This window comes from Mchenga conophoros, linkage group LG3 (assembly GCF_057382185.1).
Source record: "Mchenga conophoros isolate Kocher_MC1m ecotype Shallow Benthic linkage group LG3, M_conophoros_male_GT1.1, whole genome shotgun sequence".
NCBI lineage: Eukaryota > Metazoa > Chordata > Actinopteri > Cichliformes > Cichlidae > Mchenga > Mchenga conophoros.
Window position 1 is genome coordinate 80,879,174 of NC_140528.1, and position 288,358 is coordinate 81,167,531.

The window sequence follows — 288,358 nt, forward strand, 5'->3', positions numbered from 1 at the left end:
ACAGCTGAAGCCAGAGAAAGGAGGGTGAAGATAAAAACAGTGGGAGAAACCAGCAAAGGAAACCCCCTGGTAGGCTCCATCAGTGCATGTGCATAAGAGTTTGAGACTGAGGTTGCTAAGTGGAGCCACAAAGACATCTTTCCACTGCCATGGGGTAAGTACAATGCATGAGTGAGGATGGGGGTTGCCCATTTAGACAGACCGCAGCCACATTGAACCATGGGAGAGTTCACTGTTTTGTGTGTGTTGAAGAGAGTGATGGAGGAAGGAGTGGTTTGTAAGGAAGTGGAAGAGTTTGTGTGCGACACTCTGTGGTGAAACAGAGCGCTCATGCTGTGTGTGACAGTTACTTGAATATACTTGTTACTATAATTGACTACATCATGGAACAATCTGAGTGTAACTCTTTCTGAGACATTTTTACAACACCCTGAAAGAAAAGTGGTTTTGGCATTTATTAAAAAACACAAAACTGCTGCCTCACAGCTGCAAAGGGGAATTTTAAGTACTGTCAGTAAGTCTTTCTTTCTTTCTTTCTTGTTCCAACTGTTTGTCCTCTAGTAGTGTGGCTTTAGTAGAGTGCCAGGCTGAGTCTGTCAGCTCTCACACTTTGACAGCCCCTCCTCTTGGATGATTTTTCACGTCTTACCGTAGCCGCCCACAGAAGCTAACATTAACAAACACATGCTGTCCCTTGAAAAAAAAGAAAGGTCTGTGCAAATCCCACAGTCCTGCGTCGTACGGCACCACTTCCAACGAGGTCGTGGGACTTCTGGGATGAATCTGAACTGAGTCCAGGGACTAGGGGACCAAGCTTGAAAGACAGCCAGGAAATCCTCACCTTTGACCCCCTTTCCCTTCTTTAAAGAGTGGACTACTATGATTGGAAATGGAGAGTCTGAAGGGAAGTGGAGAATTTGACTGGCTTACCGGTTGGTTTTATTTTTGTATTCTCCATCTGTCCCCTGTCTCTGTCCCCTCTGCTTTTGGTTTCTTTTTCACCATTTCAAGGTCACATTCTTTCTATCGTCTATAACTTAACACACATAAACACCAGACATCTTATTTTTTTTCCCACATTTTCCCCTCTTAGCCACTAAAATAAGTCATTAGTTCTGATAACTTATCACTGAGGTTAACAACACAAGTGTGCTGAGTTCTTAAAGTCAAGCATGAGTTTGTTCTGACTATATAAGGCCTCTGCTCCTGCTCCTCGTTCTGCAATTTGGCCTACTTAGTGGTGAAAATATCTCAAGAGGCCTTTTTGCTTTGGTTTTACTACACAAGACATTAATGCTTATCTGCTGAGATCTTTGATGCTCTTTTAGAGGTTTGTTTTTTTTAAAGTAGAGCATTGGGGTGGTTAGTGCTGAGTGTAGATTTGTGTACAGTGGAGATATATTAAGAATCGTGGCAAACAAGGCAAAGTGGAAACATTTTCAACCTCTAAAGTGATGGTTAGTATCCAGCTGAGCTGTTCAAAAGATTGAGAGCTTCATTTGAATTTGCTTCATTAACTAATTCGCAATACCACAACCACAAGATGAGAGTGACAGAACCACTTGTAACATTAATTTATGTATATATATATATATATATATATATATATGTATATACATATTACAACAGGTGAAATAATACACCATACAAAATGTGGAGCATCTTGTTGTAAAATTGCCTGCTATCAGGTTTGCACAACATTATAGGATTGTAAACATCTTGCGGCTCTTTCCGCTCTCGTCTGCTGTTGCTCTGAACTACAAGGTAGCAAAGTTAGCAAAGAGAGAGACTATGAGTTAGAGAAAGTTGGTTATCTTGCAAGTATCCAGTAAACAATGCATGCTAAGAATCTTTATTTCCTGAGTAAAATCTGCATAATATTATTTTTTGCACCTCTATTAGACCAGGACTACAGCCTTTGTTGTCATGTTCACCAATAAACACTTAAGAGCAATGCTGATAAGTTTGTTAAGTGTAGTAATTTTACAGTAACAGTACATTCAGCAACTTGACAGTTCTGGTATGTGGTAAGCAGTGTTGGGTAAGTTACTTTAAATTAGTAACTTAGTTACATTACTAGTTACTTCTAGCAAAAGTAACTCAGTTACTTCAAGTTACTCGTTACTTTCAGAGTAACTAGTTACTAGGGAAAGTAACTTTGGTTTTACTCAGAATTCTCTTGTTAATGTGTTGCTTCCGTAACTGGATACCCAGCCAGACTGCCAGTCTTCTAGCTTGCTTACATGCCACAAGTGCACTGTGCCACCTACCAATAGAAAGGAAAGAATAATGTGCACATTTCCACGAGAGAAATCCCACACCTGATTCTATCCTAGCCTGCTTTTTACATCCAACACAAAAACTGCAGTCGTGGTGCTTTCGATTGTACTCAGAACTCGGAAATTCTGCCTTCTGAATAGGAAGATGTAGGTAACACCAGACTGCAGATGGACTGGGACAAAAAAATCGTCCCGGGCATTTTGACTAGAGGCCGGCCCACCATTATAGGAAAAATCATAAAGCCTTTGAATGAAAATAAACGCTGTTGTGACAGTGATGTACACTGTTCTGATGGTATATATGCATCAATCTATCAATCGTTTGTTGTAAGACTCAGATAATTATTTTTTTAAAAGTGAGACATTTTAAATGAGAATAAGAAAGAAAAGTATTTCTTTGTGCCCCCCTTTCCCTGTTAATGCCCTACATGGACCCCTGGCAACACTTTGCTAGACCCGCCCCTGCACAGTTACCAGCTGTCAGCTACATAGAAAAGGATCCTGGTGTTATTTGTCTCTCAGAAACAGTTCATAACTTCCCTTCAACTCATTCATGTCACCTAAAAGGTAAACCTGTTTCTCCATCACCTGCTCAGCTCTGATGATCCAGTAAGGACATCTCCTGGTTTCATCTTCATGTTTCCCTCTCATCACATAACCAAACCGATATCATGACCAGCAGGTTTACAGCTGTGGCTCCAGCAAACATCAGCTGATACTAGAAATTAATATTAAATAAATTCTAACAACAGCTGATCAAACGTGCTGCTGTTGTTTATAGAAACTCCGTCATGCTAGCTAGAAAAAGTCAGCATAACGAAAATAAACTCCACCTAAACTTGGTTCATATCTGACCCAGATGGACTGCAGGTAATAACTACTTACCTGAAGTTCTGTTCACCTGACACTCTCGGACCAGCGGCCGCTTCGGGTCTCTCCTCTTGCCTCCCTTTTCCTTCATCCACCTGCTGGCTTCCTCCACTCGCTAATGTTACTGAATCTGTGGAAGCTCCGCGATAGCCACCACATGAAGTAACGAATAACGAGCCTATCTAAATCCCAGTAACGAGTAACGTGTTCCCGGTTTTGGCATAATAACTAGTTACCGTGCTCGTTACCACAATAATAACGTAGTTACTGTAACGCGTTACTTAATAACGCGTTAGTCCCAACACTGGTGGTAAGTGGTTTCTTTTCTCCCAACCCTCAGAAAAACTACAAAGAAATTTCTGTCTTGGTTTCTGTGGCTTAAGAATTTGCCTAAAATGTGTATTTTTCTGTTCTTGTTTCAAGTTTGCTGGATATGTAAAATGGCTCCTTATTAACATGGCGGTGTTAACACGTTTAAAATGTGATAACTCAACATATTCTACAGGGTGGGCCATTTATATGGATACACCGTAATAAAATGGGAATGGTCGGTGATATTTAAGTCCTGTTTGTGGCACATTATGTGAACTCCTCAAGATGGGTGGTGACCATGGTGGCCATTTAGAAGTCGGCCATCTTGGATACAACTTTTGTTTTTTCAATAGGAAGAGGGCCATGTGACACATCAAACTTATTGGTAATGTCACAAGAAAAACAATGGTGTGCTTGGTTTCAACAGTCATATGTGTTTATAGAAGAATATATTTGCTTTCTCTCTCTCCCTCCCTCTAGCGGGTGCAGATCCTTTCGGGTGTAACAGTTTGATTAATGGCCCTGCTCTTCAGCTAGATTTAGATTGAGCTTGCCCAGCTTGGAAGTTATTGCTTTATAATAGGAACATGTAAGCAAAGGCCATGTGCTTTTCGTCACTCCAGGAGCAACAATTACATAATGAAGAAGGAAAGAAAAAAGTAGGATCAAAGGTTTACATATAGGCCTTGTTTGAATATGGACAAGTGTTGGCACAAGTTTGTATTTGTGTTCTTTGGTTCACGTTTCCAGTGCCTTCTTTCACCCAATCCTCTTCTTCCTCTCTTCTTTTGGTTTGTTGAGGTTACACGAGTCACCTATTCCCTCTGGAGGTGACACTAATGGAGCAAAGTTCCCGTTCTGTGGATCCCAAGTTTCCATTTTAGGATGAGAGCTATTCCAAGCCATCTCCAAGATGAGATTAAAACAAAAACTGCATTTTGATGAGAGAAAGAGAGAATGAAATGAACAGATGTGTAAAAGTTATTAATACTCACAGTTTTCACCCATATCTTAAGAGCCTTACTCATTAAGAGCAATACTGTATTTTTACAATTCTGTTTTACACTTTAAAATATCTGTTTTTCACTCAAGCTTTAGAAAACCTTTAATGGAGCACAGTGTCAAAACGTGATTTACACTTAGAGGCGGTTCTCCACGGTACCTTTCAAAAGATATAACAGCACAGAGCCTGACTCTAGGACAAGTTTCCGCTGCAGAGGTGAAGTGTCAGCCAGCCAGGCGCCTTTGCGTTTATGTGAGCTGGGTAATAGATTCACTGAATCTGTGAATGGGGAGAATAAACAGAATCAAGTCCATGAAAGGAAGGTGAATCAAAGGATAGCTTATTATGACCCTGGCCAGAGTCGTCCCTTGACTGTTAGAGATGAAGATTTATAGTCACGCCTGCTGTAGATCACTGGTAATAAGGAACAAGCACTCAGAACTTCAAAAATGTAATACAGGTCTTACATAAATTATTATATTAAAAATAATAGTAATTATATATAATATTTAAAAATATCTGCTGACCTTGGGCAGATTGGATATAAATATTCAGCTTTAGATGAAGTTTATATAGAACAAAATTAGAATATTAGAAACAGCAAAGTCATACTTACTTTTCCAAGATCCTTCTAAAACTATATCCACCACTTATTCCTTTCATTTGAGTAGTATAGCCACAATGGGATGCTGTTCCTTTATTTTGTGTCATAGTAATTTGTAAAAACTTTTGCTTCAAAAATTTGAATGGAAACTGATATTGTACCGTTTTTCCCAACACTTTATTATGCGACTTTTATGTGCTAAATGTTTGGCCTGCCACACAAGACCATAATGACTTAGGTTCAGCCACAAATTAGCGTCATTTTATTGACTTGCTGCCAGAACCAGCTGACTCCCACAGCATCAGCAGAAATGATGAGGGCAGTGAGCTGGTGATCTAACCCAAAATCCCATGTATATAATAAGGTTACTGTTCCTACTGGACTGTTGTGGTTGGTATAGGCTGTGCCCTCACCTGGATAGCCCTTTATGTGTGTTTAAAAAAAGTTGTTATGTTATCCTGTTCTGGTGAATAAAATACTATACATGGACACTTTCAGAACATTTTTAAAACGTTTTTGTCAAAATTTAACAGATTATTAGATTTATTAATATTAAATTTATAAAGTTTCAAGAACATCAATTTCAGCAAAAACAATAAATGCACTAGGGGCAATAATATTAATCCTCATGTATTTGTAATGACAAAGTCTAACGTCATATTTACATGATATAAAATGACATTTAAAAGGTACAGGGAGACAGCAAACCTTATGAACAGTTTGTGACACACTTAGGACTGCAGCTAACAGTAATGAGATGATAAGGGATTGCATGGTGTTTGTCAGAGGTTGCTAAGTGCCAGTTCTGATTTAATACTGTGCAAAGCAATAGATATTGCTAGGTCTTACAAACTGGCACAAGCACAACTCAAAACAATCAATAGCTGCCATAGTCTGAAGATACAGACAGTTCATGAATCAAAGGAAGCAGTCTGGTTAAGCTTGGCATACACTGTATGATTTTTGGCCATTTTGAGACGATTTTTCAGTCGTGCGACCGTTTTAGGGATCGGCCCGAGTTTCGCCTTAATCGTGTGTCGTGCATCATATAGTACACATGGGGTAACGAGAAGCGATTAACACCTCACGACCAGCTCCCGATCAGCAATCGTATGGTCGCAAGAAAATGTTTGAAATGTCTGAAATCCTGTCGCCCCTCGTGGGGTATCAACGCAAGCTCTCACACTGTGCACACACAAACACAGAAATAGAAGTGAAAAGATGGAGTAGCACGACAGTGCAGTCTTTGATCTGGACACAAGCGATGGAGGCACAACTTCTAGAACTTTGGCAAGCTCATCTGAGCCTTTTCCATGTGGCCTAAAATTATCACGACCACAACAACCGTGAAAAGAGACGGACGGACGTAAAGAGACGAGAGACAGATTTTGTGTTATAACCTTCATGTTATGGACGCAGAGTGTGAGCACTCAGGTCGCATCAGAGCATGTGAGACCATGCATCGTGACAGACGAACTTCTAACCCCTGCGATTCAATCGTACAGATTGACCAGGAGCTAAATAAGACGACTGAAAAAAATCGCACAGTTTATGCCCAGCTTTAGTAAAAATTAACCTAGTGAGAATGTAGACAGTAACAATTTATTTATTGACCAAAGGGAATAACACCTGCAATACAAACATGTTTGCAAACATGCCAATTGGACCAAACAGAACTCCATTTGTTTTTATCTTGTTTGAGCCATGAGCATGCCCACTTCATGACAAGGTCACTGAAACAAATAGTTTCAGTGGTAGTTGTTGGGTAATCCTGACTTTATGACCAACAAGATGTGAATAAGGTAATCAAACTTTCACCCTACAGCTTACCAACCTTCGACAAAATCACATCCAGGGTCAGTGAAGCATACTAAATTAGAGTCATGAATGCTAGGACAGGCTCCTGGGGCCTAAAGCTCAAAGGAATCTTCCAAGTTAACATAGGGAATTGAAAAAGACAATCAACAATGGATGCCCATGGCAAACTGTTGCTACACTTGGAATATAGAGCTGCAATCATAATGTACAAACTCAAGGAAATCTTGAAAATTGTTGTAATGGAAAATGGTTATAGTTATAATATTTGTTTTCCACTGTATGTGGTCCACCTTTACCAGGTTTTATAAGTGGTAAAGGAGGTTCTTTTTATATTTGGGTTTCTGCCAGGCAGAGGTTTCTGCTAAGTGCCACATAGCAAAATATCAGGATCTGGAGCAGACCTCCCCAGATAGAGAAGAATAAGATGAATGCCCAGGATCTGCACTGCCTCAACACATTACCTTACACCCTCTGCTGACTATTCATCTGCAGGCTGCCACACTGGCTCTAACCCAGTTAGCAGAGCGAGCATGGAGCACCAGATTCCACTGAGGAATTAGTGTATGGATGCATATTTTCAGCTAACAAATTACCTAGGAAACCTGACTGCAGTGACTGGTTCACTTTGTGAGCACTCTTGAGTGCTTTCAAAGAAGAAACACCTTAACATCTATATTTAATATACTGAAAGTATATTTTTCACTTGTGAATACGTCCGCGAGCATATAGCTGTTTACTTTTAGATCCTTTAACTAGTCTTAGTGAATAATTTTTTTAAGTTATAATATTAGTGTTAATCGATAAATGTTAACTAGTATGTTACATATTATTTACTCTTTCAAACTGAGAGCGGAGCACTGCAAGCAAGCAACATTTCATAAATGTTTTGGCTTCGTATTGTATAGCTGATTAGTATATTAGTATATTATATGATGCAAAAAAATATTACAGTTGTGTAAGAATAATTTTTTAAAAAGTGTAATGTGTAGGAAAACCTGAGGAAAAACCTGTATTGATGGGTCAGTTCAAGTTGACATGTCAGACAGAAGGTAACATATTCATTAATACAGAGGTGTAATATACCAAATCATGAGAAATAGACAGCACCCCGTAGTTTCGGGGCCAGAATTGTACAGTGGTTTCAATTTGTCTCTAAAAACAGCTCCTGCTTCTGTTGCTCCCAAAAACTCTTGCTCTTGTTCATGCCAGCAATCGCTAAAAGTGAACTTTTAACTGCTGGCACATGCCACGCTATGGTATCCTTTTGGCAGGTCACTTATATGTATGTAAATATATGATTGTGTCTTCTTCTACTGGCATTTGAATGATATATCACTACATTAGCTCAGAGATTCTCAGATTACAAAGAGGGAGATGCTGCAAGAGCTAGAAAGGATGAGACATTTTGGAGAAAACCGTTAGCAATATAAAAAAATGGATGTAGCTACAACCAGTGATAATGTAGGCATCATCCACTGGTTTCTGAAGTCCTGTTTTGAGGCCTAGAAATGAATATTTCCACTCTTGCTTGGTTCCAAAAAAACAGATGTAAGAAGGAGGGGCAATTTTGACTGTGAAAAATTAGTTTGCCACAGAAGGTCTTGCAATCCTTTTAACAGATTATATCCCCAAGAAACAAACAGAACATCTATTCCAAAACAAACCTAAGTTTTTATCCATAACTCTATCTCTGTAAACTCATCAGGAAAGTGTTTACAGAGGTCAAGTCAGAAAGTTGTTTTCCCATAGACTTGTATAGAAGCAGACAGTCTAATTCACTTCTGCATTCCCTTTATTTTTAAGAGATGACTCCAATGGGTCCAGCATGCCAATATACTGCTCAAAAAAATTTAAGAAACACTTTTTAGTCAGTGTATAGCATCAAGCTGATTAAACTCCTGCGGTATTAATTAGAGATGGACCGATCCGATATTACGTATCGGTATCGGACATAAAAAAGTGGTATCGTGCCATCTCTAGTATTAATCTGGTCAGTTAAGTAGCAGAGGTGTTTTTTAATCCGTGTTGGCTTCATTGGTGTTAATGAAATCAACAACAGGTGCACTAGAGGGGCAACAATGAGACAAGCTCCCAAAACAGAAATGGTTTAAGCGGTCAAGGGCAGTGACATTTTTTCTCCTCATCTTTTCTGACTGTTCTTTCCACTAGTTTTGCATTTAGCTAGGGTCAGTGTCACCACTAGTAGCCTGAAGAGATACTCTTAAAATGTATTTCTTTTAGTTGCAATAACATTTGCAGTGACTCCAACATAATGCTTTGTCACACTATCAATATCAACATTGTTTATTTATTTATTCATTGTATTATTTTTATTTATTGTACTTTATTGTATTTTTACTCACTCTTTCATGTGTACAATGGAAAATGTTGGTTTAATGAAAATCATGAGGAGGAAAAGAAGCATTGAAATTGCTTGTGCAGCAATTTTTAGGTAATTTGCAAAAGAGATACTGAACACTTTCAGAATAGTATTCAGTATCTCTACAAAGTACTGAACACTGTAGAAGTTTTATATAGTAGATTTGACAGCTTAAAAGCAGAGATTGGTTGATGGTAGATGTTATAGATATGGGGAAAAACTAGCTCTGATGACATAAACGCAGGGACCTCAATTCAGTAGCAAGAGCTGCAGTCTGTAAATATCTATTCTGACAGACACCTGTTGACACAGTGAATGTGTAGCACTGCACATACTTGTCCTCACTGTCATGTGAACATGCAAATTGTACCAAAAAGAGGAAGCTTGTGTTTACTTTAAAGACGAGCCTTAGCAGTTATGACCCATTTAAACATGCAGTACTGAGCAACTTTCTCTGCATTTCTCTCTGAGGTTACTCAGATATTATTGATGAAAATGGGTTCTTCACCAGTCATCTCAGGCAGCAATTTTTCTCCTGTTCCCAAGCAACTAATGATCCTCTAATGGTTTCAAATCCATCTTGTGCTCTAAAGGAAGTAAGTAAGTGATTTTCCACGTAGAGCAATTATTAAAAGTTGGCGTGATGGTATGATGTGCAGCATGTTTTCTTTTAAATTCTGCTTATTCCAAATTGGACTACTTGTTGTAGTTCTGTGTCATGTTTTTACAGCAAACGTTTTAGCTTGTCATTGCCGTGGAATATTAAACAAAGCCCTTGTGCAATATTCAAAATGATTGCATTCCAGTTGGGTTCCAAGTTCTTGGTGTTTTGCATGCTGGCTCACTGAGCTTGTATAATGGGACTATCTCAGCTGTAAAAAGGCTTGGAGGATTTTTGTCTGTAGAGTAGACAACATGTTGGAATTGTCTGGTCTTGTTGCAGCTAAGTAATGCTGTACATTATTCAGTTTTCACTACAGTGGCCAAAACATAAAAAAGAAGAATGTTTACCAGACATATGATTAGGTGAACTAGCACTTGATCTTGTTTTTTGCATGCATGGCAGCTTTGATGCTTAGGTAACAGTGTTCCACGAAAAAGAAAAAAAATAAACATCACACACACACACTGAAGCTTTGAATGGGGAAAGCGCCTTGGAAAGCCTGCCATGGACGTTGTAGAATTGTTTGCTTACTCCACCCAGGTAATTTGCACTGTTTGGTAGTAGCCACATACCGGAATGACACATCCTCCTGGTTGGTTCTCTCTGCTTGTCCATTGGTCTGGAGGTAAAAGCCATAAGAAAAATTAACCAAAGTCCTCCTTCTACACCCAAGAAGGAAACTGGGGTCCACAGACCGACACAATATCCAAAGGAATTCCATGTTAACATGTGCTCTAGCAACAGGGCTGTTTCCATTAAGTTTCAATACAGTTTTATTTATACAGCGCCAAATCACAATAGCAGTCCCCTCAAGGTGCTTTATATTGTAAGGTAGACCCTACAATAATACATTCAGAGAAAAAACCCAACAATTATGTGACCCTCTATGAGCAAACACTTTAGCAACAGTGGGAAGGAAAAACTCCCTTTTAACAGGAAGGAGCCTCACGGCCGAACCTGGCTCAGGGTTAGGGCCATCTGCTTTTGTGGTGAGAGAAAGAAGACAGGATGAAAGACAGCTGTGTTTCTAGCCCTGATGGGAGCTTGAGCAGAGTGAAAAAGTGAGCAGCGTTAGAAATATGATCAGTGATGGTCAAGACCATTCATGAAGTCCAGAGCAATGTAGGACTAGTCGTGTACAAGCGTCGGCAGCAATCTAAACTGTCCCCACAGCGCAGAGATGGAATTTTAGACACAAAGAGAAAAGACAAACATATTCATAAATATTTTTGAACAGAATTGGCCACAAAAAATAGTCTGAAGGAAAGCAATTGTGTATTTCTTTTGTAGGATGACATGAGAATTTGGCTGTGACCACAATGTCCTGATACCTAATGTAATGTAGAGGAGACGGGGAGGTCAGGTTTATTCTGTTGAGCGTTGATGGCCAGAGACTTCCAAACTCTTCCAACCGAGAGACAGCCAATGATCCAGACAGAATCAGTGGCCACACGTTGGTGGTACAAGGCATTTGGCTTTATATTAGATAATGGGAACTGGGATGATAAGTTATAGTGAAGTTTAACCTAATAAATAACAGGGCCAACTGGACTTGTTTAATGTTTAGGTGCTTTACTACCCAACTATGCCAAGGTTTTGTGATCTGCCCAAAAGGGATACAGTGGCAGCTCTGTATAGTCACTGACTACAGGATTTCCTCAGCCTTAAATACTGTATCATGAAGTGATGAAGGTGCAAAGAATCAACGTCTTCAAGGTCTGTGAGATTGGAGGACAGTCACCAAAGACAACAACATGAAATGAGAAGATAAAACTTTACACAAAGTTCAGATCACATGTTAAAAATACAATCCTGGTGCTTCCTAGATTGAGGCAGTAATGCTAATGAATGAGCTCCGATGCTGCTTATTTAAATGTCAAAATACATGGGGAGCAATCTTTGAATAATATGAAAATTAGAATGACTTTACAGTTTTACAGGTCTTTCACACAACAGCTCTGTCTTAAACCGGCTGGTGTAGTTTGACAGTAGCATCCTGGGCATCAGAAATAATGTCTCTAATATAACATATTTAAAGCACTTACTAACAATAACACGATCTTCAGCAACAGTGCAACTGGAGCAAGCTACAAACGATGCAGTCCACTTCGCCATAATTTCCAAAAAGGTAAGCTAGGCTGAGTATAAATGAGCAGGAATACTGTAGGCCGTATTTGAAACTTCCTTCAGGAGCGTTGTTTTATTACTGTGGGAAAGGCTTCTCACCAAGCTTCTCATCGGTCTTGTAGTTCATTCCTGCCTTGTGCAGGTCTACACTCTTGTCTCTGACATCCTTTGGGAGCTCTTTGGACTTGCACGAGGTAGTGGCAAGGTTAGTATGGAATTAACTGATGGTTTGGACAGGGTTGCTTTATACATATAAGGAGTTTACATCCATTTGCAATTGATTAAATGATTGATTGATCATAATCCAGTCTGTCGGAGTCTATAAGAGTCAGAATTCTGGCTGGGTTGTAGGGTATTGAATACTTATTTCACTCATTGAACTAAGTATACACTTATTTCAGCATACACCACATACATTATGTGGTGTATGCTGGACAGTGCAGCGAGGAATGCTCAGACCTCTACATTGGAGAGACCAAACAGCCACTTCACAAGCGCATGGCACAACACAGAAGAGCCACCTCCACAGGACAAGACTCAGCAGTCCATCTGCATCTTAAGGATAAAGGACACTCTTTCGAGGATGCCAATGTTCACATTTTGGACAGAGAGGACAGATGGTTTGAAAGAGGAGTGAAAGAATCCATCTATGTCCACTGTGAGCGACCATCTTTGAACAGAGGCGGGGGTTTACAACACCAACTCTCTGCCATCTATAATCCAGTTTTGAGTTCCCTTCCCAGACGCCTTAACGCCCACTCACATCCTGGGCCATCTGACCTCAGGAATTCGCATGATAAGGTGGGGCCAGGTTTCACAATGAACACACCCGAAACTCTGGCTGATTGGGACCCACGCCCAGTTTCCCACCTTGGCTCAGGCGACTAGAGGATCATCAGGGGGTCCTTTTGTCCCTCTGTGGGGGGTCACTCCCACTAGGTTTATATCTGGGACTCTCCACCATTTGACCTTAGAACTGAAGAAGCTTCTCGGATGAGAGGTGAAACGTCTTCAAGCAACTTAAAGAAGTCCAGACGCTTTTCTTTGCAAGCTCCTTTGACTACGATGACCTGGATGACTGAGAACCTTCACAGACATATTTCACTCATTAATGTGGAAATCAATTTATGACTTATATGTAATGGATATTTAGTTGGTATTATGTCTCTCACCAGATGGAATGAAACTACCATAAACACTAGAGGATGTTATTTCTTTTCAACTGAGCAAATTTACAAATTCAGCAGGGCATCAAATAATTATTTCCCCCACTGTAACATGCATGTCCTCTGCCCTGTTAGTCCAATCTTTGTGAGTCCACTTACTCTGGTTTGTTGCACCCAGTTACAGAAGCATACAAAGTACATCGTAGCATATGCATTAATTGCGTCAAGTAGTTCAAGAAATTTCACATTTCTCCTAACACAAAGTCACTGTAGATGTATGTGGTGAAACTGTGACATGCTGTAGATGCAGGTACAATAAGATAAAATTGCAATTTAATTTTAAATAAAGAGCCTGACAGCTGGCATCAGTGACAATAAATACACTCCACGGTTCTTATGATTAATAATTAATCAGAGTCCTTTGAGGAAACAATAATTTTATGTCACATTATGAAATATTTCATATTTTCCCTCCATTATTTTAATGTTCTTCTTTTCATTTCCTTAAGATACCTTGATGATCTTTCCTGGCCCTGTGGCATTTTAATGGCTTTACTGGTTAAAAATAAGGTTGTGTTGACTTGTTACATCATCTTGTGGCACAAAGAGGTATTACACAAAAGTATGGCAGGGCATCATTTCAATGTCGGTTGATATCTCTTGAGCAATATAAAGGATTTAGAGACAATGTCATGACAGTTGTTTCTTCACATTCTTTTTAAAGGCTTAGTTAAATTTGGAATGGTTTAATGGTTTTAAAACACATGAATTTACAAAAAATACATTTATGCCTAGTTTGAGACGTCATTATCATCACGCTAATTCATGCTTTGGTACATAAAAGTAACCTTTATTTTTCTGCTGTTACAGGGCAATGATTACGATGGAAATCATTTTCTGATATGATGTAGTTTCTTCCAGTCTAGACATAAATCTCCACATTTGATCTAAACATAGTTAGATTAATATATATATATCTATATATATATCTATATCTATATATATATATATATATATATATATATATATATATATATATATATATATATATATATATATATATATATATATATATATATATATATATATATATATATATATATATATGTATGTTCTAAAATGCCCTATCTAACTATCAACTGATACAACTGATAAATATTCCTGATAACTATTCCAGTCCACTTAAAATATAGTTTTCAGGAAAGTGTCCATGTCATGAAAATTTCCATGGCACCAGTTTGTTACTGATGATTGATTTCACTTTGTGATATGAGTGCATCTAAGTTATATCTACAACAACACACTGTAACAGGAAGCAGTCAGGTGGTTAACCAGAATGAGAAAGGTGTGGTGGTCACAGGAATATCTGGGGACAAACTCCACATTTGCCAGGTAGTTGTGGGCCTCACCTTAGAGGTGAACTTGGCCTCATTTGAGAGATTTGGGGAAACGCGATCAAGAACACAGGCCACAGACAACAACAGGGACACCACCAACAGTATCCCTTTAGATTGGAAAAATAGATGTCAACCACGCCATAAATCATGGTGGGTCAATGACTGAGGCAGCTAGAATAATTCAATTTAACCTCGAAAGATCAGCTGTGGTCTCAGTGATCAGAACTGCAGTGAGAACTGGTGAGTCTATAGTGTACATTACAGAACTATAGACGTCTGTAGGCTCAAACAGCGAAGCTTATGTAACTGTAAATGTGTTCTACAGTCTGAGGTCATGTTCTCATGTAATTTTCCCCACTATATTAAGACTAAATCAAATAGTGGAGACAGATTCAGATTCAAGAGTGAATTGTGTTTACCTTAGTCTGGGACAGAAATTACATTTGTCTTACAGAAAGACAGCACATCCAATCAATATTGGTACCAAATGTACCTAAAACAGTCATACAATGTGGATTTTGAGAGAAGTGTATCCACAATTCACCAGCATTTCCCCCCCGCTTCCATTACCGTTTCAAAACATTCAAAACATTGCATTCATATTCTTTAAGGAAATCTCAGACTTTCAAAATAATGAAGAGATTTTGTTAGAGCACCCACATAAAAAGGTACCGATAGTTTCACTGTTTATGTCTTCATAAAACCATTAGTTTTTGTAGCACAGAATATGTAATACATGCTTCATCATGGAGCTACATGTGATGCCGCTGCAAAAGGACTAGCATAGCGAATACCAGAGACGCCGTTGAATCATTAAAGAAATATGAAAATTATTGATGAAAAACACAGTTTAAATTTAAATGAAGTCAACAATTAGCCGCAAAAATAAAACAAAATAAATCACTTATCTGTAACAGTTGATACTATTGTCTCATTGTCCTGAAATTTTCACAGTATGAACTTGGAATATTTTTCTTGAGTTTCCCAGAAAGAAACAAAAACATAAACACTGAAAAGGAATGCAACTGTTGCTCATCAGTTTAAGCAGTTGTTTCACCATAAATATAACTTACATAACTATTGACCAGGGATCATGATCAGCAGTCTTACCAATCAGGGATAAGTGCATTTGCATGCACATAATGTGACAAACACTGTTTGCAGTGTGTGTTTATAGGTTAGCAACCAAACATCATCTAACAACCCTGGAGAATAACACAACGCAGAGATCTACACACCTATACAAACAGCTTTAATGAGTGTGTTTCCGCTCATCAGAGATCTTTTCCATAGGGTCATTTTTTTCCACATACATGTGCACACATGTACTTTAAAGGCAAGTACGACATAAATTATTGAGGAATTTAATTTAAAAACCACTGATGATTCATTCTAATGTGGATCTAATTTTTCCATTTGAACATTTGCTGTGTTCTGTGATTTGATGTTTTACAGGGACTAAAGTTTAGTCTCAGACTGTATCGAGACCTAAACATCAATCATTATTTCTCTTAGCTTTCTTTCAAATTGTTCTACTTGTTTCTATTACTGTGCTCTGACAATCACACATCCAGTCTACTGCATAATGGGGCCACAAATAAATACATTTATTAATAATGCCAACATGGACAGCTTTTTTCTGTTGATGAAGAGTCTGTGACATCTAGGGTAAATGGACATTGAGTTTAAATGTTTTTCCTATCAACACTCAGTTGTTATCTTAACTAGTAATACACTGATTGCCATGGCATTTGACTCAAAGATATCTATTTCATCATGATGAAGATGGTGTTATATGTCAATGTCATCATCATCGGATCCCAATTTCAACTCATCATTAAATTATTACTAATGACCAAGTACCTGCCAAACAGCTAGGGTTATCTTTCTCCTCTAAGTGCTAAATAAACACATGAAATATTTTTCTTTTGGCCAAATTCAGCTTACTACATGCTGACATCTTTTAGTGGCACACCTCCAGCACTTGCTCATTGTAATAACCATGGCTGCTAAGACAACTGTATTGGTTTTTGTTGTATCAGCGTCAGAAAAATTATATAACTCATCATGTTACTTCCCAATCAGGGCAGTAGATGATACTATAGCCTTGTGTAATTAAGTAACAAAATACAAAGTTCAGAATGAGATCACTGGCGAAGAATGCCATAAAATATGAGGGGAAATCTATTTAGGCTAATACATGCAGTCTAGATGGGAACACCTACTGTAAGCCTATATCTGCTGAGTTATTGAGGCCAGTATGACTGTGGAAACAGCCATAAATCTGGACAGTAACTGAAATCAGGACAAGCATTTGTTACACAAGGTAGATGAACAGGAAACTGAAAGCACTGCCCGATGTAAGGCAAAAAGTGCTTTTAGGAGACACAGGGGTCAATGCTGGTTCACATACTTGTGTTAAATATGTATCAGTTCTTTTCAAACTATACATTTCACTAGCTGAGCCCACGTCCTCATTCTAGGTTTGACAGCGTTTTAGTAGGTAAAGGCGAATGCTTTGACATGAATTGAGCTGTGGGACTGGGGAAGGCCTCGAAGGGGACTGGCGACGGCTCCCAGGCCTGGCAGATCCCCATGCACTAAATAGAAATGAGGCACGTAAACAAGAATGAACAGCTTGCAGAACTGGGGGAGCCTATGTAGATGACAACCGGAAAGAACGTGTTTGGGGGCGTGATCCTGCTCCTGAAATTCCGATACATAATCTCCAATGAAAGCCCTGGAATTCCAAATTGGTCTCTTTAAGCATTTTTAAACAGCAAATAATTTCATCAGCTTAAAACTATTCTAACAATATGCCAGAATTATTTGATAACATAGCTATTTGACTTACAAGTATAAAGATTCAAAGGTAAAAGGTTGAGTGCAAAAAGTGTTATTTCTAAAAACAAGTTCCACAAAAAATTACCAAAATGATTATTCTCTGTTTATACTCCGTTAGCCGGCAGTTAAGTCTCGAGACTGTTCTTTTCTTGTAGTAGTAGTTCACACACATTATGGAGGTATTGTCTAGGTTGCCTTCTTGCTGTAGGGTAATCCCATGAGGAAAAAAGTATAGACCAGAGGGAGTTGCATTGCTTGGTGTGGTAGTTCTGTAGTTCTCAACCAGTTATGCCTTTTTTGAACCTTGAAATTGTACATAAAAGAACCATCCTTTCAAATACCTTATAGTCCAGACAATCCCAGTCTAATGAACATAAGAGCTGCAATTTCTTAGTAATACCCAATTTTAGCCTCTTGGAAGTTTCTCATGACTAAGGCAGGATTCATTTATTTTTCTAGTCTTGCTAACCATACACAGCACTTACACTACAAGTCGCACTTTACCTTTTATTTTATTTATTTATTCATACCTTTATTCTGTGCATATAAGCACTTTTTCCACGCAGCCAGACATCTAGCTAATTTAAAATCATCAGTTATTCCAGCATCAATATCTTTGGGCTGTGGAGGAAGCTGAAAATCAACCCACAGGAATATCATAGCAACTCTTCCCAAAAAGGCTTTGTCACCAGGAAATTCAAACCCTTAACCTACACAGCTGAACCTGATACCTGCTAAGTTTAATCACTTTTAAGCTGTGCTTGAAGCTTTTAGCACGTTGGCCTTTTCACACATTGCCAGTTCTCCAGTTTTCCATGTGCTTTTGGCTCTAGGGAATTGGACTGTCAGATCCTTTGGCTTTTATTGCAGTTTCTTTGCAGATTGAACAGTGTTTTAAGTTTAAGTTGTTTTGGCATATTGAAGCTGCATCGTAGTTCATCCGATAGTAGTGGCTGTTGCACCTTGGGGTGCCATTAAGATAGGTTAAGCTAAGCATGTTACTGAGGTCTGAACAGAATATGTGGTTATTTACCAGGCTTGAACTGTAATTATTAGGGTGCCTCACCTTTTTGGCATTAATTTTCCCAACCACTTAACTAATTCAGGGTCACTGGAGGATACACCTTGAATAGATTGCCAGTCTATTACAGGGCAAACACTGAGAGACTAATTTAAAATCATCAGTTACCTTAGTCTCTGGGTTAATATGTGACTGTGAGTGAGGCAGAATACGCAGAGAACCCACATAGGGAAAACATGCAAACTCCAAACAGAAGGACCCTGGTTAGCTGGTGGATTTGAACCAGGAGACTTCTTGCTGTGAGGTGAAACTATTATGACATCCAGTCCAACTAAACCCCATTGTTGCACTGCAATACAGCAAACAAAAGTAAGATATGTCCCCCAATTAAGCACTCAAAGGTCATCTTGTGTCTTGTAAGTTGCTGGTTAGCTGCTTTGATGATTACAGGAATGCACAGTTTTCTGTGTCCTTTAGGGCGAAGCCTACCCCAGTGTACACTGGCCGAAAAAAGGGTAGGAAATCAAGTACAAGTAATTGTGTGGATGCCCTCAAGGGCATCCACACAATTATAGTTGTAATGGAAATAAAGATAAACATAATGCCTTCTAAATTAGTGATGTGTCGGTCGCGAACGAAATGGCTCTTAGAGCCGGGTCTTTGACGTGAACGACGCAAGTCGGCTCCTTATCGCAAGCCGTGGGTTTTTTTTTTTCCTTTTCTCTCTCTCTTTTTTTTGCACTTCACGCTGCACACAAGCCTTGTGCTTTGCGCTGGGAAGAGGGGGGAGGGGCCGTAGTTACACTCACAGTAGCACAGGAACAGAGCGGGAGGAAGAGAGAGAAAAAGAGAGCCAGGGACAACAACGTCACATTAGAAAGGTATAGTAATCATCCACATCCAATAAAGGATTCAGAAAGTTTATTCATGCAGGCCCATATGACAGAGAATATGCATCTTCTTTTTGTTTTCATATTATAATTTATATTTAATTGTGTTGTGGTTTGCAGTGTTTTGTGTTGTTTCACTTTAAATTTGTTTAAAAGGAAAAAGCTGAAAATTTAAATAGTTAAAAGTTGAACTGTGACTAGTTGGTTTTTGTATTATATGATTTATTTATTACATTTTATGTGGAGTGAATAAATAAAAGTATATTTACAGTGGCCCCTAGAGACAAAGCACGTACAAACTCCAAAATACGTAAAAACTCCAAAATACGTAAAAACTCCAAAATACGTAAAAACTCAAAACAGGTACGAAACACAACAGAAGTGCTCCAGGATGCTAGGCGCAGTGCTGAGCTTTTGTTACCTAGTGGCTACACAAGCCAGCAAGTACCCACGACCGGATTTGGTGTGTGGTAGTAACAGGTAAATGAACATTTTTTTAAAATTATTTGAATATATATGAGTGCTTGTGTATAAATACACAAACAATACACACATGCTTTCAATTGTGTAATTTAAGTGATCTAGGTAGCTCTGTTTTGGAAGTTCAGTTAACTCTAGGAATGTGTTTTGGAGTTTGTACGTGCTTTGTCTCTAGGGGCCACCACATATATTTATATATAAACATATATAAATAAAACCACTTTTGTTTTTACATTAGTAATTCCTTTTGTGCATAATTTTATATTATTGTTAATAATAAATTAATTAAAGCAACAAAACAACCTGAAGAGCCGGTTGGGAGCCGAAAGAGCCGGCTCTCTAAAAAGAGCCGGAAATCCCTATTCTAAATGCATTCACACTCTGAAAGTAGATGAAACATCTCAGAAAGCTTTTTTTTCTAAGATGAAACTACTGTGCAAACACATATACACCCTCTGTCTTTGTCATTATAATTTCCGTCTATTTTCACTCTGTGCTGTCTAACTGGAAACCTGCCAAAGTACAGTCAGAGCAGGCGAATGAATTATATTCCTCTACAAAAAGAGTCATTTTCTCTTGTCTCTTTTCTGCTGCGTAGGAATTTGCCTTTTTTTTCTAAGTATTGGGTGCATCCATTTTTCTGTATGTAGACTCAGACCAACAACACACCAACAAAGTGGTGTTTCTGGGGACGGTAGTTCAGTTTAGTAATGTGGTCCTCATTTCTAGCACAGGATAGGGGAAGATTATGTGATATTTGTACAGTAATTGTCATTTTTAGCTCGGTGCAATCAAAGGCTTCTCTGTTATTTCTGAGAAAAACAGCTCCATTTGAGCTGGAGGAGAGCAGCTCTCTGTCACTCTGACTCTCTTGTGAGAGTTATTCCTGCTGTCCTCACTCTGTGCTGACACTGTGCAGACACACATCTGTGTTTTCTCCAACTTTACTGGATGGAGGGAACCCATTACAGTTTTTGCTCGTTGCTTGAACACTATAAACCCATGCTTAGACTAAAGTAACACAACTTGAAGCTTTTGTTACCATACCTCAAACACATGTACCCATACCTTAAACAAAAGTGCTGCTTTGCACTCTGGTTGCAATTATGCAACACACTTACTCCTTTATGCAACACACATGGTCCTGCATACTACACTCTATTTCATACATAAGACACTTCGTTCAAAAATGAAATTTCAGGGTGCCATTTGGAAAACACATGTATCCAAAATACAAAACACATCGGGTAATTGCAACCACTCAAATATACACCTGAAGGCACTTACTTGCAAAACTGAACACCAATTAGCCAACCACAAACCACTTCAAATTGATTGTGGTTGGAGAACCAGGCCTGGACCAGAGCAGCCCGATGGAAACTGACATTATCCCATATCACCACAAACCTGGGCTGATCTGGTCTGTTCTGTACAACTATATCATGGAGAGCATCTAGAAATGTGAGTATGTGTTGGCTATTGTATGGACCTAGTATTGCATGATGGTGCAGAAGCCCTCGAAGGCATATGGCGGCACAAAATGTGATGTTTCCCCCGCGCTGCCCTGGGACGTGCACAATTGCCCTTTGGCCAATTACATTACGACCCCGTCGTCTTGTTTTGCTCAGGTCGAATCCAGCTTCATCAATGAAAATGTATTCATGAGGCTGTGCAGCTCCATCCATGGCCAAGATTCTCTGGAAAAAAGGGGAACATATCACTGTACTACAGTGCTACACATACAGCACCCTCACCCCATCACACAGGTACCTGTGTAGCTCTCAGAATAGATCCATGTGGTACTGATATGGTACATATTCAGCTGCTACTGGACTTCACCAATACTCTATTGTAAATGTAAGGGACAGTTACACGTACCCGTACATATTCAGCTCGAAGTCCTTTGACCCTGTCACTGTTCCTCTCGAATGGGACTCTGTAGAGCTGCTTCATGGTGATGCTGTGTTTACCCAAGATGCGTCTGATGGTGGTGATGCTCACATGGTTTATGCTGTTGAACACTTGCCTGTCTGCAAGTATTTTCCGTCGTAGCTGGTGGAGACAGATGGCATTGTCTGCCCTCACTAGGTCCACAACGGCAAGTTCCTGCTGTTGTGTGAACAGGCGTTGCCGTCCTCCCCCAGAAGGTCTTCGGGTCATTCTGGAGGAATACAACCACATATTGTCATCGGTTTGCTTATTTTTCTTACAGTACTTTACTGTATGTACTGTGTCATCCACTGTACAACACTGTACTTCAATATAAGGAATCAGCCACTTTGGCTGCAAAAGGAGCATTAGCACCCCGTACACTTGATATGGTAATGTGATATACTGTAGAACAGTGCTATGAAACCATCTGAGTAGAGCAGAAGGTATGGAGGTGAAGACATACCTGTTTTCTGGTCGGAATGTTCGTATTACAGATGCCACTGTGAAGCGGCTTAGATGTGGGTGGACTCTCTGCCCAGCTTCCCTCATAGTCAGGCCATGGTTGATGACATGGTCCACCAAAGTTGCTCTTATTTCATCAGAAATATGGGTCCGTGCATGGCCTCTTCGGCCTCCTCCTCCTCTTCCTCCTCCTCCTCTTCCTCTTGCTCTCCCTCCATCCATGCTTGCAAAGTTCTTGAAATGGCTACGCTGAGGGCTTTTTGTAGTTGGCTAATTGTTGTTCAGTTTTGCAAGTAAGTGCCTTCAGGTGTATATTTGAGTGGTTGCAATTACCCGATGTGTTTTGTATTTTGGATACATGTGTTTTCCAAATGGCACCCTGAAATTTCATTTTGTGAACGAAGTGTCTTATGTATGAAATAGAGTGTAGTATGCAGGACCATGTGTGTTGCATAAAGGAGTAAGTGTGTTGCATAATTGCAACTAGGGTGCAAAGCAGCGCTTTTGTTTAAGGTATGGGTACATGTGTTTGAGGTATGGTAACAAAAGCTTCAAGTTGTGTTACTTTAGTCTAAGCTTGGGTTTATAGTGTTCAAGCAACGGGCAAAAACTGTAAAAAAAAACTGATTGTGTGTGTATTTCTGTGTGTGTGTGTGTGTACCTGTGTAAATTTGGTCCCATTATGGGGACCAAAATACCCGTCCCCATGTGCTTGAAAGCATTTTTGAGGCTCAAAATGTCTTTTAGTGTTAGGGTTACAGTTAGTTAATGGTTAGGTTTAGGGATTCGTTTTTTATGGTTAGGGTTAGGGTAAGGGAAAACATTATATCAATGAGATGTCCGCACTAGGATAGCAACACCTGACGTGTGTGTGTTTATGCGTGATACTGTAAATGTTAACTCATAGTTTGCGCTGCTTACAGTGGTGACCTTCTTCTATCCCACAGCAGGCGTCTCAGTCCTTGTTTCATGGGAGAGTGACAGCTGAAGTCATCTCAAAGCTTTTCTGCTTCTGTGGGAAAGAATTAAACTGGAACGTTTTGTGGTCCTGAAGCCTTAAAAGGACAATTTGCTTTTTAAAGTTTAACACACTTGAACATGACTATGTTCATTCCATTTAGCTGACAAATGACAGTGTCGGTTTGTCCCAACCTTCAGTTTAGTACAAGACTGTAAGTTGTCTTTGAAACTTCTTTTGGTACATCCTGTGATCCAAACATTACTGTCAGATGTGTATTACCAACATACTGCCACTCCTAAAATGGAAATTCTACATTTTGATATTGTTGCTGTTGTTATGTGTCAGGTTTACTATGCTGTTAGTTTTACCCTTGAGAGCAGGGCAGACACTAGATTTAGGCAAATCAAATCAAGTGTTCTGCTTGCATTTCTTTTCAACTGATTGCTCAGTTGCTGATTGTTTATGGTTGAAGAAGAATGTCCTATTTCTTTGCCTTTAGAGATCCTTTACAAACTTTCTTGCTTTAGATCGTTATTCACTTGCACTATGAAGCACTGTGTGATCAGTTTTGCAGCCACTGGTAAAGCTCTACAGACTCCACAGTTAATCCTGCTTCTTCTGCCAGCTCTCACATTAATAAACATTAGTGACGTAGTTCCACTGGCGGCTATACATCATTCTGGTATGAGTTATTTATTTTTTCAGAATGCTGCAGGCTCTTTGAACGTTATTTGAGACATTATATTAATCTAATATGGCCTTCCTGTTCTTGTAAACAGTGGATTATTTTTCTTAACCATGGCACGCTTTATTTGTCCTGTATGGTCATTCAGACCTCTTGGTGTTGGTGAGTCTGCCAGTTCATTAAATCTTTCTAAGAATATACCAGATTGTTGGTGTGACCACTCTTAAAGTGTTTGTTATCTCTCTGATAGGTTTATTTGCTTTTCTGTTTTTTTTTCAGCCTAGTAACAGCCTCTCTCACATGCACTTAACTCTCAGTGAAAAGCTATAAAAACATATTAACATTAACTTCAGATGTTACTGTATGTCTGCTTCATTTGTCATGAAAGAAAAAGGAGAGTAAGAAAGTAACCTAAAGATTTCTAAAGGCAACGAAACAGCATATTCTTTAGTCAGATAAATGATTACAACCTAACAGAGCACCCACAAACAAACAGCAACTGAGCAGTCGAGGAAAAAGAAAGCAACTGACTGAAACTGCTTTTCAGTCATTCCAGTAACTTTTGAGTCTCTAAAAAATGTGTTGCTAAACAATTAATATAATACTTTTGTTAAACCCCTTGAACTAAAGCCGAACTAAAGCTGAAAGTCTGCACTTCAGTCACATCTTGATTGTTTGATTTAAAATCCAGTTTACAGAGGTAGAACTAACAAAACTGCCTTCAGCCAACTAATTAGGGACCTAACTATTATTTTTCAAAATGAATAACAAAAAACGTGAATGGATGAAAATTCTGTGATTGTTCTGCTGTAACGAAAACTCTACTAAACAGTTATTTTATGTAACTTATTCCAAATATTCTGGTTTTCATTCAGAAAGCTTGCATGACTAAATCTTTAGTGCCTTGTGATGTTATGTTTTAATAATAATAATGGATTGCATTTATATAGCGCTTTTCGGGGCCCTCAAAGCGCTTTACAATGCCACTATTCATTCACTCTCACATTCACACACTGGTGGAGGCAGCTACTGTTGTAGCCACAGCTGCCCTGGGGCAGACTGACAGAAGCAAGGCTGCCATATCGCGCCATCGGCCCCTCTAGCCAACACCAGTAGGCGGTAGGTGAAGTGTCTTGCCCAAGGACACAACGACCGAGACTGTCAGAGCCGGGGCTCGAACCGGCAACCTTCCGGTTACAAGACGAACTGCCGATTCTTTGAGCCACGACCGTTTTAGCAGCTTTTCTATCCATGAAACTACATTACAGGGATACACTTAACAATGATTGTGAAAATAAAATTTATTTTTTATTCTAGCATTCAAATGTGCATCTACAATGCCTCCCAAATTTGGACACTCTCTCTACACTGCACACACACACACACATGGCACACACACACTCAGGCAGCCTTTCAATTATGTCAGTTCTGATCTGACCTGAGGGGATAGACAAAGAGAAAGAGGAGTCGGGTGGGGGTGAGGTGGCTTCCTCTTCCACAAACATTCCACTTTAATGTTCACACACATACAGATAGGTCCAGATATATTTGGACACTGACACAAGATTTTTTTTTTTTTTTTTTTTACCAGTTTACTGAAACATATTCCAATTATAGTTATAAAATGGGCATGGGAATAATGTGTAGACTCTCAGCTTTTATTTGAGGGTATCCACATTCAAATTGGATGAAGGATTTAGGAGTTTCAGCTCTTTAATATGTGCCACCGTCTTTTTACAGGGGAAAAAATAATTCAACAAGTGACTCAAAGGCTATTTCATGGTCAGGTGTGGGCAGTTCCTTTGCCATGTTATTATCCATTAAACAGATAAAAGGCTGGAGTTGATTTGATATGTGGTGTTTGCATTAGAAAGATTTTGCTTTGAACAGACAACATACGGTCAAAGGAGCTCTTCATGCAGGTGAATCAAGCCATCCTTAAACTGCAAAAACAGAAAAAAAAACCATCTGAGAAACTGCTACAATAGTAGGAGTGGCAAAATCTCCAGTTTGGTGCATCCTGAGAAAGAAAGAAAGCACTGTTGAACTCACCAACACAAAATGACCTGGACTTACACAGAAGACAATTGTGCTGGATGATCGCAGAATCATTTCCATGGTGAAGAGAAATCCCTTACCAACAGCCAGCCAAGTGAGCAACACTCCAGGAGACCCAAGTCTACCATAAAGAGAAGAAAATTGAAGTAATACAAAGCATTCACTCTAAGCCCAAAATCACTCACAAACCTCAAGAATACAAAGGCTAGATTGACCTAAAAAAAAAAACATCAAAAGGAGCCAGCACAGCTCTGGGAAAACATTCATTGGACAGATGAAACCAAGATCAACATCTACCAGAATAACGGTAAGAAAAAAGTATGGGGAAGGCATGGAACAGCTCATGAGCCAAAGCATAGCACATCATCTGAAAACACAGCACAGGCAGTGTAATGACTTGGGCGTGCATGGCTGCCAGTGGCACTGGGACACTAGTGATAAAGGACAGAAGCATCCAAGTCTGAGTGTTCAGAGACATACTGTTGGCTCAAATGCAGTCAAATTGATTTATTTATTATTAAATACTGAATAGAGATATAAATAAGAAAAAAGAAACATTTGACTGACCAGAGGTTATATTGTCTCTGATTGGTTGGGTGTGTGTGCTGTGCGGTTGGTGGGAGGTTGAAAGGGGGTTGGGATGGATCCCCCGTAGATGAACAACCACCATCTGCTGGTAAGATGACACCACCAATGGGGTGCAAGTGTCCAGCTGGGAGGGACACGAGAGACCAAAGAGCAGACACACTAGATTTTATCAATAAAATCTGGAGCTCCTTCAGGCATGTGATTTGCTATAATAATTGAAAAGCTAATTACTGGGAGAGTTGATTGTGTGTAGTTTAACTTTGAATTAGTAGTTTTATTACAATGCACAGGTTAAGAAAGATCAGGGCAGATAAACAATGCATACTTTGAGGCGAACCTTGAGGAATTTCTGTATTTTCCTTCATTCACACCAGTTTTAACTGATAGAAATGATCACTTTTAAACAAAATACTGAAAATCTTGGTGACTGTTTCTTCCTTAGAAAAAAATGCATTGATATAATTCATTATAATTTAGTATAAAAACTCTTTGTTGCTTGTTTCTCAGCTTTTTATGCATTAGGATTATATTACACTCATGCATGTGTATTTACTGTAACTTGTTATAAATGCTGATTGTTCCATTGGATCTTTACATGACATATTTCAACATCTGTGACTTAAGAATCTGTCTGTAGCTTATAGTTGTGAAGTGTCTTGTAATTTCACACTATCAGTGTACTGTATAAGTTTTCAGTCGTTTAACAAGCTGAGGTCTAAAGTCACCATCTGTAGTTTTTGAAATATTTTTTTAGAATCATCTTCCAAGCGTTGGCAGTCAGGGGAAAAAAACAAAGGGTGAAAGGTTCTGAGATAGGTTTGGGGTTATCACTGATGATAACTTAAAACTCAAAAGGTTAAACAAATAGTTAAATATTTTCTCCAATAATATGCTAAGATATGCTGCAAGGTGAGTGGAAGCCTTTGTGTGGACATCTGTTTGTACTCTGATCAAATGAACCAATGCTGCAGTCACACAAGGGAAAACTACTTGGAAACCACAGTGGAAGCAAAATTAATACGAGCATGACCTTTGAGATGGTTACTTTGAAGACAGAGACCAGGCCTGTGACCACTCTCAGTTAGTTGCTGCCTTCAAAGTAACTTTGGTGTGTCAGATAACAAGAATAAAGATCAGTCTACCATCAGTTTGTAATTCAAGTTGGTGATTGCATTGCAATTAAATGATATTTAACTATGAAAAATTGGCAAAAAAAAAAGAGTTACTCCTCTAAAAATAGTGACATAGTTGTGTAATTAACAGCAACATAATAAAAACACTTAGCAGACTTGCTTTTATATAATCATAGCAAACCCAATTAAGTAGAGTCCTCTTTTGCAAAGGGACACGTCACAGATAAATGGTACTCTCTGGTGCAGACTCAGATGCATTGACTTAGATTTGGAAATAATTTGCATTTAATCATACACTGGGGAAATTCACTTCTTATAGCAGCTTTGTGAAGGTGCAGCAAGAAAAGGTTAATTAAAAATATATAAGAAAAAAATTATAAATAGAAAAAATAGATAACTAAGATAACAGTGTACAAAAAAACCCCAAAACTATGTAAAAGTGAATATATAGAGTAAAATACATCAATACTTTTCTTTTAATATGTACATCATCACCAGTGGGTGTGATAATGATACACCTGTGTTTTTAAACATTGCAGTGTCCTGGCAGTTGGCAGTCCTTTCACGATAACAAAGTTGGATGGCAGTTATGTGGAGAAACCCTCAACCCAGATGACCAATTGGATGCCACAACTACTTGCAACCATTTGCAAAAAGCAGGGAAAAAAACAACCACTGACTGCAAATTCACAACGTACACAACGTATAAAAAACAAAGAAATAAGAAATAAATAGAGATAATTTTTGTGTGCTAAACATATACAATCAAATGCACAGGAGAGACAAACAGACAGACTTAAATGCCAGTCAGTAAAAATAAGTTTTATGGGTAGACTCAGTGGAGGGAACAGATTTGACTCTCCTATGAATTTAAACCTGGAACCTGGAACCAAACCATGAAGGGGCAAACAGGAAGATCTTGAAATTGATTCTGAACCTCACTGGCAGCCAGTGGGGAAAAACTAAAAGAGGTGGGATATGATCTCTTTTTTGGGTGCCTGTGAGGAGCTGGCACCAGTATCTTGGACAAGATGAATATGGGAAAGAGAAGACTGACTGAGTCTGGTGTGAAGTGAACTGCAGTAGTCAAGTGGGAGGAAATTAGAGCATTAATGACAATTTCACGACAACGAGATTGCAATCCTGTTTTTACACTAGTGTGACTGATTCTTTACTCACTGGCATATGCATCCTTCTACTAAATGGACAAGCAAATAGTCATAGAGTAAATAGAAGCAGTAAAATAAGGGTAACTTCTGCTCCATTATGTATGCAGCTCTTGATGTGTCCAGCCATAAGGTAGTGGAATCCTGCAATATAGGCAGGTAGTCAAAAGCTAAACACTAGTGAGATTATTGTACAAGAAGAGGAAATAGCTTTGATTGATACTTCTATTTACTATTTACAGAACAATCAGCTGTTCTGCATCAAATTTGATGCCACACAAATTATTTGTGTCACTCCAAAAAATAATTTCTGTCCACTATGAGATAAAGGGGAACAACAGCCTGATACCTTCAGGCCTGACAACAGGAGATGTATCACTCCTGTAACACCTGTAACATTCAGCAGTTGCCTCACTGTTCTGACACACACAACAAAACTATTGACTACACTACACACTAACTACACAAGATTTGCGCTAAACGTGGCAAATCTCTCATCTCAAAACACCGCCGTCACTCCTAAAACTTCCCCCTTTCCTAAACAACTAAATGCCACGTTGCCATGTAATTTTTTGATTGGTCAACATGGTAATTTTTTCGATGAATAGGAAAGGGTGGTGGTGGGGGGGGGGGTTGGTTTTGTTTTTGCTTACAGGCGGAGAGTGTTTTCGAACGTTTTCCTTATAAAATGCAGTTTTTACCGTTTCTTACCACAGTAAATATAAACAAACATAGCATTCAGGAAAAACAAACATTGCAGATATTTTTATCATAACTCTGGTTTTACGTGGCCTATCAACACAATTTAAAAACTGGTATAAAGTCCACACTTTTTCCGTCAATTGTTCCGTCTGTCCTGCTCACATCTCCAATGGTTGTACACGTTGTCATTAACGTGGCTTCACTCCACATCAGCCACGACGCTTTGCTAGCTAAAACACCGGTGTCGCACATAAGGACGCTGTCATAGCCTGTCAACCACGCTGATTAACTGCTTATATACGAATGTGAATCGCATCATCGGCTGGACTACAGGATAAGGTGGCATCGTTCTAATCCCATACAGGGAGCAGCCAGTCACTTACTGACTACACTGCAAAACAGAATTGTTAAAGTTTTATTTTCAATTCAGGTTAGATTTTTTTTTTTCACAATGCAGTTTTTCCTGTGCGCAGAGACCGAGCCCGCAGTGCGCAACTGCGCATGCGTGCAGCTTAGAGGGAACATTGGTGAATGGTGATGGGATTTCCGGCTCTTTTTAGAGAGCCGGCTCTTTCGGCTCCCAACTGGCTCTTCAGGTTGTCTTGTTGCTTTAATTAATTTATTATTAACAATAATATAAAATTATGCACAAAAGGAATTACTAATGTAAAAAAAGTGGTTTTATTTATATATGTTTATATATAAATATATGCGGTGGCCCCTAGAGACAAAACACGTACAAACTCCAAAACACGAACAAACTCCAAAACACATTTCTAGCATGAACTGAACTTCCAAAACAGAGCTACCTAGATCACTTAAATTACACAATTGAAAGCATGTGTGTATTGTTTGTGTATTTATACACAAGCACTCATATGTATTGAAATATTTTTTTAAAAAAAAGTTCATTTACCTGTTACAACCACACACCAAATCTGGTCGTTGGTACTTGTGTAGCCACTAGGTAACAAAAGCTCAACACTGACACTAGCATCCTGGAGCATTGTGTTTTGTACGTGTTTTGAGTTTTTATGTGCTTCTGAGTTTTTACGTGTTTTGGAGTTTGTACGTGCTTCGGAGTGCGTACGTGTTTGTACGTGCTTTGTCTCTAGGGGCCACCATAAATATACTTTTATTTATTCACTCCACATAAAATCTAATAAATAAATCATATAATACAAAAACCAACTATTCATATTTCAACTTTTAACTATTTAAATTTTCAGCTTTTTCCTTTTAAACAAATTTAAAGTGAAACAGCAGAAAACACTGCAAACCACAACTCAATTAAATATAAATTAAAATATGAAAATAAAAAGAAGATGCATATTCTCTGTCATATGGGCCTGCATGAATAAACTTTCTGAATCCTTTATCATCTGCAAATGAAAATAGTTGTGGATGATTACTATACCTTTCTAATGTGAAGTTGTTGTCCCCTGCTCTCTTTCTCTCTCTCTCCCTCCCGCTCTGTTCCTGTGCTACTGCCAGTGTAACTACGGCCCCTCCCCCCTCTTCCCAGCGCAAAACACAAGGCTTGTGTGCAGAGTGAAGGGGAAAAAAAGTGCGAGAGAGAGGGTGAGAGAAAGAAAGAGAAAAAAACCCCACAGCTCGTGATAAGGAGCCGGCTCGCGTCGTTCACGTCAAAGACCCGGCTCTAAGAGCCATTTCGTTCGCGACCGACACATCACTACTTGCTAGTAGTCCTCACTGCTAACCAGTTTTATTCAACTGGCATAACCTGAGGCAATTTTGGACTTTGCACAACTTTCTTTCTCCTCAGCATGAGTTACCAGAAAGAAGCAAGCTGTAAAATCTCTGACTGTAATGAAATGTTGTTTTTTGTTCAGAATATGGTCTTACTGAGATCTAGTCAGAATAATGTGGTAGATGTGGTGAGCATGATCTGACTTTTGATTAGCGGACAGGAATTCTAGTTTGCTTTGGGGCCATTTTTAGGCTTTGGTGTCATTTTCCTATTGCTGTTTGTTTATATTTCTGTTTGAATCACAAAAAGTACTTGGTTAGAGTTAGAAAAAAAATTAAAACACATCTTTTTACAATGTGAACCACAAATGACAAGCCATATTTGACATACATTACTGCTTCTTTCTGTTAAAGGATACTTGGGGCTATAACACAATATACAATATATATCAGAATATGTTTAAATAACCTCCAAAAACAAATGTAATTTAAACCATATTGTGCCTGAAATTGCACTGGTATACTCATTCAAATCGACCACTCAGTATTTTTTCTACATTTAATACAACAAAATCTGAATTAATAGAAATGTTTTATTTTAACTATTTTAACTCGATGGTTACCATAAAGCTGTTTTAACCATGGTACGCGGCAAAACCTGTCTTACAATTAGTATATTAGATAGGTCGCCCAGTCCTAGTTTGAAACTTTAGTATCCTATAGTAGTTTTGCTTTTGAGACAAGTACTTTATTCACAGCACTGATGTACATATCACACACTGCAGTGTCCTACAGTAAACACTGACAGACAGGGATCTGACATCAAATGTTTTAACATTTGGTAATTATTACTTGGGTTCTCTTAAACAAAGAATGTTTAATAAATGTGCACTTTTCTTAGTGTGAAAGGTGGCGCCAATGCAAAAAAAAAAGCTTAAAACCTAATAGCCAGTGAAGGATGCCACATCTGGTGTCAACAAGCTGGTTGTATGCAAGTTTATGGGAAAATAGCCCTTTGCCTCCCTTATCTATGACCTCAATAAACACATTCCTTATGACTTTATGATCTCAGTCACAAGCTCACACGTCTTATTGAATACAATATGAAGTTTATTTTGGAAATATTACTGTCAAACAGAAGGATAAACAAGATTAGACTTTACCCATTTGATTGAAACACAGCTGAATATTTAGAGCCAGACAGTGTTCTACATCCAGTTTCAAAACACCACAAATATGGGACCTTACTAACCAGAGGCTGATGCCCATTGTTACAGTACAGATAGAATAAAGTTGGGCTAGTTTGGTAATGTGTTCCCAGGTTGAAAAAATCTAGGGAAGTAGCAAGAATAGGCTAACTAGTTAATAAAAGACAACGATTTATCTACGCAGAAGTGTGTGGAACAATGGCCACACGATGCTATTTTAGATGCAGAGTTAGTCTGATTGGCTGACCCATGGAAGCAAACATATAAACATCTAATGGCAAACATCAGTGACTGGAAGCAAAGCAGAATATTTCAACAATACAAATCAAACCCATGTAGCAGTAGGTTACATTTGTTATTTCTTTACTTAAATTATCATTAGACTTATATATATATAGACCAATTGTTGTCGTGTTTGCCGTCCTCCAATTTAAAATAACCTTAAGCATTATTAATATTATATCTAATAATAATAATAATAATAATAACAACAACAATAGTTAGTAGAAATAACTTTGTCAGGCTATAGCCTAACAATGTGGTTTCTACATAAAACAAACAAACAAACAAACGAAACTAAACTATAACATCTCTCATACTTGGGTTTTTCGATTGCTACCCCCTCTCTCCTCACTCCCTCGCTCACTCGTTCTCTCTCTCCAGTTCACTCAGAGTCGCTTGACCAACTAGGAAGCGCGCAGTCACAGCTCTGATCCGCGCGCACCGACCTACCAACCGGCTAGCGAGGAGCTCTCTCTCGGATCCCCCTCTTTCTCTCCCGCCTTGCTCCCTCTTTATTCCTCCACATATATTCGGTACCGGGTCTTCCGCGGATAAATGTAATCGGAGCTCACAGTGGGGAGACGCTGTTGTCGCTTTTCCACCATGGAGGACTGTTGTTCCCTGGAAAACGAGAGGATGGAAGCGTGGCTGGACGACCACTTGGAGTTCACCCATTCCTACTTTGTCAGAAAGGCGTCAAGGTAAAAATAAGAAAAAAAATAACAGTGGAGAGGTCAGTGTACGTTCAGCCGGGTGTATGTGACTTTCCAGGGCTTTTCTCTGCAAATAAACTATTTTATGTGCAGCCGCGCAGGCAATCAGATTCCCTTTGTTAGTTCTGACTGTTTCCATTGTAGGTGTCACTTTACCTCGCTGTTTATTCAGGAAGACTGTAAAACCTGCACTGATCGTATCTTGACACCAATCATCGTGTGCAGTGGAGGTGAGCCTGCTCAGGTGCGCTACCTGCAGTGTTTTGGATGTCACAGAGCTGCTGTGCTGGCGAGCTCCTTTCAGTCTACGACTTTATTTCGTTTCACCGTCCACGTCACAACACCTCTGAGAGTTAGACTGAGCCCTTTAATCATTAACTTTTACTGCTGCCAGTGATTCTGTTTAATTCTCATAGTTTGCTGTTCAGTGATAATTACACTTACCTTCCATATAAAAGAAAGCACTTCATTTGTGTTGTAGCGTTCAGTTTTTGAACCTCAGAGAGTGTGGTTTGGAACAAATTAGCCTTTCAATTTGTTCGGCAAACACAGAATCCAAAGCAGTCTTTCTGGAACTGTAGCGGCTGTGTAAGACTTTTTTACAGCATGCATACCTGGGAATTTCATCAGTGCACTTCATCAGGGCACTTTATGTCTGTGTTTGCTTTAGTGACAAACCCCTTCAGACCTATTTATTCACTACCACCAAGGTAATGTCACTCAGTGTTTTTTCATCTGTCACAACATCCCAAGTCCATCTTGAAATATTTTCCATTGTCAGAGGACATTTTTTTCTCTCCCTCCTGCGTTTTTTGACCACATTACTAAAGCAAAAAAGTTGATTGGCTTGGAGCAAGAGGTTTGCACACATCAGCCATTCTGCAGTTCTGGTTGAGAGGCATTTCTTAGAGAGGTATTGATTCAGCCACACATCCCCTGGATACATTAGGGTCAGCCCTGTGGGGAGTCAGGCAGCTCAATGGGAGATGGAGGAGGAGAGGACCTCTGAGAAACTGCACATAACGAGCACTTTGTCTCCTACAAAGTTTTACTTGCTTGGATATGCCCAAGATACCACGGACAATTTCACAGCCAGCACTTTTTATCACCTTCTCAAGGTTCTGACCTTCCGTTCAGGTGAACAGAGCTTTGGTGACAGGCATAGAAACAGAATGAGTCACATGACCTTCGGCGCGTTTGAAAACTGGACCTGAAGTGGAGTGCATGCTCGAAATGTGTGTGGGTTGATTAGACAATGTGTTGGCTGATTGGAGAGATTCTCCATAATCACATTCAATTTAATGTTTCTGTTTACACACTAGCATACACTCTGTCTAATACACACACTCATATTTGATTTGTTCCAGTAAATGTCATCATTAGAGGCTTCCAGTGGTTATCTCACACACAAACACACATAAACACATAGCCTTGATAAAAGTATTCTGGCTACTGCTGCATTTACATTCATTCAATTTACATTGTTATCACCGTTTACTGTTATTTAATATCATATAATAATTTCATCTTCTAAGCATGTAAAGAGCACTCTGCTTGCTCAACATTTCATCTCTTTCTCACTCTCACTTGTACATTTATTTCTAAATCTTTTTGCAAGCTTTCTCTTATTAAATTTAAAGGCTAACTCTGAATACTTTCAAGTATTTGAGATTCATTTTGAAGGTGGTCTGGCTGTTTATGAACACAATTTCAGCTGTTTGTGTCCTGAGCCACAGTGAGAGACAGCCTGCTTTTAGTTATTTCTTTTGCATAAAGTTTGTGGTTAATTTTATAATAAGAAATATTGCAGGTTGTATAACTTACTGTATGCTGTTTGTTAGTGTACTTGGAAATAATTGGCAGGTCAGCGTGGGTAGTCTTCTCAGATATATAGGCTCAGATGGGGTTTTGCAAAAATGGAGGACTTTGGAATTCAGTGTTTTATCATTGCATTTAAACATCTGTAAACTCCTGACACTTTTATGTCGAGGTGTCTGCTGATACTGAGTTGATGTTGATGTGTGATGTCGTAAATGCAGAGAATAGAATTGAATTTCATAAATCTCCCAGCAGTCATTGAGACCCTGTCCAGCTTTCTTGAGTCAGGATTAGATTGCATCCTTAGAAGTAGACTTAAGAACCAACAGCTTGTTTCTCCAGCAAATTATTGACTCTTTTCTGTCCCACGTGCCCTCATGAATGTTGGTCAGCAAAACTTCCATTCTCCCTAAAGGATAGCATCAGCTTCAGACTTAAAATGCAAGAAGGAATAAGAAGGAATAGTTTTCATGAGTTATTACATTGAATGAAGAGCAGCTGAAGACGCATGTTTGTTTGTACATAATCAACAATTCTTTTGTAACTTTGGTCATTTTTGCACTGTTTTCATTCATTTGAGTTGAATTTCAGTTAGTTGATGTAAACAGGTTTTATGGAACCTCTGTAATTTATGTTCAGTCGATGCTGATCCTGTTCTTTTGGTGTGGAAGCTCTGTGATCCTCATCTCAACTAAGTCCTTTTGAAGTTGAAGCTTGTGAGCTTTGATTAGGTACAAAGAAGAGATTTTTATTAGATTAAAGTGTGTATAATGTGATCATCTGGTTAAATTTTAATGTTCTTCTTCTTTCCACTACACGGGCATGGAACTCATTTCATGATGGAAAAAATTTAAAATTCAGCCTGTAATGAGATGCCTAACAAATGATTTGAATTCGTATCGTTCTCCATTTTTATTCTAATTGCAGAATAAATTTCGGCAAACTGTTCTTGATTAATGTCTGTTTTTGTTTTGATGCAGTAGCAGACAAGAATTTGTGCAGGAGTTTGGCTTTGATTAGCAACACAGCACTACTCACAGTCTACCTGTCAATCAATTTGCCTTGTGCATTTACTCAAAAAGGCTTCATATATAATATAGTATATCTGCAGGTAATCTAACCCTATGAGCCAAAACAGTATGTCTAGTCACAGTTGAAGCAAATTAGACTGATTACCTCCTAACAATAGATCTAACAATGGAGCATATTAAGGTTTGAGATATATGTGTGGGTAAGTAAGACAGTTCTTCTGGTCAATATGTGTACTTGTGCAGGCAAGGCTTATGTGGTCTAAAGCTGTTTTGGTATCATGCCAAGTGCCAACAGCCTTTTAGTTGTGGGTGGTCATAATGTTTTGGAGATATTCTAAAAACTTCTGACGGACATTTTCTTTTTAATTTTGACAGGGAGATGGTGAATGCCTGGTTTGCTGAACGCATCCATTCCTTTCAGCCATCTGTGTCCAAAGAAAGTCCTTCACAGCAGCGAGCCCACCAGCCCACCACTGACCTTGGCCCTTCCTGTGCCTCCACCATCCTCCCACCTACCCTCAGCCACTTGGACAACCGCTGTCCATCCCCAGCTACAGTCTCCAGCCCGGCCCCTGGTACCCCAACTCGCAAAATCTCAGCGTCAGAGTTTGACCGCCCACTCAGACCCATTGTGGTTAAAGACTCAGAGGGCTCGCTGACATTTTTGAGTGACGCTGACCGTGAAATTGTCCCTGTGAGGGGCTTGGTGATGGGTGAGGGTGGTATTGGTGGGGGAGGTGGGAATGGAGGTGGTGGTGGTCTTGAGGGTGACCGCTGTGCCAGGCTGCTGGAGCTGGTGAAGGATGTATCGAGTCATCTGGATGTGACAGCGCTCTGCCATAAGATCTTCCTCCACATCAATGAGCTGATTGCTGCAGACCGCTACTCACTGTTTCTGGTACGTCAGGAAAGAAAGCTACAGTTGTAACTGATTTAACTGTTGCAGAGCACAAAAAGAAGATACGCCTCTTTATATGCTCACTAGTATGTTACAAGAAGCGTATTACATTGCCACCCTCGTTTTATTTAACAGTTTATGTAGAACAACGTAAATCTCCTGTCACTAAGCCTGTCACTGTGCTCCCTAACAAAAAGTTACATGTATGCATGAATGTTATTTCATTTCATAAGTTTATCATTAGCGGTAAGCTTAAAGCAGTAGTTACACATTTAAAAATTTGATTCTGAGCAGTGTTTTTCAGAGTTGGATGGAGCTTTAATACAGGTATCAGGTACTTGTGTTGCAAGCTAGAAGTGATTAGCATGCTTAGCTAAGTTAATTACCCTCTGGCTCTAGCTCTGCACGCAGTTGTTGTTCTTGTCTCATCTTGGAAAGAAAGGAAGTGACTACAGCGCACGGTCATCTGGTAAAAACAAAAGCAGGCTGTGGTTTATTTCATATTTCACAGTTATTGTGATGCTCTCTTAACACTGTGATAAAAAAAGAGTGTAGCAATATTACTTTGCTATAAATGCTATGTTGTAAATGCTAAAAATTCCTCTATATCATTTTTTTATGATTTAGTCTTTTGGAATAAAAAGTTAAACTCTAAATATAAGATGCTAACAGTCACCAAAACTGGAACATGCAAAAAAAAAACCCCCACAATTATTTGTGTTTTTGTCATATGTACAGTATTGGCTTATAACTTCTATTTCAGTCATTAGTTTTATTTCAGTTGTGTTGCTACTTTTTGTTTTTGGTCTCAGGTGGGTGAGGATAGCTCAAACAGGAAGTTCTTGGTCAGCCGGCTGTTTGATGTGGCAGAAGGAACCACACTGGAAGAATCTTCCAGTAACTCTATCCGACTGGAGTGGAACAAAGGGATTGTGGGACACGTAGCTTCTACGGGACAACCACTCAATATCAAGAATGCTTACGAGGTGAGCACTTTTAAGTCTTCTTTAAAAACAGAGATCTTTAGCAGCATCAGTTAAAGTATCTTACATGAGCTGATTTGCCGTGTGTATGTGGGTGTTCAAAAACAGACTTACGTATGCTTTAGTTTAGTTTGATCATTCTTGCTGATAGAGCTCAGTGGATATGAGAGGAACCAAAGAGGGTGAGTAGGTCAAAGTGCTCCTCTCGAGTTTCAGCTTTTACCACACATGTGGATGTATGGACGTAATACAAACTAGCGATTTAATTTTTGGGAGGCTTGCAGTGCCTGTTGGCTTTGGTCATGTAATAAAACATACATTGGTTGTGTTTTTTCATATCACTCTGTATAGCCACATGGCAAAACAGCTGCTGACAACAACCAAACAAATAAAAAAGAAATACATACAGTCAGAAAATTATTTAAACCCCTGCTGATTTTGTAAGTTTGGCCACTAACAAAGAAATGATCAGTCTATAATTTCAATGGTAGGTTTGTCTGAACAGCGAGAGACAGAACAATAACCAAAAAATCCAGAAAAAAGTTAATAATTTGCATTTTCATGCAGGAAATAAGTATTTGATCCCTTTGAAAAAAGTGCTTGGTCGCAAAACCGAAGGTCAAACGTGTCTTGTAGTTGGCCACAAATTTTGCACACATCTCAGGGAGGATTTTGTGGCATTCTTCTTTGCAGATCCTATCCTTGTCATTATTGTTTTGTGGCTGATGTTTGGCAGCTTGAACCTTCAGCTGTGGGATTAAGGTCTGGAGACTGACTAGGCCCCTCCAAGACCTTAATATGCTTCTTCTTGAGCCAATCCTTTGTTTCTTTGGCCGCTTGTTTTGGATCATTGTCATGTTGGAATACCCACCCATACCCATTTTCGATGCCCTGTTCAAGGGAAGGATGTTCTCACCCAAGATTTGACGGTACGTGGCCCCATTCATCCTCTCTGTGATGTGGTGCAGTTGTCCTGTCCCGTTGGCAGAAAAACACTCCCACAGCATAATGTTTCCACCTCCATGTTTGACGGTGGGGACAGTGTTCTTGGACTCATAGGCAGTTTTCCTTCTTCTCCTCCAAACACGAGTTGATGCCAAATAGCTTGATTGCGGTCTCATCTGACCACAACACTTTCACCCAGTCCTCCTCTGAATCATTGAGATGTTCAGTGGGAAATCTCAAACAGGCCTGTACATGGGCTTTCTTGAGCAGGGGGACCTTGTGGGCACTGCAGGATTTCAGTCCTTCACGGTATAGTGTGTTACCAACTGTTTTCTTGGTAACTAGCGTTCTGGGCTGGTTCCAGACTGTTCTCATTGTCATTGAAACTCCACGGGGTGAGATCTTGCGTGGAGCTCCGGATTGAGGGAGTTATTTTATGGTTCTTCAATTTGCGAATGTTCGCACCAGCTGATGCCACCTTCTCACCCAGCTGCTTGGCAATGGTCTTGTAGCTCATTCCAGCCTTATGTAGGTCCACAATCTTGTCCCTGACATCCTTAGAAAGCTCTTTGGTCTTGGGCATGGTGAACAGCGTTCTTTTATACAGGTAACTAGTTGAGAAGGCTCCCAGTGTCAGCTTGTTACCTGTATAAAATACACCTAGGATCCAGAAATCTTGCTCACTAATAGGAGATCAAATACTTGTTTCATTCATCAAAATGCAAATTAATTTGTAACCTAATTTATCACTGTTCAAATAAACCTACCATTGAAATTATAGACTGATCATTTCTTTGTTAGTGGGAAAACTTACAAAATCAGCTGGCAGTTCAAATATTTTTTCCCTTACTGTATAATTAGTCTTCTTATTTTTTTGCAAGCTTTATGTAAAGCTTTATGTAATGTAACACAAAGCGACAGGTACTAATAGCATCAGTGTTTGATGAGCATTTATTTACAGATATGAATGACAGCACATTCATTTCTGCACAGTGACCCCAAACTGCCACTGCATTAAAAATTGTTTTGCTAAATATATTTACAAACATAAATTAGGCACCATGTTGTTAAAATATAACAACGTTATATAGAGCATATTTATAAAAATATAAATAACATTTCTTTTAAACAAAAGCTCATTTTGTATAAATGCTGTGTAGATGCTGTGTAAACCAGAAAACATGAATGCCATGTGGAGGTGCTGGATTGTTGAATTCTTGCCAATAGAACCTTAATGTGTTTTGGCACATGAATAATTAGATGCCTGTTTCTACTGTCATGCATAAGCTGCTCTTCTTTTTTGCACCTGTGCACAGATAAAAGGCAAATTAGAGGCCTGATTACAGCTATATAGGACAAAAGCATCCATGTTCTACAGGACAAATCCCGAGTACAGGGGAAGCAAGTACCTGACTGTTAGCATGCTGCTGTTATGCTTGTACTGCATTGGCAGTGTGTTTGGTATCGTTGTCATACTGAAAAATGAGCATGTTGCTAATCACATACTTTCCAGATTGCATTCATAATTTGATCAATTTTGACAAGATGCCCAACACCACTCGCTGAAATTTAGCTATGAGTAGATGCATCTGAAGGGCCAAATGCATCTCCCTGTTGTTGTTTCTCTGTATTTTTTGATTCTGTCAATCTGCTGTAAATACTATACGCCACACACCATGATAAGATATGCCAAGTTTTCAGCTAATAGTTCTTTGATAATAATGTTGTTGGGGTAAAAATGCAGTTTCATGCCTGTCAGACTGTTTTATCTTTGTAATTTTTCAAAGATTCAGCTAAAGAAATTGGAATAACTGTGTTATGTGTTTTTGTGACAGGCTTAATTAATAATCTCTGTTAAGTGTCTCAATAAATATAGAACCATTCCTCTGAAAATAGTCCGGTACAAGGACTAGAGTAAAAAAAAATCCACCAATGCCCAAATAAACCCTTTGAAAGACCTTCCAAAAGCCTGGAATACTGCTGCCCAAGACCACTTTAAAAATTACAAAATGGTCTGGTAGGCTTGAAGCAAAATAAAGAAATGAAGGGAAGCTCAAGACTTTTTGCATGACACTGTAAATCAAAACATGCACAGCAGCAAATAAGATGGACTGGTGTGGTGTGATTCTGTGTGTGCAAAAAAGATTTCCTGCTGGGTACCATCCTCCTTTGATAACACTGTCATCTGGTTGCCTGCCAACCACAAGATGATGATTATGGAGCTGGAAGAGAAAGAGAGAGAGGAACAGATCAAGAATGACTTATGGGATGTGCATGTGCATGTGTGTGTGTGTGTGTGTGTGTGTGTGTGTGTGTGTGGGTGTGTGGGTGTGTGTGTGTGTGTGTACCTGCTAAGTGTGCACTTGGGGGTTCAAGTGTTTTTGAGTGTGTCTGTGTGTGAATCAGAATCAGAGTTCTTTATTAATCCCAGAAGAAATTATAATTGTGTATAATTAATGCCTGCATGGATTTGTGTCATGAAATGTAAAAAAAAAAGTGCACATATGAGATTTGTTTTCCAGGTCAGATTTAATTTGTACTTCTATGGCTGACCTTATTTGCTTTATAGTTCGTATTTGTGTTCAAATATAATAATGCGTAATGTTTGTGTATGCATCGCCTCCCTGCCACAACTGCAGCTGTGTTGGTAAATGCAGTGTGTTAGTCTGACAGTCAGTGTAGATGTGGCAAGCTGTGTGTGTGTGTGTGAACACACATGCCTGTGTGCTGCTGCAGAACCTCGTACTGCTTCCAGGAAGTCTATCGACATCATCTGACGGAGTCCCCAACCCTCTGATTGGATCTTTAACTTCCCATTAGTCTGCACAGGATTACATTGACTTCAGCAGCACAGGCCAAAACAGCTCCACCTCTGCCCGTTTATATTAATACAGCTCTCTGTGGAGTGGACTAAATAATGTGTTTTCGAAATAGCCTGGACCAAAGCAATTTACAAAGGAGCTTGTGTGTGTGTGTGGACGGTGATCAGCTTATTAGTGCTGCGTGCTGGATTGCTGAATTAAACTGGGAGCACCTTTTCAGGAATGGAACCAAATGTTTGCCAAAGTGCTGTGTCTCACTGAATGGCCTTTCACTGTGTAGAAAATGAGTCATATAATTTATACTGAAATTAAGGATTTCTGAGAAAATTAAAGCAACAGATTGAGTTTTGAGGTGATAATTCTTTCAAAAAAACTACTGAACAGCTCGAACACATGCTGACAAAAAGCAATACAACCTGTAATACTATTTAATTCAATTTTTTTTAAACTTTTATTTATTGTTTTATTTATATAGCACTAATTCACAACAGTCACCTCTAGGTGCTTTGTATTGTAAGGTAAAGCCTACAATGTTATAGAGAAAGCAGCAGCAATTTAACGAATTCTTCCTTATTAGTATCCCCCTCTTAACACAAAGAGATCCCTGGTAAAATCAGTTGAAGGGAGGAGCAGCGGTGAAGTGAAGAGAGATGAGAAAAAAGGAGCGTATACAGAGATAAGGACTAAACACAAACTATGGGAGAGAAAAGGTAAAAGTTGAGGGCATGCAGTAGTTGTATATAAAACACATGGGTAGCAAAAAGAGGCGAGGGTAGAAGAAGGGTAAAAGAAATCCTAAAAATAGAGGTGTTTGTCTCCAGAACCCAAACTGGGAGGGTCCTGATATCTGACAGCTCTGCCTCCCATTCTACCTTTAGAGAATGCAGTCTGAGACCAAAGTGCTCTGGCGCTCCCTATTATACTTTGTATTGCAGCACTGGACATGAAGCTACTACAGATTGTACATTGTTTGCATGATGCACTGTGTGCCTGTATTGTTTTCATAGTATCAACACACGGCGGTGTGTACACCACTGAGGGCTGAGCCAGTCATATAATCCATTACTTGCTGTGTTAAGAGTGTAACTGTGAAGTCAGTGTAGGACTCCTCTTGTATGCATGTTTTTGTCAACACACAAACACACAAATCTCTTGGGTCTAGAGAATCATAGAAATGGACATAGAAGCCGAGTGTTTAAAGGTCAGCTGGTGGGTGGCAGAGCTGCAAACAGGGGAATAGTTCTCTAAACAAAACATGTCTCCATCCGCGGTCCTAGTATGCTCTTGTTAGCCTCTTTGTCACTGATCCCAAACAATAAGAGTTCTAATGCACGTGAGGTGTTTGTTTTGGAGAAGAGCGAGGCATTTGTTTGCATAATGATTGTAGCTGCAGGTGTTCAGCTACTACAGAGTATCTGCTTCTTTATGCAAATTGGACACCCAGTTGTGGTGAGTACAGGTCACTGAACTGGTTGTTCAACAGATGGGAGTGCCTCACGCCTGCTTGTTCAACAGCTTGTACTTTGATACACTACAAAAACACAAAAAGCTGAGCATTCAGAGATGTTTGAAGCATAAACCTTTTGGCTCACAGGGTTAGGATCACAATATTGCTTTTGCATTTTCATTCAAAAGCTACAGCGCAAAAAACCACAACAGTGTCTATTGAAAGCTAATGTAAGTATCAAAATGTTTGATAGCAGCTCTTTGAAAAGGGTTATATGCATGTTCTTGTTCCCCCAGGACCCCAGGTTTAACGCTGAGGTCGACCACATCACAGGTTACAAAACCCAAAGTATCCTTTGTCTGCCTATCAAGAACCACAGAGACGAGGTGAGATGCCATGATCAATATAATTTGTTATGGTTTGTTTTAAACCTTACTTTACCTTTACATAGATAAGATGTTTAAATTCTAGTGGAGCTTCTTGTCCAGTGTGTGCTGGCTATTACAGCAATCAAATCTGAGATCTCGAATTATCTGCTTGAGAAAGCGTTTCTTTTTTGACAACCTTTTCTTTTTTTTTCTCCAGCGTACTAGCAATAAGACTCTCCATACAGCTTAGCAGTTTGGCAGAGTTTACTGTACTTATTCGTTTAAAAGGCACATTCTTTTATTCTTTTTAATTCTTTTTAATTCTTTTAGAGAAGCCCCTTACTGGGCATGCATCTGGACGATGATTGAGCATGCATCTTTGAGAGAAGCTAAAGATAATTCATGCATTATGACATGACTCGTGATTTGCAGTTGTGTGAGCCTCTGCAGCCATTAAAACATTACATAGATTTGTGCCCCCATTCTCCATTTAAAAAGAACCTTGATACGTCTTATCCAAACCAAACTTTCAGTTTTCCTATTAGTATAACTTTTAATAACATTAATTAGCAGATAATTTAAATGTAATATGAATGAAGTATGCTCACATCAGTGCACATTCAGACTGATGATGTTTCCCTTCTTATTGCAATACTAGTTTAATATGTTATTTTGCTGGTTTTCACTTAACATTTTCTTTTAATTTATCGCAGGTAGTTGGAGTGGCTCAGGCTATAAACAAGAAATGCGGGGACGGTGGAGCCTTCACTGAGCAGGATGAAAAGGTTACATCATAGTTCCACCTAAAATAACACTTTTTTCAATTTAAAAACATTTGAATTTTCACCAAGACATCATCAAAGTGTGTTACTTTGTACTTGTGTTGGACAATATGACTTATATCTGTTAAAATATAACTGCGGATCAGATTTTAAGAAGCCATCCTTTAATAAAATCCTTCTTTCTCCATATTTCCCTGCTCATGTCATCCTCTCGTTGCTCTCTAATTTGCTAATTTATCTTTTTGCGTACATTTTTCCCTTTATTTTTCCTCTCTTTCTGGTACTCAGATGTTGCTCTGTTTCTTTCCAACAGGACTTCTCAGCTTATTTGGCGTTTTCAGGCATCGTACTACACAACGCACAGCTGTATGAGACGTCGCAGCTGGAAAACAGACGCAATCAGGTATGTGCGAATGTGTTTTTCTGAAGGTTAGCGTGAACATACAGTCACGCTCAGATCCATAAATGATGTTTATGTGTGTGTATGTGTTTGTAGGTGTTGCTGGACCTGGCCAGTCTGATCTTTGAGGAGCAGCAGTGTCTGGAGGTTTTACTGAGAAAGATTGCAGGAACCATCCTGTCCTTCATGCAGGCCCAGGCTTGTACTGTCTTCATCGCTGACGAGGACTCAATGGTCAGCACACACACACACTAACACACATGCTCGCAACATGCTAATGTTTCTGTACTTGGTGTGCAAAATCTATTTTCAAAGAATGCAAACTGAGGTGATACGATTTACTGGCTAAATGGATGTTCGATCTGTACGATAGTGGTTGTTTGAATGCAGCGCATTAAGAGCTCAGGGCAGGAAGATTTTGATTTGATGTCATTTAAAGTGAGGTTACAAAAAAGCAGCACCTCAAAGAGTTCATGTGTTTCATTACAAGACATGATTGATATCTTGTAGACAGGTCATATATAATATGTGTAAATTATTTTAGCTGGTTGCATTTTTTATTATAACTGGACATTTTGTGTGTGATAGATTCTGGCAAATATATTGGCTGTGCGTGTCTGACAAAGAAGAAATATCAGATGATATATTGGAATATTGGATTTTTTAAATTCGTTTTAAAAATCCTATTGTAGTTAGACTTTAGAACTTGAGCTATTGGTTTGAGTGATTTGAATCTTTCTAGTGTCAGTTACTAGATCACAGAGATTTCAAAAAAGAAGAGAGAGCAAAACTCCCACATAAAGTGGCGTAGTGTTTAATGATAGATTTATCAGCATGTAAAACTTGCTTCTGGTTTTATGTGTAGTTAAAATAGACATACATTGAACTGATGCTGCAGAATGCCTTCTTATGATATAAACTTAGTGCAATAAAAAGTGTGTTTCATGGTAATTAGAAAACAATTTAGTACATGTCCCATATTTACTGTCAGAGAGAAAATACAATCTGATAAGGCAGGAAAAATTTCATGAATAATTCAGTGGCACAAAGAAAGACAAAGTGAACATTTCTTAGTGCCACTCTGTGCAAACATTAAACTACAGTACACAGCCTCCAGAGAATAAAGTCAAAATTAAAAAATGACAAATGCACCAAACAGGAAAGTGCAGTGAAGCGATTTGGAGGAAGAATACACTTACAGTATAGTGAGATATTAAATAAATAATAAGCTTTACTATCAAGTACAAACACATTGTAAACTTACCTTGTTGTTTGCTATATTCCTTAAAATATTTAAAACATTTTCAGTTGTGCTTTGTCTCTAACTGTAGATGACAAAACAAGTTAAGGTTATAAAACAGCAAAGTGTGATTTTGAGCAGGGCGATATGACCAAAATTATTTATCACGATATACATTTGAAAATTTGCGATAACGATATAACTGACAATATAATTGACACTAGACAAAATACTTTACAACTCCACAACTTTATTAGTGCAAAAAAACCACTTAAACAAGCAGCTGTTTTCTAAGTGCATTAAAGTTATATAAAATTTAACAGTGCAAATGAAAATTCCTTGCTGACAGTTTAACCAAAAGGCATTTCCAGTGGAAATTGGCCGACATATCCTCAGCATAACCATGTATAATATCCACAAATCTTAAAAAGGGGTTATACACACAACACGGTAATATTATGTTGAAGCTTAGCAAAGTCGTACTGAAACATCTGACAGATTTTCGAGCGCCGTGTACATAAAATCGTTTCAAGGTCAGTAAACACAACCAGAGTTCATACATGAGGCACACGGGATTATAACTTTTATAACACTGTCGATTTTCAGAAAAATCAAAGGATTGATTTTAAGTGTGCCGTATTTTCCAAACAACACGGTAATAATGACGGCCCGCTGGCATGCTCTACCAAAAATAGTGCTTTGTTGTGTATCTGACGGACGAAAGCCAACCCAGTTCCACACCACTGAAGCTGCAGCATTTTTACAAACCAGTTCTGGTTCATCTGTTTCATTCAACAATCCGCTTTCGCCCTTCTCATTCTGCGTCGCCGACATGCTTTTTCTGCCATGTGCGTATGAAAACAAAGGCATTGTGCATGTGCGTTTTACCCACATTCTATCACAATATTTCATTTTCTTATCGTTGCCCAACATTATGCCCGTAATTACTGTGAATGGTATGATATGGCAAAGCGCTAATTCTATTTTAATTGTTAATTCCAGCAAGCAGCATGTCAGAGTAGATTTTAAGAAGGACAAATCATATTTTATATATTTTATATCTTTTTAAAGATATATCTGGTACTAAATAGCTGTTTCAAAATAGTTAGATTTCAAAATTGGCTATTTTGACTTCCTTGTTTTAAAGACTCACAGTGTCAAGCTTTCAAATGGAAATCTGTTGCATTGCATTCTCCATTGTCTTTTTTTTTGGCTCCTTGTGATCATTCTCGTGTTAGAAATATCTCTTATTACCTTCCATGACCTGGGATTATTAGTTGCTTTACATTTTTTTGTGATCTTTAGACAGATTGGTGCCTTTCTTCAGGATTTTGTCTGTGCACTACTTTGTAGTGTGGTGACTGTTTTATTTTTTCACCTTATTCCCTTACCTTTTCTTCAAAAAAAGATATCCACCTGGTGTAACAAATGCCTGATTACCTGAAGTGTTGCTAAGTCAAGCTTTGACACTATTTCTAAGGGGATTATTGGCACACCTTTAGGGGCACCATGCATATTTACTTTTTGGATATTTACTTGGCTGGTTTACACAAATGAAAAAAGGGTTGCAGTTAGCAACCTTAACATATTGTGTCTATCCATGTCACAAATTATCACTGTCAACCTCAAAGAAAATGCTAATTCTTGTTTAGCACCTTTAAAATTTATTTTATATGTAGTTTTAGGCTCTAGTCATCATCTTTGTGGTTATTTTACCTCCACCAACATGTTTTTAGTAATGCGTGCATGCAAATCATCGTTCTGTCTGTAAACAGAATCGCTCTAAAAGTTTTGGATGAGTTTGGGTAAAACTTTGTATGGTTCTACAGTGTGTTCATTATAGCAATTCATTAAAACTGGCCTTGCAGCACCCAAGGTCTTTAAGGTCAGCTAAATCGTTTATTGGTCAAAAATTAACAAAGAGCCCTAAAACTTACAAACTATGATTCTTACAACTGTGGTGTGTATTGTCAACATATAGAAAGTACCATAAAGATATAAATAAATAATTAAGGATTTCAAATATCATGTCACATTTGACCTCTGACCCCTCCTTCAAGGTCAAATAAGTTAAACCTTTCATAAAATATATTACATTTAGAACTATGCTTAAAATGCCTTTGTTTGTATTGGTAACATTTAGGAAATGATACAGATATATGGCGACTTTAAATATCACATTATAAGTATCATGTCAACTTTGACCAAATATCTGACATCTGCCTTTCTTTGAAGTTGACCCCAAAACGTGCTATTTTACTGCACTACAAACTTTTAAAGATACATATTAAAAAATAAAACAAAAGTAAAAGCTGCTGTGAGCAGCCTTGGTGGAGGTTTGCACTCGCTGAGTGCTTCTTGTTTATTTTTCTTGTTTGTGTATGTTTTCAGGCAAGTTGTCCTCAAGAAGTGCAATGGATACTCTCTTTTCATATTGTGTCTATTTGAACAGGCCCTCTGTCCTTTTGCTTGACCTATCCAAGAGCAGTAATTCATTGAGAAGATTAGAGGTGTGGTATTGCTTCCAAAACATCATGTTACACCCTACATGCTATTTTTATCACATTTTTTAAAACTATCATGGAGTTCCTTTTATGGTCAGAAATTTTCAAAGCTAACACTACTGACAGACACTTCAGGTAGCTTATATAGGCCTTGTGTAAGGTGCTTTATGTTAACATTAGTACAGTGGGGAATGTGGCAGATCAACCTTTGAACAAGAGATATTTTGGGAGATGGAAGAAACTTTTACAAAGCAGGTGCTCCAGGGAAATATTCCACTGCTGAATGAAACACTGCATTAAACAGTGGTTTGTTAGTGTTCCCATTCCTCTGTCTTGAACAAGACCATTCAGTTTTTAGTAAGGCAAAACATGTAAAATATTCTTAAGCAAGAAAAAATAGGCAGTGGAATAATTTTTTAAATTCATTTTTTAATCATAGTGGTGCAAACTTTGGAGAAAATTAGAAGTTTTGATATTTTTTTGTTAGTTTGTTTCCTTTTTCAACTTTTATTTCTGTCCAGCAGTCAAGTGGTAATTTGTTTTTTTTTTGAGCAATGACACCTATTGTTAGAAAGTGAGGAGCAAGCTGAATGCACCTCCAGTGCAACTCTAAAGAGATGCATTGATGTCACAGTACATATGCAAGCAGTGACCTATACTGTAATATCAAAAATCACTACATCAGTGTAACTTGTTAATTTGTAGCTATGCTTTTATGAGTAATAGTTATTTTTAAAAATTAGAGTTAATATTACATGACTATGCTACTTAACTAAGATGGCACAGGGTTCTGATGAGTAGAAAATGGCCTTTGGTGCATGACATTCATCTTTATGTCTGTATTTTTAATGTAGAATTAAAGGTTTTAATAGATATATTAGTATATATATCAGTCGAATATATGTGGTAATCACATTGCCACCATCGTCCCTGCCAATGCGCAGCACAGAATGAAACCCTAGGGCTGGAAGATAATCCAAAGATAACACAAGAAAACTTGGAGCAATGAGCATGAGGAAGCAGGCAGGCTGGCAGCTGAGCAAAACACACAGTATTAAACTACAGGGGTTCCAGTGACTGGGCAGGCACAGTGGGATTGTCTATACAAGAAGTCACAGAAGCTTTAGTCACAGGAATATTTACGAAGGATGAATGGTGACCTGTCAATGCGTTACCGGTGTTTGAAAAGAGAGCACTGCCTTTAGCTAAGACACATGGAAAAAGGTGTGGATCTTTATGTGTCTAGGAAGTTTTAAATGGACAGTCACAGGATTAATCTATGAATTAACTTCAAAGGGGCCTACAAAACTCCAAGATTGTTTTCTGGACTAAGCACATAATTGACTGTGGTTACCCATCAAACACCTTCTGACCAGGACGGTAGACATGAGCAGCAAGCCGGTGCTAATCGTCCAGGCATTTTTTTTTTGTACGTACAGAGGAGAGCCGCCTGTGTGATTCTACATTGATGATGGCAGCGATAGAGGTGGTGTTCTCCTTCTTGCAAGCAGAATAGGGTGGCCAGGTGGTCCATTTCCAGGATGTGGTTTGGAGAGCTAATCACTTCTTATTTGGCACTCAGTTTCCCAAGTAAGAGTTCCCACCACAGACGTTGGTGAAAGGATAGTTTCTGGCTTGGAAGAGGTGTCCTTGGGGGAATATCGAGCATCTGGCTTTACATTTTGTGAACATTGGCGGTAAGTTATTTTGAAATTTAAATGGGTACAGAGCAATGCCCACCTGGCCTAACAAGAATTGAGATGCTTGACTGCTTGGATGTATGCTAGGTCCAGACATTGAATAGTTTTTCTGTACCCTCGAGCCAGTGCCTTGACTCCTCTGATGCCAACTTACTACAGTCAACAGCTCACAATCACCCACACTGTAATTTTTGCTCCTTGGAAGTCAAACAAAAGGAAAAGCAGGCCTAGGGATGCATTTTTGTTATGATGATGTTGACAAGGGAAAGGATCAGGATCAGGTGTAGGACCTGATTTTGGGGTTCCCCTGCCACGATGAACTTGCCCTGGATGTTGGGTTCTGTGAGGACCAGGGCAAAGGAGAACTTGTCCTTCGGGAAGTTAAACGTACGTCGGGCCGTCAGCTCCCACTGAAACAGGGCCTCGGTAGATGTTAAACAGGTAAATGAGGAATATTCACGATGGTCAAATGGTGGCCTGTCAATACATTACAGGTGATAACACGACAAAATGGCATCAACTGGAGAATTTCCACAGCCTTAAGAATGCTGGGAGAAAGGTGAGTGACCTGAGACCAGAGGCCTGCTGCCAGGTGTGTCCAATAAAAGTGGACACAGGGCACAGCAAGGCAGAACCTCCGGAGACAATTAAACAGAGAACCAAAGAGAGAGTGACGGAGTGCGAGACAGAGAGCGAGCAAGGACGAGCAAAAACCACCACACACACCAAAACCCAGAGCCCAGTAGGGCTGCCCAGGAGGACAGAAGAACTTCAATACTGTGGATTTGGAGTTGGAATAGCTGTCTGTTGTTCTGGATTAGATTAGATTATTTTGGCTTAATTCAAAAAAGGTTGATTAGATGTATTTTACCAAACTTTGAATTGTTTCTTAGCTTTTCTATATCTTGCAATTGGTCACTTGACTAGCCCGGGTTCCATGGTTCCAGAATTTCTGCATCTCAAAAGGTACAAGGACCTCAAATCACAATGTGTGGGTGCACACAAACTGAAATTTTTGTTTTACTATCAGCAGATTCACACAAACATCCAAAGATTAGGGGCTGACGGCCAGTGACCTCCACTGGTCATGGAAAAACAGAGCAGTGAAAACCTGTATGATTAACCCCTGGTTAATGATCTGACTGGAAGTCAGATCATTACAAGAGCAACATTAAAAGCAGTCACACTGACCAAGAGAACTGTTCTGATTGAAAATTTCAGATCCTTCTGTTTATTATTCAAGGAAAAAGAGGTAGCGTATTTAAAAGTGTTTTCTCCTAATTCAGTTCTGTATTGTGAGAGTGTAGGTAGTACTGTTTTCGCTTTTGTACACATATAAACACACAGATAAGAATGACCATTCCCAAAAAGAGATGTATTTACAAAAATAACTAATAGGCAAGTCTGGAAGCAGAGATGACAGCTTAGCCGCAGCATAACAATGATGTACATGATTTTGACAGTCAGTAATAAAACATAAAGCACAATTATAGTTCTTATTAATCTCTGGCTCTCTTCGACAGCATGTCTTTTATTCCGTCTTTTATTTTATTCCTTCTCTCACTCCAACCAGCAGATGGCCGCCCCTCCCTTAGCCTGGTTCTGCTGGAGGTTTCTTCCTATTAAAAGGGAGTTTTTCCTTCCCACTGTCGCCAAAGTGCTTGCTCATAGGGGGTCATATGACTGTTGGGTATTTCTCTGTATATATTATTGTTGGGTCTTTAACTTACAATATAAAGCGCCTTGAAGCGACTGTTGTTGTGATTTGGCACTGTGTAAATAAAAGTGAATTGTATAGAATTGAATAGACATTATCCAGCTTCTTTATGTGCTGACCAGGTGCATTCCTAAAGAGCAGATCTAATATCACCTTACTCTAGTAAATTTAAAAACAATTGCAGAAAAGAAGTGCTCTTAACCTGAGGTAAGAAAGGGAGTTTTACCTAAGGATGGAAAATTGATAAAAATTCAAAATCCATTACGATATCACTTTGATTCAGTTGTCTCATAATTACCATCTAACATTATATACCTGTAGGCTACAGTTCTAGGCACCAACAAAAATCTCTATGCTAATGAGGACACACAAATAGTCTTTCTCTTAGTATTTATGTATGAACACGAAGCCAACAGCACAAAGCAAAAATAAAAAACAGCACAAAGAGACTTTAAAGTGATCACCACAATGATTCTATGTTACAAACAAGAACAGGTAGAAACAGAGGCTCCAGCCTGACTGCTAATGACTATTTTTTGTTACCTGTTGAAAGTCCAGGTCTGGCTACTGGGCTGTGGTTGGCATTCACTCAGCTCTATCACTCTGGGTTCTTGGCTAGCTTAGCGTTAGCATGAGGTGTGTGGAAGTGCTTGCAAAGAGCCGAGGTTTTGTTATCAGCATAATGCAGATATTTCTGCCTGGATACAGTTTTCAACTTTATCATTGCACTCTTATCTTTGAGTGCAATAAAATATAAATAAAATGTTCATGTCCAGACTGTAGACTGTGCCACTAATTTCTTCCTCCGGAAAACAGCAGCAGATTTGCAATCACAGTTCATCACCATATAATTAGTTACTTGACAGGACTGAATCAGAAATTGATTCCAGACTGACTCCTCCTTTCTACCATCTTTATGCACCAAAGTCAAAGGAGCTTGCAAAGAAAAGCGTCTGGACTTCTTTAAGTTGCTTGAAGACGTTTCACCTCTCATCCGAGAAGCTTCTTCAGTTCTAAGGCGTTAAGGCGCCCACTCACATCCTGGGCCATCTGACCTCAGGAATTCGCATGATAAGGTGGGGCCAGGTTTCACAATGAACGCACCCGAAACTCTGGCTGATTGGGACCCACGCCCAGTTTCCCACCTTGGCTCAGGCGATTAGAGGATCATCAGGGGGTCCTTTTGTCCCTCTGTGGGGGGAAACTCCCACTAGGTTTATATCTGGGACTCTCCACCATTTGACCTTAGAACTGAAGAAGCTTCTCGGATGAGAGGTGAAACGTCTTCAAGCAACTTAAAGAAGTCCAGACGCTTTTCTTTGCAAGCTCCTTTGACTACGATGACCTGGATGACTGAGAACATTCACAGATTTATGCACCAAAGTTGCTATGAAGACAGCAACTGACTGGAAGTACTCAGAGACCTGGTTCTCTGTCTTCAAAGCAAAGCTTTGTTTCCTTTGAAATAAGGAATCAAGTTCATTGCACGTGGTTGCACTAATTTTGGTCATGTTGCACATGTTCCAACCACTTTTTCCCCCTAGTACCACTGTAGGTTGATGCAGTGAGTGAGTGGACAACAACAAAGATGATGCCAGAAAGAGATGTTACTACAGGGACCACAAGGAGGAATTCTTTGGTAGGAAAGCTGTGATTCAGGGTGATTCAGAGAGGAGAAAATAAAAAGATCTAATTTTGTTGTTGAAAAAATAATCTTTTGGGGCTTAACGTTGTCCAGCAGACGTAAGGCTCATCAGAATAGCTTTTCCATCATTAAATATACCTGGTAGTAATCTATGATATGTTCACTCTATAAAAATACATATTAGCAGCTGCAGGCTAAAAAATAATATAAAATAATATAAACCACATTTAGGCACAACATTCTAACTATTACAATATCTAGTTATTTTATTTAATATTTAATTAATTGCAATATTTTTTTCATTTATGTGTAAAATGAACCCATACTTAGTAATATAACAGCTTTTTAACAGTATGTACTAATGTGTAAACATTATGTGCATGCCTAAATCTGGATAAAGCTGAAACCATTAATACTTTAAATCACTCAAGTCAAGGCAGCACCAATGCAACCTTTAAACAGCCACAACATGATGGATACTCGCATGTGCTCTTCTTATGACCTGTCACCATAATGTCAGAATATATTGTCTTGTTGATATCTGTGATATGTATATACTTTTATATATAGTGAAGTGGATGACGGAGCACCAGATGTGTTGGGTGGACTGCTGGGTTGGGTTTATTTTTCAGGAACGATCCGAGCATGTACAATGTCTTATATTTCTCATTAGAGATATTTTTCAGGAAATAGATTTCAGCATTCATTTATCTTCACTTACCTACATCACTGCACTTGGCTAAGCAGTGCAATTCCAATCTCATTGCCAGTCCCAACATCAACAGATCAGTTTTATATTTCTTTCCATCTGGCTAGTGGGTAACTGTACTGAATGTTGAGTTTTTCTACATATTGGTTTTGTAAAGCATCAACTGCACAGTCAGTTCACTGTTTAATGTTTGTGTTTAGGCCTGATTTAACTGGCTTAGGAATGTTGAAATGGTTTGCATTAGGTTACAAAACACTGGTGCTTTACTTTGTCTGGTATTTATTGTAACCCAGTTAGCCCAATTAAGATGATTGCTTGTTCTGAATGTTATCCAGACAAAGAAAGCAGCTGTCATAACGATTTCAGAATAACCATTGTATGGAAAATAGTATAAAGCTATGTCTACCTTGGACTTCACTATGAGGAGTATAATAAAATTACTTTGCACAGAGGGAGAGATTACCCAATAGGTCCCAAACCCTCACTTTGTTTGAGACCTCATGCAGTATGTCCTCTTGCAATTTAAAGGCCAGAAGATAATAAAAATATAATCTTTTACTTACCAGGTTCTGGATTTCTGCTACAAAAGCAGTGAAAAACTAACCTAAGATTCACTAGCTTGTAGAACTATTTTTAGCAGCAGTAATCTGAGTAACTTGAAATAATAATTTTCTGTAAAACTTTCACATCAGTGGGGAGGGATTTTGGTCCAATCTTCTCTATAACATTGCTTCAGTTCGTTGAAGTTTGTGGTCATTTGGGTCTCACTGTGGTGAGACTACAGTCATGTTGAAGGTTGAAAAGCAGAGGGTTTCTCCTTGCAGCCCTTCCAAACAAGCCATTCTTGTTCAGTGTTTTTATAATTCTACTGTCACAAATTTTAACATTGTAACTGAGGCCTGTAGAGTCTGAGGTGCGGCTTTTGGTTTTTTTGGGGGTTTTTTTTGCAGTCATCAACTGACTTTGGGGTGACTTTGCTGGGATGTTGATGCCTTGAAAGACTGGCAACTATCTGTGAATAATCTTTCACAGTGTAAAATGATGGACTTCAGACTACAGACTACAGGACTGTGATTGCAGCCATTACCCAACTCTCTGTGAATGGTACTCATGGCCATTGATCAGTGGGCTTTGATCAGTGGTTGTTGATCAATGGTCATGAGAATTTGCATAATTAAGATTAAGGAACTGACCTCCCAGCCCACTGTTCCTTCAGTGGGCTGTTTTCAGTCATTGTGGTGATCGTGGTTCAAGAGTTAGCAGTTCGTCTTGTAATCGGAAGGTTGCCGGTTCAAGCCCCAGCTTGGACAGTCTCGGTCGTTGTGTCCTTGGGCAAGACACTTCATCTACCTCTTACTGTCAGTCTGCCCCAGGGCAGCTGTGGCTACAACTGTAGCTGCCTCCACCAGTGTGTGAATGTGAGAGTGAATGAATAGTGGGATTGTAAAGCGCTTTGAGGGTCTCGAAAAGCGCTATAGAAATGCAATCCATTATTATTATTATTATTATGCAAATGTACTGTTTATAAGATTTGGGGAAACCTGCAGTCAGCTGAGATTGAAGAAGTCACCTGGATGAGTGACGAAACGTTTCTCCCACAAAACGCTACGTCCAAATGAACAGAATCAACTTTTGGAGATTTACTTAGCTGGATGATTGAGCGTGCATCAAGATGGACTTCAGATAGTGTGGAAATGGCTTTATAACCTTACAATGATTAACTGAATTTCAAGGGTTAAAGAGTATCTCAAAGTGATTAATATGTCAAAACCACTTCACCCGCAATTCTCTCAGGTGCTCTCGATGTTTTTGGGTAAAGTGACTCCTTTTTACAAACCACTGCTTAAGTTTGCGTATAGATTCTGGGCATGTGTGTGTGTCTTTGTCCCTCTCCTGACCTCACAAGTTGTCAGACTAGCTGTCTCCCTTTCTTTTATACCAATCCCCCTTTCTCTCTTACCTCTTTCCTTTCTTACTAAACATTTACTCTGAGAAGAGACTTCTTCTAACCTTATCTACAAGACAGCCCTCTGTATACACGTGTCAGTGTTAGATATCTGTACTTTTTCAAGCAGGACACACAAGTCTTTGGATTTTAACATAACATTTTGTCTAGGAAAGGAGCTTTCCTGTAGGAAGTCTACTAAATGAAAGTGCTGTTCTTAAACACTGACTGTACCAACAATAACATGGAACTTTTTAAGATGTGAGCCTGCATTAGCTCACTTCATTTTACTGCAGTACATGGTATCTCTTTGGACACAGTGCTATATATTGTGTGTGTGTGTGTGTGTGTGTGTGTGTGTGTGTGTGTGTGTGTGTGTGTGTGAGAGAGAGAGTCTGCTTGTATGTGAGCGCCCATATCTAATATATGGGCTCTCGAATGCATGCACTTGTATGGTGTTTAGCATTTTGCATGTAAATATGTGCACAGTAGATGTTCATAGTGTGGAGATGTGGATGTTTGGCTTGGTGCGTGAATGTGATAGGGTTTGACATTTGGCACACCACCATAACTATGTTGTTGTTCTGTATAGTTTAGCTCTCCCCAGTAGAAATAAATCTGAAATTGTTTCCTAAAAACATATTACGCCATTAGCGTGAGTGAATTTGTGTGCGTAGAAACCAGCCAATGTTTTAGACTTTCTTTTTATCATTTTCTGATTTTCCCATTTCCGACCGTCTTATTATTTTCCTATCTGAACAACAAAATAGGGCTTTTTATATCAACATAAACCACCACTATGATTTCTTTAATGACTTGTATGTTTAATCTGTTTAATCTATAATCTGCTGTAGTTAACTATTTCTTCGTCTTTCCTTCACATGATGATGCTTCGAATGAATATAAGACAAACCTAATTTATTCCAGTGTTCCCACATGCAGGAAAACATTCCACTATCATGTGTCATCCTGTTATAAACTATTTCACTTGCCAAAGACCCCAATAAATGTCATAACATCGTTTGGTCCTATTTATGTTTAAAACAGCTTTATTACACTCACCTAAAAAGATCAGTTACCCAAGAGCAAAACTATGTGTAAGTATGTACAATAATGGGGGCAATCTTTCCAAATGAAGAAAGATCATTCGTCTTTAACATCCTGTCCCAACCTTTTTAAAATAGAAAAAAAAGTATCCTTTGTGAAGGGTTGGGAGTGCAGATTGAGAGAAACAAGTCCCTATAAGGGGGGAAAGGAGAAAAGAGGACTGGAATGTCAAAATAAACTCTCATTCTGGCAAGGCTTCATAGGTAATAGATCAACATCCCTTTTTCATGCTAGGAAATCTGTTTTAGGCGCTGTGCACAGTACCTCTGTTTAACTTGAGGCATCTGGATGCTGGGTTTTGCTTTAGTAGCTTAACTGAAGGGCAAGAGGAAATCAATATAGCCAGAAAACACACAGTAGACCTGCAGCAAGTCATAGAAATGTTTATGTTTATATTAAACCACACAAAATTCTGAATGTTTTTTTTATAATCTTGCTTCTAATAGCAACTTCTACCTCTTGTTATCCCCTACACCTCACCAAACTCCACCATCCAAATTAGTCATGTTTTTGACATCTCAGAGAAGTAAACTGTCTTTCATTCTTTTTGCAGAACACTTTCTCCAGCGTCTTTCACATGGATTATGAGGAACTGGTGAAGGACTTTACTGGTGAAGTCCTAGATGCCCCAAAAAGGTAAGAGGATCACCCTCAGCACAAGCCTGTTAAAATGGCATTCGAGTGTTAATGACTTTATGCCTTCAGGCATACTCTAGCTATTTTCATCAGTATTTTTGCAATGTTGAAAACTGTCCTTTCTCTCTCCCTAAGAGGCCTTTAGATGATGTTTGCATAATGGGCACTTGCACAAAGATCTATTATCATCATGTAGAAGGAGATGTTTTGGAAGTAATGAAAGTCTTATTATGCCCCTTCAGTCACACTGAATTGATACAGTGTAGACAAGAACAAGGGGTTCAATACTCTTAAGTTTGCTGAGCTGATTTGCAGCCTGTTGGGATCTTTTTAAGGTAATCCAAATTCTTCACCTGCCATGTTCCTAGATATTCAACTGCAGGATTTCAGTACAAAGCTTTTGGTCCTCATTAGCTGGGCCCTTTTGGCTTCATTGCACTGTCCTTAGGTTAAAGTTGACAGATCTTGGGTTACAACCCATTTACCATGATGATGTGGACGCTTTTACTGACTTGGAGGCCATCTGAAGCCTTTCTCAGACACCATCCATTATGAACATTGTTTTGAGATACATGTGCACTCCTATTACATCTGACAACTCAGGTGGATGATGGAGATTTTGGTTGCTGTTAGTTTGTTGTGTTCCCTGAATTAGCGGTTTTTGTGGCGTTGTAGGGCACATGGTCATATTGGTGGAAACAGCTGCCATTTCCATGAGCTGTATGCTTGGTCTATAGCTCAGGTGGTAGAGCAGATCACCTACTAACCGGAATGTTAGATGGGAAGCACTTAGGAACAGCATAGAAAAAAGTGCTTGTGCAATTTGGTGTGAATATGTGAATGTACAAGTTGTGTAAAGCGTGTTGAGTGTTCAGATAGAGTAGAAAAGTGACATATAAGAACCAGTCCATTTAACCTGCAACTTTCCAGTTAGTACCATTGATCAATGGGGTTTGATGAGTGGTTGTTGACCAGTGGTCATGATAATTTGCATATTAATGATCGAGGAACTGACCTCACAGCCCATTGTTCATTTAGTGGGCTTGTTTCAGTCATTGTGAAAATATACTGTTGATAAGATTGGGGAAACCTGCAGTCAGCTGAGACTGAAGAAGTCACTTGGATGAGTGGCGAAAAGTTTCTCCTGCTGAAAACGCTGCGTCCAGATGAACAGAATCAACCAGTCCATTTACCATTTAACAGTCATTAGGGGTAGTCACATCCATAGCAGGACATCTCTGTCATGGTCCTGGGTCGTTGATCCAGCATTTTGTGTTCATTATTATTATTATTATTATTATTATTATTATTATTATTATTATTATTATTATTATTATATGTTTGGGGGGTTCTGTCTATATGTATTTGGGGTTGGATGTTCTAGGTCTTTGGTTATAGTTTATGCTCCCGGTTAGGTTTCGTCAGTGTATACTTCCTGTTTTACTTTGTATATCCATGTATGACTCCTCTGTGTTCAGTTTTGTGCTCTCCCTGCCTCGTCTGTGTAATTAGGATCAGCTGTGCCTCCCTCCGGTTTGCCATTTTGTGTTCCTCAGCGTGTGCATACATAGTGTCTGGTTACCTGTGTTCCCCGATGGTTCGTCTGTGTTATTCTGCGTCATTGGGTCATCTTTGCGTCTCTCTGCTCCACATTCTGCTCTCCATTTGCAGCTCTCCATCCCCTGTGTACCTCCTTATGTCTTTCCCTGCGTGTGACTTTGTGAGTTATGGTTTCGTGTTTTGTTATTATTAGTGTTCCCCAGTTTAGGTTTATGTTAAGTTCTGCCCTCGCTTTTGTTATTGTGCACTGTAAATAAACTCACTCGCACCTCCGCCGCTGTCGGCAACATTCACTCCACCACACGACTGCTGCCCCAGCCGTGACAATCTCACTCCAACTAAATAAACAATTTCATTCACAGTATTCTCAAACTTGGAGACTTGAAGACGGGTGATTGGTAATAACAGTGTGTCCGGAAGGGATGTGACTGGGAAGGACCTAAACCCAAGTGGCGTTCTTTTATTGGACTTATGCGCTAACCACAGTTTGTCCATTATAAACACCAAATTTAACCATAAGGGTGTTCATAAGTACATGTGGCAAAAGGACAGTTGCAGGTCGACAATCAATTTTGTAAAAGCAGGTTTGCAAGCTATATTCTGGACACTAAGTGTAAACAGGCACTCAATTGTGAACTGATCATCACCTAGTGGTGAGTTGGCTCATGTGGTGAAGGAAAGGCCTGGTGCATCCAGACATATAGTGAGGGTGTACTGGCTTCATCTGGAAGAGGCCCAGTAAGCAAGGTATTCGGTTCCCACTTCCAACATGTTCTGCACCTCCTCCTGTCATGGTCCCATTTCAAATCAGATAGAGGTTGCTGGAGGTGACGGGAGCCATCAAGCTGAAGAAGAGGTTGTATGGGGGCTCGGATTGTCTGTAGAACTCTGGAGGGAGCTGGCAGGCACTGGCAGGCCAAGTGGAGTGCAGTTCTTGCAATAGCTCAAACAAAAACTCGGGTGTGGGAAGAGCTCGGTAAGGTTATGGAACAAGACTTTTGATTGGCCTTGAAATTATTCTGGTAAACCACCAAGCAACTAAGAAGTGAAAAGTAGTGCTTTACTCACACAGTGTATGATGTGCTGCTGACTTCCACTGAGCATGTATTTGGGCAGTGGAAGGAATACTTTCAGGGTCTCCTCAATCCCACTGACACATGTTCTGGAGAGGAAACAGAGTCTGGTGACGAGGGGGGGGGTGACTCGTCCATGTCAAAAAGCTTCCACTTTGATGGCCTCATCTCTGCTTTTGGTGAATAATGTGGTCCTGTCAGCTTCATTGGTTGGTGCTGACTTACACTTAATTGTCCTGGTCTGTTGGTCATGAGTCAAGGGAGAGAGGAGCAGGTGATTGAGAGATGGATTCATGAAAAAGTAGATTCTATTAATCTGGATGTAGGGTTTTTTAGTGGGAAAACTAAAATTGCTAGATGAACGGAACAAACTTTTTTGGATTTCTTTACCTGGATGATTGAGCATGCATTAAGAAACAGATGGATTTACAACCTCTGAGCAATAACAGAAAGAATTACATTTTGGATACAAAAAGCAAAAATTAGCTTTCTCCAAAGGCTAGCCGTTCCTTAGAGATAGAGTGAAAAGTTCAGTCATTCAGGATGAACTCAGTTACTTCCTTTTAGTGAGGAGGAGGAGTGACTCTGAGTTGGTTTGGGCATCTGACTAGGATACCTCTTGGGTGCCTTCTGGGCAAGGTTTTCTGTGCATATCCTACTCATAGGAGTCCCCACGGTGTTAAGTGACGGCTGTGTGCAGACAGGAATAGGACCCAAGGTGCAGACTCCAGAGACAAACTTAAACCGAAACAGCTTTAATGCTGAACTCAAACATAACATAACTGGAAAAAATCAAACTAAACTAACACCGGCGGACTGACAAAACACACAGCAAAATAAATGGTAGATCACGACACGGACACAGCGAAACACAGGGCTTAAATACACAGAGGGAGCAATCAGGGAATGGGTAACAGGAGGGAAACACAGCTGGGGCAAATCAGGCCTAACGAGACAAAGGAAGCAAAACACGAAATTAACATGAGACATGGACTTTCAAAGTAAAACAGGAAACATAACAGAGATGGAACAAAAGACACAGACTCACATGCAGTCACTACAACAGAGGGAACAGAGACGTGGGACCAGGGCAGACACAGACACTGACTGGACACAGGGATATAGCAGACAGGGGAGACAGCAACTAAGGATTACACAGACAGAAAACCAGAACACTAAAACTCTAACCAAACCCCACCCAGAGAACCTTAACTAAGAATAATCCTAAGACCCGTAAAGCAAAGCTAGAATATAATGAAATAACAAAATCAAAGAACCAAAAACACAAAACACTGGGTCAACGACCCAGGGACCCTCACACACGGTAGACCCAGGGAACACTGGGAAAGATTACATCTCTCAGCTGGCCAAGGAATGCCTTGATGTTCCCTCGGATGAGCTGAAACAACTGACAGGGGAACTATTGAACTGTTCTATATATGGTTTTGGTTGCTCATTAAAAGTTTGTGTACATTATGACTACTAGTGCATTCTTATGCTACGTCACTGGTTGCCTGTTAATATGATGCAATTATAATATGTCATGCATAATTAAGGTTTTGTGGGTCTAAATTGGAAGTTATTTTTGTGATATTAAAATTATATTATACATTTATAAGGTCTTACAGGTGCATAAACTTTACAAATAAGCCACTTTAGCAAGTTGTGTATATATTTGCCATGGCAGGAAAAAATTAATGATCAGTAGTTTTTATCTCTGTGTCCTGTTTGTTCTCTAGAAATGATAAAATGTCGCAAATAGTATAATGGTCATTTGTAAGGGAGAAACGGGAAAATAAGAGTCGTGAAATGATTAGAAAGGAAACACAAAGAGGTGAAGACTGAGTTCCCAACACAGGGTTAAATGGTTTTAGTATTTACAGCCAGGATGAGTAGAGGGCCATGGTACAAGGGAAAGGATTTGGGAATCTGCAGTTGTAGACTTGGGTTGCAGCCAAGAGGGGTGAATAAGAACTAATCTGATTTAAGATACAATGAGATAGAGATCCTTCCCCTTTACTCCCTCCCACTCACTCGTCTTTTGGCATGCTGCTCTCTAGGGCGGCCTGACCTCCACAGTTGCTATGTAGCATCTAAAATTCAATCTTAATCTCATCCTAAGCAATACAATTGGATTGCATGTTTGTATTTGTGTGTGTGTGTGTGTGTGTGTGTGTGTTTGTGTGTGCAGTTAAGTGTGCATTCACTACATTTTCTGTGTATCAACATATCCATATATAACCTATGCATATATGTTAGTGCTTTATGTGATTTTGATTAGTCAGTTTGGTTTGCCTGGGGTAAGAAGAAGAAAAAGAGGTATGCTATAGTTTGATGGACTGCATATTTATAGGAGAAGTGAGAATAAGATTTTATACTAATAAGAAGCAGATAAAATTGGATTTTAGTTTCTGATAAGTTTCTAATTAATGACAAGTTTCTGAAAATAAACTCTGCATGAAGTGCAGCCATATCAGCTTGCAGCCATGGATAAGTGTAAAGAGCTCACTGAGATTGAGTGTGGTACTATAACGGGATGCTATTCCTAGATATTGTGCTGTCAACTTTCTAAATAGTATTACTGCAAAGTGAAAGTATTTAGGAGGCATAGTACCTCAGACACAAGGCTGAAACCCACATAAAATGACAGAGCATTATTGTCAAGTGCTGAGTCATATAGTGCATAAAATTCACCAACACTCTGCTGCTAAGAGAAGTGTGAAACCCCAAAAGTAGGGATATTACTATTTTCCACCAAAAAACATTAAAAATGTAGCTTTATGAAAATAAATACAATATGACAGAACAAACCAACTCAATAAGTAAAATATTAATACAGAAAAGTTAGGAGCTTAATAAATTAAGATCTAAATATGATTCAATAGGGAGCTTAAAATGAATGCAGGTATTGTGGTAGTAAATATACAGTACATGAACGTAGATAAAACTTTAACCAAACTTTAAAGTAGTTCCTTAACTTTAACGTAACTCTTTAATTCTGTGATATTATTTAGTAATGTGTGTATTTTTTATTGCATATTTCATAAACATTCCTAACTGTAAAATTGCAATATAAGCAAACAAATGAAGCCTGAATATAACATGCTATGTAATGTATTAACACTGCAGTTTGTAGACCCAATTTGAAGCTAATCTACATAAGAAAATATACAGCTCAAGAATCGAGAGGAAAGCTCAAATCACACATGAGATTTTGACTGAAATATTCAAGTTGAAAAATATTTTATGGCGTGGACAACAAATTGATGTGACAACATTACATATATTTCCTACAATATACAAGTTTAAGTTTTTTTTTTTAACAAAGAAGTCAAATTATTTTGAATTCAGCTATGCTACTCCAAATAAAAATCAAAAGCATGTCATGCACTACTCAACGACTCACTACAACGTTTTTGAAAATTAATTTAAAATCTGAACCACATATTTGTGGGTTAATTCCAAATATTAGGAGGGGCCAAAGCTCTTTGTGCTGAGAATCACAACAAGAAAGGCATGTCATAAGATTCTGAGAAATGGAATAACACACTGATTAATGTTCATAGGATTTGGTGACGATAATAATGTAAGTGGTCTTTAAATGTAACCTTAATGCATTTAAAATAAAGAAAACTAAAAATACAGAGAATTCATGGTTTGGTATATTTTTATTTTATTATTATTAAAGATCAGGTAATACATAAAACATGCTTTTGATCAGACTTTAATCACTTTTTCCATTACTTTTCCCATTCTGTGTCTCTTAGCTATATCTTTATAGCTAAGACACAGCTAGGACACAGTAAAGGAAAGTTTGGTGAAACAAATGGACCTGTGAGTTTCAAAACAGAGTTTTAACATCCTTTTCTTGTGTGTGACTGATTTAAACCCAACGCACAGATATTCTTCTTACTAGGTCTTTTATTTTTTAGATATTCTGCTCTCCAGGCCTCCTATTTTTGTGTCTGAAATTGAAATAATTGGTAGATGGACCAGACACAAACCAGACCTTGCCTTGTCTTCTATAGGGTCTCATTTTGTATATCCCACTTTCATTCCAGTTTCTCCTAATCTAATAATTCTGTTTAAATGCTGCTGTGTGTATGTGCTAGATTTCCTCTGGGACAGCTGCGAAATGGCAAAAATGAGCAACTCCATCTGGGCCGATGTGGGAAGGGAGGGAGGAGCAGTGCAGGATGTTAGCTTTGACTGTCTGGAACTGCTGGAGGCTTTTTATAGTGACATTAACTGCCACGGCTGTGGCTTCCCAGTGACACGAAATCTTTTTCGCTAAAGCTGGAAGTTCAGTCATGCTGAACTGATGCTGTAGATACAGCTCACAGGAATGGCAGGCAGATGATTTCAAGCAGACAAAGTGGGACAATGAAGTTTGTGTGGGTCTGGAGCTTGATTGTTGCCCGGAATCAAAACCCAAAATTTTCTGTCATGGTTTACATGATGCCGGCAGGTTTTCTATGACCTTGTTTAAGTCAGTCACAGGGCAAGGGAGAGGAAGGGTGGATTTTAGTGTGGATTTCAGTTTGAGTGATTAAACCCAAACACAAATGCACATAGTCTGCTCCTTTTCCATCTGTGTGTGGGTGTATACTGAGGTCACTTTGGATAGGACACATTGAGGTAATTAGCTTGAAGGATCAAATTTATCCAAATTTAAAGGCCTACCATGCATTAAATCTTGGAAATCAAAGAAAAACACTAAAAGACTCACTTTTACTTGAGTAAACGAATGACTATCAGAGACTTAAACACTCCATTGTGCTACAAATCTGCACACACATACACACTACAAAATTCATGTTTTAATGTTAAATGTTCTATTTTTGCTCTTAATAAAAAACTAGACAAATAATTTAAGTAAGTAACTTCAAGGGCCAAATACATTATATTTCTTTATGTCAATATAGTAGGGGTGTCGTGGACCGCAAGTGGCCCCCGGGCCACGAGTTTGAGACTCCTGCTCTAGTAGAACCAGGCTTAGGGAGAGGCAGACATCTGCTGTGTTGGGAGGAATTTGCCAATAAGTGTACTTCAGGTCTACTTCACTGGATGGTTAAGAGTGTAAAGAGTCTCAGAATCTGTGGGCACAGTTGGCTGGAATCACTTGCCCATAATTTTACCTCTAACCCTAGCCAGCCAATGGAAGAACACCCACTGGTTGAGGAATGTCTTCTCCTGGTCCACAGAGATGTTCACTTGCCCTAGTGCCCCATATTAATCATTTGCCAGTAAAGCCTTGCATAATGTATAATGGGCTTCTAAATAGTTCAAAACACAAAATACATCAATATTCAGTTTTTTGTTTTTTATTTATTTATTTATTAATCAATCGTTTTTTGGGTCACGGCCTCCCTGATCTGAACCCGAGCGGTGCTCTGTTATTGGACTTCTGTGCTAACCACAGTTTGGCCATAACGAACACCCTGTTCGAACATAAGAGTGTCCATAAGTGCACGTGGCACCAGGACGCTCTAGGCCGTAGGTCGATGATCGATTTTGTAATCGTATCAGCAGACCTGCGACCATATGTTCTGGACACTCGGGTAAAGAGAGGGGCTGAGCTGTCAACTGATCACCACCTGGTGGTGAGTTGGATCAGGTGGCGGGGGAGGACGCTGGACAGACCTGGTGCACCTAAACGCGTAGTGAGGGTGTGCTGGGAACGTCTAGCAGAGGCCCCAGTCCGCGAGATCTTCAACGCACACCTCCGGCAGAGCTTCGACAGCATTCCGAGGGAGACTGGGGACATTGAGTCCGAATGGACCATGTTCAGAGTCTCCATTGCCGAAGCTGCTGCATTGAGCTGCGGCCGCAAGGTGGTGGGTGCCTGCCGTGGTGGTAATCCCCGAACCAAATGGTGGACACCAGAGGTGAAGGGAGCCACCAGGCTGAAGAAGGAGTCCTATCGGGCTTGGTTAGCCTGTGGGACTCCGGAGGCAGCTGACAGGTATCGACAGGCCAAGCGGAATGCGGCTCGGGCAGTGGCTGAAGCAAAAACTCGGGTGTGGGAGGAGTTCGGAGAGGCCATGGAAAAAGACTTTCGCACTGCCTCGAAGAGATTCTGGCAAACCGTCAGACGTCTCAGGAGGGGAAAGTGGTGCTCTACCTGCACTGTGTATAGTGCTGGCGGAGCGCTGCTGACGTTGACTGAGAAAATTGTCAGGCGGTGGAAGGAATACTTCGAGGACCTCCTTAATCCCACTGACACGTCTTCCGAGGAGGAAGCAGAGTCTGGGGATGAGGGGAATGACCCGCCAATTTCCGGGGGCGAGGTCACTGAGGCAGTTAAACAACTCCTTGGTGGCAGAGCCCCTGGTGTTGATGAGGTCCGCCCCGAGTTCCTGAAGGCTCTGGACATTGTAGGGCTGTCCTGGTTGACACGCCTCTGCAATGTTGCGTGGAGATCAGGGGCAGTACCTGTGGACTGGCAGACCGGGGTGGTGGTCCCCATCTTTAAGAAAGGGGACCGGAGGGTGTGTTCCAACTACAGGGGGATCACACTCCTCAGCCTCCCTGGGAAAGTCTATGCCAGGGTGCTGGAAAGGAGAGTTCGTCCGTTAGTCGAACCTCGGATACAGGAGGAACAATGCGGTTTTCGTCCTGGTCGCGGAACACTGGACCAGCTCTTTATCCTCTCCAGGATACTTGAGGGTGCATGGGAGTTTGCCCAACCAGTCTACATGTGTTTTGTGGACTTGGAGAAGGCATTCGACCGTGTCCCTCGGGGTGTCCTGTGGGAGGTGTTGCGGGAATATGGGGTGTCTGGCCCATTGCTACGGGCCATTCGATCCCTATACAACCGTTGCAAGAGCTTGGTTCGCATTGCCGGCAATAAGTCGGACTCGTTCCCGGTGGGTGATGGGCTTCGCCAGGGCTGCCCTTTGTCTCCGGTTCTGTTCATAATTTTTATGGACAGGATTTCTAGGCGCAGCCAAGTGGCGGAGGGCTTTCGCTTTGGTGGCCTCAGAATCTCATCTCTGATTTTTGCAGATGATGTGGTTCTGTTGGCTTCATCGGGTGAAGGCCTCCAGCTCGCACTGGAACGGTTCGCAGCCGAGTGTGAAGCAGCGGGAATGAGGATCAGCACCTCCAAATCTGAGGCCATGGTTCTCAGCCGGAAAAGGGTGGAGTGCCCACTCCGGGTCGGGGATGAGTTCCTGCCACAAGTGGAGGAGTTCAAGTATCTCGGGGTCTTGTTCGCGAGTGATGGGAGAAGGGAGCCGGAGATCGACAGACGGATTGGGGCTGCAGCTGCAGTAATGCAGACGCTGCACCGGTCCGTCGTGGTGAAGAGGGAGCTGAGTGTAAAAGCGAAGCTCTCAATTTACCGGTCGATCTACGTCCCTACCCTCACCTATGGCCACGAGCTGTGGGTAGTGACCGAAAGAACGAGATCGCGGATACAAGCGGCAGAAATGAGCTTCCTCCGAAGGGTGGCTGGCCTCTCCCTTAGAGATAGGGTGAGAAGTTCGGCCATCCAGGAGGGGCTCAGAGTAGAGCAGCTGCTGCTCCACATCGAAAGGAGCCAGCTGAGGTGGTTCGGGCATCTGACAAGGATGCCCCCTGGGCGCCTCCTGGGTGAGGTGTTCCAGGCATGTCCCACCGGGAGGAGGCCCCGGGGCAGACCCAGGACACGCTGGAGAGATTATATCTCTCGGCTGGCCTGGGAACGCCTTGGTATTCCCCCGGATAAGCTGGAGGAGGTGGCTGGGGAGAGGGAGGTCTGGGCCTCTTTGCTTAGGCTGCTGCCCCCGCGACCCGGCCCCGGACAAAGCGGATGAAGATGGATGGATGGATGGATGTTTTTTGGGTCATCCACAGGATTTTTCTGCTGGATTATTTGAAAGAAAATTGGAAAATTCACAAGTAGGCGTAGATTTCACTGTACTTTGTTGGACATTAATAGCAGATTAACACAACGGATGCAAAGACTATGCAATGCTCTTAAAAGTTAGTTAAAGAACCAAATTCTTTAACTAACTTTTACCACATGAACATGAAACCAGCCAGTGTTTGTGTCCACTTTTTTGACAGTGTTACAGCAAAGAAATAATTTAACACTATAAAGCTATATAGTAATCTACCGGAGATGGAACGGTCTCACCTTACTACACAACAACAGCAACGGGACTTGAGGCTAACCTCAAAACTGCTTTCACCTTGCTGTCTGATCACCCCATTTTTTTCTGCTTCCTTTGAGATTTAAGCTTCTCTCTTGCCAAGGTTGTGGTCTTTGGCAGGGATAGCTCAGTTGAGGCAGGAATAGCTCGGTAAGGAGAGTGGTGGTCCCATGATCGGAACATCGGGGTTTCAAATCTCCTAAACAGCTACTCTGAGGTACCCCTGAGCAAAGTACCTACACGCTGCTCCTCAGGCGCTAGATTCGGTGGCTTCTCACTGCTTTACTGAGTGAATGGGTTAAATGCAGAGAGGAATTTCCCCACAGGGATCAAGAAAGTATACAATTTTTATTTATTTATTTTGAGTTTCTCATTTTAAGGACGTAAGAGATTATATTTCTGTCCTTAACCTGATCCATTTCCTCCCAAGTCTCCCTCTAGTAAACCTCTGACCTGATGGGCAAACAGAAACACAAAAGGTGAAAAACCTGTAGAAACCTGAGGAAACTTACAATAGACAAACAGGAGAAGGTCTACCAGGTCTGTAAAAGGTTTACCTGTACAGTTATGACAGATAGTCTTGTCTGATCATCAACTGATGCTAAATGCTCTGGTCTTGGCACATAACACAAAACCAGAAGCTCTGTATATCTTAACTGGACAAACTGATATGACCTATCTACACCCATTATAATAGACTACTTCTGCTGTTTCCTTTGGCTGGGTTATGTTTCCCTTGTGTGAAGTAGATAAGTTTGCTAGATCTAGTCTAAGAAAATGAATTACTGAAATACTCCTTGACCCAAATCGTTATCAGCTATTTTGAAACAAAAAAAAGACACTTTTTATCCATAACAAGAACTCCATAAAGCAAATGAACTGTACAATAGAAAATGCAAATGCTATTTATGGTCTCCTCACAACAATGATAAGAAAACTAAACTGGGCCAATATGGCATGTTTGTTAATAGAGGGATACACATGTTAATGTGATCTCTGGTCTCCCACTCAGAGACACAGGACTCCGAGCATCCAGCATTCAGACGGCTACCTGAGGACACTCATGTGAGAGAAAATCTGCTCACACAGATGTGTAGAACCAAATACTGTCAATAAGACAGTATTTGGACAGTTAAACTTGTCAGGTAGTGATTTCCAGCTGGTGAAAATGCAAGCTCCATGAACACGCACATATATGGATTCCAGCTGCTTTGATGTTGCATTAACTGGCATTACCGGGCATTTTGACTAGAGACCGGCCCACCAGGTATTAAAGCCATAAACTCCACCTAAACTTGGTTTATATCTGACCCAGATAGACTGCAGGTCATAACTTCTCACCTGAAGTTCAGTTCACCCGACACTCGGACCGGCGGCTGCCTCGAGTCTCTCCTCTTGCCTCCCCTTTCTCTCATCCACCCGCTGGCCTCCACCACTTGCTAATGTTACTGAATCTGTGGAAGCTACGCCATAGCCACCACCAAACAACTGAGTTGTTTTTACACACCGACCGGCATCTGGCCAATCCACCACCTTTCATTGTTTATACCGTTACAAAAAAATAAATAAAAAAATCATCGGCCCACCGAGCAAGCAGCCTGGTATGCCTGATGGCCAGTCCAGCTATGGCCGTGCCATCAGTTAACCCTTTGCGTGCCACAGGTTGCCGACCCCTGCTTTAGATAGAGCACTCTGAGATACTAGCCTAGGACAAGAGCTTCCATCATCCAAGACCGTTCTCGTCCATGATGCATTCACACTCGGTCTTCACGGAAGGTCTACTTTGCGCAGTCTCCTCTGAACAGTTGATTTAGAGATGTAACTGCTGCTGGAACTCTGTGTGGCATTTATCTGGGCTCTAATCTCAGATGCTGGTGATTTCTGAGGCTGGTGACTGAGATTAACTTCTCAGCAGCAGAGGTGACTCTTGGTCTTCCTTTCGTTTGGTGGTCCTCGTGTGAGCCAGTTTGGTTGTAGTGCTTGATGGTTTTTGCAACTGCACTTGGGGACACATTCAAGTTTAGCAACTTTCCGGACTGACTGACTGTTCCCATCTTCCCATTAAGAAGGCAAAAAATTCCACAAATGAGTCCTGACAAGGCACACCTGTGAAGTGAAAACCGTTTCAGCTGACTATGTCATGAAGCTCATTGAAAGAGGGCCGAGGGTTTGTAGTGCTGTCAACTAAGGAAAAAAAACATATTTAGGGGCGATCGTGGCTCAAGAGTTGTCAGTTCGTCTTGTAACCGGAAGGTTGCCGGTTCGAGCCCCGGCTTGGATAGTCTCGGTCGTTGTGTCTTTGGGCAAGACACTTCACCTACCGCCTACTGGTGTTGGGCAGAAGGGCTGATGGTGCAATATGGCAGCCTCGCTTCTGTCAGTCTGCCCCAGGGCGGCTGTGGCTACAACTGTAGCTGCCTCCACCAGTGTGTGAATGTGAGAGTGAATGAGTAGTGGAATTGTAAAGCGCTTTGAGGGTCTCGAAAAGCGCTATATAAATGCAATCCATTATTATATTTAGAGTTATTTATCAATTTCTTCTTTGCTACATAATTCCATATATCTTTCCGCATATATTAGATGTCTGTAGTACATATCTACAATGTAGAAAGTAGCTAAAATGAAGAAAAAACATAAATGAAAGAGCACATTAAATGTTTATATACTGTCCAGTATGGTGCAGAAACGTAAATAAAGACTTTCCAGTGATCCACGTTCACTGTTGACTATAAGGAAAAATCTGTAAGGTCCATCCTTGATCATTTTCATAATATAATTGCTAGATTTCATCAAAACATGCTTAACAGTTTGTGTCTCTCATCATGGGGTCCTTTCTGTCATTTGCTAACACATGCTCATATTCCCTCCCAGTCTTACTCACACACCACTTACACCACAGCACTACAGCCAAAATCCATTGGCTTTAACTTTAGCTGACTTTAAGCTTGTGCCATGTTTATATATCCTTTTTCCATCATTTCTCATGCAGTATTATAGCTGGACTCTGTGGTTAAACTTGGAGAGACAAAAGATAACAAACAGGGTTATTAAGTGGTGACAGACATGACTGATGGCTTTAGCTCCCAGGTCTGAGCCAGGGCACACTGAACTCAGGTGCGGCTCTCTAGCTCCCCTAGTTTTTATTAGCCAGCAGCTATTTTATTATTCAGTGCTGTTAGCCTAGAGCAGGGGTCGGCAACCTGCAGCTCTTTAGTCTTTAGACTGCGGCTCCTTGGTTTGAGAAAATAAATTGTAAAAGTATTTAGCTGAAGTGTATTTTATTTGTGTTAGTTCTTTTTATTTATTTATTTTTTATTTAACTTGTAGTTCTAAATTGGAAGATTATCATGATCTTGAAATATAAAGTAGTACTATGTATAAATACATAGTAGTGTGCCACTACTATGTCAAAGTTGATACTATACATACTACTTAACTGCTTGTTGCTAATTTTGGCTGTTGAAAATACTCAGGGCTGCTGTTACTTCTAAAAGTCAAAGTACTGATACAGCACCACAAAGTCCCCCCTAGTAGAATTAATAGAAAAGGTTGCGCATTTTAAGAAAAAAAAAACTATTAATTGAGGAAGCAAAAATACTTAATACACATTATGCATGCATATTATGCCATGACCACCACATAATAAATGTTGCCACCCCATAACCAGTAGCAAAGTATGATAGAAACTGCATACTAGAACTAATAACTGTTATTTCTCTGCCAGAAATATTAAAATTGATACAAGGCAGAATCCATTTTATGTTGTTTATCCCAAATTCTGACCCTCCCTATTGCAACAGAGACTCATCAACCCAGAGAATGTCTTTCCTATCCTCTGTTGCATAATTTTGGTGAGATGCTCTTCTGCATATCTTGAATGTGTTTTGCTTTCCTATAAACTCAAAGTCATCTGGGTATTCTCCTCTGACCTCTGGCATCAATAAGGCATTTTCTCCCGGACAATTGCTTCTTACTGGATATTTTCTATTTTTTTGATCATTCTCTGTATAACTTGGATAGTTGTGTGGGAAAATCCCAGTAGGTCAGTGGTTTCTGAAAAACTCTGGTTAGAACAACCATGCCACATTCAAAATCACTCAAGTCCCCTTCTTTTTCCAATCTGTTGCTTGGGAGATCTTTTGATATCAGCGTCCCTCAATTCATTGAGTTGATTGGCTTATTACGCATTTGTGTTAATAAGTAGATGAACTGGATATACCTAACAAAGTTGCTGGTAAATGTATAAGAAATTATAAGAGTGACCGAAAAATGTGTCTTCTGCTTTCAGTGATATGTGGGCCTATGTGATAAACCGTTCTACCATAGCAGTTTTTGGACAAAGCTGTGTCTGTTAAAAGAAATGCTTTTTTAAAAATGGTCGTCAGGCACATTTACTTAACCGCCCACATCTTGTTTATTTACCTTTTCACAAACAGTAATGTAGAACTTTCAGTTTTTGGTTTTAAGTGCAGTTAAATGGTGTAAATATTTCCTGACAAACACCAGTTTCACCATCTGCCCAACAGGCTGCCAGCAGGGTGGTGGCAAACCTGGCAGGGTAATAAATCCCACTCCACCCCCCAAATGTATTTTTTTAACATCTGTTTTACATTTCATTTGGAGCACTTGAAACCAACAACATTAGTCAGGTTGTTGGTAGCTGTACATTTAAACAGAGCCTTTTAGACTAATCCAGCTCCAACTGGGAGCTAATATGGTCAGTGCATTGCAGTCAGCGACAAAACACAGGCTGCAAAGCCAGTCAAATTAACAGTCACATGGCAGAGATGGTCCCAGTCATGATGGAATTATCATGACTGGGACCATAATGTTTCAGCTCTTTTTTAGTCTTAAACCCTTGAAATGCAAATGTTTTAACATTTTATACAGTTGTTGCACAATGTTTGTATTTATTTCCGCTTCTTGGAAAATGTCTTCATTTTGGGGGAATATTATGCCTTTTCTCTTTTGTGTTTTATGTTTGGTTTTGAGGATAGCCCTTCTATGGTATCATAGTGTCCACAAGGGTTCAATGGATTATTCCAAGTGAGCTTGATACTAAATGCTTAGTTGTGAAGCTCTTTCTCTTTGTGTGTTTCTTCTCAGGGGCCACGATAACAGCCAGATTAACTATATGTACGCCCAGTATGTTAAAAACACCATGCAGCCTCTGAACATTGCCGATGTCACCAAGGACCAGCGCTTTCCTTGGACGGTCTGTACTCTTTTCTTTTCTTTTTTCTCTCTTTTTTTCCTTTTCCAAAAGTGAGTAATTATCCATCTTTTTCTCACAGAGTGAAAACCCATCTCACTCCAGCAATCAGATAAAGAGTTTGCTCTGCACTCCCATCAGGAATGGCAAGAAGGACAAAGTCATTGGTAGGCTTTGCTTTGTTGCCCGAATACAATGTTAGCATTGAAAGCATTAGCAGTTAGAAAGTAATATTGTGTTCTATGTCCAGATACATAAAAGGGAATAATAATTGTATATATTTTTTTGATAATGTAATCAGGAAAAGATTTTTGCATTACAGCATGTACTGTAGACAAAGTGTCTTATCACTGTCTTCAATTAATACCTTAGTTTTGTTTTTCTTTAAAAGTAATATAAATTATTTCTGTTTTGTGAAGCTATAGCATTAGCTAACCTTAGATTTTATGAGTTGCACCCTGAGTCAGTTGCATGCATGCAAGGAGAATACTAATGGCCTTACAATTAGTGTAGACTTTGACCATTATCCTACTCAAAACAAATGAAAGCATAAAGTTAAATTGAAAGCTTTGAAATAACTGACTAACTGGTAGCATTGTAGAAGTGCTTGTGTTTTGTGCTTGCAGGGACATTCTCCTGGTACTATGGTTTCCATTTTAAAACATGCTTGTTTGTTTTTTATTAATTACATAACACAGAATGATAATAAGATTTGGACAGTACAGATCCTGCATTAATATGGAAGCAATCCCTAAGAAATTCTGATCAGAGAGGGGTTTTTTCTCAGCAAGTTTTTCTCAAGATCGTTCTTACCTAAATTATTAGCTAGTTGTTTGTTAGTTGGTACAAACCATCATGAGATGGGATAACTATGGGCAAACTCATGACCCTGAGTCAGATGTTAGGTATTTAAAGATTTTGTTGGACGTTGTTCATTGACTCCAATTCTGGAAGAATGAACTGATCCAATGACAAGATAAAATTGTTGTTATTCTAAAGCTCATAATCTTACCTGAAGGTTTGCTGAACTAACCTTTATATTAAGGCCTATTTAAAGTGAAGTGTTCTATACTAGACATTACCAAATATAAACAGTAATGTGTTTGTGTTTGCATGTAGGTGTTTGTCAGTTGGTGAACAAAATAGATGAAGTGTCAGGCAGCGTCAAGGCATTCAACAGAAATGATGACCAGTTCCTGGAGGCGTTTGCCATTTTCTGTGGTCTCGGCATCCAAAACACACAGATGTATGAAACCGTAGAGAGAGCTATGGCCAAGCAAGAGGTCACGCTGGAGGTGAGTCAAGCATAAACTAGGGCTGCTACAAACGATTGTTTTGATAGTTGACTAGTCACGGATTATTTTTGTGATTAGTTGGCTAATCAGATCATGCATCCATTGGACGTAAAATGTACAGCTTATTGCACCAGCAGCATCTGCTCTTATATAACTATTATTAGCTTACAGCTTTAAGTGTTTAAGGTATGTGCTAACTAAAAATAAAGACAAGATGATAATTTATTAAATTTTAATGAAATTTGCAGATTGTTTCAGTGGAGTTTAATAAACTCAGCCGTATGCTCCTTGCTATCTAACATATAACAGGACACCGGAGTATATTCTCGAGCATCTCACACTTCTGATAATCAGTTGTCTGCTTGACGTTTATTCAGCTGTGTGAAGACTTAATGTAATAACTTTAATCTCAGCCAAACCGATTTACTCAGGAGCAAATAAATTACTGAAAAAAGCCAAACAATAACATTTCTAAGTTATCTAAGTGTATTATATATCATGTTTAACCTGAGTAGCGAAAAACGGCGGTGGGTTTGAAAACGATTTCCCGGGAGTCCGGTGTTCTCACCGGCTCTAGTGAGCCTTGAACCCCAGCTAGCATCAAGCTGGTGGGTAACAGACGTCTCCGAAAACGTTGGAGCGCTTTTGAAAATATGTGGTGTCTTGATAAACTGAGCAGATATTTGAAGTTTACACAGCTACATTCTTGCCTGAAAGAATAATAAGAATAATATTAAAACTAAGGAGCTGCCGCCATTGTTGGAAACTGAGCAGGACTGCGCTATGAAGGATGGGCCACGAAGTATATACCCGACCCATCCTTCAGATCTGGGGAAATGAAGGGCGCATTTGTCGGCCGCATTTGTCGGAGTCTTCGAATGTGGACAGTCTTCGTCGTGTCGCTGTAACATAAACGCCCTACTAATGCGGGCACAGGAGGATGCGGTTCCTTAATTTGGACACAGCTACGATACCGGACACTGCTTCTTCTTCTTCGGGGTTTAACGGCAGCTGGCATCCTTGTACATGCAGTGTTGCCATCTTCTGTTTCAGTCCGTTATTACACTCTTAAATCCTTCTACTTATTCCTGCGTCTTTTGGGATCTTAGAAAGCTTCAAACCACGCGCCGACTATTGAATTAGTCATCGACGATTTTGACTAGTCGACTCATCGTGGCAGCCCTAGCATAAACACACATATTGTACAAGTCTGTTTCTCCTCCTTTCCAACTCTTAGAAGGATATTGTAGATTTTCTTATTGTTAGCAGCCTCGCATTTGCATTTGCAAGGCCATTGTTTCAACTAGTGGTTTGAAAGGACGTTACAAAAAAAATAAAGGAACGAAAAAAAGGAATTTTAAGCCCCATTTTCACTAAAATGAATCTTTGTAGAACTTTAATTCACATGAATACTTTTCAGGGGGAAAAAAGTCTTTCACACTACATTCTCTAGATGAGTAAAGATAATTTGTTTGAAAAAACTGAATTTCATCTTGCTATCAAAAGGGATGACAACCATTACCTATATATAAATATTGTATAGTGTTCTGAGATTTCCCTTCATTTTTTTAGTGAAGTGAAACCCTGAGGTATCTTCTCATCTCTCTGTTGGAGACACAAGTATCTAAGCTGATGTTAATTTTGGTGAACTGCATTTATCGATGGCTGTCAGCCCCTTAGTTCACTGCAGAATCACAGAAACTGCATCTGAAATCTCTTACATTCCACTTTTTTTGGAGCACTAGAATTATCTTAATTTGTTCTGCATCTAAAGACTGCAATCAGATCTTCTTCTTTATGCCCAAAATCACACGATGTAATGTGGATCATTTTTCAGATGTTGGTATTTGACTCAGCAGCTGGTTGGCTGGTGATGACAGTTAGTTACCAGTGAACTTTGAACTGTAAACATGAGTTAAAACCACACAAGTATTAGACAGCTGTAGCCTTAAAATGTTGAAAAATATTACATTTTAAATGCAACAAACAGGAGATGAAATCATTTCAAATTAGTCAAAATTGTCCACAAATCCAAAATGAACACTGGTCATTTGGACTCTGAGTCAGGACGCCAGTCAGTTGCTGTAGATGGCACAGCAGTGAGCTGTGTTGATGAGGAGGTGAGCAGATTAATCTTTTGTGACATTTAACTGTCGGCTCTGTCCTAAAACACAAGCAATCACAGCATGTTTTCTGGACTTCAAAGACATGATTTAATATTTAATATCTCTTCCACATAGAGAGGATCAATGAGCACTTCTACTAGAACAAACATTTTTGTCCAAGTTCCAGTGTCAGCAATCACGTGACATCAGACACACTTTTGATTCTAAAGGAGATCACTGTCACAGTGGGGAGGCTTTGATGACACAACAACACATTTATGTGGACAGTTCTGAAAGCATATGAAAGGCAGCCACTGGATTACAGGCAGGGAGAAATAATAAGTTTTGCAATGTTTGCTGCAGGGCATGAGTAGGAACAAAATGGATAACCCTGTTCCATGTCCTTCATCATGTTCTCACTGAGCCATTAATCACACTATTTTATGTTTTTAAGCTTGAACAAAACAAAGGAGCTCTTCTTATTTTTAGGAGAATGCCATTGTGTTTTCACATATGTGAATATGTGATAATATATGTGAGACAATGACATTTTCATAAAAATGCACTTCCATTCTGAGCTAAGAAGCTACAGTGAAAGATCTTTATTTGTAAATTTGTATCAGTTATAACAGTGACAGCCAGTGCATGTTATGTTTACGGGCAAAAGAAGGAACAACACGTCTACATGGCTTCTGTAATAAAACAGCAGTCAATGAATTTGCTCCAATTAAAGCCACATGATTCTGAAATATTACAAAAAAACATGTCTAATTAAAAGCTGATGAGCTCTGAGAAATTCACCTGTATTGTCATGTAGCGAGCGGCAGATAAAACTAGAAACCACAGCTTTATTGCTGGCACAAAAGGCAATGGGGAAAAAAGCTAAACTATAACAGAGCATGGAAGGATCTAGCTGACTGACTACAGACCAACAACAAGCTGAATTGACAAACAAACTGAATTCACACACACAATGAGGGAGAATGTGATGATGAACAGAGGGAGATGCAAACAATATACACACGGAGGGTGATTAAGGAAAGCGGACACACCTGGAGAACACAGCTTAAAAGAATCATAACTAACAAGACAGGGGAAGCAAAACAGAACATGACAAGACACGAGACTCAAAAGAAAACAGGAAGTAACACTGACACAGACACACACACACAGACACTCAAGACTAAGACGTGACGTTGACACTGGGACTGGGAACATACACAGAGACGTTTACAAACTGGGGAGACAAAGGGACGAAACACAAAGAGATGAACATGGGAACAGGAAGGGAGAAAACACAGGGCCAGGACTACAAAGGTATTCACAGAGACAGAACACAGAGAGACCAGGTAGAAACAGGGACATGACTGGGGAGAAAGGAAGTAAACAAACACAGGGACACTGATGACAGGATACTGAGATGAGACAGAGATAGATTGGAAACGAATGGGAAGAAAGATAAAACAAGAACCAAGAGTTTAAAATAACAAACTTGCAACACTAGTGAAATACAGAACTCAAACCTAATACAAAATTTGACTATAAACAATTAATACATTTAAAAGAATGAATAAAGAGTCCAGAACAACCTTAAAAACTGGGTCGAAGACCCAAGACAATGACACGTATCAGAAGATGTTCTCTGATCTTCTTTAGGGTCCTAGATCCAGTATCAACAAAAAGAAGAGCTGTAATGTGTATGGATCCAAAATTAACAAGACAACATGCATGCATCAAGTGCAAGAAACACACAGCAAAATGAAATGTTATGACTATGATTTCTGTCCCCCAAAGGAGAGAAATGAGTTGTCGTTGCCCCCACACTTGGGGGCTGACCCTTATAAATTTCACCTCTCAAATGGTAAACAGCCACCACAGTTCTGGGTGGATCATCCCTCTTCCCACCTGAGAGAGGAGGTCCCTGTAGAGACTGATTATCTCTGCATATCATGGCCACTGACAAGCCTTTAGAATCAGAAAACAGCTCCGCTGACACACTCTCCTTTGAATTGGTGGTATCATTTACACTGGGGGAAATGCACACAGCAGAGAGTGATACAGCTTTAACAGGGAAAGGCGTACTTACTGAAGCTGCTATGAGTCCTATCATGCAGAAAGGCTAAGGTGCTCCTCTCTCAGTGAGGAATTAATGCTATCTTCGTAAAGATGTAGGGAGCAATAAGATAACTTCACCAGGCAGCAGCACCAGGAATTTGTAGGATTATGCTGTTGAATGCATATGCACATATCAGCAAGTGTTTGCGGTCTGGATCTATGGCCACTTGAAAGGAAGTATCTGTTAGATCGATTGCTTTATACCAATCCCCTGGTCCAACTGCTGTTGGACTTGGAAGGAGCTTCCTACACTCAGAAGGGAGAAGGTCCACCCGACCGACAAGCACTGCACAAAACACTGATTGTATTTTCATCTGTTGGTAACTAAAAATAGTAAACACAAGATTTAGTCGCTGTGTTTGACAGTGCACTCCTCTTCATAAAGGATTCTTTTTTATTTTGGATTTGACTGACATCTGGTTGATGAGTAGTGCCACTTTTCTTTTTTATAGCCTGTCAAAAGCCTGTTGAGCTGTCCGTTTCATTTTGACAGCCTGCAAGTATCAGAGCCCACTTTTTTTTCTTTATAATTTCCAAAAGTCTCTGAACATGGCATGTTTACATCTTGTCTTTTATACTGATGTCTATTAACATGCACTGTGCCTGCTAAATAAAAGAAAGGTCATGCAGAATGTCCAGTCAGTCAGACATATTTGTATTTGGTGAAATAATTACTTGTGCAATAATCATATCTTTTTTTTCTGCAAAACTCATCTATTTTAAATACATGTGTTGCAGGTCTTGTCGTATCATGCCTCTGCTGCAGATGAAGAATCACGGGAACTCCAGGTAGCTGAAGTAAATTGAAATGCATTAATTTAACATTATACACTTAGCATGGAAAGAGAGAAACACAGGCAGGTGATGTTGTTAAGAGAAAGAAGGCTTCGTGTAGAAATAACATCTTTGGCTGAATCAGTAAGAAAGTATGGGAACTACATGGGCCCAAAGATATTTGGCATGTAGACTGAAGCAGACGGGGATCAAACCACCAGCCTTCCAGTTAGTAGGTGATCTGCTCTACCACCTGAGCTACAGCCATCCATGACTGAGTATCTCAGAGATAAGCTGAGATACTCAGTCATTTGGGAGAGGCTTAAAGTAGAGTGGCTACTCTTCCACATCAAAAACAGCCACTTTTGATGGTTCTGGCATATCCTGGATTCCTCTTAGGTGACATGTTTTGGATATGCTAAGGATATGCTGGATAGATTATCTATCTATCAGTGGGATTTGTAATGCCACAGTTAGGGATGGGTATTGATAAGATTTTCACGATTCCGATTCCATTTTCGATTCTGTTTAACGATTCGATTCTTTATCGATTCTCTTATCGATTCTTATTTTTAAAAAAGGAGAACACTAAGGTCGATTAGCTTAGAACTTTGTTTTATATCTTCTCTTTGAACAAGACAGACATTTAGGAGTAACATGGCCTTACAAACCCAACAGTGAGATCTTAAGAGATCCACAGCCTACGGCTCTTTAATGGGGTGTCACAGGGTCCCCAGGAAAAAAATTGTAAATGTAAAATAATAAAATAAATATTCTTCTGTAGCAATAACAAAGTATAGCATAAATTATTCTGTAGCAATTACACAAGAATATCCAGTAATGTCCCTGCCTACAATTAAACACATTCACTTACTGAAAATCGGGGGCATCTGCTGTGGCAAAGCCTTTTACCACAAACTTAGTCACTGCTCGGTGACATTTGTCTATCCTGCCTGAAAGGAGACGCTACCGGTAGACTGCAGCGAGAACTGCCAGCATCTGAGCCAGCCAGACTCTGTCTGTCTCTCTCATCATGGTCACTAAATGCACAGTAATGGCAGGTTTGTAATAAGGCAGATCTCACTAACATAATATGCACTGTTAGTTGACTATTTATCTGCCACATTAACGGGAGAGGACGTGCAAACGTTACCGCTGCTGCTGGGTTGAGATTTACGAGTCCGGAGCGGAATTAAAAACACGACATTCATTTAAGGTTATCACGTGTTTTGTGAGCAAATGGTTTTGCATATTCGTAGTGTTTCCTCCCTTAAATGAAATATTTACTTTGCAAGTATTGCAAGTTGCCCTGTTGTCATCCGTTCTCGTAAAGTATAATCAAACTTTTGAGCGTTGAGCTTAGGCGCCGTGTTTCCTGTCAGGTAAATGACGCTCCGCAACGACTGGAATCGATAAGGGAATCGTTTGCAAAAATGGCAAACAATTCCAAGGAATTGACAGTGGGAACCGGTTCTCAACAAGAACCGGGTTTCGATACCCATCCCTAGCCACAGTATCCCCCTGGAACACATGGAGGAGAATGAATTGATGGACGGATGGAGTTTTGAATCCATGTGTCTTGTTTATGGGGACATTAGCACTTAATTTGATAATGTTGGTGGTAATATATCTGGTGATAATATATACTTCTCTTCATTGGGATTGGATCATTAATATGATTCTTTCTACTATTAGTATTTTGTGTCTAATTTAAATATTTTTGAGCAAATCGTGTATGAATGAACCCCACAAATCAACCAAAAAAAGAATAAAGGATATTCCAAGTGATTTTGAGTAGCTCATTTGTAGCATCTAACTGGCTCATTGACTTCAAGGTACCTCTTAAAATATGAACCAATTAGAGCAACCCATCTTCCCCACCAGCACTAACAGTGGCACTGCTTGACCATCTGAAAGGATCCTGCTCTCTTCCTCTCTCCTTATAGCAAACTGGCTGAACTAATAGCGTAGTGTCCTCCCTTGGGCACAAGAGAGAGGATGTGTCACTTGGTAACTAGGACACAGAATTGATTATTTTGGTAGTCTCTACTCAAGAGGTAGCTACATACTGTATATTTGGCACATTGCACACCTCATAACTGCATTTTAAATTAAAGTTGCTTCTGTAACAGCAACAGAATTAAGAATTGAGATTTGAATCTGATTAATATTTAATCATTAGTCTTTAGTTCAACTATATAATGCAGAATTTCTGAATTTGAAGCCTGTTGTTTTTCCTGCTGTTTGCATGTATATATTCTGTGTGTGTTTGAAGTTAGCAACCATTCCATCAGCCCAGTCGCTCCATCTTCTGGACTTCAGCTTCAGTGACTTTGACTTGTCAGATAGTGAAACCACGCTGGCTACTGTGCGGATGTTTGTTGACCTCCACCTGGTCCAAAACTTTCAGATGAAGTACACGGTAAGAACTGACCTGGGATTTTACACAAACAGGTTAGACTTAACATGTGCTCCATTAAAATCCATGAGAACTGCAAACTTGCTTTAAAAATACCACTCAGGCCTTTGTTTCAGAGGTGATGCTCTGTTCCCACTGCTCTTCTGCATAGGCCTCAACCACCTAAGCCAGCTCATCACTAAGAATGAATACAGATATAGATTCAGTACTGATTTAGGTCAAGCTGAGTGACCACTAGTTACCTCCTGTACAAGCTCTATGCCAGTAAGACTTACTGATTCACCTCACCAGCCAAATGTTTGCAAAAAGAAGAAAGGGGATCCGGATTGAAGGGATGAAATTCTCAGAAGGGAGAATAGCAGATGTAGAGGACAGCTTCAACTACCTGGGTATCCCACAGGCCAACAGGAACCATGATGAATATGCACTAAGTTAAGCCACAGCCAAATAAGGTAAGACAGGTGCTGAGAAGCCAGTTGAGTGTTCGGAATAAGAATCTGAGCCATCAGTACATACATCCTACCAGTCATCAGATACCCTGCAATAATAAGCTGCCAAAAGGAGGTTATTACTATGTCAACGCACAAGAATTCCCCACAGTGCATGGTAGTCTTCAAGCAACAAGCAACGGAAGATGTCCAAGCTACAATTCAGGATGAAACACTGATCATGCACAAATAAATCAGGAAGATGACACCCTGAGTTGAGCTGCTACAAAATGCCTCAGGCAGCTTAAGACAGAGAGTGACAGGACGTGGAACAGAATAAAAACAGAGTTGGTCTAGTGTTCCACGACCGGGATGAAAACCGCATTGTTCCTCCTGTATCCGAGGTTTGACTAACTGACGGACTCTCCCTTCCAGCATCCTGGCATAGACTTTCCTGAGCAGGCTGAGGAGCGTGATCCCCCTATATTTGGAGCACACCCTCTGGTCCCCCTTCTTGAACATGGAAACCACCACCTCACTCTGCCAATCCAGAGGTACCGCCCCAGATCTCCTCAAGACATTGCAAAGGCATGTTAACCAAGACAGCCCTACAACATCATGCAATGGAGGCGCTCAACATGCTCCATTCGGACTCAGTGTCCCCAGTCTCCCTCAGAATGTTGCCGAAGCTCTAACAGAGGTGAGAGTTGAAGCTCTTGTGGACCAGGGCTTCAGCTAGGCATTCCCCATCTGAGGTGGATCAGTGAGTCTTGCTCAATACTGGCATACAGCTTGTACAGGAGGTGACTTGGTGCTCATTCAACTTGACCTACGATTTAAATAGAGCTAAAGCGTTTTGGGTTTTTTTGGGTTTTTTTTAAAGGCTCAGCTACTGTACATGCACTGCAAGCCAAACCATTCATAATCTTAAGAGAACTAGCCTTAAAGTAGCTCTTATTGTGCAACAACAGATATTTTACTCAGAGTAGAAGGTTTGACTTTAAAAGGGCAGCACAGAAACAACCAATATCTTCAGTGTATATGATGAACTGTTGCAAAAAAAACAACCTCCTTTTTGTCAGCAACATTAAACCATTACATTATGAGCAAATGTGTCGGAGGACAAATAAATGCATTTACAGCTGAAGAAGTATCATCACACAACAGTATCACACAACAGTATCATGCACATAAAACAATACCCCTCCAAAAGTCACCGACACGAGACTGTGTCGGTGACTCTGTCATCGCTGTCTGTTAAACCCAATTCTCTGCTCATCTGACTTTTAATTGGCGCCAGCATCAGCAGATCATTGGCAGGATTGGCTCTCCACCTTTAGGTGCTCTTGGTGGCTGACCCCTGGGTGCCTGCGGGGAGAGGCCTCACAAAAAGAAACTTTGACTGGAGGAAGTTATGGCCCTCCAGCAGTGCAGGCTGTCAGTTTAACTGTCACACCAATAGCTGACAAACTGGCCATCCCAGAGCATCACACCCTGGAAGCTGAACTGCACACCAAGTCATGATTTGATTGCAATCCTAACATGTTATACAGACACTCATTCAAGTCTGAGATCAAATTATAATGTTTCCTATAGAGAAAATGAGCCCCGATTTGATTAGATGAATAATAATTTGGATTCTCGTGGTGCCTCAGATTGGAATTAGTTTTATTCACAGTGTGGTCATGACGAGCGTGCAGCTTAGCACCCTGCCAGCAGATCAGGGCTCTCTGCTTTGTTCCTGCTAAGTGTTCACTTTCGGAAATGGCAAAGAAAATGACCCTGTGCTTGTCACATTTGCCTTTACTTTCAATTGCTAAAATTGTACCCCACTTACAATGTACTGCTTTAGTTTGTTTTTCATTTTCATTTTGGTCCCATTGTAATAACAATAATAATATTTAATATTTATAACAAGGTGCAATAATAACAGTGTGCGATACACATACACTTATTCTTCTTTTTTATACTAAGTTAATATACTGTGTTGTGTTGTTTGTTGCGTTGTGATGTTTCATATCGTGTCATGTTGTCTTATATGTAGTGCCGATGTAGGACAGTTTTCCAATTTCACTGTACTACTGTACTATGTATGACTGTGCAATGACAATAAAGAGTTATCTTATCTTATCGTATCTTATCTTGTACGTGTTGTGTTCTTGAAAAAACATTGTTCCTCTAGCATAAATTCTGTAGAGAATAATTTAACTTTAATTTATAATTCATTATTATTTTCTTAACTTAAATTAGTTTGTACTAGTATTAGTTCGTAAAGACATGATGGCTTGGCTGTCTGTGTCAGACATCTTCTAAGTGCTCAGCACATTAAAACCACACTGACTGTAGTAAGATCTTATTGACATAACATGGACATAAATGTCAACCCTTTTTATTTTAACCTGTGTCACAGTTTGTATCTCAGTGGACACAAATTTAAAAATTATCCCTGGTTGCTGTTGCTGTGGCCTTAGCCTTTTTCACCCCTTAGAAATGTGTCCCTTGTTGTAGGAAACTTACTTTCAGACAGATAGAAGCAGGGTAGTATTCTGCATACAAATAGCAGTCAATTTAGAATGATTGTCTCTACAATCAGGCGATGCAAAGAACAAAACCAAATTAAATTTTGTATATGCTTTTACTTTGCAACATTTTTATAACACTGGCTCTCTTCTGCAGAGTTTATGTCAGTGGATTATGAGTGTTAAGAAGAACTACAGGAAGAATGTGGCCTATCATAACTGGAGACATGCCTTCAACACAGCCCAGTGCATGTTTGTTGTCCTCAAGTCAGGGCACTTACAGGTAAGTGCAGTCAAAAAATATAGTCATTGATTCCCAGAGCATTCTCATTCCCAATAAGTAACATACCGAGGATTTTCCAAGGCATCTCACAGTAACAGTAATCTTGCTGCAAAGGGCAACCACTTTTTTTCTAAGTAATCCAACATGTTTTATTGACATTTTACATAGTTACAGTTTGTCAGAGCCACTTGCTACTACATTTGAAAGCAAAGTGTACCTTTTTAAAATTAATTTTTAATGTGTAGTAATGCAATGTGACACTAGTCAAATGTCCTCTTGTACAGAACTTGTACTGAGGTAAAGAAAAATGATAGAGAATATTTTAGCAGATGCAAGAACTTTGCTGTTTCAGATAGTTAATAAAGCCGTGAATGGTTGTTTTTAACCCAAACCATTCTTTTTTCTGACCATGCATTAAGTGCTTCTGGTGCTAAAATGTAAAAAGTACCGGTAGTCGTTGCCTGATAAATTCAAATCAAACCTCACCAAACTTAATATGAAATCAAAGTCCAAAACAAAAGTCTAAAACTTAAAATGAAGTAAAATGCTAACACCCCCTCATTCACCTTTTTTCAGTTATTTGTGCGTTTTTGGCTCTTTTTGAGGTGAGGTGAGACATAAAAACCAGCTCTCTTAAAAAGAGCCTAAATTCCAATTAAGAATCCTTGGCAAGGACTCCAGAATACCAATATCAAATAATTTTTGATTCGGGAATAATTCACATTATAAAAACTAGTGATTTTTGTGTGCAAAATTGGCAGCTGGCTGCATAAAAGCTTTTGTGTCATATGCAGAACCAGCTTTGATGTCCACTCCAGGGTGCATGCTGAGCACACACACTGCCAAAAGTGTATTATAACAGCATTGTGTACACAACTGTATTTTTTGGTTTGGTTGTGGAGGCAGTATGTCATCTGTTAACCTGCTGCCATTTTTCCCGCCTTCCTTCCTTGCCTTAATGTACTTATTCATCTCCTAACAGAGCTATATGAGTGATTTGGAGGTGCTGGCTCTAATGATTGCAACACTCTGCCACGACCTGGACCACAGAGGAGTCAATAACTCCTACATACAGAGGTACATCAGAGAGCATGAGTCACAGAGGTGTGTGCATGATCATATATGCATGCGTGGGAGCACACTATTCACCCTCGGTTTCTTCTTCTCCAGGAGTGACCACCCACTGGCCCAGCTCTACTGCCACTCCACCATGGAGCATCACCACTTCGATCAGTGCCTCATGATCCTCAACAGCCATGTAAGCACACTCACTTGCTCACTCACACACGCGCTCATATGTAGGAAGCCTTCTAGTCAGACTATCATTCTTCTCTCTACTCTATCCCTCTACTTGCCACCTGTGTAATTACATAAAACATTAGTACAGAATGGCTTCTTACTTTGTCTAATAAGCAGCAGACAACTTATATTGTGGGCTTTTTACATCCCTTCAGAAAGGCCTTCAGGAATAAAGATGTGGTGTGGTTCAACCATTGCCTCACAATACAATTCTCACACTGCATCCACAAATGCTAATTAAAAATTTCCCAAAATAAACGTAAAATCCATCCATCCATCCATTCGCTTCCGCTTATCCTTTTCAGGGTCGCGGGGGGCGCTGGAGCCTATCCCAGCTGTCATAGGGCGAGAGGCAGGGTACACCCTGGACAGGTCGCCAGTCTGTCGCAGGGCCAACACACAGGGACAGACAACCATTCGCACTCTCATTCATTCGCACATTCACACCTAGTGACAATTTGGATTATCCGATTAACCTATCCCCACAAGCTGCATGTCTTTGGACGGTGGGAGGAAGCCGGAGTACCCGGAAGGAACCGACGCAAACACGGGGAGAACATGCAAACTCCACACAGAAAGACCCCGGCCTGATGGTGGAATTGAACTCAGGACCTTCTTGCTGTACGGCAACAGTGCTAACCACGGTGCCACCGTGCTGTCCTAAACGTAAAATATATAGAAAGAAAAAAGAAAAAAAATCCAGAAACACATTTTTTGGTGCCAGGAATGTAGACATTTGGATATTTGGTCATGGACACAAACAGCTGGAGACCTGACAGCCGAGTAGTCAGTCCTGTTATCCCGTCGTTAAGTGATGACGCGACGAATCCTACTTCCGGGTCTAAAGTAGTCTGCGTTTAATGTGGCTTTTGTGTTGTTAACATGTTTAATGTTATGTATTTTCTTCTATTTAATCTCAAAAAGCTCCTAAAACAGTCAGTGATCACTGTTGACCTCCCTCTGCTTTTATTACCGCTAATCATTTATTTAAGCTCAGTTTTTAAAACCTTAGGATGTAACTACAGCCCAGCCCATGCAGCAGTATATGAATGACTAACCTCGTATTGTGGATGGATTATCTCAGTTGTTCTCCTGACTGAAGTTTGGTCCTTTTACAGCATCCTGCCATGCGATTACATTTGTTCCTGACCACCGAGAACACTCACGTTAACTTTTATCGAGTGGAAAAAAAGTTAGCTTGTTTATATTATGCTAACATAGCTGTGTCACTAGCGGTCACGTAGCACATCATTATATACCAGCTAGCCCAACTTCAGTAACCCTACAAATGTCACTGCTGTTTAGTTTTCTGTCTTCATTTATGTTGGAAGTGATAACAGAGCTGTACGTTTTAATTTGTTTCCAAAACCCCGCAGTCAGGACATGGTATATTGTATTTAGATAGAAGCTAGCGAGCTAACTTCCTGCTAACTTCTAACTCCGTTAAATGTCATAAATTCCGTTTTCATGGATGCCTGGATGTTAAACTCAATTGTTACACCTGGTAGAGCAGAACGCTGATCATTTTATTAAAGATGAAAGACTTTAGACAGTTTTTCAACTCTCAGTAATGCCATAGTGATCGTTTGATATATGGACCTGCAGCGGAGTTTAGGTCCAGACACGGCTAGTAGTGACGTCAGACTGAACAACCGGATACTTTTTTTGAAGTCCGCTACTTTGGGTGCAAGCATAGTTGGTGCACTGTGATCTAAATTCTTCACATAACAAGTCTCTATGGTCACAAAAATAGGCAGGCATCTCGACCTCCTCACAGACCCTTGTGCTTACTATCTGATTAAACTTATGTAGTTTAAACTTATATGGAATATTTCATAGCAAGGAAATTTCATACCGACTGGGATCCTATCCTATGGTACAACGCTGGAATTCACAGAGCTCCTGAGACTGACCCATTCCTTCACAAATGTTTGTAGAAGCACTCTGCATCGCTTGATTTTAGACACCTGTGGCCATGGAAGTGATTTGGATGGATGAGTAAATACAGGGAGTGCAGAATTATTAGGCAAATGAGTATTTTGTCCACATCATCCTCTTCATGCATGTTGTCTTACTCCAAGCTGTATAGGCTCGAAAGCCTACTACCAATTAAGCATATTAGGGGATGTGCATCTCTGTAATGAGAAGGGGTGTGGTCTAATGACATCAACACCCTATATCAGGTGTGCATAATTATTAGGCAACGTCCTTTCCTTTGGCAAAATGGGTCAAAAGAAGGACTTGACAGGCTCAGAAAAGTCAAAAATAGTGGGATATCTTGCAGAGGGATGCAGCAGTCTCAAAATTGCAAAGCTTCTGAAGCGTGATCATCGAACAATCAAGCGTTTCATTCAAAATAGTCAACAGGGTCGCAAGAAGCGTGTGGAAAAACCAAGGCGCAAAATAACTGCCCATGAACTGAGAAAAGTCAAGCGTGCAGCTGCCAAGATGCCACTTGCCACCAGTTTGGCCATATTTCAGAGCTGCAACATCACTGGAGTGCCCAAAAGCACAAGGTGTGCAATACTCAGAGACGTGGCCAAGGTAAGAAAGGCTGAAAGACGACCACCACTGAACAAGACGCACAAGCTGAAACGTCAAGACTGGGCCAAGAAATATCTCAAGACTGGTTTTTCTAAGGTTTTATGGACTGATGAAATGAGAGTGAGTCTTGATGGGCCAGATGGATGGGCCCGTGGCTGGATTGGTAAAGGGCAGAGAGCTCCAGTCCGACTCAGACGCCAGCAAGGTGGAGGTGGAGTACTGGTTTGGGCTGGTATCATCAAAGATGAGCTTGTGGGGCCTTTTCGGGTTGAGGATGGAGTCAAGCTCAACTCCCAGTCCTACTGCCAGTTTCTGGAAGACACCTTCTTCAAGCAGTGGTACAGGAAGAAGTCTGCATCCTTCAAGAAAAACATGATTTTCATGCAGGACAATGCTCCATCACACGCGTCCAAGTACTCCACAGCGTGACTGGCAAGAAAGGGTATAAAAGAAGAAAAACTAATGACATGGCCTCCTTGTTCACCTGATCTGAACCCCATTGAGAACCTGTGGTCCATCATCAAATGTGAGATTTACAAGGAGGGAAAACAGTACACCTCTCTGAACAGTGTCTGGGAGGCTGTGGTTGCTGCTGCACGCAATGTTGATGGTGAACAGATCAAAACACTGACAGAATCCATGGATGGCAGGCTTTTGAGTGTCCTTGCAAAGAAAGGTGGCTATATTGGTCGCTGAGTTGTTTTTGTTTTGTTTTTGAATGTCAGTAATGTATATTTGTGAATGTGGAGATGTTATATTGGTTTCACTGGTAAAAATAAATAATTGAAATGGGTATATATTTGTTTTTTGTTAAGTTGCCTAATAATTATGCACAGTTGTCACGGCTGCTGAGACGAGCCGTGTGGTATTGAAGGGAAAAAGGACCCAAAACACAGGCAGTAGATGATAACGCTGGTGATGATTTATTTACACAGTGGTGAGAAGGCAAAACAGGCAAGAGGGAAGACAAAACTAAAGACCTGAACTGGGAAAGCTAAATGACAAACCTGAGAAGATACAACAAGGGATGAGGGGATGAGGGGATGAGGGGATGAGGGGATGAGAGGCAGAGAGACGAGCAGGACACCGAGTAACACAGACTGACACGGAGGAACACAGACAAACCGGTAACAGGCAGGAGAACACACAGGGCTTAAATACACACACCAGTAATCAGGGGATGAGAGACAGGAGGGCAACACAGCTGGGAGGAATCTGGGCTGACGGGACAGGGGAAACGTAAACTGATCACACTCACATACGACACGGACCTTCACAATAAAACAGGAAACTCAGACACATGTAACCAGACAAGACATTGAACTAAACAGACAGATTCACAAACAGATGGGGTGACACCATAGACAGACAGATACAGACGCAGACTCAGAGGCAGACCGAATATAACACAGAACTTAAACAATCATCATCTAGAAAATGATAACAAACTAAAAGCGCTGGGTCACCGACCCAGGACCATGACAATAGTAATAGTCACCTGCACACGCAGATATCCCCTTAAAATAGCTAAAACAAAAACAAACTAAAAACTACTTCCACAAACATTCAGCTTTGATATTAATAAGTTTTTTGGGTTCATTGAGAACATGGTTGTTGTTCAATAATAAAATTGTTTCTCAAAAATACAACTTGCCTAATAATTCTGCACTCCCTGTACTTCTAAAGCCCTTGTTAACGTGTACCATCTTCTACTGTATTGTTGTGTTTTATAGCCCATTTAGATAATCAGACATTCATCAACTCCCACAGGCAGCAGAACCAGCATTAACAAAAGAAGCCTACAAATTTGTTCTTTGGTACTAAACGCTAGCTATTCTGCCTACACCTGAATGCCTCCTCTTTTAAACTGCACTGCATACTGATAGATGGAAATACAGACTGTAGCTAGCATCACTAATACAAGAGCAATACTAGGAAGACAGAGGGAGCAAATCTAGATCTTTTTCCACACCCAGATTTTAACCCCAATACTGTTATGTAAAACATGGCTTTAGCTGGCCTTTCACAGCTGCAGCTCATTCTTTATGCAGCAGCTGAGCTCTTGGCAGACTCAGTCCAGAGAATCCATCTCCACCCTCTGGTGCTCCCACATGGCTCCCTGCCAGCAGAAATAATTTCAAACTTTATAATCTACAAGGTTCTGTGTTATGTCCCACAAGATCAGGATGTCCAAAGTCTCCCATTTATGTTCTTTTGTGGAACACTGAAAAAAATTGCCAAAAAGTCACAGAAGAAAATGATAATTTAATAACTACCTCCTGGTAATGCAATAGCATGCCCATAATCCAATAAAAATACTGAGCATATAAAGTAATACATTTTTATGTGTAATGCAATAAGCATAATGTGTGTCTTCACTGAAAAAATTTAGCACAAGGAAACATTCATCTAGGCTCATTTCCTTAACTGGCGAAAGTTCCTAGTGTAAAAACAGGATATTATCTCTAACTGGCTTCCCACCCTCCACCTACAAACCCTGGCCAGGTTTTATGACTTCCTGCCAAAGACTAAAGTCAACTCTTGTGAGTCCTGTGAATTTTGATCTGTGTTTCATGTGAGGCCTGATTTAGATTTCTGGTAGGAAACATTGTAGAGCCTACGATGTAAGCTATGTAAGTGGCCGACGCTATTGCATTTATGGTTGTGAGTGGTGTATTATGTGTTAATTATCAAGTGTTTTACATGCGGTGCTGCCTCATAGAAACAAATAAGATGCTGGGACCTTTGCCACCCTTGTGCCCACTCTTTGTTTCTGAAATAAATTGCTGATATTTGTGAGTCCTTATATTGATGCTATGATTAGTATTCTCATATTGAGGCAATGATTGTTATTCTCTCACTGATAAATTTAAAAATTGTGAAAAAGTACCCAGAAATAGACAGAAGGAATCAACTGAATAGTGTAATCACTATAGTTTCGGGCTGCGTTGATCCAATGCGTAGTTATCTTTCTTGGGAGTTTTACATTAGGTTGTCCTGTAGGTTATGTACCGATAAGCCCAAAGTAGAGATGTTTGACAATAATGCACAGTGCCACATTTGGTAAATATAGCATAAACATGTCATACCAACTGCCTAGCACAGTGGTGGAAGGGTAATGATTTGAACTTTGCAGTCATTAAATCAGCTTTATTCTAGAGTCAAATATGACGCTAGTTGTCTGACAGCTAAAGATTGGGCAAAACTCGGGCATGCAAGCGAACAGTGATCCCAGCACACCAGCAAATATACAACAAAAGGGTTAGAAATAAAAGAATTAAGGTGTTGCAGTGGCTCAAAATCGAGACCTCAACCTGATTGAAATGCTGTGGTGACACCTTAAGAAACCTACTGTATATGGCCTGTAAATGGCCTGTATTTATATATATATATATGTAATCAAATACCCACAAACCTCAATGAACTGAGGCAATGTTGTAAAGAAGACTGGGGGAAAATTCCTCCACAACTATGTGACAGACAGATAAAGTCATAATCTTTAACTTATTGCTATAGGTGGTTTTACAGGCTATTGAATCTTGAGGTATATTTATCTTATCAGAGAACTGAATATATATTTCAGTTTTACATGACTGTTTCACCCTGAATGTGTAGAGAACAATAGGAGATAGCATTATCCTAACAAACTCCATATCCTGAAAAATCTCAAAGTGTAAACTCCCCTCGCTCAGGGTTAAGTCAGACACTGGGATGAAGACATAGATACCAAATCAAAATCTTAAATGGGGTTCTTTATCTTGCTCAAGAATACTTTGGCATGCAGAGTGTCACAATCTGGTTGTAGGAATTCAGGCGCAGAGCGGTTAGACGTCTCCAAAAAACAGTTTATTTACAGCACCAGTGCACAGTATATACAGTGAAGGGAATCCAAAACTCCAGGGAATCACAGGGTAGCTCTCTCACACTCGCTCACGTCTTCTTGCCCGCACTCACACATGTTCACACGGCAGGGAGGTCAAAGGTCCGGGGAGAAAGGTCTGAAGCAGAAGAGAAGGGAAGTCACAAACTAATCACGAATCTCAAATTACTAAGCACAAGTCTACAGGAGCTGCGAGAAACACTAACGTCAGTAGTACAATCATCCAGCGACGAGAGGATCTGTGTTCCAGCCTCAAATAGTGCTCCCGGTGATGACAGGTGATTGTTGTCAGGTGTGTGGGCCAAGGGCGGGAGCCCACAGTGAGCTCAGCCCAGGCAGAGAGGGAGAGAGAGAGAGAGAGAACCAAAACAGCACATGTAGCCTTGTGGGGCCAGCCGGGCAGGCACGGAGACCATGGATCAAACCACCAACCTTCTAATTGGTGGAAGACCTGTTCAACCTCCTTAGCAACAGCTTTCCTTATTGAGATACCTAGATGTTCCACAAACTTTTGCCCATGCTCATAGCGTAATTCAGTGAAGCTCAGACACATATACATTTACCATTTCACTGCTGCACCTGTTGGGAGGAAAATCATTTTAAAGTTCTTGCAATGAACTTTGTTTATTATGCGAGAATCACTGCACAGTACTACAGAGTACTACAGTTTTTTAATATTTTAAAAATCTTTTTGGAAATCAAATGTGCAGCAGGTGCTAACTTGCCTGAGAATATTACAAATGGGACTGTGTATTACTGCGGCTAACTATTTATTAGCTGTAGAACTGCAGCTTCACTACTTTCAGTCTTTTCTCAGAAAATTGCATTGAACACAGTATCATTTAGTTTTAATAATTACGTAGAGAATCAGACAGAATCAGACAGCTAACCCTACCCTGACCTTTAACAAAAGATTTACACTCTAGACCCAGTTGCTTGATAGTGGATAGCTATTTTAATGCCATTGCCCTCTTCTGCTGAATATCCCCATTTTATTTATTACGCGTATTATTCCGGTCATTTTTGAGCTGCTAGCCTACCACATATCTTTCAAATGGTCCAATAAAATGCAGAGAAGTACACCCTGCTCTGATTTCTATGGCCTCAAAGCAAACTCTAAATGCACTCCCAACTTCACAAACACCACTTAAGGCCACTGCTGCTGCACACATAAACACAGATGGAGGGATACAGACACCTTATCATATGTAGTGTGATAAGCCGTAATGCAAGTAATCACTAAACAGTGCTCAGCATTGAAGGGACATGTAATGATGTGTCAACATTTGCATATAAACACTCTGTTTATAGTTTTTGTGCAATCATTGCAATTGCCACAGTAAAACCTTAGTAGTGAAACCTGCAGTTAGCTCTGTTGCTACCTTACTGCGAGGACATGAAAATTAAACTCCCATCCAGCAACTCAGTATGAGTATAACTCATGATATAGCATGCAGAGGTTTTCCTGCACTTACACTGTTTTCTCTCTGTCCCTCTCTCTCCAGGGAAACCAGATCCTGAGCGGCCTTTCTCTGGACGAGTACAAGGCCACTCTGAAGATGATTGAAAGGGCTATTCTGGCCACCGACCTCGCCCTGTACATGAAGTAAGTACTAAACATCAAGCCTCAATGGAGACTGAATGAGAGGAAAAGAACGGAAGAAGAAAAGCAGTATTTTAAAGGTTTTTAATCAGTGCAAAATTGAGTACAATTGAGATTACACTCACCTTGTGACTGTTAAAGCCTTCATCACTTAAGTTCTACTCACTCCTTATAGTAATTCTGTAGGTCTAGATACAAGTTAGTGTTTAAAAGTTGTGTCTTTCTTCTGGTGAGTGTGCATTTGTGTGTGGGTGTGGTGGTGTGGGTGGGTGGATGGAAAGGGGGTATTTTCTTTCTTTGTAATATAATTGGCTTAGAACTCATGTATGTCTACAGCCCCAGAGCAGCTAAAAGTTAAAATGAAAATAAAATACAGACTGTATAAGTACTCAAGCAATTTACCTGCCAAGTACGTTTGAACTGGTGGGATTTTAAGGGTGGCTTCACAGAAAATTTATAGTTTTTCAGTCTTCACAGTGTTGGTTGTTATACCCAGTCTTCTGAAAAGAGGGGTGACAATTTTTTACTACATCTTAATGCATTCATGTTTTTTCTTAACTCCCTCCTACTACCTCAGTGACTTCAGCTCTTATCTTAGCCCACTTTTAGTCTAGACAGTGGGTGGTTTGGGGGCTAAGTGGGTTATATATGAGGATAATTACCTGCTGTGACATTGTTCATGTGGGTGTGTGCTGTCAGGAGGCGAGGGGAGTTCTTTGAGCTGACCAAGAACAACCAGTTTGTTTGGGAGGATGAACACCACAGAGACCTGCTGAGGTGAGTATAGAGTCTCAGATGCCTGCATTAACATTTACATCAACATAAGATAAATGTTCGTGAGGGACAGGCCACCTGCTGTGCAAAGTCTGAAAAGTAAAAAAGCATCATGACAGCGTGATGATTAACACTTCTATTGATCAACATATAGTTGTAAAAGTTATGTGTTGAAACCATTTCTTCAAGAAAAATGGTTTAGCCATCAATGCAGGCATTCTTTGCATTATAGGTTGCCAGATATGGGTTAAGACCAAAGTTTTAGGTTTTGCTATACAAACCTTATATTCAAACCTGGCAATACCATGGTAACAAGTCCAGAGTTTCTCCTGCTATGAGAAACTAGTGTGTCTGTGGAAATTTAATGTCTGTAACTTTGTCACCCCCTTCAGGTCAATGCTGATGACCGCATGTGACATCTCTGCCATCACTAAGCCCTGGCCAGTACAAAAAAGGGTAAAAAACAAACAAACAAACAAACAGAAAACCCCGCAACCTTTACCTGTCTGTATGTTGGTACGCTGCTTTTCTGTGTATTTATGTTTTTACTGTGGTATACACACACATCCCCTCATTTCTGTTTTCTATAGTTACATAGTGTTTCTATGAGATATAAAAAAAAAACAGCTGAAACTACTCACTTTACATATAAAGGGAAAATGGCAATGAGTAAAATATTAAAATGTATTTAAAAAATATAAAAATGTATCAAAAACTCAAAATGAAGCAAACAAACCAAATTTTAAAAATAGATTATAACTGCTAGTTAATTTGTTTAATGTAATTTAAAATCTTAGTTAAATTGATGATACAAAAATAATTAAGTTCCTTAGTATCAAGACAGTTAACACTTCTGCTTTGCAGAAGATGAGAGAAACTCAGGGAAAGAGAGTTAACTTCAACTCTGTGTCAGTTACTGGGGTAACAGAGTCTGAACTAAATTTTTGTCTCTGACTCCTCCCCTTCTGAGCTGGCTGTGTGACATCCTGATTCATTCATTCATTCATTAGATTACAGTTTTTTCTGATTGCTTAAGCACATTTTTTGTAACTATTGGCTAATTTTGCAAAACTCTTCACACAAATAAGAAAACCTGTCACCCAATCATCAAAACATTGTAGTTCTCTTGCAAAAGCAAACACAGCTAGATTAACTCTTCACACCTTCGTAAAAATGGTGTTTCCGTATCAAACAGTACACACAAGCCATCATCTACTAAGCACACAATGCGCCAACTGCACACCGATGGTATGAATACAAAACACATCTGGCGTTTGCCTTCCCTGTGCACAAGGTAGGCTATGTCAGTTTGAGCTCATACTTCTGTCATAGATCCATAAGCATGGAGGGATCCAAACTTCAAGTACTGGTGTTTAGTCAAACACATCAAAACAAACACAAGTGTTTATTTCCAAGTATAGGATTATTTGCAATCGCCATAATGACTATATGGGTTACGTGGTCTGCAGTGAACATGCTTCCTCTGCCCCCTCCTCGTCTTCCTCTTGCTCCTCCTTGTCCTTGTCGTCCTCTTCATCCTACTTCTTCACCTCCACGTCCTCTTCCTCGGCCTCCTCTACTTCTCACTCTTTCTGCTCCCACCATTGTACTCCGCACACACAGCTTACCTGTATTATAGTGCTTAGGCTGATTGCAAAGTGAACGAATTATCTAAGAAAGTTTTCACATGTGAAAGTGTGCCAGACAGTTGGCAAATTAGTGTTAATGATAGCCATACATGTGTATACTTTTGCTAGGAGTGTGTTGGAAATTTGGAAATTGAGTGTTGTGCAGTGAATTGTGCCTACAGTCTTGCAAAGTGTGTGTTACAAAATTGCAAACTGAGTGCAAAGCAGTTTTTGTGCTTTTAGTTTTGCAAACTCAGTGAGTGGTTTTGCTATAAGTCTGAATAGTTTTAGAGATTGTGCTACAGGATTCACAGTTAGTGTTTAGGCATTCGGTAAAAACTGTAATAATAACTAATGATTAAATGAAATGAAATCTAAAAAGGTGAGTAAAGAAGAAACAGGAAGTACATCACGAGAAACTCCCAGCAGCCTAGACCTATTGAAGTGTAACTAACTGAGGATTCAGGGTCACCTGATCCATACTTAACTATGAGCTTTATCAAAAAGAAAAGTTTCAAGTTTTATCTTAAATGTAGAAATCCAGGCCTGGAAGCTGAAAGCTTTATATCAGTATAAATGGTTAAACTGGGCAACATTAAAGCAGAGTTTTTCTCTAAATCTCATGGAGCACTTTCATTCAGTAAGTACAATTCTGTCAAAGGATGGAAGGAACACATTTCTTACATTTTTACTGATTAATTATTGGAACAAGAAAATAATCAGACTCATAAAAGCTGATTCGAGGGTGGATCTTCAGGTTTTATCTTCAGTTTCTGTCACCTGCATTTTGTCTCAATTGAATCATTACATTTAACAAATCAAACATAAAGAAACAGAATTCCAGCTTCATCTTATGAAAATTCAAGTTGGGTAAATGATAACAGCAGACACCATAAAAAAAAATAAATTATATTATATTATATTATATTATATTATATTATATAACAAGCTTCCTGGAATAGAGCCCTGCTGACTGTGACCTGAGGTGCAACGTGCCTTAAAATGTATTCTTTGTTATTCATATCTGATCCTACAATTTCTTACTCTAATTACCTTTCAGAGCTCCTCCTTGTTTTCTCTTTTTTTCTTAATCACTGACCTACTACACACACACACGCACGTGAGCGTGCACTATATTCAATGCTGTAGTGTCCCTGCTGTCCCCCAGTGACCTTCATTAGTCTGTGTCTTGTTAGGAAACTCAGGCCCAGAGGAATTGTTATACAGATAAACATTCTGTGTGTGTGTATGAGAGTGCTGATAAATGAGAGCTTGTTAATAAAAACAGCTGGGCCCTGTCCTCAGATGACAACTCTAAAAAAAAAACATTCAGGGCAGCAAACAAGTACATACGTTCCCTGGCTTACACACACTCTGGCAAATCACCTGCTCCTCATTAACAGATTGCGCTAAACCCATACCCCTCCTTCCCTGGTCTGTTTTACTTTCACAGCCTCCATCCATAGACTTTATATAAAGATTAACATATTCACTGTGACGTCACCCAATGGTTTTGGATTCTGGACTGATTCTAATGGTGTTTTCCTAGCATTTAGGCTGATCTGCCATATTGTTTTTGTTTTTTAGACTAGCTCTAAATCTGAAACTTCCAGTCATACTTTTTTCAGTCAGGTAAAGTCATTATAATCATTTAAGGTTATCACTGAGACTTAACAACATAAAATATCATAACGAAAAAGTTGTATTTAAAAAATGCAGTAAAGTCACCACGATTTACAAATATAGCATTCTTTAATATCATGCCATGTTTTTTACTTAAGAAATACATTCTGGTTGGTTTCCACTTTTGATTTTGAAGACCTTAAATAAGTGTCAGTGTTGATGGTATATTTGCACATAAACCACTACATTGGACACTGATGTGTCACTCCATACTCTGCCACACACTCCAAAAGTGATGTTGTTCACCTAAGTGGACAAGTAAAAAACTATTTAAAAAGTACCTGTTTAAAAAAATGTATTTCAAAAATCTTTTTTTCATGCCTAAACAAAAATACTTTAACAATAAAGTATAATCCTGATTGAGGTTGTCGTGATTCATGCATGAAAGGGTTAAAGAAATGATATGAGTTTGTGAAAGTAACCTCCATAAGCACTGCTAAAATATTTTCATAGATCATGGAGGAAGTAAAGGCAAAGCTTCTTAGTCTCAACAATTAACAACTGCATCATAGTACTTACGTTCCTTGCAGCACCACCGACTCAATCAAGAGCTGAAGACGGCTTCAGCAACACGTTCACACAGAGTGATGTTGATTGATCTTCTTTATCTCTTTGTTAAAAACTTGAGAACACTAACTTTGTGTGGCGCTTTTGGGAGAGCTCTTGCTATTCACTTGTTTCATTTTCCTTCTTCCTTCCAGCTGTCACACAGGCTGTCAGTCTGTCTGGGTCATTCCCAGTCATTTCCTCAAGATTAATGTTCTAACGATGCTGCCTCCAGCAGCAGTATAAGCATTTTGTTATTTCCATGTAGGAGACCTCTTTCTTATTACTCAAACTGCCACAATATGCCACAAAGTTTCCAAGGTTGCAATGACACTATGACTTGCATAGTATACAATTCACCCAACTTAGTCTTCTGTCCAACAATAAATGAGGATTTAAAATTGATGCTTTCAGAGCAAATTATAAATGGATTATAAATGGATATATAAATACAGTATTCAAAAACGGTCATTCATCCCTTCACACAAGCACTTTTTCTTTACTTTCTATTTAATTCATACACATTTACACTCCAATGAACATATCAGAGAGCAGCTTTGCATTCGCTATTTTGCCTAAGGATACTTTGGCTCACAGACTAGAGCAGCTAGGGATCCAATCACCAACGTTCCAATTAGTAGATGCCCTGCTCTAACTCCTGAGCTACAGCCACCCCATCGTAAAAGCTTACTTTGCTTCTATCTTTGGTTTTACATTTAGTGTTATAAAATTTGCCTTTTAAGAACTAAAAGCTCATAAAATGTTTCAATGTTTCTGCATTTGGTTTCTGATGCAGATAGCAGAGCTGGTGGCCACTGAGTTTTTCGAGCAGGGGGATAAGGAGAGGCAAGAGCTGAACATTGAACCAATTGTAAGTAATTTCAGGGTTCATTTGAATGATATTGGATAAATCCTTCTCAACAGTGCAACATTTGCCATCGAGTGCCCGGGAATCTGTTCTGAATCCTCTGGTATTTCATCCTACTGCATTTAAATATATTCCCTTTCAAATCATGAAGTATCACAACACATTTTCAAGAACTGTGCTGATGTTACAGCCATGTGAAAAGAATGTTTTCTTAGGACTTTATGCAGTCTGTATTGGAAGATCTTTGTCCTACAGTATAAAGTGCCCAGGGATCACTGTTATTGTTATTTGACACTATTTAAACAAACATTTGCATTTACAGTCATGATTAGTTAATCAATTGCATTTGATAAGCAGCACCTGGCCTCTACTCACTCTTTTAATTACCTTTTTAATTCCTATTGAAGCAGTGGGAGGGTACTCATTCTTCACAGACGGTGCATTTATGTGACAAATTTCTTTTTTACATGACTATAAATACCTGTGTCTTATCTTGTCTCAGTTATTTTGTTTGTAAAATGATGTTGGACACACATTATAAATTTAACTAATTGTCATATTTTGTGGTAATCTCTCTCTCCCTCGCTCTATATATATTCTCTCTATATCTATCTATATATAGATATAGAGAGAGTGAGAGATAGCTATATATAGCAATATATATATGTATGTATGTGTATGTGTATGTGTACACACATATATATATATGTATACACATTTTCTCATAGATTTGTCTGTTTTGGGGATAAACAGTTAACTTATATAAAGTTTACATCTCATTTTTTCAATCCTTTCACAGGACCTGATGAATCGTGAGAAAAGGGATAAGATACCAAGCATGCAGGTGTCCTTCATTGATGCCATTTGCATTCAGTTGTATGAGGTAATTCAGCCCTTGCTATTTTTGCTGACCAGTGTAGCTGATGAATAGCAATTCTTCCTGCATTCAGTTCTGCCTCTGATTTCCCATGCTGAATTGTCTTTATCACTGTCACAGACCTTGGCTGGCTTATCGGAGTATTGCTCCCCGTTGTTGGAAGGATGTCAGAAAAACCGGCAGCAGTGGAAGTGTTTAGCCGAGGAGTGTGAGAAGGGGCTTGTCAACGGCTTGGTGTGATCCAAACACCAGTTTGGTTTTCATCCAACTCAGATTTCCAGAGTTCTACATTTTCAACCTAGTCTCATTAAAATTATCTAATAGCGTATTGTGTGGACTGACAGTGAGGTAGAAAAGTAATTTTCCTATCATGAAATAAAACACTAGCTATGGTCTGATAATAGAAGAGGTCACCTGCCTTGAGCAGTCTTAATACTTTAAGACTTAATCTATTACGGTTGAGGTGCCGCAGTCAGGTTTCACAGCTTGTCTTTCTTTTCCTTGTTGTAATCTGGAGTTTACTCACCCGGCAAAGCGTTTGCTCAGATATAGGAAAATTACAAACGATCATGCATAGCCATGCCAATGAGTACAAGTTAAAAAATAAAGTAAGATAGAAAAACAACTGTAAAAACATCTACAAGTCAGTGAGTTGACTTGTTGGTAATCTGCATAGACTTGTCAGCACTTTTCCTGTCTCCCGGAGTATCAGTAATTCTTGTGAGTACTTTTCACAACAGATAAAAATAGATAAACTATGAAATAACATCAAAGTTGTACCTTTCCACCCCCACTATCAAACATTCGTTAAAAAGTTGTATGCTAGTTTTACAGCTAAGCCCTACCATGAACAGAAAGGAATGAAATGTGTCCATAACAAGAAATCATGGTCATTTTATCCTGTCACCACCATTTTTTCTCACTCACCAGAGATAATAACAAAGTCAGCACTAAGCTATATTTATTACCATAGACATTGTTATTTTTGCATAGAGTGGCTTTCATATTGATGGTCTCACCTACACTATCTGTGAAAGGTAGTGAACTTTAGGGAACACTGAATGGTTAAGCTGCATACACTGGAAGCTCTACATATTTACTTCCAGTTCATATGTATTCTTTATTCCTATTGGCAGTTGCTTCGGTTAAAAAAAAACAAAAAACTTCCCTTAGCAAATAGGAAATGGTAAACGGACTGATTCTTATTTAGCACTTTTCTACTCTGCCTGAACATTCAAAGAATTTGCCTGTGGTTATTTCATCTGTAATCACTTGAAGTTGTGGGATGTGATTCACTTTGAATGGTCTGTATTCAGTATGTCGCTTCCAGTGTTCATGGAGCTTTAGCACCATTAGCACCATTCTAGTGGGATGAAAACAATGCAACTACTATATACTTAGTAGTATACTAGTGTCACAATAATCTTATAGACTTGTTATATGTCTTCACGGCACACACACACACACGACGTGGGTTTGAGTCTTTCGTACATTTTATTCACTGTCTTAACTATTGCATATTTATTTTTGTTTTATATATTTATTAGAGTCTATATTGTAAGGTCATTCTTTTGTCAAAGCACACAATTATCTAGAAAATGTTTTCATATGTGGAAAAAAAATCCCGTCTTTTTTTTTAGGCCCTTTCTTAGGAACAACTGCTTCTTCTGATGACATTTGGAAATGTACTGTATTGTGTTATTTGGAATTTAGATTTTCTATTTTTCCAGCTGTAGGAAGAGCCAAAGATTAGATCTGTGATTTCAAAGGAAAATGGATCTAGATGTTGCCACTGCCTTGTTGCGATAAAGTAGACAATTCAGTTTTACAGAACCACTTATTTTTATTTATCCATGTCCAGTAATGCTGTTTATGCATACCAATTTTACAAACTGAACGACGGAGTAATATCTACAGAATATAAAGTATGATTTACTCACCGAGGGTGGCATCTAGCTCTGATACATTGTGACGGTGTATAATTTCTATTTCTGTAAACCTGATTCTCTGATGGGTAAATGTAAAAATCTGTTCAAACAAGATATTTGCTACAAGGGGGCAAAAAGGATTCTTTAACATTTAGAGCAGTTTCTGTTGCACTACAAAGACTGACTAAACAACAGAATTTGGCAGAAAATTTCAGTGTGTAACCCAGAATGTATCCAGGAGCAACTTTTTCATTAGATAAGATATTAAGTGTTTCAGCGTTTTGATGTGTTTGGGTTCACTGCTGTCCACCCTTTAGAGGCAGAGGTTTTCAGTCTGTAGTCAGAGGCGAGGTGTCATCACCAACACATTTAAAAGAACAATCTGGTACCTTTGGACCTTGTGAAATGCAGGTTTTTGTTGATCCTGCAAGAGGGAACAATTACTCCTCAATAAAAGTGATTTCAGCATGTCCACACTAGGAATAAATAGAAAATGCAACATTACTATGACATTTTTCTCTACACCTAGAATGTTTGTTAATATCTAGTTTTGAAGGATGCTACTGTTACCCTTCAGAACTTCTTTTTTTTTTTATGCAGAAAAGAAAAAGTTCTGAAATGTTTTGGTAAATGAAACTGCTGAATCAGCAGAACTGGTAAAACAGTTAATTGTCCAGCCAATAAACTGTTGATGAGGAGCCACATAGGTGCATTTAATGAACAGCTTACTAATGGACATGACAGACTCATTTAAACTCAAGCACTTTTGTAGATGTACATGCTCAGAAAGTTAATTTGTGTCCGTGGTTGTCATTTGTACATTGAATAAGTCTCCAGGACTATTTTACTTGTGCCTGTAGCTTAGCCTCTGTGCTCTCTGGAGACAAAAAAAAAAAAAAAAAAAAAAAAAACCCTCACTGCTTGGTTGTCAGTTTTTTCTTTTGCATGTATATGAGAGGGCATTACACGACAGATGGATGGATTTTTTTAGGTAAGAGAATTGTGGGTTTTCTTTTGCAAAATGTAATATGCTGATACGGTACTATGATGGTGTTACACATCTGCAACTGTCGACACCTTTCAACACTGTGAGCGAAGTGAATAGTATGTCCCATTAAATAATACTTATTTACTATGTCTCCTGTGTGCTGTCTATAATTTCTCAAATGTACTAAACAAGCAATGAATGGATGGATGGATGTCAGTGTGCTTTCCAGTTATTAAAACACATTACAAAAAGAGTGCATTCCAAACCAACTTCTCTTTCTTGACCTTGATGAAAAGGTCAGCTTATACTATTGAAATGCACCCCAAGACGGCATCGTCTCAAGGCTCCAAAAACCATGTGATATCTTTTATATAATGCTCCAAAATAAATAACACGATGAAAAACCTTGGCACCTCCTGAACAAAAGAAAACCACAGAATCACTTCTTTGGGAAAAAGCAAAATGCATTTATTTATGTCATTTTATAAAAGTTCAACATATATACCACTATCTTCTAAAACAGACTGAAAGAATGAAAGAAAGCAAAAGACTAAAGAAAAGACAGTTGTTTTCTACAGACAAATGCCACGTGGCAGAAATATTTACATCAATGTAGAAAGAACACATTTCCTTCATGTCCTTATCATATTGACAAATAAGACACAGTGAAGCTCAACAAAGGAAAACAGGTCCTCGTTGTCCAGTCACGCACAGGCAGTGAACAAAGACACGGCAGTGTTAGATCTACTGGTTTCTATGAGAATCAGTGGTCGGTGCTGTAACAGCTCATGTGGTTTAGAAGTTTAAGCTGACTCAGTCTTCTTGTACGCCACCATGCTGTTCACCTTGTGGATCGAAGTGGTGAAGGAATGCAAACGCACCTCCTCTGGCTGGTCAATGGTCTGCGGCCCTGATTCTTCCCATTTATCTGGAACCACCAGGTCCTTGTCTGTATAAACCAAGAGGTCAAAAGCACCTGAGGGGAGGAGTTGAAATTATTACCCAACCACCACATCAAAGGCTCAAATGTCAAAAGTCTCATTACTCACATGGCGTCTCCAGCAGGGGCAAGAAAGTAACAGTGGCTGTTATCTGTCTGATAACTGAGCGGATCTCATGCTGAATTGTCTTAATGGACTTCTCTCTGGGTGCACTGGGAGACACATGAGAACTCAGTTAACATGCATTATTTATTAGTCAAACAATAGTCAGTTGAGTGTAATGACAGATGCTCATTTAACCAAATTACATAATCTGTTGTAAAGACTCTTCTAAAGTACAAATTTCATGTCATTTTATTGCAAAAAACAAAAACAAAAAAACGAATCCACTGCAAACATACAAATTCACATCTGTGTTGACAAATCAGCCAACCAACCCAAAGTCTGCACCATTCAACTCCTGTCAATAAGTGTAAGTAAACAGATCTGTCCAGATGCCTTAGAGCAGGGGTAGGCAACCTTTCTGATGATGAGTGCATCTAAAATGTCCTCAGAAGTCAGTGTGCCATATGATTGTATTAGCAAGAAATTGAATAACGCTCTATATTAACAGTTACACACTATATAGAACCACTTTATAGTTCGCAGCTTTCAGCTATTTTGAAACAAAAAAATAAAGACACTTTTCATCCATAACAGCAAATGAACTGTACAACAGAAAATACAAATGCTATTTATGGTCTCCTCGCAACAATGATAAGAAAAATAAACTGAGCCAATATGGCATGTTTGTTAATACACTCTGATCTCTGGTCTCCCACTCAGAGACACAGGGCTCCGAGCATCCAGCATTCAGACGGCTACCTGAGGACACTCTTCATGTGAGAGGAAATCTGCTCACACAGATATGTAGAGCCAAATACTGTCAATAAGGCCTCTGTAATGTTTTGAAGACAGTTAAACTTGTCAGGTAGTGATGTCCAGCAGGTGAAAATGCAGCTCCATGAACACGCACATATATGGATTCCAGCTGCTTCGACGTTGCATTAACTGGCATTAACTCAGCCAGTTAATGTGAGACAAGTCTAGCTGCTCATTAAAGCTTTCTGGTTTGATCAGAAAATAAAACATTGGTCCAAACACCTGAAAGTCCCAAAAACACATTGTGAATTCTGTCTCAAATCTACAGATGTATCTGTGTATTTCTTCCTTCCCTTATAACTTCCCTTCAGCTCATTCATGTCACCTAAAAGGTAAACCTGTTTCTCCATCACCTGTTCGGCTCTGATGATTCAGTAAGGACATCTCCTGGTTTCATCTTCATGTTTCCCTCTCACCACATATCCAAACCGACACCATGACCAGCAGCTTTTACAGCTGTGGCTCCAGCAAACATCAGCTGATAGTAGAAATTAATGTTAAATAAATTCTAACAGCTGATCAAGCTTAAACATGCTGTTGTTTAACGCGACATCCGGCAGTTTCCTCTTTCTGGCGCAAAGTGGGCAATAAAAAACAAACAAGAGAGACGATCAGCTGATCATTGATCAGTTTCATGATTGAAGTAGCAACAGGAGAGGGAGGGGAGCGGATGAGAGAAGAAGAGGCAGCTGTACAGCGTAACGACAGAATAAATCCAGCTTTGTGTGTTTATTTTTTCATTGTAGCTGAAGTACGGGACAAACTGTGCTCCTTTTCAGCTCAATACGAAACGCGTAATATTTTCTCTGAATGCGGGACGATTCTTTTTTTTAACGGGGCGTTTGGCAACTCTACTAACTAACCTTATGAAGAAAATAAAGTTCACTATCAGTAACATCATAGCATCCACCCAGCTGTATAAACTCCGTCATGCTAGCTAGTAGCAGTACGAGTTATACTGATCTAAAAGATCCAGTGCTAATTGAAGAGGTCAGAGGAGAATTACCAAATTGGGTGAAGTTGACAGAACACACCTAATGTTGAGGCTCATGGGATGCAACCTAAGAAGCCAACAATGGATTCTCTCTTGCAAGCCACGGAAATCTGACACTGCAGTGGAAAGGGCTTATATAAAACTGAACACAACCTGGTCAGATTGCTACTGAGGCTGCAGATGACACACAGCATGAGTTCATGCTGCTGCAGGGGTTGACCTTAATTTGCCAAATACCAGTTAAGGTTTTAATATCATTGCTTGAGTAACAACAGCATGAATGTGCATCTAAGAACTGTGCAACACAATCATGTCAAGATATAGCAGATTCTCAAAAACTGTCCTTAAAGAGGAAGACGACTCCAGCAGAACCAGGCTCAGGAAGAGGCAGTCATCTGCTACAACTGATTGGAGAACAGCCTGGCAGCTCCTTCTCATACTGATCACACCAGCATTTGTTGTAAGCCAGCCAGCTTAATTATGTTGATCACTTTGGCACAAACAGCACAAAACTAAACGACAATTGGTTAGACTGTAGGCAGACCATTGCATCCTCCCTACTCCCAAATTCTGGCGGTAGTTTGATAAACCACACTCTTCGGTGGGCTGAGCATTATCATCTTTCATGTCCCAGATTGCCACTGGTTGCAGAATCTCATCTCAATATCTCTCTGTAATGAGACAAGCTAATCACTGTTGCAGAGTCCATGCGCACAGGTACTGCCAATCAGGAACCTGATAGTCCACACCTGGGGTACCTGAAGCTCAAAACAATTTATATAATATATCACTCCACTCAAACTGACGGTGGGGGAAGTACAAGTGCAACATGCCAGGTGTTGGAATTAGAAGACAGCAAATTAATGACCATTAGCATGGAGCCTTTAAAACAAAACAAACAAACAAAAAAGGTAATAGAGGTCCTGACCTGCTCTCTTTAGCCGACTTGTCACACTCAATGTCAAACTGCCATCTCTCGAGCACCTCGTTGGTTTCCAGACACGTGATCACCAACACCAGCTTTTGCACAGTGCACTCAAACAGCCACTCTGCAACACCAAAAGAGCAAGCAACACTTATTAAAGTTTGTTATGCAAAGTGAGAGGTAGTTAAATACCCTAAAAACATAATACAAACATGCACAGAATTTTGTATCCACAATAGTTGTGGATACAAAATATTGATCTCTTGGATATAGTATCCAAGAGATCACAATTTCTGTGAGAAAAATGATGATTGATTTGTATTCTGTAATTTCACTACTCTTAGCATTACACAATTGAGAGCTTGAGTGATTTGACATATGCACCCAAAAATATGAATATTCTGGTACGAATTACATTAAACTTGAACTGACAATCCAGAGATATTTACTCCATTTAGTTTTATTTACATTGCACTAAAAATCACAACAGTTGCTTCAAGAGACTTTATACTTTAAAGTAAAGACCCCACAGGCCTAAAAAGAAAAACAATCAGATGATCCCAGAACAGCAAGCACTAGGCATTGATGGGAATAAAAAAAAACTTCTTTTTAACAGGAAGAAACCTGAGGAGGCAGCCATCAACAGTTGCATTGCATTAGATTTAGGAAAAAAATAAAATAAAATATTACAATGGCATCACCTTGGACAGAAAAGGGTGCACCGATCTCCTTCCTCATTCACATACATAAGTATTTATGGCAAAATCAAAAATTGGTAAATCAAAAATTAAAAATCTAGCGTTTTTAACCAGAAATAGCTTGTAGTTCACCTGACAAGAGCCTAAGAGTAGCTTAACACAAATTTGTGTAACATGGGAATGGAAACTCACGTGTGCTGCTTTGTATGTTACTTAACATTGATCATAAGATGCCAGGTCATACCAATTAAAATCTCAGGCATGAGTCTCATAGGCATCTGCGTTCATCTTCAACATCATGCTGCTCTGCTGTACGTTAATTGCCCCTTGGGGATAAATAAAGTCTTTCCGATTCTGACTCTGATCTAATTCAACGCAACAAAAAGGGGAGGGGGAAATGCACCACCACGTGGCCCTACTCAGCAATCGCAACTAACAAGTTACTATTTATTGAGTAAAGACGATCACCGAATTAGCAAAATAAATTGACAAAATCATTCATTGTTCACAAACATCATCTTATTTTGTACTTCACTACGGATTTTGCCTTTACTTTGCCTTCTCCATAAAAATCCAAAGTCACTCCCCACCAAGCTGTGAGCTCAGTTCTCACCAATTACGTTTTTTCTTTTCTATCTGGTGTTCAAGGAAATCCACTTAAAGTAAAGTAGACTGAAGTTTTGTTTTTTTTCTTAAGTACAATATGTCCACATTTTTTTCAAGGTCTAAGAGTAAATATGTAAAACGAAGAAAAAAAGCATCTCCATAGTGACCAAAATAACCGTGAGTAAGATTTCTTGCCGTAAGCCAGCAGCCTTGTAGATATAGCTACAGAACTCGAAGCCCAAAACTACAACTGGAGTGCCTTCAGACCGCAGTTGGTTAGCTCACTCAGTTCCACAGTTATTCCACTTTCTCCTTAGTTGTGTCACGAGTGGGGAAGCCCACTATTGAGATACCTTTAAGTTGAGACACCACGTTAGTCAGATAGCTCTTCAGCTTGGGGTCGGTAGTTAGTAGGAGACTCAGGTCATAGTGGGTAACTCTGGTGAATGTCTCTGGAGGATAGATGCCCCGTTGGTACAAGATGCTGTTGATGCCGAAAGCTGTGAATGACAATGGGGAAATCAAAGGCTTCAAATACGCCGGAATTCCAGTATTCGTAAACTTTAGAGGCTTATATGATTCAAACTTGAAAGGCACAGAAGATTACAAAAACAACTACACAAGAAAGCGAATAACACGAGAGAAAACTAACTGGGAATCAATTAATATATTAGCTCGGTAGAATAGAAACGATGTATGGTGTACGTTCACGATTCTCAATAGAAGGGCAGACAACTAGACAGTCTTTACAAATTATTCGGTTTGAAGTTGTGAGTTGACGCTTATAGGACACATCAGGCTTAAACACTTTATTTTTCATCAACTGGAGCTATGCTTGCCATGTGAGTGCATACATGCTGCGTTGATGCTAATATGTTATCGGGCACTATGTAGGCCCAATAGCATATTAGCGTTACATGCATGCGTGTCGAAAACGAGCGACTAAAAGACGAAATAACAGAAATACTTACAAAAGAACTCGGCTACTAACTCCGCGCTTCCTTTGAGAGTAATTCCCTTCAACGTGCTTGTCATTTTCTTAACGCTTTGGTCTAGCTCTCAACAGTAAATATATTGTACTCTTTATTTTCTTCTTCTAGGTCTTCCGACTTCAACTACCCGCCACCCAGTTTGAATTTTGTCACCTTCCACACTATTGCGCATGCGTGTGAGATTGCGGCGCGATTTTGATGACGTTTTAGGTTACGCTTACAATTTTTCTACACTAGAGAGCAGTGTAGAATAATTAAAGACCTTTCTACCTTGTAATTGACAGTATATTAATTTATTTTATCTAAAACTTCAGTGCACGGATGCAGGGACAAGCTGACACAGATCGCTGGCACAGGCTGGTTAGTTATTTAATGGTTTCGGCTTAGTTTATTTTATCTAAAACTTAGTGCACGGTCGCAGGGATCAGCTGACACAGATCCCTGGCACAGGCTGGTTAGTTATTTAATGGTTTCAGCTTAGTTTATTTTCTCTAAAACTTCAGTGAACGGTCGCAGGGATCAGCTGACACAGATCGCTGGCACAGGCTGGTTAGTTATTTAATGATTTCAGCTTAGTTTATTTGATCTAAACTTCAGTGCACGGATGCAGGGACAAGCTGACACAGATCGCTGGCACAGATTGCTGGTTAGTTATTTAATGATTTCAGCTTAGTTTATTTGATCTAAACTTCAGTGCAGGGATGCAGGGACCAGCTGACACAGATCGCTGGCACAGTTTGGTTAGTCATTTAATGCTTTCAGCTTAGTTAATCCAGGAAACGGAATACAGTTATCATCTCTTATGTGTTTATTTTTGTTGGATAATTAACACAGAGCACCCTAAACCAAATGTTTCTCTATAATTGCACTCACCTGCAGATGCAGTGAAAGTAAGACATCAGCAATCACATATATACCTCTTATACAGTTTTTTTGTGTCCCCTGCAGTACTCAAACATGGCAGCGTTTTAGTCTTCAGATGATTTCTGCAAACATTCGTCACATGTAGATGCACAAACACATCAGCCGAGGTTTACCAATGCTAACAAGAGCTTAATTTATGATTTAATCACCTCTTCTCTGTGCTTTCTCTCTGCCTCAACACTTCAGTCTGGTGGAATCCTTTTATTTCCCTGAAGACATTACACTGGCTACACATGCTCCCTCGGAAGATTTTAAAAAGAAATCTGTTCTCATTTTCCTGTAAGTCAACCTCAGAGGAGGAAGTGCAGCCTTACAAAACATGTAAGGCTGCACTTCATCCCCGGCTGCCTCCCTCTTCCCGCTCCAACACACCCACCCACAAAAGTAGGGCCTTGGGGTGCAGGTGTGTCACCAGGGTGCAGGGGAGGCATTCCCCCCCCTCCCCCCTTGGGGGTGGGCACGTTTTAAATCCATGTAGACATTGAGGGTTCTCGGGAGGGGCCGTGCTAACACCTGCTGCTCTCTGGCAGCAGCACCATGCTCTCCCGTGTTTTAAATGCACCTTAGAACAACACGCAGCAACACTACACATCAGCGAGAGGAGGGTGGTTTGGGGTCTTCACACACCCCCTGTTCTCTGCTTGCCATCGGGGCGGGGGGGCTGGGAGGAGGTGTTGGCCGTCTGATTGGGATCTGGGATGCGGGGCCTCCCTGCTGCTGCGGAGCCTGGGGCGGTCTGCTTGCTTCCACCCCGGGGGAAAGTGTAACATCTCCTGGGTCTAGGTGCCGTTTCCCCCTCCAGGGACGAGGGTACCTGGACCTGGGGTATAGAGTTTGTTTGGGGAGTGTGATTATTTGTACATTGTCCATGTATGTCTATCCCTACATTGGGTGAGTGCTGAGTATATTTGTATATGTGTGCATGAGGGTGGGAATGCATGTTTGTGTCTGTGTGTGCCTGTTTGTCTGTGTTTATATGTCAGGTCGGGTCTTACACTCCACCTCTCTGGGAACTCCCAGGCCCTGAAAGGCCTATCTCCCCTCACCACACTGCCTGCCGGTAACTGATGCCCTCAGTGGTCGGTGGGTTGGTGGTTCTTGGTGTCCGGGGCTGGGCGCTCAGGTATGTACCAGCTCACTCCCGGTGACTACTTGGCAGGGCCTGGTGCCTGTTGCTCGGTCAGGCCTCTTCCGGGGAAAATGGGGCCCTCGGGCCTCCGGCCTCTGGGCCTGCGGCTCGGTTCACTCTGGCACAACTGGCTGCCGGCAGAGCCTGCGGGCACGCATATCAACAAAATGATAAAACTCCAGCAGAGGCATGTTTTACTCGCAGCCATCTTCCAGAAAGGCATTATAAATAATTGAGAAAGTAATTTAGTTATGGTTGCTTCACCAGCATTTGCTGCTGGCTGAAAAGACTGTAACTTTTCAAGAATGGAGAAAGGCAGCTTTGTTTGCAGCAAGTAAGGTCAAGGTGTGCAAAGTTCCCTCTGAGCAAGTAAATCCTTCAATTAAAGGAAAAATTTTAAAATCACTCTAATGAGAGGTTAACTAAGAGCAAATGATAATGAGCTGCTTAAAAGGCAAATAATCTTTTAGGCTTAATTACTTGTTGCTTGAAGAAACTATTAAATGAGCAGCTGTGATTTGAAAACTCGCAAAGCAAAAAAGATTTGTCACCAACGTGAGGTTACACTTCCATCGCCAGGGAAGAGACTTCTGTGAACACCACAGCCTCCAGTTTAGAGAACAACTCGGGGTTGCTGTGGTTCAGCAGATCGAGCAAGAAATCTACTAAGCAGGTGGTTAGGGGTTCAATCTCTTGCTGTTCCAGTCTGCATGCTAAAGTGCAAGATACTGAACTACAAGTTGCTCTGTGATGTTTTCAAGTAAGCTGTGTAAAGCACTTTGCACCTTTGAGTAGAAAAGCACTACATAAGAACTTCTCTGTTGTCTTGAGATGATCAACATTTGTTCAATGGCTTGTCTGCAGAACTAAATACACAAATGAGGAGCTGGTTTATTTAAAAAATAATTAGTTCTTCTGTGCATCCCAAGACACCTGATGGGATTTTTGTTGACAGAGATAAGAAAGAAGCTGCCACATTTCACTTTTGGTTTTCATCAGGTGTTATTCTGGTCAGAGCTACATTTTCACCCATGGAGGGGCATTTTTACCTTGGAGTCTTTATTGGGTTTGGGAACCTTGTCATGGTTTAGGGTTTGCCTGGATTTCTTCTGTGGGCTTTCAGCTTTCCCCCCCTGCAGCTGACTATGGGTGGCTCTTGCTCCGAGCTTCACCCAGTGCTGGAGCCTTCCCTGTTCACGCTTCTTGCTCATCATGCTTGTGGACCATCTGGTGATCAGTGACCATCAGATTTGCATCAATCATCATGGTAATCAGGCTACACTAGCTCTCAGAGATTGCTCGATTGCTATTCCTGCACTAAAATCTTCTTTCTTTGTCTTCATACCCTTGAATTACATGTTGAGCAACTCATCTAAGAGAAAAACTTATCCCAGGATTGACAAGATGGTCTGTATTTAATGAAAAGGGAACTAAGGGAAGTTACCTGCCAGTCGCACCTGCCTGTCCTTCCTCCGGTGCTCCAAGTTATCTGAGGAACCCAGTGCAGTCTCTAGAAAACAGCAAGAAGCATGATTAAAGTTTTCTAATTACACCTCAGAATATTGTGTAAATAAACTTGCTGACAACAGTCTGTCTTGTTGTTGGGTTGTGAATTTAGGGTCCAAAACTTTAGAGCCAACTTAGGCTCATGTCAAGCCTAATGTTTGTGACATCGAGCATTAATACTTGCAGAGCAAAAGCCTTGTAGCTGTTCCTTTAAATGCACTGGAAATTCTAGGAAAAACACTTATTTACTCTTTTCTTGGTGAGAGAGCTAAACGTTGTTATAAATAACAATTTGTCCTCAGTGACTTGCCTGGTTAAAGAAAATAGATTAACCCCAGCTGAGGCTACTTGTGTGAAAACCTCTAAATCACAACACTCATGGCAGGGATTTAATATGTCCTCAACAAGAGCCAACTCAGTGAATATCGCTGTACTAACTAATTAACAAATCTATAAGCCATGTGAGAGGACAATAAGCCACAAAATCCATAAAATCATGAACCTCACTATGTTGTGCAAGAGCACTTTTCAAGTACTGCTCAAAGTACATTTGTGCATGACAGAGAGAGACACCAAATGTGTGAGCTGTGAGGACACTGTTACATGCCCACAAAGTCCACAATAGGAAGTCAGTGGCAGGTTTGTCAGTGTGACAATCCAGGTGTGCTTCTAGCTGTATTTGTATAGCAAATGAGGCAGCACGAGGTGGGAATAAAGTAAATATTCTTCACAGTTTAAAAGACAACGCCACCCTGGGGATTTCACCCAGAGAATACTGGATGTAACACTAATCATCAAGAAGGCACTTAGGTTCGCTATACTCAGTACAGAGACAAGGTTCAATGATAAAACAGTTGGACAATTTATTAATAATTATTTAAAACAACATATAAAAGCACAATCATAAATATCAATGTACAAATATGCTTAAAAAAGGGTATTCAGAGCCGAGGCTTACCAGTGGAGGGGCAGGGATGCCACGCACAAACTTAAAAAAAAGAAAACTCACCAAGACACAAGTGCAGCACACTATCACACACTCACACTAATAAACTAAAAAAGGCATGTGTGGACACTCAAAGGATCCCACCACCAAGGCACCCTCGTCTCCTCCACGTCGGCATTCCGCATCTGGATAAAAGAAACAAAGAATTTTAATATATTACAACAAAACTAATATAACCCAACTGCAGGACCACACTGGTGATCTGCAGCTAGAAAAAGGGCCTCCCACCAGTGGCATAACAAAAATCAAAACAACAGAAAAACAACATACAATCTAGATAAAACTTTAAAATATGGAGCAGGCAGAATCGCTGTATTGCTCCAACTTGCCGTCTGCCCGACTATAAGTTAATCATCCAGTCAATCACTATGCACGCCAACCGACTCCCATAACCGGCATGCATATAGCCGCTGTCCACGCCAACGTCCACTTTAAAAAGCTGGCAGCAGCAGGAAAAGTAACCTCGCAACAGGAACAGACAGTAAAAGCAAAGCAGCAGCACTTCGGTTAGCGTAGCGTTCTGTAAAACTAAGGGCCACACTTCCTGCAAAGCATAATAAGTATTTACAATAAAAGAACAATAAAAGGCAGAGATCGTAACAAAACTGAATTACGTACTGAGTAAACAGCGTCATGAATCATGAATGGAGTGGCTCATAGCAGGCTTCTACAGCTACGACCTAAAAACAATACCTGTTTACGACCAAGTAAATGAGTAAACACCTACCAGCCACGATGGAGGCTTCAGAAGGGTAACCTGCAAATGATCTCTGCAACACCAAGGGAAGTCAGGTGACCAAGAAGGAGATCACAGGTAAGCGATCCAGGAATGCTCAAATGGCCATTATTTATACTAGCGCCTCCCTAATGTGCCAGGCCGAAAGTGGGCTGAACCGAGAAATAACATTCATCCTGCCACACAAACATTTATTTAGAACCTGGGACCATTTCGTGGCCTTTCCGTTTTTTAATTCCACGCCATTTCCACTGTGTTTAATGGAGTATAGCCAAATTTTCAAACATGTATTTTTTTCCCATTTTATTTTAAAATTTCAGTCTGAGTTTTTTAAATGAGCTTAAATGGCTGAATAAAAGGCATACATCCACTATCGAACCTCGTGGCCGATTTGTGCCCCATTGAAACCCATTATAAACGCTATTTTTCACTGTACAATTATTACCATTAACGTAGTGGCGATGGCTTAACTTTCACTTTCATTCTGGACTCAGGGCCTTAGAATTGTAATTTTTTATTTGGCCACCGGGTGGCGCCCTTGTTCCACATGTGACGCCTGCTGGAACATACACACCTTCTCCAGCGGCCTGCTCGAGACAGATACCCAGAAAAGGCAGACTAATTTCCCGCGTGCAGCAGCAGCTTGGCCCGCTGCTCGTTCCGGACCATTTTCTGCCCTTAGGATCGTTTGAGGGTGCATTAATTTTTTTTAATCAACAGGAAATGACGTATTTGTTTTCACGTGGTAGCGGAAGTGTGTGCTGCAGACACGGGAACCGAACCATATGCTCCGGCGCTGCGCGAAACACACCCGCGGCAGAGGCACTCCTCCCCGGGGGAGCAGGAGCAGCAGCGCCGCCTGGGGACATTTTCGGCTTCTGCAAAAAAAATTAAAAACGGATCGAAATTAATGTTGGTGCCAATCTTTTGTCCATCTAAAGGCCTAATTATAATAACAATAAAATATTACTTCAAATGTTTTTTTTGGAAAATATTTTATGTTTTATGTTTTATGTTTTTGGGGCAAAAAAAGCAGTGCGCTCATGTGACGAAACCGGGATATAAAGGGTTAAAATCCGCGAAATGTAATTAAAACTTGACATGAATATTTCAAGGAGAAGTAGGTCTAAAAGATTGGCTAATTTAAAGTGGAATAAAATATTAATATATAAATTTTTTATAGCACTTTTTGGGCGTGGTCGATAGTGTGCATTTTATGAAATGCGCTCCTGGAAAAAAAATAAAAGGCGATCGAAATGACTGTTGGTGCCAATCTTTAGTCCATCTAAAGGCCTAATTATAATAACAAACAAATATTACTTCAAATGTTTTTTTTGGAAAATATTTAGTTTTTTTGTTTTTTGGGGCTAAAAAAACAGGGCGCTCATGTAATAAAACTGGGATTTAAAGGGTTAAAACAATGAAAATATAATTAAAACTTGACATGGATATTTTAAGCAGAAGTAGTTTTAAAAGATTGACTAATTTAAAGTAGAAAAAAATATTGATATATAACATTTTTAGAGCACTTTTGGGGCGGGACCATTTTTGGTCCCGAGGTTCACGAAAGGATGGGATTTTGAGGTTCTACCAAAGGTTAAACAAATATTAGAACATTTGTATTCTGGGATGATGAACTTGAACAGCAAAGTTTGCAGTGAAAAGAAGAAGTCTGGAAACAAAAGTAAAGATCCCAAAAAGTCCTGCAAGAAGCTCAAACAGTGGCTGCATTAAACAGGCCTCGAGCCTATAGAGGGGTCCTTGATTATCTGGAAATCACCAATCAGTGAGGGAGAGCCTAGCTCGCTGGTGAGTGGTCACTGGGGATGAATCACAGTCACTCTGAAATTAATTGCTAAAGCCCAGTCATGCAGAACTGGAGACCAGTCAGTGACCTCCTTGGAGCCACAGGTCACCAGCAAGAAAACTATATCCCCCAACCTGTTGGTGCAACTTTTACTTTGAAAGCGAGAACAAATGGTGGGGAATATTTAATTTCTTATTGGTCTGTTAGGCCTTTAGAGTCCATAGTCTCCACTGAGGACTGTGTTGAGGCCTAAAGGAACATAATTAAGGGTGTCAATATTACAGTCATATCTGTGACATTTTGATAATCAAGCTAGCCATGCAGTGTTACAATAAGCTAATAGCCTCCTGCTAGACCCGATTTTCTATATATGGTCATGTCCACAATGCCTAATTCAAGGCTTCAAACTTCAATCAATTAACCACACTGTCAGCATCTCTCTTTTATATGGATTTGTTGCTAATGCTGTTGTTTTTGTTCCAGCATTTAGACATTTAGATAATATTCCCTAGCTTCGGCTAATCGTAAAAATGGCAACGAATAGTTCATTCAGCAACCATAAAAGAAAGCCTTGAGATGTGCCTCTGTCATCTTTTGGTTCCTTCCCACTTCTGTAGCTGATTTAGACATTATACTGTATGATATACTAGCTTATGTCTATAAACTTCTTAAGTTTAAAATCCCCTCCAAGAGCTCCTTGGTGTCCTTTTTGCCTTTGAAGTGTGTACAGAGAAGTCAGTTACATATGTGCTAAAATCTGGCACAGATAGATAATTTGTCAGGAACTGATGTCTTCAGCCGTAATGCAGACTGTCTGATACAAAGAAAGCCTCTAGAAAACAGAGGACATGCAGACAACCCTTGCAACTATTGCTGTCAGAATCCGGTTTCATAAATATGGCCTGCATGCGGGGTATATCACGAAACAGCCTTTGCTGTCCAACAAAAAATACAGTTTGCCCTTGAAGGCAAATAGCACGCTCAGGACAAATGGATCAGTAGAAATATATAGCTGCTTTTTGGGTGAAGAACTGTGAAGCACGGAGGTGAAAATGAAACTGTTTGGGGTGGCTTAGCTACCCGAGGGACTGGCCAGCTAGCAGCCACTGAGTCAGTTATGAATTCTGGATCATGTCAAAGAGTGCTTGAAAATATTGGGAAGCTATCTGTCTGAAAATTGAAGTTGAACCTGAAATGGATCTTTCAACAGGATAACAATGCTAATCATGGTAGCAAATCCAGCAAGGAACAGCTCAGAAAGAAAAAGAAATGTGAAATGTTGTGAAGTATTATTATGGGTGCTACATGCATATAATACATGTCATTAATATATATATAAATCAACAAAAACCTTTAAAATTTAGGAAAATATTTCAGTTTCTTTAGGATGAACTTTTATTAATACAGGTTAGCCAAATTGATATATGTCATATGGTCAAAAAGTAAAATGTATTTCACAAGGTAAATCTTAAAACCTTAGAATACAATTGAAATTAAAAATGCTTTCTTTTATTATTCATATATATATTCATTTATTAATGAATTGTGTTTAATGAATTTAAACTTGTGTTTAAATGATCTGTGTTTTGAAAGATTCCAAAGTGGGTGAATATTCAATATGCTTCATTTCATTTTCTGCCCACTGTTGAGTGCTTTAATTAAGATATTTCAGCTTGCATCAGAAAACGTAACACTGTAAATTTGAAGTGTTTAATATCGAGCATTTTGCTCATGTGTTCTCCAGTATGTGGTCTTTTACCACATGTTTGGGTAGGCAGGCTATAATCTGAAAACAAACAACTCTTCTTATAATGATGTATAGAATTGCTTGACTTTTGACAGTTTGACTTCATGTTTAAAATTAACACTTGCAGCTTGAAAGAAGAAATGCTAATGTTAAAGTACTGTCAGATTTGCAAACAAGCTAAAAAAAACAACAGCAATCCAGTTAGCAAGTTAGAGGGACTTTTCAAAAAGCGATTCAATTGTAAAAAGTTAAAAAATGAAACACTGTACTTTATTGGCACCATCGAAATTTACTATACACAACACTGGCTTTGCTCATAGGCAGTGTTGGTCAAGTTACTTGAAAAAAGTAATCAGTAACTAATTACTGATTACTTACCCAAAAAAGTAATCCCGTTACTTTACTGATTACTTATTTTCAAAAAAAAAAAAAAAAGAGAATGGTAGATATTATTGCTTTAAAATAGCTGGCAGTCATCATTTCCAAACTAGTCATCCAGCCCACACACATATTTTTTTTCTTTGCATAAAGATTTGTCTGATAAACTGATTACAGACCATGATTTTTTTCTACCTATCTTTTATATTTCTTTCTCTGGCAGCAAATAGTTTAACATAACATGTTAATAAGCACTTACCAGGCCTGCTCAGATTGTGGATTGGGCCAGTCCAAGCGGCACATGCGGCCCACAGTACCATTATGCCTTGGGAAACACCGGATAGGGCACCATGATTAACAATGACACCACCCAGGTAGCAGCGATGACGCGATAGGCGTGAGATCGGGTCTGCCATGCACGGGATTTCAGTGGGTTACAGATGGCACTGTAACTTTCGATAGCAATGGCCACCAGGCTTAAGTTGGAGATGCTGACAGAGACTCCTGAAAGAGGAAAATAAATCAGACTAAGAAAACATTTGCAAAGCCAGAGAGACACATTGTTGCAAAATATACATTTTACATTCGTACTCCTCAATAGATAAATCATTTGATTATCCTTCAGTTTGGACTCTCCACAAGGTTCTCCGGGTGCCAGCCGGAGATACTGAAAAAAATCTGAACTGAACAAAAACACATAAAGTGAAAAAGTGGAAAAAGAAGGCAGACATATTTGTTCATTCATTTGACTGAAAACATGCTTTGCTCCTGACTTTTAAGTGGCACACCTGGCAAAATCATGTTAAAATTGCATTTAACATTTTGTATTGTTATGCTTAATTGGATTCCCTGTGTCCACAAGAGGAAAACATGAGAAAGAGAATATTACTTGAATTATTTTTTATGACACAACCTATCCCCTTGGATTATCTCACAAACTGTGCCATCACTATTACTCAGTATAACAAATATCAACCTGTTGGCAAGAAACATGTCCATGTACAGATGGCACATTTTGGAAATAGAGCAGTACTAAGCACATACATTTAAGTCTAATATTTGCTCATCTTTTAGTTAACACTAACAAACAAATTGATCAAACTGTTTAAACATGTCAAAAGCAGCTGTGACTATTTACAGAGCAGAAAAGTATGTGAAAGAACACACCCTTGCAATACAAGAGCCTCCCAGTTCAATAAATGTCAGGCTGCTCCATCAACAGTAGCAATGAATGTGGCCTAGTTTTCTATGGACCCAAACTGACTGATGGCAGCAGTTCAGCCACAGATCCAACAGGATACTTTTCAACGCTGTAACTAAGTGCCAAACATCGCCCAGATTAGGTTTAAATGTCTCTGCTATCTGGATATCAGTCAGACTAGAAAGCCAATTCAATTTGTGGGCTTTAAGCACACTTTTAGAGATGTGCATGCACTATGCACTTTAGACGTGAAGCATACAGAGCATAATTTATGCGATAGCAGTGTTAACAGTGTTAACAGTGATGCCATCTTCACTGCCTAGAGAGTGACATCGCTACCCAGACTGCATTCCAATGTAAGCAAGAATTGTAGCTTAGGAATGAAAGGACCTTTACAAGTCTAACAGGTTTTTGGTATGAGTTTTAAATAGCTAGTGTTAAAATCCAGGTTATGGTCACATTTTGTTTTAGACACATGGGAAACAGGAAAAAAGGCTAAAGGATGTTACATTTCAAATGAAGTCTTGTAACGAGTGAGAATCAGCTAAACTCAAACTTTACCACAAAGCCTAACCCAGGTCGCCTCAAGACGCCTTACATTGCAAGGTAGACCCTTTGACACAACAAAGAAAGGGATGCGACCCCCACGTGGGGGTGTGAGGGAGGCCTCCCATATTCAACGTGCTGGGACCTGATGAGTTTGTTGTTGTTGTTGTGTGTATGTGTGGCTGGCGGCTGAAAAGCTGCAACTGGGAAAAAAAGGGTGTCAAAAGTGTGAACTATGTGGTCGGGTCCGTCCTTACTGCCATAGACACAAACCAAGGCCAAGTTGAATTTGCATGTATTTGTATCCATAATCAGCTGAGGGGGAATGAAGTAACTTGTTGTGTGTCTGTGCTTGAAGTGTGAGTCCAGATGAGACAAATAGCACACGCACATACCTGAGTGTCACAAGCAGGAATAAATTCCCTGCGCTGATCATGTGTCGCTACGAGAGGCAGCAACCTCAGTCCTCCATTTCTCTGTCACGCAGCATATTAATCCCCATTTATTGTTCCTCCAGGACGGAAGAAGATATCCTGCCTAAACCCGGGCTTTACGTTATCACTCATGGGAGGAAGTCATTCTGCATTCTACTGTGAGCACGGTGCAACTCAATTTACAGAAACAATACTAAGCTTTTGAGTGATGGTCAGAAACTGTTTCCCTTCATCCTTTGGTGCAGGCTTTTCCTGCAAACCTGTGATTAAAAAAAATAAAACTGTGTTCCTTTCTATTGTGATAAGCTTTTATCTTATCAATGGTAAAAGATTAAGGATTTAAGTATATGTTGAGTGGAAAATGCAAGAATTGAAACCCCCAGAGGAAAAAAAAGGGGGAACAGCAAGGATAGTTGGTGTTGGATTTGGTGTGGATCTGATGGGAGCAGGGAGGAGCTGTATCTTATTCCTGCGCCACCAGAACAAAGGAGCTGACTGGTAAAGATAATCAAAAACAAAGAGAACATCAGCTGCACAAAAAGACGTCTGAATGCCTTTTCTGTTCCATGAGCTGTAGAAAAAAAGTATTTCAGCTCTTTGCAAGACGGGTAACTTTTTGATCGCTGCTTCACTTGCATGAAACCTGAAGGGATAACAAAGCTGCCCCTTGATAATCAGGCAATCATTAGTCCAACCAAATCAGTAAACCCAGTGCAGTAAAAATGTATTTTTCCCTTCCTGATTTCGTAGTTTCTTGGTATATTGGCGAAGCTCAGCCACAGCACCGGCTTACACTGATTGCAGAGAAAGGGAACACAGAAAGGGAGGAATGTTGTTCATTCATTCTTTCACTGCAAGGCAAAGAAGAGGTATAATCAAATAAACAATGCAATGAGTAGATGGAGAAAAACAAGTATTATTTATAAAGCACATTCAATGATGCATTAGAAAGCAAATATGTGTGTGTGTGTGTGTGTGTGTGTGTGTGTGTGTGTGTGTGTGTGTTATAGTTAAGTTAGAAATGAACGCATGGTTGGGGACCCTGCCAACAAACATGGAAGATGCAGGTTTTGGGAATGAATGACTGCAGGAGTGACACTTTCATATGTAGCCTGTAAACTGCATGAGGACTTGGGCTTTCTGAGGACATATTAATGAAGATAAGTAGGTTTATAGTTATTACTGAGGCCTGTAGAGTCACAAATTCACATGAGTGATGATTTTAAACCCTACACTTGTAGTAACTGATGGCCGTGAGGCTCTGTAGATCCATTCTGACAGGAAATACACTTTCAGGTGATGTACAGCACCGATCCTTCAGTGATTTAAACTGATGACACTGTTACACAGACAGCACAAGGAAATTCAGACCAGACTAATGTGCTCTTAATCGGAAAGTTTGGCCCTAATCCTTCAACCCTTTCAACATTTCAGAGAAAAAAATATCAGACCATCTGTTTTATTACAGCCACTAGAAGTCAACACTGAGATGAGATCAGCACCATCGATGGACCAATTTATGAAACCTCTAAAAAAAAATTAAACATAAAATTAAACTCCAACCAATACTGATGGGGTTCTCCCACACAGGCTGCCCAGGTATAATACTGGCCTCTGAGATGTATTTTTCATTTAGCATTTTTCAGGTTTTTGACAGGACAAAGTTACCTACAATGCCCCCTTCTTTCTTATTTTTAAAGTTCAGTCCCTCCTAACCAGGTAGCACTGCTTATTTTGGTTTCGTAATAGCTGGCTTGTTAGCCAGATTTTAGCTGTGCTCGGTATCATTCACTCAGAGACCCTACTTCAAAGAGGATCTGTGCTGTGAGTTGTAGAACCTGCAGCAAATAGCAAAATGGGTAAGCCATGCTCACCAAGGCTAACAAGTAAAACAAGGACTACCAGCTGCAGCCCAAAATAATGGAGTTGAAGCTCTTTACTGTGTCCAAGTCGTCCCCTCAACCATCCCAAAAGAGAATTAGAAAAACTCTCTTTTTTGGCTTATTATGCTTGCTTATTTTAGCCTATGACAGTACTGTTCACAACCAGCCATAACATAAAAACTAATTGACAGCTTGGATTTATAAAACTTGTGTCTTGACATTCATATCATCAGCATTTTATCACCTAAAACTCAACCAGACATTGTTCCAAATTAAGCTCGCCCCCTCACAGCTTTCCACAGCAGGAAAGTATGACCTGCCACACCACAAAAACTGCAACTGCCTCCAAAATTGTTAAAGTCCAATCTGGCCGAGTGTTGGAACAAACCTAATCCACAGGCGTCGAGGTGAGGACAGAGGTGTGTGTACTGGGACTAATGACTCTCTCTCCTCTATATACAGTGATGACAAAAACAGACAGGAGAGGAATGTGAGTCGAGCAGCTAGGGAAGTAAAAGCTCATAGAGTTACCTGTGCTGAAACACAGGAGAAACTGCTGTTCAAGCAAAATAAAAACTTTCACTAGCACAGAAATCCTGTGTGGGTCCTTTGTCAGAAATATGTATGTGCATATATATACACACATCCATCCATCCATCCATCTATCCATCTAGATATATAAAAAAACACCCAGCACGCCCCTGCGGGCGGTTTATCCTTCAAGCTCGGGTCCTCTACCAGAGGCCTGGGAGCTTGAGGGTCCTGCGCAGTATCTTAGCTGTTCCCAGGACTGCGCTCTTCTGGACAGAGATCTCCGATGTTGTTCCTGGGATCTGCTGGAGCCACTCGCCTAGCTTGGGAGTCACCGCACCTAGTGCTCCGATTACCACGGGGTAATTGTTGTTTTTAAGGCAGTATTTGGATAATTTTTCTCTAAACTTATTATCTTTATGTTTGTCAGAGCTGATTCACTGAGTAACACCAGCAGCCAAATGCTCACAGTGGCAGAGGTAAGTCACTTTAACGTGACACATTAGATAAGGAAGAGACATGGCATTCCAAGTGTAACCCACCTAAAATTGCCTCATGAAAATTAACTGCTGATCCCGAGGAATGCCAGGTAGGTGGCACTATGAGATTATGTAGTGCTTGTGAATTTAAATAGCGAAGGAAAACGACGTTAAGGCTGTATCCCAATTCGGGGTCTGCAGCTTTAAAGTACGCAGCCTTAACGGTCCTCAAGGTCCGCGTACTCAAAGACCGTTAAGGCCGGAAGTGCGAGGCTTGGAAACGTTTCATACAGCTTTGTTTGACAGAAATGAAGGAGAACATATTTTGTACATTTGTTTCTACATGAGCTCTGTGTGATTTGAAAAGAATCTGAGGCTGAGACCACAGGACTGTACAAACATGATTGTTGGGCTTCATTTCTGTACTGAACAGTCATTTTAAGATTAGCTAGTAAATAACAATTAGATAGTGTTGTTCATGAGACTAAAATCATCTCACTTTGGTAATGTAACTATAATATGGCCAATATTATAGTTATTATATTAATCATTATTAGTTATTACAGCAGTGAGTTTGAACTCTGTGTCAAATACTGAGCTTCAGTAAAGATTCAAGTTGCAGTTATTTATTTATATCACCTTAAATCTTCACTCAAAGACAAGTATCTGTTACAGTGTATATATAGATGTATCATACATAAGAGACAAATGTTGTTCTTTTAATGTGTTGGCATTACTAAATTTGGCTCAGTGCTTACATATATGTGTAAAAAGAAAATGTACGAGCTGTGATAACTGTTTCTGATAGAATGAAGAGTAGACTTTGCTGCTCTTAACTTTTTACTGTCCACTTTCTGCTGTGAACAAACAAATTTCCTATGTGTGGGACTAATAAAGGTTTATCTTATCTTATCTTATGTGAAGGTGAAAGGTAAACTTCACAGTGACATAAAAATGTTCCCAAAGGGGCCAGGGGAACAGTTAATTTAGCATTTTTGGCATTACAGGTACAGCCAGGATATATTTTTACTTACCTTTCACTAAAATTGCAGTTTCCCTGCTGACTCCAATTATGGAATCAGATGGGGAAGCACAGAGTTTCCGTTGTTGAATAGTGGGTTTGTGTATGCATTTGGTGACGTGTGAACAGGATTACTTTGCTTACTTGTAAATAGCCTGTTTAAGTTACATATAAATGGGTAAAAAACATGTATAATTAATATGCAAAATATTGTTGGGGTAATGAGCATGCTGACTGCATCAAAACATCTTCTGACTACAAACACGTTTTTCATCCCTCACCTGGCGGGAGGAGTTTATGAAAGAAGGACACAACAACTCTTCAGTAATTTCCCATTTCCACTTTTTCACAACACCTCAGTCTTTGTAAGGAGGAAGTCTATCAGATCAAATGGTTGTAGATTGTTGTTACTCTGTCCATCTCTTCTTTCTCTTTATATACAGACCGGGAAAATGCAAAGAAGACCTCACCATAAGAAGGGGGTAGATTCAACTGAAGAACAGCTGGATCTGCGCACAAAAGTTCACACCAAACGATACCTCTGTGAGCAGTGTGGGAAAATGTTCAAAACACTATTAAGTTTGAAGGTCCATCAGCGTCTGCACACTGGACAAAAACCCTATTCTTGTGATCAGTGTGGCCAGAGCTTTGCCCAGTTAGTTCATCTTCAGGTGCATCAGTTTGGGCACAGTGGAAAAAAACCATTCCTCTGTGAAGAGTGTGGAAAGACCTTCACTCACCGAAGTCCTTTGAAAAGACACCAATACACCCACACAGGAGAAAAACCATTCCCCTGTGATGAGTGTGGAAAAAGGTTCTCTCACTTAGGGAACTTGAAAATGCACCAGCGTATTCACACAGGAGAAAAACCATTCCCCTGTAATAACTGTGGAAAACGCTTCGTCCAAGCAATTCATTTACAGAAACACAAGTGCATGCCACAGGTGTAGGAAGCATCCTGCCCTACATCGGCACTTCCACAAATGTTTATCAACCCATTAAAATAATTTGCAAGCATATTAACATGTTGTCATTCTAATTTCATTTTCAAATGAAAGCCCATTGGCTTTCATTTGAAAATGGGAGATATTTTCTTTCTTTTCTAAGTGCATGTCTCATGTGTCTTAGTTATTGCTTCTTTTTCAGATGCACTGATCAAAGCTTCACTCTCTGCAACTTGGCAGAATTGTGAGGATTTTGTTTGACTAGAGGATTTTGTGCTGCAATTCTGGATGAGGTGCTGACAAATTAATTATCAGACAACTAACTGAACCAAATGTTTACATTTTCCCCTTGCACTGTCTCTGCTCTGCTCCAAATGAAGATGCTCTAATTCTTTTTTTTTTTCATTAAACCTGACTCGAGTCAACACTCACAGCCTGATAACTGGCTTTTCAAGCTCTGAAGTTTGGTGTTGCAGATCTCTCGGCACACCTCAGCCTGGGAGAAAAGATTTGCATTCCTCAGGTGAAACCATGCGTGTTTATTGTAGTAACACCTAATTTTCTGCTGAAGGATGGCCTCAAGAAGTGCAAAGGTCTTAAAACTGTACCAGTGGAATTAGTGTGTTACAGGTGCCAGATATCCTTACAGCTGTTTCTGTTCAGACGTTTACTGTAAGCCACGAACGTCCCAAACCACAAACATGGATGCCTAAATATGATTGAAGATTGTGCTCGTACATGAAAGCATACTCTCTGAATATTACAACATCAATCTCATAACTGCCATGGAAACAACACAGGGGCTATTATTCGTATGATTACCGAGCTGGAGCAGATCGGTGGATGCTTAGATGAATGGGCAAGTAGAAGGATGCATGGTGTATTATATGTCTAGTGGGTATGTGTTAACAGATGGGATTGCAAAGCTTAGATGAGTCCCTTGAATTGGTTTGTCATAATATCGATAGCTGAGGATAGGCACAGTGATGCTGTTTATTGATTGGTTTTGGCTAGATCAGGGGTCGGCAACCTTTCTATCTGTTAAGAAATATACTCTAAAACACTTCTTCAGTAAAGACTCAGAGAAGAGAAACACACAGAACTTCTTGCTAGCAAGGGCAGTCTCCAGAACAGACTCGCACTGAGAAACTGCCCCGGTCTTTATTTAAATGCTTCAGTGGGCGTTTGTTCCATACATTGAAATGTGGAGCTGTACGTGTGTGTGGTGTGTGTAGTAGTGATGGGATTTCCGGCTCTTTTTAGAGATCCGGCTCTTTCGGTTCGGCTCACTAAAAAGAGCCGGCTCTTTCGGCTCCGAACCGGCTCTTCAGGTTGTTTTGTTGCTTTAATTAATTTATTATTAACAATAATATAAAATTATGCACAAAAGGAATTACTAACGTAAAAACAAGTGGTTTTATTTATATATGTTTATATATAAATATATGCGGTGGCCCCTAGAGACAAAACACGTACAAACTCCAAAACACATTTCTAGCATGAACTGAACTTCCAAAGCAGAGCTACTAGATCACTTAAATTACACAATTGAAAGCATGTGTGTATTGTTTGTGTATTTATACACAGGCACTCATATATATATTCAAATAATTTAAAAAAAAGTTCATTTACCTGTTATTACCACACACCAAATCCGGTCATTGGTACTTGCTGGCTTGTGTAGCCACAAGATAACAAAGGCTCAACACTGCGCCCAGCATCCTGGAGCACTTCTGTTGTTCTTTTGTACGTGTTTTGAGTTTTTATGTGCTTCTGAGTTTTTATATGCTTCTGAGTTTTTACGTGCTTCGGAGTTTGTACGTGTTTTGGAGTTTTTACGTGTTTTGGAGTTTGTACGTGTTTTTACGTGTTTTGGAGTTTGTACATGCTTCAGAGTTCGTACGTGATTTGAAGTTTGTATGTGCTTTGTCTCTAGGGGCCACCGTAAATATACTTTTATTTATTCACTCCACATAAAATGTAATAAATAAATCATCTAATACAAAAATCAACTATTCACATTTCAAGTTTTAACTATTTACATTTTCAGCTTTTTCCTTTCACAAATTTAAAGTGAAAAGAACACAAAACACTGCAAACCACAACACAATTAAATATAAATTATAATATGAAAACTAAAAGAACATGCATATTCTCTGACATATGGACCTGCATGAATAAACTTTCTCAATCCTTTATCATCTGCAACCGAAAATAGTTGTGGATGATTACTATACCTTTCTAATGTTGTTGTCCCTGCCTCTCTTTCTCTCTCTCTGGCTCTGTTCCTGTGCTACTGAGTGTAACTACCGCCCCTCCCCCCTCTGCCCAGCGTAAAGCACAAGGCTCGCGTGCAGAGTGAAGCGGAAAAAAAGTGCGAGAGAGAGGCTGAGAGAGAGAAAAAAAAAAAAAAAACCACGTGACGGCTCGCGATAAGGAGCCGGCTCGTGTCGTTCACGTCAAAGAGCCGGCTCTAAGAGCCATTTCGTTCGCGAACGACCCATCACTAGTGTGTAGTGTGTGTGGTGGGTCAGAGTGTGACCCCATAAATGACTTCCCTACACCTGCTGGTCTCGAAGTCCAGCAGTTCATCAAACCAAAAGGCACTTAGACTAAGACAGATATAGCTACGTTAATTCTACCGTAAAACAATAAGACAAGGTACGACCTCTCCCATACTCCTAGGATGTGGGTGTGAACACCCTGGAATGTTACAGACATTCTTTCAATATGCCACCAACTATATACTTCTAAACACAAATGATTACATGCAGTATTCTACCATATGCAAACTTATATCATTAAAAGATTATACTGACTACTAAGTACAATTTTCCTATTGACACTATCTAAAAGCCATCTAAAATTTTCTCAGAAGTCAATGTGCCATATGATGTATTAGCAATAAATTTAATAATGCTTTATATTAACAGTCACACACTATATAAAACAACTTTATAGAACTATATTTGTTCGTAGATGTTGGTGTTACACCCCTGAAAACAGGGGGGAAAGAATTACGAGAGTGATTATGACTTGCGTCTCTCATGCAGTAGTTTATTGCAGTGAGGAGAACGCGCGAAAGCCCTCTAGTGGAGAATAGAGACACTACTAATCGATCCCAGAAAAGGCTTACTAGCCAATCACTGATGTATAGATTGTAGTTCTCTTAAGTAACATGAAAGCAATTAATATAACATGAAAAATAATAAACTCTTAACCATTTTCTTACCATATTTACATTATTTTCGTCCTCATATCAACTGATATGAATTTGTATTAACTGAACAGCATATGCAGTAGTCCTTCAACCTGTCACACTTGCAGCTATCAGCGAATAGTTATCTACGGTGGCCCCTAGAGACAAAGCATGTATAAACTCCAAAACACTTACAAATTCCAAATAGCACGCACAAACTCCTCAACACATACAAAATCCAAAACACGTACAAAATTCAAAACACATGCAAACTCCAAAACACATACAAAATCCAAAACACGTACAAAATTCAAAACACATGCAAACTCCAAAACACATACAAAATCCAAAACACGTGCAAAATCCAAAACACGTGCAAACTCCAAAACACGTGCAAACTCCAAAACACGTGCAAACTCCAAAACACGTGCAAACTCCAAAACACGTGCAAAATCCAAAACACGTACAAAATCCAAAACACGTACAAAATTCAAAACACGTACAAAATTCAAAACACGTACAAAATTCAAAACACGTACAAAATTCAAAACACGTACAAAATTCAAAACACGTACAAAATCCAAAACACGTGCAAACTCCAAAACACGTGCAAACTCCAAAACACGTGCAAACTCCAAAACACATACAAAATCCAAAACACGTACAAAATTCAAAACACATGCAAACTCCAAAACACATACAAAATCCAAAACACGTGCAAAATCCAAAACACGTACAAAATTCAAAACACGTGCAAACTCCAAAACACATACAAAATCCAAAACACGTACAAAATTCAAAACACGTGCAAACTCCAAAACACATACAAAATCCAAAACACGTACAAAATTGAAAACACATGCAAACTCCAAAACACATACAAAATCCAAAACACATGCAAAATCCAAAACACGTGCAAAATCCAAAACACGTACAAAATTCAAAACACATGCAAAATACAAAACACGTACAAAATCCAAAACACGTACAAAATCCAAAACACGTGCAAAATCCAAAACACGTACAAAATTCAAAACACATGCAAACTCCAAATCACAACGGAAGTGCTCCAGGACGCTAGGGGCAGTGTTGAGCTCGATTTTTAAAATAAACGGCAAGTTTGTTGCAAACACATGGGATCTAGTCTCCGTTGGCTTCCCAGGTTGCCTAGCAACTATGATACTAACAGCTGGAAACGTGTCATACAACTTTGTTTGACAGGAAATGAAGGAGAACATATTTTTTTTTCATTTGTTTGTTTGTTTCTACAAGAGCTTTGTGTGATTTGATAAGTATCTGAGGCTGAGACCACAGGACAGTAAAACATGATTTTTGGGCTTCATTTCTGTACTGAACAGTCATTTAAGATTAGCTAGTAAATAACAATTAGCTAATGTTGTTCATGAGACTAAAGTCATATCACTTTGGTAATGTAAATATAATATGGCCAATATTATGGTTATTATATTAGTCATTATTAGGTATTACAGCAGTGAACATGAACTCTTTGTCAAATACTGAGCTTCAGTACAGATTCAAGTTGCAGTTATTTACATGTCTTACCACCTTAAATCTTCACTCAAAGACAAGTATATAGGAATGACTGCCAAATTTATTTGCCACTGAAGCCGAAGGATGGCATCTGAATAAAACCTCTCTTGACATGCCTAGATGACATTAAAGCTTGGTTGGCTCTAAACTTTTTAAATTTGAATGAAAAGAAAACAGATTTGTTGGTGTTTGGACCCAGTGGCCCCTGTGAGTCCTCTTCTTTTCATTTGGAACCCCTGGAGGTTTATTTTAAACCTGTTGTTACTGCCCTTGGTTTTAAGTTGGACCAGTCCATTTTTATCATTTAAGGCGACTGGCAAGAGTGAAATCGTTTCTTTCTAGGCAGCACTTTGAAACCGTGATCCATGCTTTTATTTCTTCCCCTGTGGACTACTGTAACGCACTTTATGTGGGGGTCAGTCAGTTGTTACTCTGACATCTGCAGCTGGTTCAAAATGTATATTGACAGTGCATAGGTGTATCATATATAAGAGACAAATGTTGTTCCTTCAGTATGTTGGCATTACTAAATTTGGCTCAAATGCTTACATACATGTGTAAAAAGAAAATGTACAAGCTGTGAGCTGTTTCAAATCAAATCACTTTTATTGTCACATCACATGTGCAGGTACATTGGTACAGCACATGTGAGTGAAATTCTTGTGTGCGAGCTTCACAAGCAACAGAGTTGTGCAAAATACAATAATGTAAACAAGCAAAATACAAGAATGGCTACTAATAAATATATGTACAATATATAATAGTATATATATGTTTCTGATAAAATGAAGAGTAGACTGATGTATTAAATATTCCTTTATTGGGTGAGAAAATCAGACCATGTCATAACTGCTTTAAGTCATACAGAATAGATATCAGAGCTTTAAACAGGCTGACGTCTGCTAAATTGGTCAAACTGGGCAGAAAGTATACAAACGCATAACATCCTTATAGAATATGATGTAACACTATAGATCAACTTAGCTCAGAATATATAAAGCATATAAACAATTACAGCAATATGATGCAACAAACACAGCAGTGCTACTGATCCAAAATCCTCAAAGCTTCATAGAACTGAAACAAACATTTATTTTTAGCTCCATTCTGCTGCTGATACATACTTTAGGTTTCTGAACATTGAACTTGTTGCTGCCTTTCATAGTGTGTAACTTGAAGGCCCTGAGTACTTTCTCTCACACTGAAAACACTGGGATGATAACATTATTTGAACATTACCTAATAAGACTGATTCAGGACAGACAATTAGTTATTTTAAACTTTTCTAGCAGTCCTTCACAAACAGGGAACAGTCTGTCTATTCTCTCCATCTGTCAGCTGTTGCTGGCTCTTCCTCCTCCTCTTCCTCACATACTGCTGAGATTGTCCTGGTGGATCATCAGGGGTGCAAAGCCTCACAGATGATGTAATGCAGTGGGTCCCTCAGTCTGTCCTCACTCTGGACACTTGCAGGTGTCACACATAGAAATCAAATGTGTGATAAGCTGCAGGATTCAAACACAAGTGTGACTTATAAATACATGTTCATACTTTTATTCCACAATCAGAGAGAAAGAAACAGAGAGAGAGTGCAGGACAGACAGGTGACAGTCTCAGGTGTACACACTGCTACAAAACAGCACCAGAGAAGGAGGATTTAGTGTTTGTGTCATTACGAGTGCTAAACAAGAAGAGTTCCCAGATGGTACAGTGGACACATGTGTGACTCCTGTGATTAAAGCATCTTTCTTTCAGCTTAAGGAGTGAACCGTCAGCTGACTGACATGACTGACTTTAATTACGCATAAAATCATCACATTCTCTGTAAGATTAAAGTCAGCTATTGAACGGCGAATATTTTGAAGTGAAGGCTTTAAAACCAAGTTAGTACAAACGTCGCTAATGTCACATAACTTTCCCGACATGTTGCCAACAGTAATGTTTTAATGTTCTTCATTATAAAAACATTTGCGCATAAATAAGTGACATAATATTCAGTACTTACTTCTGGAAGTTTACTCTTCGTCCGCTCCCGCCGTTTTTTTTCGGCAAAATTATCCAAACCACCGCCGCGCTATGAAGTCTGGGATATGTTGGGCCATGAAGGCTACACAGACCCATCCTTAAAATTCAGGGAAATTAAGGACACATTTGAGGGCCGCATTTCGAGCAGCCTTTGAATTGGGACAGTCTTTGTCGTGTCGCTGTGACATAATCATCCTTAAAATGCGGCCTTTAAGGCTGCAGACCCCAAATCCGGTCATTGGTACTTCCTGGCTTGTGTAGTTACTAGGTAACAAAAGCTCAACACTGCCCCTAGCGTCCTGGAGCACTTCCGTTGTGTTTTGGAGTTTGCGCGTGTTTTGGGGTTTGCGCGTGTTTTGGGGTTTGCACGTGTTTTGGATTTTGCACGTGTTTTGTATTTTGTACGTGTTTTGGATTTTGTACGTGTTTTGTATTTTGCATGTGTTTTGGAGTTTGCACGTGTTTTTGGATTTTGTACGTGTTTTGGATTTTGCACGCGTTTTGGATTTTGTACGTGTTTTGTATTTTGTACGTGTTTTGTATTTTGCATGTGTTTTGTATTTTGTAAGTGTTTTGGAGTTTGCACGTGTTTTGTATTTTGCACGTGTTTTGTATATTGTACGTGTTTTGTATTTTGTACGTGTTTTGTATTTTGCATGTGTTTTGTATTTTGTACGTGTTTTGGAGTTTGCATGTGTTTTGTATTTTGTACGTGTTTTGGAGTTTGCATGTGTTTTGTATTTTGTACGTGTTTTGTCTTTTGCATGTGTTTTGTATTTTGTACGTGTTTTGGATTTTGCATGTTTTTTATATTTTGTACGTGTTTTGTCTTTTGCATGTGTTTTTTATTTTGTAAGTGTTTTGGAGCTTGCATGTGTTTTGGATTTTGCACGTGTTTTGGATTTTGTAAGTGTTTTGGAGTTTGTACGTGCTTTGTCTCTAGGGGCCACCGTAGTTATCAGCTATTTTGAAACAAAAAAATACACTTTTTATCCATAACAAGAAATCTATAACAGCAAATGAACTGTACAGCAGAAAATGCAAATGCTATTTATGGTCTCCTCACAATAATGATAAGAAAAATAAACTGGGCCAATATGGCATGTTGGTTAATACAGAGATACACATGTTAATGTGATCTCTGGTCTCCCACTCAGAGACACAGGTCTCCGAGTGTCCAGCATTCAGACGGCTGCCTAAGGACACTCTTCATGTGAGAGAAAATCTGCTCACACAGATATGTAGAGCCAAATACTGTCAATGAGGCCTCTGCAATGTTCTAAAGACAGTTAAGCTTGTCAGGTAGTGATGTCCAGCAGGTGAAAATGCAGCTCCATGAACACACACAGCTGTGGATTCCAGCTGCGTTCGTAGTTCTGCAAACTTCGACCCCCACAGAGTCGAGCTCTTTAGTTCAATCAGCTGCATTTGGATGTCCTCTGTGTCCAGCCAGTTAATGCGGGACAAATCCAGCTGCTCATTAAAGCTTTCTGATGAGAGCATGAGGGTGGGAATGGATGTTTGTGTCTGTGTGTGCCTGTATGTCTGTGTCTATATGTCAGGTTGGGTATCAGACGCCACCTCTCTGGGGACACCTCAGGCCCTCCAAGGTTTGGAGGCCTATCTCCACCCACCACCACTTCCCCTGCCGGTGGCGGACTCCCTCAGGTGTCGGTGTGTTGGTGGTTCTTTGTGTCTGGGGGTGGGCGTCCGGGTACACACCGGCTCACTCCTTGGCGGCCGCTTGTCGGGGCCTGGGGCCTGGGGCTCGCTCGGGCCCCTTTGGAGGTGGGGTGCCCCCGGCCTCTCGACCTGGGGCTCGGTCACTCAGGCGCAGCTGGGGGCCGGCGGAGCTCACGGGCGCGTCACTGCAACTCCCCCTGACTTCTGCTCCGCGGCTGCTGGGCGAGCCCTCATCTGGGACTCTCCTCAGCTCTTACTGGAACAGTGGCGCGGCTGCCCCTCTGTTGGTCTTCCATGGTCTCTTGTGTTCTGGGGGCCTCTGGATGTCTGGAGTTTTGATCTCCTCCATACCCGCTTCACACCCTGGAGGACGGGGCTGTGGCCCCCCCACACTCCCTAGCAGATCATTACATGGAGAAACCTTTGGAATGCAAGCATGCTGATCCACACAGGTATGCACACATGGGTATTCACAGACGCGGACTAAAGCTTTCTTGGCTGCTACCTCAAAGCACACTGTGCGCTGTCTATCTTGCGTGCTGCACAATATCGTTTATTATTTAGTAAATATTGATATCTATGGCTAGCTAGTTTATTGTGATGGTGCTTTGTTTTCTCTATTATTATGTTGCTCTTTGTTGTTTGCTGTCTCCTCTGTTTGTTTTTTTTGTTTGTTTGTTTTTTTCTCCATACAGGTGACCCAGGAGTTCTTTTTTTTTTTTTTTTTTTTTTCCTCTCTCTTCCCCCCCCTTCTCACCGTCTCTTCTCCCCTTTGGTTTTCTTTCTTTCTCTCCCCCTCTTTCTCTCATTCATTCCCCCTGTCCTATTTATTAAAAAAACAAAAAAAACAAAAAAAACAAAAAAAAAAATGACAAAGGATGAACTGAAGCTCTGCCATCACGTAATGTCGCATACTGCTGTTTCTGATGTCATTTAAAAGAAAAAAAAAAAAAAAAAAAAAAAAAAAAAAGAAGCTTTCTGATGTGATTTGAGAAGAAAACATTGGTCCATACACCTGAAAGTCCCGAAAACACATTTTGAATTCTGTCTCGAGTCTACAGATGTATCCGTGTATTTCCGTGGTGCTGATGCTGCACTGAGCTGAAAGCTCCTGAAGCATTTGAAGTGTCGGAATGTGGAAATTTCAACATTGCTTGAAAAAAACTGCCAGCTAGCAACGTCCCTCTTATTTTTAGCCAATTACAAGTTGAATCTGGTAGTTGGGCTTGTTAGCTAAGATACTGTCATTAAGAAGCGGCACAACTAATGTGTCTATGCGAGCTAATTTGCGATGTGCACCGCTGGCCCGGCCATTTATTTTTTAATGCACCTTCTCAGATTACTTCACTGCGTGTCGTGCCCAGGGCTGGACTGGGACAAAAAAAATCGGCCCTGGCATTTTGACTAGAGACCGGCCCACCAGGTATTAAAGCTATAAAGCCTTTGAATGAAAACAAACGCTGTTGTGACAGTGATGTACAGTCTTGTTGGTATATGTATGATATCTATACATTTTACATTAGATAAAAACTGCGATTTGATTATCTTAAGATAATTATTTATTAAAAGCTAGACATTTTAAATGAGAATAAGAAAAAAAAGTATTTCTTTATGCCCCCCTTTCCCTGTTAATGCCCTACCTGGCCCCCTGGCAACACTTTGCTAGACCCGCCCCTGTACACATAGCCGTCAGCTACGTACAAAATGTATTACCCTGCTAAAAGAGTTCCCTCATCATCTTTTAAGACAGAGCTTCCCAAAGTGTGGGGACCGCCCCCTAGGGGGGGGGGGGGGGGGCGGCGCAGAGCCATGACAGGGGGGGCGCGGTATGAAAAGGAAAAAACAAAAACAAAGAAACAATGCTTGTACACTGCTAGCACGGGGCGCCCACACAAACGCAAATCAGGAGATGAAGCATCGCTGAATATGTTTCCAAACCAACTTCATTCTAAGCCAAAGACTAGAAAGCATATCTTCCCTTTGGCTTCACCTGCACAAGTGCCAAGGTAGGTCTCCCCTGCTTAATTGGTTTTACCTTCGTCGTGAGCACGCGCTGGGCTCTCCAAATTATGGACAAACAGTATCCCACATTCTTGATTTTTAGTTCACAAACACTTCTTGTAATGACTAACTACTCCTGACATTTTGGAGATGTTAGCTCTTTATACAGTAAAGTTACAGTGGGATAGTCAGATTAACAGTAACAGTATTTTGTCATTCTGTCTGCCATTCTATCTGCCATTCTGCAATTCATCTCATGTAAACAATAACGTACCGCACAGCGTGACGTGAAAAAAGGCACATACCTTTGACGTTGAGTGACAAACTCTGTATTCCTCGTCCACACGTAAACGCAAAAAAGGAGTTTAAAAAAAATCTCCGTTTTAGGTGATTCCAAATGCCATTTAGGTGTGGACGAAACAGCTGCATTTTCAAAAATACCTGTATAGGTGTTGTTTGTCGTTCAATAATGACTCAGGGTTCGTGAATATCATCGAGCATCATTTACTTCGAAACAAAGCAACCATTACACGTTAGTCATTCCATTCCTGGGGGCGGGTTCCCTCCTCTTGCTTCCCGTCTCACTGCGTGCATGCGCAGCATACTAATACGGAACAGGTATATTAAAGCAGCATTAATGAACAACATTGGTCAGATGTTCTACATCCCCTCTCTTTAGCTTATGGCTGTATAAACTGCTAACAACACCTTTAGCAATAACACGTTAACAACATGTCCATATCATAACATTCTAGCCTAAACATTAACAAATTACTTCACACCTTGAACTGTGTCATTGGTAAGGACACGGAGAGCATTTAACTTTGCTGACATCACATCACTTGTACTGTCCACTTTTTTTTTTCTTTTTTGTGTTACTGTCCATCTCTAATGCCTTAGTGTTCATACTTGGGGTTTGGTTTGCAGACCCTCCCAGATCGTGTGATGTAAGCATCACGTGCCGGGCGACAGGGGGACTGGACTGGGGCTTGTGTGAAGTGTTGCGTGTGGCTATGTGTTTGTTCGTCGGTTTGTGTCACGGGTTCTTGGATGTGCTGTGGGGAGTCAGTGGTAGGTGGTTGGGCTGCGGTGTAATCATCACGGGAATCTCCGTGTGGTGGTGGCGGTTCAGAGACTGGGAGGATATGTCTGCGGTTTCGCCTGTACTCTCCAGCTCCTGACTGGACGATGTACGATCTGGGCTCTTCGCGGGCTTCCTTGATGGTTCCTAAGGAGTCATGTCCTTGACGCGTTTGCATCCGCACAACCTCACCTGGCATGAGGAGGCGGAGGGGTCTGCTGGACTTGTCATAGTATCTCTTTTGTGCCTGGCGCTTGTGAAGTAGGTTTGTTTTAACTGTTCTGTTGCTTTTGGGGCTGGGAACGAGCAGACGTCTACACACGGGTAGGGTCGTGCGCGTCTGTCTTGACATCAGCCTTTCAGCTGGGGAACCTAATGTGTTGTCTCGTGGCACGTTGCGGAGATTGAGTAGGTTAAGGAAGACATCCGTTCCATCTCTCTTTGATCTTTCCATCAACTGCTTTGCACTGCGAACCGCACGTTCAGCCAATCCATTGGCCTGCGGGTATTCTTGTCACATGAACAAAGTCCCATGCTGAAGCAAAGTCTGCAAAGCGTTGGCTGGTGAACTGAGTGCCGTTTTCTGATATTACTTTGTGCGGGCTGCCATGGACAGAAAAGTGTCTTTTGAGCTTTGTGATGACAGTGTTGGCGGTTAGGTCTGGAAGCAGGTCTACTTCGAACCAACCTGAGTAAGAGTCGACTACAACCAGGTGATGTTGTCCGTTCCACTCGAAGATGTCGGTGGCGACGGTTGACCAGGGTAGGTCCGGCACTGGATGTAGCTTTAACGGCTCTTTCTGTTGATGTGGCCTTGTGCTGTTGCACACTGGACACGCAGCTGTTTCTTGCTCAATATCTGCTGTCATTGTGGGCCAAAACACAATGCCACGGGCCCTGCGTTTAGTAGCTTCCATGCCTGGGTGCCCTCTGTGGAGGATGACGATATAATCTTTTTGCAAAGATTTAGGAATCACTGTTTTCAGCCCTTTCATGACAATGCCATCTTCTAGAGTGAGTTCGTCTCGATATGGGTGGTATTGACGAAGTTCTGTGGGCAGCTGAGTTTGTCTGCAAGGCCATCCTCTCATTATGACAGTGCTCAGTTTCTGTAGCTCTGGATCTGAGGCAGTATGTTCCTTTAGCTGCATCAGCCTGTAAGAAGAGATTTGCTGGATCGACATGATCTCGTAGTCAGCTGTTTCATCACTGTTCTGATCCGTCGAGGTTGTGGGAGCACGGGATAAAGTGTCGGCGAGGTACATCTGTGAGCCTTTTTTGTACACTATCTGAAAGTTGTACTTTTGCAGCCTAAGCATCATGCGTTGCAGTCTGGCTGGAGCTGAATGTATTGGCTTGTTCAAGATAGTGACTAATGGCTGATGATCGGTTTCAATTTGGATTTGTTTCCCATAGATGTAATCATTAAACTTGGAACAACCAAATACGACTGCAAGACGCTCCTTCTCAATCTGCGCATAGCGCGTTTCTGTCTGTGTCAGAGTACGAGATGAGTAGGCAATCGGGGCGCCTTCTTGGAGGCATGCAGCCCCGAGTCCATGCTGCGATGCGTCACACGTTAGCGTGACGGGTTTCTTTACGTCGTAGTATCTGAGGGTAGGAGGACTGATCAGGCTTCGTTTTAAAGCATGGAATGCATCTTGATGCTGCTTGAGCCAACACCACTGTACGTCTTTGCACGTTAGCTCCCGAAGTGGGGCTGAAAGCTCGCTGAAATTAGGAATGAACTTTCCTAGGTAATTAATCATCCCTAAGAAGCGTTGGAGAGCTGTGACGTTTTCAGGTGTGGGCATCTCTTCAATTGCTTTGGTCTTTGCTGGGTCAGGCTTCAAGCCCTCGCTTGTGAAGACGTGGCCAACGTAGCAGGCTTCTTTGAGACTGAATTTGCACTTCAGGGGGTTAAGTCTCAGCTTGACTTCCCTTGCACGGTCGAGTACTTTTCTGAGATTGTGTTCATGCTCTTTCATATCTCTTCCACCGATGAGTATGTCATCGACAATGATAGCACAGGGGTATCCAGCAAAGATCTGCTCCATTGCACGCTGGAACACCTCACTGGCTGAGTTTATTCCATATGGCATTCTTAGAAAGCGGAATCTGCCAAACGGTGAGCTGAAAGTTGTGAGCATGGATGATTGGTGGTCAAGTGTTATCTGCCAAAAGGAGCATTTCCACTTCCTTAGTCACATGGTGGACTTCTTTGTTTAGTGTGATTAATTGTAAGTGAAGTGAGTCTGGTAAGCCAAGTAGGGGTTGTACGTCTCGTTTCACTATGAAGAACTGCAGAGGGTAGTCCTTGCCTGCAGAGTGGCATGAGAGTGTTGCTGTGCCAGCTGTTTGAATTTCCTCTCCCCCATATGCCACCAGTTTAGTGTTTCGTGATGGCATGAGTTTTTCATCATGTCTCAGTTGTTCAAAAAGGTTAGCTGGCATGACATTACATTTGGCGCCAGTGTCCACTTTGAGCTCTAAGGGTTTTCCATTAATATGCACCGTGGTGAAAATGTCATTCTTGTATGGAAAGCAGGGATTTATAGTGTCTATGTCAATTCCATTCACATAGAACATTTCTTCATCGCTGCCGTGCGCCTGCATTTCAATGTGATTTACGGGTCTCTTTTTGAATTGCCGTGTTTGTGATGACTTGCAGCATTTCTGGAAATGATTCCATTTTTGGCACTTATGGCATTGCTGGCCATATGCTGGGCATTTGTCCCTTTTTGCCTCGTGGCAAGGGGGGGCGCAGTTGTTACAGTTTGTGATTGCGTGAGCGAGCCTATGTTCTGGATGCGTTGCACGCCGTTCATTGCCTGTCTTTGTCTTGACTTTGTGTGGATTCTTTTTCTTTATTGTGTGATGCAAAGTGTCGACCTTTGCCGCCATTTGCTTTGGAGCCGCTAGAGCTTTCGTATGTCGATCTGTCTGCTCGAATATCTGGCACATTTCAATTGCTTTACTCAAAGTTAAGTCGCTGTCGCGCAGCAATTGCTTTCTCATGCTGTCGCTGTTTATGCCACAAACGAGTCTATCTCTGATGAGCTCGTCTTTAAGCTGGCCAAATTTACAACTGCCTGCCTTATTTTTTAAGTCACTCACATAAGACTCAATTGTTTCATCTGGCCGTTGGTTTCTGGTGTTAAACTTGTGCCTTTCCATTGTTATGTTTGTTTGGGGATTACAGAGTTCACGAAATTTGCGCTTTAGGCATTCCGGGTCTTCTCTCGATTCTGCTTCGGTCACCAGTCGTCTGTGTTCTCCTTCCCCCGCGTGCACAGCGGGTGCATAAACGAATGCGCGCTCCCGCTCGATGGCTTCAGAGCCGGCTAGGTTTAGCAGGATGAACGCTCTGGTCCGAGGATCCTTATCAGAATGAGCAGCGGCTATAAATATGTCGTATTCCTGCTCGAATATACGCCACTTCTCGGCGATGTTTCCACAAAACACCAATGGGTCTGGTCTACGGAATCCGTCCGACATGGTCGTTGATGTTTAATAGCCTCTTGCTACGATAGCCTAGCAACGCTAGCTGGTTACTTGCTTGCTTCGTCCGTAAAGTGCTGGGAAAACTTTAGTCTTACCACTCCGTCGGCAGTGCTGGAGTAGATGACCGAACCACAACTTCTGACACCATGTTTGTCGTTCAATAATGACTCAGGGTTCGTGAATATCATCGAGCATCATTTACTTCGAAACAAAGCAACCATTACACGTTAGTCATTCCATTCCCGGGGGCGGGTTCCCTCCTCTTGCTTCCCGTCTCACTGCGTGCATGCGCAGCATACTAATACGGAACAGGTATATTAAAGCAGCATTAATGAACAACATTGGTCAGATGTTCTACAGGTGTGGACCTAGCGTAAAAGTGTTGGTAGTTTATTTTCTTACTACCTGTAATTTATTGCAGATTACTTGTATTTGCTTAATTGTTTACTAAATGTTTGCGGTGTGAAATAAACCGCAATGGAGCAAAATATGGGTGTGTGTGGTTGGAGGATGTGTTCGTGCGTACGTGAGTGCGCAAGGGGGGGCGCGAACATTTTTCTTGTAAAACAAATGGGGGCCCAGCAAAAAAAGTTTGGGAACCACTGGTTTATTTGATGTAAAACTTCAGTGCATGGTCGCAGAGATCAGCTGACACAAATTCCTGTTAAGGCTGGTTAGTTATTTAATGGTTTCGGCTTAGTTTATTTTATCCAAAACTTAAGTGCACAGTCGCAGGGATCAGCTGACACAGATCTCCGGCACAGGCTGGTTAGTTATTTAATGGTTTCGGCTTAGTTTATTTTATCCAAAACTTAAGTGCACGGTCGCAGGGATCAGCTGACACAGATCTCCGGCACAGGCTGGTTAGTTATTTAATGATTTCGGCTTAGTTTATTTTATCTAAATCTTCAGTGCACTGAAGTTGCAGTTGCAGTTGAAGTTTTAGATCAAATAAACTAAGCTGAAACCATTAAATAACTAACCAGCCTGTGCCTGCGATCTGTGTCAGCTGATACCTGCGACCGTGCACTGAAGTTTTAGATAAACTAAGCTGAAACCATTAAATAACTAACCAGCCTGTGCCTGCGATCTGTGTCAGCTGATACCTGCGACCGTGCACTGAAGTTTTAGATAAACTAAGCTGAAACCATTAAATAACTAACCAACCTGTGCCAGCGATCTGTGTCAGCTGATCCCTGCGACCGTGCACTGAAGTTTTAGATGAACTAAGCTGAAACCATTAAATAACTAACCAGCCTGTGCCAGCGATCTGTGTCAGCTGATCCATGCAACAGTGCACTTAAGTTTTGGATAAAATAAACTAAGCCGAAACCATTAAATAACTAACCAGCCTGTGCCGGAGATCTGTGTCAGCTGATCCCTGCGACCGTGCACTAAGTTTTAGATAAAATAAACTAAGCCGAAACCATTAAATAACTAACCAGCCTGTGCCAGGGATCTGTGTCAGCCGATCCCTGCGACCGTGAACTGAAGTTTTAGATGAAATAAACTTAGCTGAAACCATTAAATAACTAACCAGCCTGTGCCAGCGATCTGTGTCAGCTGATCCCTGTGACCGTGCACAGAAGTATTAGATAAACTAAGCTGAAACCATTAAATAACTTACCAGCCTGTGCCAGGGATCTGTTTCAGCTGATCCCTGCAACCGTGCACTGAAGTTTTAGATAAACTAAGCTGAAACCATTAAATAACTAACCAGCCTGTGCCAGGGATCTGTGTCAGCTGATTCCTGCAACCGTGCACTGAAGTTTTAGATCAAATAAACTAAGCTGAAACCATTAAATAACTAACCAGCCTGTGCCAGAGATCTGTGTCAGCCGATCCCTGTGACCGTGAACTGAAGTTTTAGATCAAATAAACTAAGCTGAAACCAGTAAATAACTAACCAGTCTGTGCCAGGGATCTGTGTCAGCTGATCCCTGCAACCGTGCACTGAAGTCTTAGATCAAATAAACTAAGCCGAAACCATTAAATAACTAACCAGCCTGTGCCAGCGATCTGTGTCAGCTGATCTTTGCGACCGTGCACAAAAGTTTTAGACAAAATAAACTAAGCTGAAACCATTAAATAACTAAATAGCCTGTGCCAGGGATCTGTGTCAGCCGATCCCTGTGACCGTGAACTGAAGTTTTACAGAAAATAAACTAAGTTGAAACCATTAAATAACTAACCAGCCTGTGCCAGGGATCTGTGTCAGCGGATCCCTGCGACCGTGCACTGAAGTTTTAGAGAAAATAAACTTAGCTGAAACCATTAAATAACTAACCAGCCTGTGCCAGCGATCTGTTTCAGCTGATCCCTGCAACCGTGCACTGAAGATTTAGATAAATTAAACTAAGCTGAAACCATTAAATAACTAACCAGCCTGTGCCAGCGATCTGTGTCAGCTGATCCCTGCGAACGTGGACTGAAGTTTTAGATCAAATAAACAAAGCTGAAACCATTAAATAACTAACCAGCGATCTGTGTCAGCTGATCCCTGCAACCGTGCACTGAAGTTTTAGATCAAATAAACTAAGCTGAAACCATTAAATAACCAACCAGGCTGTGCCAGAGATCTGTGTCAGCTGATCCCTGCGAACGTGGACTGAAGTTGTAGATCAAATAAACAAAGCTGAAACCATTAAATAACTAACCAGCGATCTGTGTCAGCTGATCACTGCGACCGTGCACTGAAGTTTTAGATAAACTTGGCTGAAACCATTAAATAACTAACCAGCCTGTGTCAGCGATCTGTGTCAGCTGATTCCTGCAACCGTGCACTGAAGTTTTAGATAAACTTGGCTGAAACCATTAAATAACTAACCAGCGATCTGTGTCAGCTGATCCCTGCGACCGTGCACTGAAGTTTTAGATAAAATAAACTAAGCTGAAACCATTAAATAACTAACCAGCGATCTGTGTCAGCGGATCCCTGCGACCGTGCACTGAAGTTTAAGATAAAATAAACTCAGTTGAAACCATTAAATAACTAACCAGCCTGTGCAAGGGATCTGTGCCAGGGATCTGTTTCAGCTGATCTTTGCGAACGTGCACTGAAGTCTTAGATCAAATAAACTAACCTGAAACCATTAAATAACCAACCAGCCTGTGCGAGCGATCTGTTTCAGCTGATCCCTGCAACCGTGCGCTGAAGTTTTAGATCAAATAAACTAAGCTGAAACCATTAAATAACTAACCAGCCTGTGCCAGAGATCTGTGTTAGCTGATCCCTCCCTGCAACTGTGCACTGAATTTTTAGAGAAAATAAACTAAGTTGAAACCATTAAATAACTAACCAGCGTGTGTCAGGGATCTGTGTTAGCTGATCCCTCCCTGCAACTGTGCACTGAAGTTTTACAGAAAATAAAGTAAGCTGAAACCATTAAATAACTAACCAGCCTGTGCCAGGGATCTGTGTCAGCTGATCTTTGCGACCATGCACTGAAGTCTTAGATCAAATAAACTAACCTGAAACCATTAAATAACTAACCAGCCTGTACCAGCGATCTGTTTCAGCTGATCCCTGCAACCGTGCACTGAAGTTTTAGATCAAATAAACTAAGTTAAAACCATTAAATAACTAACCAGCCTGTGCCAGGGATCTGTGTTAGCTGATCCCTCCCTGCAACTGTGCACTGAAGTTTTACAGAAAATAAAGTAAGCTGAAACCATTAAATAACTAACCAGCCTGTGTCAGCGATCTGTGTCAGCTGATTCCTGCAACCGTGCACTGAAGTTTTAGATAAACTAAGCTGAAACCATTAAATAACTAACCAGCCTGTGCCAGGGATCTGTGTCAGCTGATCCCTGCAACCGTGCACTGAAGTTTTAGATAAACTTGGCTGAAACCATTAAATAACTAACCAGCCTGTACCAGCGATCTGTTTCAGCGGATCCCTGCAACCGTGCACTGAAGTTTTAGATAAACTAAGCTGAAACCATTAAATAACTAACCAGCCTGTGCCAGCGATCTGTGTTAGCTGATCCCTGCAACCGTGCACTGAAGTTTTAGATAAAATAAACCAAACCGAAACCATTAAATAACTAACATGCCTGTGCCAGCGATCTGTTTCAGCTGATCCCTGCAACCGTGCACTGAAGTTTTAGATAAACTAAGTTGAAACCATTAAATAACTAACCAGCCTGTGCCAACGATCTGTGTCAGCTGATCCCTGCAACCGTGCACTGAAGTTTTAGATAAACTAAGCTGAAACCATTAAATAACTAACCAGCCTGTGCCAGCGATCTGTTTCAGCTGATCCCTGCAACCGTGCACTGAAGTTTTAGATCAAATAAACTAAGTTGAAACCATTAAATAACTAACCAGCGATCTGTGTCAGCTGATCACTGCGACCGTGCACTGAAGTCTTAGATCAAATAAACTAAGCTGAAACTACTAAATAACTAACCAGCCTGTGCCAGCGATCTGTGTCAGCTGATCCCTGCAACCGTGCACTGAAGTCTTAGATCAAATAAACTAAGCTGAAACCATTAAATAACTAACCAGCCTGTGCCAGCGATCTGGGTCAGCTGATCCCTGCGAACGTGGACTGAAGTTTTAGATCAAATAAACAAAGCTGAAACCATTAAATAACTAACCAGCCTGTGACAGCGATCTGTGTCAGCTGATCCCTGCGACCGTGCACTGAAGTTTTAGATAAAATAAACTAAGCTGAAACCATTAAATAACTAACCAGCCTGTGCCAGGGATCTGTGCCAGCGATCTGTTTCAGCTGATCTTTGCGAACGTGCACTGAAGTCTTAGATAAAATAAACTAAGCTGAAACCATTAAATAACTAACCAGCCTGTGCCAGGGATCTGTGCCAGCGATCTGTTTCAGCTGATCTTTGCGAACGTGCACTGAAGTCTTAGATAAAATAAACTAAGCTGAAACCATTAAATAACTAACCAACCTGTGACAGCGATCTGTGTCAGCTGATCCCTGCGACCGTGCACTGAAGTTTTAGATAAAATAAACTAAGCTGAAACCATTAAATAACTAACCAGCCTGTGTCAGGGATCTGTGTTAGCTGATCCCTCCCTGCAACTGTGCACTGAATTTTTAGAGAAAATAAACTAAGTTGAAACCATTAAATAACTAACCAGCGTGTGTCAGGGATCTGTGTTAGCTGATCCCTCCCTGCAACTGTGCACTGAAGTTTTACAGAAAATAAAGTAAGCTGAAACCATTAAATAACTAACCAGCCTGTGCGAGCGAACTGTGTCAGCTGATCCCTGCAACCATGCACTGAAGTCTTAGATCAAATAAACTAACCTGAAACCATTAAATAACTAACCAGCCTGTGCAAGGGATCTGTGCCAGCGATCTGTTTCAGCTGATCTTTGCGAACGTGCACTGAAGTCTTAGATCAAATAATCTAACCTGAAACCATTAAATAACTAACCAGCCTGTGCCAGCGATCTGTGTCAGGGATCTGTGTTAGCTGATCCCTGCAACTGTGCACTGAAGTTTTACAGAATATAAAGTAAGCTGAAACCATTAAATAACTAACCAGCCTGTGCCAGGGATCTGTGTCAGCTGATCCCTGCGACCGTGCACTGAATTTTTAGAGAAAATAAACTAACCTGAAACCATTTAAATAACTAACCAGCCTGTGACAGCGATCTGTGTCAGCTGATCCCTGCAACCGTGCACTGAAGTTTTAGATCAAATAAACTAACCTGAAACCATTTAAATAACTAACCAGCCTGTGCCAGCGATCTGTGTCAGCGGATCCCTGCGACCGTGCACTGAATTTTTAGATAAAATAAACTAACCTGAAACCATTTAAATAACTAACCAGCCTGTGACAGCGATCTGTGTCAGCTGATCCCTGCGACCGTGCACTGAAGTTTTAGATCAAATAAACTAAGCTGAAACCATTAAATAACTAACCAGCCTGTGCCAGCGATCTGTGTCAGCGGATCCCTGCGACCGTGCACTGAAGTTTTAGATCAAATAAACTAAGCTGAAACCATTAAATAACTAACCAGCCTGTGCCAGCGATCTGTGTCAGCTGATCCCTGCAACCGTGCACTGAAGTTTTAGATCAAATAAAGAAAGCTGAAACCATTAAATAACTAACCAGCCTGTGCCAGCGATCTGTGTCAGCGGATCCCTGCGACCGTGCACTGAAGTTTTAGAGAAAATAAACTAAGTTGAAACCATTAAATAACTAACCAGCTTTGCCAGGGATCTGTGTCAGCTGATCCCTGCAACTGTGCACTGAAGTTTTAGATAAACTAAGCTGAAACCATTAAATAACTAACCAGCCTGTGCCAGCAATCTGTTTCAGCTGATCTTTGCGAACGTGCACTGAAGTCTTAGATCAAAATAAACTAAGCTGAAACCATTAAATAACTAACCAGCGATGTGTGTCAGCTGATCACTGCGACCGTGCACTGAAGTTTTAGATCAAATAAACTAAGCTGAAACCATTAAATAACTAACCAGCCTGTGCCAGCGATCTGTGTCAGCTGATCACTGCGAACGTGGACTGAAGTTTTAGATCAAATAAACAAAGCTGAAACCATTAAATAACTAACCAGCGATGTGTGTCAGCTGATCACTGCGAACGTGGACTGAAGTTTTAGATCAAATAAACAAAGCTGAAACCATTAAATAACTAACCAGCCTGTGCCAGGGATCTGTGTCAGCTGATCCCTGCAACCGTGCACTGAAGTTTTAGATAAACTAAGCTGAAACCATTAAATAACTAACCAGCCTGTGCCAGCGATCTGTGTCAGCTGATCCCTGCAACCGTGCACTGAAGTTTTAGATAAAATAAACCAAACCGAAACCATTAAATAACTAACCAGCCTGTGTCAGCGATCTGTGTCAGCTGATTCCTGCAACCGTGCACTGAAGTTTTAGATAAACTAAGCTGAAACCATTAAATAACTAACCAGCCTGTGCCAGGGATCTGTGTCAGCTGATCCCTGCAACCGTGCACTGAAGTTTTAGATAAACTTGGCTGAAACCATTAAATAACTAACCAGCCTGTACCAGCGATCTGTTTCAGCTGATCCCTGCAACCGTGCACTGAAGTTTTAGATAAACTAAGCTGAAACCATTAAATAACTAACCAGCCTGTGCCAGCGATCTGTGTCAGCTGATCCCTGCAACCGTGCACTGAAGTTTTAGATAAAATAAACCAAACCGAAACCATTAAATAACTAACCAGCCTGTGCCAGCGATCTGTTTCAGCTGATCCCTGCAACCGTGCACTGAAGTTTTAGATAAACTAAGTTGAAACCATTAAATAACTAACCAGCCTGTGCCAACGATCTGTGTCAGCTGATCCCTGCAACCGTGCACTGAAGTTTTAGATAAACTAAGCTGAAACCATTAAATAACTAACCAGCCTGTGCCAGCGATCTGTTTCAGCTGATCCCTGCAACCGTGCACTGAAGTTTTAGATAAAATAAACTAAGTTGAAACCATTAAATAACTAACCAGCGATCTGTGTCAGCTGATCACTGCGACCGTGCACTGAAGTCTTAGATCAAATAAACTAAGCTGAAACTACTAAATAACTAACCAGCCTGTGCCAGCGATCTGTGTCAGCTGATCCCTGCAACCGTGCACTGAAGTCTTAGATCAAATAAACTAAGCTGAAACCATTAAATAACTAACCAGCCTGTGCCAGCGATCTGGGTCAGCTGATCCCTGCGAACGTGGACTGAAGTTTTAGATCAAATAAACAAAGCTGAAACCATTAAATAACTAACCAGCCTGTGACAGCGATCTGTGTCAGCTGATCCCTGCGACCGTGCACTGAAGTTTTAGATCAAATAAACTAAGCTGAAACCATTAAATAACTAACCAGCCTGTGCCAGGGATCTGTGCCAGCGATCTGTTTCAGCTGATCTTTGCGAACGTGCACTGAAGTCTTAGATAAAATAAACTAAGCTGAAACCATTAAATAACTAACCAGCCTGTGCCAGAGATCTGTGTTAGCTGATCCCTCCCTGCAACTGTGCACTGAATTTTTAGAGAAAATAAACTAAGTTGAAACCATTGAATAACTAACCAGCGTGTGTCAGGGATCTGTGTTAGCTGATCCCTCCCTGCAACTGTGCACTGAAGTTTTACAGAAAATAAAGTAAGCTGAAACCATTAAATAACTAACCAGCCTGTGCGAGCGATCTGTGTCAGCTGATCCCTGCAACCATGCACTGAAGTCTTAGATCAACTAAACTAACCTGAAACCATTAAATAACTAACCAGCCTGTGCCAGCGATCTGTGTCAGGGATCTGTGTTAGCTGATCCCTGCAACTGTGCACTGAAGTTTTACAGAATATAAAGTAAGCTGAAACCATTAAATAACTAACCAGCCTGTGCCAGGGATCTGTGTCAGCTGATCCCTGCGACCGTGCACTGAATTTTTAGAGAAAATAAACTAACCTGAAACCATTTAAATAACTAACCAGCCTGTGACAGCGATCTGTGTCAGCTGATCCCTGCAACCGTGCACTGAAGTTTTAGATCAAATAAACTAAGCTGAAACCATTTAAATAACTAACCAGCCTGTGACAGCGATCTGTGTCAGCTGATCCCTGCGACCGTGCACTGAAGTTTTAGATCAAATAAACTAAGCTGAAACCATTAAATAACTAACCAGCCTGTGCCAGCGATCTGTGTCAGCGGATCCCTGCGACCGTGCACTGAAGTTTTAGATCAAATAAACTAAGCTGAAACCATTAAATAACTAACCAGCCTGTGCCAGCGATCTGTGTCAGCTGATCCCTGCAACCGTGCACTGAAGTTTTAGATCAAATAAACTAAGCTGAAACCATTAAATAACTAACCAGCCTGTGCCAGCGATCTGTGTCAGCTGATCCCTGCGAATGTGGACTGAAGTTTTAGATCAAATAAACAAAGCTGAAACCATTAAATAACTAACCAGCCTGTGCCAGCGATCTGTGTCAGCGGATCCCTGCGACCGTGCACTGAAGTTTTAGAGAAAATAAACTAAGTTGAAACCATTAAATAACTAACCAGCCTGTGCCAGGGATCTGTGTCAGCTGATCGCTGCAACTGTGCACTGAAGTTTTAGATAAACTAAGCTGAAACCATTAAATAACTAACCAGCCTGTGCCAGCAATCTGTTTCAGCTGATCACTGCGAACGTGGACTGAAGTTTTAGATCAAATAAACAAAGCTGAAACCATTAAATAACTAACCAGCGATCTGTGTCAGCTGATCACTGCGACCGTGCACTGAAGTTTTAGATAAAATAAACTAAGTTGAAACCATTAAATAACTAACCAGCCTGTGCCAGCGATCTGTGTCAGCTGATCCCTGCAACCGTGCACTGAAGTCTTAGATCAAATAAACTAAGCTGAAACCATTAAATAACTAACCAGCCTGTGCCAGCGATCTGTGTCAGCTGATCCCTGCAACCGTGCACTGAAGTTTTAGATCAAATAAACTAAGCTGAAACCATTAAATAACTAACCAGCCTGTGCCAGCGATCTGTGTCAGCGGATCCCTGCGACCGTGCACTGAAGTTTTAGATCAAATAAACTAAGCTGAAACCATGAAATAACTAACCAGCCTGTGCCAGCAATCTATGTCAGCTGATCCCTGCAACCGTGCACTGAAGTTTTAGATGAAATAAACTAAGCTGAAACCATTAAATAACTAACCAGCCTGTGCCAGCGATCTGTGTCAGCAGATCCCTGCGACCGTGCACTGAAGTTTTAGATCAAATAAACTAAGCTGAAACCATTAAATAACTAACCAGCCTGTGCCAGCGATCTGTGTCAGCTGATCTTTGCGAACGTGGACTGAAGTTTTAGATCAAATAAACAAAGCTGAAACCATTAAATAACTAACCAGCGATCTGTGTCAGCTGATCACTGCGACCGTGCACTGAAGTTTTAGATAAAATAAACTAAGTTGAAACCATTAAATAACTAACCAGCCTGTGCCAGCGATCTGTGTCAGCTGATCTTTGCGAACGTGGACTGAAGTTTTAGATCAAATAAACAAAGCTGAAACCATTAAATAACTAACCAGCGATCTGTGTCAGCTGATCCCTGCAACCGTGCACTGAAGTTTTAGATAAAATAAACTAAGCTGAAACCATTAAATAACTAACCAGCGATCTGTGTCAGCGGATCCCTGCAACCGTGCACTGAAGTTTAAGATAAAATAAACTAAGTTAAAACCATTAAATAACTAACCAGCCTGTGCAAGGGATCTGTGCCAGCGATCTGTTTCAGCTGATCTTTGCGAACGTGCACTGAAGTCTTAGATCAAATAAACTAAGCTGAAACCATTAAATAACTAACCAGCCTGTGCCAGCGATCTGTGTCAGCTGATCACTGCGAACGTGGACTGAAGTTTTAGATCAAATAAACAAAGCTGAAACCATTAAATAACTAACCAGCGATGTGTGTCAGCTGATCACTGCGAACGTGGACTGAAGTTTTAGATCAAATAAACTAAGCTGAAACCATTAAATAACTAACCAGCCTGTGTCAGCGATCTGTGTCAGCTGATTCCTGCAACCGTGCACTGAAGTTTTAGATAAACTAAGCTGAAACCATTAAATAACTAACCAGCCTGTGCCAGGGATCTGTGTCAGCTGATCCCTGCAACCGTGCACTGAAGTTTTAGATAAACTTGGCTGAAACCATTAAATAACTAACCAGCCTGTACCAGCGATCTGTGTCAGCTGATCCCTGCAACCGTGCACTGAAGTTTTAGATAAAATAAACTAAGCTGAAACCATTAAATAACTAACCAGCCTGTGCCAGGGATCTGTGCCAGCGATCTGTTTCAGCTGATCTTTGCGAACGTGCACTGAAGTCTTAGATAAAATAAACTAAGCTGAAACCATTAAATAACTAACCAGCCTGTGCCAGGGATCTGTGCCAGCGATCTGTTTCAGCTGATCTTTGCGAACGTGCACTGAAGTCTTAGATAAAATAAACTAAGCTGAAACCATTAAATAACTAACCAGCCTGTGACAGCGATCTGTGTCAGCTGATCCCTGTGACCGTGCACTGAAGTTTTAGATAAAATAAACTAAGCTGAAACCATTAAATAACTAACCAGCCTGTGCCAGGGATCTGTGCCAGCGATCTGTTTCAGCTGATCTTTGCGAACGTGCACTGAAGTTTTAGATCAAATAAACTAAGCTGAAACCATTAAATAACTTACCAGCCTGTGCCAGAGATCTGTGTTAGCTGATCCCTCCCTGCAACTGTGCACTGAATTTTTAGAGAAAATAAACTAAGTTGAAACCATTAAATAACTAACCAGCGTGTGTCAGGGATCTGTGTTAGCTGATCCCTCCCTGCAACTGTGCACTGAAGTTTTACAGAAAATAAAGTAAGCTGAAACCATTAAATAACTAACCAGCCTGTGCGAGCGATCTGTGTCAGCTGATCCCTGCAACCATGCACTGAAGTCTTAGATCAAATAAACTAACCTGAAACCATTAAATAACTAACCAGCCTGTGCAAGGGATCTGTGCCAGCGATCTGTTTCAGCTGATCTTTGCGAACGTGCACTGAAGTCTTAGATCAAATAATCTAACCTGAAACCATTAAATAACTAACCAGCCTGTGCCAGCGATCTGTGTCAGGGATCTGTGTTAGCTGATCCCTGCAACTGTGCACTGAAGTTTTACAGAATATAAAGTAAGCTGAAACCATTAAATAACTAACCAGCCTGTGCCAGGGATCTGTGTCAGCTGATCCCTGCAACCGTGCACTGAAGTTTTAGATCAAATAAACTAAGCTGAAACCATTAAATAACTAACCAGCCTGTGCCAGCGATCTGTGTCAGCTGATCCCTGCGAACGTGGACTGAAGTTTTAGATCAAATAAACAAAGCTGAAACCATTAAATAACTAACCAGCCTGTGCCAGCGATCTGTGTCAGCGGATCCCTGCGACCGTGCACTGAAGTTTTAGAGAAAATAAACTAAGTTGAAACCATTAAATAACTAACCAGCCTGTGCCAGGGATCTGTGTCAGCTGATCCCTGCAACTGTGCACTGAAGTTTTAGATAAACTAAGCTAAAACCATTAAATAACTAACCAGCCTGTGCCAGCAATCTGTTTCAGCTGATCACTGCGAACGTGGACTGAAGTTTTAGATCAAATAAACAAAGCTGAAACCATTAAATAACTAACCAGCGATCTGTGTCAGCTGATCACTGCGACCGTGCACTGAAGTTTTAGATAAAATAAACTAAGTTGAAACCATTAAATAACTAACCAGCCTGTGCCAGCGATCTGTGTCAGCTGATCCCTGCAACCGTGCACTGAAGTCTTAGATCAAATAAACTAAGCTGAAACCATTAAATAACTAACCAGCCTGTGCCAGCGATCTATGTCAGCTGATCCCTGCAACCGTGCACTGAAGTTTTAGATGAAATAAACTAAGCTGAAACCATTAAATAACTAACCAGCCTGTGCCAGGGATCTGTGTCAGCTGATCTTTGCGAACGTGGACTGAAGTTTTAGATCAAATAAACAAAGCTGAAACCATTAAATAACTAACCAGCGATCTGTGTCAGCTGATCACTGCGACCGTGCACTGAAGTTTTAGATCAAATAAACTAAGCTGAAACCATTAAATAACTAACCAGCCTGTGCCAGCGATCTGTGTCAGCTGATCTTTGCGAACGTGGACTGAAGTTTTAGATCAAATAAACAAAGCTGAAACCATTAAATAACTAACCAGCGATCTGTGTCAGCGGATCCCTGCAACCGTGCACTGAAGTTTAAGATAAAATAAACTAAGTTAAAACCATTAAATAACTAACCAGCCTGTGCAAGGGATCTGTGCCAGCGATCTGTTTCAGCTGATCTTTGCGAACGTGCACTGAAGTCTTAGATCAAATAAACTAAGCTGAAACCATTAAATAACTAACCAGCCTGTGCCAGCGATCTGTGTCAGCTGATCACTGCGAACGTGGACTGAAGTTTTAGATCAAATAAACAAAGCTGAAACCATTAAATAACTAACCAGCGATGTGTGTCAGCTGATCACTGCGAACGTGGACTGAAGTTTTAGATCAAATAAACTAAGCTGAAACCATTAAATAACTAACCAGCCTGTGTCAGCGATCTGTGTCAGCTGATTCCTGCAACCGTGCACTGAAGTTTTAGATAAACTAAGCTGAAACCATTAAATAACTAACCAGCCTGTGCCAGGGATCTGTGTCAGCTGATCCCTGCAACCGTGCACTGAAGTTTTAGATAAACTTGGCTGAAACCATTAAATAACTAACCAGCCTGTACCAGCGATCTGTTTCAGCTGATCCCTGCAACCGTGCACTGAAGTTTTAGATAAACTAAGCTGAAACCATTAAATAACTAACCAGCCTGTGCCAGCGATCTGTGTCAGCTGATCCCTGCAACCGTGCACTGAAGTTTTAGATAAAATAAACCAAACCGAAACCATTAAATAACTAACCAGCCTGTGCCAGCGATCTGTTTCAGCTGATCCCTGCAACCGTGCACTGAAGTTTTAGATAAACTAAGTTGAAACCATTAAATAACTAACCAGCCTGTGCCAACGATCTGTGTCAGCTGATCCCTGCAACCGTGCACTGAAGTTTTAGATAAACTAAGCTGAAACCATTAAATAACTAACCAGCCTGTGCCAGCGATCTGTTTCAGCTGATCCCTGCAACCGTGCACTGAAGTTTTAGATCAAATAAACTAAGTTGAAACCATTAAATAACTAACCAGCGATCTGTGTCAGCTGATCACTGCGACCGTGCACTGAAGTCTTAGATCAAATAAACTAAGCTGAAACTACTAAATAACTAACCAGCCTGTGCCAGCGATCTGTGTCAGCTGATCCCTGCAACCGTGCACTGAAGTCTTAGATCAAATAAACTAAGCTGAAACCATTAAATAACTAACCAGCCTGTGCCAGCGATCTGGGTCAGCTGATCCCTGCGAACGTGGACTGAAGTTTTAGATCAAATAAACAAAGCTGAAACCATTAAATAACTAACCAGCCTGTGACAGCGATCTGTGTCAGCTGATCCCTGCGACCGTGCACTGAAGTTTTAGATAAAATAAACTAAGCTGAAACCATTAAATAACTAACCAGCCTGTGCCAGGGATCTGTGCCAGCGATCTGTTTCAGCTGATCTTTGCGAACGTGCACTGAAGTCTTAGATAAAATAAACTAAGCTGAAACCATTAAATAACTAACCAGCCTGTGACAGCGATCTGTGTCAGCTGATCCCTGCGACCGTGCACTGAAGTTTTAGATAAAATAAACTAAGCTGAAACCATTAAATAACTAACCAGCCTGTGCCAGGGATCTGTGCCAGCGATCTGTTTCAGCTGATCTTTGCGAACGTGCACTGAAGTTTTAGATCAAATAAACTAAGCTGAAACCATTAAATAACTAACCAGCCTGTGCCAGAGATCTGTGTTAGCTGATCCCTGCAACTGTGCACTGAATTTTTAGAGAAAATAAACTAAGTTGAAACCATTAAATAACTAACCAGCGTGTGTCAGGGATCTGTGTTAGCTGATCCCTCCCTGCAACTGTGCACTGAAGTTTTACAGAAAATAAAGTAAGCTGAAACCATTAAATAACTAACCAGCCTGTGCGAGCGATCTGTGTCAGCTGATCCCTGCAACCGTGCACTGAATTTTTAGAGAAAATAAACTAACCTGAAACCATTTAAATAACTAACCAGCCTGTGACAGCGATCTGTGTCAGCTGATCCCTGCAACCGTGCACTGAAGTTTTAGATCAAATAAACTAACCTGAAACCATTTAAATAACTAACCAGCCTGTGACAGCGATCTGTGTCAGCTGATCCCTGCGACCGTGCACTGAAGTTTTAGATCAAATAAACTAAGCTGAAACCATTAAATAACTAACCAGCCTGTGCCAGCGATCTGTGTCAGCGGATCCCTGCGACCGTGCACTGAAGTTTTAGATCAAATAAACTAAGCTGAAACCATTAAATAACTAACCAGCCTGTGCCAGCGATCTGTGTCAGCTGATCCCTGCGAATGTGGACTGAAGTTTTAGATCAAATAAACAAAGCTGAAACCATTAAATAACTAACCAGCCTGTGCCAGCGATCTGTGTCAGCGGATCCCTGCGACCGTGCACTGAAGTTTTAGAGAAAATAAACTAAGTTGAAACCATTAAATAACTAACCAGCCTGTGCCAGGGATCTGTGTCAGCTGATCCCTGCAACTGTGCACTGAAGTTTTAGATAAACTAAGCTAAAACCATTAAATAACTAACCAGCCTGTGCCAGCAATCTGTTTCAGCTGATCACTGCGAACGTGGACTGAAGTTTTAGATCAAATAAACAAAGCTGAAACCATTAAATAACTAACCAGCGATCTGTGTCAGCTGATCACTGCGACCGTGCACTGAAGTTTTAGATAAAATAAACTAAGTTGAAACCATTAAATAACTAACCAGCCTGTGCCAGCGATCTGTGTCAGCTGATCCCTGCAACCGTGCACTGAAGTCTTAGATCAAATAAACTAAGCTGAAACCATTAAATAACTAACCAGCCTGTGCCAGCGATCTGTGTCAGCTGATCCCTGCAACCGTGCACTGAAGTTTTAGATCAAATAAACTAAGCTGAAACCATTAAATAACTAACCAGCCTGTGCCAGCGATCTGTGTCAGCGGATCCCTGCGACCGTGCACTGAAGTTTTAGATCAAATAAACTAAGCTGAAACCATTAAATAACTAACCAGCCTGTGCCAGCGATCTATGTCAGCTGATCCCTGCAACCGTGCACTGAAGTTTTAGATGAAATAAACTAAGCTGAAACCATTAAATAACTAACCAGCCTGTGCCAGCGATCTGTGTCAGCTGATCTTTGCGAACGTGGACTGAAGTTTTAGATCAAATAAACAAAGCTGAAACCATTAAATAACTAACCAGCGATCTGTGTCAGCTGATCACTGCGACCGTGCACTGAAGTTTTAGATAAAATAAACTAAGTTGAAACCATTAAATAACTAACCAGCCTGTGCCAGCGATCTGTGTCAGCTGATCTTTGCGAACGTGGACTGAAGTTTTAGATCAAATAAACAAAGCTGAAACCATTAAATAACTAACCAGCGATCTGTGTCAGCGGATCCCTGCAACCGTGCACTGAAGTTTAAGATAAAATAAACTAAGTTAAAACCATTAAATAACTAACCAGCCTGTGCAAGGGATCTGTGCCAGCGATCTGTTTCAGCTGATCTTTGCGAACGTGCACTGAAGTCTTAGATCAAATAAACTAAGCTGAAACCATTAAATAACTAACCAGCCTGTGCCAGCGATCTGTGTCAGCTGATCACTGCGAACGTGGACTGAAGTTTTAGATCAAATAAACAAAGCTGAAACCATTAAATAACTAACCAGCGATGTGTGTCAGCTGATCACTGCGAACGTGGACTGAAGTTTTAGATCAAATAAACTAAGCTGAAACCATTAAATAACTAACCAGCCTGTGTCAGCGATCTGTGTCAGCTGATTCCTGCAACCGTGCACTGAAGTTTTAGATAAACTAAGCTGAAACCATTAAATAACTAACCAGCCTGTGCCAGGGATCTGTGTCAGCTGATCCCTGCAACCGTGCACTGAAGTTTTAGATAAACTTGGCTGAAACCATTAAATAACTAACCAGCCTGTACCAGCGATCTGTTTCAGCTGATCCCTGCAACCGTGCACTGAAGTTTTAGATAAACTAAGCTGAAACCATTAAATAACTAACCAGCCTGTGCCAGCGATCTGTGTCAGCTGATCCCTGCAACCGTGCACTGAAGTTTTAGATAAAATAAACCAAACCGAAACCATTAAATAACTAACCAGCCTGTGCCAGCGATCTGTTTCAGCTGATCCCTGCAACCGTGCACTGAAGTTTTAGATAAACTAAGTTGAAACCATTAAATAACTAACCAGCCTGTGCCAACGATCTGTGTCAGCTGATCCCTGCAACCGTGCACTGAAGTTTTAGATAAACTAAGCTGAAACCATTAAATAACTAACCAGCCTGTGCCAGCGATCTGTTTCAGCTGATCCCTGCAACCGTGCACTGAAGTTTTAGATCAAATAAACTAAGTTGAAACCATTAAATAACTAACCAGCGATCTGTGTCAGCTGATCACTGCGACCGTGCACTGAAGTCTTAGATCAAATAAACTAAGCTGAAACTACTAAATAACTAACCAGCCTGTGCCAGCGATCTGTGTCAGCTGATCCCTGCAACCGTGCACTGAAGTCTTAGATCAAATAAACTAAGCTGAAACCATTAAATAACTAACCAGCCTGTGCCAGCGATCTGGGTCAGCTGATCCCTGCGAACGTGGACTGAAGTTTTAGATCAAATAAACAAAGCTGAAACCATTAAATAACTAACCAGCCTGTGACAGCGATCTGTGTCAGCTGATCCCTGCGACCGTGCACTGAAGTTTTAGATAAAATAAACTAAGCTGAAACCATTAAATAACTAACCAGCCTGTGCCAGGGATCTGTGCCAGCGATCTGTTTCAGCTGATCTTTGCGAACGTGCACTGAAGTCTTAGATAAAATAAACTAAGCTGAAACCATTAAATAACTAACCAGCCTGTGCCAGGGATCTGTGCCAGCGATCTGTTTCAGCTGATCTTTGCGAACGTGCACTGAAGTCTTAGATAAAATAAACTAAGCTGAAACCATTAAATAACTAACCAGCCTGTGACAGCGATCTGTGTCAGCTGATCCCTGCGACCGTGCACTGAAGTTTTAGATAAAATAAACTAAGCTGAAACCATTAAATAACTAACCAGCCTGTGCCAGAGATCTGTGTTAGCTGATCCCTCCCTGCAACTGTGCACTGAATTTTTAGAGAAAATAAACTAAGTTGAAACCATTAAATAACTAACCAGCGTGTGTCAGGGATCTGTGTTAGCTGATCCCTCCCTGCAACTGTGCACTGAAGTTTTACAGAAAATAAAGTAAGCTGAAACCATTAAATAACTAACCAGCCTGTGCGAGCGATCTGTGTCAGCTGATCCCTGCAACCATGCACTGAAGTCTTAGATCAAATAAACTAACCTGAAACCATTAAATAACTAACCAGCCTGTGCCAGGGATCTGTGTCAGCTGATCCCTGCGACCGTGCACTGAATTTTTAGAGAAAATAAACTAACCTGAAACCATTTAAATAACTAACCAGCCTGTGACAGCGATCTGTGTCAGCTGATCCCTGCAACCGTGCACTGACGTTTTAGATCAAATAAACTAACCTGAAACCATTTAAATAACTAACCAGCCTGTGACAGCGATCTGTGTCAGCTGATCCCTGCGACCGTGCACTGAAGTTTTAGATCAAATAAACTAAGCTGAAACCATTAAATAACTAACCAGCCTGTGCCAGCGATCTGTGTCAGCGGATCCCTGCGACCGTGCACTGAAGTTTTAGATCAAATAAACTAAGCTGAAACCATTAAATAACTAACCAGCCTGTGCCAGCGATCTGTGTCAGCTGATCCCTGCAACCGTGCACTGAAGTTTTAGATCAAATAAACTAAGCTGAAACCATTAAATAACTAACCAGCCTGTGCCAGCGATCTGTGTCAGCTGATCCCTGCGAATGTGGACTGAAGTTTTAGATCAAATAAACTAAGCTGAAACCATTAAATAACTAACCAGCCTGTGCCAGCGATCTGTGTCAGCAGTTCCCTGCGACCGTGCACTGAAGTTTTAGATCAAATAAACTAAGCTGAAACCATTAAATAACTAACCAGCCTGTGCCAGCGATCTGTGTCAGCTGATCTTTGCGAACGTGGACTGAAGTTTTAGATCAAATAAACAAAGCTGAAACCATTAAATAACTAACCAGCGATCTGTGTCAGCTGATCACTGCGACCGTGCACTGAAGTTTTAGATAAAATAAACTAAGTTGAAACCATTAAATAACTAACCAGCCTGTGCCAGCGATCTGTGTCAGCTGATCCCTGCGAACGTGGACTGAAGTTTTAGATCAAATAAACAAAGCTGAAACCATTAAATAACTAACCAGCGATCTGTGTCAGCTGATCCCTGCAACCGTGCACTGAAGTTTTAGATAAAATAAACTAAGCTGAAACCATTAAATAACTAACCAGCGATCTGTGTCAGCGGATCCCTGCAACCGTGCACTGAAGTTTAAGATAAAATAAACTAAGTTAAAACCATTAAATAACTAACCAGCCTGTGCAAGGGATCTGTGCCAGCGATCTGTTTCAGCTGATCTTTGCGAACGTGCACTGAAGTCTTAGATCAAATAAACTAAGCTGAAACCATTAAATAACTAACCAGCCTGTGCCAGCGATCTGTGTCAGCTGATCACTGCGAACGTGGACTGAAGTTTTAGATCAAATAAACAAAGCTGAAACCATTAAATAACTAACCAGCGATCTGTGTCAGCTGATCACTGCAACCGTGCACTGAAGTTTTAGATCAAATAAACTAAGCTGAAACCATTAAATAACTAACCAGCCTGTGCCAGCGATCTGTGTCAGCTGATCCCTGCAACCGTGCACTGAAGTCTTAGATCAAATAAACTAAGCTGAAACCATTAAATAACTAACCAGCCTGTGCCAGCGATCTGTGTCAGCTGATCCCTGCAACCGTGCACTGAAGTTTTAGATCAAATAAACTAAGCTGAAACCATTAAATAACTAACCAGCCTGTGCCAGCGATCTATGTCAGCTGATCCCTGCAACCGTGCACTGAAGTTTTAGATGAAATAAACTAAGCTGAAACCATTAAATAACTAACCAGCCTGTGCCAGCGATCTGTGTCAGCTGATCCCTGCAACCGTGCACTGAAGTTTTAGATCAAATAAACTAAGCTGAAACCATTAAATAACTAACCAGCCTGTGCCAGCGATCTGTGTCAGCTGATCCCTGCAACCGTGCACTGAAGTCTTAGATCAAATAAACTAAGCTGAAACCATTAAATAACTAACCAGCCTGTGCCAGCGATCTGTGTCAGCTGATCCCTGCAACCGTGCACTGAAGTTTTAGATCAAATAAACTAAGCTGAAACCATTAAATAACTAACCAGCCTGTGCCAGCGATCTGTGTCAGCAGATCCCTGCGACCGTGCACTGAAGTTTTAGATCAAATAAACTAAGCTGAAACCATTAAATAACTAACCAGCCTGTGCCAGCGATCTGTGTCAGCTGATCTTTGCGAACGTGGACTGAAGTTTTAGATCAAATAAACAAAGCTGAAACCATTAAATAACTAACCAGCGATCTGTGTCAGCTGATCACTGCGACCGTGCACTGAAGTTTTAGATAAAATAAACTAAGTTGAAACCATTAAATAACTAACCAGCGATCTGTGTCAGCGGATCCCTGCAACCGTGCACTGAAGTTTAAGATAAAATAAACTAAGTTAAAACAATTAAATAACTAACCAGCCTGTACCAGAGATCTGTTTCAGCTGATCCCTGCAACCGTGCACTGAAGTTTTAGATAAACTTGGCTGAAACCATTAAATAACTAACCAGCCTGTACCAGCGATCTGTTTCAGCTGATCCCTGATATCGAGCACTGAAGTTTTAGATCAAATAAACTAAGCTGAAACCATTAAATAACTAACCAGCCTGTGCCAGGGATCTGTGTCAGCTGATCCCTGCAACCGTGCACTGAAGTTTTAGATCAAATAAACTAAGCTGAAACCATTAAATAACTAACCAGCCTGTGCCAGCGATCTTTGTCAGCTGATCTTTGCGACCATGCACTGAAGTTGTAGATCAAATAAACTAAGCTGAAACCATTAAATAACTAACCAGCGATCTGTGTCAGCTGATCCCTGCGACCGTGCACTGAAGTTTTAGAGAAAATAAACTAAGTTGAAACCATTAAATAACTAACCAGCGTGTGTCAGGGATCTGTGTTAGCTGATCCCTGCAACTGTGCACTGAAGTTTTACAGAAAATAAAGTAAGCTGAAACCATTAAATAACTAACCAGCGATCTGTGTCAGCTGATCACTGCGACCGTGCACTGAAGTTTTAGATCAAATAAACTAAGCTGAAACCACTAAATAACTAACCAGCCTGTGCCAGCGATCTGTGTCAGCTGATCCCTGCAACCGTGCACTGAAGTTTTAGAGAGAATAAACTAAGTTGAAACCATTAAATAACTAACCAGCCTGTGCCAGGGATCTGTGTCAGCTGATCTTTGCGACCATGCACTGAAGTCTTAGATCAAATAAACTAACCTGAAACCATTTAAATAACTAACCAGCCTGTACAGCAATCTGTTTCAGCTGATCCCTGCAATCGTGCACTGAAGTTTTAGATCAAATAAACTAAGTTAAAACCATTAAATAACTAACCAGCCTGTGCCAGGGATCTGTGTCAGCTGATCCCTGCAACCGTGCACTAAAGTTTTAGATAAACTAAGCTGAAACCATTAAATAACTAACCAGCCTGTGCCAGGGATCTGTGTCAGCTGATCCCTGCAACCGTGCACTGAAGTTTTAGATAAACTAAGCTGAAACCATTAAATAACTAACCAGCCTGTGCGAGCGATCTGTGTCAGCTGATCCCTGCAACCGTGCACTGAAGTTTTAGATAAACTAAGCTGAAACCATTAAATAACTAACCAGCCTGTGCCAGCGATCTGTGTCAGCGGATCCCTGCGACCATGCACTGAAGTTTTAGAGAAAATAAACTAAGTTGAAACCATTAAATAACTAACCAGCCTGTGCCAGGGATCTGTGTCAGCTGATCCCTGCAACCGTGCACTGAAGTTTTAGAGAAAATAAACTAAGTTGAAACCATTAAATAACTAACCAGCCTGTGCCAACGATCTGTGTCAGCTGATCCCTGCAACCGTGCACTGAAGTTTTAGATAAACTAAGCTGAAACCATTAAATAACTAACCAGCGTGTGTCAGGGATCTGTGTTAGCTGATCCCTGCAACCGTGCACTGAAGTTTTAGAGAAAATAAACTAAGTTGAAACCATTAAATAACTAACCAGCCTGTGCCAGGGATCTGTGTCAGCTGATCTTTGCGACCATGCACTGAAGTCTTAGATCAAATAAACTAACCTGAAACCATTTAAATAACTAACCAGCCTGTGCCAGGGATCTGTGTTAGCTGATCCCTGCAACCGTGCACTGAAGTTTTAGATAAACTAAGCTGAAACAATTAAATAACTAACCAGCCTGTGCCAGCGATCTGTTTCAGCTGATCTTTGCGAATGTGCACTGAAGTCTTAGATCAAAATAAACTAAGCTGAAACCACGAAATAACTAACCAGCCTGTGCCAGCGATCTGTGTCAGCTGATCCCTGCAACCGTGCACTGAAGTTTTAGATCAAATAAACTAAGCTGAAACCATTAAATAACTAACCAGCCTGTGCCAGCGATCTGTGTCAGCTGATCCCTGCGAACGTGGACTGAAGTTTTAGATCAAATAAACAAAGCTGAAACCATTAAATAACTAACCAGCGATCTGTGTCAGCTGATCCCTGCGACCGTGCACTGAAGTTTAAGATAAAATAAACTAAGCTGAAACCACTAAATAACTAACCAGCCTGTGCCAGCGGTCTGTGTCAGCTGATCCCTGCAACCGTGCACTGAAGTTTTAGAGAAAATAAACTAAGTTGAAACCATTAAATAACTAACCAGCGTGTGTCAGGGATCTGTGTTAGCTGATCCCTGCAACTGTGCACTGAAGTTTTACAGAAAATAAAGTAAGCTGAAACCATTAAATAACTAACCAGCCTGTGCCAGCGATCTGTGCCAACTGATCCCTGCAACCGTGCACTGAAGTTTTAGATAAACTTGGCTGAAACCATTAAATAACTAACCAGCCTGTGCCAGCGATCTGTGTCAGCTGATCCGTGCAACCGTGCACTGAAGTTTTAGATAAACTAAGCTGAAACCATTAAATAACTAACCAGCCTGTGCGAGCGATCTGTGTCAGCTGATCCCTGCAACCGTTCACTGAAGTTTTAGATAAACTAAGCTGAAACCATTAAATAACTAACCAGCCTGTGCCAGCGATCTGTGTCAGCGGATCCCTGCGACCGTGCACTGAAGTTTTAGAGAAAATAAATTAAGTTGAAACCATTAAATAACTAACCAGCCTGTGCCAGGGATCTGTGTCAGTTGATCCCTGCAACTGTGCACTGAAGTTTTAGATAAACTGAGCTGAAACCATTAAATAACTAACCAGCCTGTGCCAGCGATCTGTGTCAGCTGATCCCTGCGACCGTGCACTGAAGTTTTAGATCAAATAAACTAAGTTGAAACCATTAAATAACTAACCAGCCTGTACCAGCGATCTGTTTCAGCTGATCCCTGCAACCGTGCACTGAAGTTTTAGATAAACTTGGCTGAAACCATTAAATAACTAACCAGCTTGTGCAAGGGATCTGTGTCAGCTGATCCCTGCAACCGTGCACTGAAGTTTTAGATAAACTAAGCTGAAACCATTAAATAACTAACCAGCCTGTGCCAGCGATCTGTGTCAGCTGATCTTTGCGACCATGCACTGAAGTTGTAGATCAAATAAACTAAGCTGAAACCATTAAATAACCAACCAGCCTGTGCCAGAGATCTGTGTCAGCTGATCCCTGCGAACGTGGACTGAAGTTGTAGATCAAATAAACTAAGCTGAAACCATTAAATAACTAACCAGCGATCTGTGTCAGCTGATCCCTGCGACCGTGCACTGAAGTTTTAGAGAAAATAAACTAAGTTGAAACCATTAAATAACTAACCAGCGTGTGTCAGGGATCTGTGTTAGCTGATCCCTGCAACTGTGCACTGAAGTTTTACAGAAAATAAAGTAAGCTGAAACCATTAAATAACTAACCAGCCTGTGCCAGGAATCTTTGTCAACTGATCCCTGCAACTGTGCACTGAAGTTTTACAGAAAATAAAGTAAGCTGAAACCATTAAATAACTAACCAGCGATCTGTGTCAGCTGATCCCTGCGAACGTGGACTGAAGTTTTAGATCAAATAAACTAACCTGAAACCATTAAATAACTAACCAGCCTGTGCGAGCGATCTGTGTCAACTGATCCCTGCAACCGTGCACTGAAGTTTTAGATCAAATAAACTAAGCTGAAACCATTAAATAACTAACCAGCCTGTGCCAGCGATCTGTGTCAGCTGATCCCTGCGAACGTGGACCGAAGTTTTAGATCAAATAAACAAAGCTGAAACCATTAAATAACTAACCAGCCTGTGACAGCGATCTGTGTCAGCTGATCTTTGCGATCATGCCCTGAAGTCTTAGATCAAATAAACTAACCTGAAATCATTAAATAACTAACCAGCCTGTGCCAGCGATCTGTGTAGGCTGATCCCTGCGAACGTGGACTGAAGTTTTAGATCAAATAAACAAAGCTGAAACCATTAAATAACTAACCAGCGATCTGTGTCAGCTGATCACTGCGACCGTGCACTGAAGTTTTAGATAAAATAAACTAAGTTGAAACCATTAAATAACTAACCAGCCTGTGCCAGCGATCTGTGTCAGCTGATCCCTGCAACCGTGTACTGAAGTTTTAGATCAAATAAACTAAGCTGAAACCATTTAAATAACTAACCAGCCTGTACCAGCGATCTGTTTCAGCTGATCCCTGCAATCGTGCACTGAAGTCTTAGATCAAATAAACTAACCTGAAACCATTAAATAACTAACCAGCCTGTACCAGCGATCTGTTTCAGCTGATCCCTGCAATCGTGCACTGAAGTTTTAGATCAAATAAACTAAGCTGAAACCATTTAAATAACTAACCAGCCTGTACCAGCGATCTGTTTCAGCTGATCCCTGCAATCGTGCACTGAAGTCTTAGATCAAATAAACTAACCTGAAACCATTAAATAACTAACCAGCCTGTACCAGCGATCTGTGTCAGCTGATCCCTGCAATCGTGCACTGAAGTTTTAGATCAAATAAACTAAGCTGAAACCATTTAAATAACTAACCAGCCTGTACCAGCGATCTGTTTCAGCTGATCCCTGCAACCGTGCACTGAAGTTTTAGATCAAATAAACTAAGCTGAAACCATTAAATAACTAACCAGCCTGTGCCAGCGATCTGTTTCAGCTGATCCCTGCAACCGTGCACTGAAGTTTTAGATCAAATAAACTAAGCTGAAACAATTAAATAACTAACCAGCCTGTACCAGCGATCTGTTTCAGCTGATCCCTGCAACCGTGCACTGAAGTTTTAGATCAAATAAACTAACCTGAAACCATTAAATAACCAACCAGCGTGTGTCAGAGATCTGTGTTAGCTGATCCCTGCAACTGTACACTGAAGTTTTAGATAAACTAAGCTGAAACCATTAAATAACCAACCAGCCTGTGCCAGAGATCTGTGTCTGCTGATCCCTGCGAACGTGGACTGAAGTTGTAGATCAAACAAACAAAGCTGAAACCATTAAATAACTAACCAGCGATCTGTGTCAGCTGATCCCTGCGACCGTGCACTGAAGTTTTAGAGAAAATAAAGTAAGCTGAAACCATTAAATAACTAACCAGCGTGTGTCAGGGATCTGTGTTAGCTGATCCCTGCAACTGTGCACTGAAGTTTTATAGAAAATAAAGTAAGCTGAAACCATTAAATAACTAACCAGCCTGTGCCAGGGATCTGTGTCAGCTGATCTTTGCGACCATGCACTGAAATCTTAGATCAAATAAACTAACCTGAAACCATTTAAATAACTAACCAGCCTGTGCCAGCGATCTGTGTCAGCGGATCCCTGCGACCGTGCACTGAAGTTTTAGATCAAATAAACAAAGCTGAAACCATTAAATAACTAACCAGCGATCTCTGTCAGCTGATCACTGCGACCGTGCACTGAAGTTTTAGATAAAATAAACTAAGTTGAAACCATTAAATAACTAACCAGCCTGTGCCAGCGATCTGTGTCAGCTGATCCCTGCAACCGTGCACTGAAGTTTTAGATAAAATAAACTAAGCTGAAACCATTAAATAACTAACCAGCCTGTGCCAGCGATCTGTTTCAGCTGACCTTTGCGAACGTGCACTGAAGTCTTAGATCAAATAAACTAAGCTGAAACCATTAAATAACTAACCAGCCTGTGCCAGCGATCTGTGTCAGCTGATCACTGCGAACGTGGACTGAAGTTTTAGATCAAATAAACAAAGCTGAAACCATTAAATAACTAACCAGCGATGTGTGTCAGCTGATCACTGCGAACGTGGACTGAAGTTTTAGATCAAATAAACTAAGCTGAAACCATTAAATAACTAACCAGCCTGTGCCAGCGATCTGTGTCAGCTGATCCCTGCAACCGTGCACTGAAGTCTTAGATCAAATAAACTAAGCTGAAACCATTAAATAACTAACCAGCCTGTGCCAGCGATCTGTGTCAGCTGATCCCTGCAACCGTGCACTGAAGTTTTAGATCAAATAAACTAAGCTGAAACCATTAAATAACTAACCAGCCTGTGCCAGCGATCTATGTCAGCTGATCCCTGCAACCGTGCACTGAAGTTTTAGATGAAATAAACTAAGCTGAAACCATTAAATAACTAACCAGCCTGTGCCAGCGATCTGTGTCAGCTGATCCCTGCAACCGTGCACTGAAGTCTTAGATCAAATAAACTAAGCTGAAACCATTAAATAACTAACCAGCCTGTGCCAGCGATCTGTGTCAGCTGATCCCTGCAACCGTGCACTGAAGTTTTAGATCAAATAAACTAAGCTGAAACCATTAAATAACTAACCAGCCTGTGCCAGCGATCTGTGTCAGCTGATCCCTGCAACCGTGCACTGAAGTCTTAGATCAAATAAACTAAGCTGAAACCATTAAATAACTAACCAGCCTGTGCCAGCGATCTGTGTCAGCTGATCCCTGCAACCGTGCACTGAAGTTTTAGATCAAATAAACTAAGCTGAAACCATTAAATAACTAACCAGCGATCTGTGTCAGCTGATCCCTGCGACCGTGCACTGAAGTTTTAGAGAAAATAAACTAAGTTGAAACCATTAAATAACTAACCAGCGTGTGTCAGGGATCTGTGTTAGCTGATCCCTGCAACTGTGCACTGAAGTTTTACAGAAAATAAAGTAAGCTGAAACCATTAAATAACTAACCAGCGATCTGTGTCAGCTGATCACTGCGACCGTGCACTGAAGTTTTAGATCAAATAAACTAAGCTGAAACCATTAAATAACTAACCAGCGATCTGTGTCAGCTGATCACTGCGACCGTGCACTGAAGTTTTAGATCAAATAAACTAAGCTGAAACCATTAAATAACTAACCAGCGATCTGTGTCAGCTGATCACTGCGACCGTGCACTGAAGTTTTAGATCAAATAAACTAAGCTGAAACCACTAAATAACTAACCAGCCTGTGACAGCGATCTGTGTCAGCTGATCCCTGCAACCGTGCACTGAAGTTTTAGAGAGAATAAACTAAGTTGAAACCATTAAATAACTAACCAGCCTGTGCCAGGGATCTGTGTCAGCTGATCTTTGCGACCATGCACTGAAGTCTTAGATCAAATAAACTAACCTGAATCCATTTAAATAACTAACCAGCCTGTACAGCGATCTGTTTCAGCTGATCCCTGCAATCGTGCACTGAAGTTTTAGATCAAATAAACTAAGTTAAAACCATTAAATAACTAACCAGCCTGTGCCAGGGATCTGTGTCAGCTGATCCCTGCAACCGTGCACTAAAGTTTTAGATAAACTAAGCTGAAACCATTAAATAACTAACCAGCCTGTGCCAGGGATCTGTGTCAGCTGATCCCTGCAACCGTGCACTGAAGTTTTAGATAAACTAAGCTGAAACCATTAAATAACTAACCAGCCTGTGCGAGCGATTTGTGTCAGCTGATCCCTGCAACCGTGCACTGAAGTTTTAGATAAACTAAGCTGAAACCATTAAATAACTAACCAGCCTGTGCCAGCGATCTGTGTCAGCTGATCCCTGCGACCATGCACTGAAGTTTTAGAGAAAATAAACTAAGTTGAAACCATTAAATAACTAACCAGCCTGTGCCAGGGATCTGTGTCAGCTGATCCCTGCAACCGTGCACTGAAGTTTTAGAGAAAATAAACTAAGTTGAAACCATTAAATAACTAACCAGCCTGTGCCAGGGATCTGTGTTAGCTGATCTTTGCGACCATGCACTGAAGTCTTAGATCAAATAAACTAACCTGAAACCATTTAAATAACTAACCAGCCTGTGCCAACGATCTGTGTCAGCTGATCCCTGCAACCGTGCACTGAAGTTTTAGATAAACTAAGCTGAAACCATTAAATAACTAACCAGCGTGTGTCAGGGATCTGTGTTAGCTGATCCCTGCAACCGTGCACTGAAGTTTTAGATCAAATAAACTAAGCTGAAACCATTAAATAACTAACCAGCCTGTGCCAGCGATCTGTGTCAGCTGATCCCTGCGAACGTGGACTGAAGTTTTAGATCAAATAAACAAAGCTGAAACCATTAAATAACTAACCAGCGATCTGTGTCAGCTGATCCCTGCGACCGTGCACTGAAGTTTAAGATGAAATAAACTAAGCTGAAACCACTAAATAACTAACCAGCCTGTGCCAGCGGTCTGTGTCAGCTGATCCCTGCAACCGTGCACTGAAGTTTTAGAGAAAATAAACTAAGTTGAAACCATTAAATAACTAACCAGCGTGTGTCAGGGATCTGTGTTAGCTGATCCCTGCAACTGTGCACTGAAGTTTTACAGAAAATAAAGTAAGCTGAAACCATTAAATAACTAACCAGCCTGTGCCAGCGATCTGTGCCAACTGATCCCTGCAACCGTGCACTGAAGTTTTAGATAAACTTGGCTGAAACCATTAAATAACTAACCAGCCTGTGCCAGCGATCTGTGTCAGCTGATCCGTGCAACCGTGCACTGAAGTTTTAGATAAACTAAGCTGAAACCATTAAATAACTAACCAGCCTGTGCGAGCGATCTGTGTCAGCTGATCCCTGCAACCGTTCACTGAAGTTTTAGATAAACTAAGCTGAAACCATTAAATAACTAACCAGCCTGTGCCAGCGATCTGTGTCAGCGGATCCCTGCGACCGTGCACTGAAGTTTTAGAGAAAATAAATTAAGTTGAAACCATTAAATAACTAACCAGCCTGTGCCAGGGATCTGTGTCAGCTGATCCCTGCAACTGTGCACTGAAGTTTTAGATAAACTGAGCTGAAACCATTAAATAACTAACCAGCCTGTGCCAGCGATCTGTGTCAGCTGATCCCTGCGACCGTGCACTGAAGTTTTAGATAAACTTGGCTGAAACCATTAAATAACTAACCAGCTTGTGCAAGGGATCTGTGTCAGCTGATCCCTGCAACCGTGCACTGAAGTTTTAGATAAACTAAGCTGAAACCATTAAATAACTAACCAGCCTGTGCCAGCGATCTGTGTCAGCTGATCTTTGCAACCATGCACTGAAGTTGTAGATCAAATAAACTAAGCTGAAACCATTAAATAACCAACCAGCCTGTGCCAGAGATCTGTGTCAGCTGATCCCTGCGAACGTGGACTGAAGTTGTAGATCAAATAAACTAAGCTGAAACCATTAAATAACTAACCAGCGATCTGTGTCAGCTGATCCCTGCGACCGTGCACTGAAGTTTTAGAGAAAATAAACTAAGTTGAAACCATTAAATAACTAACCAGCGTGTGTCAGGGATCTGTGTTAGCTGATCCCTGCAACTGTGCACTGAAGTTTTACAGAAAATAAAGTAAGCTGAAACCATTAAATAACTAACCAGCCTGTGCCAGGGATCTGTGTCAGCTGACCCCTGCAACTGTGCACTGAAGTTTTAGATAAACTAAGCTGAAACAATTAAATAACTAACCAGCCTGTGCCAGCGATCTGTGTCAGCTGATCCCTGCAACCGTGCACTGAAGTCTTAGATCAAATAAACTAAGCTGAAACCATTAAATAACTAACCAGCCTGTGCCAGCGATCTGTGTCAGCTGATCCCTGCAACCGTGCACTGAAGTTTTACAGAAAATAAAGTAAGCTGAAACCATTAAATAACTAACCAGCGATCTGTGTCAGCTGATCCCTGCGAACGTGGACTGAAGTTTTAGATCAAATAAACTAACCTGAAACCATTAAATAACTAACCAGCCTGTGCGAGCGATCTGTGTCAACTGATCCCTGGAACCGTGCACTGAAGTTTTAGATCAAATAAACTAAGCTGAAACCATTAAATAACTAACCAGCCTGTGCCAGCGATCTGTGTCAGCTGATCCCTGCGAACGTGGACCGAAGTTTTAGATCAAATAAACAAAGCTGAAACCATTAAATAACTAACCAGCGTGTGTCAGGGATCTGTGTTAGCTGATCCCTGCAACTGTGCACTGAAGTTTTTACAGAAAATAAAGTAAGCTGAAACCATTAAATAACTAACCAGCCTGTGCCAGCGATCTGTGCCAACTGATCCCTGCAATCGTGCACTGAAGTTTTAGATAAACTTGGCTGAAACCATTAAATAACTAACCAGCCTGTGCCAGCGATCTGTGTCAGCTGATCCCTGCGAACGTGGACTGAAGTTTTAGATCAAATAAACTAAGCTGAAACCATTAAATAACTAACCAGCCTGTGCCAGCGATCTGTGTCAGCTGATCCCTGCGACCGTGCACTGAAGTTTTAGAGAAAATAAACTAAGTTGAAACCATTAAATAACTAACCAGCCTGTGCCAGCGATCTGTGTCAGCGGATCCCTGCGACCGTGCACTGAAGTTTTAGAGAAAATAAACTAAGTTGAAACCATTAAATAACTAACCAGCCTGTGCCAGGGATCTGTGTCAGCTGACCCCTGCAACTGTGCACTGAAGTTTTAGATAAACTAAGCTGAAACAATTAAATAACTAACCAGCCTGTGCCAGCGATCTGTGTCAGCTGATCCCTGCAACCGTGCACTGAAGTCTTAGATCAAATAAACTAAGCTGAAACCATTAAATAACTAACCAGCCTGTGCCAGCGATCTGTGTCAGCTGATCCCTGCAACCGTGCACTGAAGTTTTAGATCAAATAAACTAACCTGAAACCACAAAATAACTAACCAGCCTGTACCAGCGATCTGTTTCAGCTGATCCCTGCAACCGTGCACTGAAGTTTTAGATCAAATAAACTAACCTGAAACCATTAAATAACTAACCAGCCTGTGCCAGCGATCTGTGTCAGCTGATCTTTGCGATCATGCCCTGAAGTCTTAGATCAAATAAACTAACCTGAAATCATTAAATAACTAACCAGCCTGTGCCAGCGATCTGTGTAGGCTGATCCCTGCGAACGTGGACTGAAGTTTTAGATCAAATAAACAAAGCTGAAACCATTAAATAACTAACCAGCGATCTGTGTCAGCTGATCACTGCGACCGTGCACTGAAGTTTTAGATAAAATAAACTAAGTTGAAACCATTAAATAACTAACCAGCCTGTGCCAGCGATCTGTGTCAGCTGATCCCTGCAACCGTGCACTGAAGTCTTAGATCAAATAAACTAAGCTGAAACCATTAAATAACTAACCAGCCTGTGCCAGCGATCTGTGTCAGCTGATCCCTGCGAACGTGGACTGAAGTTTTAGATCAAATAAACAAAGCTGAAACCATTAAATAACTAACCAGCGATCTGTGTCAGCTGATCCCTGCGACCGTGCACTGAAGTTTTAGATAAAATAAACTAAGTTGAAACCATTAAATAACTAACCAGCCTGTGCAAGGGATCTGTGCCAGCGATCTGTTTCAGCTGATCTTTGCGAACGTGCACTGAAGTCTTAGATCAAATAAACTAACCTGAAACCATTAAATAACTAACCAGCCTGTACCAGCGATCTGTTTCAGCTGATCCCTGCAATCGTGCACTGAAGTTTTAGATCAAATAAACTAAGCTGAAACCATTTAAATAACTAACCAGCCTGTACCAGCGATCTGTTTCAGCTGATCCCTGCAATCGTGCACTGAAGTCTTAGATCAAATAAACTAACCTGAAACCATTAAATAACTAACCAGCCTGTGCCAGCGATCTGTTTCAGCTGATCCCTGCAACCGTGCACTGAAGTTTTAGATCAAATAAACTAAGCTGAAACAATTAAATAACTAACCAGCCTGTACCAGCGATCTGTTTCAGCTGATCCCTGCAACCGTGCACTGAAGTTTTAGATCAAATAAACTAACCTGAAACCATTAAATAACCAACCAGCGTGTGTCAGAGATCTGTGTTAGCTGATCCCTGCAACTGTACACTGAAGTTTTAGATAAACTAAGCTGAAACCATTAAATAACCAACCAGCCTGTGCCAGAGATCTGTGTCAGCTGATCCCTGCGAACGTGGACTGAAGTTGTAGATCAAATAAACAAAGCTGAAACCATTAAATAACTAACCAGCGATCTGTGTCAGCTGATCCCTGCGACCGTGCACTGAAGTTTTAGAGAAAATAAAGTAAGCTGAAACCATTAAATAACTAACCAGCCTGTGCCAGGGATCTGTGTCAGCTGATCTTTGCGACCATGCACTGAAATCTTAGATCAAATAAACTAACCTGAAACCATTTAAATAACTAACCAGCCTGTGCCAGCGATCTGTGTCAGCGGATCCCTGCGACCGTGCACTGAAGTTTTAGATCAAATAAACAAAGCTGAAACCATTAAATAACTAACGAGCGATCTGTGTCAGCTGATCACTGCGACCGTGCACTGAAGTTTTAGATAAAATAAACTAAGTTGAAACCATTAAATAACTAACCAGCCTGTGCCAGCGATCTGTGTCAGCTGATCCCTGCAACCGTGCACTGAAGTTTTAGATAAAATAAACTAAGCTGAAACCATTAAATAACTAACCAGCCTGTGCCAGGGATCTGTGCCAGCGATCTGTTTCAGCTGATCTTTGCGAACGTGCACTGAAGTCTTAGATCAAATAAACTAAGCTGAAACCATTAAATAACTAACCAGCCTGTGCCAGCGATCTGTGTCAGCTGATCACTGCGAACGTGGACTGAAGTTTTAGATCAAATAAACAAAGCTGAAACCATTAAATAACTAACCAGCGATGTGTGTCAGCTGATCACTGCGAACGTGGACTGAAGTTTTAGATCAAATAAACTAAGCTGAAACCATTAAATAACTAACCAGCCTGTGCCAGCGATCTGTGTCAGCTGATCCCTGCAACCGTGCACTGAAGTTTTAGATCAAATAAACTAAGCTGAAACCATTAAATAACTAACCAGCCTGTGCCAGCGATCTATGTCAGCTGATCCCTGCAACCGTGCACTGAAGTTTTAGATGAAATAAACTAAGCTGAAACCATTAAATAACTAACCAGCCTGTGCCAGCGATCTGTGTCAGCTGATCCCTGCAACCGTGCACTGAAGTTTTAGATCAAATAAACTAAGCTGAAACCATTAAATAACTAACCAGCCTGTGCCAGCGATCTGTGTCAGCTGATCCCTGCAACCGTGCACTGAAGTCTTAGATCAAATAAACTAAGCTGAAACCATTAAATAACTAACCAGCCTGTGCCAGCGATCTGTGTCAGCTGATCCCTGCAACCGTGCACTGAAGTTTTAGATCAAATAAACTAAGCTGAAACCATTAAATAACTAACCAGCCTGTGCCAGCGATCTGTGTCAGCTGATCCCTGCAACCGTGCACTGAAGTTTTAGATCAAATAAACTAAGCTGAAACCATTAAATAACCAACGAGCCTGTGCCAGAGATCTGTGTCAGCTGACCCCTGCGAACGTGGACTGAAGTTGTAGATCAAATAAACTAAGCTGAAACCATTAAATAACTAACCAGCGATCTGTGTCAGCTGATCCCTGCGACCGTGCACTGAAGTTTTAGAGAAAATAAACTAAGTTGAAACCATTAAATAACTAACCAGCGTGTGTCAGGGATCTGTGTTAGCTGATCCCTGCAACTGTGCACTGAAGTTTTACAGAAAATAAAGTAAGCTGAAACCATTAAATAACTAACCAGCGATCTGTGTCAGCTGATCACTGCGACCGTGCACTGAAGTTTTAGATCAAATAAACTAAGCTGAAACCATTAAATAACTAACCAGCGATCTGTGTCAGCTGATCACTGCGACCGTGCACTGAAGTTTTAGATCAAATAAACTAAGCTGAAACCACTAAATAACTAACCAGCCTGTGCCAGCGATCTGTGTCAGCTGATCCCTGCAACCGTGCACTGAAGTTTTAGAGAGAATAAACTAAGTTGAAACCATTAAATAACTAACCAGCCTGTGCCAGGGATCTGTGTCAGCTGATCTTTGCGACCATGCACTGAAGTCTTAGATCAAATAAACTAACCTGAAACCATTTAAATAACTAACCAGCCTGTACAGCAATCTGTTTCAGCTGATCCCTGCAATCGTGCACTGAAGTTTTAGATCAAATAAACTAAGTTAAAACCATTAAATAACTAACCAGCCTGTGCCAGGGATCTGTGTCAGCTGATCCCTGCAACCGTGCACTAAAGTTTTAGATAAACTAAGCTGAAACCATTAAATAACTAACCAGCCTGTGCCAGGGATCTGTGTCAGCTGATCCCTGCAACCGTGCACTGAAGTTTTAGATAAACTAAGCTGAAACCATTAAATAACTAACCAGCCTGTGCGAGCGATCTGTGTCAGCTGATCCCTGCAACCGTGCACTGAAGTTTTAGATAAACTAAGCTGAAACCATTAAATAACTAACCAGCCTGTGCCAGCGATCTGTGTCAGCGGATCCCTGCGACCATGCACTGAAGTTTTAGAGAAAATAAACTAAGTTGAAACCATTAAATAACTAACCAGCCTGTGCCAGGGATCTGTGTCAGCTGATCCCTGCAACCGTGCACTGAAGTTTTAGAGAAAATAAACTAAGTTGAAACCATTAAATAACTAACCAGCCTGTGCCAGGGATCTGTGTTAGCTGATCTTTGCGACCATGCACTGAAGTCTTAGATCAAATAAACTAACCTGAAACCATTTAAATAACTAACCAGCCTGTGCCAACGATCTGTGTCAGCTGATCCCTGCAACCGTGCACTGAAGTTTTAGATAAACTAAGCTGAAACCATTAAATAACTAACCAGCGTGTGTCAGGGATCTGTGTTAGCTGATCCCTGCAACCGTGCACTGAAGTTTTAGATCAAATAATCTAAGCTGAAACCATTAAATAACTAACCAGCCTGTGCCAGCGATCTGTGTCAGCTGATCCCTGCGAACGTGGACTGAAGTTTTAGATCAAATAAACAAAGCTGAAACCATTAAATAACTAACCAGCGATCTGTGTCAGCTGATCCCTGCGACCGTGCACTGAAGTTTAAGATAAAATAAACTAAGCTGAAACCACTAAATAACTAACCAGCCTGTGCCAGCGGTCTGTGTCAGCTGATCCCTGCAACCGTGCACTGAAGTTTTAGAGAAAATAAACTAAGTTGAAACCATTAAATAACTAACCAGCGTGTGTCAGGGATCTGTGTTAGCTGATCCCTGCAACTGTGCACTGAAGTTTTACAGAAAATAAAGTAAGCTGAAACCATTAAATAACTAACCAGCCTGTGCCAGCGATCTGTGCCAACTGATCCGTGCAACCGTGCACTGAAGTTTTAGATAAACTTGGCTGAAACCATTAAATAACTAACCAGCCTGTGCCAGCGATCTGTGCCAACTGATCCCTGCAACCGTGCACTGAAGTTTTAGATAAACTTGGCTGAAACCATTAAATAACTAACCAGCCTGTGCCAGCGATCTGTGTCAGCTGATCCGTGCAACCGTGCACTGAAGTTTTAGATAAACTAAGCTGAAACCATTAAATAACTAACCAGCCTGTGCGAGCGATCTGTGTCAGCTGATCCCTGCAACCGTTCACTGAAGTTTTAGATAAACTAAGCTGAAACCATTAAATAACTAACCAGCCTGTGCCAGCGATCTGTGTCAGCGGATCCCTGCGACCGTGCACTGAAGTTTTAGAGAAAATAAATTAAGTTGAAACCATTAAATAACTAACCAGCCTGTGCCAGGGATCTGTGTCAGCTGATCCCTGCGACCGTGCACTGAAGTTTTAGATAAACTGAGCTGAAACCATTAAATAACTAACCAGCCTGTGCCAGCGATCTGTGTCAGCTGATCCCTGCAACTGTGCACTGAAGTTTTAGATAAACTGAGCTGAAACCATTAAATAACTAACCAGCCTGTGCCAGCGATCTGTGTCAGCTGATCCCTGCGACCGTGCACTGAAGTTTTAGATCAAATAAACTAAGTTGAAACCATTAAATAACTAACCAGCCTGTACCAGCGATCTGTTTCAGCTGATCCCTGCAACCGTGCACTGAAGTTTTAGATAAACTTGGCTGAAACCATTAAATAACTAACCAGCTTGTGCAAGGGATCTGTGTCAGCTGATCCCTGCAACCGTGCACTGAAGTTTTAGATAAACTAAGCTGAAACCATTAAATAACTAACCAGCCTGTGCCAGCGATCTGTGTCAGCTGATCTTTGCGACCATGCACTGAAGTTGTAGATCAAATAAACTAAGCTGAAACCATTAAATAACCAACCAGCCTGTGCCAGAGATCTGTGTCAGCTGATCCCTGCGAACGTGGACTGAAGTTGTAGATCAAATAAACTAAGCTGAAACCATTAAATAACTAACCAGCGATCTGTGTCAGCTGATCCCTGCGACCGTGCACTGAAGTTTTAGATAAAATAAACAAAGCTGAAACCATTAAATAACTAACCAGCGATCTGTGTCAGCTGATCCCTGCGACCGTGCACTGAAGTTTTAGAGAAAATAAAGTAAGCTGAAACCATTAAATAACTAACCAGCCTGTGCCAGGGATCTGTGTCAGCTGATCTTTGCGACCATGCACTGAAATCTTAGATCAAATAAACTAACCTGAAACCATTTAAATAACTAACCAGCCTGTGCCAGCGATCTGTGTCAGCGGATCCCTGCGACCGTGCACTGAAGTTTTAGATCAAATAAACAAAGCTGAAACCATTAAATAACTAACGAGCGATCTGTGTCAGCTGATCACTGCGACCGTGCACTGAAGTTTTAGATAAAATAAACTAAGTTGAAACCATTAAATAACTAACCAGCCTGTGCCAGCGATCTGTGTCAGCTGATCCCTGCAACCGTGCACTGAAGTTTTAGATAAAATAAACTAAGCTGAAACCATTAAATAACTAACCAGCCTGTGCCAGGGATCTGTGCCAGCGATCTGTTTCAGCTGATCTTTGCGAACGTGCACTGAAGTCTTAGATCAAATAAACTAAGCTGAAACCATTAAATAACTAACCAGCCTGTGCCAGCGATCTGTGTCAGCTGATCACTGCGAACGTGGACTGAAGTTTTAGATCAAATAAACAAAGCTGAAACCATTAAATAACTAACCAGCGATGTGTGTCAGCTGATCACTGCGAACGTGGACTGAAGTTTTAGATCAAATAAACTAAGCTGAAACCATTAAATAACTAACCAGCCTGTGCCAGCGATCTGTGTCAGCTGATCCCTGCAACCGTGCACTGAAGTTTTAGATCAAATAAACTAAGCTGAAACCATTAAATAACTAACCAGCCTGTGCCAGCGATCTATGTCAGCTGATCCCTGCAACCGTGCACTGAAGTTTTAGATGAAATAAACTAAGCTGAAACCATTAAATAACTAACCAGCCTGTGCCAGCGATCTGTGTCAGCTGATCCCTGCAACCGTGCACTGAAGTTTTAGATCAAATAAACTAAGCTGAAACCATTAAATAACTAACCAGCCTGTGCCAGCGATCTGTGTCAGCTGATCCCTGCAACCGTGCACTGAAGTCTTAGATCAAATAAACTAAGCTGAAACCATTAAATAACTAACCAGCCTGTGCCAGCGATCTGTGTCAGCTGATCCCTGCAACCGTGCACTGAAGTTTTAGATCAAATAAACTAAGCTGAAACCATTAAATAACTAACCAGCCTGTGCCAGCGATCTGTGTCAGCTGATCCCTGCAACCGTGCACTGAAGTCTTAGATCAAATAAACTAAGCTGAAACCATTAAATAACTAACCAGCCTGTGCCAGCGATCTGTGTCAGCTGATCCCTGCAACCGTGCACTGAAGTTTTAGATCAAATAAACTAAGCTGAAACCATTAAATAACTAACCAGCCTGTGCCAGCGATCTGTGTCAGCTGATCCCTGCAACCGTGCACTGAAGTTTTAGATCAAATAAACTAAGCTGAAACCATTAAATAACCAACGAGCCTGTGCCAGAGATCTGTGTCAGCTGATCCCTGCGAACGTGGACTGAAGTTGTAGATCAAATAAACTAAGCTGAAACCATTAAATAACTAACCAGCGATCTGTGTCAGCTGATCCCTGCGACCGTGCACTGAAGTTTTAGAGAAAATAAACTAAGTTGAAACCATTAAATAACTAACCAGCGTGTGTCAGGGATCTGTGTTAGCTGATCCCTGCAACTGTGCACTGAAGTTTTACAGAAAATAAAGTAAGCTGAAACCATTAAATAACTAACCAGCGATCTGTGTCAGCTGATCACTGCGACCGTGCACTGAAGTTTTAGATCAAATAAACTAAGCTGAAACCATTAAATAACTAACCAGCGATCTGTGTCAGCTGATCACTGCGACCGTGCACTGAAGTTTTAGATCAAATAAACTAAGCTGAAACCACTAAATAACTAACCAGCCTGTGCCAGCGATCTGTGTCAGCTGATCCCTGCAACCGTGCACTGAAGTTTTAGAGAGAATAAACTAAGTTGAAACCATTAAATAACTAACCAGCCTGTGCCAGGGATCTGTGTCAGCTGATCTTTGCGACCATGCACTGAAGTCTTAGATCAAATAAACTAACCTGAAACCATTTAAATAACTAACCAGCCTGTACAGCAATCTGTTTCAGCTGATCCCTGCAATCGTGCACTGAAGTTTTAGATCAAATAAACTAACTTAAAACCATTAAATAACTAACCAGCCTGTGCCAGGGATCTGTGTCAGCTGATCCCTGCAACCGTGCACTAAAGTTTTAGATAAACTAAGCTGAAACCATTAAATAACTAACCAGCCTGTGCCAGGGATCTGTGTCAGCTGATCCCTGCAACCGTGCACTGAAGTTTTAGATAAACTAAGCTGAAACCATTAAATAACTAACCAGCCTGTGCGAGCGATCTGTGTCAGCTGATCCCTGCAACCGTGCACTGAAGTTTTAGATAAACTAAGCTGAAACCATTAAATAACTAACCAGCCTGTGCCAGCGATCTGTGTCAGCGGATCCCTGCGACCATGCACTGAAGTTTTAGAGAAAATAAACTAAGTTGAAACCATTAAATAACTAACCAGCCTGTGCCAGGGATCTGTGTCAGCTGATCCCTGCAACCGTGCACTGAAGTTTTAGAGAAAATAAACTAAGTTGAAACCATTAAATAACTAACCAGCCTGTGCCAGGGATCTGTGTTAGCTGATCTTTGCGACCATGCACTGAAGTCTTAGATCAAATAAACTAACCTGAAACCATTTAAATAACTAACCAGCCTGTGCCAACGATCTGTGTCAGCTGATCCCTGCAACCGTGCACTGAAGTTTTAGATAAACTAAGCTGAAACCATTAAATAACTAACCAGCGTGTGTCAGGGATCTGTGTTAGCTGATCCCTGCAACCGTGCACTGAAGTTTTAGATCAAATAATCTAAGCTGAAACCATTAAATAACTAACCAGCCTGTGCCAGCGATCTGTGTCAGCTGATCCCTGCGAACGTGGACTGAAGTTTTAGATCAAATAAACAAAGCTGAAACCATTAAATAACTAACCAGCGATCTGTGTCAGCTGATCCCTGCGACCGTGCACTGAAGTTTAAGATAAAATAAACTAAGCTGAAACCACTAAATAACTAACCAGCCTGTGCCAGCGGTCTGTGTCAGCTGATCCCTGCAACCGTGCACTGAAGTTTTAGAGAAAATAAACTAAGTTGAAACCATTAAATAACTAACCAGCGTGTGTCAGGGATCTGTGTTAGCTGATCCCTGCAACTGTGCACTGAAGTTTTACAGAAAATAAAGTAAGCTGAAACCATTAAATAACTAACCAGCCTGTGCCAGCGATCTGTGCCAACTGATCCGTGCAACCGTGCACTGAAGTTTTAGATAAACTTGGCTGAAACCATTAAATAACTAACCAGCCTGTGCCAGCGATCTGTGCCAACTGATCCCTGCAACCGTGCACTGAAGTTTTAGATAAACTTGGCTGAAACCATTAAATAACTAACCAGCCTGTGCCAGCGATCTGTGTCAGCTGATCCGTGCAACCGTGCACTGAAGTTTTAGATAAACTAAGCTGAAACCATTAAATAACTAACCAGCCTGTGCGAGCGATCTGTGTCAGCTGATCCCTGCAACCGTTCACTGAAGTTTTAGATAAACTAAGCTGAAACCATTAAATAACTAACCAGCCTGTGCCAGCGATCTGTGTCAGCGGATCCCTGCGACCGTGCACTGAAGTTTTAGAGAAAATAAATTAAGTTGAAACCATTAAATAACTAACCAGCCTGTGCCAGGGATCTGTGTCAGCTGATCCCTGCGACCGTGCACTGAAGTTTTAGATAAACTGAGCTGAAACCATTAAATAACTAACCAGCCTGTGCCAGCGATCTGTGTCAGCTGATCCCTGCAACTGTGCACTGAAGTTTTAGATAAACTGAGCTGAAACCATTAAATAACTAACCAGCCTGTGCCAGCGATCTGTGTCAGCTGATCCCTGCGACCGTGCACTGAAGTTTTAGATCAAATAAACTAAGTTGAAACCATTAAATAACTAACCAGCCTGTACCAGCGATCTGTTTCAGCTGATCCCTGCAACCGTGCACTGAAGTTTTAGATAAACTTGGCTGAAACCATTAAATAACTAACCAGCTTGTGCAAGGGATCTGTGTCAGCTGATCCCTGCAACCGTGCACTGAAGTTTTAGATAAACTAAGCTGAAACCATTAAATAACTAACCAGCCTGTGCCAGCGATCTGTGTCAGCTGATCTTTGCGACCATGCACTGAAGTTGTAGATCAAATAAACTAAGCTGAAACCATTAAATAACCAACCAGCCTGTGCCAGAGATCTGTGTCAGCTGATCCCTGCGAACGTGGACTGAAGTTGTAGATCAAATAAACTAAGCTGAAACCATTAAATAACTAACCAGCGATCTGTGTCAGCTGATCCCTGCGACCGTGCACTGAAGTTTTAGAGAAAATAAACTAAGTTGAAACCATTAAATAACTAACCAGCGTGTGTCAGGGATCTGTGTTAGCTGATCCCTGCAACTGTGCACTGAAGTTTTACAGAAAATAAAGTAAGCTGAAACCATTAAATAACTAACCAGCCTGTGCCAGGAATCTTTGTCAACTGATCCCTGCAACTGTGCACTGAAGTTTTACAGAAAATAAAGTAAGCTGAAACCATTAAATAACTAACCAGCGATCTGTGTCAGCTGATCCCTGCGAACGTGGACTGAAGTTTTAGATCAAATAAACTAACCTGAAACCATTAAATAACTAACCAGCCTGTGCGAGCGATCTGTGTCAACTGATCCCTGCAACCGTGCACTGAAGTTTTAGATCAAATAAACTAAGCTGAAACCATTAAATAACTAACCAGCCTGTGCCAGCGATCTGTGTCAGCTGATCCCTGCGAACGTGGACCGAAGTTTTAGATCAAATAAACAAAGCTGAAACCATTAAATAACTAACCAGCGTGTGTCAGGGATCTGTGTTAGCTGATCCCTGCAACTGTGCACTGAAGTTTTTACAGAAATTAAAGTAAGCTGAAACCATTAAATAACTAACCAGCCTGTGCCAGCGATCTGTGCCAACTGATCCCTGCAATCGTGCACTGAAGTTTTAGATAAACTTGGCTGAAACCATTAAATAACTAACCAGCCTGTGCCAGCGATCTGTGTCAGCTGATCCCTGCGAACGTGGACTGAAGTTTTAGATCAAATAAACTAAGCTGAAACCATTAAATAACTAACCAGCCTGTGCCAGCGATCTGTGTCAGCTGATCCCTGCGACCGTGCACTGAAGTTTTAGAGAAAATAAACTAAGTTGAAACCATTAAATAACTAACCAGCCTGTGCCAGCGATCTGTGTCAGCGGATCCCTGCGACCGTGCACTGAAGTTTTAGAGAAAATAAACTAAGTTGAAACCATTAAATAACTAACCAGCCTGTGCCAGGGATCTGTGTCAGCTGACCCCTGCAACTGTGCACTGAAGTTTTAGATAAACTAAGCTGAAACAATTAAATAACTAACCAGCCTGTGCCAGCGATCTGTGTCAGCTGATCCCTGCAACCGTGCACTGAAGTCTTAGATCAAATAAACTAAGCTGAAACCATTAAATAACTAACCAGCCTGTGCCAGCGATCTGTGTCAGCTGATCCCTGCAACTGTGCACTGAAGTTTTAGATCAAATAAACTAACCTGAAACCACAAAATAACTAACCAGCCTGTACCAGCGATCTGTTTCAGCTGATCCCTGCAACCGTGCACTGAAGTTTTAGATAAACTAAGCTGAAACCATTAAATAACTAACCAGCCTGTGCCAGCGATCTGTGTCAGCTGATCTTTGCGATCATGCCCTGAAGTCTTAGATCAAATAAACTAACCTGAAATCATTAAATAACTAACCAGCCTGTGCCAGCGATCTGTGTAGGCTGATCCCTGCGAACGTGGACTGAAGTTTTAGATCAAATAAACAAAGCTGAAACCATTAAATAACTAACCAGCGATCTGTGTCAGCTGATCACTGCGACCGTGCACTGAAGTTTTAGATAAAATAAACTAAGTTGAAACCATTAAATAACTAACCAGCCTGTGCCAGCGATCTGTGTCAGCTGATCCCTGCAACCGTGCACTGAAGTCTTAGATCAAATAAACGAAGCTGAAACCATTAAATAACTAACCAGCCTGTGCCAGCGATCTGTGTCAGCTGATCCCTGCGAACGTGGACTGAAGTTTTAGATCAAATAAACAAAGCTGAAACCATTAAATAACTAACCAGCGATCTGTGTCAGCTGATCCCTGCGACCGTGCACTGAAGTTTTAGATAAAATAAACTAAGTTGAAACCATTAAATAACTAACCAGCCTGTGCAAGGGATCTGTGCCAGCGATCTGTTTCAGCTGATCTTTGCGAACGTGCACTGAAGTCTTAGATCAAATAAACTAACCTGAAACCATTAAATAACTAACCAGCCTGTACCAGCGATCTGTTTCAGCTGATCCCTGCAATCGTGCACTGAAGTTTTAGATCAAATAAACTAAGTTGAAACCATTTAAATAACTAACCAGCCTGTACCAGCGATCTGTTTCAGCTGATCCCTGCAATCGTGCACTGAAGTCTTAGATCAAATAAACTAACCTGAAACCATTAAATAACTAACCAGCCTGTGCCAGCGATCTGTTTCAGCTGATCCCTGCAACCGTGCACTGAAGTTTTAGATCAAATAAACTAAGCTGAAACAATTAAATAACTAACCAGCCTGTACCAGCGATCTGTTTCAGCTGATCCCTGCAACCGTGCACTGAAGTTTTAGATCAAATAAACTAACCTGAAACCATTAAATAACCAACCAGCGTGTGTCAGAGATCTGTGTCAGCTGATCCCTGCAACTGTACACTGAAGTTTTAGATAAACTAAGCTGAAACCATTAAATAACCAACCAGCCTGTGCCAGAGATCTGTGTCAGCTGATCCCTGCGAACGTGGACTGAAGTTGTAGATCAAATAAACAAAGCTGAAACCATTAAATAACTAACCAGCGATCTGTGTCAGCTGATCCCTGCGACCGTGCACTGAAGTTTTAGAGAAAATAAAGTAAGCTGAAACCATTAAATAACTAACCAGCGTGTGTCAGGGATCTGTGTTAGCTGATCCCTGCAACTGTGCACTGAAGTTTTATAGAAAATAAAGTAAGCTGAAACCATTAAATAACTAACCAGCCTGTGCCAGGGATCTGTGTCAGCTGATCTTTGCGACCATGCACTGAAATCTTAGATCAAATAAACTAACCTGAAACCATTTAAATAACTAACCAGCCTGTGCCAGCGATCTGTGTCAGCGGATCCCTGCGACCGTGCACTGAAGTTTTAGATCAAATAAACAAAGCTGAAACCATTAAATAACTAACCAGCGATCTGTGTCAGCTGATCACTGCGACCGTGCACTGAAGTTTTAGATAAAATAAACTAAGTTGAAACCATTAAATAACTAACCAGCCTGTGCCAGCGATCTGTGTCAGCTGATCCCTGCAACCGTGCACTGAAGTTTTAGATCAAATAAACAAAGCTGAAACCATTAAATAACTAACCAGCGATCTGTGTCAGCTGATCACTGCGACCGTGCACTGAAGTTTTAGATCAAATAAACTAAGCTGAAACCATTAAATAACTAACCAGCCTGTGCCAGCGATCTGTGTCAGCTGATCACTGCGAACGTGGACTGAAGTTTTAGATCAAATAAACAAAGCTGAAACCATTAAATAACTAACCAGCGATGTGTGTCAGCTGATCACTGCGAACGTGGACTGAAGTTTTAGATCAAATAAACTAAGCTGAAACCATTAAATAACTAACCAGCCTGTGCCAGCGATCTGTGTCAGCTGATCCCTGCAACCGTGCACTGAAGTCTTAGATCAAATAAACTAAGCTGAAACCATTAAATAACTAACCAGCCTGTGCCAGCGATCTATGTCAGCTGATCCCTGCAACCGTGCACTGAAGTTTTAGATGAAATAAACTAAGCTGAAACCATTAAATAACTAACCAGCCTGTGCCAGCGATCTGTGTCAGCTGATCCCTGCAACCGTGCACTGAAGTTTTAGATCAAATAAACTAAGCTGAAACCATTAAATAACTAACCAGCCTGTGCCAGCGATCTGTGTCAGCTGATCCCTGCAACCGTGCACTGAAGTCTTAGATCAAATAAACTAAGCTGAAACCATTAAATAACTAACCAGCCTGTGCCAGCGATCTGTGTCAGCTGATCCCTGCAACCGTGCACTGAAGTTTTAGATCAAATAAACTAAGCTGAAACCATTAAATAACTAACCAGCCTGTGCCAGCGATCTGTGTCAGCAGATCCCTGCGACCGTGCACTGAAGTTTTAGATCAAATAAACTAAGCTGAAACCATTAAATAACTAACCAGCCTGTGCCAGCGATCTGTGTCAGCTGATCTTTGCGAACGTGGACTGAAGTTTTAGATCAAATAAACAAAGCTGAAACCATTAAATAACTAACCAGCGATCTGTGTCAGCTGATCACTGCGACCGTGCACTGAAGTTTTAGATAAAATAAACTAAGTTGAAACCATTAAATAACTAACCAGCGATCTGTGTCAGCGGATCCCTGCAACCGTGCACTGAAGTTTAAGATAAAATAAACTAAGTTAAAACAATTAAATAACTAACCAGCCTGTACCAGAGATCTGTTTCAGCTGATCCCTGCAACCGTGCACTGAAGTTTTAGATAAACTTGGCTGAAACTATTAAATAACTAACCAGCCTGTACCAGCGATCTGTTTCAGCTGATCCCTGATATCGAGCACTGAAGTTTTAGATCAAATAAACTAAGCTGAAACCATTAAATAACTAACCAGCCTGTGCCAGGGATCTGTGTCAGCTGATCCCTGCAACCGTGCACTGAAGTTTTAGATCAAATAAACTAAGCTGAAACCATTAAATAACTAACCAGCCTGTGCCAGCGATCTGTGTCAGCTGATCCCTGCAACCGTGCACTGAAGTTTTAGATAAACTAAGCTGAAACCATTAAATAACTAACCAGCCTGTGCCAGCGATCTGTGTCAGCTGATCTTTGCGACCATGCACTGAAGTTGTAGATCAAATAAACTAAGCTGAAACCATTAAATAACCAACGAGCCTGTGCCAGAGATCTGTGTCAGCTGACCCCTGCGAACGTGGACTGAAGTTGTAGATCAAATAAACTAAGCTGAAACCATTAAATAACTAACCAGCGATCTGTGTCAGCTGATCCCTGCGACCGTGCACTGAAGTTTTAGAGAAAATAAACTAAGTTGAAACCATTAAATAACTAACCAGCGTGTGTCAGGGATCTGTGTTAGCTGATCCCTGCAACTGTGCACTGAAGTTTTACAGAAAATAAAGTAAGCTGAAACCATTAAATAACTAACCAGCGATCTGTGTCAGCTGATCACTGCGACCGTGCACTGAAGTTTTAGATCAAATAAACTAAGCTGAAACCACTAAATAACTAACCAGCCTGTGCCAGCGATCTGTGTCAGCTGATCCCTGCAACCGTGCACTGAAGTTTTAGAGAGAATAAACTAAGTTGAAACCATTAAATAACTAACCAGCCTGTGCCAGGGATCTGTGTCAGCTGATCTTTGCGACCATGCACTGAAGTCTTAGATCAAATAAACTAACCTGAAACCATTTAAATAACTAACCAGCCTGTACAGCGATCTGTTTCAGCTGATCCCTGCAATCGTGCACTGAAGTTTTAGATCAAATAAACTAAGTTAAAACCATTAAATAACTAACCAGCCTGTGCCAGGGATCTGTGTCAGCTGATCCCTGCAACCGTGCACTAAAGTTTTAGATAAACTAAGCTGAAACCATTAAATAACTAACCAGCCTGTGCCAGGGATCTGTGTCAGCTGATCCCTGCAACCGTGCACTGAAGTTTTAGATAAAGTAAGCTGAAACCATTAAATAACTAACCAGCCTGTGCGAGCGATCTGTGTCAGCTGATCCCTGCAACCGTGCACTGAAGTTTTAGATAAACTAAGCTGAAACCATTAAATAACTAACCAGCCTGTGCCAGCGATCTGTGTCAGCGGATCCCTGCGACCATGCACTGAAGTTTTAGAGAAAATAAACTAAGTTGAAACCATTAAATAACTAACCAGCCTGTGCCAGGGATCTGTGTCAGCTGATCCCTGCAACCGTGCACTGAAGTTTTAGAGAAAATAAACTAAGTTGAAACCATTAAATAACTAACCAGCCTGTGCCAGGGATCTGTGTTAGCTGATCTTTGCGACCATGCACTGAAGTCTTAGATCAAATAAACTAACCTGAAACCATTTAAATAACTAACCAGCCTGTGCCAACGATCTGTGTCAGCTGATCCCTGCAACCGTGCACTGAAGTTTTAGATAAACTAAGCTGAAACCATTAAATAACTAACCAGCGTGTGTCAGGGATCTGTGTTAGCTGATCCCTGCAACCGTGCACTGAAGTTTTAGAGAAAATAAACTAAGCTGAAACAATTAAATAACTAACCAGCCTGTGCCAGCGATCTGTTTCAGCTGATCTTTGCGAATGTGCACTGAAGTCTTAGATCAAAATAAACTAAGCTGAAACCACGAAATAACTAACCAGCCTGTGCCAGCGATCTGTGTCAGCTGATCCCTGCAACCGTGCACTGAAGTTTTAGATCAAATAAACTAAGCTGAAACCATTAAATAACTAACCAGCCTGTGCCAGCGATCTGTGTCAGCTGATCCCTGCGAACGTGGACTGAAGTTTTAGATCAAATAAACAAAGCTGAAACCATTAAATAACTAACCAGCGATCTGTGTCAGCTGATCCCTGCGACCGTGCACTGAAGTTTTAGATAAACTTGGCTGAAACCATTAAATAACTAACCAGCCTGTGCCAGCGATCTGTGCCAACTGATCCCTGCAACCGTGCACTGAAGTTTTAGATAAACTTGGCTGAAACCATTAAATAACTAACCAGCCTGTGCCAGCGATCTCTGTCAGCTGATCCGTGCAACCGTGCACTGAAGTTTTAGATAAACTAAGCTGAAACCATTAAATAACTAACCAGCCTGTGCCAGGGATCTGTGTCAGCTGATCCCTGCAACTGTGCACTGAAGTTTTAGATAAACTGAGCTGAAACCATTAAATAACTAACCAGCCTGTGCCAGCGATCTGTGTCAGCTGATCCCTGCGACCGTGCACTGAAGTTTTAGATCAAATAAACTAAGTTGAAACCATTAAATAACTAACCAGCCTGTACCAGCGATCTGTTTCAGCTGATCCCTGCAACCGTGCACTGAAGTTTTAGATAAACTAAGCTGAAACCATTAAATAACTAACCAGCCTGTGCCAGCGATCTGTGTCAGCTGATCTTTGCGACCATGCACTGAAGTTGTAGATCAAATAAACTAAGCTGAAACCATTAAATAACCAACCAGCCTGTGCCAGAGATCTGTGTCAGCTGATCCCTGCGAACGTGGACTGAAGTTGTAGATCAAATAAACTAAGCTGAAACCATTAAATAACTAACCAGCGATCTGTGTCAGCTGATCCCTGCGACCGTGCACTGAAGTTTTAGAGAAAATAAACTAAGTTGAAACCATTAAATAACTAACCAGCCTGTGCCAGCGATCTGTGCCAACTGATCCCTGCAACCGTGCACTGAAGTTTTAGATAAACTTGGCTGAAACCATTAAATAACTAACCAGCCTGTGCCAGCGATCTGTGTCAGCTGATCCCTGCGAACGTGGACTGAAGTTTTAGATCAAATAAACTAAGCTGAAACCATTAAATAACTAACCAGCCTGTGCCAGCGATCTGTGTCAGCTGATCCCTGCGACCGTGCACTGAAGTTTTAGAGAAAATAAACTAAGTTGAAACCATTAAATAACTAACCAGCCTGTTCCAGCGATCTGTGTCAGCGGATCCCTGCGACCGTGCACTGAAGTTTTAGAGAAAATAAACTAAGCTGAAACCATTAAATAACTAACCAGCCTGTGCCAGCGATCTGTGTCAGCTGATCCCTGCAACCGTGCACTGAAGTTTTAGATCAAATAAACTAACCTGAAACCACAAAATAACTAACCAGCCTGTACCAGCGATCTGTTTCAGCTGATCCCTGCAACCGTGCACTGAAGTTTTAGATAAACTAAGCTGAAACCATTAAATAACTAACCAGCCTGTGCCAGCGATCTGTGTCAGCTGATCTTTGCGATCATGCCCTGAAGTCTTAGATCAAATAAACTAACCTGAAATCATTAAATAACTAACCAGCCTGTGCCAGCGATCTGTGTAGGCTGATCCCTGCGAACGTGGACTGAAGTTTTAGATCAAATAAACAAAGCTGAAACCATTAAATAACTAACCAGCGATCTGTGTCAGCTGATCACTGCGACCGTGCACTGAAGTTTTAGATAAAATAAACTAAGTTGAAACCATTAAATAACTAACCAGCCTGTGCCAGCGATCTGTGTCAGCTGATCCCTGCAACCGTGCACTGAAGTCTTAGATCAAATAAACTAAGCTGAAACCATTAAATAACTAACCAGCCTGTGCCAGCGATCTGTGTCAGCTGATCCCTGCGAACGTGGACTGAAGTTTTAGATCAAATAAACAAAGCTGAAACCATTAAATAACTAACCAGCGATCTGTGTCAGCTGATCCCTGCGACCGTGCACTGAAGTTTTAGATAAAATAAACTAAGTTGAAACCATTAAATAACTAACCAGCCTGTGCAAGGGATCTGTGCCAGCGATCTGTTTCAGCTGATCTTTGCGAACGTGCACTGAAGTCTTAGATCAAATAAACTAACCTGAAACCATTAAATAACTAACCAGCCTGTACCAGCGATCTGTTTCAGCTGATCCCTGCAATCGTGCACTGAAGTTTTAGATCAAATAAACTAAGCTGAAACCATTTAAATAACTAACCAGCCTGTACCAGCGATCTGTTTCAGCTGATCCCTGCAATCGTGCACTGAAGTTTTAGATCAAATAAACTAACCTGAAACCATTAAATAACTAACCAGCCTGTACCAGCGATCTGTGTCAGCTGATCCCTGCAATCGTGCACTGAAGTTTTAGATCAAATAAACTAAGCTGAAACCATTTAAATAACTAACCAGCCTGTACCAGCGATCTGTTTCAGCTGATCCCTGCAACCGTGCACTGAAGTTTTAGATCAAATAAACTAACCTGAAACCATTAAATAACCAACCAGCGTGTGTCAGAGATCTCTGTTAGCTGATCCCTGCAACTGTACACTGAAGTTTTAGATAAACTAAGCTGAAACCATTAAATAACCAACCAGCCTGTGCCAGAGATCTGTGTCAGCTGATCCCTGCGAACGTGGACTGAAGTTGTAGATCAAATAAACAAAGCTGAAACCATTAAATAACTAACCAGCGATCTGTGTCAGCTGATCCCTGCGACCGTGCACTGAAGTTTTAGAGAAAATAAAGTAAGCTGAAACCATTAAATAACTAACCAGCGTGTGTCAGGGATCTGTGTTAGCTGATCCCTGCAACTGTGCACTGAAGTTTTATAGAAAATAAAGTAAGCTGAAACCATTAAATAACTAACCAGCCTGTGCCAGCGATCTGTGTCAGCGGATCCCTGCGACCGTGCACTGAAGTTTTAGATCAAATAAACAAAGCTGAAACCATTAAATAACTAACCAGCGATCTGTGTCAGCGGATCCCTGCGACCGTGCACTGAAGTTTTAGATAAAATAAACTAAGCTGAAACCATTAAATAACTAACCAGCGATCTGTGTCAGCGGATCCCTGCGACCGTGCACTGAAGTTTTAGATAAAATAAACTAAGTTGAAACCATTAAATAACTAACCAGCCTGTGCCAGCGATCTGTGTCAGCTGATCCCTGCAACCGTGCACTGAAGTTTTAGATAAAATAAACTAAGCTGAAACCATTAAATAACTAACCAGCCTGTGCGAGCGATCTGTGTCAGCTGATCCCTGCAACCGTGCACTGAAGTTTTAGATCAAATAAACTAAGCTGAAACCATTAAATAACCAACCAGGCTGTGCCAGAGATCTGTGTCAGCTGATCCCTGCGAACGTGGACTGAAGTTTTAGATCAAATAAACTAAGCTGAAACCACTAAATAACTAACCAGCCTGTGCCAGCGATCTGTGTCAGCTGATCCCTGCAACCGTGCACTGAAGTTTTAGATCAAATAAACTAAGCTGAAACCATTAAATAACTAACCAGCGTGTGCCAGCGGTCTGTTTCAGCTGATCCCTGCAACTGTGCACTGAAGTTTTACAGAAAATAAAGTAAGCTGAAACCATTTAAATAACTAACCAGCCTGTGACAGCGATCTGTGTCAGCTGATCCCTGCAACCGTGCACTGAAGTTTTAGATCAAATAAACTAAGCTGAAACCATTAAATAACTAACCAGCCTGTGCCAGCGATCTGTGTCAGCGGATCCCTGCGACCGTGCACTGAAGTTTTAGATAAAATAAACTAAGTTGAAACCATTAAATAACTAACCAGCCTGTGCAAGGGATCTGTGTCAGCTGATCCCTGCAACTGTGCACTGAAGTCTTAGATCAAATAAACTAAGCTGAAACCATTAAATAACTAACCAGCCTGTGCGAGCGATCTGTGTCAGCTGATCCCTGCAACCGTGCACTGAAGTTTTAGATCAAATAAACTAAGCTGAAACCATTAAATAACCAACCAGGCTGTGCCAGCGATCTGTGTCAGCTGATCCCTGCGAACGTGGACTGAAGTTTTAGATCAAATAAACTAAGCTGAAACCACTAAATAACTAACCAGCCTGTGCCAGCGATCTGTGTCAGCTGATCCCTGCAACCGTGCACTGAAGTTTTAGATCAAATAAACTAAGCTGAAACCATTAAATAACTAACCAGCGTGTGCCAGCGGTCTGTTTCAGCTGATCCCTGCAACTGTGCACTGAAGTTTTACAGAAAATAAAGTAAGCTGAAACCATTTAAATAACTAACCAGCCTGTGACAGCGATCTGTGTCAGCTGATCCCTGCAACCGTGCACTGAAGTTTTAGATCAAATAAACTAAGCTGAAACCATTAAATAACTAACCAGCCTGTGCCAGCGATCTGTGTCAGCGGATCCCTGCGACCGTGCACTGAAGTTTTAGATAAAATAAACTAAGGTGAAACTATTAAATAACTAAGCCGAAACCATTAAATAAGTAACCAGCCTGTGCCAGCGATCTGTTTCAGCTGATCTTTGCGAACGTGCACTGAAGTCTTAGATCAAATAAACTAAGCTGAAACCACGAAATAACTAACCAGCGTGTGTCAGGAATCTATGTTAGCTGATCTCTGCGACCGTGCACTGAAGTTTTAGATTAAATAAACTAAGCTGAAACCATTAAATAACTAACCAGCCTGTGCCAGCGATCTGTGTCAGCTGATCCCTGCGAACGTGGACTGAAGTTTTAGATCAAATAAACAAAGCTGAAACCATTAAATAACTAACCAGCGATCTGTGTCAGCGGATCCCTGCGAACGTGGACTGAAGTTTTAGATCAAATAAACAAAGCTGAAACCATTAAATAACTAACCAGCGATCTGTGTCAGCGGATCCCTGCGAACGTGGACTGAAGTCTTAGATCAAATAAACTAAGCTGAAACCATTAAATAACTAACCAGCCTGTGCCAGAGATCTGTGTCAGCTGATCCTTGCAACCGTGCACTGAAGTTTTAGATAAACTAAGCTGAAACCATTAAATAACTAACCAGCCTGTGCCAGCGATCTGTGTCAGCTGATCCCTGCGAACGTGGACTGAAGTTTTAGAGAAAATAAACTAAGTTGAAACCATTAAATAACTAACCAGCCTGTGCCAGCGATCTGTGTCAGCGGATCCCTGCGACCGTGCACTGAAGTCTTAGATCAAAATAAACTAAGCTGAAACCATTAAATAACTAACCAGCCTGTGCCAGCAATCTGTGTCAGCTGATCCCTGCAACCGTGCACTGAAGTTTTAGATAAACTAAGCTGAAACCATTAAATAACTAACCAGCCTGTGCCAGCGATCTGTGTCAGCTGATCCCTGCAACCGTGCACTGAAGTTTTAGATAAAATAAACCAAACCGAAACCATTAAATAACTAACCAGCCTGTGCCAGCGATCTGTGTCAGAAGATCCCTGCAACCGTGCACTGAAGTTTTAGATCAAATAAACTAAGTTGAAACCATTAAATAACTAACCAGCCTGTGCCAGCGATCTGTGTCAGCTGATCCCTGCAACCGTGCACTGAAGTTTTAGATAAAATAAACTAAGCTGAAACCATTAAATAACTAACCAGCCTGTGCCAGGGATCTGTGTCAGCTGATCCCTGCAACCGTGCACTGAAGTTTTAGATCAAATAAACTAAGCTGAAACCATTAAATAACTAACCAGCCTGTGCCAGCGATCTGTGTCAGCGGATCCCTGCGACCGTGCACTGAAGTTTTAGATAAAATAAACTAAGTTGAAAACATTAAATAACTAACCAGCCTGTGCAAGGGATCTGTGTCAGCTGATCCCTGCAACCGTGCACTGAAGTTTTAGATAAACTTGGCTGAAACCATTAAATAACTAACCAGCCTGTGCCAGCGATCTGTGTCAGCTGATCCCTGCAACCGTGCACTGAAGATTTAGATAAATTAAACTAAGCTGAAACCATTAAATAACTAACCAGCCTGTGCCAGCGATCTGTGTCAGCTGATCCCTGCAACCGTGCACTGAAGTTTTAGATAAATTAAACTAAGCTGAAACCATTAAATAACTAACCAGCGATCTGTGTCAGCGGATCCCTGCGACCGTGCACTGAAGTTTTAGATAAACTAAGTTGAAACCATTAAATAACTAACCAGCCTGTGCCAGCGATCTGTGTCAGCTGATCTCTGCAACCGTGCACTGAAGTTTTAGAGAAAATAAACTAAGTTAAAACCATTAAATAACTAACCAGCCTGTGCCAGGGGTCTGTGTCAGCTGATCCCTGCAACCGTGCACTGAAGTTTTAGAGAAAATTAACTAAGTTGAAACCATTAAATAACTAACCAGCCTGTACCAGCGATCTGTGTCAGCTGATCCCTGCGACCGTGCACTGAAGTTTTAGAGAAAATAAACTAAGTTGAAACCATTAAATAACTAACCAGCCTGTGCCAGGGTTCTGTTTCAGCTGATCTTTGCGAACGTGGACTGAAGTCTTAGATCAAAATAAACTAAGCTGAAACCACGAAATAACTAACCAGCCTGTGCCAGCGATCTGTGTCAGCTGATCCCTGCGAACGTGGACTGAAGTTTTAGATCAAATAAACTAAGCTGAAACCACGAAATAACTAACCAGCCTGTGCCAGCGATCTGTGTCAGCTGATCCCTGCGACCGTGCACTGAAGTTTTAGATAAACTAAGCTGAAACCATTAAATAACTAACCAGCCTGTGCCAGGGTTCTGTTTCAGCTGATCTTTGCGAACGTGCACTGAAGTCTTAGATCAAAATAAACTAAGCTGAAACCACGAAATAACTAACCAGCCTGTGTCAGCGATCTGTGTCAGCTGATCCCTGCAACCGTGCACTGAAGTCTTAGATAAAATAAACTAAGCTGAAACCATTAAATAACTAACCAGCCTGTGCCAGCGATCTGTGTCAGCTGATCCCTGCGAACGTGGACTGAAGTTTTAGATCAAATAAACAAAGCTGAAACCATTAAATAACTAACCAGCGATCTGTGTCAGCGGATCCCTGCGAACGTGGACTGAAGTCTTAGATCAAATAAACTAAGCTGAAACCATTAAATAACTAACCAGCCTGTGCCAGAGATCTGTGTCAGCTGATCCCTGCAACCGTGCACTGAAGTTTTAGATAAAATTAACTAAGTTGAAACCATTAAATAACTAACCAGCGTGTGTCAGGAATCTGTGTTAGCTGATCCCTGCAACCGTGCACTGAAGTTTTAGAGAAAATAAACTAAGTTAAAACCATTAAATAACTAACCAGCCTGTGCCAGGGATCTGTGTCAGCTGATCCCTGCAACCGTGCACTGAAGTTTTAGATAAACTAAGCTGAAACCATTAAATAACTAACCAGCCTGTGCCAGCGATCTGTGTCAGCTGATCCCTGCGAACGTGGACTGAAGTTTTAGAGAAAATAAACTAAGTTGAAACCATTAAATAACTAACCAGCCTGTGCCAGCGATCTGTGTCAGCGGATCCCTGCGACCGTGCACTGAAGTCTTAGATCAAAATAAACTAAGCTGAAACCATTAAATAACTAACCAGCCTGTGCCAGCAATCTGTGTCAGCTGATCCCTGCAACCGTGCACTGAAGTTTTAGATAAAATAAACTAAGCTGAAACCATTAAATAACTAACCAGCCTGTGCCAGCGATCTGTGTCAGCTGATCCCTGCGAACACGCACTGAAGTCTTAGATCAAATAAACTAAGCTGAAACTGTCACGGTCCTGGGTCTCCTGACCCAGCGTTTTTAGTTCTTTGTGATTTTCGTATTATTGTACTTGTGTGTGATTTATTCCATGGCTTCTAGTTTTGATCCCTTGCCCTTCATGTCTCCCTGTGTGCCCCTCTGTGTATCTGTGAGCCCTCGTCTCTCCTTATGTTTTATTCCATGCTTCCCCTGCCCATCATGTCTAAGTTCTCCCCGTGCTCTCTCTTCCCCCTGTGTGCCCTCTATGTATTTATGAGCCCTCGTCCCCTTTCGTGTTTATTCCGTGTCTCCCCTGCCTGTTACGTTGGTGTTCTACTCGTGCTCTCTCTCCTCCTGTCTGAACCTCTGTGCTCCTTGTTTCACCTCTCCCGTCAGTGTTCAGTTCACCCCGCCCTGTCTCGTTATGGTTATCAGTGTCACCTGTGTTCCCCGTGTGTTCCCACTCCCCTCGTTAACCCTCTGTGTATTTCTGTCTGCGTCTCCCTCTGTTCAGCGTGACGTCGTCCCTCATGCTGTGTGTGATTCCCCCGTGTTTCCTGGTGAGCCTTATGTTAGTTTTTCCCCAGTCTAGTTTTGTATCGCCTATCATCTTCTGTTACGCAATAAAGCTGCCTTTTGAGTTTATTCCCTCGTGCCTGTGAGTCCTGCATTTTGGGTCCTACTCCTGCCTGCCGCACAGCGTTCCATGACAGAAACCACTAAATAACTAACCAGCGATCTGTGTCAGCTGATCCCTGCAACCGTGCACTGAAGTTTTAGATAAACTTGGCTGAAACCATTAAATAACTAACCAGCCTGTACCAGCGATCTGTGTCAGGTGATACCTGCAACCGTGCACTGAAGTTTTAGATAAACTAAGCTGGAACCATTAAATAACTAACCAGCCTGTGCCAGCGATCTGTGTCAGCTGATCCCTGCAACCGTGCACTGAAGTTTTAGATAAAATAAACCAAACCGAAACCATTAAATAACTAACCAGCCTGTGCCAGCGATCTGTGTCAGAGGATCCCTGCAACCGTGCACTGAAGTTTTAGATCAAATAAACTAAGCTGAAACCATTAAATAACTAACCAGCCTGTGCCAGCGATCTGTGTCAGCGGATCCCTGCGACCGTGCACTGAAGTTTTAGATAAAATAAACTAAGTTAAAACCATTAAATAACTAACCAGCCTGTGCCAGGGATCTGTTTCAGCTGATCCCTGCAATCATGCACTGAAGTTTTAGATCAAATAAACTAAGTTAAAACCATTAAATAACTAACCAGCCTGTGCCAGGGATCTGTTTCAGCTGATCCCTGCAATCATGCACTGAAGTTTTAGATCAAATAAACTAAGTTAAAACCATTAAATAACTAACCAGCCTGTGCCAGGGATCTGTGTCAGCTGATCCCTGCAACCGTGCACTGAAGTTTTAGATAAACTAAGCTGAAACCATTAAATAACTAGCCAGCCTGTGCAAGGGATCTGTGTCAGCTGATCCCTGCAACCGTGCACTGAAGTTTTAGATAAACTTGGCTGAAACCATTAAATAACTAACCAGCGATCTGTGTCAGCTGATCACTGCGACCGTGCACTGAAGTTTTAGATCAAATAAACTAAGCTGAAACCATTAAATAACCAACCAGCCTGTGCCAGAGATCTGTGTCAGCTGATCCCTGCGAACGTGGACTGAAGTTTTAGATCAAATAAACAAAGCTGAAACCATTAAATAACTAACCAGCGATCTGTGTCAGCTGATCACTGCGACCGTGCACTGAAGTTTTAGATAAAATAAACTAAGTTGAAACCATTAAATAACTAACCAGCCTGTGCCAGCGATCTGTGTCAGCTGATCCCTGCAACCGTGCACTGAAGTCTTAGATCAAAAAAACTAAGCTGAAACCATTAAATAACTAAACAGCGATCTGTGTCAGCTGATCCCTGCGACCGTGCACTGAAGTTTTAGATAAAATAAACTAAGCTGAAACCATTAAATAACTAACCAGCGATCTGTTTTAGCTGATCCCTGCGACCGTGCACTGAAGTTTTAGATAAAATTAACTAAGTTGAAACCATTAAATAACTAACCAGCCTGTGCCAGGGATTTGTTTCAGCTGATCTTTGCGAACGTGCACTGAAGTCTTAGATCAAATAAACTAAGCTGAAACCATTAAATAACTAACCAGCCTGTGCCAGCGATCTGTGTCAGCTGATCCCTGCAACCGTGCACTGAAGTTTTAGATAAAATAAACCAAACCGAAACCATTAAATAACTAACCAGCCTGTGCCAGCGATCTGTGTCAGAGGATCCCTGCAACCGTGCACTGAAGTTTTAGATCAAATAAACTAAGTTGAAACCATTAAATAACTAACCAGCCTGTGCCAGCGATCTGTGTCAGCTGATCCCTGCAACCGTGCACTGAAGTTTTAGATAAACTAAGCTGAAACCATTAAATAACTAACCAGCCTGTGCCAGCGATCTGTTTCAGCTGATCCCTGCGAACGTGGACTGAAGTCTTAGATAAAATAAACCAAACCGAAACCATTAAATAACTAACCAGCCTGTGCCAGCGATCTGTGTCAGCTGATCCCTGCAACCGTGCACTGAAGTTTTAGATAAACTAAGCTGGAACCATTAAATAACTAACCAGCCTGTGCCAGCGATCTGTGTCAGCTGATCCCTGCAACCGTGCACTGAAGTTTTAGATAAAATAAACCAAACCGAAACCATTAAATAACTAACCAGCCTGTGCCAGCGATCTGTGTCAGAGGATCTCTGCAACCGTGCACTGAAGTTTTAGATCAAATAAACTAAGCTGAAACCATTAAATAACTAACCAGCCTGTGCAAGCGATCTCTGTCAGCGGATCCCTGCGACCGTGCACTGAAGTTTTAGATAAACTTGGCTGAAACCATTAAATAACTAACCAGCCTGTACCAGCGATCTGTTTCAGCTGATCCCTGCAATCATGCACTGAAGTTTTAGATCAAATAAACTAAGTTAAAACCATTAAATAACTAACCAGCCTGTGCCAGGGATCTGTGTCAGCTGATCCCTGCAACCGTGCACTGAAGTTTTAGATAAACTAAGCTGAAACCATTAAATAACTAGCCAGCCTGTGCAAGGGATCTGTGTCAGCTGATCCCTGCAACCGTGCACTGAAGTTTTAGATAAACTTGGCTGAAACCATTAAATAACTAACCAGCCTGTGCCAGCGATCTGTTTCAGCTGATCCCTGCAACCGTGCACTGAAGTTTTAGATCAAATAAACTAAGCTGAAACCATTAAATAACCAACCAGCCTGTGCCAGAGATCTGTGTCAGCTGATCCCTGCGAACGTGGACTGAAGTTTTAGATCAAATAAACAAAGCTGAAACCATTAAATAACTAACCAGCCTGTGCCAGCGATCTGTGTCAGCTGATCCCTGCAACCGTGCACTGAAGTCTTAGATCAAAAAAACTAAGCTGAAACCATTAAATAACCAACCAGCCTGTGCCAGAGATCTGTGTCAGCTGATCCCTGCGAACGTGGACTGAAGTTTTAGATCAAATAAACAAAGCTGAAACCATTAAATAACTAACCAGCGATCTGTTTTAGCTGATCCCTGCGACCGTGCACTGAAGTTTTAGATAAACTAAGTTGAAACCATTAAATAACTAACCAGCCTGTGCCAGGGATTTGTTTCAGCTGATCTTTGCGAACGTGCACTGAAGTCTTAGATCAAATAAACTAAGCTGAAACCATTAAATAACTAACCAGCCTGTGCCAGCGATCTGTGTCAGAGGATCCCTGCAACCGTGCACTGAAGTTTTAGATAAAATAAACCAAACCGAAACCATTAAATAACTAACCAGCCTGTGCCAGCGATCTGTGTCAGAGGATCCCTGCAACCGTGCACTGAAGTTTTAGATCAAATAAACTAAGTTGAAACCATTAAATAACTAACCAGCCTGTGCCAGCGATCTGTGTCAGCTGATCCCTGCAACCGTGCACTGAAGTTTTAGATAAAATAAACCAAACCGAAACCATTAAATAACTAACCAGCCTGTGCCAGCGATCTGTTTCAGCTGATCCCTGCGACCGTGCACTGAAGTTTTAGATCAAAAAAACTAAGTTGAAACCATTAAATAACTGACCAGCCTGTGCCAGCGATCTGTTTCAGCTGATCCCTGCGAACGTGGACTGAAGTCTTAGATCAAAATAAACTAATCTGAAACCATTAAATAACTAACCAGCCTGTGCCAGCGATCTGTGTCAGCTGATCCCTGCAACCGTGCACTGAAGTTTTAGATCAAATAAACTAATCTGAAACCATTAAATAACTAACCAGCGATCTGTGTCAGCGGATCCCTGCGACCGTGCACTGAAGTCTTAGATCAAATAAACTAACCTGAAACCATTAAATAACCAACCAGCCTGTGCGAGCGATCTGTGTCAGCTGATCCCTGCAGCCGTGCACTGAAGTTTTAGATCAAATAAACTAAGCTGAAACCACTAAATAACTAACCAGCCTGTGCCAGGGATCTGTGTCAGCTGATCTTTGCGACCATGCACTGAAGTTTTAGATAAAATAAACTAAGCTGAAACCACTAAATAACTAACCAGCCTGTGCCAGGGATCTGTGTCAGCTGATCTTTGCGACCATGCACTGAAGTTTTAGATAAAATAAACTAAGCTGAAACCATTAAATAACTAACCAGCCTGTGCGAGCGATCTGTGTCAGCTGATCCCTGCAACCGTGCACTGAAGTTTTAGATCAAATAAACTAAGCTGAAACCATTAAATAACTAACCAGCCTGTGCCAGCGATCTGTGTCAGCTGATCACTGCGACCGTGCACTGAAGTTTTAGATCAAATAAACTAAGCTGAAAACACTAAATAACCAACCAGCCTGTGCCAGCGATCTGTGTCAGCTGATCCCTGCAACCGTGCACTGAAGTTTTAGAGAAAATAAACTAAGTTGAAACCATTAAATAACTAACCAGCGTGTGTCAGGGATCTGTGTCAGCTGATCTTTGCGACCATGCACTGAAGTCTTAGATCAAATAAACTAACCTGAAACCATTTAAATAACTAACCAGCCTGTGCCAGGGATCTGTGTCAGCTGATCCCTGCAACCGTGCACTGAAGTTTTAGATAAACTAAGCTGAAACCATTAAATAACTAACCAGCCTGTGCCAGCGATCTGTGTCAGCTGATCCCTGCAACCGTGCACTGAAGTTTTAGATAAACTAAGCTGAAACCATTAAATAACTAACCAGCCTGTGCCAGCGATCTGTGTCAGCTGATCCCTGCAACCGTGCACTGAAGTTTTAGATAAACTAAGCTGAAACAATTAAATAACTAACCAGCGATCTGTGTCAGCTGATCCCTGCAACCGTGCACTTACGTCTTAGATCAAATAAACGAAGCTGAAACCATTAAATAACTAACCAGCCTGTGCCAGCGATCTGTGTCAGCTGATCCCTGCAACCGTGCACTTACGTCTTAGATCAAATAAACTAAGCTGAAACCATTAAATAACTAACCAGCCTGTGCCAGCGATCTGTGTCAGCGGATCCCTGCGACCGTGCACTGAAGTTTTAGATCAAATAAACGAAGTTGAAACCATTAAATAACTAACCAGCCTGTGCAAGGGATCTGTGCCAGCGATCTGTTTCAGCTGATCTTTGCGAACGTGCACTGAAGTCTTAGATCAAATAAACTAAGTTGAAACAATTAAATAACTAACCAGCCTGTGCCAGCGATCTGTTTCAGCTGATCTTTGCGACCATGCACTGAAGTCTTAGATCAAATAAACTAAGTTGAAACCATTAAATAACTAACCAGCGATCTGTGTCAGCTGATCCCTGCAACCGTGCACTGAAGTTTTAGATAAACTAAGCTGAAACCATTAAATAACTAACCAGCCTGTGCCAGCGATCTGTGTCAGCTGATCCCTGCGAACGTGGACTGAAGTTTTAGAGAAAGTAAACTAAGTTGAAACCATTAAATAACTAACCAGCCTGTGCCAGCGATCTGTGTCAGCGGATCCCTGCGACCGTGCACTGAAGTCTTAGATCAAAATAAACTAAGCTGAAACCACGAAATAACTAACCAGCCTGTGCCAGCGATCTGTGTCAGCGGATCCCTGCAACCGTGCACTGAAGTCTTAGATCAAATAAACTAAGCTGAAACCATTAAATAACTAACCAGCCTGTGCCAGCGATCTGTGTCAGCGGATCCCTGCAACCGTGCACTGAAGTCTTAGATCAAATAAACTAAGCTGAAACCATTAAATAACTAACCAGCCTGTGCCAGCGATCTGTGTCAGCTGATCCCTGCAACCGTGCACTGAAGTTTTAGATAAAATAAACTAAGCTGAAACCATTAAATAACTAACCAGCCTGTGCCAGCGATCTGTGTCAGCTGATCCCTGCGAACGTGCACTGAAGTCTTAGATCAAATAAACTAAGCTGAAACCACTAAATAACTAACCAGCGATCTGTGTCAGCTGATCCCTGCAACCGTGCACTGAAGTTTTAGATAAACTAAGCTGAAACCATTAAATAACTAACCAGCCTGTGCCAGCGATCTGTGTCAGCTGATCCCTGCAACCGTGCACTGAAGTTTTAGATAAAATAAACCAAACCGAAACCATTAAATAACTAACCAGCCTGTGCCAGCGATCTGTGTCAGAGGATCCCTGCAACCGTGCACTGAAGTTTTAGATAAACTAAGTTGAAACCATTAAATAACTAACCAGCCTGTGCCAACGATCTGTGTCAGCTGATCCCTGCAACCGTGCACTGAAGTTTTAGATAAACTAAGCTGAAACAATTAAATAACTAACCAGCGATCTGTGTCAGCTGATCCCTGCAACCGTGCACTTACGTCTTAGATCAAATAAACGAAGCTGAAACCATTAAATAACTAACCAGCCTGTGCCAGCGATCTGTGTCAGCTGATCCCTGCAACCGTGCACTTACGTCTTAGATCAAATAAACTAAGCTGAAACCATTAAATAACTAACCAGCCTGTGCCAGCGATCTGTGTCAGCGGATCCCTGCGACCGTGCACTGAAGTTTTAGATCAAATAAACGAAGTTGAAACCATTAAATAACTAACCAGCCTGTGCAAGGGATCTGTGCCAGCGATCTGTTTCAGCTGATCTTTGCGAACGTGCACTGAAGTCTTAGATCAAATAAACTAAGTTGAAACAATTAAATAACTAACCAGCCTGTGCCAGCGATCTGTTTCAGCTGATCTTTGCGACCATGCACTGAAGTCTTAGATCAAATAAACTAAGTTGAAACCATTAAATAACTAACCAGCGATCTGTGTCAGCTGATCCCTGCAACCGTGCACTGAAGTTTTAGATAAACTAAGCTGAAACCATTAAATAACTAACCAGCCTGTGCCAGCGATCTGTGTCAGCTGATCCCTGCGAACGTGGACTGAAGTTTTAGAGAAAGTAAACTAAGTTGAAACCATTAAATAACTAACCAGCCTGTGCCAGCGATCTGTGTCAGCGGATCCCTGCGACCGTGCACTGAAGTCTTAGATCAAAATAAACTAAGCTGAAACCACGAAATAACTAACCAGCCTGTGCCAGCGATCTGTGTCAGCGGATCCCTGCAACCGTGCACTGAAGTCTTAGATCAAATAAACTAAGCTGAAACCATTAAATAACTAACCAGCCTGTGCCAGCGATCTGTGTCAGCGGATCCCTGCAACCGTGCACTGAAGTCTTAGATCAAATAAACTAAGCTGAAACCATTAAATAACTAACCAGCCTGTGCCAGCGATCTGTGTCAGCTGATCCCTGCAACCGTGCACTGAAGTTTTAGATAAAATAAACTAAGCTGAAACCATTAAATAACTAACCAGCCTGTGCCAGCGATCTGTGTCAGCTGATCCCTGCGAACGTGCACTGAAGTCTTAGATCAAATAAACTAAGCTGAAACCACTAAATAACTAACCAGCGATCTGTGTCAGCTGATCCCTGCAACCGTGCACTGAAGTTTTAGATAAACTAAGCTGAAACCATTAAATAACTAACCAGCCTGTGCCAGCGATCTGTGTCAGCTGATCCCTGCAACCGTGCACTGAAGTTTTAGATAAAATAAACCAAACCGAAACCATTAAATAACTAACCAGCCTGTGCCAGCGATCTGTGTCAGAGGATCCCTGCAACCGTGCACTGAAGTTTTAGATAAACTAAGTTGAAACCATTAAATAACTAACCAGCCTGTGCCAACGATCTGTGTCAGCTGATCCCTGCAACCGTGCACTGAAGTTTTAGATAAACTAAGCTGAAACAATTAAATAACTAACCAGCCTGTGCCAGCGATCTGTTTCAGCTGATCTTTGCGAATGTGCACTGAAGTCTTAGATCAAAATAAACTAAGCTGAAACCACTAAACAACTAACCAGCCTGTGCCAGCGATCTGTGTCAGCTGATCCCTGCAACCGTGCACTGAAGTTTTAGATAAAATAAACCAAACCGAAACCATTAAATAACTAACCAGCCTGTGCCAGCGATCTGTGTCAGAGGATCCCTGCAACCGTGCACTGAAGTTTTAGATCAAATAAACTAAGTTGAAACCATTAAATAACTAACCAGCCTGTGCCAGCGATCTGTGTCAGCTGATCCCTGCAACCGTGCACTGAAGTTTTAGATAAACTAAGCTGAAACCATTAAATAACTAACCAGCCTGTGCCAGCGATCTGTTTCAGCTGATCCCTGCGACCGTGCACTGAAGTTTTAGATCAAAAAAACTAAGTTACTGTCACGGCGAGTGAGATGAGCCGTATAAAAATAATAAATGAGGATCCAATTGCAGGCAGTAGTGGAGGAGTGAAGGTGGTTTATTGGACACGAAATAAATATAGACAAACAGCAAATGGAGCACGAACTAAACTAGACTGGAGACAACTAAACTACTGAATACAAACCGGAACTCAAACATGAAGCAAGGTGGACGACGGTACAAGATGGTGACGGCAGGGAAACACACAGATGACGCAGGGTGGAAACACAGACGGACCAGCAACAACAATGACTGAAGACATGACTTAAATACACAGAGAATCACAGGGGAATTACACACAGGTGGTGGACACAGCTGGGAATAATCAACAAGACGAGACAAAGGTAAAACTGAACACACTCACATGAGACCCAGACCTTCACAATAAAACAGGAAATGAGAACACCACACCAAGACGCAGACCTGACACTGAGAGACAGACAGAATGACACATGGAACCTGAACTAAACTAAACGTGAGATACAACAGAGAACAAATCCTTAAACATGAAACTCAAATAATAATCATAATCATCATCATAAACACCACAAGAGAACAAGAAAACAATCCCTGATGCAAACTAAAACATAATAAACTCAAAATACTGGGTCCAACGGACCCAGAACCGTGACAGTACCCCCCCTCCAAGGGCTGGCTCCCGACAGCCCCAAACAGAAAACAGAACAAAACCGAGCACCAGACCAGGGCGGGCGGAGGGGGCCCAGGAAGGAGGGACAGAGACCAAACAAAAAAAAAAAAAAAAAAACAAGGAGCACAAGAGTCCAGAACCAAAACACGACTGTGCACTAGTCCATAACACAGTCAGGGGGCCGACCATGCACACAGCAACGGCGGCGACGGGCAAACAGTTCAGGAGGCCGACCGTGCACACGGCAACGGCGGCGACGGAGCAGGTCCGGGGGCCGACCGTGCGGACGGCAACGGCGGCGCGAATGCAGTTCTGGAGGCCGGCAATGCGGAAGGCAGTGGCGGCGCGTAGGAGGTCGTCCACGCAGAAGGCGGGGGTGGCAACAGAAGTCCGGAGGGCGGCCACGATGCCAGCGGCGGCGACAAACCTTTTCCGGAGGCCGTCCCCGAAGGCCATGATGCCACCTAATAGGCCTGGAAAACGGCCGGCAGAGGCTAGGCGGAACAGGTCGAGCTGGCTCTGACGGCGGCGTGGCAACCACAGGACCAGGCGAGGCCGGACCAGGCGAGGCCGGACCAGGCGAGGCTGAAGCTGAAGCCGAAGCCGGAGCGGAGGCTTGACCAGACGACGGCGTGGGCGGAGCTGATGGAGCAGCAGGCAGCTGAATGGGCCCCTCGGACCCTCCAGCTGACGTGGCATGAGGCTGGTGCGGTTCTCCTGAACCCCCAGCTGACGTGGCATGAGGCTGGACGGGCTCCTCGGGCCCTCCAGCAGACGTGGCTTGAGGCTGGTGCGGTTCTCCTGAACCCCCAGCTGACGTGGCTTGAGGCTGGACGGGCTCCTCGGGCCCTCCAGCAGACGTGGCTTGAGGCTGGACGGGCTCCTCGGGCCCTCCAGCAGACGTGGCTTGAGGCTGGACGGGCTCCTCGGGCCCTCCAGCAGACGAGGCTTGAGGCTGGCTGGGTTCTCCAGAACCCCCAGCAGACGAGACTTGAGGCTGGCTGGGTTCACCTGAACCCCCAGCAAACATGGCTTGAGACTGGACGGGCTCCTCTGGCCCTCCAGTGGAAACAGACACTGAAGCAGCAGGTACGGAGACCTCCGCCAGTGTGGACACTGGCTGGGACTGAGCAGCACAGTGGCTAGACTCAGGCAGCAACAGTGGGATGCAGTCCTCAGAGGGCTGAAAGTGTTCCCTAATACACTCAGCAGAGGACGGAGGCGGACGGGTGAACTCACTTGAACTCTCAAGGGGTGCTGAGAGCTGAGACTGTTCTGGTGAGTTCTCCGGTGAGGCTGCTGGCGCTGGCGTCTTGACCTCTAGGGGTCCAGAGTTGGCTGGTGACTGACACCCAGCCTTTGGGGAGGCCCTAGAGGGAGCAACTGTCTCTGACATGGCCAGCTTAAGAAAACCAGCAGATATTGTGGTGAAGTGTGTTCCCTGCATTGAATGAGACCGTGAGGATGGTGGCTGAGTAAATGAGCGGGCAGACAGCTGAACTGGTGGCGACAGAGCAATAGGCAGCGAAGCGGCTACAGACTGACCTACAGGTAGCGGAGACGATTGTAGTGGAGTCGTAATGAGTGGTGGAGTGGCTGACTGAACGGAGGGCAGCGCGGCTGCTGACTGAACTGAGGGCAGCGCGGCTGCTGACTGAACTGAGGGCAGCGCGGCTGCTGACTGAACTGAGGGCAGCGCGGCTGCTGACTGAATTGTTAACTGAATTGCAGACCCAACGTTAAACTGTGGTGAAAGTGTGGATGGGAGAACATGATCAGAAAAAACTGCTTCGGTGAGGTTTACAACTTCCCCTGAATGAATCAGTGCAGGTGAAAAAGGGTCCCAAACATTTTCATTGTCTAAATTCATAATACCAGGCTTGGAAACAGAATGGAAACAGTCATTAACACAGAGCGTGGGCTCAGGAGAAACAGTCTTTGAAGCAGTGGCCATGGATGAGACAGAAAAATTATTGTTATCTTCAGAAGACACACAAAAAATAGCTCCAGAAACAACAGTCACAGAGTCCGACGCAGCAGAAAAAGTGTCCCACTCACTCACCACAGCCGATTGTTTCCGTGTCCCGACATCCGGCTGTGGGGTGCCACGCCGACGGCGCAAACGTCGCTTCTTTCTCGGAGACGGCTCCGACAGGCCGGGTAATCCCTCGTCCGGCGGTTCGGACAGCACGTCCTCCGTTGAAGCGAGCAGGCGAGCGGTAGCGGCAGGGGGGTGTAGGTGAAGCTCATGGAGAACGTAATCCTGCACGAGCGGATGCAAAGAGTCCAGTAGCCAGGGATAACAGGTAAGGAGGTGTTGTAGATCGGCTTCAACGGAGTGAAGAGGCGCCCCTCCCTCATGCTCAAGCAGCCGGTAAACCAACTTAGAGGCGGAGCGGATAACGGCCTCCTGAAGCTCCCTGGGTGGGGTGACTGCCGCTGGATCCATATCTGGCTGGTCCGTACTGTCACGGCGAGTGAGATGAGCCGTATAAAAATAATAAATGAGGATCCAATTGCAGGCAGTAGTGGAGGAGTGAAGGTGGTTTATTGGACACGAAATAAATATAGACAAACAGCAAATGGAGCACGAACTAAACTAGACTGGAGACAACTAAACTACTGAATACAAACCGGAACTCAAACATGAAGCAAGGTGGACGACGGTACAAGATGGTGACGGCAGGGAAACACACAGATGACGCAGGGTGGAAACACAGACGGACCAGCAACAACAATGACTGAAGACATGACTTAAATACACAGAGAATCACAGGGGAATTACACACAGGTGGTGGACACAGCTGGGAATAATCAACAAGACGAGACAAAGGTAAAACTGAACACACTCACATGAGACCCAGACCTTCACAATAAAACAGGAAATGAGAACACCACACCAAGACGCAGACCTGACACTGAGAGACAGACAGAATGACACATGGAACCTGAACTAAACTAAACGTGAGATACAACAGAGAACAAATCCTTAAACATGAAACTCAAATAATAATCATAATCATCATCATAAACACCACAAGAGAACAAGAAAACAATCCCTGATGCAAACTAAAACATAATAAACTCAAAATACTGGGTCCAACGGACCCAGAACCGTGACAGTTGAAACCATTAAATAACTGACCAGCCTGTGCCAGCGATCTGTTTCAGCTGATCCCTGCGAACGTGGACTGAAGTCTTAGATCAAAATAAACTAAGCTGAAACCACAAAATAACTAACCAGCCTGTGCCAGCGATCTGTGTCAGCTGATCCCTGCAACCGTGCACTGAAGTTTTAGATCAAATAAACTAATCTGAAACCATTAAATAACTAACCAGCGATCTGTGTCAGCGGATCCCTGCGACCGTGCACTGAAGTCTTAGATCAAATAAACTAACCTGAAACCATTAAATAACCAACCAGCCTGTGCGAGCGATCTGTGTCAGCTGATCCCTGCAGCCGTGCTCTGAAGTTTTAGATCAAATAAACTAAGCTGAAACCACTAAATAACTAACCAGCCTGTGCCAGGGATCTGTGTCAGCTGATCTTTGCGACCATGCACTGAAGTTTTAGATAAAATAAACTAAGCTGAAACCACTAAATAACTAACCAGCCTGTGCCAGGGATCTGTGTCAGCTGATCTTTGCGACCATGCACTGAAGTTTTAGATAAAATAAACTAAGCTGAAACCATTAAATAACTAACCAGCCTGTGCGAGCGATCTGTGTCAGCTGATCCCTGCAACCGTGCACTGAAGTTTTAGATCAAATAAACTAAGCTGAAACCATTAAATAACTAACCAGCCTGTGCCAACGATCTGTGTCAGCTGATCACTGCGACCGTGCACTGAAGTTTTAGATCAAATAAACTAAGCTGAAAACACTAAATAACCAACCAGCCTGTGCCAGCGATCTGTGTCAGCTGATCCCTGCAACCGTGCACTGAAGTTTTAGATCAAATAAACTAAGCTGAAACCATTAAATAACTAACCAGCCTGTGCCAGCGATCTGTGTCAGCTGATCCCTGCAACCGTGCACTGAAGTTTTAGATAAAATAAACCAAACCGAAACCATTAAATAACTAACCAGCCTGTGCCAACGATCTGTGTCAGCTGATCCCTGCAACCGTGCACTGAAGTTTTAGATCAAATAAACTAAGCTGAAACCATTAAATAACTAACCAGCCTGTGCCAGCGATCTGTGTCAGCTGATCCCTGCAACCGTGCACTTACGTCTTAGATCAAATAAACTAAGCTGAAACCATTAAATAACTAACCAGCCTGTGCCAGCGATCTGTGTCAGCGGATCCCTGCGACCGTGCACTGAAGTTTAAGATAAAATAAACGAAGTTGAAACCATTAAATAACTAACCAGCCTGTGCCAGCGATCTGTTTCAGCTGATCTTTGCGAACGTGCACTGAAGTTTTAGATCAAATAAACTAAGTTGAAACCATTAAATAACTAACCAGCGATCTGTGTCAGCTGATCCCTGCAACCGTGCACTGAAGTTTTAGATAAAATTAACTAAGTTGAAACCATTAAATAACTAACCAGCGTGTGTCAGGAATCTGTGTTAGCTGATCCCTGCAACCGTGCACTGAAGTTTTAGAGAAAATAAACTAAGTTAAAACCATTAAATAACTAACCAGCCTGTGCCAGGGATCTGTGTCAGCTGATCCCTGCAACCGTGCACTGAAGTTTTAGATAAAATAAACTAAGCTGAAACCATTAAATAACTAACCAGCCTGTGCCAGCGATCTGTGTCAGCTGATCCCTGCGAACGTGCACTGAAGTCTTAGATCAAATAAACTAAGCTGAAACCACTAAATAACTAACCAGCGATCTGTGTCAGCTGATCCCTGCAACCGTGCACTGAAGTTTTAGATAAACTAAGCTGAAACCATTAAATAACTAACCAGCCTGTGCCAGCGATCTGTGTCAGCTGATCCCTGCAACCGTGCACTGAAGTTTTAGATAAAATAAACCAAACCGAAACCATTAAATAACTAACCAGCCTGTGCCAGCGATCTGTGTCAGAGGATCCCTGCAACCGTGCACTGAAGTTTTAGATAAACTAAGTTGAAACCATTAAATAACTAACCAGCCTGTGCCAACGATCTGTGTCAGCTGATCCCTGCAACCGTGCACTGAAGTTTTAGATAAACTAAGCTGAAACAATTAAATAACTAACCAGCCTGTGCCAGCGATCTGTTTCAGCTGATCTTTGCGAATGTGCACTGAAGTCTTAGATCAAAATAAACTAAGCTGAAACCACGAAATAACTAACCAGCCTGTGCCAGCGATCTGTGTCAGCTGATCCCTGCAACCGTGCACTTACGTCTTAGATCAAATAAACTAAGCTGAAACCATTAAATAACTAACCAGCCTGTGCCAGCGATCTGTGTCAGCTGATCCCTGCAACCGTGCACTTACGTCTTAGATCAAATAAACTAAGCTGAAACCATTAAATAACTAACCAGCGATCTGTGTCAGCGGATCCCTGCGACCGTGCACTGAAGTTTAAGATAAAATAAACTAAGTTGAAACCATTAAATAACTAACCAGCCTGTGCAAGGGATCTGTGCCAGCGATCTGTGTCAGCTGATCCCTGCGAACGTGGACTGAAGTTGTAGATCAAATAAACTAAGCTGAAACCATTAAATAACTAACCAGCCTGTGCCAGCGATCTGTGTCAGAGGATCCCTGCAATCGTGCACTGAAGTTTTAGATCAAATAAACTAAGTTGAAACCATTAAATAACTAACCAGCCTGTGCCAGCGATCTGTGTCAGCTGATCCCTGCAACCGTGCACTGAAGTTTTAGATAAAATAAACTAAGCTGAAACCATTAAATAACTAACCAGCCTGTGCCAGGGATCTGTGTCAGCTGATCCCTGCAACCGTGCACTGAAGTTTTAGATCAAATAAACTAAGTTAAAACCATTAAATAACTAACCAGCCTGTGCCAGGGATCTGTGTCAGCTGATCCCTGCAACCGTGCACTGAAGTTTTAGATAAACTAAGCTGAAACCATTAAATAACTAACCAGCCTGTGCCAGCGATCTGTGTCAGCTGATCCCTGCAACCGTGCACTGAAGTTTTAGATCAAATAAACTAAGCTGAAACCATTAAATAACTAACCAGCCTGTGCCAGCGATCTGTGTCAGCTGATCCCTGCAACCGTGCACTGAAGTTTTAGATCAAATAAACTAAGCTGAAACCATTAAATAACCAACCAGCCTGTGTCAGCTGATCCCTGCAACCGTGCACTGAAGTTTTAGATCAAATAAACAAAGTTGAAACCATTAAATAACTAACCAGCCTGTGTCAGCTGATCTTTGCGAACGTGCACTGAAGTCTTAGATCAAATAAACTAAGCTGAAACCACTAAATAACTAACCAGCGTGTGTCAGGAATCTGTGTTAGCTGATCTCTGCGACCGTGCACTGAAGTTTTAGATTAAATAAACCAAACCTAAACCATTAAATAACTAACCAGCCTGTGCCAGCGATCTGTGTCAGCTGATCCCTGCAACCGTGCACTGAAGTTTTAGATCAAATAAACTAAGCTGAAACCATTAAATAACCAACCAGCCTGTGTCAGCTGATCCCTGCAACCGTGCACTGAAGTTTTAGATCAAATAAACAAAGTTGAAACCATTAAATAACTAACCAGCCTGTGTCAGCTGATCTTTGCGAACGTGCACTGAAGTCTTAGATCAAATAAACTAAGCTGAAACCATTAAATAACTAACCAGCCTGTGCCAGCGATCTGTGTCAGCTGATCCCTGCAACCGTGCACTAAAGTTTTAGATAAAATAAACTAAGCTGAAACCATTAAATAACTAACCAGCCTGTGCCAGCGATCTGTGTCAGCTGATCCCTGCGAACGTGCACTGAAGTCTTAGATCAAATAAACTAAGCTGAAACCACTAAATAACTAACCAGCGATCTGTGTCAGCTGATCCCTGCAACCGTGCACTGAAGTTTTAGATAAACTAAGCTGAAACCATTAAATAACTAACCAGCCTGTGCCAGCGATCTGTGTCAGCTGATCCCTGCAACCGTGCACTGAAGTTTTAGATAAAATAAACCAAACCGAAACCATTAAATAACTAACCAGCCTGTGCCAGCGATCTGTGTCAGAGGATCCCTGCAACCGTGCACTGAAGTTTTAGATAAACTAAGTTGAAACCATTAAATAACTAACCAGCCTGTGCCAACGATCTGTGTCAGCTGATCCCTGCAACCGTGCACTGAAGTTTTAGATAAACTAAGCTGAAACAATTAAATAACTAACCAGCCTGTGCCAGCGATCTGTTTCAGCTGATCTTTGCGAATGTGCACTGAAGTCTTAGATCAAAATAAACTAAGCTGAAACCACTAAACAACTAACCAGCCTGTGCCAGCGATCTGTGTCAGCTGATCCCTGCAACCGTGCACTGAAGTTTTAGATAAAATAAACCAAACCGAAACCATTAAATAACTAACCAGCCTGTGCCAGCGATCTGTGTCAGAGGATCCCTGCAACCGTGCACTGAAGTTTTAGATCAAATAAACTAAGTTGAAACCATTAAATAACTAACCAGCCTGTGCCAGCGATCTGTGTCAGCTGATCCCTGCAACCGTGCACTGAAGTTTTAGATAAACTAAGCTGAAACCATTAAATAACTAACCAGCCTGTGCCAGCGATCTGTTTCAGCTGATCCCTGCGACCGTGCACTGAAGTTTTAGATCAAAAAAACTAAGTTACTGTCACGGCGAGTGAGATGAGCCGTATAAAAATAATAAATGAGGATCCAATTGCAGGCAGTAGTGGAGGAGTGAAGGTGGTTTATTGGACACGAAATAAATATAGACAAACAGCAAATGGAGCACGAACTAAACTAGACTGGAGACAACTAAACTACTGAATACAAACCGGAACTCAAACATGAAGCAAGGTGGACGACGGTACAAGATGGTGACGGCAGGGAAACACACAGATGACGCAGGGTGGAAACACAGACGGACCAGCAACAACAATGACTGAAGACATGACTTAAATACACAGAGAATCACAGGGGAATTACACACAGGTGGTGGACACAGCTGGGAATAATCAACAAGACGAGACAAAGGTAAAACTGAACACACTCACATGAGACCCAGACCTTCACAATAAAACAGGAAATGAGAACACCACACCAAGACGCAGACCTGACACTGAGAGACAGACAGAATGACACATGGAACCTGAACTAAACTAAACGTGAGATACAACAGAGAACAAATCCTTAAACATGAAACTCAAATAATAATCATAATCATCATCATAAACACCACAAGAGAACAAGAAAACAATCCCTGATGCAAACTAAAACATAATAAACTCAAAATACTGGGTCCAACGGACCCAGAACCGTGACAGTACCCCCCCTCCAAGGGCTGGCTCCCGACAGCCCCAAACAGAAAACAGAACAAAACCGAGCACCAGACCAGGGCGGGCGGAGGGGGCCCAGGAAGGAGGGACAGAGACCAAACAAAAAAAAAAAAAAAAAACAAGGAGCACAAGAGTCCAGAACCAAAACACGACTGTGCACTAGTCCATAACACAGTCAGGGGGCCGACCATGCACACAGCAACGGCGGCGACGGGCAAACAGTTCAGGAGGCCGACCGTGCACACGGCAACGGCGGCGACGGAGCAGGTCCGGGGGCCGACCGTGCGGACGGCAACGGCGGCGCGAATGCAGTTCTGGAGGCCGGCAATGCGGAAGGCAGTGGCGGCGCGTAGGAGGTCGTCCACGCAGAAGGCGGGGGTGGCAACAGAAGTCCGGAGGGCGGCCACGATGCCAGCGGCGGCGACAAACCTTTTCCGGAGGCCGTCCCCGAAGGCCATGATGCCACCTAATAGGCCTGGAAAACGGCCGGCAGAGGCTAGGCGGAACAGGTCGAGCTGGCTCTGACGGCGGCGTGGCAACCACAGGACCAGGCGAGGCCGGACCAGGCGAGGCCGGACCAGGCGAGGCTGAAGCTGAAGCCGAAGCCGGAGCGGAGGCTTGACCAGACGACGGCGTGGGCGGAGCTGATGGAGCAGCAGGCAGCTGAATGGGCCCCTCGGACCCTCCAGCTGACGTGGCATGAGGCTGGTGCGGTTCTCCTGAACCCCCAGCTGACGTGGCATGAGGCTGGACGGGCTCCTCGGGCCCTCCAGCAGACGTGGCTTGAGGCTGGTGCGGTTCTCCTGAACCCCCAGCTGACGTGGCTTGAGGCTGGACGGGCTCCTCGGGCCCTCCAGCAGACGTGGCTTGAGGCTGGACGGGCTCCTCGGGCCCTCCAGCAGACGTGGCTTGAGGCTGGACGGGCTCCTCGGGCCCTCCAGCAGACGAGGCTTGAGGCTGGCTGGGTTCTCCAGAACCCCCAGCAGACGAGACTTGAGGCTGGCTGGGTTCACCTGAACCCCCAGCAAACATGGCTTGAGACTGGACGGGCTCCTCTGGCCCTCCAGTGGAAACAGACACTGAAGCAGCAGGTACGGAGACCTCCGCCAGTGTGGACACTGGCTGGGACTGAGCAGCACAGTGGCTAGACTCAGGCAGCAACAGTGGGATGCAGTCCTCAGAGGGCTGAAAGTGTTCCCTAATACACTCAGCAGAGGACGGAGGCGGACGGGTGAACTCACTTGAACTCTCAAGGGGTGCTGAGAGCTGAGACTGTTCTGGTGAGTTCTCCGGTGAGGCTGCTGGCGCTGGCGTCTTGACCTCTAGGGGTCCAGAGTTGGCTGGTGACTGACACCCAGCCTTTGGGGAGGCCCTAGAGGGAGCAACTGTCTCTGACATGGCCAGCTTAAGAAAACCAGCAGATATTGTGGTGAAGTGTGTTCCCTGCATTGAATGAGACCGTGAGGATGGTGGCTGAGTAAATGAGCGGGCAGACAGCTGAACTGGTGGCGACAGAGCAATAGGCAGCGAAGCGGCTACAGACTGACCTACAGGTAGCGGAGACGATTGTAGTGGAGTCGTAATGAGTGGTGGAGTGGCTGACTGAACGGAGGGCAGCGCGGCTGCTGACTGAACTGAGGGCAGCGCGGCTGCTGACTGAACTGAGGGCAGCGCGGCTGCTGACTGAACTGAGGGCAGCGCGGCTGCTGACTGAACTGAGGGCAGCGCGGCTGCTGACTGAACTGAGGGCAGCGCGGCTGCTGACTGAATTGTTAACTGAATTGCAGACCCAACGTTAAACTGTGGTGAAAGTGTGGATGGGAGAACATGATCAGAAAAAACTGCTTCGGTGAGGTTTACAACTTCCCCTGAATGAATCAGTGCAGGTGAAAAAGGGTCCCAAACATTTTCATTGTCTAAATTCATAATACCAGGCTTGGAAACAGAATGGAAACAGTCATTAACACAGAGCGTGGGCTCAGGAGAAACAGTCTTTGAAGCAGTGGCCATGGATGAGACAGAAAAATTATTGTTATCTTCAGAAGACACACAAAAAATAGCTCCAGAAACAACAGTCACAGAGTCCGACGCAGCAGAAAAAGTGTCCCACTCACTCACCACAGCCGATTGTTTCCGTGTCCCGACATCCGGCTGTGGGGTGCCACGCCGACGGCGCAAACGTCGCTTCTTTCTCGGAGACGGCTCCGACAGGCCGGGTAATCCCTCGTCCGGCGGTTCGGACAGCACGTCCTCCGTTGAAGCGAGCAGGCGAGCGGTAGCGGCAGGGGGGTGTAGGTGAAGCTCATGGAGAACGTAATCCTGCACGAGCGGATGCAAAGAGTCCAGTAGCCAGGGATAACAGGTAAGGAGGTGTTGTAGATCGGCTTCAACGGAGTGAAGAGGCGCCCCTCCCTCATGCTCAAGCAGCCGGTAAACCAACTTAGAGGCGGAGCGGATAACGGCCTCCTGAAGCTCCCTGGGTGGGGTGACTGCCGCTGGATCCATATCTGGCTGGTCCGTACTGTCACGGCGAGTGAGATGAGCCGTATAAAAATAATAAATGAGGATCCAATTGCAGGCAGTAGTGGAGGAGTGAAGGTGGTTTATTGGACACGAAATAAATATAGACAAACAGCAAATGGAGCACGAACTAAACTAGACTGGAGACAACTAAACTACTGAATACAAACCGGAACTCAAACATGAAGCAAGGTGGACGACGGTACAAGATGGTGACGGCAGGGAAACACACAGATGACGCAGGGTGGAAACACAGACGGACCAGCAACAACAATGACTGAAGACATGACTTAAATACACAGAGAATCACAGGGGAATTACACACAGGTGGTGGACACAGCTGGGAATAATCAACAAGACGAGACAAAGGTAAAACTGAACACACTCACATGAGACCCAGACCTTCACAATAAAACAGGAAATGAGAACACCACACCAAGACGCAGACCTGACACTGAGAGACAGACAGAATGACACATGGAACCTGAACTAAACTAAACGTGAGATACAACAGAGAACAAATCCTTAAACATGAAACTCAAATAATAATCATAATCATCATCATAAACACCACAAGAGAACAAGAAAACAATCCCTGATGCAAACTAAAACATAATAAACTCAAAATACTGGGTCCAACGGACCCAGAACCGTGACAGTTGAAACCATTAAATAACTGACCAGCCTGTGCCAGCGATCTGTTTCAGCTGATCCCTGCGAACGTGGACTGAAGTCTTAGATCAAAATAAACTAAGCTGAAACCACAAAATAACTAACCAGCCTGTGCCAGCGATCTGTGTCAGCTGATCCCTGCAACCGTGCACTGAAGTTTTAGATCAAATAAACTAATCTGAAACCATTAAATAACTAACCAGCGATCTGTGTCAGCGGATCCCTGCGACCGTGCACTGAAGTCTTAGATCAAATAAACTAACCTGAAACCATTAAATAACCAACCAGCCTGTGCGAGCGATCTGTGTCAGCTGATCCCTGCAGCCGTGCTCTGAAGTTTTAGATCAAATAAACTAAGCTGAAACCACTAAATAACTAACCAGCCTGTGCCAGGGATCTGTGTCAGCTGATCTTTGCGACCATGCACTGAAGTTTTAGATAAAATAAACTAAGCTGAAACCACTAAATAACTAACCAGCCTGTGCCAGGGATCTGTGTCAGCTGATCTTTGCGACCATGCACTGAAGTTTTAGATAAAATAAACTAAGCTGAAACCATTAAATAACTAACCAGCCTGTGCGAGCGATCTGTGTCAGCTGATCCCTGCAACCGTGCACTGAAGTTTTAGATCAAATAAACTAAGCTGAAACCATTAAATAACTAACCAGCCTGTGCCAACGATCTGTGTCAGCTGATCACTGCGACCGTGCACTGAAGTTTTAGATCAAATAAACTAAGCTGAAAACACTAAATAACCAACCAGCCTGTGCCAGCGATCTGTGTCAGCTGATCCCTGCAACCGTGCACTGAAGTTTTAGATCAAATAAACTAAGCTGAAACCATTAAATAACTAACCAGCCTGTGCCAGCGATCTGTGTCAGCTGATCCCTGCAACCGTGCACTGAAGTTTTAGATAAAATAAACCAAACCGAAACCATTAAATAACTAACCAGCCTGTGCCAACGATCTGTGTCAGCTGATCCCTGCAACCGTGCACTGAAGTTTTAGATCAAATAAACTAAGCTGAAACCATTAAATAACTAACCAGCCTGTGCCAGCGATCTGTGTCAGCTGATCCCTGCAACCGTGCACTTACGTCTTAGATCAAATAAACTAAGCTGAAACCATTAAATAACTAACCAGCCTGTGCCAGCGATCTGTGTCAGCGGATCCCTGCGACCGTGCACTGAAGTTTAAGATAAAATAAACGAAGTTGAAACCATTAAATAACTAACCAGCCTGTGCAAGGGATCTGTGCCAGCGATCTGTTTCAGCTGATCTTTGCGAACGTGCACTGAAGTCTTAGATCAAATAAACTAACCTGAAACCATTAAATAACCAACCAGCCTGTGCGAGCGATCTGTGTCAGCTGATCCCTGCAACCGTGCACTGAAGTTTTAGATCAAATAAACTAAGCTGAAACCATTAAACAACTAACCAGCCTGTGCCAGCGATCTGTGTCAGCTGATCCCTGCAACCGTGCACTGAAGTTTTAGATCAAATAAACTAAGCTGAAACAATTAAATAACTAACCAGCCTGTGCCAGCGATCTGTGTCAGCTGATCTTTGCGACCATGCACTGAAGTCTTAGATCAAATAAACTAAGTTGAAACCATTAAATAACTAACCAGCGATCTGTGTCAGCTGATCCCTGCAACCGTGCACTGAAGTTTTAGATAAACTAAGCTGAAACCATTAAATAACTAACCAGCCTGTGCCAGCGATCTGTGTCAGCTGATCCCTGCAACCGTGCACTGAAGTTTTAGATAAAATAAACCAAACCGAAACCATTAAATAACTAACCAGCCTGTGCCAGCGATCTGTGTCAGAGGATCCCTGCAACCGTGCACTGAAGTTTTAGATAAACTAAGTTGAAACCATTAAATAACTAACCAGCCTGTGCCAACGATCTGTGTCAGCTGATCCCTGCAACCGTGCACTGAAGTTTTAGATAAACTAAGCTGAAACAATTAAATAACTAACCAGCCTGTGCCAGCGATCTGTTTCAGCTGATCTTTGCGAATGTGCACTGAAGTCTTAGATCAAAATAAACTAAGCTGAAACCACGAAATAACTAACCAGCCTGTGCCAGCGATCTGTGTCAGCTGATCCCTGCAACCGTGCACTTACGTCTTAGATCAAATAAACTAAGCTGAAACCATTAAATAACTAACCAGCCTGTGCCAGCGATCTGTGTCAGCTGATCCCTGCAACCGTGCACTTACGTCTTAGATCAAATAAACTAAGCTGAAACCATTAAATAACTAACCAGCCTGTGCCAGCGATCTGTGTCAGAGGATCCCTGCAATCGTGCACTGAAGTTTTAGATCAAATAAACTAAGTTGAAACCATTAAATAACTAACCAGCCTGTGCCAGCGATCTGTGTCAGCTGATCCCTGCAACCGTGCACTGAAGTTTTAGATAAAATAAACTAAGCTGAAACCATTAAATAACTAACCAGCCTGTGCCAGGGATCTGTGTCAGCTGATCCCTGCAACCGTGCACTGAAGTTTTAGATCAAATAAACTAAGTTAAAACCATTAAATAACTAACCAGCCTGTGCCAGGGATCTGTGTCAGCTGATCCCTGCAACCGTGCACTGAAGTTTTAGATAAACTAAGCTGAAACCATTAAATAACTAACCAGCCTGTGCCAGCGATCTGTGTCAGCTGATCCCTGCAACCGTGCACTGAAGTTTTAGATCAAATAAACTAAGCTGAAACCATTAAATAACTAACCAGCCTGTGCCAGCGATCTGTGTCAGCTGATCCCTGCAACCGTGCACTGAAGTTTTAGATCAAATAAACTAAGCTGAAACCATTAAATAACCAACCAGCCTGTGTCAGCTGATCCCTGCAACCGTGCACTGAAGTTTTAGATCAAATAAACAAAGTTGAAACCATTAAATAACTAACCAGCCTGTGTCAGCTGATCTTTGCGAACGTGCACTGAAGTCTTAGATCAAATAAACTAAGCTGAAACCACTAAATAACTAACCAGCGTGTGTCAGGAATCTGTGTTAGCTGATCTCTGCGACCGTGCACTGAAGTTTTAGATTAAATAAACCAAACCTAAACCATTAAATAACTAACCAGCCTGTGCCAGCGATCTGTGTCAGCTGATCCCTGCAACCGTGCACTGAAGTTTTAGATCAAATAAACTAAGCTGAAACCATTAAATAACCAACCAGCCTGTGTCAGCTGATCCCTGCAACCGTGCACTGAAGTTTTAGATCAAATAAACAAAGTTGAAACCATTAAATAACTAACCAGCCTGTGTCAGCTGATCTTTGCGAACGTGCACTGAAGTCTTAGATCAAATAAACTAAGCTGAAACCATTAAATAACTAACCAGCCTGTGCCAGCGATCTGTGTCAGCTGATCCCTGCAACCGTGCACTGAAGTTTTAGATAAAATAAACTAAGCTGAAACCATTAAATAACTAACCAGCCTGTGCCAGCGATCTGTGTCAGCTGATCCCTGCGAACGTGCACTGAAGTCTTAGATCAAATAAACTAAGCTGAAACCATTAAATAACTAACCAGCCTGTGCCAGCGATCTGTGTCAGAGGATCCCTGCAACCGTGCACTGAAGTTTTAGATAAACTAAGTTGAAACCATTAAATAACTAACCAGCCTGTGCCAACGATCTGTGTCAGCTGATCCCTGCAACCGTGCACTGAAGTTTTAGATAAACTAAGCTGAAACAATTAAATAACTAACCAGCCTGTGCCAGCGATCTGTTTCAGCTGATCTTTGCGAATGTGCACTGAAGTCTTAGATCAAAATAAACTAAGCTGAAACCACTAAACAACTAACCAGCCTGTGCCAGCGATCTGTGTCAGCTGATCCCTGCAACCGTGCACTGAAGTTTTAGATAAAATAAACCAAACCGAAACCATTAAATAACTAACCAGCCTGTGCCAGCGATCTGTGTCAGAGGATCCCTGCAACCGTGCACTGAAGTTTTAGATCAAATAAACTAAGTTGAAACCATTAAATAACTAACCAGCCTGTGCCAGCGATCTGTGTCAGCTGATCCCTGCAACCGTGCACTGAAGTTTTAGATAAACTAAGCTGAAACCATTAAATAACTAACCAGCCTGTGCCAGCGATCTGTTTCAGCTGATCCCTGCGACCGTGCACTGAAGTTTTAGATCAAAAAAACTAAGTTACTGTCACGGCGAGTGAGATGAGCCGTATAAAAATAATAAATGAGGATCCAATTGCAGGCAGTAGTGGAGGAGTGAAGGTGGTTTATTGGACACGAAATAAATATAGACAAACAGCAAATGGAGCACGAACTAAACTAGACTGGAGACAACTAAACTACTGAATACAAACCGGAACTCAAACATGAAGCAAGGTGGACGACGGTACAAGATGGTGACGGCAGGGAAACACACAGATGACGCAGGGTGGAAACACAGACGGACCAGCAACAACAATGACTGAAGACATGACTTAAATACACAGAGAATCACAGGGGAATTACACACAGGTGGTGGACACAGCTGGGAATAATCAACAAGACGAGACAAAGGTAAAACTGAACACACTCACATGAGACCCAGACCTTCACAATAAAACAGGAAATGAGAACACCACACCAAGACGCAGACCTGACACTGAGAGACAGACAGAATGACACATGGAACCTGAACTAAACTAAACGTGAGATACAACAGAGAACAAATCCTTAAACATGAAACTCAAATAATAATCATAATCATCATCATAAACACCACAAGAGAACAAGAAAACAATCCCTGATGCAAACTAAAACATAATAAACTCAAAATACTGGGTCCAACGGACCCAGAACCGTGACAGTACCCCCCCTCCAAGGGCTGGCTCCCGACAGCCCCAAACAGAAAACAGAACAAAACCGAGCACCAGACCAGGGCGGGCGGAGGGGGCCCAGGAAGGAGGGACAGAGACCAAACAAAAAAAAAAAAAAAAAAACAAGGAGCACAAGAGTCCAGAACCAAAACACGACTGTGCACTAGTCCATAACACAGTCAGGGGGCCGACCATGCACACAGCAACGGCGGCGACGGGCAAACAGTTCAGGAGGCCGACCGTGCACACGGCAACGGCGGCGACGGAGCAGGTCCGGGGGCCGACCGTGCGGACGGCAACGGCGGCGCGAATGCAGTTCTGGAGGCCGGCAATGCGGAAGGCAGTGGCGGCGCGTAGGAGGTCGTCCACGCAGAAGGCGGGGGTGGCAACAGAAGTCCGGAGGGCGGCCACGATGCCAGCGGCGGCGACAAACCTTTTCCGGAGGCCGTCCCCGAAGGCCATGATGCCACCTAATAGGCCTGGAAAACGGCCGGCAGAGGCTAGGCGGAACAGGTCGAGCTGGCTCTGACGGCGGCGTGGCAACCACAGGACCAGGCGAGGCCGGACCAGGCGAGGCCGGACCAGGCGAGGCTGAAGCTGAAGCCGAAGCCGGAGCGGAGGCTTGACCAGACGACGGCGTGGGCGGAGCTGATGGAGCAGCAGGCAGCTGAATGGGCCCCTCGGACCCTCCAGCTGACGTGGCATGAGGCTGGTGCGGTTCTCCTGAACCCCCAGCTGACGTGGCATGAGGCTGGACGGGCTCCTCGGGCCCTCCAGCAGACGTGGCTTGAGGCTGGTGCGGTTCTCCTGAACCCCCAGCTGACGTGGCTTGAGGCTGGACGGGCTCCTCGGGCCCTCCAGCAGACGTGGCTTGAGGCTGGACGGGCTCCTCGGGCCCTCCAGCAGACGTGGCTTGAGGCTGGACGGGCTCCTCGGGCCCTCCAGCAGACGAGGCTTGAGGCTGGCTGGGTTCTCCAGAACCCCCAGCAGACGAGACTTGAGGCTGGCTGGGTTCACCTGAACCCCCAGCAAACATGGCTTGAGACTGGACGGGCTCCTCTGGCCCTCCAGTGGAAACAGACACTGAAGCAGCAGGTACGGAGACCTCCGCCAGTGTGGACACTGGCTGGGACTGAGCAGCACAGTGGCTAGACTCAGGCAGCAACAGTGGGATGCAGTCCTCAGAGGGCTGAAAGTGTTCCCTAATACACTCAGCAGAGGACGGAGGCGGACGGGTGAACTCACTTGAACTCTCAAGGGGTGCTGAGAGCTGAGACTGTTCTGGTGAGTTCTCCGGTGAGGCTGCTGGCGCTGGCGTCTTGACCTCTAGGGGTCCAGAGTTGGCTGGTGACTGACACCCAGCCTTTGGGGAGGCCCTAGAGGGAGCAACTGTCTCTGACATGGCCAGCTTAAGAAAACCAGCAGATATTGTGGTGAAGTGTGTTCCCTGCATTGAATGAGACCGTGAGGATGGTGGCTGAGTAAATGAGCGGGCAGACAGCTGAACTGGTGGCGACAGAGCAATAGGCAGCGAAGCGGCTACAGACTGACCTACAGGTAGCGGAGACGATTGTAGTGGAGTCGTAATGAGTGGTGGAGTGGCTGACTGAACGGAGGGCAGCGCGGCTGCTGACTGAACTGAGGGCAGCGCGGCTGCTGACTGAACTGAGGGCAGCGCGGCTGCTGACTGAACTGAGGGCAGCGCGGCTGCTGACTGAACTGAGGGCAGCGCGGCTGCTGACTGAACTGAGGGCAGCGCGGCTGCTGACTGAATTGTTAACTGAATTGCAGACCCAACGTTAAACTGTGGTGAAAGTGTGGATGGGAGAACATGATCAGAAAAAACTGCTTCGGTGAGGTTTACAACTTCCCCTGAATGAATCAGTGCAGGTGAAAAAGGGTCCCAAACATTTTCATTGTCTAAATTCATAATACCAGGCTTGGAAACAGAATGGAAACAGTCATTAACACAGAGCGTGGGCTCAGGAGAAACAGTCTTTGAAGCAGTGGCCATGGATGAGACAGAAAAATTATTGTTATCTTCAGAAGACACACAAAAAATAGCTCCAGAAACAACAGTCACAGAGTCCGACGCAGCAGAAAAAGTGTCCCACTCACTCACCACAGCCGATTGTTTCCGTGTCCCGACATCCGGCTGTGGGGTGCCACGCCGACGGCGCAAACGTCGCTTCTTTCTCGGAGACGGCTCCGACAGGCCGGGTAATCCCTCGTCCGGCGGTTCGGACAGCACGTCCTCCGTTGAAGCGAGCAGGCGAGCGGTAGCGGCAGGGGGGTGTAGGTGAAGCTCATGGAGAACGTAATCCTGCACGAGCGGATGCAAAGAGTCCAGTAGCCAGGGATAACAGGTAAGGAGGTGTTGTAGATCGGCTTCAACGGAGTGAAGAGGCGCCCCTCCCTCATGCTCAAGCAGCCGGTAAACCAACTTAGAGGCGGAGCGGATAACGGCCTCCTGAAGCTCCCTGGGTGGGGTGACTGCCGCTGGATCCATATCTGGCTGGTCCGTACTGTCACGGCGAGTGAGATGAGCCGTATAAAAATAATAAATGAGGATCCAATTGCAGGCAGTAGTGGAGGAGTGAAGGTGGTTTATTGGACACGAAATAAATATAGACAAACAGCAAATGGAGCACGAACTAAACTAGACTGGAGACAACTAAACTACTGAATACAAACCGGAACTCAAACATGAAGCAAGGTGGACGACGGTACAAGATGGTGACGGCAGGGAAACACACAGATGACGCAGGGTGGAAACACAGACGGACCAGCAACAACAATGACTGAAGACATGACTTAAATACACAGAGAATCACAGGGGAATTACACACAGGTGGTGGACACAGCTGGGAATAATCAACAAGACGAGACAAAGGTAAAACTGAACACACTCACATGAGACCCAGACCTTCACAATAAAACAGGAAATGAGAACACCACACCAAGACGCAGACCTGACACTGAGAGACAGACAGAATGACACATGGAACCTGAACTAAACTAAACGTGAGATACAACAGAGAACAAATCCTTAAACATGAAACTCAAATAATAATCATAATCATCATCATAAACACCACAAGAGAACAAGAAAACAATCCCTGATGCAAACTAAAACATAATAAACTCAAAATACTGGGTCCAACGGACCCAGAACCGTGACAGTTGAAACCATTAAATAACTGACCAGCCTGTGCCAGCGATCTGTTTCAGCTGATCCCTGCGAACGTGGACTGAAGTCTTAGATCAAAATAAACTAAGCTGAAACCACAAAATAACTAACCAGCCTGTGCCAGCGATCTGTGTCAGCTGATCCCTGCAACCGTGCACTGAAGTTTTAGATCAAATAAACTAATCTGAAACCATTAAATAACTAACCAGCGATCTGTGTCAGCGGATCCCTGCGACCGTGCACTGAAGTCTTAGATCAAATAAACTAACCTGAAACCATTAAATAACCAACCAGCCTGTGCGAGCGATCTGTGTCAGCTGATCCCTGCAGCCGTGCTCTGAAGTTTTAGATCAAATAAACTAAGCTGAAACCACTAAATAACTAACCAGCCTGTGCCAGGGATCTGTGTCAGCTGATCTTTGCGACCATGCACTGAAGTTTTAGATAAAATAAACTAAGCTGAAACCACTAAATAACTAACCAGCCTGTGCCAGGGATCTGTGTCAGCTGATCTTTGCGACCATGCACTGAAGTTTTAGATAAAATAAACTAAGCTGAAACCATTAAATAACTAACCAGCCTGTGCGAGCGATCTGTGTCAGCTGATCCCTGCAACCGTGCACTGAAGTTTTAGATCAAATAAACTAAGCTGAAACCATTAAATAACTAACCAGCCTGTGCCAACGATCTGTGTCAGCTGATCACTGCGACCGTGCACTGAAGTTTTAGATCAAATAAACTAAGCTGAAAACACTAAATAACCAACCAGCCTGTGCCAGCGATCTGTGTCAGCTGATCCCTGCAACCGTGCACTGAAGTTTTAGATCAAATAAACTAAGCTGAAACCATTAAATAACTAACCAGCCTGTGCCAGCGATCTGTGTCAGCTGATCCCTGCAACCGTGCACTGAAGTTTTAGATAAAATAAACCAAACCGAAACCATTAAATAACTAACCAGCCTGTGCCAACGATCTGTGTCAGCTGATCCCTGCAACCGTGCACTGAAGTTTTAGATCAAATAAACTAAGCTGAAACCATTAAATAACTAACCAGCCTGTGCCAGCGATCTGTGTCAGCTGATCCCTGCAACCGTGCACTTACGTCTTAGATCAAATAAACTAAGCTGAAACCATTAAATAACTAACCAGCCTGTGCCAGCGATCTGTGTCAGCGGATCCCTGCGACCGTGCACTGAAGTTTAAGATAAAATAAACGAAGTTGAAACCATTAAATAACTAACCAGCCTGTGCAAGGGATCTGTGCCAGCGATCTGTTTCAGCTGATCTTTGCGAACGTGCACTGAAGTCTTAGATCAAATAAACTAACCTGAAACCATTAAATAACCAACCAGCCTGTGCGAGCGATCTGTGTCAGCTGATCCCTGCAACCGTGCACTGAAGTTTTAGATCAAATAAACTAAGCTGAAACCATTAAACAACTAACCAGCCTGTGCCAGCGATCTGTGTCAGCTGATCCCTGCAACCGTGCACTGAAGTTTTAGATCAAATAAACTAAGCTGAAACAATTAAATAACTAACCAGCCTGTGCCAGCGATCTGTGTCAGCTGATCTTTGCGACCATGCACTGAAGTCTTAGATCAAATAAACTAAGTTGAAACCATTAAATAACTAACCAGCGATCTGTGTCAGCTGATCCCTGCAACCGTGCACTGAAGTTTTAGATAAACTAAGCTGAAACCATTAAATAACTAACCAGCCTGTGCCAGCGATCTGTGTCAGCTGATCCCTGCAACCGTGCACTGAAGTTTTAGATAAAATAAACCAAACCGAAACCATTAAATAACTAACCAGCCTGTGCCAGCGATCTGTGTCAGAGGATCCCTGCAACCGTGCACTGAAGTTTTAGATAAACTAAGTTGAAACCATTAAATAACTAACCAGCCTGTGCCAACGATCTGTGTCAGCTGATCCCTGCAACCGTGCACTGAAGTTTTAGATAAACTAAGCTGAAACAATTAAATAACTAACCAGCCTGTGCCAGCGATCTGTTTCAGCTGATCTTTGCGAATGTGCACTGAAGTCTTAGATCAAAATAAACTAAGCTGAAACCACGAAATAACTAACCAGCCTGTGCCAGCGATCTGTGTCAGCTGATCCCTGCAACCGTGCACTTACGTCTTAGATCAAATAAACTAAGCTGAAACCATTAAATAACTAACCAGCCTGTGCCAGCGATCTGTGTCAGCTGATCCCTGCAACCGTGCACTTACGTCTTAGATCAAATAAACTAAGTTGAAACCATTAAATAACTAACCAGCCTGTGCCAGCGATCTGTGTCAGCTGATCCCTGCAATCGTGCACTGAAGTTTTAGATAAAATAAACTAAGCTGAAACCATTAAATAACTAACCAGCCTGTGCCAGGGATCTGTGTCAGCTGATCCCTGCAACCGTGCACTGAAGTTTTAGATCAAATAAACTAAGTTAAAACCATTAAATAACTAACCAGCCTGTGCCAGGGATCTGTGTCAGCTGATCCCTGCAACCGTGCACTGAAGTTTTAGATAAACTAAGCTGAAACCATTAAATAACTAACCAGCCTGTGCCAGCGATCTGTGTCAGCTGATCCCTGCAACCGTGCACTGAAGTTTTAGATCAAATAAACTAAGCTGAAACCATTAAATAACTAACCAGCCTGTGCCAGCGATCTGTGTCAGCTGATCCCTGCAACCGTGCACTGAAGTTTTAGATCAAATAAACTAAGCTGAAACCATTAAATAACCAACCAGCCTGTGTCAGCTGATCCCTGCAACCGTGCACTGAAGTTTTAGATCAAATAAACAAAGTTGAAACCATTAAATAACTAACCAGCCTGTGTCAGCTGATCTTTGCGAACGTGCACTGAAGTCTTAGATCAAATAAACTAAGCTGAAACCACTAAATAACTAACCAGCGTGTGTCAGGAATCTGTGTTAGCTGATCTCTGCGACCGTGCACTGAAGTTTTAGATTAAATAAACCAAACCTAAACCATTAAATAACTAACCAGCCTGTGCCAGCGATCTGTGTCAGCTGATCCCTGCAACCGTGCACTGAAGTTTTAGATCAAATAAACTAAGCTGAAACCATTAAATAACCAACCAGCCTGTGTCAGCTGATCCCTGCAACCGTGCACTGAAGTTTTAGATCAAATAAACAAAGTTGAAACCATTAAATAACTAACCAGCCTGTGTCAGCTGATCTTTGCGAACGTGCACTGAAGTCTTAGATCAAATAAACTAAGCTGAAACCATTAAATAACTAACCAGCCTGTGCCAGCGATCTGTGTCAGCTGATCCCTACAACCGTGCACTGAAGTTTTAGATAAAATAAACTAAGCTGAAACCATTAAATAACTAACCAGCCTGTGCCAGCGATCTGTGTCAGCTGATCCCTGCGAACGTGCACTGAAGTCTTAGATCAAATAAACTAAGCTGAAACCATTAAATAACTAACCAGCCTGTGCCAGCGATCTGTGTCAGAGGATCCCTGCAACCGTGCACTGAAGTTTTAGATAAACTAAGTTGAAACCATTAAATAACTAACCAGCCTGTGCCAACGATCTGTGTCAGCTGATCCCTGCAACCGTGCACTGAAGTTTTAGATAAAATAAACCAAACCGAAACCATTAAATAACTAACCAGCCTGTGCCAGCGATCTGTGTCAGAGGATCCCTGCAACCGTGCACTGAAGTTTTAGATCAAATAAACTAAGTTGAAACCATTAAATAACTAACCAGCCTGTGCCAGCGATCTGTGTCAGCTGATCCCTGCAACCGTGCACTGAAGTTTTAGATAAACTAAGCTGAAACCATTAAATAACTAACCAGCCTGTGCCAGCGATCTGTTTCAGCTGATCCCTGCGACCGTGCACTGAAGTTTTAGATCAAAAAAACTAAGTTACTGTCACGGCGAGTGAGATGAGCCGTATAAAAATAATAAATGAGGATCCAATTGCAGGCAGTAGTGGAGGAGTGAAGGTGGTTTATTGGACACGAAATAAATATAGACAAACAGCAAATGGAGCACGAACTAAACTAGACTGGAGACAACTAAACTACTGAATACAAACCGGAACTCAAACATGAAGCAAGGTGGACGACGGTACAAGATGGTGACGGCAGGGAAACACACAGATGACGCAGGGTGGAAACACAGACGGACCAGCAACAACAATGACTGAAGACATGACTTAAATACACAGAGAATCACAGGGGAATTACACACAGGTGGTGGACACAGCTGGGAATAATCAACAAGACGAGACAAAGGTAAAACTGAACACACTCACATGAGACCCAGACCTTCACAATAAAACAGGAAATGAGAACACCACACCAAGACGCAGACCTGACACTGAGAGACAGACAGAATGACACATGGAACCTGAACTAAACTAAACGTGAGATACAACAGAGAACAAATCCTTAAACATGAAACTCAAATAATAATCATAATCATCATCATAAACACCACAAGAGAACAAGAAAACAATCCCTGATGCAAACTAAACCAGCCTGTGCCAGGGATCTGTGTCAGCTGATCCCTGCAACCGTGCACTGAAGTTTTAGATCAAATAAACTAAGTTAAAACCATTAAATAACTAACCAGCCTGTGCCAGGGATCTGTGTCAGCTGATCCCTGCAACCGTGCACTGAAGTTTTAGATAAACTAAGCTGAAACCATTAAATAACTAACCAGCCTGTGCCAGCGATCTGTGTCAGCTGATCCCTGCAACCGTGCACTGAAGTTTTAGATCAAATAAACTAAGCTGAAACCATTAAATAACTAACCAGCCTGTGCCAGCGATCTGTGTCAGCTGATCCCTGCAACCGTGCACTGAAGTTTTAGATCAAATAAACTAAGCTGAAACCATTAAATAACCAACCAGCCTGTGTCAGCTGATCCCTGCAACCGTGCACTGAAGTTTTAGATCAAATAAACAAAGTTGAAACCATTAAATAACTAACCAGCCTGTGTCAGCTGATCTTTGCGAACGTGCACTGAAGTCTTAGATCAAATAAACTAAGCTGAAACCACTAAATAACTAACCAGCGTGTGTCAGGAATCTGTGTTAGCTGATCTCTGCGACCGTGCACTGAAGTTTTAGATTAAATAAACCAAACCTAAACCATTAAATAACTAACCAGCCTGTGCCAGCGATCTGTGTCAGCTGATCCCTGCAACCGTGCACTGAAGTTTTAGATCAAATAAACTAAGCTGAAACCATTAAATAACCAACCAGCCTGTGTCAGCTGATCCCTGCAACCGTGCACTGAAGTTTTAGATCAAATAAACAAAGTTGAAACCATTAAATAACTAACCAGCCTGTGTCAGCTGATCTTTGCGAACGTGCACTGAAGTCTTAGATCAAATAAACTAAGCTGAAACCATTAAATAACTAACCAGCCTGTGCCAGCGATCTGTGTCAGCTGATCCCTGCAACCGTGCACTGAAGTTTTAGATAAAATAAACTAAGCTGAAACCATTAAATAACTAACCAGCCTGTGCCAGCGATCTGTGTCAGCTGATCCCTGCGAACGTGCACTGAAGTCTTAGATCAAATAAACTAAGCTGAAACCATTAAATAACTAACCAGCCTGTGCCAGCGATCTGTGTCAGAGGATCCCTGCAACCGTGCACTGAAGTTTTAGATAAACTAAGTTGAAACCATTAAATAACTAACCAGCCTGTGCCAACGATCTGTGTCAGCTGATCCCTGCAACCGTGCACTGAAGTTTTAGATAAACTAAGCTGAAACAATTAAATAACTAACCAGCCTGTGCCAGCGATCTGTTTCAGCTGATCTTTGCGAATGTGCACTGAAGTCTTAGATCAAAATAAACTAAGCTGAAACCACTAAACAACTAACCAGCCTGTGCCAGCGATCTGTGTCAGCTGATCCCTGCAACCGTGCACTGAAGTTTTAGATAAAATAAACCAAACCGAAACCATTAAATAACTAACCAGCCTGTGCCAGCGATCTGTGTCAGAGGATCCCTGCAACCGTGCACTGAAGTTTTAGATCAAATAAACTAAGTTGAAACCATTAAATAACTAACCAGCCTGTGCCAGCGATCTGTGTCAGCTGATCCCTGCAACCGTGCACTGAAGTTTTAGATAAACTAAGCTGAAACCATTAAATAACTAACCAGCCTGTGCCAGCGATCTGTTTCAGCTGATCCCTGCGACCGTGCACTGAAGTTTTAGATCAAAAAAACTAAGTTACTGTCACGGCGAGTGAGATGAGCCGTATAAAAATAATAAATGAGGATCCAATTGCAGGCAGTAGTGGAGGAGTGAAGGTGGTTTATTGGACACGAAATAAATATAGACAAACAGCAAATGGAGCACGAACTAAACTAGACTGGAGACAACTAAACTACTGAATACAAACCGGAACTCAAACATGAAGCAAGGTGGACGACGGTACAAGATGGTGACGGCAGGGAAACACACAGATGACGCAGGGTGGAAACACAGACGGACCAGCAACAACAATGACTGAAGACATGACTTAAATACACAGAGAATCACAGGGGAATTACACACAGGTGGTGGACACAGCTGGGAATAATCAACAAGACGAGACAAAGGTAAAACTGAACACACTCACATGAGACCCAGACCTTCACAATAAAACAGGAAATGAGAACACCACACCAAGACGCAGACCTGACACTGAGAGACAGACAGAATGACACATGGAACCTGAACTAAACTAAACGTGAGATACAACAGAGAACAAATCCTTAAACATGAAACTCAAATAATAATCATAATCATCATCATAAACACCACAAGAGAACAAGAAAACAATCCCTGATGCAAACTAAAACATAATAAACTCAAAATACTGGGTCCAACGGACCCAGAACCGTGACAGTACCCCCCCTCCAAGGGCTGGCTCCCGACAGCCCCAAACAGAAAACAGAACAAAACCGAGCACCAGACCAGGGCGGGCGGAGGGGGCCCAGGAAGGAGGGACAGAGACCAAACAAAAAAAAAAAAAAAAAAACAAGGAGCACAAGAGTCCAGAACCAAAACACGACTGTGCACTAGTCCATAACACAGTCAGGGGGCCGACCATGCACACAGCAACGGCGGCGACGGGCAAACAGTTCAGGAGGCCGACCGTGCACACGGCAACGGCGGCGACGGAGCAGGTCCGGGGGCCGACCGTGCGGACGGCAACGGCGGCGCGAATGCAGTTCTGGAGGCCGGCAATGCGGAAGGCAGTGGCGGCGCGTAGGAGGTCGTCCACGCAGAAGGCGGGGGTGGCAACAGAAGTCCGGAGGGCGGCCACGATGCCAGCGGCGGCGACAAACCTTTTCCGGAGGCCGTCCCCGAAGGCCATGATGCCACCTAATAGGCCTGGAAAACGGCCGGCAGAGGCTAGGCGGAACAGGTCGAGCTGGCTCTGACGGCGGCGTGGCAACCACAGGACCAGGCGAGGCCGGACCAGGCGAGGCCGGACCAGGCGAGGCCGGACCAGGCGAGGCTGAAGCTGAAGCCGAAGCCGGAGCGGAGGCTTGACCAGACGACGGCGTGGGCGGAGCTGATGGAGCAGCAGGCAGCTGAATGGGCCCCTCGGACCCTCCAGCTGACGTGGCATGAGGCTGGTGCGGTTCTCCTGAACCCCCAGCTGACGTGGCATGAGGCTGGACGGGCTCCTCGGGCCCTCCAGCAGACGTGGCTTGAGGCTGGTGCGGTTCTCCTGAACCCCCAGCTGACGTGGCTTGAGGCTGGACGGGCTCCTCGGGCCCTCCAGCAGACGTGGCTTGAGGCTGGACGGGCTCCTCGGGCCCTCCAGCAGACGTGGCTTGAGGCTGGCTGGGTTCTCCAGAACCCCCAGCAGACGAGACTTGAGGCTGGCTGGGTTCACCTGAACCCCCAGCAAACATGGCTTGAGACTGGACGGGCTCCTCTGGCCCTCCAGTGGAAACAGACACTGAAGCAGCAGGTACGGAGACCTCCGCCAGTGTGGACACTGGCTGGGACTGAGCAGCACAGTGGCTAGACTCAGGCAGCAACAGTGGGATGCAGTCCTCAGAGGGCTGAAAGTGTTCCCTAATACACTCAGCAGAGGACGGAGGCGGACGGGTGAACTCACTTGAACTCTCAAGGGGTGCTGAGAGCTGAGACTGTTCTGGTGAGTTCTCCGGTGAGGCTGCTGGCGCTGGCGTCTTGACCTCTAGGGGTCCAGAGTTGGCTGGTGACTGACACCCAGCCTTTGGGGAGGCCCTAGAGGGAGCAACTGTCTCTGACATGGCCAGCTTAAGAAAACCAGCAGATATTGTGGTGAAGTGTGTTCCCTGCATTGAATGAGACCGTGAGGATGGTGGCTGAGTAAATGAGCGGGCAGACAGCTGAACTGGTGGCGACAGAGCAATAGGCAGCGAAGCGGCTACAGACTGACCTACAGGTAGCGGAGACGATTGTAGTGGAGTCGTAATGAGTGGTGGAGTGGCTGACTGAACGGAGGGCAGCGCGGCTGCTGACTGAACTGAGGGCAGCGCGGCTGCTGACTGAACTGAGGGCAGCGCGGCTGCTGACTGAACTGAGGGCAGCGCGGCTGCTGACTGAACTGAGGGCAGCGCGGCTGCTGACTGAATTGTTAACTGAATTGCAGACCCAACGTTAAACTGTGGTGAAAGTGTGGATGGGAGAACATGATCAGAAAAAACTGCTTCGGTGAGGTTTACAACTTCCCCTGAATGAATCAGTGCAGGTGAAAAAGGGTCCCAAACATTTTCATTGTCTAAATTCATAATACCAGGCTTGGAAACAGAATGGAAACAGTCATTAACACAGAGCGTGGGCTCAGGAGAAACAGTCTTTGAAGCAGTGGCCATGGATGAGACAGAAAAATTATTGTTATCTTCAGAAGACACACAAAAAATAGCTCCAGAAACAACAGTCACAGAGTCCGACGCAGCAGAAAAAGTGTCCCACTCACTCACCACAGCCGATTGTTTCCGTGTCCCGACATCCGGCTGTGGGGTGCCACGCCGACGGCGCAAACGTCGCTTCTTTCTCGGAGACGGCTCCGACAGGCCGGGTAATCCCTCGTCCGGCGGTTCGGACAGCACGTCCTCCGTTGAAGCGAGCAGGCGAGCGGTAGCGGCAGGGGGGTGTAGGTGAAGCTCATGGAGAACGTAATCCTGCACGAGCGGATGCAAAGAGTCCAGTAGCCAGGGATAACAGGTAAGGAGGTGTTGTAGATCGGCTTCAACGGAGTGAAGAGGCGCCCCTCCCTCATGCTCAAGCAGCCGGTAAACCAACTTAGAGGCGGAGCGGATAACGGCCTCCTGAAGCTCCCTGGGTGGGGTGACTGCCGCTGGATCCATATCTGGCTGGTCCGTACTGTCACGGCGAGTGAGATGAGCCGTATAAAAATAATAAATGAGGATCCAATTGCAGGCAGTAGTGGAGGAGTGAAGGTGGTTTATTGGACACGAAATAAATATAGACAAACAGCAAATGGAGCACGAACTAAACTAGACTGGAGACAACTAAACTACTGAATACAAACCGGAACTCAAACATGAAGCAAGGTGGACGACGGTACAAGATGGTGACGGCAGGGAAACACACAGATGACGCAGGGTGGAAACACAGACGGACCAGCAACAACAATGACTGAAGACATGACTTAAATACACAGAGAATCACAGGGGAATTACACACAGGTGGTGGACACAGCTGGGAATAATCAACAAGACGAGACAAAGGTAAAACTGAACACACTCACATGAGACCCAGACCTTCACAATAAAACAGGAAATGAGAACACCACACCAAGACGCAGACCTGACACTGAGAGACAGACAGAATGACACATGGAACCTGAACTAAACTAAACGTGAGATACAACAGAGAACAAATCCTTAAACATGAAACTCAAATAATAATCATAATCATCATCATAAACACCACAAGAGAACAAGAAAACAATCCCTGATGCAAACTAAAACATAATAAACTCAAAATACTGGGTCCAACGGACCCAGAACCGTGACAGTTGAAACCATTAAATAACTGACCAGCCTGTGCCAGCGATCTGTTTCAGCTGATCCCTGCGAACGTGGACTGAAGTCTTAGATCAAAATAAACTAAGCTGAAACCACAAAATAACTAACCAGCCTGTGCCAGCGATCTGTGTCAGCTGATCCCTGCAACCGTGCACTGAAGTTTTAGATCAAATAAACTAATCTGAAACCATTAAATAACTAACCAGCGATCTGTGTCAGCGGATCCCTGCGACCGTGCACTGAAGTCTTAGATCAAATAAACTAACCTGAAACCATTAAATAACCAACCAGCCTGTGCGAGCGATCTGTGTCAGCTGATCCCTGCAGCCGTGCTCTGAAGTTTTAGATCAAATAAACTAAGCTGAAACCACTAAATAACTAACCAGCCTGTGCCAGGGATCTGTGTCAGCTGATCTTTGCGACCATGCACTGAAGTTTTAGATAAAATAAACTAAGCTGAAACCACTAAATAACTAACCAGCCTGTGCCAGGGATCTGTGTCAGCTGATCTTTGCGACCATGCACTGAAGTTTTAGATAAAATAAACTAAGCTGAAACCATTAAATAACTAACCAGCCTGTGCGAGCGATCTGTGTCAGCTGATCCCTGCAACCGTGCACTGAAGTTTTAGATCAAATAAACTAAGCTGAAACCATTAAATAACTAACCAGCCTGTGCCAACGATCTGTGTCAGCTGATCACTGCGACCGTGCACTGAAGTTTTAGATCAAATAAACTAAGCTGAAAACACTAAATAACCAACCAGCCTGTGCCAGCGATCTGTGTCAGCTGATCCCTGCAACCGTGCACTGAAGTTTTAGATCAAATAAACTAAGCTGAAACCATTAAATAACTAACCAGCCTGTGCCAGCGATCTGTGTCAGCTGATCCCTGCAACCGTGCACTGAAGTTTTAGATAAAATAAACCAAACCGAAACCATTAAATAACTAACCAGCCTGTGCCAACGATCTGTGTCAGCTGATCCCTGCAACCGTGCACTGAAGTTTTAGATCAAATAAACTAAGCTGAAACCATTAAATAACTAACCAGCCTGTGCCAGCGATCTGTGTCAGCTGATCCCTGCAACCGTGCACTTACGTCTTAGATCAAATAAACTAAGCTGAAACCATTAAATAACTAACCAGCCTGTGCCAGCGATCTGTGTCAGCGGATCCCTGCGACCGTGCACTGAAGTTTAAGATAAAATAAACGAAGTTGAAACCATTAAATAACTAACCAGCCTGTGCAAGGGATCTGTGCCAGCGATCTGTTTCAGCTGATCTTTGCGAACGTGCACTGAAGTCTTAGATCAAATAAACTAACCTGAAACCATTAAATAACCAACCAGCCTGTGCGAGCGATCTGTGTCAGCTGATCCCTGCAACCGTGCACTGAAGTTTTAGATCAAATAAACTAAGCTGAAACCATTAAACAACTAACCAGCCTGTGCCAGCGATCTGTGTCAGCTGATCCCTGCAACCGTGCACTGAAGTTTTAGATCAAATAAACTAAGCTGAAACAATTAAATAACTAACCAGCCTGTGCCAGCGATCTGTGTCAGCTGATCTTTGCGACCATGCACTGAAGTCTTAGATCAAATAAACTAAGTTGAAACCATTAAATAACTAACCAGCGATCTGTGTCAGCTGATCCCTGCAACCGTGCACTGAAGTTTTAGATAAAATTAACTAAGTTGAAACCATTAAATAACTAACCAGCGTGTGTCAGGAATCTGTGTTAGCTGATCCCTGCAACCGTGCACTGAAGTTTTAGAGAAAATAAACTAAGTTAAAACCATTAAATAACTAACCAGCCTGTGCCAGGGATCTGTGTCAGCTGATCCCTGCAACCGTGCACTGAAGTTTTAGATAAAATAAACTAAGCTGAAACCATTAAATAACTAACCAGCCTGTGCCAGCGATCTGTGTCAGCTGATCCCTGCGAACGTGCACTGAAGTCTTAGATCAAATAAACTAAGCTGAAACCACTAAATAACTAACCAGCGATCTGTGTCAGCTGATCCCTGCAACCGTGCACTGAAGTTTTAGATAAACTAAGCTGAAACCATTAAATAACTAACCAGCCTGTGCCAGCGATCTGTGTCAGCTGATCCCTGCAACCGTGCACTGAAGTTTTAGATAAAATAAACCAAACCGAAACCATTAAATAACTAACCAGCCTGTGCCAGCGATCTGTGTCAGAGGATCCCTGCAACCGTGCACTGAAGTTTTAGATAAACTAAGTTGAAACCATTAAATAACTAACCAGCCTGTGCCAACGATCTGTGTCAGCTGATCCCTGCAACCGTGCACTGAAGTTTTAGATAAACTAAGCTGAAACAATTAAATAACTAACCAGCCTGTGCCAGCGATCTGTTTCAGCTGATCTTTGCGAATGTGCACTGAAGTCTTAGATCAAAATAAACTAAGCTGAAACCACGAAATAACTAACCAGCCTGTGCCAGCGATCTGTGTCAGCTGATCCCTGCAACCGTGCACTTACGTCTTAGATCAAATAAACTAAGCTGAAACCATTAAATAACTAACCAGCCTGTGCCAGCGATCTGTGTCAGCTGATCCCTGCAACCGTGCACTTACGTCTTAGATCAAATAAACTAAGCTGAAACCATTAAATAACTAACCAGCGATCTGTGTCAGCGGATCCCTGCGACCGTGCACTGAAGTTTAAGATAAAATAAACTAAGTTGAAACCATTAAATAACTAACCAGCCTGTGCAAGGGATCTGTGCCAGCGATCTGTGTCAGCTGATCCCTGCGAACGTGGACTGAAGTTGTAGATCAAATAAACTAAGCTGAAACCATTAAATAACTAACCAGCCTGTGCCAGCGATCTGTGTCAGCTGATCCCTGCAACCGTGCACTGAAGTTTTAGATAAAATAAACTAAGCTGAAACCATTAAATAACTAACCAGCCTGTGCCAGGGATCTGTGTCAGCTGATCCCTGCAACCGTGCACTGAAGTTTTAGATCAAATAAACTAAGTTAAAACCATTAAATAACTAACCAGCCTGTGCCAGGGATCTGTGTCAGCTGATCCCTGCAACCGTGCACTGAAGTTTTAGATAAACTAAGCTGAAACCATTAAATAACTAACCAGCCTGTGCCAGCGATCTGTGTCAGCTGATCCCTGCAACCGTGCACTGAAGTTTTAGATCAAATAAACTAAGCTGAAACCATTAAATAACTAACCAGCCTGTGCCAGCGATCTGTGTCAGCTGATCCCTGCAACCGTGCACTGAAGTTTTAGATCAAATAAACTAAGCTGAAACCATTAAATAACCAACCAGCCTGTGTCAGCTGATCCCTGCAACCGTGCACTGAAGTTTTAGATCAAATAAACAAAGTTGAAACCATTAAATAACTAACCAGCCTGTGTCAGCTGATCTTTGCGAACGTGCACTGAAGTCTTAGATCAAATAAACTAAGCTGAAACCACTAAATAACTAACCAGCGTGTGTCAGGAATCTGTGTTAGCTGATCTCTGCGACCGTGCACTGAAGTTTTAGATTAAATAAACCAAACCTAAACCATTAAATAACTAACCAGCGATCTGTGTCAGCTGATCACTGCGACCGTGCACTGAAGTTTTAGATAAAATAAACTAAGTTGAAACCATTAAATAACTAACCAGCCTGTGCCAGCGATCTGTGTCAGCTGATCCCTGCAACCGTGCACTGAAGTCTTAGATCAAATAAACTAAGTTGAAACCATTAAATAACTAACCAGCGATCTGTGTCAGCTGATCCCTGCGACCGTGCACTGAAGTTTTAGATAAAATAAACTAAGCTGAAACCGTTAAATAACTAACCAGCGATCTGTGTCAGCTGATCCCTGCGACCGTGCACTGAAGTTTTAGATAAAATAAACTAAGCTGAAACCATTAAATAACTAACCAGCCTGTGCCAGCGATCTGTGTCAGCTGATCCCTGCAACCGTGCACTGAAGTTTTAGATCAAATAAACAAAGTTGAAACCATTAAATAACTAACCAGCCTGTGTCAGGAATCTGTGTTAGCTGATCTCTGCGACCGTGCACTGAAGTTTTAGATAAAATTAACTAAGTTGAAACCATTAAATAACTAACCAGCGTGTGTCAGGAATCTGTGTTAGCTGATCTCTGCGACCGTGCACTGAAGTTTTAGATTAAATAAACCAAACCTAAACCATTAAATAACTAACCAGCCTGTGCCAGCGATCTGTGTCAGCTTATCCCTGCAACCGTGCACTGAAGTTTTAGATAAACTAAGCTGAAACCATTAAATAACTAACCAGCCTGTGCCAGCGATCTGTGTCAGCTGATCCCTGCAACCGTGCACTGAAGTTTTAGATAAAATAAACCAAACCGAAACCATTAAATAACTAACCAGCCTGTGCCAGCGATCTGTGTCAGCTGATCCCTGCAACCGCGCACTGAAGTTTTAGATAAAATAAACTAAGCTGAAACCATTAAATATCTAACCAGCCTGTGCCAGGGATCTGTGTCAGCTGATCCCTGCGAACGTGGACTGAAGTCTTAGATCAAAATAAACTAAGCTGAAACCACAAAATAACTAACCAGCCTGTGCCAGCGATCTGTGTCAGCGGATCCCTGCAACCGCGCACTGAAGTTTTAGATAAAATAAACTAAGCTGAAACCATTAAATAACTAACCAGCCTGTGCCAGCGATCTGTGTCAGCGGATCCCTGCGACCGTGCACTGAAGTTTTAGATAAAATAAACTAAGTTGAAACCATTAAATAACTAACCAGCCTGTGCAAGGGATCTGTGTCAGCTGATCCCTGCGACCGTGCACTGAAGTTTTAGATAAAATAAACTAATCTGAAACCATTAAATAACTAACCAGCGATCTGTGTCAGCGGATCCCTGCGACCGTGCACTGAAGTTTAAGATAAAATAAACTAACCTGAAACCATTAAATAACCAACCAGCCTGTGCGAGCGATCTGTGTCAGCTGATCCCTGCAACCGTGCACTGAAGTTTTAGATCAAATAAACTAAGCTGAAACCACTAAATAACTAACCAGCCTGTGCCAGCGATCTGTGTCAGCTGATCACTGCGACCGTGCACTGAAGTTTTAGATCAAATAAACTAAGCTGAAACCACTAAATAACTAACCAGCCTGTGCCAGCGATCTGTGTCAGCTGATCACTGCGACCGTGCACTGAAGTTTTAGATAAAATAAACTAAGTTAAAACCATTAAATAACTAACCAGCCTGTGCCAGCGATCTGTGTCAGCTGATCCCTGCAACCGTGCACTGAAGTTTTAGATAAAATAAACCAAACCGAAACCATTAAATAACTAACCAGCGATCTGTGTCAGCTGATCACTGCGACCGTGCACTGAAGTTTTAGATAAAATAAACTAAGTTGAAACCATTAAATAACTAACCAGCCTGTGCAAGGGATCTGTGCCAGCGATCTGTTTCAGCTGATCTTTGCGAACGTGCACTGAAGTCTTAGATCAAATAAACTAAACTGAAACCATTAAATAACCAACCAGCCTGTGCGAGCGATCTGTGTCAGCTGATCCCTGCAACCGTGCACTGAAGTTTTAGATCAAATAAACTAAGCTGAAACCATTAAATAACTAACCAGCCTGTGCCAGCGATCTGTGTCAGCGGATCCCTGCGACCGTGCACTGAAGTTTTAGATAAAATAAACTAAGCTGAAACCATTAAATAACTAACCAGCCTGTGCAAGGGATCTGTGTCAGCTGATCCCTGCAACCGTGCACTGAAGTTTTAGATAAACTTGGCTGAAACCATTAAATAACTAACCAGCCTGTACCAGCGATCTGTTTCAGCTGATCCCTGCAACCGTGCACTGAAGTTTTAGATAAACTTGGCTGAAACCATTAAATAACTAACCAGCCTGTGACAGCGATCTGTTTCAGCTGATCCCTGCAATCGTGCAATGAAGTTTTAGATCAAATAAACTAAGCTGAAACCATTAAATAACTAACCAGCCTGTGCCAGCGATCTGTGTCAGCTGATCCCTGCAACCGTGCACTGAAGTCTTAGATCAAATAAACTAAGCTGAAACCATTAAATAACTAACCAGCCTGTGCCAGCGATCTGTGTCAGCTGATCCCTGCGAACGTGGACTGAAGTTTTAGATCAAATAAACAAAGCTGAAACCATTAAATAACTAACGGGCGATCTGTGTCAGCTGATCCCTGCGACCGTGCACTGAAGTTTTAGATCAAATAAACTAAGCTGAAACCATTAAATAACTAACCAGCCTGTGCCAGCGATCTGTTTCAGCTGATCTTTGCGAACGTGCACTGAAGTCTTAGATCAAATAAACTAAGCTGAAACCATTAAATAACCAACCAGGCTGTGCCAGCGATCTGTGTCAGCGGATCCCTGCGAACGTGGACTGAAGTTTTAGATCAAATAAACAAAGCTGAAACCATTAAATAACTAACCAGCGATCTGTGTCAGCTGATCACTGCGACCGTGCACTGAAGTTTTAGATCAAATAAACTAAGCTGAAAACACTAAATAACCAACCAGCCTGTGCCAGCGATCTGTGTCAGCTGATCCCTGCAACCGTGCACTGAAGTTTTAGATCAAATAAACTAAGCTGAAACCATTAAATAACTAACCAGCCTGTGCCAGCGATCTGTGTCAGCTGATCCCTGCAACCGTGCACTGAAGTTTTAGATAAAATAAACCAAACCGAAACCATTAAATAACTAACCAGCCTGTGCCAACGATCTGTGTCAGCTGATCCCTGCAACCGTGCACTGAAGTTTTAGATAAACTAAGCTGAAACAATTAAATAACTAACCAGCGATCTGTGTCAGCTGATCCCTGCAACCGTGCACTTACGTCTTAGATCAAATAAACTAAGCTGAAACCATTAAATAACTAACCAGCCTGTGCCAGCGATCTGTGTCAGCTGATCCCTGCAACCGTGCACTTACGTCTTAGATCAAATAAACTAAGCTGAAACCATTAAATAACTAACCAGCCTGTGCCAGCGATCTGTGTCAGCGGATCCCTGCGACCGTGCACTGAAGTTTAAGATAAAATAAACGAAGTTGAAACCATTAAATAACTAACCAGCCTGTGCAAGGGATCTGTGCCAGCGATCTGTTTCAGCTGATCTTTGCGAACGTGCACTGAAGTCTTAGATCAAATAAACTAACCTGAAACCATTAAATAACCAACCAGCCTGTGCGAGCGATCTGTGTCAGCTGATCCCTGCAACCGTGCACTGAAGTTTTAGATCAAATAAACTAAGCTGAAACCATTAAACAACTAACCAGCCTGTGCCAGCGATCTGTGTCAGCTGATCCCTGCAACCGTGCACTGAAGTTTTAGATCAAATAAACTAAGCTGAAACAATTAAATAACTAACCAGCCTGTGCCAGGGATCTGTGTCAGCTGATCTTTGCGACCATGCACTGAAGTCTTAGATCAAATAAACTAAGTTGAAACCATTAAATAACTAACCAGCGATCTGTGTCAGCTGATCCCTGCAACCGTGCACTGAAGTTTTAGATAAAATTAACTAAGTTGAAACCATTAAATAACTAACCAGCGTGTGTCAGGAATCTGTGTTAGCTGATCCCTGCAACCGTGCACTGAAGTTTTAGAGAAAATAAACTAAGTTAAAACCATTAAATAACTAACCAGCCTGTGCCAGGGATCTGTGTCAGCTGATCCCTGCAACCGTGCACTGAAGTTTTAGATAAAATAAACTAAGCTGAAACCATTAAATAACTAACCAGCCTGTGCCAGCGATCTGTGTCAGCTGATCCCTGCGAACGTGCACTGAAGTCTTAGATCAAATAAACTAAGCTGAAACCACTAAATAACTAACCAGCGATCTGTGTCAGCTGATCCCTGCAACCGTGCACTGAAGTTTTAGATAAACTAAGCTGAAACCATTAAATAACTAACCAGCCTGTGCCAGCGATCTGTGTCAGCTGATCCCTGCAACCGTGCACTGAAGTTTTAGATAAAATAAACCAAACCGAAACCATTAAATAACTAACCAGCCTGTGCCAGCGATCTGTGTCAGAGGATCCCTGCAACCGTGCACTGAAGTTTTAGATAAACTAAGTTGAAACCATTAAATAACTAACCAGCCTGTGCCAGCGATCTGTGTCAGAGGATCCCTGCAACCGTGCACTGAAGTTTTAGATAAACTAAGTTGAAACCATTAAATAACTAACCAGCCTGTGCCAACGATCTGTGTCAGCTGATCCCTGCAACCGTGCACTGAAGTTTTAGATAAACTAAGCTGAAACAATTAAATAACTAACCAGCCTGTGCCAGCGATCTGTTTCAGCTGATCTTTGCGAATGTGCACTGAAGTCTTAGATCAAAATAAACTAAGCTGAAACCACGAAATAACTAACCAGCCTGTGCCAGCGATCTGTGTCAGCTGATCCCTGCAACCGTGCACTTACGTCTTAGATCAAATAAACTAAGCTGAAACCATTAAATAACTAACCAGCCTGTGCCAGCGATCTGTGTCAGCTGATCCCTGCAACCGTGCACTTACGTCTTAGATCAAATAAACTAAGCTGAAACCATTAAATAACTAACCAGCGATCTGTGTCAGCGGATCCCTGCGACCGTGCACTGAAGTTTAAGATAAAATAAACTAAGTTGAAACCATTAAATAACTAACCAGCCTGTGCAAGGGATCTGTGCCAGCGATCTGTGTCAGCTGATCCCTGCGAACGTGGACTGAAGTTGTAGATCAATTAACTAAGCTGAAACCATTAAATAACTAACCAGCCTGTGCCAGCGATCTGTGTCAGAGGATCCCTGCAATCGTGCACTGAAGTTTTAGATCAAATAAACTAAGTTGAAACCATTAAATAACTAACCAGCCTGTGCCAGCGATCTGTGTCAGCTGATCCCTGCAACCGTGCACTGAAGTTTTAGATAAAATAAACTAAGCTGAAACCATTAAATAACTAACCAGCCTGTGCCAGGGATCTGTGTCAGCTGATCCCTGCAACCGTGCACTGAAGTTTTAGATCAAATAAACTAAGTTAAAACCATTAAATAACTAACCAGCCTGTGCCAGGGATCTGTGTCAGCTGATCCCTGCAACCGTGCACTGAAGTTTTAGATAAACTAAGCTGAAACCATTAAATAACTAACCAGCCTGTGCCAGCGATCTGTGTCAGCTGATCCCTGCAACCGTGCACTGAAGTTTTAGATCAAATAAACTAAGCTGAAACCATTAACTAACTAACCAGCCTGTGCCAGCGATCTGTGTCAGCTGATCCCTGCAACCGTGCACTGAAGTTTTAGATCAAATAAACTAAGCTGAAACCATTAAATAACCAACCAGCCTGTGTCAGCTGATCCCTGCAACCGTGCACTGAAGTTTTAGATCAAATAAACAAAGTTGAAACCATTAAATAACTAACCAGCCTGTGTCAGCTGATCTTTGCGAACGTGCACTGAAGTCTTAGATCAAATAAACTAAGCTGAAACCACTAAATAACTAACCAGCGTGTGTCAGGAATCTGTGTTAGCTGATCCCTGCAACCGTGCACTGAAGTTTTAGATAAACTAAGCTGAAACCATTAAATAACTAACCAGCCTGTGACAGCGATCTGTGTCAGCTGATCCCTGCAACCGTGCACTGAAGTTTTAGATCAAATAAACTAAGCTGAAACCATTAAATAACCAACCAGCCTGTGCCAGAGATCTGTGTCAGCTGATCCCTGCGAACGTGGACTGAAGTTTTAGATCAAATAAACAAAGCTGAAACCATTAAATAACTAACCAGCGATCTGTGTCAGCTGATCACTGCGACCGTGCAATGAAGTTTTAGATAAAATAAACTAAGTTGAAACCATTAAATAACTAACCAGCCTGTGCCAGCGATCTGTGTCAGCTGATCCCTGCAACCGTGCACTGAAGTCTTAGATCAAATAAACTAAGTTGAAACCATTAAATAACTAACCAGCGATCTGTGTCAGCTGATCCCTGCGACCGTGCACTGAAGTTTTAGATAAAATAAACTAAGCTGAAACCGTTAAATAACTAACCAGCGATCTGTGTCAGCTGATCCCTGCGACCGTGCACTGAAGTTTTAGATAAAATAAACTAAGCTGAAACCATTAAATAACTAACCAGCCTGTGCCAGCGATCTGTGTCAGCTGATCCCTGCAACCGTGCACTGAAGTTTTAGATCAAATAAACAAAGTTGAAACCATTAAATAACTAACCAGCCTGTGTCAGGAATCTGTGTTAGCTGATCTCTGCGACCGTGCACTGAAGTTTTAGATAAAATTAACTAAGTTGAAACCATTAAATAACTAACCAGCGTGTGTCAGGAATCTGTGTTAGCTGATCTCTGCGACCGTGCACTGAAGTTTTAGATTAAATAAACCAAACCTAAACCATTAAATAACTAACCAGCCTGTGCCAGCGATCTGTGTCAGCTTATCCCTGCAACCGTGCACTGAAGTTTTAGATAAACTTGGCTGAAACCATTAAATAACTAACAAGCCTGTGCCAGCGATCTGTGTCAGCTGATCCCTGCGAACGTGCACTGAAGTCTTAGATCAAATAAACTTGGCTGAAACCACTAAATAACTAACCAGCGATCTGTGTCAGCTGATCCCTGCAACCGTGCACTGAAGTTTTAGATCAAATAAACAAAGTTGAAACCATTAAATAACTAACCAGCCTGTGTCAGGAATCTGTGTTAGCTGATCTCTGCGACCGTGCACTGAAGTTTTAGATAAAATTAACTAAGTTGAAACCATTAAATAACTAACCAGCGTGTGTCAGGAATCTGTGTTAGCTGATCTCTGCGACCGTGCACTGAAGTTTTAGATTAAATAAACCAAACCTAAACCATTAAATAACTAACCAGCCTGTGCCAGCGATCTGTGTCAGCTTATCCCTGCAACCGTGCACTGAAGTTTTAGATAAACTAAGCTGAAACCATTAAATAACTAACCAGCCTGTGCCAGCGATCTGTGTCAGCTGATCCCTGCAACCGTGCACTGAAGTTTTAGATAAAATAAACCAAACCGAAACCATTAAATAACTAACCAGCCTGTGCCAGCGATCTGTGTCAGCTGATCCCTGCAACCGCGCACTGAAGTTTTAGATAAAATAAACTAAGCTGAAACCATTAAATATCTAACCAGCCTGTGCCAGGGATCTGTGTCAGCTGATCCCTGCGAACGTGGACTGAAGTCTTAGATCAAAATAAACTAAGCTGAAACCACAAAATAACTAACCAGCCTGTGCCAGCGATCTGTGTCAGCGGATCCCTGCGACCGTGCACTGAAGTTTTAGATAAAATAAACTAAGTTGAAACCATTAAATAACTAACCAGCCTGTGCAAGGGATCTGTGTCAGCTGATCCCTGCGACCGTGCACTGAAGTTTTAGATAAAATAAACTAATCTGAAACCATTAAATAACTAACCAGCGATCTGTGTCAGCGGATCCCTGCGACCGTGCACTGAAGTTTAAGATAAAATAAACTAACCTGAAACCATTAAATAACCAACCAGCCTGTGCGAGCGATCTGTGTCAGCTGATCCCTGCAACCGTGCACTGAAGTTTTAGATCAAATAAACTAAGCTGAAACCACTAAATAACTAACCAGCCTGTGCCAGCGATCTGTGTCAGCTGATCACTGCGACCGTGCACTGAAGTTTTAGATCAAATAAACTAAGCTGAAACCATTAAATAACTAACCAGCCTGTGCCAGCGATCTGTGTCAGCTGATCCCTGCAACCGTGCACTGAAGTTTTAGATAAAATAAACCAAACCGAAACCATTAAATAACTAACCAGCGATCTGTGTCAGCTGATCACTGCGACCGTGCACTGAAGTTTTAGATAAAATAAACTAAGTTGAAACCATTAAATAACTAACCAGCCTGTGCAAGGGATCTGTGCCAGCGATCTGTTTCAGCTGATCTTTGCGAACGTGCACTGAAGTCTTAGATCAAATAAACTAAACTGAAACCATTAAATAACCAACCAGCCTGTGCGAGCGATCTGTGTCAGCTGATCCCTGCAACCGTGCACTGAAGTTTTAGATCAAATAAACTAAGCTGAAACCATTAAATAACTAACCAGCCTGTGCAAGGGATCTGTGTCAGCTGATCCCTGCAACCGTGCACTGAAGTTTTAGATCAAATAAACTAAGCTGAAACCATTAAATAACTAACCAGCCTGTGCGAGCGATCTGTGTCAGCTGATCCCTGCAACCGTGCACTGAAGTTTTAGATAAACTTGGCTGAAACCATTAAATAACTAACCAGCCTGTACCAGCGATCTGTTTCAGCTGATCCCTGCAACCGTGCACTGAAGTTTTAGATAAACTTGGCTGAAACCATTAAATAACTAACCAGCCTGTGACAGCGATCTGTTTCAGCTGATCCCTGCAATCGTGCAATGAAGTTTTAGATCAAATAAACTAAGCTGAAACCATTAAATAACTAACCAGCCTGTGCCAGCGATCTGTGTCAGCTGATCCCTGCGACCGTGCACTGAAGTTTTAGAGAAAATAAACTAAGTTGAAACCATTAAATAACTAACCAGCTTGTGCCAGCGATCTGTGTCAGCTGATCCCTGCGAACGTGGACTGAAGTTTTAGATCAGATAAACAAAGCTGAAACCATTAAATAACTAACCAGCGATCTGTGTCAGCTGATCTTTGCGAACGTGCACTGAAGTCTTAGATCAAATAAACTAAGTTGAAACCATTAAATAACTAACCAGCCTGTGCCAGCGATCTGTTTCAGCTGATCCCTGCAACCGTGCACTGAAGTTTTAGATAAACTAAGCTGAAACCATTAAATAACTAACCAGCCTGTACCAGCGATCTGTTTCAGCTGATCCCTGCAATCGTGCACTGAAGTTTTAGATCAAATAAACTAAGTTGAAACCATTAAATAACTAACCAGCCTGTGCCAGCGATCTGTGTCAGCTGATCCCTGCGAACGTGGACTGAAGTTTTAGATCAAATAAACAAAGCTGAAACCATTAAATAACTAACGGGCGATCTGTGTCAGCTGATCCCTGCGACCGTGCACTGAAGTTTTAGATAAAATAAACTAAGCTGAAACCATTAGATAACTAACCAGCCTGTGGCAGCGATCTGTGTCAGCTGATCCCTGCGAACGTGGACTGAAGTTTTAGATCAAATAAACAAAGCTGAAACCATTAAATAACTAACCAGCCTGTGCCAGCGATCTGTTTCAGCTGATCTTTGCGAACGTGCACTGAAGTCTTAGATCAAATAAACTAAGCTGAAACCATTAAATAACCAACCAGGCTGTGCCAGCGATCTGTGTCAGCGGATCCCTGCGAACGTGGACTGAAGTTTTAGATCAAATAAACAAAGCTGAAACCATTAAATAACTAACCAGCGATCTGTGTCAGCTGATCACTGCGACCGTGCACTGAAGTTTTAGATAAAATAAACTAAGTTGAAACCACTAAATAACTAACCAGCCTGTGCCAGCGATCTGTGTCAGCTGATCCCTGCAAACGTGGACTGAAGTTTTAGATCAAATAAACTAAGTTAAAACCATTAAATAACTAACCAGCGATCTGTGTCAGCTGATCCCTGCGACCGTGCACTGAAGTTTAAGAGAAAATAAACTAAGTTGAAACCATTAAATAACTAACCAGCCTGTACCAGCGATCTGTTTCAGCTGATCCCTACAACCGTGCACTGAAGTTTTAGATAAACTAAGCTGAAACCATTAAATAACTAACCAGCCTGTACCAGCGATCTGTTTCAGCTGATCCCTGCGACCGTGCACTGAAGTCTTAGATCAAATAAACAAAGCTGAAACCATTAAATAACTAACCAGCGATCTGTGTCAGCTGATCACTGCGACCGTGCACTGAAGTTTTAGATAAAATAAACTAAGTTGAAACCATTAAATAACTAACCAGCCTGTGCCAGCGATCTGTGTCAGCTGATCCCTGCAACCGTGCACTGAAGTCTTAGATCAAATAAACTAAGTTGAAACCATTAAATAACTAACCAGCCTGTGCCAGCGATCTGTGTCAGCTGATCCCTGCAACCGTGCACTGAAGTCTTAGATCAAATAAACAAAGCTGAAACCATTAAATAACTAACCAGCGATCTGTGTCAGCGGATCCCTGCGACCGTGCACTGAAGTTTTAGATAAAATAAACTAAGCTGAAACCATTAAATAACTAACCAGCCTGTGCAAGGGATCTGTGCCAGCGATCTGTTTCAGCTGATCTTTGCGAACGTGCACTGAAGTCTTAGATCAAATAAACTAACCTGAAACCATTAAATAACTAACCAGCCTGTGCGAGCGATCTGTGTCAGCTGATCCCTGCAACCGTGCACTGAAGTCTTAGATCAACTAAGCTGAAACCATTAAATAACTAACCAGCCTGTGCCAGCGATCTGTTTCAGCTGATCCCTGCGAACGTGGACTGAAGTTTTAGAGAAAATAAACTAAGTTGAAACCATTAAATAACTAACCAGCCTGTGCCAGGGATCTGTGTCAGCTGATCTTTGCGACCATGCACTGAAGTCTTAGATCAAATAAACTAAGCTGAAACCATTAAATAAATAACTAACCAGCCTGTGCCAGCGATCTGTGTCAGCTCATCCCTTCAATCGTGCACTGAAGTTTTAGATAAACTTGGCTGAAACCATTAAATAACTAACCAGCCTGTGCCAGCGATCTGTGTCAGCTGATCCCTGTAACCGTGCACTGTAGTCTTAGATCAAATAAACTAAGCTGAAACCATTAAATAACTAACCAGCCTGTGCCAGCGATCTGTGTCAGCTGATCCCTGCGAACGTGGACTGAAGTTTTAGATCAAATAAACAAAGCTGAAACCATTAAATAACTAACCAGCCTGTGCCAGCGATCTGTGTCAGCTGATCTTTGCGACCATGCACTGAAGTCTTAGATCAAATAAACTAACCTGAAACCATTAAATAACTAACCAGCCTGTGCAAGGGATCTGTGTCAGCTGATCCCTGCAACCGTGCACTGAAGTTTTAGATAAACTTGGCTGAAACCATTAAATAACTAACCAGCCTGTACCAGCGATCTGTTTCAGCTGATCCCTGCAACCGTGCACTGAAGTTTTAGATAAACTTGGCTGAAACCATTAAATAACTAACCAGCCTGTGACAGTGATCTGTGTCAGCTGATCCCTGCAATCGTGCAATGAAGTTTTAGATCAAATAAACTAAGCTGAAACCATTAAATAACTAACCAGCCTGTGCCAGCGATCTGTGTCAGCTCATCCCTGCAATCGTGCACTGAAGTTTTAGATCAACTAAGCTGAAACCATTAAATAACTAACCAGCCTGTGCCAGCGATCTGTGTCAGCTGATCTTTGCGATCATGCCCTGAAGTCTTAGATCAAATAAACTAACCTGAAACCATTAAATAACTAACCAGCGATCTGTGTCAGCGGATCCCTGCGACCGTGCACTGAAGTTTAAGATAAAATAAACTAAGTTGAAACCATTAAATAACTAACCAGCCTGTGCCAGCGATCTGTTTCAGCTGATCTTTGCGAACGTGCACTGAAGTCTTAGATCAAATAAACTAACCTGAAACCATTAAATAACCAGCCTGTACCAGCGATCTGTTTCAGCTGATCCCTTCAACCGTGCACTGAAGTTTTAGATAAACTAAGCTGAAACCATTAAATAACTAACCAGCCTGTGCCAGCGATCTGTGTCAGCTGATCCCTGCAATCGTGCACTGAAGTTTTAGATAAACTAAGCTGAAACCATTAAATAACTAACCAGCCTGTACCAGCGATCTGTTTCAGCTGATCCCTGCAACCGTGCACTGAAGTTTTAGATAAACTAAGCTGAAACCATTAAATAACTAACCAGCCTGTACCAGCGATCTGTTTCAGCTGATCCCTGCGACCGTGCACTGAAGTTTTAGAGAAAATAAACTAAGTTGAAACCATTAAATAACTAACCAGCCTGTGCCAGGGATCTGTGTCAGCTGATCTTTGCGACCATGCACTGAAGTCTTAGATCAAATAAACTAACCTGAAACCATTAAATAACTAACCAGCCTGTACCAGCGATCTGTTTCAGCTGATCCCTGCAATCGTGCACTGAAGTTTTAGATCAAATAAACTAAGTTAAAACCATTAAATAACTAACCAGCCTGTGCCAGGGATCTGTGTCAGCTGATCTCTGCAACCATGCACTGAAGTTTTAGATAAACTAAGCTGAAACCATTAAATAACTAACCAGCCTGTGCAAGGGATCTGTGTCAGCTGATCCCTGCAACCGCGCACTGAAGTTTTAGATAAACTTGGCTGAAACCATTAAATAACTAACCAGCCTGTACCAGCGATCTGTTTCAGCTGATCCCTGCAATCGTGCACTGAAGTTTTAGATCAAATAAACTAAGTTAAAACCATTAAATAACTAACCAGCCTGTGCCAGGGATCTGTGTCAGCTGATCTCTGCAACCGTGCACTGAAGTTTTAGATAAACTAAGCTGAAACCATTAAATAACTAACCAGCCTGTGCCAGCGATCTGTGTCAGCTGATCCCTGCGAACGTGGACTGAAGTTTTAGATCAAATAAACAAAGCTGAAACCATTAAATAACTAACCAGCCTGTGCCAGCGATCTGTGTCAGCTGATCCCTGCGAACGTGGACTGAAGTTTTAGATCAAATAAACAAAGCTGAAACCATTAAATAACTAACCAGCGATCTGTGTCAGCTGATCACTGCGACCGTGCACTGAAGTTTTAGATAAAATAAACTAAGTTGAAACCATTAAATAACTAACCAGCCTGTGCCAGCGATCTGTGTCAGCTGATCCCTGCGAACGTGGACTGAAGTTTTAGATCAAATAAACAAAGCTGAAACCATTAAATAACTAACCAGCGATCTGTGTCAGCGGATCCCTGCGACCGTGCACTGAAGTTTAAGATAAAATAAACTAAGTTGAAACCATTAAATAACTAACCAGCCTGTGCAAGGGATCTGTGCCAGCGATCTGTTTCAGCTGATCTTTGCGAACGTGCACTGAAGTCTTAGATCAAATAAACTAAACTGAAACCATTAAATAACCAACCAGCCTGTGCCAGCGATCTGTGTCAGCTGATCCCTGCAACCGTGCACTGAAGTTTTAGATAAAATAAACTAAGTTGAAACCATTAAATAACTAACCAGCCTGTGCAAGGGATCTGTGTCAGCTGATCCCTGCAACCGTGCACTGAAGTTTTAGATAAACTTGGCTGAAACCATTAAATAACTAACCAGCCTGTACCAGCGATCTGTTTCAGCTGATCCCTGCAACCGTGCACTGAAGTTTTAGATAAACTTGGCTGAAACCATTAAATAACTAACCAGCCTGTGACAGCGATCTGTTTCAGCTGATCCCTGCAATCGTGCAATGAAGTTTTAGATCAAATAAACTAAGCTGAAACCATTAAATAACTAACCAGCGATCTGTGTCAGCTGATCACTGCGACCGTGCACTGAAGTTTTAGATAAAATAAACTAAGTTGAAACCATTAAATAACTAACCAGCCTGTGCCAGCGATCTGTGTCAGCTGATCCCTGCAACCGTGCACTGAAGTCTTAGATCAACTAAGCTGAAACCATTAAATAACTAACCAGCCTGTGCCAGCGATCTGTGTCAGCTGATCTTTGCGATCATGCCCTGAAGTCTTAGATCAAATAAACTAACCTGAAACCATTAAATAACTAACCAGCCTGTGCCAGCGATCTGTGTCAGCTGATCTTTGCGAACGTGCACTGAAGTCTTAGATCAAATAAACTAAGCTGAAACCATTAAATAACCAACCAGCCTGTGCCAGCGATCTGTGTCAGCTGATCCCTGCAACCGTGCACTGAAGTCTTAGATCAAATAAACTAAGCTGAAACCATTAAATAACCAACCAGGCTGTGCCAGCGATCTGTGTCAGCGGATCCCTGCGAACGTGGACTGAAGTTTTAGATCAAATAAACAAAGCTGAAAGCATTAAATAACTAACCAGCGATCTGTGTCAGCTGATCACTGCGACCGTGCACTGAAGTTTTAGATAAAATATACTAAGTTGAAACCATTAAATAACTAACCAGCCTGTGCCAGCGATCTGTGTCAGCTGATCCCTGCAACCGTGCACTGAAGTCTTAGATCAAATAAACTAAGCTGAAACCATTAAATAACTAACCAGCCTGTGGCAGCGATCTGTGTCAGCTGATCCCTGCGAACGTGGACTGAAGTTTTAGATCAAATAAACAAAGCTGAAACCATTAAATAACTAACCAGCCTGTGCCAGCGATCTGTTTCAGCTGATTTTTGCGAACGTGCACTGAAGTCTTAGATCAAATAAACTAAGCTGAAACCATTAAATAACCAACCAGCCTGTGCCAGCGATCTGTGTCAGCTGATCCCTGCAACCGTGCACTGAAGTCTTAGATCAAATAAACTAAGTTGAAACCATTAAATAACTAACCAGCCTGTGCAAGGGATCTGTGCCAGCGATCTGTGTCAGCAGATCCCTGCGAACGTGGACTGAAGTATTAGATCAAATAAACAAAGCTGAAACCATTAAATAACTAACCAGCGATCTGTGTCAGCTGATCCCTGCGACCGTGCACTGAAGTTTTAGATAAAATAAACTAAGCTGAAACCATTAAATAACTAACCAGCGATCTGTGTCAGCGGATCCCTGCGACCGTGCACTGAAGTTTAAGATAAAATAAACTAAGTTGAAACCATTAAATAACTAACCAGCCTGTGCAAGGGATCTGTGCCAGCGATCTGTTTCAGCTGATCTTTGCGAACGTGCACTGAAGTCTTAGATCAAATAAACTAACCTGAAACCATTAAATAACCAACCAGCCTGTACCAGCGATCTGTTTCAGCTGATCCCTGCAACCGTGCACTGAAGTTTTAGATAAACTAAGGTGAAACCATTAAATAACTAACCAGCGTGTGTCAGGGATCTGTGTCAGCTGATCCCTGCAACTGTGCACTGAAGTTTTACAGAAAATAAAGTAAGCTGAAACCATTAAATAACTAACCAGGCTGTGCCAGGGATCTGTGTCAGCTGATCTTTGCGAACGTGCACTGAAGTCTTAGATCAAATAAACTAACCTGAAACCACTAAATAACTAACCAGCCTGTGCCAGCGATCTGTGTCAGCTGATCACTGCGACCGTGCACTGAAGTTTTAGATAAAATAAACTAAGTTGAAACCATTAAATAACTAACCAGCCTGTGCCAGCGATCTGTGTCAGCTGATCCCTGCAACCGTGCACTGAAGTCTTAGATCAAATAAACTAAGCTGAAACCATTAAATAACTAACCAGCCTGTGCCAGCGATCTGTGTCAGCTGATCCCTGCAACCGTGCACTGAAGTTTTAGATAAAATAAACTAAGCTGAAACCATTAAATAACTAACCAGCGATCTCTGTCAGCGGATCCCTACGACCGTGCACTGAAGTTTTAGATAAAATAAACTAAGTTGAAACCATTAAATAACTAACCAGCCTGTGCAAGGGATCTGTGCCAGCGATCTGTGTCAGCTGATCCCTGCGAACGTGCACTGAAGTTTTAGATCAAATAAACTAACCTGAAACCATTTAAATAACTAACCAGCCTGTGCGAGCGATCTGTGTCAGCTGATCCCTGCGAACATGGACTGAAGTTTTAGATCAAATAAACAAAGCTGAAACCATTAAATAACTAACCAGCGATCTGTGTCAGCTGATCACTGCGACCGTGCACTGAAGTTTTAGATAAAATAAACTAAGTTGAAACCATTAAATAACTAACCAGCCTGTGCCAGCGATCTGTGTCAGCTGATCCCTGCGAACGTGGACTGAAGTTTTAGATCAAATAAACAAAGCTGAAACCATTAAATAACTAACCAGCGATCTGTGTCAGCGGATCCCTGCGACCGTGCACTGAAGTTTAAGATAAAATAAACTAAGTTGAAACCATTAAATAACTAACCAGCCTGTGCAAGGGATCTGTGCCAGCGATCTGTTTCAGCTGATCTTTGCGAATGTGCACTGAAGTATTAGATCAAATAAACTAACCTGAAACCATTAAATAACCAACCAGCCTGTGCGAGCGATCTGTGTCAGCTGATCCCTGCAACCGTGCACTGAAGTTTTAGATCAAATAAACTAAGCTGAAACCATTAAATAACTAACCAGCCTGTGCCAGCGATCTGTGTCAGCGGATCCCTGCGACCGTGCACTGAAGTTTTAGATAAAATAAACTAAGTTGAAACCCTTAAATAACTAACCAGCCTGTGCAAGGGATCTGTGTCAGCTGATCCCTGCAACCGTGCACTGAAGTTTTAGATAAACTTGGCTGAAACCATTAAATAACTAACCAGCCTGTACCAGCGATCTGTTTCAGCTGATCCCTGCAATCGTGCACTGAAGTTTTAGATAAACTTGGCTGAAACCATTAAATAACTAACCAGCCTGTGACAGCGATCTGTTTCAGCTGATCCCTGCAATCGTGCAATGAAGTTTTAGATCAAATAAACTAACCTGAAACCATTAAATAACTAACCAGCCTGTACCAGCGATCTGTTTCAGCTGATCCCTGCAATCGTGCACTGAAGTTTTAGATAAACTTGGCTGAAACCATTAAATAACTAACCAGCCTGTACCAGCGATCTGTTTCAGCTGATCCCTGCAATCGTGCACTGAAGTTTTAGATAAACTTGGCTGAAACCATTAAATAACTAACCAGCCTGTACCAGCGATCTGTTTCAGCTGATCCCTGCAATCGTGCACTGAAGTTTTAGATAAACTTGGCTGAAACCATTAAATAACTAACCAGCCTGTACCAGCGATCTGTTTCAGCTGATCCCTGCAATCGTGCACTGAAGTTTTAGATAAACTAAGCTGAAACCATTAAATAACTAACCAGCCTGTGCCAGCGATCTGTGTCAGCTCATCCCTGCGAACGTGGACTGAAGTTTTAGATCAGATAAACAAAGCTGAAACCATTAAATAACTAACCAGCGATCTGTGTCAGCTGATCTTTGCGAACGTGCACTGAAGTCTTAGATCAAATAAACTAAGTTGAAACCATTAAATAACTAACCAGCCTGTGCCAGCGATCTGTTTCAGCTGATCACTGCAACCGTGCACTGAAGTTTTAGATAAACTAAGCTGAAACCATTAAATAACTAACCAGCCTGTACCAGCGATCTGTGTCAGCTGATCCCTGCGAACATGGACTGAAGTTTTAGATCAAATAAACAAAGCTGAAACCATTAAATAACTAACCAGCCTGTACCAGCGATCTGTGTCAGCTGATCACTGCGACCGTGCACTGAAGTTTTAGATAAAATAAACTAAGTTGAAACCATTAAATAACTAACCAGCCTGTGCCAGCGATCTGTGTCAGCTGATCCCTGCAACCGTGCACTGAAGTCTTAGATCAAATAAACTAAGCTGAAACCATTAAATAACTAACCAGCCTGTGCCAGCGATCTGTGTCAGCTGATCCCTGCGAACGTGGACTGAAGTTTTAGATAAAATAAACAAAGCTGAAACCATTAAATAACTAACGGGCGATCTGTGTCAGCTGATCCCAACGACCGTGCACTGAAGTTTTAGATAAAATAAACTAAGCTGAAACCATTAAATAACTAACCAGCCTGTGGCAGCGATCTGTGTCAGCTGATCCCTGCGAACGTGGACTGAAGTTTTAGATCAAATAAACTAAGCTGAAACCATTAAATAACTAACCAGCCTGTGGCAGCGATCTGTGTCAGCTGATCCCTGCGACCGTGCACTGAAGTTTTAGATAAAATAAACTAAGCTGAAACCATTAAATAACTAACCAGCCTGTGGCAGCGATCTGTGTCAGCTGATCCCTGCGACCGTGCACTGAAGATTAAGATAAAATAAACTAAGTTGAAACCATTAAATAACTAACCAGCCTGTGCAAGGGATCTGTGCCAGCGATCTGTTTCAGCTGATCTTTGCGAACGTGCACTGAAGTCTTAGATCAAATAAACTAAGCGGAAACCATTAAATAACCAACCAGGCTGTGCCAGCGATCTGTGTCAGCGGATCCCTGCGAACGTGGACTGAAGTTTTAGATCAAATAAACGAAGTTGAAACCATTAAATAACTAACCAGCGATCTGTGTCAGCTGATCACTGCGACCGTGCACTGAAGTTTTAGATAAAAAAAAAGAAGTTGAAACCATTAAATAACTAACCAGCCTGTGCCAGCGATCTGTGTCAGCTGATCCCTGCAACCGTGCACTGAAGTCTTAGATCAAATAAACTAAGCTGAAACCATTAAATAACTAACCAGCCTGTGCCAGCGATCTGTGTCAGCGGATCCCTGCGAACGTGGACTGAAGTTTTAGATCAAATAAACTAAGTTGAAACCATTAAATAACTAACCAGCCTGTGCAAGGGATCTGTGCCAGCGATCTGTTTCAGCTGATCTTTGCGAACGTGCACTGAAGTCTTAGATCAAATAAACTAACCTGAAACCATTTAAATAACTAACCAGCCTGTGCGAGCGATCTGTGTCAGCTGATCCCTGCAACCGTGCACTGAAGTTTTAGATCAAATAAACTAAGCTGAAACCATTAAATAACCAACCAGCCTGTGCAAGGGATCTGTGCCAGCGATCTGTTTCAGCTGATCTTTGCGAACGTGCACTGAAGTCTTAGATCAAATAAACTAAGTTGAAACCATTAAATAACTAACCAGCCTGTGCAAGGGAACTGTGCCAGCGATCTGTTTCAGCTGATCTTTGCGAACGTGCACTGAAGTCTTAGATCAAATAAACTAACCTGAAACCATTAAATAACTAACCAGCCTGTGCAAGGGAACTGTGCCAGCGATCTGTGTCAGCTGATCCCTGCGAACGTGGACTGAAGTTTTAGATCAAATAAACAAAGCTGAAACCATTAAATAACTAACCAGCGATCTGTGTCAGCTGATCCCTGCGACCGTGCACTGAAGTTTTAGATAAAATAAACTAAGTAGAAACCATTAAATAACTAACCAGCGTGTGTCAGGGATCTGTGTTAGCTGATCCCTGCAACTGTGCACTGAAGTTTTACAGAAAATAAAGTAAGCTGAAACCATTAAATAACTAACCAGCCTGTGCCAGGGATCTGTGTCAGTTGATCTTTGCGACCATGCACTGAAGTCTTAGATCAAATAAACTAACCTGAAACCACTAAATAACTAACCAGACTGTGCCAGCGATCTGTGTCAGCTGATCCCTGCAACCGTGCACTGAAGTTTTAGATCAAATAAACAAAGCTGAAACCATTAAATAACTAACCAGCGATCTGTGTCAGCTGATCACTGCGACCGTGCACTGAAGTTTTAGATAAAATAAACTAAGTTGAAACCATTAAATAACTAACCAGCCTGTGCCAGCGATCTGTGTCAGCTGATCCCTGCGAACGTGGACTGAAGTATTAGATCAAATAAACAAAGCTGAAACCATTAAATAACTAACCAGCGATCTGTGTCAGCTGATCCCTGCGACCGTGCACTGAAGTTTTAGATGAAATAAACTAAGCTGAAACCATTAAATAACTAACCAGCCTGTGCAAGGGATCTGTGCCAGCGATCTGTTTCAGCTGATCTTTGCGAACGTGCACTGAAGTCTTAGATCAAATAAACTAACCTGAAACCATTAAATAACTAACCAGCCTGTACCAGCGATCTGTTTCAGCTGATCCCTGCAACCGTGCACTGAAGTTTTAGATAAACTAAGCTGAAACCATTAAATAACTAACCAGCGTGTGTCAGGGATCTGTGTTAGCTGATCCCTGCAACTGTGCACTGAAGTTTTACAGAAAATAAAGTAAGCTGAAACCATTAAATAACTAACCAGCCTGTGCCAGGGATCTGTGTCAGCTGATCTTTGCGAACGTGCACTGAAGTCTTAGATCAAATAAACTAACCTGAAACCACTAAATAACTAACCAGCCTGTGCCAGCGATCTGTGTCAGCGGATCCCTGCGACCGTGCACTGAAGTCTTAGATAAAATAAACTAAGTTGAAACCATTAAATAACTAACCAGCCTGTGCCAGGGATCTGTGTCAGCTGATCCCTGCTACCGTGCACTGAAGTCTTAGATCAAATAAACTAAGCTGAAACCATTAAATAACTAACCAGCCTGTGCCAGCGATCTGTGTCAGCTGATCCCTGCGAACGTGGACTGAAGTTTTAGATAAAATAAACAAAGCTGAAACCATTAAATAACTAACGGGCGATCTGTGTCAGCTGATCCCTGCGACCGTGCACTGAAGTTTTAGATAAAATAAACTAAGCTGAAACCATTAAATAACTAACCAGCCTGTGGCAGCGATCTGTGTCAGCTGATCCCTGCGACCGTGCACTGAAGTTTAAGATAAAATAAACTAAGTTGAAACCATTAAATAACTAACCAGCGATCTGTGTCAGCTGATCACTGCGACCGTGCACTGAAGTCTTAGATCAAATAAACTAAGCTGAAACCATTAAATAACCAACCAGGCTGTGCCAGCGATCTGTGTCAGCGGATTCCTGCGAACGTGGACTGAAGTTTTAGATCAAATAAACAAAGCTGAAACCATTAAATAACTAACCAGCGATCTGTGTCAGCTGATCACTGCGACCGTGCACTGAAGTTTTAGATAAAATAAACGAAGTTGAAACCATTAAATAACTAACCAGCCTGTGCCAGCGATCTGTGTCAGCTGATCCCTGCGAACGTGGACTGAAGTTTTAGATCAAATAAACTAAGTTGAAACCATTAAATAACTAACCAGCGATCTGTGTCAGCTGATCCCTGCGACCGTGCACTGAAGTTTAAGATAAAATAAACTAAGTTGAAACCATTAAATAACTAACCAGCCTGTGCAAGGGATCTGTGCCAGCGATCTGTTTCAGCTGATCTTTGCGAACGTGCACTGAAGTCTTAGATCAAATAAACTAAGTTGAAACCATTAAATAACTAACCAGCCTGTGCCAGCGATCTGTGTCAGCTGATCCCTGCGAACGTGGACTGAAGTTTTAGATCAAATAAACAAAGCTGAAACCATTAAATAACTAACCAGCGATCTGTGTCAGCTGATCCCTGCGACCGTGCACTGAAGTTTTAGATAAAATAAACTAAGTAGAAACCATTAAATAACTAACCAGCGTGTGTCAGGGATCTGTGTTAGCTGATCCCTGCAACTGTGCACTGAAGTTTTACAGAAAATAAAGTAAGCTGAAACCATTAAATAACTAACCAGCCTGTGCCAGGGATCTGTGTCAGTTGATCTTTGCGACCATGCACTGAAGTCTTAGATCAAATAAACTAACCTGAAACCACTAAATAACTAACCAGACTGTGCCAGCGATCTGTGTCAGCTGATCCCTGCAACCGTGCACTGAAGTTTTAGATCAAATAAACAAAGCTGAAACCATTAAATAACTAACCAGCGATCTGTGTCAGCTGATCACTGCGACCGTGCACTGAAGTTTTAGATAAAATAAACTAAGTTGAAACCATTAAATAACTAACCAGCCTGTGCCAGCGATCTGTGTCAGCTGATCCCTGCGAACGTGGACTGAAGTATTAGATCAAATAAACAAAGCTGAAACCATTAAATAACTAACCAGCGATCTGTGTCAGCTGATCCCTGCGACCGTGCACTGAAGTTTTAGATAAAATAAACTAAGCTGAAACCATTAAATAACTAACCAGCCTGTGCAAGGGATCTGTGCCAGCGATCTGTTTCAGCTGATCTTTGCGAACGTGCACTGAAGTCTTAGATCAAATAAACTAACCTGAAACCATTAAATAACTAACCAGCCTGTACCAGCGATCTGTTTCAGCTGATCCCTGCAACCGTGCACTGAAGTTTTAGATAAACTAAGCTGAAACCATTAAATAACTAACCAGCGTGTGTCAGGGATCTGTGTTAGCTGATCCCTGCAACTGTGCACTGAAGTTTTACAGAAAATAAAGTAAGCTGAAACCATTAAATAACTAACCAGCCTGTGCCAGGGATCTGTGTCAGCTGATCTTTGCGAACGTGCACTGAAGTCTTAGATCAAATAAACTAAGTTGAAACCATTAAATAACTAACCAGCCTGTGCAAGGGATCTGTGTCAGCTGATCCCTGCAACCGTGCACTGAAGTTTTAGATAAACTTGGCTGAAACCATTAAATAACTAACCAGCCTGTACCAGCGATCTGTTTCAGCTGATTCCTGCAATCGTGCAATGACGTTTTAGATCAAATAAACTAAGCTGAAACCATTAAATAACTAACCAGCGATCTGTGTCAGCTGATCCCTGCAACCGTGCACTGAAGTTTTAGATCAAATAAACTAAGCTGAAACCATTAAATAACTAACCAGCCTGTGCCAGCGATCTGTGTCAGCTGATCCCTGCAATCGTGCACTGAAGTTTTAGATAAACTAAGCTGAAACCATTAAATAACTAACCAGCCTGTACCAGCGATCTGTTTCAGCTGATCCCTGCGACCGTGCACTGAAGTTTTAGAGAAAATAAACTAAGTTGAAACCATTAAATAACTAACCAGCGTGTGTCAGGGATCTGTGTTAGCTGATCCCTGCAACTGTGCACTGAAGTTTTAGAGAAAATAAACTAAGCTGAAACCATTAAATAACTAACCAGCCTGTGCAAGGGATCTGTGTCAGCTGATCCCTGCAACCGTGCACTGAAGTTTTAGATAAACTTGGCTGAAACCATTAAATAACTAACCAGCCTGTACCAGCGATCTGTTTCAGCTGATTCCTGCAATCGTGCAATGACGTTTTAGATCAAATAAACTAAGCTGAAACCATTAAATAACTAACCAGCGATCTGTGTCAGCTGATCCCTGCAACCGTGCACTGAAGTTTTAGATCAAATAAACTAAGCTGAAACCATTAAATAACTAACCAGCCTGTGCCAGCGATCTGTGTCAGCTGATCCCTGCAATCGTGCACTGAAGTTTTAGATAAACTAAGCTGAAACCATTAAATAACTAACCAGCCTGTACCAGCGATCTGTTTCAGCTGATCCCTGCGACCGTGCACTGAAGTTTTAGAGAAAATAAACTAAGTTGAAACCATTAAATAACTAACCAGCGTGTGTCAGGGATCTGTGTTAGCTGATCCCTGCAACTGTGCACTGAAGTTTTAGAGAAAATAAACTAAGCTGAAACCATTAAATAACTAACCAGCCTGTGCCAGGGATCTGTGTCAGCTGATCTTTGCGACCATGCACTGAAGTCTTAGATCAAATAAACTAACCTGAAACCATTTAAATAACTAACCAGCCTGTGACAGCGATCTGTGTCAGCTGATCCCTGCAACCGTGCACTGAAGTTTTAGATCAAATAAACTAAGCTGAAACCATTAAATAACTAACCAGCCTGTGCCAGCGATCTGTGTCAGCGGATCCCTGCGAACGTGGACTGAAGTTTTAGATCAAATAAACAAAGCTGAAACCATTAAATAACTAACCAGCGATCTGTGTCAGCTGATCACTGCGACCGTGCACTGAAGTTTTAGATAAAATAAACTAAGTTGAAACCATTAAATAACTAACCAGCCTGTGCCAGCGATCTGTGTCAGCTGATCCCTGCAACCGTGCACTGAAGTCTTAGATCAAATAAACTAAGCTGAAACCATTAAATAACTAACCAGCCTGTGCCAGCGATCTGTGTCAGCTGATCCCTGCAACCGTGCACTGAAGTTTTAGATAAAATAAACTAAGCTGAAACCATTAAATAACTAACCAGCGATCTCTGTCAGCGGATCCCTGCGACCGTGCACTGAAGTTTTAGATAAAATAAACTAAGCTGAAACCATTAAATAACTAACCAGCGATCTCTGTCAGCTGATCCCTGCAACCGTGCACTGAAGTTTTAGATAAAATAAACTAAGTTGAAACCATTAAATAACTAACCAGCCTGTGCAAGGGATCTGTGCCAGCGATCTGTTTCAGCTGATCTTTGCCAACGTGCACTGAAGTCTTAGATCAAATAAACTAACCTGAAACCATTTAAATAACTAACCAGCCTGTGCGAGCGATCTGTGTCAGCTGATCCCTGCAACCGTGCACTGAAGTTTTAGATCAAATACACTAAGCTGAAACCATTAAATAACCAACCAGGCTGTGCCAGAGATCTGTGTCAGCTGATCACTGCGAACGTGGTCTGAAGTTTTAGATCAAATAAACTAAGCTGAAACCACTAAATAACTAACCAGCCTGTGCCAGCGATCTGTGCCAGCGATCTGTTTCAGCTGATCTTTGCGAACGTGCACTGAAGTCTTAGATCAAATAAACTAAGCTGAAACCACTAAATAACTAACCAGCCTGTGCCAGCGATCTGTGTCAGCTGATCCCTGCAACCGTGCACTGAAGTTTTAGAGAAAATAAACTAAGTTGAAACCATTAAATAACTAACCAGCCTGTGCCAGGGATCTGTGTCAGCTTATCTTTGCGACCATGCACTGAAGTCTTAGATCAAATAAACTAAGCTGAAACCATTAAATAAATAACTAACCAGCCTGTGCCAGCGATCTGTGTCAGCTGATCCCTGCAACCGTGCACTGAAGTTTTAGATAAACTAAGCTGAAACCATTAAATAACTAACCAGCCTGTGCCAGCGATCTGTGTCAGCTGATCCCTGCAATCGTGCACTGAAGTTTTAGATAAACTAAGCTGCAACCATTAAATAACTAACCAGCCTGTGACAGCGTTCTGTTTCAGCTGATCCCTGCAACCGTGCACTGAAGTTTTAGATAAACTAAGCTGAAACCATTAAATAACTAACCAGCCTGTACCAGCGATCTGTTTCAGCTGATCCCTGCGACCGTGCACTGAAGTTTTAGAGAAAATAAACTAAGCTGAAACCACTAAATAACTAACCAGCCTGTGCCAGTGATCTGTGTTAGCTGATCCCTGCAACCGTGCACTGAAGTTTTAGAGAAAATAAACTAAGTTGAAACCATTAAATAACTAACCAGCCTGTGCCAGGGATCTGTGTCAGCTGATCTTTGCGACCATGCACTGAAGTCTTAGATCAAATAAACTAACCTGAAACCACTAAATAACTAACCAGCCTGTGCCAGCGATCTGTGTCAGCGGATCCCTGCGACCGTGCACTGAAGTTTTAGATAAAATAAACTAAGTTAAAACCATTAAATAACTAACCAGCCTTTGCAAGGGATCTGTGTCAGCTGATCCCTGCAACCGTGCACTGAAGTTTTAGATAAACTTGGCTGAAACCATTAAATAACTAACCAGCCTGTGACAGCGATCTGTTTCAGCTGATCCCTGCAACCGTGCACTGAAGTTTTAGATAAACTTGGCTGAAACCATTAAATAACTAACCAGCCTGTGACAGCGATCTGTTTCAGCTGATCCCTGCAATCGTGCAATGAAGTTTTAGATCAAATAAACTAAGCTGAAACCATTAAATAAATAACTAACCAGCCTGTGCCAGCGATCTGTGTCAGCTCATCCCTGCAACCGTGCACTGAAGTTTTAGATCAACTAAGCTGAAACCATTAAATAACTAACCAGCCTGTGCCAGCGATCTGTGTCAGCTGATCTTTGCGATCATGCCCTGAAGTCTTAGATCAAATAAACTAACCTGAAACCATTAAATAACTAACCAGCCTGTGCCAGCGATCTGTGTCAGCTGATCTTTGCGATCATGCCCTGAAGTCTTAGATCAAATAAACTAACCTGAAACCATTAAATAACTAACCAGCCTGTGCCAGCGATCTGTGTCAGCTGATCCCTGCGAACGTGGACTGAAGTTTTAGATCAAATAAACAAAGCTGAAACCATTAAATAACTAACCAGCGATCTGTGTCAGCTGATCCCTGCGACCGTGCACTGAAGTCTTAGATCAAATAAACTAAGCTGAAACCATTAAATAACTAACCAGCCTGTACCAGCGATCTGTTTCAGCTGATCTTTGCGAACGTGCACTGAAGTCTTAGATCAAATAAACTAACCTGAAACCATTAAATAACTAACCAGCCTGTGCCAGCGATCTGTGTCAGCTGATCTTTGCGACCATGCACTGAAGTCTTAGATCAAATAAACTAACCTGAAACCATTAAATAACTAACCAGCCTGTACCAGCGATCTGTTTCAGCTGATCCCTGCAACCGTGCACTGAAGTTTTAGATAAACTAACCTGAAACCACTAAATAACTAACCAGCCTGTGCCAGCGATCTGTGTCAGCGGATCCCTGCGACCGTGCACTGAAGTTTTAGATAAACTTGGCTGAAACCATTAAATAACTAACCAGCCTGTACCAGCGATCTGTGTCAGCTGATCCCTGCAATCGTGCAATGAAGTTTTAGATCAAATAAACTAAGCTGAAACCATTAAATAACTAACCAGCCTGTGCCAGCGATCTGTGTCAGCTCATCCCTGCAATCGTGCACTGAAGTTTTAGATCAACTAAGCTGAAACCATTAAATAACTAACCAGCCTGTGCCAGCGATCTGTGTCAGCTGATCTTTGCGATCATGCCCTGAAGTCTTAGATCAAATAAACTAACCTGAAACCATTAAATAACTAACCAGCCTGTGCCAGAGATCTGTGTCAGCTGATCCCTGCGAACGTGGACTGAAGTTTTAGATCAAATAAACAAAGCTGAAACCATTAAATAACTAACCAGCGATCTGTGTCAGCTGATCACTGCGACCGTGCACTGAAGTTTTAGATAAAATAAACTAAGTTGAAACCATTAAATAACTAACCAGCCTGTGCCAGCGATCTGTGTCAGCTGATCCCTGCAACCGTGCACTGAAGTCTTAGATCAAATAAACTAAGTTGAAACCATTAAATAACTAACCAGCCTGTACCAGCGATCTGTTTCAGCTGATCTTTGCGAACGTGCACTGAAGTCTTAGATCAAATAAACTAACCTGAAACCATTAAATAACTAACCAGCCTGTGCCAGCGATCTGTGTCAGCTGATCCCTGCAATCGTGCACTGAAGTTTTAGATCAACTAAGCTGAAACCATTAAATAACTAACCAGCCTGTGCAAGGGATCTGTGTCAGCTGATCTTTGCGATCATGTACTGAAGTCTTAGATCAAATAAACTAAGCTGAAACCATTAAATAAATAACTAACCAGCCTGTGCCAGCGATCTGTGTCAGCTCATCCCTGCAATCGTTCACTGAAGTTTTAGATAAACTTGGCTGAAACCATTAAATAACTAACCAGCCTTTGCAAGGGATCTGTTTCAGCTGATCCCTGCAACCGTGCACTGAAGTTTTAGATAAACTTGGCTGAAACCATTAAATAACTAACCAGCGATCTGAGTCAGCTGATCACTGCGACCGTGCACTGAAGTTTTAGATAAAATAAACTAAGTTGAAACCATTAAATAACTAACCAGCCTGTGCCAGCCATCTGTGTCAGCTGATCCCTGCAACCGTGCACTGAAGTCTTAGATCAAATAAACTAAGCTGAAACCATTAAATAACTAACCAGCCTGTGCCAGCGATCTGTGTCAGCTGATCCCTGCGAACGTGGACTGAAGTTTTAGATCAAATAAACACAGCTGAAACCATTAAATAACTAACCAGCCTGTACCAGCGATCTGTTTCAGCTGATCTTTGCGAACGTGCACTGAAGTCTTAGATCAAATAAACTAACCTGAAACCATTAAATAACTAACCAGCCTGTGCCAGCGATCTGTGTCAGCTGATCTTTGCGACCATGCACTGAAGTCTTAGATCAAATAAACTAACCTGAAACCATTAAATAACTAACCAGCCTGTGCCAGCGATCTGTGTCAGCGGATCCCTGCGACCGTGCACTGAAGTTTTAGATAAAATAAACTAAGTTGAAACCATTAAATAACTAACCAGCCTGTGCAAGGGATCTGTGTCAGCTGATCCCTGCAACCGTGCACTGAAGTTTTAGATAAACTTGGCTGAAACCATTAAATAACTAACCAGCCTGTACCAGCGATCTGTTTCAGCTGATCCCTGCAACCGTGCACTGAAGTTTTAGATAAACTTGGCTGAAACCATTAAATAACTAACCAGCCTGTGCCAGCGATCTGTGTCAGCTGATCTTTGCGATCATGCCCTGAAGTCTTAGATCAAATAAACTAACCTGAAACCATTAAATAACTAACCAGCCTGTGCCAGCGATCTGTGTCAGCTGATCCCTGCGAACGTGGACTGAAGTTTTAGATCAAATAAACAAAGCTGAAACCATTAAATAACTAACCAGCGATCTCTGTCAGCGGATCCCTGCGACCGTGCACTGAAGTTTTAGATAAAATAAACTAAGTTGAAACCATTAAATAACTAACCAGCCTGTGCAAGGGATCTGTGCCAGCGATCTGTTTCAGCTGATCTTTGCGAACGTGCACTGAAGTCTTAGATCAAATAAACTAACCTGAAACCATTTAAATAACTAACCAGCATGTGCGAGCGATCTGTGTCAGCTGATCCCTGCAACCGTGCACTGAAGTTTTAGATCAAATAAACTAAGCTGAAACCATTAAATAACTAACCAGCCTGTGCGAGCGATCTGTGTCAGCTGATCCCTGCAACCGTGCACTGAAGTTTTAGATCAAATAAACTAAGCTGAAACCACTAAATAACTAACCAGCCTGTGCCAGCGATATGTGCCAGCGATCTGTTTCAGCTGATCTTTGCGAACGTGCACTGAAGTTTTAGATAAACTTGGCTGAAACCATTAAATAACTAACCAGCCTTTGCAAGGGATCTGTGTCAGCTGATCCCTGCAACCGTGCACTGAAGTTTTAGATAAACTTGGCTGAAACCATTAAATAACTAACCAGCCTTTGCAAGGGATCTGTGTCAGCTGATCCCTGCAACCGTGCACTGAAGTTTTAGATAAACTTGGCTGAAACCATTAAATAACTAACCAGCCTGTACCAGCGATCTGTTTCAGCTGATCCCTGCAACCGTGCACTGAAGTTTTAGATAAACTTGGCTGAAACCATTAAATAACTAACCAGCCTGTGCCAGCGATCTGTGTCAGCGGATCCCTGCGACCGTGCACTGAAGTTTTAGATAAACTTGGCTGAAACCATTAAATAACTAACCAGCCTGTACCAGCGATCTGTGTCAGCTGATCCCTGCAATCGTGCAATGAAGTTTTAGATCAAATAAACTAAGCTGAAACCATTAAATAACTAACCAGCCTGTGCCAGCGATCTGTGTCAGCTCATCCCTGCAATCGTGCACTGAAGTTTTAGATCAACTAACCTGAAACCATTAAATAACTAACCAGCGATCTGTGTCAGCTGATCACTGCGACCGTGCACTGAAGTTTTAGATAAAATAAACTAAGTTGAAACCATTAAATAACTAACCAGCCTGTGCCAGCGATCTGTGTCAGCTGATCCCTGCAACCGTGCACTGAAGTCTTAGATCAAATAAACTAAGCTGAAACCATTAAATAACTAACCAGCCTGTGCCAGAGATCTGTGTCAGCTGATCCCTGCGAACGTGGACTGAAGTTTAAGATAAAATAAACTAAGTTGAAACCATTAAATAACTAACCAGCGATCTGTGTCAGCTGATCCCTGCGACCGTGCACTGAAGTTTAAGATAAAATAAACTAAGTTGAAACCATTAAATAACTAACCAGCCTGTGCCAGCGATCTGTTTCAGCTGATCTTTGCGAACGTGCACTGAAGTCTTAGATCAAATAAACTAAGCTGAAACCATTAAATAACTAACCAGCCTGTACCAGCGATCTGTTTCAGCTGATCCCTGCAACCGTGCACTGAAGTTTTAGATAAAGTAAGCTGAAACCATTAAATAACTAACCATCCTGTACCAGCGATCTGTTTCAGCTGATCCCTGCAATCGTGCACTGAAGTTTTAGATAAACTAAGCTGAAACCATTAAATAACTAACCAGCCTGTACCAGCGATCTGTTTCAGCTGATCCCTGCAACCGTGCACTGAAGTTTTAGATAAACTAAGCTGAAACCATTAAATAACTAACCAGCCTGTACCAGCGATCTGTTTCAGCTGATCCCTGCGACCGTGCACTGAAGTTTTAGAGAAAATAAACTAAGTTGAAACCATTAAATAACTAACCAGCGTGTGTCAGGGATCTGTGTTAGCTGATCCCTGCAACTGTGCACTGAAGTTTTACAGAAAATAAACTAAGTTGAAACCATTAAATAACTAACCAGCCTGTGCCAGGGATCTGTGTCAGCTGATCTTTGCGACCATGCACTGAAGTCTTAGATCAAATAAACTAACCTGAAACCATTTAAATAACTAACCAGCCTGTGACAGCGATCTGTGTCAGCTGATCCCTGCAACCGTGCACTGAAGTTTTAGATCAAATAAACTAAGCTGAAACCATTAAATAACTAACCAGCGATCTGTGCCAGCGATCTGTGTCAGCGGATCCCTGCAACCGTGCACTGAAGTCTTAGATCAAATAAACTAAGCTGAAACCATTAAATAACTAACCAGCGATCTGTGTCAGCGGATCCCTGCGACCGTGCACTGAAGTTTTAGATAAAATAAACTAAGCTGAAACCATTAAATAACTAACCAGCGATCTGTGTCAGCGGATCCCTGCGACCGTGCACTGAAGTTTAAGATAAAATAAACTAAGTTGAAACCATTAAATAACTAACCAGCCTGTGCCAGAGATCTGTGCCAGAGATCTGTGTCAGCTGATCCCTGCGAACGTGCACTGAAGTTTTAGATCAAATAAACTAAGCTGAAACCATTAAATAACCAACCAGGCTGTGCCAGAGATCTGTGTCAGCTGATCCCTGCGAACGTGGACTGAAGTTTTAGATCAAATAAACTAAGCTGAAACCACTAAATAACTAACCAGCCTGTGCCAGGGATCTGTGTCAGCTGATCCCTGTGAACGTGGACTGAGGTTTTAGATCAAATAAACAAAGCTGAAACCATTAAATAACTAACCAGCGATCTGTGTCAGCTGATCCCTGCAACCGTGCACTGAAGTTTTAGAGAAAATAAACTAAGTTGAAACCACTAAATAACTAACCAGCCTGTGCCAGGGATCTGTGTCAGCTGATTCTTGCGACCGTGCACTGAAGTTTTAGATAAAATAAACTAAGCTGAAACCATTAAATAACTAACCAGCCTGTGCCAGCGATCTGTGTCAGCTGATCCCTGCGAACGTGGACTGAGGTTTTAGATCAAATAAACAAAGCTGAAACCATTAAATAACTAACCAGCGATCTGTGTCAGCTGATCCCTGCGACCGTGCACTGAAGTTTAAGATAAAATAAACTAAGTTGAAACCATTAAATAACTAACCAGCCTGTGCAAGGGATCTGTGCCAGCGATCTGTTTCAGCTGATCTTTGCGAACGTGCACTGAAGTCTTAGATCAAATAAACTAAGCTGAAACCATTAAATAACTAACCAGCCTGTACCAGCGATCTGTTTCAGCTGATCCCTGCAACCGTGCACTGAAGTTTTAGATAAACTAAGCTGAAACCATTAAATAACTAACCATCCTGTACCAGCGATCTGTGTCAGCTGATCCCTGCAATCGTGCACTGAAGTTTTAGATCAAATAAACTAACCTGAAACCATTAAATAACTAACCAGCCTGTACCAGCGATCTGTGTCAGCTGATCCCTGCAATCGTGCACTGAAGTCTTAGATCAAATAAACTAAGCTGAAACCATTAAATAACTAACCAGCCTGTACCAGCGATCTGTTTCAGCTGATCCCTGCAACCGTGCACTGAAGTTTTAGATAAACTAAGCTGAAACCATTAAATAACTAACCATCCTGTACCAGCGATCTGTGTCAGCTGATTCCTGCAACCGTGCACTGAAGTTTTAGATAAACTAAGCTGAAACCATTAAATAACTAACCAGCCTGTGCCAGGGATCCGTGTCAGCTGATCCCTGCAACCGTGCACTGAAGTTTTAGATAAACTAAGCTGAAACCATTAAATAACTAACCAGCCTGTACCAGCGATCTGTTTCAGCTGATCCCTGCAACCGTGCACTGAAGTTTTAGATAAACTAAGCTGAAACCATTAAATAACTAACCAGCCTGTACCAGCGATCTGTTTCAGCTGATCCCTGCGACCGTGCACTGAAGTTTTAGAGAAAATAAACTAAGTTGAAACCATTAAATAACTAACCAGCGTGTGTCAGGGATCTGTGTTAGCTGATCCCTGCAACTGTGCACTGAAGTTTTACAGAAAATAAACTAAGCTGAAACCATTAAATAACTAACCAGCGATCTGTGTCAGCGGATCCCTGCGACCGTGCACTGAAGTTTAAGATAAAATAAACTAAGTTGAAACCATTAAATAACTAACCAGCCTGTGCCAGAGATCTGTGTCAGCTGATCCCTGCGAACGTGGACTGAAGTTTTAGATCAAATAAACTAAGCTGAAACCACTAAATAACTAACCAGCCTGTGCCAGCGATCTGTGCCAGAGATCTGTGTCATCTGATCCCTGCGAACGTGGACTGAAGTCTTAGATCAAATAAACTAAGCTGAAACCACTAAATAACTAACCAGCCTGTGCCAGCGATCTGTGTCAGCTGATCCCTGCAACCGTGCACTGAAGTTTTAGAGAAAATAAACTAAGTTGAAACCATTAAATAACTAACCAGCCTGTGCCAGGGATCTGTGTCAGCTGATCTTTGCGACCATGCACTGAAGTCTTAGATCAAATAAACTAACCTGAAACCATTAAATAACTAACCAGCCTGTGACAGCGATCTGTGTCAGCTGATCCCTGCAAGCGTGCACTGAAGTTTTAGATCAAATAAACTAAGCTGAAACCATTAAATAACTAACCAGCCTGTGCCAGCGATCTGTGTCAGCGGATCCCTGCGACCGTGCACTGAAGTTTTAGATCAAATAAACTAAGCTGAAACCATTAAATAACTAACCAGCCTGTGCCAGCGATCTGTGTCAGCTGATCCCTGCAACCGTGCACTGAAGTTTTAGATCAAATAAACTAAGCTGAAACCATTAAATAACTAACCAGCCTGTGCCAGCGATCTGTGTCAGCGGATCCCTGCGACCGTGCACTGAAGTTTTAGATCAAATAAACTAAGCTGAAACCATTAAATAACTAACCAGCCTGTGCCAGCGATCTGTGTCAGCGGATCCCTGCGACCGTGCACTGAAGTTTTAGAGAAAATAAACTAAGTTGAAACCATTAAATAACTAACCAGCCTGTGCCAGGGATCTGTGTCAGCTGATCCCTGCAACTGTGCACTGAAGTTTTAGATAAACTAAGCTGAAACAATTAAATAACTAACGAGCCTGTGCCAGCAATCTGTTTCAGCTGATCTTTGCGAACGTGCACTGAAGTCTTAGATCAAAATAAACTAAGCTGAAACCACGAAATAACTAACCAGCCTGTGCCAGCGATCTGTGTCAGCTGATCCCTGCAACCGTGCACTGAAGTCTTAGATCAAATAAACTAAGCTGAAACCATTAAATAACCAACCAGGCTGTGCCAGCGATCTGTGTCAGCTGATCCCTGCGAACGTGGACTGAAGTTTTAGATCAAATAAACAAAGCTGAAACCATTAAATAACTAACCAGCGATCTGTGTCAGCTGATCCGTGCGAACGTGGACTGAAGTTTTAGATCAAATGAACAAAGCTGAAACCATTAAATAACTAACCAGCGATCTGTGTCAGCTGATCCCTGCAACCGTGCACTGAAGTTTTAGATAAACTAAGTTGAAACCATTAAATAACTAAGCAGCCTGTGCCAGCGATCTGTGTCAGCTGATCCCTGCAACCGTGCACTGAAGTTTTAGATCAAATAAACTAAGCTGAAACCATTAAATAACTAACCAGCCTGTGCCAGCGATCTGTGTCAGCTGATCACTGCGACCGTGCACTGAAGTTTTAGATAAAATAAACTAAGTTGAAACCATTAAATAACTAACCAGCCTGTGCCAGCGATCTGTGTCAGCTGATCCCTGCAACCGTGCACTGAAGTTTTAGATCAAATAAACAAAGCTGAAACCATTAAATAACTAACCAGCGATCTGTGTCAGCTGATCCCTGCGACCGTGCACTGAAGTTTAAGATAAAATAAACTAAGTTGAAAGCATTAAATAACTAACCAGCCTGTGCCAGCGATCTGTGTCAGCTGATCCCTGCAACCGTGCACTGAAGTTTTAGATCAAATAAACAAAGCTGAAACCATTAAATAACTAACCAGCGATCTGTGTCAGCTGATCCCTGCGACCGTGCACTGAAGTTTAAGATAAAATAAACTAAGCTGAAACCATTAAATAACTAACCAGCCTGTACCAGCGATCTGTTTCAGCTGATCCCTTCAACCCTGCACTGAAGTTTTAGATAAACTTGGCTGAAACCATTAAATAACTAACCAGCCTGTGACAGCGATCTGTTTCAGCTGATCCCTGCAATCGTGCAATGAAGTTTTAGATCAAATAAACTAAGCTGAAACCATTAAATAACTAACCAGCGTGTGTCAGGGATCTGTGTTAGCTGATCCCTGCAACTGTGCACTGAAGTCTTAGATCAAATAAACTAAGCTGAAACCACTAAATAACTAACCAGCCTGTGCCAGCGATCTGTGTCAGCGGATCCCTGCGACCGTGCACTGAAGTTTTAGATAAAATAAACTAACCTGAAACCACTAAATAACTAACCAGCCTGTGCCAGCGATCTGTGTCAGCGGATCCCTGCGACCGTGCACTGAAGTTTTAGATAAAATAAACTAAGCTGAAACCATTAAATAACTAACCAGCCTTTGCAAGGGATCTGTGTCAGCTGATCCCTGCAACCGTGCACTGAAGTTTTAGATAAACTTGGCTGAAACCATTAAATAACTAACCAGCCTGTACCAGCGATCTGTTTCAGCTGATCCCTGCAACCGTGCACTGAAGTTTTAGATAAACTTGGCTGAAACCATTAAATAACTAACCAGCCTGTGCCAGCGATCTGTGTCAGCTGATCCCTGCAATCGTGCAATGAAGTTTTAGATCAAATAAACTAAGCTGAAACCATTAAATAAATAACTAACCAGCCTGTGCCAGCGATCTGTTTCAGCTGATCCCTGCAATCGTGCAATGAAGTTTTAGATCAAATAAACTAAGCTGAAACCATTAAATAAATAACTAACCAGCCTGTGCCAGCGATCTGTGTCAGCTCATCCCTGCAATCGTGCACTGAAGTTTTAGATCAACTAAGCTGAAACCATTAAATAACTAACCAGCCTGTGCTAGCGATCTGTGTCAGCTGATCTTTGCGATCATGCCCTGAAGTCTTAGATCAAATAAACTAAGCTGAAACCATTAAATAACTAACCAGCCTGTGCCAGCGATCTGTGTCAGCTGATCCCTGCGAACGTGGACTGAAGTTTTAGATCAAATAAACAAAGCTGAAACCATTAAATAACTAACCAGCCTGTACCAGCGATCTGTTTCAGCTGATCTTTGCGAACGTGCACTGAAGTCTTAGATCAAATAAACTAACCTGAAACCATTAAATAACTAACCAGCCTGTGCCAGCGATCTGTGTCAGCGGATCCCTGCGACCGTGCACTGAAGTTTTAGATAAACTTGGTTGAAACCATTAAATAACTAACCAGCCTGTGACAGCGATCTGTTTCAGCTGATCCCTGCAACCGTGCACTGAAGTTTTAGATAAACTTGGCTGAAACCATTAAATAACTAACCAGCCTGTGACAGTGATCTGTTTCAGCTGATCCCTGCAATCGTGCAATGAAGTTTTAGATCAAATAAACTAAGCTGAAACCATTAAATAACTAACCAGCCTGTGCCAGCGATCTGTGTCAGCTCATCCCTGCAATCGTGCACTGAAGTTTTAGATCAACTAAGCTGAAACCATTAAATAACTAACCAGCCTGTGCCAGCGATCTGTGTCAGCTGATCTTTGCGATCATGCCCTGAAGTCTTAGATCAAATAAACAAAGCTGAAACCATTAAATAACTAACCAGCGATCTGTGTCAGCTGATCACTGCGACCGTGCACTGAAGTTTTAGATAAAATAAACTAAGTTGAAACCATTAAATAACTAACCAGCCTGTGCCAGCGATCTGTGTCAGCTGATCCCTGCGAACGTGGACTGAAGTTTTAGATCAAATAAACAAAGCTGAAACCATTAAATAACTAACCAGCCTGTACCAGCGATCTGTTTCAGCTGATCCCTGCAACCGTGCACTGAAGTCTTAGATCAAATAAACTAACCTGAAACCATTAAATAACTAACCAGCCTGAACCAGCGATCTGTTTCAGCTGATCCCTGCAACCGTGCACTGAAGTTTTAGATAAACTAAGCTGAAACCATTAAATAACTAACCAGCCTGAACCAGCGATCTGTTTCAGCTGATCCCTGCAACCGTGCACTGAAGTTTTAGATCAAATAAACTAAGCTTAAACCATTAAATAACTAACCAGCCTGTGCCAGCGATCTGTGTCAGCTGATCCCTGCAACCGTGCAATGAAGTTTTAGATAAACTAAGCTGAAACCATTAAATAACTAACCAGCCTGTACCAGCGATCTGTTTCAGCTGATCCCTGCAATCGTGCACTGAAGTTTTAGATCAAATAAACTAAGCTGAAACCATTAAATAACTAACCAGCCTGTGCCAGCGATCTGTGTCAGCTGATCCCTGCAACCGTGCACTGAAGTTTTAGATAAAATAAACAAAGCTGAAACCATTAAATAACTAACCAGCATGTGCCAGCGATCTGTGTCAGCTGATTCCTGCAACCGTGCACTGAAGTTTTAGATAAACTAAGCTGAAACCATTAAATAACTAACCAGCCTGTACCAGCGATCTGTGTCAGCTGATCCCTGCGACCGTGCACTGAAGTTTAAGAGAAAATAAACTAAGTTGAAACCATTAAATAACTAACCAGCGTGTGTCAGGGATCTGTGTTAGCTGATCCCTGCAACTGTGCACTGAAGTTTTACAGAAAATAAAGTAAGCTGAAACCATTAAATAACTAACCAGCCTGTGCCAGCGATCTGTGTCAGCTGATCCCTGCAATCGTGCACTGAAGTTTAGATCAACTAAGCTGAAACCATTAAATAACTAACCAGCCTGTGACAGCGATCTGTGTCAGCTGATCTTTGCGATCATGCCCTGAAGTCTTAGATCAAATAAACTAACCTGAAACCATTAAATAACTAACCAGCCTTTGCCAGCGATCTGTGTCAGCTGATCCCTGCAACCGTGCACTGAAGTTTTAGATCAAATAAACAAAGCTGAAACCATTAAATAACTAACCAGCGATCTGTGTCAGCTGATCACTGCGACCGTGCACTGAAGTTTTAGATAAAATAAACTAAGTTGAAACCATTAAATAACTAACCAGCCTGTGCCAGCGATCTGTGTCAGCTGATCCCTGCAACCGTGCACTGAAGTCTTAGATAAAATAAACTAAGTTGAAACCATTAAATAACTAACCAGCCTGTGCCAGGGATCTGTGTCAGCGATCTGTTTCAGCTGATCTTTGCGAACGTGCACTGAAGTCTTAGATCAAATAAACTAACCTGAAACCATTAAATAACTAACCAGCCTGTACCAGCGATCTGTTTCAGCTGATCCCTGCAATCGTGCACTGAAGTTTTAGATCAAATAAACTAAGCTGAAACCATTAAATAACCAACCAGCCTGTCCCAGCGATCTGTGTCAGCTGATCTTTGCGACCATGCCCTGAAGTATTAGATCAAATAAACTAACCTGTAACCATTAAATAACTAACCAGCCTGTGCCAGCGATCTGTGTCAGCTGATCCCTGCAACCGTGCACTGAAGTTTTAGATCAAATAAACTAAGCTGAAACCATTAAATAACTAACCAGCCTGTGCCAGAGATCTGTGTCAGCTGATCCCTGCAATCGTGCACTGAAGTTTTAGATCAACTAAGCTGAAACCATTAAATAACTAACCAGCCTGTGCCAGCGATCTGTGTCAGCTGATCTTTGCGATCATGCCCTGAAGTCTTAGATCAAATAAACTAACCTGAAACCATTAAATAACTAACCAGCGATCTGTGTCAGCTGATCACTGCGACCGTGCACTGAAGTTTTAGATAAAATAAACTAAGTTGAAACCATTAAATAACTAACCAGCCTGTGCCAGCGATCTGTGTCAGCTGATCCCTGCAACCGTGCACTGAAGTCTTAGATCAAATAAACAAAGCTGAAACCATTAAATAACTAACCAGCGATCTGTGTCAGCTGATCACTGCGACCGTGCACTGAAGTTTTAGATAAAATAAACTAAGCTGAAACCATTAAATAACTAACCAGCCTGTGCCAGCGATCTGTGTCAGCTGATCCCTGCGAACGTGGACTGAAGTTTTAGATCAAATAAACAAAGCTGAAACCATTAAATAACTAACCAGCGATCTGTGTCAGCTGATCCCTGCGACCGTGCACTGAAGTTTAAGATAAAATAAACTAAGTTGAAACCATTAAATAACTAACCAGCCTGTGGAAGGGATCTGTGCCAGCGATCTGTTTCAGCTGATCTTTGCGAACGTGCTCTGAAGTCTTAGATCAAATAAACTAAGCTGAAACCATTAAATAACTAACCAGCCTGTACCAGCGATCTGTTTCAGCTGATCCCTGCAATCGTGCACTGAAGTTTTAGATCAAATAAACTAAGCTGAAACCATTAAATAACTAACCAGCCTGTGCCAGGGATCTGTGTCAGCTGATCCCTGCAACCGTGCACTGAAGTTTTAGATCAAATAAACTAAGCTGAAACCATTAAATAACTAACCAGCCTGTGCCAGCGATCTGTGTCAGCTGATCCCTGCAACCGTGCACTGAAGTTTTAGATAAACTAAGCTGAAACCATTAAATAACTAACCAGCCTGTGCCAGCGATCTGTGTCAGCTGATCCCTGCAACCGTGCACTGAAGTTTTAGATAAAATAAACTAAGCTGAAACCATTAAATAACTAACCAGCGATCTGTGTCAGCGGATCCCTGCGACCGTGCACTGAAGTTTTAGATAAAATAAACTAAGCTGAAACCATTAAATAACTAACCAGCGATCTGTGTCAGCGGATCCCTGCGACCGTGCACTGAAGTTTAAGATAAAATAAACTAAGTTGAAACCATTAAATAACTAACCAGCCTGTGCAAGGGATCTGTGCCAGCGATCTGTTTCAGCTGATCCCTGCAACCGTGCACTGAAGTTTTAGATCAAATAAACTAAGCTGAAACCACTAAATAACTAACCAGCCTGTGCCAGCGATCTGTGCCAGAGATCTTTGTCAGCTGATCCCTGCGAACGTGGACTGAAGTCTTAGATCAAATAAACTAAGCTGAAACTACTAAATAACTAACCAGCCTGTGCCAGCGATCTGTGTCAGCTGATCCCTGCAACCGTGCACTGAAGTTTTAGAGAAAATAAACTAAGTTGAAACCATTAAATAACTAACCAGCCTGTGCCAGGGATCTCTGTCAGCTGATCTTTGCGACCATGCACTGAAGTTTTAGATCAAATAAACTAAGCTGAAACCATTAAATAACTAACCAGCCTGTGCCAGCGATCTGTGTCAGCGGATCCCTGCGACCGTGCACTTACGTCTTAGATCAAATAAACTAAGCTGAAACCATTAAATAACTAACCAGCCTGTGCCAGCGATCTGTGTCAGCTGATCCCTGCAACCGTGCACTGAAGTTTTAGATCAAATAAACTAAGCTGAAACCATTAAATAACCAACCAGCCTGTGCCAGGGATCTGTGTCAGCTGATCCCTGCGAACGTGGACTGAAGTTTTAGATCAAATAAACAAAGCTGAAACCATTAAATAACTAACCCGCGATCTGTGTCAGCTGATCCCTGCGAACGTGGACTGAAGTTTTAGATCAAATAAACAAAGCTGAAACCATTAAATAACTAACCAGCGATCTGTGTCAGCTGATCCCTGCGAACGTGGACTGAAGTTTTAGATCAAATAAACTAAGCTGAAACCATTAAATAACTAACCAGCCTGTGCCAGCGATCTGTGTCAGCTGATCCCTGCAACCGTGCACTGAAGTCTTAGATCAAATAAACTAAGCTGAAACCATTAAATAACTAACCAGCCTGTGCCAGCGATCTGGGTCAGCTGATCCCTGCGAACGTGGACTGAAGTTTTAGATCAAATAAACAAAGCTGAAACCATTAAATAACTAACCAGCGATCTGTGTCAGCTGATCACTGCGACCGTGCACTGAAGTTTTAGATAAAATAAACTAAGTTGAAACCATTAAATAGCTAACCAGCCTGTGCCAGCGATCTGTGTCAGCTGATCCCTGCAACCGTGCACTGAAGTTTTAGATAAAATAAACCAAACCGAAACCATTAAATAACTAACCAGCCTGTGCCAGCGATCTGTGTCAGCTGATTCCTGCAACCGTGCACTGAAGTTTTAGATAAACTAAGCTGAAACCATTAAATAACTAACCAGCCTGTGCCAGCGATCTGTTTCAGCTGATTCCTGCAACCGTGCACTGAAGTTTTTTATGATAAACTAAGTTGAAACCATTTAAATAACTAACCAGCCTGTGACAGCGATCTGTGTCAGCTGATCCCTGCAACTGTGCACTGAAGTTTTAGATCAAATAAACTAAGCTGAAACCATTAAATAACTAACCAGCCTGTGCCAGCGATCTGTGTCAGCTGATTCCTGCAACCGTGCACTGAAGTTTTAGATAAACTAAGCTGAAACCATTAAATGACTAACCAGCCTGTGCCAGCGATCTGTTTCAGCTGATCCCTGCAACCGTGCACTGAAGTTTTAGATAAAATAAACCAAACCGAAACCATTAAATAACTAGCCAGCCTGTGCCAGGGATCTGTGTCAGCTGATCCCTGCAACCGTGCACTGAAGTTTTAGATAAACTAAGCTGAAACCATTAAATAACTAGCCAACCTGTGCCAGCGATATGTTTCATCTGATCCCTGCAACCGTGCACTGAAGTTTTAGATAAACTAAGCTGAAACCATTAAATAACTAACCAGCCTGTGCCAGCGATCTGTGTCAGCTGATCCCTGCAACCGTGCACTGAAGTTTTAGATAAAATAAACCAAACCGAAACCATTAAATAACTAACCAGCGATCTGTGCCAGCGATCTGTGTCAGCTGATCCCTGCAACCGTGCACTGAAGTTTTAGATAAACTAAGTTGAAACCATTAAATAACTAACCAGCCTGTGCCAACGATCTGTGTCAGCTGATCCCTGCAACCGTGCACTGAAGTTTTAGATAAACTAAGCTGAAACCATTAAATAACTAACCAGCCTGTGCCAGCGATCTGTTTCAGCTGATTCCTGCAACCGTGCACTGAAGTTTTTTATGATAAACTAAGTTGAAACCATTTAAATAACTAACCAGCCTGTGACAGCGATCTGTGTCAGCTGATCCCTGCAACCGTGCACTTACGTCTTAGATCAAATAAACTAAGCTGAAACCATTAAATAACTAACCAGCCTGTGCCAGCGATCTCTGTCAGCTGATCCCTGCAACCGTGCACTTACGACTTAGATCAAATAAACTAAGCTGAAACCATTAAATAACTAACCAGCCTGTGCCAGCGATCTGTCAGCTGATCCCTGCAACCGTGCACTGAAGTTTTAGATCAAATAAACTAAGCTGAAACCATTAAATAACCAACCAGCCTGTGCCAGGGATCTGTGTCAGCTGATCCCTGCGAACGTGGACTGAAGTTTTAGATCAAATAAACAAAGCTGAAACCATTAAATAACTAACCAGCGATCTCTGTCAGCTGATCCCTGCGAACGTGGACTGAAGTTTTAGATCAAATAAACAAAGCTGAAACCATTAAATAACTAACCAGCGATCTGTGTCAGCTGATCACTGCGACCGTGCACTGAAGTTTTAGATAAAATAAACTAAGTTGAAACCATTAAATAACTAACCAGCCTGTGCCAGCGATCTGTGTCAGTTGATCCCTGCAACCGTGCACTGAAGTTTTAGAGAAAATAAACTAAGTTGAAACCATTAAATAACCAACCAGGCTGTGCCAGAGATCTGTGTCAGCTGATCCCTGCGAACGTGGACTGAAGTTGTAGATCAAATAAACAAAGCTGAAACCATTAAATAACTAACCAGCGATCTGTGTCAGCTGATCACTGCGACCGTGCACTGAAGTTTTAGATCAAATAAACTAAGCTGAAACCACTAAATAACTAACCAGCCTGTGCCAGCGATCTGTGTCAGCTGATCCCTGCAACCGTGCACTGAAGTTTTAGAGAAAATGAACTAAGTTGAAACCATTAAATAACTAACCAGCCTGTGCCAGGGATCTGTGTCAGCTGATCCCTGCGACCATGCACTGAAGTCTTAGATCAAATAAACTAACCTGAAACCATTTAAATAACTAACCAGCCTGTGACAGCGATCTGTGTCAGCTGATCCCTGCAAGCGTGCACTGAAGTTTTAGATCAAATAAACTAAGCTGAAACCATTAAATAACTAACCAGCCTGCACCAGCGATCTGTGTCAGCGGATCCCTGCGACCGCGCACTGAAGTTTTAGATAAAATAAACTAAGTTGAAACCATTAAATAACTAACCAGCCTGTACCAGCGATCTGTTTCAGCTGATCCCTGCAATCGTGCACTGAAGTTTTAGATCAAATAAACTAAGCTGAAACCACTAAATAACTAACCAGCCTGTGCCAGCGATCTGTGTCAGCTGATCCCTGCAACCGTGCACTGAAGTTTTAGATAAACTAAGCTGAAACCATTAAATAACTAACCAGCCTGTGCCAGGGATCTGTGTCAGCTGATCCCTGCAACCGTGCACTGAAGTTTTAGATAAACTAAGCTGAAACCATTAAATAACTAACCAGCCTGTGCCAGTTATCTGTGTCAGCTGATCCCTGCAACCGTGCACTGAAGTTTTAGATAAAATAAACCAAACCGAAACCATTAAATAACTAACCAGCCTGTGCCAGCGATCTGTTTCATCTGATCCCTGCAACCGTGCACTGAAGTTTTAGATAAACTAAGCTGAAACCATTAAATAACTAACCAGCCTGTGCCAGCGATCTGTGTCAGCTGATCCCTGCAACCGTGCACTGAAGTTTTAGATAAACTAAGCTGAAACCATTAAATAACTAACCAGCCTGTACCAGCTATCTTTGTCATCTGATCCCTGCAACCGTGCACTGAAGTTTTAGATAAACTTGGCTGAAACCATTAAATAACTAACCAGCCTGTACCAGCGATCTGTGTCAGCTGATCCCTGCAACCGTGCACTGAAGTTTTAGATAAACTAAGCTGAAACCATTAAATAACTAACCAGCCTGTGCCAGCGATCTGTGTCAGCTGATCCCTGCAACCGTGCACTGAAGTTTTAGATAAAATAAACCAAACCGAAACCATTAAATAATTAACCAGCCTGTGCCAGCGATCTGTGTCAGCTGATCCCTGCAACCGTGCACTGAAGTTTTAGATAAAATAAACTAAGTTGAAACCATTAAATAACTAACCAGCCTGTGCCAGCGATCTGTGTCAGCTGATCCCTGCAACCGTGCACTGAAGTTTTAGATAAACTAAGCTGAAACCATTAAATAACTAACCAGCCTGTGCCAGCAATCTGTTTCAGCTGATCCCTGCGAACGTGGACTGAAGTCTTAGATCAAAATAAACTAAGCTGAAACCACAAAATAACTAACCAGCCTGTGCCAGCGATCTGTGTCAGCTGATCCCTGCAACCGTGCACTGAAGTTTTAGATAAAATAAACCAAACCGAAACCAATAAATAACTAACCAGCATGTGCCAGCGATCTGTGTCAGCTGATTCCTGCAACCGTGCACTGAAGTTTTAGATAAACTAAGCTGAAACCATTAAATCACTAACCAGCCTGTGCCAGCGATCTGTGTCAGCTGATCCCTGCAACCGTGCACTGAAGTTTTAGATCAAATAAACTAAGTTGAAACCATTAAATAACTAACCAGCCTGTGCCAGCGATCTGTGTCAGCTGATCCCTGCAACCGTGCACTGAAGTTTTAGATCAAATAAACTAAGTTGAAACCATTAAATAACTAACCAGCCTGTGCCAGCGATCTGTGTCAGCTGATCCCTGCAACCGTGCATTGAAGTTTTAGATAAACTAAGCTGAAACCATTAAATAACTAACCAGCCTGTGCCAGCGATCTGTTTCAGCTGATCCCTGCGAACGTGGACTGAAGTCTTAGATCAAAATAAACTAAGTTGAAAGCATTAAATAACTAACCAGCGTGTGTCAGGGATCTGTGTTAGTTGATCCCTGCGACCGTGCACTGAAGTTTTAGATCAAATAAACTAAGTTGAAACCATTAAATAACTAACCAGCCTGTGCCAGCGATCTGTTTCAGCTGATCTTTGCGAACGTGCACTGAAGTTTTAGATCAAATAAACTAAGCTGAAACCATTAAATAACTAACCAGCCTGTGCCAGGGATCTGTGTCAACTGATCCCTGCAACCGTGCACTGAATTTTTAGAGAAAATAAACTAAGCTGAAACCATTAAATAACCAACCAGGCTGTGCCAGCGATCTGTGTCAGCGGATCCCTGCGACCGTGCACTGAAGTTTTAGATAAAATAAACTAAGTTGAAACCATTAAATAACTAACCAGCCTTAGCAAGGGATCTGTGTCAGCTGATCCCTGCAACCGTGCACTGAAGTTTTAGATAAACTTGGCTGAAACCATTAAATAACTAACCAGCCTGTACCAGCGATCTCTTTCAGCTGATCCCTGCAATCGTGCACTGAAGTTTTAGATCAAATAAACTAAGTTAAAACCATTAAATAACTAACCAGCCTGTGCCAGGGATCTGTGTCAGCTGATCCCTGCAACCGTGCACTGAAGTTTTAGATAAACTAAGCTGAAACCATTAAATAACTAACCAGCATGTGCCAGAGATCTTTGTCAGCTGATCCCTGCAACCGTGCACTGAATTTTTACAGAAAATAAAGTAAGCTGAAACAATTAAATAACTAACCAGCCTGTGCCAGGGATCTGTGTCAGCTGATCTTTGCGACCATGCACTGAAGTTTTAGATAAAATAAACTAAGCTGAAACCATTAAATAACTAACCAGCCTGTGCGAGCGATCTGTGTCAGCTGATCCCTGCAACCGTGCACTGAAGTTTTAGATCAAATAAACTAAGCTGAAACCATTAAATAACCAACCAGGCTGTGCCAGAGATCTGTGTCAGCTGATCCCTGCGAACGTGGACTGAAGTTGTAGATCAAATAAACAAAGCTGAAACCATTAAATAACTAACCAGCGATCTGTGTCAGCTGATCCCTGCAACTGTGCACTGAAGTTTTACAGAAAATAAAGTAAGCTGAAACAATTAAATAACTAACCAGCCTGTGCCAGCGATCTGTGTCAGCTGATCTTTGCGACCATGCACTGAAGTTTTAGATAAAATAAACTAAGCTGAAACCATTAAATAACTAACCAGCCTGTGCGAGCGATCTGTGTCAGCTGATCCCTGCAACCGTGCACTGAAGTTTTAGATCAAATAAACTAAGCTGAAACCATTAAATAACTAACCAGCCTGTGCGAGCGATCTGTGTCAGCTGATCCCTGCGAACGTGGACTGAAGTTGTAGATCAAATAAACAAAGCTGAAACCATTAAATAACTAACCAGCGATCTGTGTCAGCTGATCACTGCGACCGTGCACTGAAGTTTTAGATCAAATAAACTAACCTGAAACCATTAAATAACCAACCAGCCTGTGCGAGCGATCTGTGTCAGCTGATCTTTGCGACCATGCACTGAAGTCTTAGATCAAATAAATAACCTGAAACCATTTAAATAACTAACCAGCCTGTGCGAGCGATCTGTGTCAGCTGATCCCTGCAACCGTGCACTGAAGTTTTAGATCAAATAAACTAAGCTGAAACCATTAAATAACTAACCAGCCTGTGCCAGCGATCTGTGTCAGCGGATCCCTGCGACCGTGCACTGAAGTTTAAGATAAAATAAACTAAGTTGAAACCATTAAATAACTAACCAGCCTGTGCAAGGGATCTGTGCCAGCGATCTGTTTCAGCTGATCTTTGCGAACGTGCACTGAAGTCTTAGATCAAATAAACTAACCTGAAACCATTAAATAACCAACCAGCCTGTGCGAGCGATCTGTGTCAGCTGATCTTTGCGACCATGCACTGAAGTCTTAGATCAAATAAACTAACCTGAAACCATTTAAATAACTAACCAGCCTGTGCGAGCGATCTGTGTCAGCTGATCCCTGCAACCGTGCACTGAAGTTTAAGATAAAATAAACTAAGTTGAAACCATTAAATAACTAACCAGCCTGTGCCAGTAATCTTTATCAACTGATCCCTGCAACCGTGCACTGAATTTTTAGAGAAAATAAACTAAGTTGAAACAATTAAATAACTAACCAGCCTGTGCCAGAGATCTGTGTCAGCTGATCCCTGCGAACGTGGACTGAAGTTGTAGATCAAATAAACAAAGCTGAAACCATTAAATAACTAACCAGCCTGTGCCAGCGATCTGTGTCAGCTGATCCCTGCAACCGTGCACTGAAGTTTTAGATAAAATAAACCAAACCGAAACCATTAAATAACTAACCAGCCTGTGCCAGGGATCTGTGTCAGCTGATCCCTGCAACCGTGCACTGAAGTTTTAGATAAACTAAGCTGAAACCATTAAATAACTAGCCAGCCTGTGCCAGCGATCTGTTTCATCTGATCCCTGCAACCGTGCACTGAAGTTTTAGATAAACTAAGCTGAAACCATTAAATAACTAACCAGCCTGTGCCAGGGATCTGTGTCAGCTGATCCCTGCAACCGTGCACTGAAGTTTTAGATAAACTAAGCTGAAACCATTAAATAACTAGCCAACCTGTGCCAGCGATATGTTTCATCTGATCCCTGCAACCGTGCACTGAAGTTTTAGATAAAATAAACCAAAACGAAACCATTAAATAACTAACCAGCCTGTACCAGCGATCTGTGTCAGCTGATTCCTGCAACCGTGCACTGAAGTTTTAGATAAACTAAGTTGAAACCATTAAATAACTAACCAGCCTGTGCCAGCGATCTGTGTCAGCTGATTCCTGCAACCGTGCACTGAAGTTTTAGATAAACTAAGTTGAAACCATTAAATAACTAACCAGCCTGTGCAAGGGATCTGTGCCAGCGATCTGTTTCAGCTGATCTTTGCGAACGTGCACTGAAGTCTTAGATCAAATAAACTAACCTGAAACCATTTAAATAACTAACCAGCCTGTGCGAGCGATCTGTGTCAGCTGATCTTTGCGACCATGCACTGAAGTCTTAGATCAAATAAACTAACCTGAAACCATTTAAATAACTAACCAGCCTGTGCGAGCGATCTGTGTCAGCGGATCCCTGCGACCGTGCACTGAAGTTTAAGATAAAATAAACTAAGTTGAAACCATTAAATAACTAACCAGCCTGTGCCAGAGATCTGTTTCAGCTGATTTTTGCGAACGTGCACTGAAGTCTTAGATCAAATAAACTAACCTGAAACCATTAAATAACCAACCAGCCTGTGCGAGCGATCTGTGTCAGCTGATCCCTGCAACCGTGCACTGAAGTTTTAGATCAAATAAACTAAGTTGAAACCATTAAATAACTAACCAGCCTGTGCCAGTAATCTTTGTCAACTGATCCCTGCAACCGTGCACTGAATTTTTAGAGAAAATAAACTAAGTTGAAACAATTAAATAACTAACCAGGCTGTGCCAGAGATCTGTGTCAGCTGATCCCTGCGAACGTGGACTGAAGTTGTAGATCAAATAAACAAAGCTGAAACCATTAAATAACTAACCAGCGATCTGTGTCAGCTGATCCCTGCAACCGTGCACTGAAGTTTTAGAGAAAATAAACTAAGCTGAAACCATTCAATAACTAACCAGCCTGTGCCAGCGATCTCTGTCAGCTGATCCCTGCAACCGTGCACTGAAGTTTTAGATAAACTAAGCTGA

General features: G+C 41.8%; 2 protein-coding genes across 3 annotated transcripts; one reads left to right on the top strand and one right to left on the bottom strand.

Moving 5' to 3' along the window:
- The first annotated feature begins 789 nt into the window (after nt 1-789).
- On the top strand, nt 790-104,835 carry pde5ab (phosphodiesterase 5A, cGMP-specific, b). 2 transcript variants are annotated; one of them, XM_085267476.1, is made up of 22 exons: nt 790-932; nt 36,680-37,202; nt 38,015-38,188; nt 43,696-43,785; nt 44,481-44,552; nt 44,863-44,952; nt 45,046-45,183; nt 58,070-58,152; nt 74,030-74,138; nt 74,218-74,302; nt 75,255-75,430; nt 80,389-80,439; nt 82,700-82,846; nt 85,948-86,073; nt 87,056-87,150; nt 87,244-87,331; nt 95,302-95,402; nt 96,099-96,176; nt 96,566-96,629; nt 100,827-100,901; nt 101,698-101,781; nt 101,896-104,835. In XM_085267476.1, exons 2-22 carry the CDS (start codon nt 36,684-36,686, stop codon nt 102,013-102,015), a joined length of 2,565 nt encoding a protein of 854 aa, XP_085123602.1. In that variant the 5' UTR covers nt 790-932; nt 36,680-36,683; the 3' UTR covers nt 102,016-104,835. The 2 variants fall into 2 exon arrangements, with proteins under 2 accessions (XP_085123602.1, XP_085123601.1); XM_085267475.1 differs by lacking the exon at nt 790-932 and adding an exon at nt 33,160-33,443.
- Nucleotides 104,836-105,134: 299 nt separating this feature from the next.
- LOC146580692 (mitotic spindle assembly checkpoint protein MAD2A-like) lies at nt 105,135-110,958 on the bottom strand. The gene is made up of 5 exons (XM_085267478.1): nt 110,748-110,958; nt 110,130-110,276; nt 108,476-108,596; nt 105,741-105,844; nt 105,135-105,667 (listed from the first exon to the last, which is right to left on the bottom strand). The coding sequence occupies exons 1-5, from the start codon at nt 110,809-110,811 to the stop codon at nt 105,495-105,497; spliced, it is 609 nt and encodes a 202-aa protein (XP_085123604.1). The 5' UTR covers nt 110,812-110,958; the 3' UTR covers nt 105,135-105,494.
- Nucleotides 110,959-288,358: the final 177,400 nt, after the last annotated feature.

Excerpts from the sequence above, each read along its gene's own strand:
- pde5ab (XM_085267475.1), top strand. The coding sequence starts at position 33,346 with ATGGAGGACTGTTGTTCCCTGGAAAACGAGAGGATGGAAGCGTGGCTG. Across the intron at positions 44,953-45,045 it reads TGGAAAACAGACGCAATCAG|GTGTTGCTGGACCTGGCCAG; the intron begins GTATGTGCGAAT and ends ATGTGTTTGTAG. Across the intron at positions 101,782-101,895 it reads TTTGCATTCAGTTGTATGAG|ACCTTGGCTGGCTTATCGGA; the intron begins GTAATTCAGCCC and ends TCACTGTCACAG.
- LOC146580692 (XM_085267478.1), bottom strand. The coding sequence starts at position 110,811 with ATGACAAGCACGTTGAAGGGAATTACTCTCAAAGGAAGCGCGGAGTTA. Across the intron at positions 108,597-110,129 it reads CGTGGTGTCTCAACTTAAAG|AGTGGCTGTTTGAGTGCACT; the intron begins GTATCTCAATAG and ends TTGGTGTTGCAG. Across the intron at positions 105,668-105,740 it reads GCCCCTGCTGGAGACGCCAT|GTGCTTTTGACCTCTTGGTT; the intron begins GTGAGTAATGAG and ends TCCTCCCCTCAG.